Raw genomic sequence first — 225,509 nt, 5'->3', positions numbered from 1 at the left:
GAAAAATAGAAGAGATTGCAACGAAGGACATAATAGGAAAATTGGTGAAATTGGAATGTAGATTGTATTCAGACAAAACTGTAATATCAGTATTAAATTTCTTCAACTTGACCCTTGTGTTGCAGTTGTGTAAAAGAATGTCTTTGTTCTTAAAACACATACGCTGAAGTAGTTAGGGGGGAAAGGTTATGATGACGGCAACATATTCCCAAAAATACTATGTGTGTAACAAAAGCAGTACTAACAATAATATGGTGAGGGAGAGAGGGAGAAATGGTAAAATGTTAACAGCAACATTAGGTGAAGGTCTTATTCTCTGTGTTATTCTCGCAACTTCCCAGCAGACTTGGAATTTTTTCAACAGAAAAGCTCAAAAGGATATAAGCAAACGGTACAAATTAAATAACACTTTTAATTAACCCACGGATCAGAGAATAAGTCACGAGGCAACTTAGAAAATATCTTGATCTGAGCTAAAATGAAAATACAACATATCAAAATTTGCACACTCTACCCAAAGGTTATGGAAACATTTACAGCTTTAAATGCTTATTATAGAAAAAATAAAGGCCTAAAATCCTTATCTAAGCTTTGACCTTAAGAAAATACAAAAAGAGGAGTTAAAGCAAAAGAAAGAAAATAATAAAGATCAGAACCGCAGTTGGTGAAAAAATAAGTAAATAACAGAAGACAAAAAGGACAAGAGTCAATGAAACCAAAACTGCTTCTTTGAAAAGAAAAAGAAAATTGATAGATCTTTAGCTAGACTGGTCAAGACTAAAACAAGACACAACAGATGGGTGCCTGGGTGGCTTAGTTCAGTGTCTGACTCTTCATTTTGGTTCGGGTCATGGTCTCACGGTTGTGAGATCTGTCCCCACATAGGGCTCTGTGCTGAGCATGGAGACTGCTTAGGATTCTCTCTCCCTCTCCCTCTGCCCCTCCCCACCTTGCACACCTGTGTGTGTGCTCTCTCAAAAATATAAATAAATAAATAAATAAATAAATAAATAAATAAATAAATAAATGTCACAATGGAAAATAAGGGGGGAGGACACCACTAAACCGATAATCAAAGAAGAATATTAATGAACTTAAAAGTGTAATAAGGAAATGTTATGAAAAGTTTATGTCAACAAATCTAAGAACTTAGATGGAATGAACAAATTCCTTAAAAGATACAACTTACCAAATTCGAGAAGAAATTTTAAAATCTGAATAGACCTATATCGAGTAAAGAATCTGGCATTCCAGAAATACCAAGGCTGTGAGACCAAAATGGAGTGAGCAAGACTGGGAAGAGGGAAGTTTGAGGCCATAACAGGACCGAATCACGTTCACCTGGAGGGTTGTTGGCAGGATTCCATTGGCTTTCCTCTAGGTGAAACGCAGAGTTAATGCAAGATTTTGAGACTAGGAAGACCTATTATCAATTTATTTCAATGCAATGTCAGCATCACCAACTCCTTAATAAAGAAGATTGCCCGGAGGACACAACTACCAGGTGTCAAGGTGGAAAAGAGTAAGAACGATTTGCAGGAGTTGAGAGCTTCTGTCCACCAGCCTGCTTGGGGGCGTGTGCAGGGGGCAGAGATGAGGCATCAATAACCACGTTGCCACTATGTGATCCTGTGTCCCCTCTTCCACCTCTCCTTTGCTGACGCGTCCGTAAGAAAACGAGTGACCCAAGGTAGACACATCACACACTGTCGTCACATAGCAAGCTGGAATTTTAAAGAAAGAGACAGAAAGCAACAGAGACTGGTAATTGCTAGCATCGGTCATATTAAAGGCAGTGCACTAAAGAGAGGCTTCCAGTTTCCCAGGTCTCCGGAGCCTCCCTTGGTCCTGCCCTTTCAAACAGTTGTTCCAATTCCCTGAAATCCCCTGGCCTCCTTCCAGTGAATTCTCCTTCGTTCAGAATAATTACAGAGTCGGTTTCTGATACTGGAAACCCAAACAACCTCAGCAATTACAAGTAGATTACTCCAAAGCTTCAAACCTTGAAATGCAGTGAATGCAGAAGTTCCTGGGGGGGGGGAGTGGCATCTTGGCTGGTTGTAATAATTGTTTAAATAGTAATTTAATGATCATCTCTCTACCTCCTGCCACTATCTCCTCAGACAGAAATGACTTTCTAACACCCTTTGGAGAGCTGAAAGAGAACTCCAAACCTAGCTCGTATATATTCTCCCACGCCGGGCCTACTGCCACAGCCTGTGTGCTACATTATCTGATTATAATTTTTTGTTCGAAAGAGAGAGAGAGTGAGGGTGCAAGTGAGCAAGGGGCAGAGAGAGAGAGAATCCCACAGGAGCAGAGAGAGGAGAGGGAGAGAGAGAAAAAGAGAGAAGCCGGGTTCATGTTTTGTTTTGTGTTTTTTTACCTGCAGCGGGCTCGTGCTCACCCAATATGGAACTCGAATTCATGAACCATGAGATCATGACCTGAATGAAGTCAGATACTTAACGACCGAGCAACCCAGGTGCCCTGATTGTATTTTTGAAAGGGACTGTTTCTTGGTAACGATAGCCTGGCTTCTATAGTTTCACACAATTATTGGCAGGAAGGTATAGCCCCTGTTAGGTTTGTTCAGCTGGGCACAAAATCATGCTATGTGCCTCTCTCCACTTATGACAAAAGGGAGAGTTTGCACACTATTAAAATGCCTGGCTGTATTGACCAATCAGGAGAATGAACTGGAACGTGCCATCCAAAACGTATTAATTTTAGAACACTTGATTTTCATAAACTATAGCCAAATGATTATCATTTTATGTATGCTCACCTACTAAACAAAGTTTGTGCTAGATCCATCCTTCTGTCTCATTCAGTCACATCAAGTTCTGAAACATTAAAAAAATAAAGCAAACACTATTTACTTTAACTGGGTATTTTAAATTTTGTCATGCTGAGAAAAGGCTACCTCTCTTAGCTTCCAGGACAAGCACAAGTGGGCCACTCCTCAGTAAAGAGAATTCCAGCACTTTCCAAACTTCCCCATAGCAAGAATTATCTGGTTGCTTGTTAACCACACAGCCCCCAGGTGATCCTGACTTAGAGGGTCTGGGGTGGAGCCAGGGTCGTTAACAACTACTGCGTAGTTGTTCTCATCAGGAAAGCTGGACTTGATCATGGCTCTGTTCCTTCTCTGTTGCTGCTGCTCTTGATGACTTTGATTTGCAACAGTTGAATGATGTGTTCTACAAGTATCCAATCAAGCTGGCTGATAGTGTTGGTCAAATCTTCAGTAACATACTGATTATCTACCTGTTCTGTCAATTACTGAGAGGGGCTCTTAGAAATCTCCAATTATACCTGCAGATTTTTCTATTTCGCTCTCTTGTCATTTTTTGCTTCATGCATTTTGAAACCTTTTCATCAGGCATATGCACATACAAGATTTTTAGGTCCCTTTTGCAACTGATCCTTCATAATTATAAAATTTCCAACTTTTTCTTTGGTAAGACTCATCTTGAAGTCTTCTTTGTATGATACTAATATAATCACATCAGTTTTCTTACACTTACCGATTACATGGTACAGCTTTTCCATCCTTTGACTTTCGACCTGTCTCTTTGTATTTAAAGTATGTCTTACAGCATAGAGTTGAGCCTTCCTTTTTTCCAATCTGACAATCTGTAGATTTTAATAGAAGTTTTTACCCACTTATGTTTAGTGTAATTGTTGCTACAATTGGATTTAATTCTGCCATCTTCCCATTTGTTTTCTAGTTGTGCCATCTGCTTTTCTTTGGTTGGTTTGGTTGGTTTGTATTGCTTTGTTTGGGTTCCTCCTCTCAAGCCTTCTTCTGGGCTAAACACATCTTTTTTAGTATTCCTTTTTAATTCCTATCTTGCCTCTTTAGCTATACCTCTTTATTTATTTAGTCATTATTCTGAGGTTACAATATACATACTATACTTACCACAGTCAACTTAGAGTTAATATTGCCACTTTACCTAAAATCTAAGATCCTAAAAGTAAAATTCCATTTCCTTCCTCATTTTTAGTGCTATTATTGTCATATATATTTTACATCTACGTGTGTATACCCCATAATACAATGTTATAATTTTTGCTTTAACCATCAGCACTCATTTCTGTAAACAAAGTTTGTGTATTGTCTCTGGCTGCTTTCTTGCTACAAGGCAGAGCAGAGTAGTTGTGTCAGGGACTATTGGCCTGCAAAACTCAATTACTTACTATCTGTAAATGACACTGCTGAACACAGCTTTACATAGTCCGTTGCTTTTCAATGATTAAGGGAAGAAAACAACGTGGTTTATATTGACCTATATATTTGTCATTTCCAGAACTTTTCCTCCTTCCTGTAGATTGGAGTTTCCATCTGATGTCTTTCCCTTCAGCCCAAAGGACATCCTTTAGCATCTCTCACAGTATAGGGCTGCAGGGCTGCTGGTGACCTCTTTCATCCTTCATCCATCTGAAAATGACTTTTTCTTTCCCGCTTGGATTTTTTTTTTGTTGTTTACTTATTGATTTTTTTAGAGAGAGAGAGAGCAGGACGAGGGACAGAGAGAGAGTGGAAAGAGAGAATCCCAAGCAGGCTCCTCACTGTCAGCACAGAGCCCAACGTGGGGCTTGATCCCATGAACCGTGAGGTCATGACCTGAGCCAAAATCAAGAGTTGGACACTTGACTGAGTCCTCCAGGCACAGCCCCCCTCACTTTCATTTCTGAAGAATGTTTTTACTGGATATGGAATTCTGGGATAACAGGTTTTTTTCCTTCATATCAGTCCATTATTTTTTACCTCTGTTGTTTCGCAGGAGAAGTCCAACATCATCTACATTGCCATTTCCCTATATGCTGTACATCTTTTTTCTGTGGATCTTTTTAAAGTTTTCTCTTAAAAAAATAAATAAATAAAGTTTTTTCTCTATATCTCTGGCTTCCAACAGTTTGACTATGATAGCCTTAAGTGTGGTTCTCTATTTAAATCCTCTTTAGGGTTCCCTGAGCTACCTGGATCTATATATGGATGTTGATCATCAAATTTAGACGATTGAGTCTATTGTATCTTTGTATGGTTTTTCTGCCATTTTCTCTTTCCTCTTGCACTGGCATTCTGATTACTCGCATTTTAGACTGCTTGAAATTGCCCTCATGTCACTAAGGCTCTGCTTATTTTTCTTAAATCTTTTTTTCTATTTATTCTTAAGATTTGATCATTTCTATTGATCTATTTTCAGATTCACTAACTCTTCTGCAGTCTTCTGTTAAGTAGTGAAATTTTCATTTTATGTATTGTATCTTTTTGTTTCAAGATCTCCATTTGGTTCTTTAGTATAGTCCCATTTTTCTGAGTTTCTATTTCTGTTCTCTCATGATCATCTCTTCCTTTAAGTCTGGGTAATTTTATAGAAGTTGCTCAAAGTACACGTCTGCAGCATCTGACATCAACATCCAGTGTCAACATCTACATCAATTTGGAGTCTATTTTTATTGACTGTTTTTTTGTCTCAATCATGGGTCACATTTTTATGCTTCTTTGTATGTCTACTAATTTTTCATTGTGTGATAGACATTGTAAATGATATAGGGAGTTTGAATTATGTCACCTTCTTTTATAAGATGTTTGAGTTTTATTCTGGCAGGAATGTAAATTGCTACTGTATCTTTTTTATCAGGATAGGCTAGTATTATTGTTTGTTAGAGAGGAATCTAATTTGGATTTGAATTTAGTCCTGAACTATTGCTCTTACTCTATGACATAGTTCTTACTTCCTAGGCATAGACTTTCTAGGTCTCACTTGAATGGCCAAGGGGTTCAATGAGGTCCCTCTATTCAAGCCAGGCCAGGATTCCAACATCTCCTCTAATGTACAGCTCCAAGTATTACCATTCTGCTCTCAGCTCCACAATAGGCAATCTCTCTTAACACTTGTGGAGTCTTGCCTTGGTCAGGCATAGCCGAATTCTTGGTTAGGATTCACACAACAAATCCCTACACAAACGTCTGTCCCCAGTATCTTACATAGCTCCCTCTTCTCTAGTATCCCGCTCTGTAAACTTTAGCTGCTTCAGCAGCCCAGAACCCCAATCTCTGCCTCCTCACCTCAGTAAGGTCACCACTCAGCTTGGGTTCCACCTCCCTGTATACCTACAGGCAGAATAGCAGGGTCACTGTGAAATTCATGCTCTGTGTTTCCCTTACCTCAAGATTGCAGTCCTGCACAGTCTGTTATTCAACATCTCAAAACAGTTGACTCATATATTCTGTTCATTAAGAAACAGGACTATCGTGAGTTTCTCTATAATGGCCAGAAGTAGAAGCTCAGCAGATACGACTGTGGTTCTGAAACAGCGATGTTCAACCGTGACAACACGCTGGAATACCCTAATGGTTTTCTTTCCTTTTTAAAATTAAAAAAATAATAACAACAACCTAACCTCTATGCCCAAAATGTGGAGTTCAAACTCACAACCCCAAGATTAAGAGTTGCGTGCTCTACTGACTGGGCCAACCAGATGCCCCTTACTTTTCTTTTGTAATCCTAGTGCCCAATACTCTGGTTTCTCTTCAGATCGTATAAATCTTTCACCTTTTAATCCTAGTGCCCAGAGGACTTTTTATAAGCTCTCCAGATGACCTGAAGATGCAGCCCAGTTTGAGAAGCAGTCCAAAGAGCATCACAGTGTTTCTACTCTGGCTTCTCACTTTCATAAATTGTAGGCTTCTTGTTCTTACTTAATGCAAAGTAATCCCCTGAAACACTCTGGCTTCCTTGAATAAGCCCATGAAGAGAGTTTGACAGCTTACTTTATGGCACAAGGACAGCTAGGGGCTGTCCTTTATAATGACTTGCTGGGTCAGCTGCTCCTGGGAACTCCCAGTCCATGTTGACTTGATTAATAATTTACAGTCATCATGACTGTTACTCTGTTTTGGAAGCTCATTTATTTAAACTATACCATGGCTCACAGGTTTTAACACAACATCAGCATAGGATTACTGACTGCTTTGGAGATTCTTTAAGACCCAAGACTGTTCCAGTAAAACCAAGACAGCGCATTGAATTTGTATATTAGGAAGCCGATAACTATCTATAGAAAAAAACTGGTTTGAGCAGTACACCAGGCCAAGTCCCATGAATCCTAGTCACTAGTTGTGGGAGGAGGGTAGCACCCATGGGGTGGGGGAAAGTATCTGCAGAATGAGAGCAACTGCAGCAACATCCTTAGAGTAGAAGTCACCACATTTTTTATCTCATATCCCTATCAGTAGGTTTTCCTAAGTAATGTTTTCCTTTATTTGTAAATGGTACCAAAAGATGGTTTATCCTCATTGAGAATATTAATAGTATATGTAATATAATAGTAATAGTATATATAATACTAATAATATTATAGAGGCAGCAATGTGATTTAAAATGTTTCATGATTTTCTTTTTTTTAAGTTTATTTATTCATTTTGAGAGAGAGAGAGAACCAGTGGGGGAAGGGCAGAGAGAGAAGGGGACAGAAGATCCGAAGTGGGGTCTGTGCTCACAGCAGAGAGCGCCATATAGGGGTCAAACTCACGAACTGCGAGATCATGACCTGAGCCAAAGTCGGACATTTAATGGACTGAGCCAACCAGGTGCCCCTGAAATGTTTTATAATTTTAAAAAATATCCATTTAATACTTTAATTCAAAAGTCTGGTTTTAAGTTCATTTTATTTCGTTACTTGCATTTGATGGGTGCCTATAGCTCAAAAGATGAATAGAACCAAATGGCAGATATCATTAACTATGTTTGATTTACCATACTCATGTATCAGTCCCATTCACCAATTACACAAAGGTTTTTTTGTTGAAATTCTGCTACTAAATGTGAATCCTCTCTGGTACCCATCAGTTACTCTTGCAAACCAATCAGAGGGTGTTCCACTTTTATAATTTTAGCAAATAGTTTGAAAGCCTGAAGTTTTCATTTGGGACATTTTAAGCAGGTTAGAAATTTCTGTTTCCAACTTCTGAAATGGGAAAATATGAAAATTTTAAAAAGCGCCACACATCATTTTCAATAACAAAATCACATATTGTAAGGGTAGGGCTAACCTGTAGCCTTAAGAGATAACATCTTTGTTTTAACATTATAGGTTAAGAGACAACAGCCTTATCCTATCGATCAAGGGATGGATTAGCGCTTGATTGGATTGGGGCAAGGGCCTGCTTGAACTGTTTCCACCTGGGAACTATTCCTTTGTTCTGTTCCCAAGTGATAATAAGACGATGTGGTCGGCTATAAAAACTCTGTACCCTGGCTGTTCAAGACCGCACTCTGGTCAAGAGTGTCTGTCCGATCAATCGGTTTGCCTTGCCTCTCATTGCAATAAACTTTGTTGTGACTGTCACTGGTGCCCGTAGCATTCTGTTTCAGGAGTCGTGTGGATGCAACAATATGACAGAAATAGTTCCAAACATATTTTGAAAATGTTCTCTAGGGGCGCCTGGGTGGTTCAGTCGGTTGAGCGTCTGACTTCAGCTCAGGTCATGATCTCACAGTCCGTGAGTTTGAGCCCCGCGTCAGGCTCTGCGCTGACAGCTCAGAGCCTGGAGCCTGCTTCAGATTCTATGTCTCCCCCTCTCTCTGCCCCTCCCTTGCTCGTGCTCTGTCTCTGTCTCAAAAAAAATAAATGAAAAAATTTTATCAACGTTTTTTTTTTGGTTTTTTTTTTGTTTTTTTTTTGGGGGACAGAGAGAGACAAAGCATGAACGGGGCAGGGGCAGAGAGAGAGGGAGACACAGAATCGGAAACAGGCTCCAGGCTCCGAGCCATCAGCCCAGAGCCTGACGCGGGGCTCGAACTCACGGACCGCGAGATCGTGACCTGGCTGAAGTCGGACACTTAACCGACTGCGCCACCCAGGTGCCCCAATAAATGAAAACATTTTAAAAAACCATTTAAAAAAAAAAGAAAATGTTCTCTAAACTTTTACTTATTTTTTTTAATGTTTATTTATTTTGAAGAGAGAGAAAGAGGGAGACAGAGGGTGAGTGGGGGGCGGTGGGCAGAGAGAGAGGGAGACACAGAATCCGAAGCAGGCTCCAGGCTGGGAGCTATCAGCACAGAGCCTGACACAGGGCTTGAACTCACAAATCATGAGATCATGACCTGAGCCGAAGTCAGAGCCTCAACCGACTGAGTCACCAGGCACCCAACTCTCTTTTACTTATTTTTGTTAACGTTTATTTATTTTTGAGAGAGAGACAGAGGGAGAGCACAAGCAGGGTAGGGGCACAGAGAGAGGGAGACAGAGGATCTAAAACAGGCTCCACACTGTCAGCACAGAGCCCGACACGGGCTTTGAACTCACAAACCGTGAAATGAAATCAAAACCGTGAGCTGAAATCAAGTCAGACGCTTAAACGACTAAGCCACCCAAGTGCCCCTAAACTTTCTTTTAGAAAGCAATTACTGACATACTCAATGTTAAAATATCTCCTTTAATTATAAAGGATCATATCAAGCATTTTTTTTTCTCTTGGTTTTCAAAAATAGCCTCCAGGAATTGTATCTCTGAGAACAATTTGCCGTGTCAGTAAACATTAGCAAATATCGAATACTGCCTCTTACCGAAGAAATTTGTGTAACTCATCTGCAATTTCCATAACTCTTTTATGAGAGCTAGTGTGCATCCATCCACAGGGTACAACAGATTTTCATAGTCATTTCCTGGGTCATCAAAAACCTCTGCAGATAACCCCAGTTTAGAGGGGTTTTTTTTTGCTTATACATCTTTATGGAGGCATAACTGACATACAATAAATAGCACATAATTAAGAGAGACAATTTGATGAGTTTGGACATATGTATATGCCCACGGAATCATCACCTGAATTAAGATAATGAACACATCTATCACCCTCAAAAGGTTTCTCCCGCCCCTTTGTCATCCATACACATAGCTCATCCTCAGGCAACCACCGATCTGCTTTCTGACTCAGCGGATGTGTCTGCATCGTCTAAAATTTTATATAAATTGAGCCACACAGTATACACTTGTTTTGTTTGGCCTCTTTCACTCAGCCTACTTATGTCGGGGCTCATCCATATTGTATGTGCAAGAGTTGACTCTCCTATCGGCAACACCGGTGCATTGCAGTAATGGCCACCTCTCAATTCGTTTCTGTGTTTGCCAGCTGAAGGGCCATAACCTCGTGGTCCAACCCCTACTTGGGATGTGAGCTTCTGATTCCTGTTACATGAGTGAGTCAAGATGGGAGAGATAACTTATCTCCTCCAAGGGGCTGGGGGAATGCTCACATCCAGGAAGTGGGGTGGGAGACGTGCCAATATGTAGGCCTGATGTCAAGTGTGGCATAATATTTCTACAGACTCCCCACTTCAGCAGAAGGGGAACAAGCAGCCTGGACGTTCCCACATGAAGGAGAGCGTTCTCTGGGAAGTGATGAGCCATCTTTGTATCTGTGACCGATCCAAGCTCAGGTGTGAATTTCTGTGGTCCTCTGTGAAGTCGAGCTATCATGTCTTCTAAAACATCTTTATACCCTGAAGGGGGGAAAAAAAGTGTGTGTGTGTGTGTGTGTGTGTGTGTGTGTGTGACAAAAATGCGAGGTCTTTGCTTCATGAGATTCTTATCAAGAAATGGCTGGCTGGCAAAGTTCACATGAACATGCCCATACTTGATTTTGCATGGCCTGTCATGGAATAACCTCTGGGCCCCACGGAACGGACCTAGGATTGGTTCGTAATTCAAATGGGTAATTCGATGAAGATGTTTAATGGTCTACCACAATAAAAGAGTAATCCTAACAGCTCCAAGCTATTTCTAGCACTGATCCTTACCCTAGAGGACTCGACCAACTACATCTACGTGTTTCCTGAGGAAAGAGCACAATTGGAAGAGGGCAGTCTCTCCATTCGTTTTTACCTCTCTGACCTAAGACGAATCTCCTTATCAGAAGTCTGGTGGGTAAGCCACAGAAGCTTCTCCTTTCCCCGGGCAGGGAATGACACAGCGGCTGAGTAGCCTGCACTCTCACTACCCAGACCTTCTGGCCAGGCTCCGTACCAGGGGAGGGGGAATGAAGAGAAGTGGGGGCTGGGGGGAAGAGAGGGAGAAAGGCTTCAAATGACTTTTTCAAAAATATTTTTTAATGTTTATTTTTGACAGAGAGCAAGAACATGAATGGGGGAGGGGCAGGGAGAGAGGGAGACACAGAGAGAATCCAAATCAGGCTCCACATTGTCATCGCAGAGCCTGATGTGGGGCTCGAACCCACGAACCACGAGATCATGACCTGAGCCTCAGTCAGACGCTCAACCGAGTCACCCAGAAGCCCCTTCCAATAACTTTAAATGCAAACCTAGTCATCTTCTGGCCCAGTTTCTTTCTTTGGACCAAGAACTTATTGCAAAAGAATTCTAAGGCTAACTGAGTATATATTCTAGAGTTCCTACCACTGTGCCCTCATCAAAGTGACTGGAGTCGGGATGACTGGTCAGAGATGAAGGCACAGCCCACTTGTTTGTCTGTCTGTTTGTTTTTAAGTAGGCTTCGTGCCCGGCTAAGAGCCCAACCTGGGGCCCAAACTCACAGCCCTGAGATCAAGACCTGAGCTGAGATCGAGAGTCGGACGCTTAACTGACTGGGCCACCCAGGCGCCCCTGCACACTCACTTTAAACACCCATTTGAACCACAACAGCCTTCTCCCTGTGTGTGCAGGTTGTGTGTCGGAAACATCTAAGGACAGGTGCTCAGCCTGAGGCCACCTTCAAGTCTCTATTAAACAACAACCCCCAGGGTGGGCTGCGGGACCAAATCCCTTTCCTGTGCTAACGTTCTGCCAGGTGCTAGGAAGAGACTTGGAGAAACCGGAAACAATTCTGCAAAGGCAATCTTTTTAAAGATGTTTCTCAACATTTGTTCCATTTCTACCTTGAAATCCACACCCAGATCGTGTCATCACGCTTTCTTCCCTCTTCACACATGCACGGTGTGGCCATTTGAACGTCCTGCTGCTGCTCAACTGAGGGCCACGGGCCGTCTTGTTCGCCCAAGTGTCCCTGGGGCCCACTGCAGCACCCGCAGCCAGGAGGAACACGAGAAGAAGTTATAAATGAGTGACTGAAGAAATTCACTGGATAGAGGTGCCTAACTGGCTCAGTCAGGAGAGCGGGAGACTCTTGATCTCATGGTCATGAGTTCCACTTATTTATTAAATAAATAAAACTTAAAAAAAAAAAAAGAAACTTGATGGATGGGTGGATGGATGAGTGGATGGGAGGATGGACAGTGTCTGATCAGGAGGTGCTATGACTTAGGAAGATAGCATGGCCCTTTGGGAGGCAGGATAGGAAAACTACTAGAATCCAAAGAAAAATCAAGAAGACTCTGGCAGAGGGACTGAAGTGTAAGTTCCCCACTGCAATCACTCAGGGGTCTGCCCTGGGTAAGGTGCCTTTAAAGCTAGTAATTATTAATTTTTTATTTTATTATTTTTGAGAGAGAGAGTGTCGCTCCAAGCTGTCAGCATAGAACCTGCCGGGGGAGGGAGGGGGGGTTGTGCAGATTGCCAAACCCAGGAATGGGGAGATCATGACCTGAACCGAAGTCGGACACTTAACCAACTGAGCCACCCAGGTGCCCCTAAAGCTCATGCTTTTTAACAACAAGACCTGTTATCTGCTAGTCTGAGGCATCTACCGTGTCTCCGACTTCCAGCGCTCAGCTGAGTTACCCTCTAGGACCACCAGGCTCCATGTGGGCAGGAATCTCTGTTTTGAGTAGCTTCTATATTTTGCCCACATATTTATTATGAATACAACATATTTCGAGCGTCTAGCACAGTGCCCAGCACATAACACATCCCCATTGTATGTTTTTTGAATAAATGAATGCAGTCAGAATGAGGAAGTCACCACGGCTGTGGTGAGAGCCCTTATTCTCTGAGCAACCTGATATTTTTTGTGGTGGAAAGTAGATGCAGATTTTGAAAACACAAGGCTTTCCTGTGACTTAGGTGAATGAATGACTGCAAACGGGGTCTACAAAGGAAAGCAGTAGAGTGGTTGGACCCGCTGCCTGGGCACCAGGCCCAGCTTTGCCCCTCAGGAGCCTGAGGGGCCTGTGTCCCCGACCGCCATGTGGGCCTAATGGCAGCACCTTCCTCTCAGCGTTTTTATGCGGATGAAGGAAGTCAGCTGGTTACAAGCACTTAGAAAAGGGCCCAGTGCATCCCACTAAATACTATGTGCCGTGTTTATGAGTGTTTTTCGGGATCCCATGAATTTGCAGAAATCGTATGCAATTATTACATGAAAGAAGAATGCTGGATTCTGTCACCTCACAACTCCCTCCGCTTGTACTCACAAGGTCAGAGTCCCAGGTGGCATCTTGGTGAGAGTGACTGCCTTGTCCCAGCCCGCAGTCCTCGGGGTCACCTCCGTGGTCCACGTGAGGCAGTTGGGACATTAGTCCATCACCTCTGTACTTAAAGCCGGCCCGACGTTTGGACTGTTAAGAGGTAACACCCTATAAAAAATAACACAAAGGCAAAAGGGGTGATTCACCTGGATGACAATATAGACGTTGAGCAAGGGCCAGGTTGTTCCCAAGTGGCAAGTGAAAATGCCGGAAAGGCAGCCTGCGTGGAGCTTACCATGTTAACCTTGATCTGTTTTAGGCATTATCGAAGAAAGGAGCTCTGAGGGCACATGGCAGCTTTAATCAATAGCTCGCTGTTCCATATTAGAGATGTTTTTTCCTTCTTTAGTGGAATTTTCCATTAGACTCACTGACAATGTTTCATGTCAAATAAGTAATGAATTGAGCTGAACAGTCAAGGCTGCGATGGGGCGATCCAGTAAGAAAGGCCACAAGCAAGTGCCAAAGGCACAGGTCAACACGCTATTACATCCCTGGCATATTCAGTTCCTAAAATGCAGTCACAAACATAAGGACTCAAATGAAGGTAAACTCTGAAACTCACAATTCAAGAAAAGTTGGACATTCCTGGCCCTTATTTAATTGCTACATCTCAGGAGAACAACCCCAGCCACTAAGAGGCAACGCCCTTGAATTGCCTTCGGAGGAACCTTTCCAGGGCCCTAAATTCAAACAGCTGGAATTACCATTCCAGAACCATCCGCTCAGGCTTTGAAAATGAGAGATGTGCCTCCTCCTAGGAAATGTACATTTTGTTTCACGGATGGGACACAGTGTTCTGGACCTCGTTTATTCTCCATATAAACAGGATTTTTTGAGAATCACATGTTAGCCTTCACCGCGGACACAAGTTACTGCAAATTCATTCCCATCGCAAAAGGTTCTGAGTGTGCAGAGGAAGTTAAGAATAAAAGCCTTATAACCAAACAACCTCTGCTCCTAAAGTTCCCAAAATTCCAAATAAAGAAGATTTTGGTGTGAAAACATCACTAAATTCCATTTTAAACATCCGAAATTCTTAAGAAGAGACTCAGCTGGGGGAGATGAAGTATTATAAGATAAATGACAGAGCAATGAAAACTTGGTGGCTCAGGTAGCAGAGGGCAGGTAAGTCAGCAGTGTGTTTGCACAGGACGAGGAGGCACCTGCCTGGTTTCCTAAGTTCTGCTCACATGCAGAAAGTGATATGGATGTCCCTAGCATTTCTAACAACTACAGGTAGATTTTTTTTTTTTAATTTTTTTTTTCAACGTTTTTTATTTATTTTTGGGACAGAGAGAGACAGAGCATGAACGGGGGAGGGGCAGAGAGAGAGGGAGACACAGAATCGGAAACAGGCTCCAGGCTCCGAGCTGTCAGCACAGAGCCCGACACGGGGCTCGAACTCACGGACCGCGAGATCGTGACCTGGCTGAAGTCGGCCGCTTAACCGACTGCGCCACCCAGGCGCCCCTACAGGTAGATTTTTTAATTTATTAATGTTTATTTATTTTTGAGAGAGAGAGCATGAACAGGGGAGGGGCAGAGAGAGAGGGAGAGAGAAAGAATCCCAAGCAGGCTCCAAGCTGTCAGCACAGAGCCTGACACAGGGCTCGAACCCATGACCATGAGATCATGACCCGAGCTGAAATCGAGTCAGGCACTTAATCCACGGAGCCACCCAGGTGCCCCTACAGGTAGTTTTAAAGGAGGAGGAAATCTTTGCAGAGTGAAGCCTTGACTCTCAGGCAGCCACATCTTCAAAACTCTCGGGGTTCCAAGCTGGGCCCCAAACAAGAGATATTATGCACACACATACTGGCATACAAAGATACCTGGCATATATTTGCATCTCTATTTTCTAAACCAATTAAATATGTCTTGGCCTTGAACCACCAACCTGGCAGAAAATCCTGCCTGAGCTGTGCTTTGGGGATTCCCCTCTCTCTGAGCCTTTAGGCTCGTGCAGGAACCCCTGGGCCCCAGCAGTCCAGAGAACTGGAAAAAAGGCCACGTGGATGTCATGAAGGCCGGTTGCACATGCTCCTTTCTGACTGAGGATCAGCATGAAGATCTAAGCCAAGGCTTGCAGGTCAGGCTGGCTACTCTCCAAGGGCACATGACTCAGGGGACCCATCCAACACCCTGTGGATATGTAGGGCATAGTTTTGGAAACTCCTATGGGCCTAAACTCAAGCCATCCCCCGCTGCCCACCCCTCCTCTTCCTGTCCAAGAAGCAGACTTCTTCCTCTGTACTCGTGGTGGAGGAGGTGTGGGAGCAATTTCAGCCTCCTAACTGCCCTCCCTCAACTAGAGGGGTAACAAGATATTACAAACCACATGCCTGAAAGCAAAATTTTGGGGTGTTTTGTCCCTACTGTGTTTGTTTGCTTTTGTTACTTGCCAACACTTAAAAAAACCTAGAATTTTCATGTAGATATCCAGCTTCCTATTTTCTATTTAAAAATCAGGTGCTCTGGTAATAGTGGGGTGCCTGGGTAGCTGAGTCGGTTGAGCATCCAACTCTTGATTTCAGCTCAGGTCATGATCCCAGGGTCATGGGCTAGAGTCCTGTGGGATTCTCTCTCTCTCTCTCTCTCTCTCTCTGCCCTTTTCCCCTGCTCGCACACTCTCTATCTCTAAAATTAAAAAAAATTTTAATGTTTATTTATTTTTGAGAGAGAGAGACAGACAGACAGAATGTGCATGGGGGAGGGGCAGAGATCGAGGGACACACAGAATCTGAAGCAGGCTCCAGGCTCGGAGCTGTCAGCACAGAGCCCGACGCGGGGCTTGAACTCACAAACCATGAGATCGTGACCTGAGCTGAAGTCAGACGCTTAACCGACTGAGCCACCCAGGAGCCCCAAATAAAAAAAAATTTTTTTAAACAAAAAGGTAAAAATAAAAGTCAGGTGCTCTGGAAATAGCAGGTGCACATTTGCACATGCCATGGCTGGTGGGAGCTTTGCTTTGGGACAAGAGTTCCCTGCTTGCCACAATCTCCACCACTCTCTATTGCCGCACTGGGGCTACGTCACAAACTTACATTACCTACTTGTGAGAATTGAATTTTACAATTCTTGATCCAGGCCTTAGGACATAAACGCTTGGCTGCCTTTCTGAGAACAGGAAAAGGAACAATTACATATTCCTATCTGGGAATCAGAAAAGGAACTCTCAGATTTCCCAAAAGACAAGACAAAACATAATGTCTCAATAGCTTATCCTGTCATTTACACACAAATATGACTCCTCTGATGGCAAAGCACAGGAAGGCCTAAGCGCCAGCAACCACGAACTTGCCCATTGCACATGGCACGCAGCAACTGATTCGTCCAACCGTTAAGAAAAAAAAAATCATTCTGATACTTAAAGTGATAAGATGGACTTTGTTAGGGACCATCTCAATATGTGTGGGGATCGCTGCAATGGGCTTTTGCAGTAATACAACAACAAAAGTGGGGATTTATAGCCAAGGGCCAGTGGGGGTCCGTGGATGGAAAGCTGACCAGGTGGAAACATCAGAAGTGAGGAAGATTTGGTTAAAAGGAGCCGACCGGATCCTTGCTGAAGGCAGGCTAGGTGAGCAGGCATCCATTACCTGGGGGCTGGGGGGTGAGGAATCTGGTCACACAGGACTCCACGCATCACTGCAGGGGAGGGGGTTGCTGGCTAAGCTAACCTAGGCTGGCAGGCCCAAGGGCCAGGCCTACTTGAAAAAGAGAGGAGCCAGATGCGTACCCCCTTATAGATAGTCCTCTCCCCGGAAGACCAGAAGGGTCATCACCAGCCGGCAATGTCTATAAAATGGCAGCCTTTTTCTGCCCCAACTCAAGGAGCCACGACTGAAGAAAACACGGGAGAATGTGAAGAGCAGGACAAATTCCCAAAACAGCAGGGTGGGGTTTGTGAAAGGCGGCACTAGAAGTGACCAATATCCAAGCAACCTGGCTGGCTCCCGCAGGAGAGCATGTGACTCTTGATCTTGGAGTCATGAGTTTGAGCCCCACCTTGGAGGTAGAGTTGACTTAAAAAATAATAAATAATTTTTTAAAAAATGACCAACATTAACAGTGTAACCCACAGTAGAAAGAGAAGAGCTAGCCTAGAAGTGACAGGGGACATGGGCTCGCACTGCCACTGTCCACCGAGGGAGGCTATGCAGCCCATACAAGTGTGATATCACAACACAACAGTTGAAGTCAGGAGATTGTGTCGCACATTACAGGAAAATATTAGAATGCAGAAAGTTAAAAGGTTGTTGGGTAACCTCCCAATATCCATCTCATCCCCTTAACCAGAGTGACAAAGTCCCAGAAGTTCTTGGGAGTGAGTTTTCCAATGTACCTGAATCTCGAGGAAGACTTGAAAGAGGAAGAGGCCCCCTTCCCTGGGCACCCAGGCCACCGGATATAACCCAGCGTGGAGCTCACCCTGGTGCCCCAATACAGTGAACCATAACCAGCGTTGTTTGTCCCTTTTATTGGACAGGCTGGCAGAGATGTGCCACTGAGGGCAGGAACCAGGGGTCTGCCTCGCCTGGAGGACTTCCATCTGTCCAAGGAAGACATTCTCTGTAGACACACTGCATGAGCAATGCACTTTTGCCTTTGAAACATCTTTCAGATTTACAAATCTCATCCTCCAGACCCTTGAGCTGCAGTGTTAGTCTTTAGAATGCAGCTACTCTTGACAAAATGCACACCCAAAAATGAATAGCTACCTACCTTCTAGAACCCCACCCCACCCCACCCGACCCCCCAGCCTAGCCTGGCTCCTCTCCACCTCCTTCACTTTCTAAGCTGCAGGTTTTGGCAGGACTGTTACGGAGACCACGATCCATCACAAAGTCAGGGAAAAGAGAAATGTGATTTATTCTCTCCACCCACCCCCCTCACCAGGGTTACCTGAATTTCTACAGGTATACGTAGAGGGGCCAAATATGCAAGAAAACTCAATCATCAGAAGTCCTGTTAGTAATAAATGACTAAAGAAGAGCTTTCCTTTCTTCAATCCTCAGAGCCCTCTTCCCCTCAGAGAAGTCCACAGAACTGGAAAGATACAGGAGACAAAAGAGGTAAAGAAAAATCTAGGGCAAAAAAACAAAGAAGTGGAAAATGGCAGGACAATGTTCTTGAATGCTAAACCAAGCCCCGATTAATCAAACGCTTTGAATGTGAATCCCCAAGTCAATCTTTTCTTTTTCATTAAAAAGAAAATGTCTACAGTCTAACAGTTTAGAGAACAGGTCTAAAATAGAATTGAAAATGTAAATTCAAAAATTTGTTACACCTAACTGAAGCAATAAAAAAAAAAAAAAAATGCGGGGAAGTGAAAGTAACTAAAATTGGCTTCCCTCCTGCTTTGTTTAAACATTTGTTGATGTCTGCTTAGAACCGAGCCAGAGAAAGGATGAACAGGGAGGAGGGCGGGGTGCCCGCTAATCAACTGTGCACTGGAACAGTGAGGGGGTAGGGGGAGGGCCCGGAGGGTTGGGGCTCTGGCCTAGGGTACTACTGCTCCCTCCCCCCACCGCCTCCCGGGCCTGGGCACCTCCACCTCTGAGCAGCCGCCTTCTTTCCACCTGCAAAGCTGCCTCCCGAGCCAAACTGCCCTTAGGAAGGTCTGTTACCGCGCGGCCTATCAAGCCCACAGCCTTCCGGGTTCAGTGGCTGCTAAGTCTTTTTAGATGTTAATTTTATGATTCGCTCAAAGGCTTTCCAGAGAAAGAGGCTTTTTAAGTAACGAAAGAATCCAGTGGGTTTTAAAGCCTTGGCAAGCTGATTCAGATCGGTCTCTGGAAAGGTACAAAAGCATGCTGCAGAACTGGTCTGGCTTGGAACTGAAACCTCACTTAGGAGAAAAAGCGTCCCACACGGGGAGGCGCCGCTTCCAGGAGGGAACTTAGCAAGGGGCCTGTTTCCCAGCGTGGCTTTTTTATCTCAGGAGATTTCCTCCCTGTCCTGAGACACTGGGAAGAATCACCAAATGAAAACTCCTAGATCTCAATACATAAGATGCGTCTCAACGCAGTACAAGTGCCTATGGCTGGATTGAATTCGATGAAAAACCATTTTTCACCAGTCTTGTCCAAGACTCAAACCTGGGATGACTTTCAACTTGCCGTGGAATTTTCTTTCCATTTGCAAGACTTAAGTGTGCAGCAAGTATGTGCTGGTGAAGGGGCTAACACAGCCCTGAAAAGCCACAGGAGACCGCCGGCACCGGGAGCTGCAGGGATGGGGGGGGAGTGCAGAGGGGCGCATGCTCTCCCCCTGCCCCCTCCCACCGCAGTCACCACGGAAGCCCAGCTGACCCATCCCCCACACAGGCAGAGAGGGGCTTAAGTGGCTTCTTTTCTTTCTTCCCCCCTTTTTTTTAAATTTTATGAAATATTTCAAACATACACAAAGGCATAAAAAAGTAATGCAATCAGTGCCTTTTATCCTCCACCACACAGCTCAAGGAATAAAACATTTCAAGACGAGTTCCCAACGTAATTCTAACCCTAACCTAATTCTCTCCCTTCAAGAAGCAACTCCCACCTTGAATTGAATTCTGCAGGGGCCCTGTCTACATAAATAATTTGAGTTGCCCATATTCGTGTGTCAGCACCACGCTGGCAGCCCCGTCTTGCTCTGCACCGTGAAAGAGAAAGGGCAGCAGCCAGCTGGAACGGTCTGCTGACAGCCCTTGCTGGAACCTAGCTTGGCACAGAAAGGCACAGTCTAGAGCTCCTCTGACATCTGAGCAACAACGTGTACTGTGCAGGGGGGTGTGAGGACGGAGGTCCACGCAGGTCTCCGTCCAAGCGCTGACCTCCTTGCCCACAGGGCAGGCAGCCCCAGTCCCAGGCACTGGTGGGGGAGGTAAACCATGCCAAGGAAGGTGATCGAAAGTACAGGGACTCCTAGACAGGGGGACCCAGGACGGGGGTCCCATATTCCCCAGTCGAAGACTGGGACTGGTATATATGTCTGGGACAGTATGTATTCTTCTGCAGTTTACATTTCCACGCAGTATTGTGAGATTTATCCATTCAGTATTCCACGATCTATCCATTCTCCAGATGATGGTAATTTCATGTTTGCAATTTTCCACTGTAAAAGAGTGACATTTTAGATAGTCCTGTACATGTCTCCTTGTCATGTGCAAGGGCTTGTCTAGGGTATGTACCCAAGCGAAGAATTACTGGGATCTCGTCATCTCTGTATTTTTTCAATTGGTTACATATTTAAATATTACTCTACCAAGTGGTCAGCAGATTACATTCTGGACGGTTTGCGTCTCATCCACACCAGTAGTTGATACCATCGAGAGTTGGAATTTGCATCGATCTGAAGGGTATAAAAGATTTCATTGTGGTTTTAATGTTCTTTTGCCTGATTACCAGGAACTTTCTCTATTAGTTTTCCATTTTGTTTTTGTCTTGAGCGAATTGCCTGTCTTTTTCCACTGGGTTGTTCATCTTCCTGATTAACAGTTCTGCATGTATCCTGTCTATTAACCTTTTGCTGCTGGTACTTGTAGATAAAATACGTTGCACGTAACTTCTCAGAGTCGATGACTTATCTTTTTATTCCTGAATTTTGTCATGGGATGAAGTTTTGAAATTTAATACCAGGAAGTTCTCAATCTTGTTATTTATGCTTTTTTTTGTGATTTGTAAGAAATCTTACCATTTTTTCTTAAAGGTGGAAATTTTTGTCTTTCCTATTAGGATCTTTAATCTACCCTGGGACTGATTTTTATTTATAATGTGAAGATGTGAAGATTCAATCTTTTTTTTTTAATATGTGTAAAACTTACACTTTTTTTAAAGATTTTATTTTTAAGTAACTTCTACACCTAACATGGGGCTCAAACTCACAATCCTGAGATCAAGAGTCGCATGCTCTTCTGACTGAGCCAGCCAGGCGCCTCTGAAGATTCAATCTTATTTTTTCCCATCTGATTAACCAATTGTCTGCACACCATTCTTTCCCCACTGATCTTCCATGCCTTTGGAGGTTTATCAAATTTCCATGTACACATGGGTATTTTTCTGTGCTTTCCACTCTACACCATTCATCTACTTGTCTGTGTCTTCACCAATGCCACTCTGGACCACTTATCCTAGTAAACAATGCTAAACCTGTGTTTCTTCTAATCTAGTTATCCTGGCACTTTGTTTTTCTACAAAATTGTAAAATCAGCTTGTCAAGATCCCAGAAAACCCTGGTTCAGAATTTTTTTTAATGTTATTTATTTTTGAAAGAGAGAGAGAGAGAGAGAGACAGAGCGCAAGTGGGGGAGGGGCAGAAAGAGAGAGGCACAGAATCTGAAGCAAGCTCCAGGCTCTGAGCTGTCAGCACAGAGCCCCACGTGGGGCTAGAACCCACGAACCGTGAGATCATGACCTGAGCCAAAGTTGGATGCCCAACAAACTGAGCCACCCAGGTGCCCCTGGTTTAGAATTTTATTAGGATTCAATTAGAATTGAATTTAGATAGATTTAGAATGGACAACTTTGTGAAATCATGTTTTCCTATTTTCCTTACATATATTTTTTTCATTTTTTTACTTTCAATTTTTTCATGTCTCTTATAAACAGCATATAGATTTGTCAAAAATCAATCTAAAATTCTGTCTTAAGAGGCAAATTTGGTCTATCAATATTTTTTATTAGTAGTACTAGTATTAGTATTGATATACTTGGAATTGTTTCTATTTTGCCCTTTCCCCTGCTCATTTTATGCTACCATTTTTTTTTTCTCCTTCTCTACCTTATTTTGGATTAAGAAGTTTGACTTAGGGGGTGTCTGGGTGGCTCAGTCAGTTAAGTGTCCATTTTGGTTCAGGTCAGGTCATGATCTCACAGTTCGTGGGCTCGAGCCCAGCATGGACCTCTCTGCTGTCAGAACAGAGCCAGCTTCAGATCCTCTGTCCCGTTCTCTCTCTGCCCCTCCCCTCTCATGCTCTCAAAAATAAATAAGCATTAAAAAAAAAAAAAAAAAGAAGTTTGACTTAGTTGTTTTCCCTCCACTGGGTTCAAACGTATATAGTTAATTCCATGGTTCTCAAATGTTAGTGGCATCAGAATCACCTGAAGACCTTGTTGAAACACAGATTGCTGGTCTCCAAACGAGCACTTCTGATTTAGATTTCTGGGACAGAACCCAATAATTTTCATTTCTAAAAAATGTTTCTCTGTGTTGCTGATAATACTGGCCCAGGGAGCACACTTTGAGGAACACTGCTCAAATTCTATTCTTTTAGTGCTCAGCCTTTGATTTCTAACATTCATAATTAACAAAGCATAGAACTAATAAGTATCTAGGCTATTCTTCCCAAAAATATGAGGACTTTAAAATATTTGAAGTCTAATTTTCCTCTCCCATCACACATGTTTTTGTGATCCAGGATTTTAATCTGACCTTGTCTTTTAACTCCCAAATCAGATCCTATTGTAGGCTGAGGTTACAAAGACCTTCACATATGCTTACCAGTTTTGTTCACTCAGTTTTGCTTCTTGCATTTAAGAACTTCCTTCTGGAATTATTTTCCTTCTTGTGGATCACATGCTTTAGAAGTTCTCTCAGTGAAGCTGTGCAGGCAGTAAATGCTCAATAGTTTTTGCTGCCTTTGTTTGTTGTTTTTGTATTTGTCCGTTTTGTTTGGGGGGGTGTTGGGGGGGAGGTCTGAAAACATCTTCTTTGCACCCACATTCTTGAAGGATAAATTAGCCAAACATATAATTCTATTTACCAGCTACTACTGTGTCTCTGCATTTGGAAGGCACCGCCCCTCTCCTGCCTCCACTTCCACTGTCACCTTTGAGGAATCTGGTGTTGAACTCACTGCTCTGCCTTCATAAGGCACCTGTCTTTCCCGTGGCTGCATGTGGTTCTGGTTTTCTTCAGTGATCTCTGTACCATGGTGCTGAGTCAAGGTGTTTGTTTTATTTATTCTGCTTGGGACTCGCTATTATTCATGAATCTAAAGACTCATAGCTTTTAGCAATTATGAAAAATTGCCAGAAATTCTCTTGTTGAAAAAAAAACACCTTTTACCTGTTCTCTCCACTGTTCTTCTGGAAGTTGTATTGGAAACATATCTGGTAACTCCTGCCTTTTCTCCATTATTTTGTTTCTCTGTGCTGTGTTCTGGAAAATTCTTCAGCTCTAATTCGGTTAATTCCCTAAATCTTTCTTTAGATATATCAAATCTATTTAATGCATTTGGTAATTTGTTTTTTGAATTTCATTGACTATACTTTCAAGCTCTTATTTTATTTGGTGCTTTTTCAAATCAGCCTAAAACTAATCTGTGCTATTAGAAGTCAGGATAGTAGTTATCCTTAGGAGAGGTATGGGTAATGACTACAGGAAATATGGGGGATGTTCAGATTGTGAAATTTCACCAAGCTGTACACTTAGAATTTGTGTACTTTTTGGCATGCATATTATACTATTATATAGTATCTCTTGTTCCTTTCTTGTATATAGTTCACTTTATTTTTATTTTATATTTTTAAATTTTTTAAAATGTCTATTTATTTTGAGAGAGAGAGATCGCAAGCAGAAGAGGGGCAGAGAGAAAAGGAGAGAGAGCATCTCAAGCAGGCTCTGCGCTGGTAGCTATCAGTGCAGAGCCTGATGCAGGGCTCAAACTCAGCAACAGAGAGATCATGACCTGAGCAGAAATCAAGAATTGGTCACTTAACCGACTGAGCCACTCAGGCACTCCTCTTGTGTGTATTTTAAACTTAATGAAACATTTTAGACATTCTTGTCTTATATTCTGCATTTGATAAATCCAGAATCATAAGTTTTTAGGAGTTTCTGTTAATTTTAATTTATGGCAGGTTGTTTCTTCATCTTTTTAATTTTGGAGCGAGACAGTATATTCAGCTGGAGTTTTCCTATAAGGCCTAGATTGAGGCTGTGTCTCCCCAGAAAGATCTGCACAGCCTCTGTGACATATCCTAAATTGTTACCAACTCAGTGTAGATTCAAACCTCAAGCCCAAAACCCATACAAGTGGCAATGTATGGTTATGAATTCTCAGAAGCTCCTTCCCCGCCCCAGGACACCCCGCCTCCGCACCCCCCCACCCCGCCCGGCCCAGCATGGGCAAAGACAAATTTCGTTATTTCTCTTTGCTAAAAGTCAGATTTTCTTTTTTTATTCAGTCCATTCTTTCCCAGGGACATAGCCCTTGGGGGGGGGGGGGTCTTCAAACCCTCAGTTTCATCCCCCTAACGAGGCATAGGCTCTCAAACCCACGTACCATCCAAGCACCTAGGTTACCAGACTAAGCACCCGCGCAAGGCCTTAGCGTTTGATTTCAACCCCCGTTTCCTGCTCTCTTTCCATTTGTGGCCCCAGGGAGTCTCCATGACCTCCTCCTGACCTCATATATACTTGATAGGATGTTTGTTGCATTAACTTAGCATTTCTAGGTATTTTGTGACTTGGGTTGTTTTCACTCTGTTGCTGTTGTCTGTTCCGATGGCAGAATTAGCAGCGGTTCCGGCCTAGTTCACAGCGCGGTGTGTGTCGGGAACAGGACCCAAGGCTTCATTCTCAGAGTTGTTTCTGGAAGCCTAGCGCAGGATTCCTGCTCCTCCAGCCCTTCCAGGGATTCTGTAAGAAGCTAATTTCCTTTGTCTAGCTCTTCCTCCTTAACCTAGAAGGAGTGCTGGGGCACCTGGGTGGCTCAGTGGGATAAGTGTGTGACTTCAACTCAGGTCATGATCTCACAGTTTGTGGGTTTGAGCCCGCGTGGGGCTCTGTGCTGACAACACGCAGCCTGCTTAGGATTCTCTCTCCCCTCTCTCTTTGCCCCTCCCCCTGCTCATGCTCTCTCTCCCTTCTCTCAGAAATAAACATTAAGAAAAAAAGAAAGGAAAACAATAGAAAGAGTGGTTTCTGTTATCTACAGCTGAGCCCTGCCTGACACATATCAAGAGTCTCAAGACAGAAGAGGAGGTTAATAAATACACAAGGGTTTGACCACATTTGTAATTGAAGAAACGCAAATTAAAATGAGATACTTTAAATTTTTTAAATTACTTTTCAAAAAGGTCCATTTCACCTATATATTGGCAACTATTCAAAACAAAATGCCCGGGATGGTAAAGATTTGAGGAGACAGAGGCCCTCTCATTCACTGCTGCTGCTAATGGAAAATTAGTACAACCTTTCTGGATAACAGAGCTTTAAAAATGTATACAACCTTTGACAGAGTGATTCTACTTCTGAGTTGATCCTCGAGGAATAATTAAGTAGGTGCACAAAGACTTAATTGCAAGAGTGTCCAATGAATTATTGTCTGTAATTTTTTAAAAAGGACATGATCTCCTGTGGAACAATGGAGGGCCGGCCAAATAAATTACGGCACATACATCATACAGAACATCATCCGGACTTTGAAAAATCTGCAGCACAAGAATGCTAAAGACCAGGGAAACTGTTGCCAATATGCTAAATGGGGAGACCAGTGACAAACAATATGCACAAGATGATTCCTTTTTGGCAAAATAAGAAGCTGATAGGATTTTCAACATATCTGCAAACAATATGCATCTCAGACATTATTTTGAACAAAAGGAGTCAGATATAAAAACTTCATCTTAAAAGAAGCCCAAATCATGTTTGCCTTTTTGTGTCTGGGGAGGAGAGGAGTCAGGGAAAAATGGATATTGACTGGAAACGAACATAGAGACATTTCTGTGCTGGAAATGTTTCGTACCTTGAGCTCAAATGTAGTCATGCAGGTACCCACAAATGTAAAACTGTATTGAGCTATGCGCTTAAGACAAGTGTGTTTCGTGCACCTTACTGTGTGTGTGTTAAAACATGAAGTAAATCTTTCTGCCAGTGCATCCCTGCCCCCAAACACCACTACCACACACTGGAGCCTATGGTCAGTCACGTGTCGACTGTATGGAGAGAGGTGTGACAAAGAGATAGTCTGTGTGGTGGTGCCTTCTGTCAGGCCACATTCCTCCCCGAGCTGCCCCTAGAGCTATACCAGCTGTCATGCCTGTAGAGTCCAGTTAGAACCTTCCTTAGCCATTGGATACGCTCATCTTCATGCTGAGGTTTGCCCTGGTCTCTGCCCCTACCCATGCGGATGACCCCAGCTGAAATCCTCTGAGGGCAAGAAAAAGGCAGAGAGAAGGAGGATGTGCCCCAGGAGAGGAGGGGGTAGAGGGTGAGAGGCGGGGAGCACAGACACTAAAAGGGGTCTAATTCTAGGAATTACCAAGCAGGCACGGTGGTTAAACACCTCCCATTGCAAAGGAAGGAAGGAAGGAAGGAAGGAAGGAAGGAAGGAAGGAAGGAAGGAAGGAAGGAAGGAAGGAAGGAAGGGTGAAGGAAGGAAGGGTGAAGGAAGGAGAGAAGGAGAGAGGGAGAGAGGGAGGGAAGCAAGGAGCATAAAAGATTTCGGTGATGTGCACTAAAATAGAGTTATGGATGATTTTAATTTTTTGCTTGTCTGTATTATCTAATTTTTTTCAGCAAATGTATGTTATTTTTGCAGTAAAAAGAAGAGGGTGTTTTGTTTGTGCTTTCCAGTACTTAAACAATATGCCACAGTAGGAAGTGGATAATATGCATCAATTCCCAAAAGGTCCTGTTCAATTTTGATCAAATGTCAATGTGCCCTGATCTCGATCTCAGGTCAACCCACTCTGGTGTCTGATCATCCTGGGCAATTTATCACCTTTAGGATTGTGCAAGAAACATGATTTTGCTGGGAGTCTTTTTCTCGATAACAAATTACTAAAGATAGAGCCAAGAAAAAATGTTGTCTGGCACACAAATGATCAGACTGTGCATTACTCCAGCACTACACACAGCGTGGATCCTGGCACAGAGCTGTGAAGCCAGCTTTCCCGGCTTTCCATGCTTTCTCCCTTTCAACACTTGTTCCCAGGAAAGGCTCTACAGACTCTTTAAAAGCACTTGGAGACCGCTCAGGATGCTCAGAATCTAAGGAGACATTCTCTGGAGATTTCTGCAAAAAAAGTCAACTGCTGCACAGGTGTCTTAAGGATGGCACAGGAAGTCTCTGTGATGCCTTTAAGGTCAGCCCATACAAGCTCCGCCCACTCTGCGACTCAAAGACCCTGATCCAACTCCATTCCCCACTTATTGTTCTTACTTCTCTGTTCCTGACCCGGATAGCCTGGTTGTTGTGGGGGGTTGTTGCCACAATTTAAAATCACGTAGATGTTAGGGTGCTTGGGGGGCTCAGTCGCTTCCCGCTCAGGTCATGATCTCATTGGTTTGCGAATTTGTGCCCCACATCAGGCTTGCTGTTGTCAGCAGAGCCAGGATCCTCTGACCCCCCTCCCTCTCTGCCCCTCCCCCACTCTCTCTCTCTCTCTCTCTCAAAAAATAAATTAAAAAAACATAAAATCATGTCAATGTTGACATAACCCCATTCTACACTCTGGTGATTATGTGCTTCTGAAAAGCAAGTCTGAGGTGACCTGGGATGCCCAAGGGGCTTCTTTGCAGGAGGTGGGCTTACCAAGTCCTAGAAAGGTGCACGTAGTTGGAACAGGCAAGGAGATAGTTTGCAAGGGCTTGGAGGCAGGACTATGATGAAACCCCATCTAGCTGGAGCAGAGAATTTAGGTGGAGCTCCTCCCCAGAGGCCAGATAGAAGCTCAAGCCACATTTAATGATAGGACGGAAGGGAGGGTAGGATCTAGGAGAGCAGCTGATTAATTTGGATTTTACTCTGAGCAGCCCAGTGATAAGCTGGAAATGTACTTTAGGCAGATAGATATGTGTGGGACAGATAAGGAAGGGAGAAGTGGCAAGGAAGAAGCTGGGCTGGAGGCTAACCTCCCAGAAGAGGGAGGACTTGGGGAAGCAGTCATAAAAACAGATATTGCAAAATAAGAATCATTGGATTTTAGTGCCTAACTGGATGTGAAGGGTCCCAAGCAGGAAAGAATCAGTCAGTGCTGACATATAAACCTAGGGAAATTTGATTCACTCTCTTGCCTCCTTCCCATTCATTCATTCACTGCTCATCAATTGAGCATTTACTATGTAGCAGGCCCCGTGCAAAAGAAGGAAAGGAAAAAGATGGATAAGAGAGATAGCGTCTGCTCCAGAAGTTTATAGCCTAGTGCAGGAAAAGATAGAATCCATAGTTATAAAAATGATGTGGAGCTGCAGGACTGGCATGTGGCCCAGGGTATTGCAGAGCATGGAGAAGGGTCTTTAACCCCTTATGACAGGTTGCCATCAGCGTCAACACCTCTCCCCCACACTGGCTGACTGCCAGGACTTTAGATGAAGGCAAAAGATGCAAATTCCCAAAGGGCTAAGGGTGAAGTCTCTCAGACCTCTGGGAAGGAGGAGTAAACGGGAAGGAACTCAAGAAGCCTGGCTTCCTTTTCTGAGCACCCGGTGTGGTGGGTGGATCCCAACCGTACCAGGTAACCACGTATTTGGTTAGATCCCTGCTTAGCTTTTCATCTACCTTCCTCCCACTATTCTGAAGATAATGCTGAGAATACTGGATATTGGAGTTGGAAAAGAACATCTGATATACACAACCTTATTTTGTAGATGAAGAAACTCCCCTGGCAATTTCAACCATAGCCAGTTTCAAACCCCATGGCCAATTTCATATGGCTTTTTACACCTCTCCACTTGCTCTCACCAACAAAACTTAACTATATTGATTGGGTCATTAGAAAGCTAGGTGATGAATACACAATACTGTATTAATGAATCACAAAATGGTATTAAGACCTATAATGACTTTTTCCTTCTAGGTTCATTTATATTTTGTAAGAGAAAGTTCTTAAATGCCCTTAACAAAAGACAGGTAAAGAAATGCATGCCCCCAGGTAAATACAATCAGGTAGGAGGAGAAGAGGTAAATAGGCTATCAGCAGAAGGGAGTGAGAGCTTCTCTGATTTCACCCTCCACACCCAAGTCACTGCCTCCCTGGATTTCTATGAATGCAGCTAATCCTATACATTCAAATTCTCACATGGACCAAGCTGATGGTGGTATGATCTAATTAGGAGAAAGGGCAGGTGGAAGATAACAGTCGGGAAGGCAAGAGGACACTGAAGAAACAAGACAGGAGTGATGCTACATCCCTAAATTGGGATTTGAAACTATTTCACAAAGTAAGGTATGTAATGTCAGTTGCATATGAGAGATTTAGATCAATGATTTGGGGTCAGAATCCCTTGGAAGCATCAAAAGATGGGCCCTCTCCTCCTAGTGCTGACAATGATGAGCTGGGACCCACCTCCCCAGGGCAGGTTGACTCTGTTCTCCAGTCCTCTGGCCTATCTTCCTCTCCAAACAGTGCACAATGTTTGTGCTGCACCAAGGCCCAGCCAAAGGGACAGAAAGGCTGAAATCCAGCTCAGGCTCAGCTCACCAATCCCTATGTCATGGCCAGGTCTTTATCAGTCCAGAGAAAAGAGTAACTTTTCTTTTAGTGATCTAACCAAAGAAGTGTCTGTTTCTAATTTGAACGAAGGTATATACAGATCAGGGGCATCTATCGATCTCTTGCCTCACTGGAGCCTACAAAAGACTAAACTGATGTCTTTGGAAATAAGTAAGGTAACCTCAGTCACTCCCAGGACCCATGACAGACCATGCCAAACAAAAAACTGTTCTGAATTAAAAAGAACACACTGGAGAGTAATCTCCTTCATCACTCCAAGTCTCTTGGAAGGTGTCCACTATCACCACCGCCATTCAACATTGTACTGAAGGTCTCAAATAATGCAATAAGGCAAGAAAAAGAAATAAAAGGCATAAATATTGGACAGGGAGAAGTAAAACTATATGTATTTGTAGACGACATGATTATAAACATAGAAAAACTAAAATAAAATGATAATTAATAAATTCATCAAAGTCACTGTCTATAAGGTTAATACACAAAAATCAACCATATTTCTGTATATCTACAACCAAAAATTTGGAAATAAAAAAATTGAATACCATTTACAAGAGTATCAAAACTATAAATACCTAGGATTAAATCTAACAACAACAAAAATTGCCAGATCTCTATACTGAGAACTGCAACACATTTCTGAGAGATTAAAGAAAACCCGAATAAATAGATATTCCAACATGAAGGAAGAAGGGATCTATACAGTAGATAGATGTATCTTTGACTTGAAGTGATATTAGTTCTAATTAGGCTGTGAAATGTTAAGACTGTGAAATGTACATTACAATTCCTAAAGCCACCACTAAAAACATATACAAAGACATATAATGAAAAATTCAACAGAAAATTAATATGGAATATTAGAAATTATTCCAATAATCCAAAATAAGGCAGGAGAGAGGAAATAAAGATTGAAAAACAGGGAAAAAACAAAAAGAAATAAAATTAAAAAAAAAATAATCTAAATCGAGACATGTCAATAACTACATTAAACACAAATAATCTAGAGGAGCCTGGGTGGTTCACTCAGTTGAGTGTCCAACTCTGGATTTTGGCTTGGGTCATGATCCCAGGTTCATGGGATTGAGCCCCGCTTTGGCCCCTGCACTAAGCACAGAACCTGCTTGGGATTCATTCTCTCTCTCTCTCTCTCTCTCTTTCTGCCCCTCTCCCCTGCTCCTGCTCTTTCTCTCGAAAAAAAAAATTTTTTAGTTAAAAAAAAGAAGAAACCATAAGTAATCTAAACCAGGGTCTGCAAATTTTTTCTAGAGAGTGCCAAAGAGTAAATATTTGGGGATTTCTGAGTCATATGGTCTCTGTTGCAACTACTCAATTCTGCTTTTGTAAAGGAAAAGCAGCCAAAGAAAAGCTATAAATGAATGAGCACAGCGATGTTTCAATAAAACTTTAGTTACAAAAACAGGCAGCTAACCAGATCTGACTCACAGGCATAATTTGCCAGCTCCTGATCTAAATATGCAAATTAGGAAATAAGAGATTTTCAGGGTAGTAAAAAAACAAGACCAAACAATACGCTGTCTACAAAACAAAACACACACACACACACACACACACACACACACACACACACACAACACCTCATCTTAAATATAATGATAGAGGTAGGTTAAAAATGAAAAGATGGAGGGGCACCTAGGTGGCTCAGCTGGTTGAGCATCCGACTTCGACTCAGGTCATGATCTCTGGTTTGTGGGTTCAAGCCCCATGTTGGGCTCTGTACTGACAGCTCAGAGCCTGGAGCCTGCTTAGGATTCTGTGTCTCCCTCTCCCTGCCCCTCCCCCATTTGTGTTCTGTCTCTCTCTCTCTCTCTCAAAAATAAATAAACATTAAAAAATCTTTTTAATGAAAAGATGGAAACCAGTGTGCCATGCAAACACTAACCAATAGAAAGTTGGAGTGGCTAGGCTAATATCAGACAAAGTAGACTTCAGAGCAAGAAAAATTACCGGGGATAAGAGGGACATTATTGCTGAAAGACAATCCTCTAAAGACTCTCTGAACACCTTGTGAGCAGATCTGACCCAGAGGCAACGACTGTCTTGGATCTAGATTATCTTTTCAAGGATGTTTGTATACAGTCAACAGCACTGGGAACAGAAACAGTGCTTCCCTCTCAAGTAAGACAGCGGCTAGTTTGCTTCCAGTCCGGGATAATAGCGATAGTATCTCCCTTTGGTGCAAAGGTCAGGAAAATTGCAAAGATTTGGGTTCCCTAATCACAGGGATCCTCTGCTGTGATTCAAGGAACAGCCTGTGCGGGTGCCATCTGGACGATGGCTGCCTCATCCCCTGAGAAATGGGGCTTAAGGAAGCAGCACAAATGCTGAGTGTGGCTACTGCTCGTGGCTAATAGCATCCTGTGTCTTCTGCCAGCATCCATGAAACTGTGGCAGGCTAACGCAGTAGCTTGCAAGTGGGGTAAAACCTCATAGCCTTCACTGTCCTTGCAAATGATAAAAGGGTCACCAAGATAGCACAGCCATTCTAATATATGCACCTGACAACAGAGCTTCAAAGTACCTGCAGCAAAAATCGATAAAATGAAGGAGAAATGGACAAATCCAGAATTATACGTGAAAAGTCCAACACTCCTCTCAATAATCAACCAAACAAGTAGACAGAAAATCCGGAAGGATACAGAACTGAAAAACACCATCAACCAACTAATGTAATTGATACTTGAAGAACAGTTTGTTTAATATGTTCTTCCTGAGGAACACTGACCAAAAGAGAGATATCCAGGGTTATAAGACAAGACCTGACACAGTTAAAAGAACTGAAATAATATAAAATACGTTTTATGCCCACCATGGAAATCAGATATCAGTAAGAGAAAGATAACTGGAAAATCTTTGTACTTAAAATTAATCAACAGAACTTCTGGTTTCAGGTCTCCTGGAGGTCCAGTCTTAAAGGGTCCTCACATTTTCCTGGACTTTATCTCCAGAAGCCCCACTATGCTTTTAGGCAGGAAAATTAACCATTTTGAAAAACACCCAAAGATGTCTCCAAGTAACAAAGGCCTGCCCTCTTAGGGAAACTACCAGAGTCTTATCTGATTTGAAGGAATGGCAATTGTCCAATTCTAGGCCCCTCAAGCCTTCATGTCTCAGGTAAGGAGAGAGGAAAAAAAAAAAGGTTAAGAACTGCTTCTAAAGGTCACAACCCAAGGACTCAGGCCCACTAAAAACAGATTTGATTATATGATTACAGAACACCTCCCTCCCCTCACATCTTACCACCATATCCACAGGGCTCCGGATACATTCAGGGATTACAATGGACAGAGCTAGCTGCAAAACAGTGTCTATTCAAGGAGTTCTTAGGGAAACCCAAAGACAACAGGGAAGCACAGAAAAATAAGGAAACTAGAGGAAGCCTCTCGTACCTACAACTATAGCAAACTAAACGTAGGCAACTCCTGGCCAGATTAACATAAAACTTTACTCTAAAAGCCTGATCACCCCAGTTCCTCTTACCTAATACATTATGTCTAGCATTCAGCAAAAAATTACCGGGCATGTTAAAAGGTAAGAAAAAATATAGTTTGAAAAGACAAAGGGAGCATCAGAACCTGACTTAGAGATGACACAGAGTTTGGAGTTGTCAGATAGGGAATTTTTAATAATTATGATGAGTAAATTGAGGACAACAAGGAAAAAGTAAACATGTAAGAACGATGGTAATAAGCACACAATATGGCCAATGATTGTTCACACAGATGCAAAGTCAATTCAGTAGAAGAGAGTCTTTGAAAGGACCTGTATCCAGAATACATAAATAATTCTCAAAATTCAATGGTAAAAAAATAACCTGTTTTTCTTTTAATGGGAAAAAGGCTTGAATAGACCTTTCACCAATGAGAATAAATGCATCTCAAACAAGCCCATAAAATAATGCTCGACATTATTAGCCTTTATAAAATGGCACATTAAAACCACAATGATATACCACCATCTCCTGTTAGAATCACTAAAATAAAACGTGACAATAACAAGTGCTGATGAGGATGCAGAGCAACTGGAACTCTGACATTGCTGATGGGAACACAAAACGGTTCTCTCTGGGAAACAGTTTGGCAGATTTGTATAAAGTTAAATATATATTTCCCAAGTCACCCAGTAACGCTCTCCTGGGTATTTAAACGTAAAGAAGCCAGACTCAAAAGGCTATTCACTGTATCATTCCATTCATATGCTATTTTGGAAAAGGCAAAACTATAACAAAGAACAGATTCATGATTCCCAGAGATAACAGGTGGCAGTAGGATATGACTACAAAGGGAGTTTTCTGGGTGATGGAACAGTCTGGATCCCGATTATGGTGGTGGTTACACTATTTACACATGTGTCAAACCTCACAGAAGTGTCAATTTTTAAAAATTCAATGTTATTGTACGTTCATTTAAAAAAAGTAAAATAAAGATACCATAAAAAACTAAATAGCAGGTGCCTGGGTAGCTCAGCAGTTAGGCATCCAAATTCGGCTCAAGTCATGATCTCACGGTTTGTGAGCCCATGTGGGGTTCTGTGCTGACAGCTCAGAGCCTGGAGCTTGCTTCAGATTCTGTGTCTCCCTCTCTCTCTGCCCCTTCCCTGCTCGTGCTCTGTCTCTCTCTCCCTTAAAAATAAATAAACATTAAAAAATATTAAAAGAAAAAAAACTAAATAGACAAGGCAGACTAGGAGAATATATTCATGATACACAATGCTTAACAAAAGACTCATATTCAGAAAATACAAAGCATTCCTAGGAATCCTAGGGAAAAGACAGACAAGTCTATTTTTCATGAAAAAATGTTACCCAAATGGCTAATAAGTTATAAAAGGGGCTCGACATCATCATTCATTTGGAAATACAAATGAAAACCACAAGAAAATACTGCTACATACTCACGAAGGATTTAGAAGACTGTTAATGCCAACTGTTGGCAAGGATATTAAGTAACTAACTTTCAAAAACTGATTCAACCTTTTGGGGAAACTGCTAGGCAGTGTCTATTAAAACTAAACACACACCGGGGCGCCTGGGTGGCGCAGTCGGTTAAGCGTCCGACTTCAGCCAGGTCACGATCTCCCGGTCCGTGAGTTCGAGCCCCGCGTCAGGCTCTGGGCTGATGGCTCGGAGCCTGGAGCCTGTTTCCGATTCTGTGTCTCCCTCTCTCTCTGCCCCTCCCCCGTTCATGCTCTGTCTCTCTCTGTCCCAAAAATAAATAAAAAACGTTGAAAAAAAAATTAAAAAAAAAAAAAAAACTAAACACACACCTATCCTATGACAGAAATTACATACCTGCTGCTACATACCCAATAAAATCGAGTGCATTTATTCACCAAAAGACTGTAAGAATGTTCACAGCAGCTTCTTCATAATAGCCCAAAACTGAAAACAACCAAATTAACCATCAATGATAGAATTGGATAAATTAATTGAAGTGTATTCATACAAAAGAACACTGCCCAACAATAAACAAACTATTGATATATGCAATACCATGCATCAATCTTACAGACATTATGTTGGGTGAAATAAACCAGACAGGAAAAAAAAAGCACACTTCTTGATTGCAATTATATAAAATTTAAGAACAGGCAAATTAATATATATTAATAGATTGCAAATAGTGATTACCTCTGGGGTGATAAGCATTGGCTGGGAAGGAGCAGGTGGAAACCTGGGGTGACTGAAACGTCCTACAACTTGATCTGGGAGTTGATTTCTTGTGTATACATACATAAAAGTTCACCTACGTGTCCTCTTAAGTTCCGTGCAGGTTATTATGTGTAGGTTATACCTCAATTAGAAAAAAGAAAAATGAAGGATGAAGGAGAAAAGAAAGAAAATGGAAAGAATGAAAGGAAGAGACTGAGGAAAGAAGAGAGGGAGTAAAATTGAGGGAGAAATTGACATGATCACCCGGGCGGGCTGGGGAGGGAGGGGCTCCTGAAAAATGTTACTGGGCATCTACTGCTATCTGCATCTTAAAGATGGAAACGCTCTGAGCTTTACTGATGTGTTCAGGGTTCACAGAGCGGGTGTGTGACCCGTGCAGAGGCTGGAACCCCGATGTGTACGACGTCAAAGCCTTTTTGTTTCCACCTAATAGCTCAAAAGTCACCTCCTCCTAGAAAGGTGACCTGGAGAAATGCCTTCCACCCTGCACTGACCTCTTCCTCCAGGGAAGGACGTCTATCTTACTACCATAGGCCTCGGCTGGGCGTGGACCCTCTATCTCCCACCCACAATTGTGAGCCTGCTCCCAGAGGGTAGAGCCGCGCCCCTTCATCTAAGACTTCTTGCAGGGCTCAGCGCCGGCTAAATTAACGTGTTCTCGGGTGGGCCCAGGAGTCGCCCCTGGAAACTCGGCTGCGGTCTGCTCTTTAAACATGCCCTGTGATTACGCAAGCCGCAGGTTGCGGTCGGCGCTTCTTTCCGACTTGGAACCCAGTCAGGAGAGCAGCCACGACTTGTATTGAACGAGAGCCCAGAGTCGGGGTTACACAGACCGCAGGTTCCGCGACCTCCGGAGAAGCGGCCGACTGCCTTTCCGGCACACGTCCAGCGGAAGCAGGTGCGCGCCGGCCCCGCCCCGCTCACCTGCGCGCGCAAGCCCGCCCCAGCGCGCGGCTCGGAGACTCCGGCTCCGGCACGCACGCCTTTATATGGCGCTATTTTTGTCACGCGCCCCGATTGGCCGGTTGCGAGTGACGACACGCTCGCGCGCCGCGGGGCGGAGCCGAGATCCAGGGGAGGGGCGCTTCCGGCGGGACGGGCGCCCCCTGAGGGTGTGTGTTCCTGTCCCAGGCTTCGGCAGTCTGTAGGGGTACTCCGTGCCCACTCCGCAATCTGTCGGGTGCGTTATGTTTTAGTGAAAAAGCCTGTGTGGCCTAAAGGGCTACCGAGAACCGCACTAACTCATGCTTCTGGGAGGGAGTAGCCAGATGGCATTATACTTCTTACAAACCACATGGTAGAAACAGCACGAACCTTACCAGATGCCAGCCCGACGCTGCTCCCGTGTCATTTCCTGTCTAGAATCGCTTGTCAGCCCCATCTGCAGACCTGTCTTTGCCATCCTTACCTCTCCCTTTGCTGAAACAGCCCTCTGAGGCCTCTGTGCTTCTTCTGACAGTCGCTAGGCCTCACGTCTTCTCTTTCCTCGGCGCTGTCATCTGTCATCTGTCTGTCTCTGAAGCCAGAGGAACAAAACACTTCTTAGAAGTCTCAGAAGGCTCTCATTTCCACCGTATTCACGTCCCATATCGTGATCAGAGCCACGTCTGGCCTTTCCTGCTTTTCTGGCTGTCCATCGATCAGGCCGCATTACTTAGTTCTGAGTCTCCAGGTTTTTCTGTTTATTTTTGGTGACTGGTTTTGAGCTTCTTTGGTAAAAGTTACTGAATAAATGCCAACTGTGGTTCACCGAAAATCTTTTTAATACTACATAAGCAGAAAGGACCATTCGAAGCCACTACTCCCTGTTGGATGATAACTAAGCTTGAAAGAGTTTCTGTTGATGAGTCCTGATCCTCCTTAGAATCACCTATCCTCACCTCTGGGTATAAAGCCCATAAAGGCTCTGTGATTTCCTTAGCTTACAGCCTTGATTGTCATTTGCAGTTGGGTGTAGAAAGAACATAACTTAGTGACAATTGAACATGAACAACATCACTAGAAATTGTCATTCATTAATTTCAATGTGCCAGGCATTGCCAGTGCTTCAGAGGTGTTTCCTTTAATCCTAACAAAATCGCCACCCATGGCTTAGATACCATTATTATTATACCCATTTTACAGAAAAGGAAACAAAGGCCCAGAGAAGATAGAATAACTTGATCGAAGTCACATGTTAGTATAAAGGCAGTGCCAGGATTCTTACCCAAGTTTGTCTGACTCCAGTGTTTGTGCCCTGAATTACTAAATTCTGTGGTTCTTTTATCCTTGTCGTATCTAATTAGAAATCCAGTCTTAGGCTGGCACAGAACTGAATTGAGATCAGTTCGTAAGTGTTATAAATCCTTATTAAGATGTGCGTACTGGGGCGCCTGGGTGGCGCAGTCGGTTGAGCGTCCGACTTCAGTCAGGTCACGATCTCACGGTCCGTGAGTTCGAGCCCCGCGTCAGGCTCTGGGCTGACGGCTCGGAGCCTGGAGCCTGTTTCCGATTCTGTGTCTCCCTCTCTCTCTGCCCCTCCCCCGTTCATGCTCTGTCTCTCTCTGTTCCAAAAATAAATAAAAAACGTTGGGAAAAAAAAAAAAAAAAAAAGATGTGCGTACTGCTGCTGGCTTCAGAAAAGAATTACTACTGAGGGAAAATAATGGTGCCAGGGGTCTTAAAAATCTCCGCTTCCCTGGAAAACAGATCATATGAAACCCGCAGCACAAAGTTTTTTAAAAAGATTCTGGATCCTGCTGTGCTCATTAATACGGAGACCGGACTGTTTACAAAGTGGTTCACTTAGATCCACTTCGCTGGTTAGGAACCAAGAAGCAAACTGGTTAGAAGAATGACTTTCAGGTCGTCTGGGTTGCTCCATTGATTGAGTTTCTGACTCTTGATTTCGGCTCAGGTCATGATCTCAGGGTCATGGGATTGAGCCCCATGCTTAAGATTGTCTGTCTCTTTCCCTCTGCCTCTCTCCCCAACTTATGCTCTCTCTTTCTCTCTCTAAAACAATAGAAGAAGGAGAAGAAAAATGCTGTTCAAACATTTTTCTACACTTTACCCTATACAACTACCAGAACTACCTAATGGAAGTTCCAAATACAGCAGACACTCAGTGGGGACTCCCCCCAGGACTGGAGATGATCCCCAGACTATCACTCACCCTCTCTGGTTAATGCTGTGTGAATTTCCCAGTTTCTCTGAAACTCATTTTCCTTATCTGTTACCTATTTTGCTGAAAGGATGAAGTGAAATATACGAAGTTCCTGGATTCTTTTGTGGTGTATGTAGATATTCAAAAATATTAGTCCTCTTTCTTGCCCCTTCCCCTGAGTGTTTAAGAAGGAAAGCACAAAACTGTGATGATTATGCCTTTATTGTTTCTTCTAGAGAGCTACATTTACCATACTGAATGTTACAGTCAGGTGGTAATTTACATTAAGACCAGTTTTACCATCCATAAGTTTATTTTTTTTTTAATGTTTATTTTTATTTTTGAGAGAGAGACAGAACATGAGCGGGGAAGGGGCAGAGAGAGAGGGAGACAGAATTTGAGGCAGGCTCCAGGCTCTGAGCTAACAGCACAGAGCCCAACGCAGGGCTTGAACTCACGAAACATGAGATCATGACCTGAGCCACCCAGGCGCCCCAACCATCCATAACTTTAAATGTCCTTATTGAAACTTCAGTAACATCATTTTCAAATATCAGCTTCAGCTTTAATTGTGTCTGCCATTCATTTAACAGTTACTGAAAATCTATTAAGTAGAAAACATCAGTTTCTTTAGTAGAGCTTTCTGAAATATTTCAGCAGAATAGCCTGTTTCACAAATAGGCATTAGGCATACTTTTATGGTAATAATGACCTGTTCTTTCTAACTGGTCCCAAGCTCCAACTCTGACTATAATTCTTTTTTTTTTTTTTTTTTTTTTTTTTTTTTTTAATTTTTTTTCAACATTTTTAATTTATTTTGGGACAGAGAGAGACAGAGCATGAACGGGGGAGGGGCAGAGAGAGAGAGGGAGACACAGAATCGGAAACAGGCTCCAGGCTCCGAGCCATCAGCCCAGAGCCTGACGCGGGGCTTGAACTCACGGACCGTGAGATCGTGACCTGGCTGAAGTCGGACGCTTAACCGACTGCGCCACCCAGGCGCCCCATATAATTCTTAATGAAAATGATTTGGTCCGGTAAGACCAAAAAGAAAACAAACACAAAGAACTAAAAACAGCACGAGGCATTAAGAAAAATTAAAGGTTTTCTAAAATATGTATATAATTTAGAGGATGTTGTTCTCTTTGAAAGTCATTCATTTTGTTAATTGATCTTGCATAATCATTGTTTTCATCACTGCCAGTCAAAGGGAGACTTTTACAGCCTCTTCTCAAGTTTAAAGCTATAAAATGTACTGCACGTGTGTACATGTGTGTGTTGCACAGTGAGGTAGCAGTGAATATAACTTCAAAACTGAAAACTGCAAAGCATTACACATCCAAATATGTTTTAAGTGAACTGAGTTTCCAGAAACTCACAAAGCATTAAGTTTAACTAAAGGATTTAAGGGTGAGCGGAGCTATTTTTTCCTAACTCAAAAAATGTGTGACTTAGGCAGCATGTTCTTGACATCGAATATCTTTTTGGATTATTTGATTCAGTCAGATGAGCAGCCAATTCAATAGAAAAGAAATTAGACGAACCGCTTTTTTAGACTACATAAACCCATACTTTTAGATGTAGCAGTCTTGGGGCACCTGGGTGGCTCAGTCAGTTGAGCAACCAACTTTGGCCCAGGTCATGATCTCACAGTTTGTGAGTTCAAGCCCACGTCGTGCTCTTTGTTGACAGCTCAGACCCTGGAGCCTCTTTGGATTCTGTGTCTCCCTCTCATTCTGCCCCTCCCTGACTTGTGCTCTGTCTGTCTCTCTCTCAAAAACAAATAAACATTTAAAAAAAAATTTTTTTTAGATGTAGCGGTCTTCAATAGAACTTGTACTTTAAGTATGAGAAATTAACATACAATTATATGTAATATGATATGAGAAATTAATATATAACATGTAATATACAAGATCAGTTATGGCAAAAAAACCCCTGATGTTATTAGCTACAAAAATAGTAATATGAACTGAGCGTGTAATGTAATAGATGCTGGCTGCCAATGTGCTTTAATATAATGGTTTTGATTCATTTTTTTTTAATGTTTATTTTTGAGAAAGAGAGACAGAGGGCGAGTGGGGGACGGGCAGAGAGAGAGGGAGACAGAATCCGAAGCAGATTTTCAAACTCATGAACCCAGAGATCATGACCTGAGCCAAAGTGGGATACTTAACCAACTGAGCCACCTAGGAGCCCCTGATTCATTCTTTTAACTCCTTTCATTGCCAGCAAGAGTGATTTAAGGTGTGATTCACTCAGATTATTGTTTGCTCCAGTAAAGGACTGCTTTTGAAAACCTGTCTATGCCCTAACGCTTTACTGTTGCCCCAATACAACATCCTCTGTTGACAAAACCAAGGAACCAAGCAGTAGCAGGTAATGGAAGTGTTTCCTACTATTGCTAAGCAAGTGAACACAACCCCCACACTGGAACCTGAGCCCATGAGAATCTACATTTTCAATGACACCTTTGAAGCATGCAAGCATTCATTCATTCCCTATTTTATTCATTCAACAAATAAGTCTTGATCTCTGTATATATCGCAAGCACACAAATAAATCTGAGTAGGTCATGGTACCTGTTACTACTGGCTTGCAGTCTAGAGGGGATAAGAGATGAATAAGCAAATAATACAGCTGAGAACTAATTGGTACAATGGAGGAATGTGAGTATGTGTGCAAGGGCATAGAAATGGAGATCATAGGCGCAAGGGCTCCGGATGCGGGGGGGTTGAGAAATGAAGGTAGCCAGAACGCAGCAGCCTGACAGCCACACAAAAGCATCTGCCCACCATTTTGCAGGTAGTGTGGAGCCTAAGGAAGTGAAGAAGATATCAGGAAAGCAGCTCCCCGGGGTCTGCAGACTGGCTTTCCATGCTGTAGTACAGACGGGAAGAAAAGTGGAGGACTCAGATCCGGAGTACAGTTCTCTTCCCCCAAATATTTGCCATGGCAAGGAGTTTCACTGTTTCTGCCTTACCCAAGATGACAACTTCAGGTGAACTTTTGGGGGTATTTTTAGGGAAATTATTTTGCCAGACATCAATCATTGTTCTCCAATAGTAAAAAAAAAAAAAAAAAAAAAAAAAAGAGCTCCAGTAGCCTGGGGGTAATTACCAGTTTTATTATTTTATTTTATTGTATTTTATTTTATTTTATTTTATTTATTTTAAAGGAGACAGAAGTTTATTGAATACACCACAAGAGAGCAGCAGGCAAGACAGCACAGGAGAAGCTGTCTACCTACTTACCACATTTAATACATACAGTATTATAATATATTTAGGGGCGCCTGGATGGCCCAGTCTGCTCAGAATCTGGAGCCTGCTTTGGATTCTGCTTCTCCCTCTTCTCTCTGCCCCTCTCTTGCTCACGCTCTTTCTCTCTCTCTCTCAAAAATAAATAAACATTAAAAGAAATTTTTTTAATAATATATTTAGACGTGGCCTTTTGTTTAAAAACTACAAGTTTGAGGCTTACTGACATTGCTCACTTTACTGTGAAATACACGATGATGCTTTCTGCTGGCACACACTTGGGAGTCTATAATGGCTTGTTCAAGGCCTTAGCCAGCAAGGCTACATTACCGAATGCCACGGTCGTTAAAGGGACACATTCTTTTTTTTTCTTATTGAATGTTTACTCATTTTTGAGAGACAGAGAGAGACAGAGCCCAAGTGGAGGAGGGGCAGAGAGAAAGGGAGACACAGAACCCAAAGCAGGCTCCAGGCTCTGAGCTGTCGCACAGAGCCCGACGCAGGGCTCCAACTCACAAAGAGAGTTCGTGACTGTGAGATCACGACCTGAGCTGAAGTCAGACGCTTAACGGACTGAACCACCCAGGCGCCCCTTAAGGGACGCATTCTAACATAAAAACAATTGCCATTGGTAAGATTAAGGCTGAGTATTCCTGCCAAAAGAATCGGTAGAACACAAGAAATGCATGCCATGGAATGAACACCTGAGACCAGTTTAGAGGTACATGTGAGCTGGGAAAGATGCTGGTTACTGATTCTACAAGAATGGCTGTGTCCAAAAACTATGTAACTCAAAATCCAATAGGATGAAATATAGAAATGTTCCCAGCCATTTGCTGTGCCTGACACTGGGGAATCTTAATTATTCTCTTGATGCCAAAACTAAAGAATTATATCACATTGGATGGATCCGGGCAGAATGGTTCATGACAATAGCAGTTTATACCAGGACTCTTAAAAATGCCTGGAATGCAAGATAAACCCTTCCCTGGTTAAAGTCAGCAATCATTACATATATTCACACAGTCCTTAGCCACCAAGCCCTTTTCCAAAGTTCACTTCAGATGACAGAGATCAATGTCTGAAACATTGTGGTGATTGCCATGGGACTCTTGGCTAATGGGATGGATGGATAGATAGGTAGATAGATAGATAGATAGATAGATAGGCAACAGACAAGTAGGGCAGCTTCACCAAGTAAATGAAAGGCCTTTTAAGAAGGAGCTGGTTCACACCACTAGAAATAGGTTGTTAAAAAAAAAAAAAAAAAAAAAAAGAGGGGCGCCTGGATGGCTCAGTCGGTTAAGCGTCCGACTTCAGCTCAGGTCATGATCTCGCAGTCCGTGAGTTCGAGCCTTACGTCAGGCTCTGTGCTGACAGCTCAGAGTCTGGAGCCTGTTTCGGATTCTGTGTCTCCCTCTCTCTCTGACCCTCCCCCATCCATGCTGTGTCTCTCTCTGTCTCAAAAATAAATAAACGCTTAAAAAAAAAAAAAAGAAAAAAAAAGAGTCAAGATAGGCAGACTTTGAAAAAGCCTGATGTCCGGCTGCTGTCTAGAGTTTTCCTAAGCATACTCCAAGAATTGGAAGTTTCCAAGGGGGAGCCAGTGACATTCATTCTAGACCTGGCCACATGACAATTCACTTGCCAGTAGAAGGGTACTTTTCTGAGTAATTACTCAATTAAAATAATTTCAAGCTAGGTGTTCAGGACTGAAGTTTCTGGTAGCAAGTTGGACAGTCGCATTTGAAAACATTTTCACCACAAAACACCTAAAAATTCTATTTAAAATAAAGCAAACTTCTCTTTAAATGCATATCTAAACTAGCAAGACATGATTATCTCAGGGCTTGGGGATATTAGGATGTCCTATTTTATCCCTATAGATAAAGTTTGTCACAGAGTTTGTGAAAAGTGAAAGACACAAAATCAAAATTTCTGAAGTCACCTTCTTCTTCTTTTTTTAAAATATTTTATTTTTAGGTAATCTCTACACCCACCCTGGGGCTTGAGGTCAGGGCTTGAACCTGAGATCAAGAGTCACACGTTCCACTGACTAAGCCAACCAAGTGTCCCTGAAGTCACCTTCTTAACCTGTTCCCTGTTGTTGATGTTGCTTATCGTCAAATATAAAGTATATACAATCCATAATATTCTCATTCTAAAAATAAAGCAAAGCTCTTCCTTCCTTAAAAATTCAGTTGCAAAGTCCTTGGGATCAGTGGCCCATACAAAGGTGTGTTGTGCAGGGCAGTGGCCTGGCAGAGTCAGGAGATTGGCTTCATACAAAGAGATTGAGCAAATAAGCAAATATATAGAGGATAATGGGGGTGAAGTTTCTCACTGTTGAAAAGAGGAGTTACAAATGTGGAAAGGGGAGAAGCTAGAATGAACCATGTGGTATTGCACTGGAATTGGAAGTATTAATAGGTACTGGTAGTTATGTGTGTGTGTGTGCGTGCGTGCGTGTGTGTGTGCGTGTGTGTGAGAGAGAGAGAGAGAGAGAGAAGGAGATTATACAGATATTTTCTACTTCTGACTATGGAGAAAGCCTAAAGCAGTAAGACCCCAATAGAAATGAACATCCCTAGCACCAAAATCTTGGTTTCTAAAATTTTTTTTTTCAACGTTTTTTATTTATTTTTGGGACAGAGAGAGACAGAGCATGAACGGGGGAGGGGCAGAGAGAGAGGGAGACACAGAATCGGAAACAGGTTCCAGGCTCCGAGCCATCAGCCCAGAGCCTGACGCGGGGCTCGAACTCACGGACCGCGAGATCGTGACCTGGCTGAAGTCGGACGCTTAACCGACTGCGCCACCCAGGCGCCCCAAAATCTTGGTTTCTAAAGCCCATTCGCCACTAAAAGCAACCAGGGGTCCCTGATTCCAGGGCTGAGTCAGGGAAAGTATAAGATGAACCTTTTGTTGGAACATTTTGTTAGTCTAGAAAGTAAAGCACTCAAAGTAGGATGAAGGTAAGTAAAAAAGACACGGAGGCTAATTTGAATAGAGCCCCACTAGCCGAATCTGGGACAATTCAGGCATCAAAACATATAATGGTAATAAGAGGATTATAATTGATTAAAATAAGAAACCCATTGAATAAAATAGGAAACCATGATTCTATACTGAGATAGATAGATGATAGGTAGAGAAGAGACAACTTAAAATTATTGTAGCATGCCAACACATAAATGTAGATGGCATGATACAGTTCTGGTAGAATTTTGGTAACCATCATCATAATAATTTAAGCAACAAACTTCGATGGATGTTAAGCCAAGTGAATGAAAGTTTGAGAAGGAATGAGATATTTGCATAGTCTCAAATAAGTTCTTATTAGAAACAAGGAGCAAATACATAAGTTAATGATGGAAAAACCCAACAGATACCACCTGAATCAAGTCATCAAAGTTAACCTCATTTGGTGGCTATAGAGCAGACATGCCAAGTCTAAGAACCACACTGCACACAGTCAGTCCCAAGAATGGTGCAAGAAACTATAAAGATAATGAATCTGTTAGTGGGATAGACCCCAAATTCTTTGCCAAGAAGCACAAGAAGAGCTTCAGGAAAATGCAGGCCAACAATGTCAAGGCCATGAGTGTGCATGGTCCGAGCCTGTCAAGGTCCTTGTAAAGCCCAAGGAGGTCAAGTCCAAGATCCCAAAAGGCATCAGCCCCAAGTTCAGCTAATTTACCTACACTGGCCATGTCATGCTTAGGAAGCATGCTGATGCCCACAGCACCAAGGGTCTCAGACTCTGCTGGACAGAGGCCAAGGCCAAGGCTCAAACCAAGCTCCCAGTTCTAGCTCTGGCTCTAGCTCAGGCCCCCTAAAGGTGCCTACACCCCACAAAGGCCCTGCAGTAGAGGCTTCCATGTGTCAGCGTGAGGAAAGAAGGACTGGTGTCTTCGTAGGCTGCAGTCCTCCTGTGCCATTTGTACAAATAACCAGAGGCGGGAGCTGTCAAGAAATAATTAATATCATTGATAATGGGGCAAATAAAATCATGTGCCACCTGACAGGATGCAGTGTGGACACGAATCGCTTTTTTGAAATTCCTATCAAAAATAGGAATTATTTTTGATAATAAACTTGAATCTGATTCTAACTTGAATCTGATTATGAGAAAACATTAGACATACCCAAATTAAGGAACATTCTACAAATTTAATTGGCCTGTAATTTTCAAAATGTCAGTGTTTTGAGAGAAGAGGAAAGACAGAGCAACCATTCCAGATTGAAAGAGATTAAAGACCCCTGATGGCTGAACGTACCACCTACTCCTGGCTTGGACCATTTGACTATAAAGAACAGTATTCAGTTGGTGAAGCCTCAATGACATTGATCGTAGTTGTAATGTTCCAGTGCTGATCTCCTCATCTTGATGGGTCGGTTGCGGTTACACCAAACACTGTCTTTGTAGGCAACGTACGCTAACGTTTTTAGGAGTAAGGGGAAATCCAGCCTGCCACTTACTCTGAAATTGTTCAAGAGCTAAAAAGTTCTCGGAGTTATTCCCGCGACACTTTTGTATTTTTGAAAGTATTTAAAAAACACAAAAACCCAAGGACTTCAAACATGTAATAAGTTTTTACTGCAATGGCTCCCATTCGTTCATTAAAGCTGTAGTAGGCACCCCCTAGGCGCTAGCTACATACAGTGCGTATGGTCACCCTTACTTATCTGGTCTCTGCCCCCCTGAAGAAAAGGATTCTGAAAAGTTGGGCCTGGCAGCAAAAATTTACTTTTGAGATCAAGTGTCTAAGTCAGAATCTGCAGCACACTGAATGCAAACCATTCATTCTCTCCATTGAAGCATTTCTCTCGAGATAAATCCAAGGCTTTATTTGGGCTATCCCTTTAGGTACCCTTTTGGTATCGACTGCACCCACTTTTGAAGGAGAACATACTCTGTAGAGCGCTAGAGTTCCAAAGGGTGTATGCACCAGGCAAACACATTTGTTTAGAGCCACGCTTCACATGCAGAGATCTTATAATAAGGTCCCAGAGAACAACTGTGGGCTTTACAATGCACTCTGGAAAATGGTACAAGGTTGTTTTCTTGGTTTGTAAAAAAAGTTTATTTATTTATTTTGAGAGAGACAAAGATAGCTCGAGTGGGGTGGGGCAGAGGGAGAGACAGAGAATCCCAAGTAGGCTCTCCATTGTCATTGTGGAGCCCTATGTGAGGCTTGAACGCAGGAAACCATGAGATCATGACCTGAGCCCAAAGCAAGAGTCTGACACTTAGCCAACTCAGCCACCCAGGCACCGCCAAAATGGTACCAGCTTGTTAAGCCTGGTAACGACTTACTGCAATATTTCCCTCACCTATCTATGCCTTGTAGGGAACATCCCCTGTATAAAATCTACTAAGTGGGCGCATGTAGGTACTTCTCCAGATACTGCAGACGTTCCCGACAGGGACCCCCTAAGTCTCCTTTTCACTCGATCCTCCACAGCACCACCCACCTCCTGTCAATCTCGAGGTCTCATCGGTGGAAACACCACAGTCCTCAAAAGGTCACTCTTCTATTTAGGTCCTCCCTGGCCTTCCCTCCCCTCAGGGTTGTTCCATCCCCACTCTAGTCAAAGTGGACTGCTGTCCCTGAAGAGGGCACATGCTTTCATGGCCACCTTTTTCCTCCACATCCTTCTTTCACAGCCTGGCGTGTCTTCTCCCCTCTTCTCCCTGTGGCAAACTTCTCCTCTGCCCTCAAAAAACAGCCTGACTTCGTCCATTTGGGCTGCTGTAACAAAATACCACAGACTGGGTGGCTTACAAACAACAGAATTGTATTTCTCAGAGTTCTGGAGGCTGGAGGTCCAAGGTCAGGGCACCGGCGTGGTCATGTTCTGATGAGAGCCCACTTCTGGCACGTTCCTGCTGTGCCCTCACATGATAGAAGGGGTGACGGAGCTCCCTGGGGCCTCTTTTATAAGGGCACCAGTCCCCTTCATCAGGCTCTACCCTCACAACCCAATGATTGCTCACATGTTCCACCTTCTAGTACCGTTATCTTTGGGGTTTGAGAGTTTAGCATAGTGAACTGAGGGAGGCCTGTTTAGATCATAGCCCCGCCCAAATGTCACCTCTTCAGACCGTAGCACAGCCCAAATGTCACCTCCTCTGTGAGGTTTTCTCACCTCTCAGAGGTAGACTCACCCACTTCCTCACATGCATCTGGGGCACTGAGCACTCTGTTCTCACTTCTACCCTCATGGCCTTCAGTGTGTCCATCATCCCCAGTGGCTTGGAAACAGCCAGAGGCAGGGGACACATTCTGCTCATCTCTGTAGAGCCAACATCCTTACAACCGTGCCTGGTGTATGGTTGGCACTCAATTATTTCAATAAGCCTTAACTATTAATAACAATAAAAATATCAACAAGTATCTATTTACTGGATCCTCTGCCAGGTGATTTCCTAAATAAACCAATAAAGGCAGCGGCTAAAATGCATATAGGACCCAGGGAAGGGTAGGGGGGCTTCCGGGAGACTTCCTCCCTGAAGTAAATGTGAGTGACATAACTGAATTGTCGCCTTGGACTGAGACCTGGCAAGAGGAAGTCCATGGGTGGGAGGGGCCCCCAGCTGGTAAACTTTGGTCAGCCAGAGGCCACTGTGGGAGCCTCCTGGGGTGGGGGTGGGGGTGAGGGTGGGGGTGAGGGTGGGGGTGGGCGTGGGGCCCCTCAGGAGGATGGGGCAAGGAGACCCAGCCTTGGTGCTAGGCAGGAGAGGGGACACACAGCTTAGTGAGGATGGGTCGCCTTGTGTCTCTTTACCTCTAACACTGGGAAACCTCTTTGCATGTGGGCTCAGTCCTGGAAAGAGCAGATAAAGAGCTGAAGTAGCCAGAGGCCCCGATGGCCAGGTAAAAACTTCACGGGTTCACATGCAAATCCATCTGAGGAAAACACAGAGCACGGCCATTTGGCCTTCAGATGGTTTGCCCTGCCCTGTTAAAGAGAAGAGGAGGAGAAGAAAATTGAGGATGAAAAACTGCCAGAGACTTTGGAAAAAAAATCATTGCTGTTTAGACTCTGCCCATTTTCATCAACATTCGCAGTTGCTCTCCAGAGGTCTGGCCTAACTGGGGCAAGCATTGCCTGATACCTACCATTTATCTCTTGCTTTAACTCTCAAAGGGAAATATTTGGAAAAGGTGAGGCTTTCTGCCCAAAGAGCCTTAGTGGCTGCCTCCAGCCCTTGGCTTGGAGCAGAGGGTCAGGGCATAGGGTACAGGGGGCCCTGGAGATACCTGGCATCAGGAAACCTGGGACTAGTGAATCCCCATCCTGAATCTGGGGCACCTGGGGTTAGAACATGTCCTGCTATCCTGTGGCTGAAACAGAATCTGCCATTTGGTGACATTTCAATGACATAACAGGCTTTTGAATAACTTTTTTCCACTAATAAATTAGTCTTGAGAACCCTGAATCATTTCCCCTGTTTATGCCCAGGGTCAGGGACAGTCTTGGTCCTTCCTAGACCCTGGGCGTGAGGCTTTCTGCCTCCTGTTAAGCGGTCCACTTCTCCAGTCCATTCCGGCATCACTGGCCAACCTGCACCTGGGGACACGAATGGGGAGAAGGGAGTGCCTGCCTCAACCAGGAGCAATCTGTTTGGGATATGTTGGCCCAAGGCTCAGAGGTAAATAGGAAGTCACTTTCACTGTTAATAATAATAATAATAGTAATAATATTGGGGCACCTGGGTGGCTTAGTGAGTTCAGTGTCTGACTTCGGTTCAGGTCATGATCTCATGGTTAGTGAATTCCAGTTCATCGGGTTGTCCGCTATGAGCACAGAGCCCGCTTCAGATCCTCTGTCCCCTTGTGTCTCTGCCTCTCTCAAAAATAAATAAAACATTAAAAAAATTAATAATAAGGGGCACCCGGGTGGCTCGGTCAGTTAAGCGTCTGACTTCGGCTCAGGTCATGATCTCGTGTTTCATGGGTTCGAGCCCTGTGTCTGGCTCTGTGCTGACAGCTCAGAGCCTGGAGCCTGCTTCAGATTCTGCGTCTCCCGCTCTGACTGCCCCTCGCCCATTCACACTCTGTCTCTCTCAAAAAATAAATAAATGTTAAAAAATGTTTAATTTTAAAATAATAATGATATCAACAAGTGTTCTATTTGCTGACTGCTTATGCTGTGCCAGGCCCTGAACTAAGCCTCTTATATACCATCTCATCTAATTACTATCCCCATCTTTCAGACCTGCCTAGTCTCCCGGCTACTGAATGGCAGAGTCTGGTTTCCAAGCTCCTAACTGCCCGAACCCTTCAACTTCCCCAAGAGCACCTGGCCAGCTAATCCTGGTCCTTACACAAGGGGCCATTGCCATTCTCCCTGGAGTTCATCGTGTCACCCACCGCCTTACCAGGGAGATCTGGGGTATCTTTCCTCTCCATCCAATCTCACCACCAAGACCCGTCTCAAACCTCATGCCCCAGGTCCCCCCGACTCTCCCAGGGTTGCTCTCCACCGAACACCCCTCTCTCATGTTGTCTGGCACCCCAGTGCTTGAAGTGTGGTCCACGGGCAGGCAGCCTGCATTCTGACAAACACAAATGCAGAGTCTCAGACCCTACCCTAAATCCACATTTTAACGAGGCCCCCCGGGTGACGGCATGCACCCAGGCTCTTTGTAGTTTAGGTCTTCCTCATTTATCAGTGGTTTTGTATGGTCCCAGAGCTGTTTGTTGGGTGGCATCTTTGTCATTTTGGAGAAATGACAAGTGGAATGTTGGTTTGACCCAATCACTGACGACTACCCAGATTGCATACTGGGAATAGAACTGGTGACCTGGGGTTCTTGCTCCCAGAGTGATCACGTCGTAAGCCCCTTGAATGGCAGCCTAACCGTCAGTATTATCCCAAGGCCTCCAGTCGTCTCTCAGACACTACCTCCCCCTGACCTTTGTTTGGGTCCCGGAGGTGCCGAAACAAGCACTTGTTTATGGAGGGGCTTATAGGGGCCTGCCAGAAGGTTCATGAAAGAATTGACACTTTGATTTTTTTTTTTCAACGTTTTTTTTTTTTTTTTTTTTTTTTTTTTATTTTTGGGACAGAGAGAGACAGAGCATGAACGGGGGAGGGGCAGAGAGAGAGGGAGACACAGAATCGGAAACAGGCTCCAGGCTCCGAGCCATCAGCCCAGAGCCTGACGCGGGGCTCGAACTCACGGACCGCGAGATCGTGACCTGGCTGAAGTCGGACGCTTAACCGACCGCGCCACCCAGGCGCCCCTGACACTTTGATTTTTTTAATGCTAAAAGAGCATTCTCTCCTAGTGCTCTGACCCCACATCTCAGGTGTCCCAATTGCCCCAATCCTGGGTACATTCTTGGTGGCATAGCAGCGCTGAGTCACAGAAGGAGCCACCTCCTGCGGGCTCTGGAATTTCAGAGCCCTGTTTATAAAAGAGTTTATAGGAATCCTGTGGTCTCCGCCCAGCTACTGCCACAGTCCCCTGACTCATTGTTCTTCTCCAGAGCTGTCACTGCCTCTTAAATAGCTCTCGATTTTTAAAATCGCCTATTTAACAGTGTGCCAGCCCTTAGAGAACAACTATATATTTACTCTTTTCTCGCTTCCTGTGGGAAGGGTGGGGCCCACCGCTGACTGCTCTTCAGCAGTTGCTATGATTCATCCTGGGAGTGAGCGCCTTGCAGCGGGGCGGGAAGTGATTTGTGTGGTCTTTGGAATGCAGGTAGGGCCTTACCTTCTGAAGTGTTTGCTGATAAAGGAGAGATGTGGGAAGGCAAATCTGTTATATAAGAGCACTTGAGTGTTTGTGTGTAGCTGCCCCCCAGCCCCCACCCCACTGGAGGAGAGGGCAGTCTTTTCTGACAGCCTTTGGCAGGGTCAGAGCACCAGAATGTTCTCTCTGTCATGAGAGTCAATGCCTCTCCTTGGGTGCAGCCCCAGGCCTGCCCTTGTGGGAAATGCATCTCCTCCAGGCACATGTGTTTGGAGTCAGAGGGCCTTGCCTGGCTCCCCACGAAGGGCTTTCAGGGAGCAGGTCTGGAGGGTTAAGCCTCAAGGCAAGCCCCGGGGGAGCCTGGGCTCAGGTGCAGCACAGGCCTAGGCCTAGTGCAAGGACGGGGAGCTCTGGGGCTGAGCCACGCTTGCACTCACTCACATTTGCAAGACCCTTAGGCCTTGGTGTGAGCGAGCCCCCGACCAGCCCGGAACAAGGCCAAGGAGAGTGTACTGTGAGAGGCAGCAGGTGGGTGGAGAGTCCACACCCGGCATGGTGACAATCCGAGTGTCAGGACTTGCTTTTCCCTTCTCTGTTTCACAGGTGGCTCAGAGCAGGGTCGAGAGAGTGAAGTCTGGGGTTAGCCTGTCGGTTCCAAACTCAGTTCTGCCACATGCTGGATGCAGAGTCCTAAGGCAAGTGACTTAACTTCTCTGTGCCTCAGTTCCTTCCTCTATAAAAAGGACAATAATAGGGGTGCCTGGGTGGCTCTGTCGGTTGGCTGGCCGACTTTGGCTCGGGTCATTATCTCACGGTTCGTGAGTTCAAGCCCTGCATCAGGCTCTGTGCTGACAGCTCAGAGCCTGGAGCCTGCTTGGGATTCTGTGTCTCCCTCTCTCTCTGCCCCTCCCCCACTGGTGCTCTGTCTCTCAAAAATAAATAAAAACATTCAAAAAACTTTTTTTTTTTTTAAAAAAAAGGACAATAATAGCACCCACCTCACAGGATTGTTGTGATGATTAAGGGATTAATTCATGTAAAGAGCTTAGAAGAGTGGTTAGCACATAGCAAGCACTTGATGAAATTAACCATTATTCTTTGGGAACAAAAATCAGTGTTCCAGAGTGTGGCAGGGATGGGGTAGGGGAAATATTTTAATCTTCTCAACCCAGGAGACAAAGTTCATCCAAAGATTTTTCTTTTTTAAGTGTATTTATTTATTGTTTTATTTTTGAAAGAGAGAGAGAGAGACAGAGACAGAGCACAAGTGGGGGAGGGTCAGAGAGAGAGAGGGAGAACGCAGAATCCAAAGAATCCAAAGCAGGCTCCAAGCTCTGAGCTGTCAGCACAGAGCCTGACACAGGGCTCAAACCCACAGACCATGAGATCATGACCTGAGCCAAAGTCAGACATCCAACTGACTGAGCCATCCAGGTGCCCCAGTTTATTTATTTATTTTGAGAGAGAGAGAGAGAGCATGTTTGTGGGGATGGCAGAGAGAGAGAGAGAGAGAGAGAGAGAGAGAGAGAGAGAGAATCCCAAGCAGGCTCCACACTGTCAGCACAGAGCCCAGTGCGAGGCTTAATCTCATGAACCAGGAGATCACGACCTGAGCTGAAACCAAAAGTCTGACACTTAACCCACTGAGCCACCCAGGTGCCCCTCATCCATGATCAAAAAGAAAAGAATGCCCGGGACACGTCACTTCCTATTAGTGGGGAAACATTTTCAGAGTACGTTGTAGTGTGGTAGCAAAGGCCTAACTTTGCTCTAGGAGAATACAATATCTTGGGAAAAGATATTGAACCTGTGAGCTGGTTCTCAAGTCTATGTACTTTCCATTTTTCAAAGTATCTCGATGGTCTCCTAAGATTAAAAGAGTATCAGCATTCTAGCATTCTGAATCTATACCCAAGCGTGTCTGGTTGCTATTTCTATATTAAACACATGACTTGTACATTCAGAGGAAGGACACGTCCCTAAATTAAGGGCATCTAAATTTTTGTCTCTTTTTATAATACCTATAAGGCCAATCACCACTTCATTTGCAGAACCTGCCTTGAATCTATTTGAAATCCATATATATTAGGAAAATGCAACGCTATATTAATCTTTGTGCTTCCATCCATTCTTCCATTCAATGAGCATTTATTAAGCATCTACTACATGCCAAGTTCTATGTCAGATGCTTTAAGGCTGTAAGATGCAAGAGATCTAGGGCCCTATCTTGGGAAGACTGTAACCAGTACACAACCTACACGTGCTATATTCAGAATCAATAAAAGAAGAAGAAATAGAGAAGATACCGTAACATGTTCGCGTCAGGATTAGCTAACTAGTTTGAAATTATAACATCAAATCCAATAACATTTCCAAATGTGAAGATGTTCTCTCGATTGAGAAGCTCAGAGGCCCATTCACTATTCACCTGGGGGAGTTTAGAGGCTTGGAGAGAATGGCAATCACACAAACCACATCCAGACAAACCAGACAAGGGTCCTCAGCTGAGAAAAGGAAAGACTCGTGTCTCCCTGAAGCAAGTGATTTCTCAGGTGGCAATGGGAAGCAAATCAAAGAATTCAAAAGTAGATTCGCATTCCCTTTCGTAAACACTATCATGACAAATTAGTGTAAACTCCACATGTACTTCTTTTTTTTTAATGTTTATTTGTGTTTGAGAGAGAGAGAGACAGAGACAGAGTGTGAGCGGGGGAGGGCCAGAGAGAGAGAGACACACACAGAATCCGAAGCAGGCTCTGGGCTCTGAGCTATCAGCACAGAGCCTGACATGGGGCTCGAACCCACGAGATGTGAGATCATGACCAGAGCCGAAGTTGGAGGCTTAACCAACTGAGCCACCCAGGCACCACCACGTGTACTTCTTGTACCAAGAAAATGCACGGCTTTCATGAAACCAAAAAGAGCACCCCGGTTGTTCAGAGAAAAGGAATTGTTGTCACATAAAGCCTATTGCCTAGCAACAAAACAGCACACCTTTCTTCCAGCCATGGACACACACAGCCTCGCCCTCTTGCCTGCTCATTCCTCCTGACTGACAAATACAGGGCTCTTTTGATAGGATCTGGGGTTGGGAGAACTGAGTTTTAAGGTTCTGGCTTAAAAACACCAATCAGTATGAAGTTTTGAAAATAGCTAAGAATTTAATCATGCAGTCAGAGCCTCTGAAAAAGCCACAATACAATAAAACAAGAGGACCATTGGGCTGAGTTCCTTTTCTGTTTTGTTTTGTTTTCCATACTGACAGTTTCCCAGGAGAGTCACTCTTCTCCCCCGTAGCCACAGGCACCAAAGTCCTTCTCTGACTTTCATGCTTAGAGTGAAAATGGAGGCTTGCAACCCAGCACTTCTCTTCAGACCTTAAATCCATTGGTGAAAACCCATGCCCATCAATGCCAGCTTTATTTCATTGCCAAATGCTAAGTCACAATGAGCAACTTACCTCCTTTCATACGTAGTGTATAACAGAACCATTGGACAGAATGTTTGGAAGCAAGTTGTTAACCAACATTCTATAGAACAGAGTGTATTCAGTGATGACTCACAGATAAATTACTTCACCCTCACGGACCTCAAACTGGGTGTGCCATTTGCTGTAGATTGACTCAACGCTTAACCCTTCCAGGTATGGAGAAATCCCACTTGCCTTCTTTCCCCCACGATACCTCAAGTGCCTCTGAGTGGTGGCAGACACTGCTGGGTAGGAACAATAGCTGTTCACAAGGGCTATCTCATCACAGAGCACGATTACTTGTTTCTTAATACATGTTTCAGCTATCAGTGGGGCATTGATTGTGGGAAAATGCAAATTCCAGCAGTTCAGCAATTAGATGCAAAAAACAGGAGTAAAGCGTCTCTAGCAATGTAGCGGTTTTACATTCAAGAAAAGCTCAATATTCTCCAACATGTTACCCCATCCCACTTGTTATCTGTTCTGAAAGACATTTAACATGTCTTTTTCCCATCAGCATCCAAGGTCTTCGAGGTCTTCAACTTTTTTTTTTAAGTTTATCTATTTGTTTGAGAGAGACCGACATGGTGTGAGTGGGGGATGGGCAGAGAGCGAGAGGGAGCAAGAGAGAGAATCCCAAGTAGGCTCCTTGTTGTCAGCACAGCACCTGATGCGGGGCTCGAACCCACAAACCATGACCTGGACCATGATCATGGACCGTGAGATCATGACCTGAGCCAAAACCAAGAGTCTGACACTCAGACCACTGAACCATCCAGGCACCCCAACGGACATTTATTAAATGAGCCACCCAGGCACCCCAGGTCTTCAACATCTGATGCCAACTGATGACCTGAGTAGGAGGGAGAGGTCTGTATATCTCACTCAGGTTATGCTCCTTCTTTTTGTAAATGTTCTCTTGTGTAAAAAAAAAACCAGGGACACCACTGTGGCATTAATACGAATACATGCAGCTTTAGTCATGAAAGACATACTCCCCCAATTTCTTTGTGATTTTATGACTTGTCATTTTCTTCCAATCTTCTTTCCTCTGCTTAAGATCAGTAATAATAGGAGTCTAATGACTTGTGATAATAGCAAAGGCAAAATATTTAATCCCAGCCCTGAAATGTTGGTATAGTCTTAAGACTGTTCATGGAGGGCTGATGATTTCTGCAAGAACTAAGAATGATCTAGAGTCACAAGCTGACCCAAAAGGCTAGGGGAGTACTTTTTTCTCTTTTTTTAAGATGTTAGTTTTTAGAGCAGTTTTAGGCTCACAGAAAAATTGAGGTGAATGCACAGAGAATTCCTATATACCCTTTGCCCACACATACGCGCAGCCTCCCCCGTTGTCAGCAACCCCCACCAGAATGGGACATTTGTTGCAGCGGATGAACCTACATGGGCACACTGTCATCATCCAAGGTCCATAGTTTACATCAGGGTTCACTCTTGGTGTTGTACGTTTTATGGGTTCGGATAAATGTATAATGACATGTATCCACCATTATAGTGGCATACAGAGCAGTCTCGCTGCTCTAAAAGTCCTCTGTGCGCTACTTATTCATCCCTCCCTCCCTCCAACCCCGGGCAACCACTAATCCTTTTACTGCCTCTATAGTTGTGCCTTTTCCAAAATGTCATATAGTTGGAATCATATAGTATGTAGCCTTTTCAGATTATCTTATTTCACTTAGTAATATGCTTTAACGTTTTCTCTACATCCTTTCATGGTTTGATGGCTGATTTATTTTTAGTGCTGTATAATATTCTATTGCCTCATTGTACTAACCTTTATTCACCTACTGAAGGACATCTCGGTTGCTTCCACATTGTGCCAATTTTGAATAAACCTGCTATAAGTGTTCATGTAATGGGCTTTGTGTAGACACGAGTTTACAGCTCATTGGGGTAAATATCAAGGAATATGATTGCTGAACCATATGGTAAAAGTATGTTTAGTTTTCTTTTTTTTTTTTTTTTTTTAACATTTTTTTTTTATTTATTTTTGGGACAGAGAGAGACAGAGCATGAACGGGGGAGGGGCAGAGAGAGAGGGAGACACAGAATCGGAAACAGGCTCCAGGCTCCGAGCCATCAGCCCAGAGCCTGACGCGGGGCTCGAACTCACGGACCGCGAGATCGTGACCTGGCTGAAGTCGGACGCTTAACCGACTGCGCCACCCAGGCGCCCCCAGTATGTTTAGTTTTCTAAGAAAGTGCCTAGCTGTCTTCCAAAGTAGTTGTACCATTTTGCATACCCACCAGCAATGACTGAGAGTTCCTGTCGCTCCATAGCCTCACCAGCATTTGGTGTTGTCAATGTTTTGGATTTTGGCCATTCTAACAGGAGTGTAGTGGTCCTCATTTTTATTTTAATCTGCTGCGTTTTCCTGATGACAGAGGATGTGCAGTATCTTTTCACATGCTTATATCTTCTTTGTGAGATGTCTGTAAAGGTTTTGGCCGATGTTTCAGTCAGGTTGTTTATTTTCTCATTAATGAGGGAAAGTAGTTGTAAGGGGTAATTCACTCTCTTCATCAGCTAAACACCCAGATGTCTCAGCTGTGCCTGTAAACTCTATGGTGCAATGAAGCTCTACCTCCTTCCAGAATGGTCCTCAGGTTGGCACAAAGTGCTCAGAGGCTAAGGGCACAGTCTTGGAGACCCCAGACTCTGTACTCTTCCTACTGGATAACCTCAGGCAAGTTACTTGATCTCTTTTATGCTCAGGTTTCTTCTGCATACAAATTAAGATCATAATAGTCCTCATGTCTAGGGGTTTGTACAGATTAAATAAGATAACATTGACAGCACTCCAGCATAGTGCCTGACACACCAGGTAAGCACTCAGGAAACACTACTTGTTATTAATAAGAAGCGAATCATGGGAAGGAGTTATCAAGTGAAACTGGGTCTTGAGAATCCCCGTTGGCCGGTTTGGTTTGTGTGTCGGTTGCTAGAAACACCATAACAAAATCCACAGATGAGGTGGCTTCCATAACAGAAATTTATTTTCTCACCATCCTGGAGGATAGAAGCCCCAAATCAAAGTGTCAACAGTGCTGGCTTCTCCCGAGGCCTCTCTCGTCGGCTTGCAGATGGCCTCCTTCTCCCCGTGTCTTCCTTGGTCTTCCTTCCGTGCGTGTCTGTGTCCAAATTTCCTCTTCTTGTAAGGACACCGGTCATACTGGATTAGGTCCACACTAATGACTTCATTTTAACTTATTTACCTCTTTAAACACCCTATCTCCAAATACAATCACATTCAGATGTCCTGAGGGTTAGGACTTTAGTATACGAATTTGAGGTGGAGGGGCACAATTCAACAGATAACGGTTTGGAAAATCTATCTGCTTTGGTCGGGCTTTTTCAAGAAAATGGCATAAGCTTTGAAGGGACCAGGAAAAGGCAATCTCCCTGCTCTGCTCTACCGAGTCTGAAGTCTGCTTTCTGGAGCCTGGCACATGAAGGAGTCAGCACTATTAAATGGAACAAGCAAAAGGTGCCTTGATAAATGGAGTCCTCTAGAACACAGGCCAGCTACCAAATCCCACAGCCCCATGTGTTATCAGTTGAGTTGCATTACCCCAAATGTGACCTTATTTGGAGGTAGGGTCCTTATAAAGGTAACCAAGTTTAAAATGAGGTGTTTAGGGTGGTCTCTAATCCAATATAACTGTGTTGTAAAAGGGGGAAATTTGGACCCAGAGACACATGCAAAGGAAGATGGTGTAAAGACACATTTACAAGCCATGAGGGAGGCCTAGAACAGGTCCTTCCTTCAGCCCTCAGAAGGAACCAATTCCACTGACACCTTAAGCTAAGACTTCTAGCCTCCAGAATTGTGGGAAAATAAATGTCTGTTGGGGCGCCTGGGTGGTTCCGTGGTTGAGTGTCGGACTCTTGATTTCAGTTCGGGTCAAGCCCCCAGGGTCGTGGGATCAAGCCCCACGTCAGGCTCTGTGCTGAGCGTGGAGCCTACTTAAGATTCTCTCTCTCCCTTTCTCTCTCCCCTCCCCGCCCCCTGCCCTCCTCCACTCCCGCTCTCTCTCAAAACAAATAACATTAAAAAATAAATAAATAAATGTCTGTCACTTAAGCAGGTAGTTTGTCACAGTAGCCCTAGCAAGCTATCGTGCCATACTTCCTTTCTGTACCTGACAGCTATATGTTGATGGTATTTAGGCCTTAAGATACAATGATGAATAATTTACATTTCCTGTCCTTAAGAAGCTCAAAGGCTTTGGAGGGGTAACAATTACATTAAAAAATCATTTGGGTTGGGGTGCCTGGCTGGCTCAGTCTATAGAGCACGTGACTCTTGATCACAGGGTCATGAGTTCAAGCTCCACATTGGGTGTGGAGCCTACTTTAAAAATCAGACAATCAGGGGTACTTGACTGGCTCAGTTGGTAGAGCCTGTGACTGACTCTTGATCTCAGCGTTGTGAGGGATTATGAGTATGAGCCCCATGTTGGGGGTAGAGTTTACTTTAAAAAAAAAAAAAAACTTAAAAACACCATCTAGGTTCAGTGTGGCTGGTGTTCCATTTCCTTGTTGGTCAGGAAATAGGTTTTCAGGTTTATTTTAATTTGGTGTCAGAACCCTGACTCTGGCTAAGGAGGAGTCGTTCTCTGTGGGGTGAGGGGCAACATTAGACCTCCTTTAGCATCCTGCCAACTGCCCTCCTCACCTAACTCCCCATCCAGTCTAGCCACCCTCCAATCCTTCCGGCACACAGGATCAGAGTCTTTGGGAAGACAAATCAGGTCTTACCACAGCTCGAACCATCTCACTCCTCTCTGGCTTAAAGCATTTCAGTGATTTCCCGTTTTCCAAACATGAGCATACCCCCCTAAAATGGCGTATACGCTGGCATGGCCTCCTGGGTCAGCTATGCTGACCTTACTCCCCCACAAGAACCTGGGTTTGCTGCTCCTTCTGCCTGAACCCCCCTTCCCTCCTCTCTTGACCTGGTCAATCTACCTCCCTCCAGATCTTGTTCATTCATCCATCATCGCTCCTAGAGAACTTTCCTTGAATACCCAACTTAGGGCAAATCTCACATGGTCCTCTCCAGCACCGGGTACATCTACCTCCTTATCATAGTTGAGATTTTTTAATTTATTGGTGCAGTTTTAAGCGCTATGAAAGCATGTCTATATCCATTCACTATAATATCTTCGGCGCTTGGGTACATGATTGGGGCTCAATAACTATTGTCTGAATGAATCAATGAATAAGTGAGTGAGTGGGTCAGTACTGACCCCTAGAATTTCCAATTTGGGAAGCAAGCTATCGTATCTGAAAAATAGTAAAGTATTAGTGAATATGAACACAGTACAGATTTGAGCATCATTGTAGAAACACACTGTTTGCAAAGTTGGTTAGTATTAAAAAGCTCCTTATCTCTGGAAATCAGCTTCCTCCTATGGCTTTGAGTACATTTTCTGAATATTTACTTAATTGTCTATTCGCTAAAAAAATCTCTCACCCATGTTTAGAGAGATTTTAAGTAATTCTAATCCCCTCATTTTTAAACAGTCAGACACCAGGCACCAAGTTAATCGATTTCATTGCCAGACTGAGAATTCTCCAAGCCTTCTGAATTTAATTTAAACTGATTGCATACTGAATGAGTTTGAAGGACTGTAAAGCAAAAGTGCATCTGCTCCAGAACTGATCTACCAAATGTTCATTGGGTTGTGCTGGTGCGAAGAGCATTCTGCATCTAGCGGCCCAGCCCCGGAGGACGTGGTGATCTACTGTGCGCACACGGGTATAAACGAGAGCCACCGTGCAGCAACATAAGTGCTACCCAAGGAGGGTTCAAGATGCTATCAACCTCTCACAGCAAATGGAAAATGTAAGACTTAACACAATCACCCCAACCCTCTACATTTTAATGAGAATCACGATTGGAGAAGGAAACACCCTGAAAAAAACCAAGATTGAATTACAGTTTACCTAACAGCAGAACAAATAGTTGGGCATTCGTCTTTCCTCACCTTTAGAAAACGTGAGCGAACTGCTTCCTTTGTCAGCTTGCCTGAGAATGCCCCTTCCTCTCTTGTCATTTCTTTGTATTTCCCTCCCTTCCTCCCTTGGCCAGGGCCTTTCTCCCGGGGTGGAATTATGTTTTTACTTTGTAGTTGGTCTTTGGCCACTGAGTTCCCTCAGGAGAGGAACTCATATTCCCTAAATCACCTGACTTTTCAGTATATCCTCCCTGATTCCTGGCTTTCTTAAAAATACAAATAAGCCAATTCCCTATTAAAATACTTAAGAACTTGGAGTGGACAGGGAATTCAGAATCCTAAAATACAGGTTCAACCTTCAACCTTTCAGCTATTTTGGAGTATTTATAATGCAGCTCTCTAAACAACATGGAAATTGGGATGGAAATCAAAACTGTTAGCCCGTTCAAGGCAGACTTTCTAACTGTGAGATCATGACCTGAGCCGAAGTCAGACACTTAACCGGCTGAGCCACCCAGGTGCCCCTATAAGCATAATTTATTACTACCTACTCCTCTTCTGACCCCATTGGACAAAATGGCTCAGGTTAGTCAAAATGTTTTCCTCTGATATATTTTTAAACTGTCAGGTCCAATTAAGTTCTCGGTATATTAGCAAGTAAAGCTATTTTATGGTATCTGCTTTCTTTCTTTCTTTTTAAAGTTTATTTATTTATTTTTGAGCGGCAGGGAGGGGCAGAAAGAGAGGGGGAGAGAGAGTCCTAAACAAGCTCCTTGCTGTCAGTGCAGAGCCTGACTCTGGGCTCAATCCCATGAACTGTGAGATCATGACCTGAGCCAAAGTCAGATGTTCAACCGACTGTGTCACCCAGGCACCCCTTCCTTCCTTCCTTCCTTCCTTCCTTCCTTCCTTCCTTCCTTCCTTCCTTCCTTCCTTCCTTCTTATTTTTGTTTTTTAGTAGGCTTCACATCCAGCATGGAGTCCAACTTGGGGCTTGAGCTCATGACCATGAGCTCAAGACCTGAGCTGAGATCAAAAGTCAGATGCTTAACCAACTAAGCCACCCAGGTGGCTCATTCAATCACCCACTGCATTCAGAATTTATAGAAAGTAGAGTTTCTTGTTATGTAATTAGCTAACAAGAGATGTCCCTTCCTGAGAGGAGAGGTGGCTATGCAGGTGGCCTGCTAGTGGACAGTAGTCTCTTTTGCTGTCTAGGTCACTGTTTGTTTGGACCCCAGCAATTGACTCCAGAGCTAATCATATAGGGAGAATGATATGATAAGCCAAAGTCACTCACTCATGCATTCGTTCATTCAACTGATGTTTATAGTTGGTGCCAGGCACTGTCCTTGACCTTGGGGAAACAGCAGAGCACACCGCAGGCCAAGTGCCTGCCTTTATGGAGTTTACATTCTAGCAAGTGAAACAGACCATAAATATATAAACAAGTAACGATGTACTTTTATGTCCAGTAACATTAAGTGGGACGAAGAAATTAAGGCAGATGAAGGGGTCAGAGCTGATGACAGGTGATATGAGGGACCTATTACTGACATATCCCAGTTTTGAATTAAAAAGAGGCCTGCAGAAATGCTCTGTATGTCTTGATGTTTCAGGGCCTGTTTGATACTCCAAATTCACATCCAGGTTACGGTCAGTCACAAGGATCTACAATTAGCTGAATTGTAAAGGTACACCACTCTGAGTGTTGCTTGTGAGTGACAGAAAACCCAACTCAAACAGGTGTGGGAAAGAAAAGAGAATCTCTTAGTTTGCTTAACTGAAAACTTCAGGGGGGTGGGCCAAGCTGGACCCAGGAGTTCAAATAATGTCATTTGGACCCCAACCTCTCTTCTCTTGGGTATGCTTTCTTCCATTTTTACTTCATTTTCAGCAGGGTCGAGCAGATATCTGAATAGCTGAAGTCCATCTCTGTCTCCCAAGAGTTAAATCGACAAACAAAAAATGGAATTGAGTCCCACTGAAAGAATTGAAGATCTCTGCTGAAACCAGTCACTGTGGACAGGGGGGATTCCACCTCCTCACTGACCATTCTGAGACACGTGTCCAAACTCAGAGCTAGGGTTCAAGGCAGCTCAGCAAACCACATGGGCCAATGATGGAACAAGGCAAGTGCTGGTTCTGTTACTGGAAGAACGGGGAAAGGATGTTGGGGAACTGAAATCAAGAAATGTCCATGATCACATACAGAAACTCTACTCTTTTACATCCTCTCCAACACCAATTTCGTTACTGATGTCACAAATAACATCTTTTTATATTTTGTATCCATTAACATGGGGGTATTGTTTGTATTTTGGGCTTTTATCCTTTGAATCCTACACCAAAATTAAAAGTGATTTATGCACCACCATTCCAATATTACGGGATTATGTATTTGTCTATGTATTTACCTTTATCAGAGAACTTTATATTTTCATGTGCTTTGTGTTGCCATACAAGTCATTTTCTTAAGAGGAAAGTGTATACACACACACACACACACACACACACACAAATATATTTCTCATTTTGGCAAAGTCCTTGTCCTTCAGTTACCTCGGAGTTTATTATTGTTCTGTCTTATGGACTTTTTAAAAATAATTTATGATCTTTTCCTTTAAGCTTGAATAATTTTCAAGGTACTTTCAGTCTCTTGTTGCTTTTCCAGAACCTTAGGTCACCCAAACCTAGTCTCTGAACTTAGCAGAGGTAAATAATCTCCTTGCCTTAGAAAAACTTAACCGCGAAGAGTCTCAAATAAATTGTTTTCTCCTCAGTGTGTTTCTCTCATTGATTGCACGGCTCAGAACCCCACCAAAATGTAACATCGTCTGAGATCCATGCATGGTGAGCATTTAGCGGGACCGTGCCCAGTGTGGTCCTCTGCAGTGACATGTCCTGTTGCGGAAAGCAGAGGTCCCAGAACCCTAGAGATTTTCTGCAGAGAAACTTTACAACATCACTTCCTGGAAAGATCCCTGGCTGGGATCTTTTAACGCACCTTGTGGAACTCAAGTGGGAAATCCAACTTTCTGAAAGTCTAAAGCAGTTGTGTTATTCAAACAATTAGGGATTTAAACAATTTGAGCTATTTTTAGTTTGTGCAGACCACAAAGTTGTAAATAACAAACGTAAAGGCTTCATGCTGGGCATATAATACGGTTTTCTAAAAGAAGTTGCCGTGTTCGTTACCACTGTGGGGTTAGAGGTATGGGAACCTGCCAACAGTGGTATGTTTCCTGGATGTCATACAAGCTACACCTGAAGTTTTAGGTACCTTTTACGGCAAATTAAGTGCTCTCCAATAGTCTCTGCATTGAAGTCTGTTCATATGGTTTGTTGGTGAAATTATTGGGCAGCTTTTGCTGATAATTATGAGGCTTCTGAACTTAGAATCCACTTTGACAACATTCTGCTGAGACTGCATAGGTCCCTAGACACGCCAACTGCATGCCCTGTGTTGCAGAGTTTCCTTACCTGGGTAAATGCAAATGTGATCAATAAATACAGAACCGGAATGGAAACTGAATGTGGTAATCAGCATACCAACTGGGATCCAGGCCATACTTTTTAGAGCTTGCTTTTCTACCTGTGGATCACCTGCTTACCACAGTTTTCTCCCTTCTCTTTATCTGACCCTGATCTCTCTCGCATTAGAAAAAAAAGACACCAGGCATTCTTCTTATCGCCCCAAAGAATGTGAGCTCTTTATTCTTTGACCTCACCACACGTTGTAACTTTCGCGGAAGTTCCTTAGATCTGCGCAGTGTTCCAGTTATCTATGCACATCGTATCCTTGCCCTCACTGGCTAGACTGAAGGATGTAAATTTAATCATGAAACTTCCCACGTTTGCAGCGTGTGTCGGTGTTGTGCAGTGCATATGTTGTCTGGTGCGATGATGTCCGACTCTTTTTTTTTTTAAATTTTTTAATATTTTACTTATTTCTGAGAGAGAGAGAGAGAGAGAGAGAGAGCACAAGCGGGGGAGGGGCAGAGAGAGAGGGAGACAGAAGATCAGAAGCAGGCTCCATGCTGACAGCTCAGTGAGCCCAATGTGGGGTTTGAGCTCAGGGACCGTGAGATCATGACCTGAGTGGAAGTTGGATGCTTAACCGACTGAACCACCTAGGCACCACCTTTTTTTTTTTTTTTTAAGTTTATTTATTTATTTTTGAGAGGTGGGGAGGGGCAGAGAGAGGGAGAGAAAGAATCCCAAGCAGGCTCAGCAGTGTCAGCACAGAGCCCAACGCAGGGCTCGATGTCATGAACCCTGAGATCATGACCTGAGCCGAAATCAAGAGTCGGACCCTCAACCAACTGAGCTACCCAGGCACCCCTAATGATGTCTGACTCTTAAATGTGTGGTTCCTGGATGAAACTCCATCATTATCTTCTTTCCTGAAAATGTGCTTCCCACTTTGGTACATCTCCTTGAATCAATTTTTCAAGAAATTTCAGGGAGTGGGGCGCCTGGGTGGCGCAGTCGGTTAAGCGTCCGACTTTAGCCAGGTCACGATCTCGCGGTCCGTGAGTTCGAGCCCCGCGTCGGGCTCTGGGCTGATGGCTCGGAGCCTGTTTCCGATTCTGTGTCTCCCTCTCTCTCTGCCCCTCCCCCGTTCGTGCTCTGTCTCTCTCTGTCCCAAAAATAAATAAAAAAAAAAGAAATTTCAGGGAGTTGGTGATTAGTCTACAGTGGAAATATTTGTCTAGTATGGAGTCTAGGGAGGCTGGATGCCAGGTCAGCATTTTTCCTGAGGAAAAGGAACCCCCTTGAAACAGAAGCATACAATCTTGGGTGTTCATGAAATAGAGAAAGAGTGAGGGATGCCAAGTTTCATCCTATGGCAGATGGATGTTGAGCCTCAGACATATTTTCTTCTTTCTAAGAGTAATTAATGGATTTTTCACTTCTGGTTGTGAAAATGAAAATAAAAACAAAGCAAAGCTGTGATGGTCCTCTGCAAATTTGGATACGCTCTGGAAATGTCCTTTCAAGGGTTGGCAACCTCAGGACATAAACAGCTGGCATTTGAATCATGTTCTTATTTGATAGGGCAGATTTTACCAGCCCCACCTGCTACAAGAGAAGACTGCAATCGTGGAGGTCACCCCAGCTACTCCAATGTAGAGTTTTCTTTCAGCCCCAAGTCTCTGATTCCATCTCCTGTGCTATGCCCACTACCCACCCTCATCCTGTAGAAGAATCTGATTCTTCACAGAAATCATGGAGGGTCCCAGAGCAGGAGGTCAAGCTCTGGTTGCTTGCTTTTCATTCCAGCCTGAATGTCTCTTTCAGGACGATGCTGGGCCCCTCTGGTCCCTGTCTTCCAGGCCCCCATTCCCCAGAGCATGTGTGCGCACGTGCACACACACACACACACACACACACACCAGCTAGAGAACAAAAAACAGGGTGTAGAGTCCTGCCTCCTCCACCTTCACATTCTCACAGAGCCAGCCAGGATTGCCCGCTGTGAGGACAGGAGCCAGAATCTCCTGCCTTCCAAGCAGGGACAGGCAGTGGCCACCATGTCACCTCAGCAATTCCCACGATGCCAGGGGACGGCCTAGAGTCTCCAGGGCTTGCTGGCCACTGCTTCTCCCTCCCTCTGGAGAAGCTCATCAGTTCAGGTATTCTGCAGGCCTGCCAATTTAGTAAATATTTATTAGAGACAGTGACTCACATTTATTTATTGAGTCTCTACCCTGTTCAACACACAGCAGTACTACCTACTAATTAAAATTTCCTGGGCGCTCACTGAGCACATGAACTGACATTAATATCACAATAGCTCTAGGTGTTGTGGTTATTTTACAGACAAGAAAAGACAAATGGCTTAAGGATCTTGCTCAGGTTTTACAAGAGGGTGAGTGACAAACCCAGGGCTGTTTCTCTCCACAACTACCCGGCTGTAGGCAAGGAGCTGAGGATATAGAAGATGGCGGCCTAGATACCATTGTCATACCAGGCGTGATGGGTTGAATTGCATTCTCCAAAAAGACATGTTGAAGTCCTGCTCCCCCATACCTCAGAATATGAGCTTATTTGGAAGTGGGGTAATTACGGATTAATTAGTTACACTAAGATGAGGTCAGATTGAAGCAGGGTGAACCCTTAATCCAATATGACTGGGTTCTTATAGGAAGAAAAGAGACACGGAGAGAAGGGGGCCATGTGATGACTAGGCAGAGACTGGATAATGTGGCCACAAGCCAAGGAATGCCCAGGGCTACTGAAAGCCAGAAGAACGGGGAAATCACTGGGAGGTGGTTTCTGAGGGAGCACGGCCCTGCTGACATCATGATTTCAGCCTCCTGGCCTCCAGAACCGTGGGACAATAAATTTCTGTTGTTTTAAGCCACGAAGCATGTGATGCTCTGTTATGGCAGCCCCAGGAAGCTAATAAACCAGGTTAAATGAAGAGTGTTTTAATAGGGGTATGCAGCAAGTAATATAAGACTGAGTCTGTTGGGGCACCTGGGTGGCTCAGTCGGTTAAACATCCGACTCTTCGATTTTGGCTCAGGTCACGATCTCACGGTTCATGGGATTGAGCCCAGCGTCAGGCTCTGAGCTGACAGCACAGAGCCTGCTTGGGATTCTCTCTCTCCCTCTCTCTCTGCCCCTCCCCTGCTTGTGCACTCTCTCTCTCTCTCTCTCTCTCAAAATAAATAAACATTAAAAAAAAAAAAAGGCTTAGTCTGTTATGTAAGAAAACAGAGTGGGAAGGCCTGAAAAGAGAAAAAAAGCATGCTCGTTTGCACTTAGTCTTTTTTTTAAATGATTTAAATATTTTTCTAATATTTATTTTTGAGAGAGAGTGAGCACAGGGGAGGCACAGAGAGAGAGAGAGAGAGAGAGAGAGAGAGAGAGAGACATAGAATCGAAAAGCAGGCTCTGTGCTGACAGCAGAGAGCCTGATGTGGGGCTAGTGCTCACAAACTGTGAGATCATGACCTGAGCTGAAGTTGGCTGCTTAACCAACTGAGCCACCCCAGCACCCCTGTACTTGCTCCTGAAGGGTAAGTAGGCTTCAGGAAGCGAATAGATGGGGCAGAGCGCTGAGCACCACAGCCAGGCCACGGAAAGGCACAAGCCCAGGCACAGAGGAGGCGGCCTCTGACCCACCTGGAAGGGGAGAAGGCCTGTGTCAGTGCAGTAAAGGGGTGGGGAGTGGTTGTCAGGCTGTTGTCCCCAGCCTTGTCTGGCACCCCTTCCTCAATGAGGGGTCCAAGTTGTCTCCTCTGGGCCCAGGACCCATCTTGCCCCGAAGCAGCTTTACTCTGCGGGACACAACACCAAGCTAGCCAAGGTCTGCCCCCTTTCCTGCTTGTTTTTATGACACCTTCAGGTTCCCCAGTCTCCTTGTGCTGCTCAGTCTAGTAACCAGGTTACTCCATTCATTTGCAGGTCCCCTCCCTGGGAATCGAGTCCTTCCTCTGTTGCCTGGGCCCTGGACCTTCCCGGAGCCTGGTGACTCCTTCCAGGACCTTCTACCCATGATCACGCCCACTGAACTGCCTGGTTGTGCCCTCTGCCCAGCTGGGCCAGCCTGTCTGGCCCCACAGATGGCCTGGTTCCAAGTCCCAGGTCCTCGCAGCCACTCCAGCAGACCCTGCCTTGAGCTAGAGTCCTGAAGGTTTGCGAGCAGGAGTGTGACATGATCCAAACCATAGCTCCAGCTGCCGTGTCAATGTTGCACTGAAAAATGGATCATGTGGAAGCTGTATCTGGCAGGAACAGGGTGCTTAATGAGTATTTGTTGGCTCACCTAACAGATTAAAAGGCAACAACATGAAGATTGTTGTGATTGTCCAGGGCAGAGGTACTGAGCACCTCAATGTGGCCTTGTTTCATTTCATTTTATTTTATTTTTGTAAAAGTTTATTTATTTACTTTTGAAAGAGAGAGAAAGAGAGGGAGGGAGAGAGTGGGGTAGGGGTAGAGAGAGAGAGAGAAAGAGAGAGAGAATCCCAAGCAGGCTCCATGCTGCCAGTACAGAGCCTGACTCGGGGCTCAAACCCACGAACTGTGAGATCGTGACCTGAGCTGAAATCAAGAGATGCTTAACCGACTGAGTCCCTCAGGCACCCTGGCTTTGTCCCATTTTAGATACAGATGACAGCAGGACAAGGGACTAGGGGCCTTGGGCTCTATGATGTAGAGGGGAGAGTGAGGGCTTTGCTGTTCAATCGTCTGGCTCCAGTCCTGGCTCTGCTGCTGTGGGGAAGTGACTTCACCCCTGGGCCTCAGTTTCCTCTCATGGCACATGTCATGTGAACACCCACCTGTCAGAAGGACTGGAAGAGTGAGTGTGGAGCATGTGACTGTTGACGTATGTGGTGGTCTGCTGTGGGAAACGGGTCAAGGGGTGGTAGACCCTCACCCCAGCCTCTAATTGCTTGGAAGAAGAATCAAAAGAATAAGGCATCACCGAGGTTCTAAAGGGTCTGGGGCACCTGGAGAAGGGGGTTACCTGGCAGGCACGCAGACTCAGAAAATAAAACTAAGGCGGTTGAGAAAACATAGACCAATTACACACATGACTGGATCTGGGTGCAACAAGAGAATAAGAAGTAGAAGCCCAGGGGTGCCTGGGTGGCTCAGTCGGTTAGGCGTCTGACTTTGGCTCAGGTCATGATCTAGCGGTTTGTGGGTTTGAGCCCCGCGTCGGGCTCTGTGCTGACAGCTCAGAGCCTGGAGCCTGCTTTGGATTCTGTGTCTCCCTCTCTCTCTCTGCCCCTCCCCTGCTCATGCTCTGTCTCTCTCTCTCTCTCTCTGTGTCTCAAAGTTAAATAAGCATTAAAAAAAAAAAAAAAAAAGTAGAAGCCCAAAGCCAGCCGGACTGCCCTGACGCACATCGTGGTGCCAAGTCCCAGCGTGTTCGGTCCACACAGACCCTTGGGGCTGGCAGACGGCTGGTGTGGACCGAGTGGCTCTAGCTGGGGGAGAGAAGGGCTGGATGCCAGGCTGAGAAAATAGATGCGGGAGTCAGGCCAGAAAAGAAGAGGTGGATATGAGTGGAATTGTCCAGATCCGTCCAGAGGGTGTGGATGGGCAGAAGATAAGGAGCTGAGAATGAGACAGATATTTACACCCAGTCTGACTGCCAAGCGGGCGCTGAGCCCCTCCAGGGGCGATGTGGCCCGCAGCCTGCCTGGCACAGCCGTGGAGCCATGGACTCCCAGAGCACCTGGCTGTGGACAGGGCCAGGCTGCTCTGCCAGTTATCCTCTCAACTGGCAAGCCGGGCACAGTCCTGGCCACATGCCCAGGTCCCTTCTCAGCAAAGGGGCCCCGACACAGTGTGCTGCATTCACTTTTTCAGAGGTTTGTGCTCCAAAGCTTCGTAACAATTATAATTGAGTAGAAATGAAATACCACTCTGAGTTCTACAACCAAAATTTTAAATTTGTAAACAGAGAGAGAGAGAGCGAGCAAGCAAGTAGGGGAGGGGCAGAGAGAGAGGGAGACACAGAATCTGAAGCAGGCTCTGGGCTCTGAGCTGTCAGCATAGAGCCCGACGTGGGCCTCGAACTCATGACCTGCGAGATCCCGAGCTGAGCCTAAGTCGGACGCTCAGCTGACTGAGCCACCCAGGTGCCCCACTGAAGTCTTTAATGAAGAAAGGTTTCGTTGTCTCAGGAGGCATTGGGAGAGTCCAAGCAGGAAGTTTCTGGCAGTCTGATGGCACTGGAGGGACGGCCATTGCTTTCCGCTTGTGTGGAGCAGCCTGGGGGAGAGACTAGGGGTGCCTTTATAGTGTAAAGCCACCTAATACAGAACGCTCCTCTTTCCCACCCTGGTTTCAAAACAGTGGAGAAACACCGGAAAGCTTTCTTGTGCTAAAGCAGCTGATGGGAATGTGGCCTACATCTGCGGGCAGGTGGACATCCTAGAACCACAGAATTAGAGGGGTATGCCACCCTCCCAGAGGTGGCCCTGCACCACGTGGGCCTCCCAGCTGGGGCTGGGCCCTACCACACATGTGGCCCGAAGGGGCAGAGCCCCCCTCTTGGCCGGTGAACTGGCCCCAAGAGAGACAGAGACAGGCTTCACATGACCAGGTTCTCCTTCCAAATGAAGGCCTTCTCCATCGAGGGGACAGGGGAGGCCAGACGCATTACCCTCGTGGAGCTCCCTCAGAGGGAAGGAAAGAGCCTGTCTTCCACATGGAAGTGAGGTAGGTGTTCCTCAGTTATGGGATCTTCTCACTTGCAAGTTCCAGAAGGCACGGCCAGGCTTTGGGATAAAGGAAAGAGGACAGATAACACCAGAATTCTGAACTTTGGGAGAGTCACAAAACTCAGTTTGTCAGCGTCTCTACCCATTTGATCACTACCGGCTGGCTAGCACCCGCCCCAAAGTCATGAAACCCGGGACGGAAACCCCAGCAAACTCGGCTCTAAGACTTAACATAGCTTTGGGATCCAGGGTAGGCTGCTTTGCTTTCTTTCGTAAACAATTTCAAAATAAAGGCAAGTCTCGGGAGACGCATGCCTAACATCCCAGGTGTGTGGTAGGTGGGTCCAGGAGGAGAAGCACGTTCTAGGAGGGTTGGACATCTTGAGAAGAAGAGGGCTGCCTGGAACAGCAGCTCTGCACCGAGTACCCACATGGCGTGCTAGGTCGTCTCTGTGGCCTCCCCGGGGGAGGTTTTGTGGTGACAGAGATCAACCAGCGGAGGAGCTGGCCAATGACAAGGTTGTGAGCCATTGCTAGTCTAGGTGCAAAATGGGCTGTTCTGGCAAGGAGATGTGCAGAAACCCAGAAGCTCCTCTAGCTTGGTGGGTGCATATGCAGGGCAATGGGCCGGGCAGACAGCTCGGACGGCACCATAGCAGCCATCGCGGGGAGGACCTGCCAGGGAGGACCGGCACACAAATGAGGAGATCCCTTCCCTGAACATCCCTTAAGTCTAAGCCCTTGAGTTATCAGCCGTGCCAGACAATCCCCAAAACAGAAAGTATGACCAGAAGAAGTATGTGCAGAACGGAAAGACTGGATAGCAAGGCCTGGGGACCACCTGTTTTCTACCACATCCCGACGTGTGGAGAACAGCCTCTCCCGGCTGCTGCCCACAGGGCAAGAGCATGTCTGCAATGACAGCACTCTGGAGCCGGGGGGTATGGGGGAGGAATACTACATGCACGGCATTGAACCCATGTGCACCACAGATAATCAAGCCGGTCTGTAGAGCACAAGGCAGTGGATGTACACACCCAGTCTACAGACATATTTTGTTTGGCTTGCAGCATGTTTTGGAAAAAAAAAATTTAACTCACTGCCAAATGTAAGAATTGGGAAATTTCGTGTCAAAATCAGGATTTCAAGCTTTTCTTGAAAGGGTAGACATGTGGCAGGATAGGCTCACATTCTAGCCTGGCAATAGCCATCAGCAGAAACCGAGGGGTGGCTGGTCCTCTAGACGGTCCTGCTTCTCCAGTGACCACCATTCCTTCAGTCTTGCTGCTTCCCCCCTGTAGCATTCTCGTCTATAGTGGGGTCTGCGGTGGTGTGCCAACAATCCCAGATAACGGCGGGTTGGCACCCACTCCAGATCTTACAGTTGTCTTTGGATGTCCAGCCATCCACGCATTCCTGAATCCAATTGGTGTGTGTGTGGGGGCGGGGGGGTCCGTTGAGGACCAAGTCGCAGGAGGTGGCTTGGAATTGCAGACTGGCCAAGTGACAATGCCAATTTCATGGGAATTCACAGGAAGTCTGCTAAACCCCCAACAGCCAAAGGCCAAGTTTTATTAAGTGTGATCTTTAGGGGTTTCATCTGTCTTGCTCCCCACTGTAACCCACTGCATGACGAGAAGCAGGAACTCAATAAACATTTGCTGAATGACGTACATGGTCCATGTTTCATACTAAAAGCATTGCTCAAGATGTTATAAAGATGAGTTCATTCCGTAGATATTCAGTAAGATCCAGCCAGGTCAGGTAACCTTCATCACCTGCTACAGAAATTTGCCCTGTTAGCAACCAGGTTTTGCTGTTGTTGTTGTTTGTTGTTGTTGTTTATTTTAAGTGCCAAATCTTCAGTGTACGTTCAAATCTCTAGGATCCACACATTTCAATGCTTAGTGAGATAATATAGTCACTACAAATGCGCAGGGCTCTGTGTTTGATTCAGCCCAATAAATATTAACCGAGCTCCCTTTATCTGCAGGGTTCTGTTCTAGGTACATGAGCTACTAAGAGCAGACTCTGGCTTTCCCTTCAAGGAGCTCACGGTCTGAGTAGACAGCAATCCAAACAAATGCTAAAGCTACCTCTGTCATGCCGGACATTTCCAGCTCATTAATCGCTTTATTAACTTAGCTTTTGTGAAACCAAAAAAAAAAAAAAAAAAAAGAAAGAAAAAGAAAGAAAGAAAGAGTCATGATAAAAATGTTTATGGTTGATTATATTCTGCAACCAAGCACCTGATTAATAATAAGTAATTTATTCGGGACCTAGTCAGCTTTCACATTAAGTATATATTTTTTTCCATGTAAAGCATTAAACCAGGCATGGAAGAGACACATCAACTTTAGAACAGGGGCTTCTCCAGGGGAGGGCTAGGTGGGCTTCAGTGTTTTCTTTTTTTCATGAAATGTGAAGATAATGTGATAAAATATTACCATTTGTTAAATCTGGATAGTGGGTACATAGTTGTATATTGAATTATTTTTTGAAGATGAAAACATTTTGGGGCGCCTGGGTGGCTCCGTTGGTTGAGCGTCCGACTTTGGCTCAGGTCATGATCTTGTGGTCTGTGAGTTCGAGCCCTGCATCGGGCTCTGTGCTGACAGCTCAGAGCCTGGAGCCTGCTTCGTATTCTGTGTCTCCCTCTCTCTCTGCCCCTCCCCCGCTCATGCTCTGTCTCTCTTTCTCTCTCTCTGGCAAAAATAAATAAACATTAAAAAAAATTAAAAAAAGAAAACATTTTATAATTTTTACAAATTATAAAACAACATGCTTCCTGATAATACAGAGACATAAATCCGTTTCCAGGGAAAACTATCGTTAGGAACAGCATGGGTTCCACTTTGTGCCCTTGGGGCCCCTGAGGGATGTGGCCCTGTCTGTCTCTGGCCTATGTGACCCTAGTCGGCTATATTTGGGTTATTGTCTGTTCTTTGTAATATTTCTGCCTCTTTGCCGTCAGGCGTTGCGTCTTACTGCTGTCAGGGTGTCTGCTCATACCTTGCCGCCTCCTTTCTAATCTGCTGTGTCCTGGGAAAAGAGCTCATCAAACTTGTTAGAACCCCAACTAAAACTGGAATGAAGGGAAACACAGAAAGAGTCTTAATAGATGAATTGTTTAAACAGTTTTCCCCCACCATCATCTGCTTTTCAAGGGTGTTTGGGGATCTAAGGAAGTCAAGCGTTTTCCAGGGCACAGCAGTAAGGCGTGTTGGATAGAAAACTAACCTGACTCCTGTGACTTCGATACTAACTAGCAGTGTTCATTCATTTGTTTATTCAACAAATACACATTGAACGCCAACTAGGCGCCAGGCACTGTTCTAGCTGCTGAGGGCATAGCAGCGAACAGACAGACAGGAGGAGCTTCAATTCTTGTAGGGGAGGCAGAAAACAGCCGCAAACAAGCAAGACACAGCAGAGAGCGTGAGGTGCTCTGAACACAGCAAATGAGGTGAAGGAGCAGGGAGCGACCTGGGAGGTGGCACTTCTTGTGGAAAGGTTGGGAAGTGCTCTCGCAGAAGGCAGTATTCGGATAAAGGCCAAGTTGGCAGAGATGGGGGAAGGGCATTCTAGGCAGAGGGAGTGTCACATGTGAGGTCCCTGAAGCAGGAATAGGTTTGCTACATTCACGGAACAGAAACTCTGGACAGCTGGGGCACAGTTAGCACAGCACCAAGGAGACCAACAGCAGGTGCAGGTGGAGAAGCAGGCAGGCGGGGATCCTGAGGGGCCGAGGAAGGGGTGTGAATGTCATGCTAAAACCCACTGGCTGGGGAGATACCAACGGGGCACATTCTGCGAAGCCGCTGGTAGGTCTGCTGGATTGGAGGCAAGACAGATGAAGGATGAAGTGGGGTCAGGGGATAGAGAGGAACTCAGGCTGGCTTCTAGGTTTGGGACCAAGCAACAGGGCTTGGATGCGCCTGCTGTTTGCCAAGAAGCGGAAGGTTGGGAGACGGGAGACACTGAGTAGAGAGTTGTTCCTGGTGGGGGAGGTCGGGGCTGGGAATGCTATGTTAGCCTTAGGACTGGATAACATGGCCTAGGAAGTAGCTGCACACAGGTAAGGGCCCAGAAATGAGCTCTGGGCTAAGCCTGCGGTAGGAGGTTGGGGAGAGGGCCCTGGAGACGGGAGAGTGGAAAAAACAAACCCTAAGAACAGAATGCTCCCAGGGACCGTTATGTGTGGGGAAGGCTGCTCAGGAGAAGGGTAAGATGAGGCAGAGAAGTTTGGCTCCTGGATTTAGCAAGACGAAAGTCACTGGCTATCTTGACAAGAGAAGTTTGGGTGCAGAAGTTCGGGCCATTAACTTAATTTCTGTGGGGCTATTTCCTCTTTGAAGTGTGGGTAATGGAATAAATGACATCTGAGGTCCTGTCCACTATCTCATTGTACAATTTGTAAGCTGGATTTAAAAAAAAAAAAAACTCATAAAATGATCAGAGATAAGAAAAATGAGAAAATATGCTATACTAAAATTTTAGGGCATTTATTAGTTAAAAAGTTGTGTGGTCATTAATACGCTTCTACATAAAACCCAGTAAGGCTATTTATGCAATGTTTTAAATAAGCTAAGGAAACTTTAAAATAGAACACGGAGTGGCCAGAATTCTTAGCAGACCCGAAGTATAGAAGCTGTTCGATCAAAACTACCAAGAGACTCCTTCTAGCTTATTGGCTGAGAAGTCCCTTAAACATGATCTCTAGACACAAGGCAGTGGCCAGCTGTCGGGCTGCCTGAGTTCTTACCCCTCCTTTGCTCTTTCACCCACCGTCCTGAATTTTCACACAAGGTTATTGAGTCCTGAGAAATAACCCCAATTCTTGTTTGGCCAAGGGCACCCTACAGTCTTCCCTATTGCCTGTTGCCTATTCTTTTGAAGTGAGAGAGACTAGAGACTGTCATACTATTTGTGAACTTTGGTCGAGATAATTCAGCACCAGTGCGGAGACAGGCTCGGAGGTGATCTCGGAGGAAACCTGCACTCGAGGGATGTGCCTGCTCTTGTCCTTGCTGTTGTGTCTAAAGCCACCTTGAGCTGCCCTGACTTTAGTATAAACTTGCCTGAAGAACTCCAAGCGATCTACCAACGGCCTTTCACCAGGTTCAGGGGGAGACATAGGATTTCCCTCATCTAGCTAAAAAACGGAAGCCCTGAAATGAGAAGAGAGTCAGCCGCTCAAGGTGATGGGCAGGTTCAACGAGAGCAAGGAATGGAATCCAAGACTCTCAGCTCCCAGTCTCCTCACTTCTTTCCGTGACATGGGGTACCAAATGTGAACAAAATCATGATTTACAAATACAGGGGGATAACTTTACAAAAGAAGCATGAAGGGAGGGGTAAGTAGTATTTGTCAGGATCCTAACACATCCTAAGTCAGCTGTTCTCAAATTCTGGTATACATCAGACTCACCTGTGAGCTTGTTAAAGCCATAGATCCCAGGGTTCACCTGAGGCTTACTGACCTGTCATTCCTAGAGGGGCTCTTTGGATGATTCTAATAATGCACACTGAAGTTTTAGTACCACCGTCCTAAGCAATTCTCATAGATGCCTTGGAATTCAGTCTTCTGTGTGTCCTGGGGCCACAGGAGGGAGAGTGGGAAGGGGTTTAGGTCCGAATGTCAGATGAAAATAAATTTCTCCTGGCAAATCCTCTGAAAGCACTCATAAGATACAGCACAAATGTTTTTTGTGGGGGCAGAAAACCCTGTACATGTTAGTATAATGCTTACAGTTAAGATGTGACTACGTATGCAAACCATGCTTCTATGCTATTTTAACTCACACGGGAAATTATGCCTACAAGTCAAAACTAAATGCTCCACTCTATGACTCAGTGACCCAAGAACACCATGGAATATGTATTATTATCTCCATTCTGCACATGAAGAGCTGGGAGCTCGTCACTTTAAGAGACTCGCCCCAAATGACCGGGACCAGAATTCAGACTTAGCTCTATTTGCTTCTGATCTTTTCTTTTCATTAAACTTTTTGAGATTATCTGTAGATTCACATGATGTAAGAATGTGATCTTTTCATTTGGACCACGTTGCCACAGGCCAGTTCTTTTTTTTTTCCCAACGTTTTTAATTTATTTTTGGGACAGAGAGAGACAGAGCATGAACGGGGGAGGGGCAGAGAGAGAGGGAGACACAGAATCGGAAACAGGCTCCAGGCTCCGAGCCATCAGCCCAGAGCCCGACGCGGGGCTCGAACTCACGGACTGCGAGATCATGACCTGGCTGAAGTCGGACGCTTAACCGACTGCGCCACCCAGGCGCCCCAGGCCAGTTCATTTTTAAGCATTTCCCTGAAGGGCAAAGTTCGGAAATGCTCCAGAAGGTCTTAGGGCCACTGCTATTTCAAACATCCAATTTAAAAGACGATAAACTGGGTAAGATTAAAAAAAAAAAAAAAAAAAAGATTGGAGGCCTATCCTATGAGAAGGGTTGGGGACCAAACATGGCTAATGAGACTCCAGACAGTGATAATGAGCTAGAGATAGCGTGCTAGGAGTGACCAGTTCCAATCAAACTATTATCACTGGAGGGTATTTAAATCTCTTTTCATAGTTCCTACCACAGTTACATCTCATTTTAATATAAAAGAAAGTCTCTCTTCAGGAACACACTTGTCAGAATACAGGACAAAATCTCAGAAAAGGCCTCTGGCCACACCTGTGCCCCTGCAACGCTGTGGGCCTGCAGCTTTGGGGGGGTTACCCCGTGAGCCATCTGTCCCTGTGACAGGTTAGGCCTTACGGGGAGGTTGGCACTGTGCTAGGCACTTTGCATGTATTATCTCATTTAACCCCTACCTGTCCTTGCAGGAGGTGCTAGTCGCATCCCCGGTCGACAGACGGGGAAACTGGGCCTTAGAGTATGGTGCTTTGCCCAAAGTCACCGGTTACTGTCTGTGCCAGGATAGATTTGAGCACTGTTTTAGGCATCGTCCACATATCACCTCTAATCTCATAACGACCCCATGAAATAGGTGCCATAACTGTGCCATTTTACAGATGTGAAAGCACCAACTGGCTCAATAGCTCGCTCAACTCACGTAGGGAGTTAGTGGTGAGCCCAGCAAAGGAATTCAGGAGAGGCTCTGCTCTCAAGCATTGAGCCAGCATCACAATCACCTGGAGGGCCGGGAGACACAGATTGCTGGGCCCCAGCCCTAGTTTGTGCTTCCGGGGGCGGTACCTGTGACTTTCCATTTCTGCAAGTTCAAAGGTGAGGTCGACGCAGCTGGCCTGGGAAGCGCGCTTAGAGAACCACTGCCTTAGAGTTAGCTGTCTTGATCACTGAGTGACAAATCCTACTGGCCACCAAAGTCCATGTGTGTGTGTTTTTAAAATGTCCTCTGGAGAACCATCTGCAAAAAAATATATATATATTTAAAACAATTCCTAGAATTCCTGCCTATGGAGATTTTACCGTAGCTCTGAGTTAGTCAAGTCAAATTAGACCACAATGTGCCCTTTAACCGGAGCGTTCAGCCGTGGAGCGTCTTCTATGCTTGTGTCCTCAGCCGAATCCGAAGGCAGGAGCTCCGACCACGTGCACGAGAACGGCGGCCCGCGGGTCTCTGAACCCGGCCTCGTCCTGGTGCAAGAACTACAAAATGACCTGACCACAGGGGCTGCCCCACTCTAAAACGGCCCAGGCTCCCCTGGGGCCGCCGGCTCCTTTGGGTTTATTTACGTTTTCCCCCCCTCTGTCCGCTGTGGAGCGAACGATCTCACACCCCTACATCTGCCATTAGGACTCGAACCCTAAATCCGGCAAAGTCCTCCGCAAGGCAAGGGGACAGGCAGCGAGAAGGGAAGGGTCTTTACGACACAGGCGGCGGGGGACGCGCCCACCGGGTCCCCGCGCCCCTCGGGAGGCGCCCGGCGGGGTGGGCGTGGCGTGGTTGGGGGGCTCCGGGCGGCGTGGGCGGGAGGCGCCCCGGGGCGCGGGCAGCGGCCGCAGCCATCTTGCGCGCCGGGTGCGCCTAGCAGGTCGGGCGGGCGGGCGGGGCAGTTAGGGGCGCGGCCCCGGGACCCCGCCCCGCCGAGGACTCTCGGGAGCGCGGGCCGCGGGCTCACTTCGCCGACACACCGACAGCCGGGAGCGCAGCGGTCTCCTGCAGGCGCCGCGGGTGAGCCGGGAGCGCAGCCGAGGCCGGGGGGCGGAGGGCCGGGGCCGGGGGGTCCGCGCCCCACGGAGGGGATCGTGGCCCCGACTCGCCGGCAGGTGTGGCGGGGCCCGCCCGGCGGAGGGGGCGGGGGGCTTGCGCGGGAGCCCGGAGCCGGTGGTGCCCGGGAGGAGCCGGCGTGGTCCCCGGGCCCGTGGGGTCCCTCGTCCGGCCCTTGGCGCACGGTTCTCTCTTTCGGCCCAAGTAAGAGGCAGGTGAAGCTGAGCCTTCCGGCGTGGCCGCCCCTGGTGCTCCAGACCTTCCTCTTTCGACTCTGTCCCCGGGGGTGCCCCACCCGAAGTGCCCGCGGAGCCCGGGCTGCGCGGGCGCGCGTCCTGCCCGCGCCCCTCCCGCCTCGCTCGGCCCGTGGCCCTCTGGCCGCTCCGGGGCGGGGACCATTTTTTAAAAAGTGTTTCTCAAAGGCTTGACGGTTGCGGTTTCAGCCCTGGGGCAAACGGTTGCTTCACAAAGTGAAACTTGCTGTCGGCTGCGTTCCCGCCTGGCTTCCTGGAAGTCCGAGAACTACCCCGGTGTACCCCCCACCCCCACCCCGCCCCCGCGTCCCCGAGCGGGACCCCGCGCCGCCTCCCCGCCGCGCACGTCCCCCGCCGGGGTCCCCCGCGCCCCCCCTCCCCCGCGCGGCCCGGCCCCCCTCCCCGCAGGGCCCGCCCGGCCCGCCGTAATTGCAGGTTGGGCGGTGACTCACGCCGGCGCCCGCCCGGCCGGTTCTTAAGCAGCAGCTCGCGGGGCGGGCGCCGAGTGTCGGGCGCGGCGGCGGGAGGAGGCGGCGGCGGGCGGCTGCGCGCTCTGAAGGGCTCTCCTCTGCCTGCAGGTCGGGAGCGCGGTCTCAGCTGCTGCGGCAGAGTCGAGTTTCCAGGGGCTTGAGGAGAACCCGCCAGGAACCGAAGATGCCGAAACCAGTAAGTGACCCAGCGTCGGGGCGGGTCGGACGCTGCGGGCGTTCTTGCCGGGCGGCGCTGCCTGGGCGAGGTGCTGGGGCTCTTCTTTGTGCCACCGGGGTTCTCGTGCAAACGGCGAGACGGCCGAGTGGGGAATTGGCTCCCCTCTTCGGGATTCGTTGGTCCTTTTGTGTGGAACTCTTGGGAAGTCCACTGTGCTGCCCCTCTTTCTACCGTCTTTTTGTTTGTGAACGCCCCCCTGCCCGCCCGGGTACTTTATGCTCTTTTGTAAAAGAAAGTTTGGTCTGCTTAAAAAAAAGAAAAAAGTGTATTCTAATGCAACTTGGGGTTTTTTGTTTTTTGTTTTTAAAAAGAAAAGTCGGGTGGCTTCCGAAGGCACATCAACTCCGAGTCCCTTTAAGCACCGGAACCCAATTCACCCCAAGTCTGCCTTTGGTGCTTTAAAGGGCGTCCAGCTTAGAAGACCCCGTCTTTCTGGCGGGCAGCTTCCTGCCAGGCCTGTGAAGTTGTGCTCTCTTAACCTGGGAATTTGCTGCTGGCAGCAGGATTCCTATCTCTGAAAGCGGTTTAGTAATGAACTTGAATTGCAGGTGGAGGAACGTTCCCCTGCGCTCCTGGTCGTGCGCTCCTGGTCGTGCGCTCCTGGGCTACATCATGAACGTCAGCTGATTCTGGTGCTCGCACCTCTGTCCCCTGAATCTGATTAGGCCGCTATCAGGGTTAGATTGCTGGCCAGGCCTGGGGTGAATCACTTTCACTGAAGTTGTGGCAGCAAACAAGGCAGGTGCTTTGTGACCAGCGTTTCTTGGAAAGTTGTATAGATTTACCTGCTTTAACACAGGTGAACGGTGACCAGATGCTGCAGAGAGGCTTTAGCTTTTTTTTAATGGTTTTAAATCATGATGAAGAAAATTTCTGGATTCATGAAAAATTGCAGTAAAAGATACATGTGGGATTTTTCTAGTTTTCCAAACAATTTGGTTCTGTAGTCGATGTTTATGTGCTTTTTCTACCATGAAGTCGTAGATTCTTTTTTTTTTTTTCAACGTTTTTTATTTATTTTTGGGACAGAGAGAGACAGAGCATGAATGGGGGAGGGGCAGAGAAAGAGGGAGACACAGAATCGGAAACAGGCTCCAGGCTCCGAGCCATCAGCCCAGAGCCCGACGCGGGGCTCGAACTCACGGACCGCCAGATCGTGACCTGGCTGAAGTCGGACGCTTAACCGACTGCGCCACCCAGGCGCCCCTCGTAGATTCTTAATAAAAGGAGCTCTTTATTAATAAAGTCTGTACTGTTAGGTTAAATAAATTACTGTGTTAATATGCTATCAGAGTCAGAAGTCAATATAGTTTTGCCTGAATTACATGATTAAAATCATTCATGATGTGGAAATTTTTTTTCGTACACAAGTTTATTTTTTCTATTTAAAAAAATTTCTTTTAGAGAGCACAAGTGGTGGGATGGGTGGGGGGTGGGGGGAGAGAGAATCTCAAGCAGGCTTCAGGCTCAGTGCAGAGCTGAAGCAGGTTCCATCCCACGATCTGGGATCATGGCCTGAGCCAAAATCAAGAGTCAGGCTCAACCGAGTGAGCCACTCAGGGGCCCCACAAAATTCTTTTCATTTCCACTTGCACATAACATCCAGGCCTTACAATGCCTGTGATATAAAAACTGACCTAAAAACACAGCCTTACTCGGGGCACAGCCCCCATGCAGCCTTTTGAGCTGTGGTCAAGATATTACTGTAGGTATGGTTTTCTTTATTTCACTAAAAGAAAAGATGCAGAGTTCAGCTTTGAAGATCTCACTCTGAAAAACGTCAGTAAACCAGTTTCCTGTTACTGCTTTTCTTTCTCATTTCTCAAAGTGAACCGTAATTTCTTTTATTCTGTTTTTTTGTTGTTGTTGCAGTAAAATAATACATAATATGCAATTTGCTGTCTTAACCATTTTTTTCAGTGGCATTAAGTACATTCATCCATCTGTAGAACTTTTACATCTTTCGAAACTGAAACACTGTACCCATTAAACACTAACTCCCCATCCCGTCCTCCAGCCCCTGGCACCCACCCTTCACTTCCTTTTTCTATGACTTCGACTGCTCTGGGTCTCTAAGTGGAATCACACAGTATGTGTCTACTTGAGACTGGCTCATTTTAGTTTAATGACCTCAGGGTTCATCCATGTGGTAGTATGTATTAGAATTTCCTTCCTTTTTAAGGCTCTTTGTATTTCTTATGGCAGGCATATTTTAATTGTATGTGTAAATATAGAAACATCTGAATAGTTGGGGTTTGAGGCTTCTTCCTGATCCTTTGAATTCAGTATTTTTGATTGATATCTAAACTGAGTAGACAACTTTATAAAAACAGTGTAAATGAAATCTGTATTTGCTGCTTTCCCTCTTAATACTGCTTCTCGAATTACTACTTGCCAGAAAGATTGAGTGTTCTCTCTGGCAAGCATCTGTCCTGCAAGCTGCGTGTGCAAAGTGTGGGTGGGTGAGGCAGCTTGTCTTCAGGGAGCTTATAGTCTGGGACCTGAGCCCAGACACATGCAAATGCTGAAATAGAAGCTGGGTCACTCTGAGTGCCACCAAAGAGGGATAGAGGCTTAAGTCACGTGCAGCACAATTAAGAGGAAAATCATCCGATGGGGAAGTGGGTGGACTTCATTGAGAACCCTTCAGCTGAGTCTTGCTCAAGGCCTGTGGGTAGGATTTGATCGGCCTGGGCACTCAGAAGGAGAGCTGTTGTCTGGTTTTACTTTTCCCACAACTGCTTTGGGGCTCTACTCATGTGTGACTTGTAGACAGACTTCCAGGGAGAATGATCTGAGGCCTAGAAGGCACTACGTACGCCCTCTGCTCAGCTGATATGTTTGGCCTTGTGGGTCCTTCTTAATTTGGAGAGAGCCGCGGTGGGGGGGGGGGGGGGGGGAGTTGTGCCCAGGGAGCGGTCTCAGGAAGCAGTCTTTGTGCCTGTGGTTCAGCCACGGGTGACCTGTGATATCCTTCCTCCTTACTTCTTACCACCATAGTTGCTCTCTTCATCATGATAGGAAGGAGGCATAGGGCGGTAGGAAGGAAAACCACAGCAGTCAAGCTTAGGAATGAAAAAGGTGTTGCATTTAAGGCTAAGCTCTCAGAATCTGTTTTCTGAGTTTAGCCGTGAGCTGTCTTAAGTGGTACTGGCAGATGCCGTAGATGTTCCTTTCTAAAGTTTTGATCTGGAAGTTTCTGATATAAAAGCAAATATTCTCTTCAGTAGGAAAACTGAAAACAGGTTCAAGATTCCGCCTTTTGCCAAAATTTGAAGATAATTTCTCAAATTGCCTTGTCTCTCTGGGAATATATTTTTTTCCCCTTGGGTAGATACCCAGTATGGAATAAGTCCTTGTTTCTTAGCTTGTTTCTGCAGGTTCATTGTCTATAAAATGGGACTGCCAGCGTCCTTAATTCATATTGTTGTGCGAGACAATGTCCACTAAATATTTCAACAGGCACGGGATTTACTGAATATACACTGATACGTTTTCCATCCCCTCCATCAATTGAGAAGCACACATGGGATATGTTTTGTGTATCCCTCCATCTTCAAAATGGGCAGATGGTGAATTAGCTAAGATTTTCCCATGTGGTGGTGGGAAGTGCTGGCTAGGATTAGTCATTTGTCATCATCACACTGTCTGTAAGGCACAATGAGTCTATTTGTACATTCATCCATTAGTTCAGTCATTTATGCGTTACTATGGTAGATGTTGAGGTTACCAAGATGAGCAGGCACAGAAATAGTCCTTGTCATCATGGATTTACAGTCTGTTGAGGGGAACAGACAACAATCCTAGAATAACTTGATTGTGTACCATGGCATGCATGTGGTGGTGGTGGTTGGGGGGGAGAGTTAATCGGGCAGGACAGGAAGGCACTCCCAAGAGGCAATGACTATTCTGAGCAATGTAAAGAATGCAGGGCCATTCACTAGGTGAAAGAGGGAGGCAAGGAGTGTACCAGGCAGAGGGAACCCACTTGTGCAAAGGTCCTGTGGTAGAAAGGGGGGGGGGGGATAGGATGAGTTCAGGGTTCCAAATATGGACGAGTATAGCTAGGGAGAAAAACAGACCAGCTGTGCCTAGCCTAGTAGGTCTTAAGAGGGCATTTTCCGGGCTTAACTCAGGGGGAAGCACTTACGGGTGTTGATTGGAAGGAAGTGACCTGATCAGATTGGCTTCTGAAAGGTCACTGCACCTGCAACATGAGAATCAGTAGGAGGTGAGAGGTGGAGACTGTAGACTGTTGGAACAGCCCAGGTGAGGGGTGGTAATAGGATCGACCAAGGCAGTGTGATGCAAGTGGAGAGAGGTGGGTGTTAGGGAGCTCTTTGGGAGGTATATGTGATAGGACTTAGTGATGGATTGGATGTGCAGGGGCAGAGGGTGGGTGGAAGGCTGACTTCTGGCTCCTGGCTTGCATAACTGGACGGATGGTAGTGTCATTCACTGAGATAAGGAACCTGGAAAAGGACTGGGTGTGGGAGGGAGGGTTGAGTTTGGTTTGTACTTGCTAATAAATTCGTGACTGTAAATGATGAAAGGAGTCCCTTTGACTTCTCATTATTATAACCGCTACCTCCTGAAATACAATATAGATGTCAGTGTTTTTCTTAAGCTACAGTTTTTTAAGTCCACGTAAGGTAAAAGTAATCCACCGGCTTCTAATTTTTCTTCTGAGTGCGTGTACACATTACACATAAAGTTAAAGGTGAGGATTAATTTAGTGCCGTGTTCTCCGACTTTAGTATAGGTAATTATCTGGAGATCTGAAGATTCTGGAGTCTCTCACAGTTCTACTGAATCCCCGTCTCTAGGGCCAGGTAGGATGTGCTTTTTAGTAAGCTCTCCAGATGGTTCTGAAGTGCCCCCAGATTTTGGGAATTGCTGATTTCATAAGAAAGGGACAGTTTTTACATAGTTCTCCCTTTGGAACCCCACCAGTGCGGTGAGGCCCTCTTGATACTGGTGGTTGTGTGTGAGCAGAGACCAGAGCCTGTGGTGTGTTTGGGGGGGGGGGGGGTGGCAGCAAAATCCAGTGTGATTCCAGAGCACCCATTCAGGCAGATGTTCTTGTAGGGAACATCTGTGTAGGAGTGGATACACAATCACCTTCTTAAAGTTCCAGCTTAAATGCCTTGGGTGCCATCGTTGGTATTTGGAATGCGGCTGGGGTGGGGATAAAGGAGATAGCTGGATGGTTATCAAACTCCAGAAAGACTAGCTAAGATGTCCAATTGAATCTCTCTGATTTGAACTTCTCTCTGTGGGGGTTTGGTTGTGGAGCTTAATTTGGCCGCGACTGGTGCGCTGTCTCAAATTTTGGCTGTCTTTGTTTTTAAAGGGGAAGAAAAGCCAGCCGTTTTCCATTAAATGGCAGGGAAGAAAGAGATCCCATTCTTAGGTTTCTCTTTGCTCTTCAGGCCTTCCACACTGGCCTCACTTAGTTACTGGTTTTTTGTTTTTTTTTTTTAATGTTTTATTTATTTTTGAGAGAGAGACAGGTAGTGCAAGCAGGCGAGGGTCAGAGAGCGAGGGAGACACAGAATCTGAAGCAGGCATTAGGCTCCAGGCTGCGAGCTGTCAGCACAGAGTCCGATGGTGCGGCTCAAACTCACGAACCCTGAGATCACCACCTGAGCCGAAGTTGGATGCTCAACCGACTAAGCCACCCAGGTGCCCCTCCTTAGTTACTATTCTGAGTAGTAATGTGATTTCTAACAAAAATTTCATAAACTTACAAATACTTACAGGTTGGGTAAGGAAAACATTACTATTCTTACTGAATTACCATAATTTCTTTATTTTACTTAAACTTCTGTTTAAGTGTCTTTGATAATTTGAAGATTCTTAGGATGATTCAATATATGCCTGCTTTCTTAAAGTATTTAGATGTTTTACCTGCAGTCTTAAGCAATAAAATTCAGTCTGCTTTCAGAATCACTGAATGCATATTTTATGCATTATATTTTATTTCATTTCAGTAGTAACTGCATTTGGGATTCCCCAGCTACTCCAATTAGTTTTTAGTTTAAGCACTAAATGTTTGGTTGCCACTGCTAATTACATGTGAGTATTTATTGAAGAGACCAGAAGGTTGCATTATTTTCCTTCTAAGAGACTTACCATCTGTGCCTGTGGACATAAGGAAGATCTTATTCTAGATGTCTTTTTAAAGTTTACTTATTTTGAGAGAGAGAGGGAGCACAAGTGGGAGGGGCAGAGAGCAGGAGAGAGAGAGAAAAGCAGCTCAGAGCCCTATGCAGGGTTTGAACTCAACAAACCTCTAGATCATGACCTAAGCTGAAGTCAGAGGCTCAGCCGACTGAACCACCCAGGAGCCCATAGACTTCTATAAATGTTTTTTTGTTGTTTTGTTTTTGGGTTTTTTTTGTTTTTTTAAATTTTTAACCTTTATTTATTTTTTTGAGACAGAGACAGAGCATGAATGGGGAAGGGTTAGAGAGAGGGAGACACAGAATCCGAAACAGGCTCCAGGCTCTGAGCTGTCGGCACAGAGCCCGACGCAGGGCTTGAATTCACAGACTATGAGATCATGACCTGAGCCGAAGTCGGACACTCAACCGACTGAGCCACCCGGGCGCCCCTGTTGTTTTGTTTTTTAAGACAACTATGCTATAATGTGAGTTGGAGCGTTATGGCTAAAAATGCTTAATATAGCTATTATACATATTTTTTCCAAGTAAAAATGCACAGCCATATAAAGAAGAGTTTCATAATTAATTTGGTATTTTACTTGTACTTTGGCAAGCTTCTAGGAACCTCAATTTTGTCCTCTGTAAAATGGAAGTGAAGTTTTTACATGAAAAGAATGTTACATAAACAGACAAAGCTTCTATGAAATCCAAATAATTTTATCTCCAGGTGCTGTTTCTTGTGTACATTTTTTCCTGGAAACGAGCTTTACAAACTTTTCAGTGTAACAGGGAGCTAAAACTAAGGGTTTTAGTTTCCAAGTTGCTATTAACCAGGTAAAGTCTGTCACTAGGCCTTCTAAGAAAAACAGCGATATGAAGTGTTTGGGTTGTGTAGTAAAAGGGAACATTCTTTCTCATCCTCTTGTAGTTGTGCAAATTCCCTGGGAGGTCATATGGGCTCCTTCCTTACCCCATTGAAGGCCTGTTGTATGCCATTACATTCTGAGTGCTAGAGCTACGAAAAGAAATAAGCTAGATTGTTGCCTTTAAGGGATTCTCAGTCTAATAGGGGAGTCCAATATGTAAGCAAAGAATTATAGTGCAGCGTAGTATGATAATAGAGATACCTACAGAAGAAGAAGAAGTGTGCCCTGGAGAGCTAGGGAAAGCCTCTCAGCTGGTGAGATGCTGGGGGGTGGGTGTTGAGGGATGCCTAGGAGCTCACCAGTACACAGGAGCAGAAGTGAATTTAAGGCAGCAGCACTGGTCAGTTCTATTTTCCTTCGATTGTGAGTCACTTTTCATTCTCTAAGCTGTTTTTAATACCGATAGGTAAATGGTAATACGGTTCAAAGAACGGGGAAGGCTGCATTAACATAGTAATTACCTTTTTAATCTAATGTATTTGAGAAAACCTTAAAAGCAGAATGAAAATTTCCTGACCCTGACCCAACTTTTATTGTCAGCAGAAAGGAACAAATACCACCGAGGATCAAACTATAATAGCCAAGCATAGTAGATTTTGCTTACCTTTTTGTTAACTATGAAGACACTTTCCACGTCCTATTTTTTTTTCTATTTTTGCCTGAAAGCCAGTTTTAAGCTTTCTATATCAAAATCATCGTGTCAGATATTGTCACAAATAATTGCTTTTACTTTAGGTGGAATAGTAGGCCAAGGCCAAATCTGGCTGTGACGGTTTTGGTAGGGGATACCAGCTAGGAATGGTTTTTACATTTTTATTTTTTTTTATTTATTTTTTTTATTTTTATTTTTTTTAAGTTTATTTATTTTTGAGACAGAGAGAGACAGAGCATGAACGGGAGAGGGTCAGAGAGAGAGGGAGACACAGAATCGGAAGCAGGCTCCAGGCTCTGAGCCATCAGCCCAGAGCCCGACGCGGGGCTCGAACTCATGGACCGCGAGATCGTGACCTGAGCCGAAGTCGGACGCTTAACCGACTGAGCCACCCAGGTGCCCCGGTTTTTACATTTTTAAAGGGTTGTTTAAAACAAAAGAACAGCAATCTGCACCAGATACCAAAATGGCCCGCAAAGCATAAAATACTTATCTGACCCTTCACGGAGAGATTTCACCAACCCCTGCTTTCAGATAAAAAGAATTACTGTCAAATATGTTATCCTTGTATATATTTTATGACTAAGCTAATGTTTTGAAGCAGACCCACACCAATTATTCCAGTTTTTAAAAATTTCTTCTCAAAGAGCAAATAATCTGTTTTCTTAGCCAGTATTAGGTGTATCACAGGCTCTGTGCCTGGACAGGTATTGGGAAAGCTGTCATCACCTAGAAGCAGGCATGGTTGGTGTTGAGGTGATACTTTAAACAAGGCTGGTCCCCCAGCAGGTCTTTTGTTCTATGGAGAAAGTGCTAGTATCTTGTGTCACACTTGCTAAGCCATTGTATAATGACAGATTTCTGGCGTACACTAAAAGAACACAATTTGTATCTGATATTTGAGTCGAAAGCAGAATATTACATAAATGAGTTTTTTTTATCACTGACAGTTTGAAATTAACTTTTGAAATTACTGTCGCCTATGTGAATTTCTGACTATAGAAGGTTTTATAATTCAATCCCTAATTTAGACCACTCTAAAATAGAACCTTCTCACTGTCCACCCTTTAGCCCACTTTATTTTACTTAATAGAACTTAGTTCTATCTATAACAATGTTAGATACTTGGGGTGGGGGATGTTTTTTATTTTTTGTGTTTTTTCTTTCCTGGCCACGAAGCAAGATGCAAAGTGGCTGGAAAAAAAAAAAAAAAGGCATTGTTACCTGCTTCAAGAACAAACTTTAAATTCCTACTTTATTGGCTGACCGACTAGATAAACATGCCTGCCTCTGACAGGGTGTTCTGCGGTGAGCTTGTCAACCTCCCTGTGCCCTGCCCCCTCACCTGTGAGACACTATCCAGGGACCTACCTCCCAGGTTCTGATGAGGCAGGACAGGAGAGCCTAGCACCGGAAGCTTCTGGCCCCGTGCCTGGCACCTGGGCACCGTCTCTTCTCACCACAGAGAACGGAGTAAATGGCAGAGGAACTCTACATTACTAAATTCTAATCTGATTAAAAGCTTTTGTAACTCATGATGGGCATTCTTTTTCTGACTTAGCCTAATAATGCAATATATTTTCCTTTTGCTACAATGAACATCACCCCCCTCCCCCCTTCTGTAACCTCCACTTGTTCATTAACAAGTAGAGCACCTACTATGTGCCAGGTTCTTAGCTCCTAGGGATACACTGATGAACAAAAAGGGGGAAATCCCTGCTTCCAGGGGCGCCTGGGTGGCTCAGTCATTGAAGCCTCTGACTTTGGCTCAGGTCATGATCTCATGGTTGCCTGGATTCAGGCCCCACGTTGGGATCTGTGCTGTCAGTAGAGCCCGATTTGGATCCTCTGCCCCTTCTTTGCCCCACCCCCTCTCGTGCAGGCTCTTAAAAATATTAAGAAAATCCCTGCTTCCAAACCTCTAACATAAAGTCAGGGAGTGATAGCAGCACTGCTGTTTGTTGGTTTTCATCCAGGCTTTGCTGAGAGGCAGAGGTGCTTTTCTTCTCTCACTGACTCTTTGTTGGGTGACCAGTTAAAACGACTGGGCAGAGTGTGGTTTGTTTTTGTCTGTTTTGTTGTTGTTTGGTAAATCACTCTTGCATTGGGCAGTGAGCCAAGATACTTGTCTAAGAACTTGTTTTCAAGTAGGTTTGATGATAAGCATGTCATCATTTGCCATGCCCTTGTAGATTCTTCCATCATTTCTCAGGCATTGAGGTTCAGGGAAAATTAATTCTTTTTGAATAATATTTGGACTTTTGCACCATTACTGCATCCATAGGTTTCTTGTAAAATATGTCTTAGAGGGAGAGCCAGCCATGGTTATTAAAGAGAAAATTGAACCACAGATCGCTTGGTAAAAGCTTAGAACATAAATATTACTTTGGAACCACCTCTTTATGAAAATACGTTATGTATATTAGTGTAGTGTTTTTGTTAAGGTGTTTCATTGCCTTGGTTAAATAATTACGGATGTTGCTTCTTCTTGTTCAAGTATCTGCTTACATAAGTGGGACTTAGATGGGGAGATAGGGTGGGGAAAACTGGATGTTTGTTAAGAAACTGGCCAAACAGGGCAGCTTGGAAATACAGTATGATGACAAGGCTGCAGAGTGCATGACACAATTCGAGGAATTCAACTGTAAAAAGTTTTTGAGACAATGGATGATTGAATATTAACTGAATTTTAAATATTAGGGAATAGTTTTGAATTATGTTGGAAGTGATAGTGGTCTGGTGGGTAACACATATACACACATGTATGTACTCAGAGTCCTTTAGAGCTACATACTGAAGCTTTTACGATTGAAATGATCCTGTGGCAGCCTAAAAAATGCCAGCAAAAAAAAAAAAATTTTATCTTAAACTGGAAGAATATTTGAATCGAGAATGTTAGAAAGTTAATGGCATCCAGCTGGGTGACAGTACATGAGGGGAGGGGGGAGTCCTTGTTCTATTTTTGTGAATGTTTCAGATTTTCCAAAGTAAAGTTTATTTTTTAAAAGCACATAGGGATGAAAGGGAAAGATGCTGTCACTTTTACAAAGCCGCCAAACGCTGGAGTGATTGGAGGGCAAGCAGGAAGGGACGTCTCTGCCCTGGGATCTGGAGTCCCAGGCGGGTCCTGCTGAGCGGCTCTCCACAGACCCCCAAGTGGATGCGGTTTCTTGGGAGACCTTGGGTGTTCTGATCAGATGAGTGACTGACCTAACCCCATCTGGACCCTCTCACCTCCCACATACATATTTTATTCAAGGGCGACCTCCAGTCAACATTGCAGTTGACTTGAAAACACACAGAAGTGTTTGTTCCAGTTACTCTGTATTCCCACAATCTTGGGGGTGGGGGTGGGGGTGGGGGTGGGGGTGGGTTGTGCTGTGTTCTGAGCCCTGGCTGGAAATAGGTCATTGTCTCAATGGCAGCATTTTCGCATCTGAAAATTGGAAGTGAGCGTAAAGCGTGGGGCATTCCGGGGCAGGGTTTTGGAGCACTGGGACCATGGGTAGGGGTAGGGGTAGGGGCGGGACGAAGCAGCACGGACCTCCCCCGCCCCCTTCCCCTCCACCAGTTATGTGCATAGATGTAATCCATCCTGGACCTGACAGACCAGATTGTGACCAAGTATAAATTGAAGGCTTTTGTTTTTGTTTTTCCCCGACACTTAGTGTAATTTCAGAGACACTGGGCCGTTTAAAGTAAGTTTGGTTGAAATGTGCTTATGCAGGCAAATTTTGTAAGGTTTCTGATTTCATATGGAGTTTTAAAAAAGCTAATGGGGTCTTGCTCTCTGTTTTTGAAGATGTCAAAAGTAAGGGCTTCTTGGTCAAGTTCAAATGTATTTTGCCTAAGCTTCTTACAAGGGAAATGTTCTGTGCCCCAAAATATTACGGCATATGTGGTTTTAACACTTTTTATTTTTGAAATACTCTTTACACCCAGCATGGGGCTTGAACTCACAAACTCAAGATCAAGAGTTGCATGCTTAACCGACTGAGCCATCCAGACATCCCTACTGCACATGGGATCTTTAAGCAGGGGCAAAGATTTGTCAAAGAAATGGCACAAGATTTAAGTACAATTTATCTTTTATGTCCTTGCCTAAAACAACAGGTTAGTGAAAAGAATTCTGCTTGGATATTTCTATTTTTTCATAGGCTTCCCCCCCACATCACCCCCCCACCCCAGTAGGTTAGATAGGAGAAACCCTTCAGAGACTTGTAACTTTACAGAGAAAACATTCCAGGTGGGTAGTGAAGTTTAATCTATAGGCCTTTAATTTCCTGTATTTTATGAGCCTAGACTTAAAAATCATTGCAGCAAGTGATGGCCATCCTGGCCATGTCCCTTTTCTTCTTTTATGGGATCCTCAGTTTGTGGATATAATTAACCTCCCTTTTCAGTGGACTAAATTGATGCTGAAGTATGTATGACACATCTAGCAAAACTGAAATCACGTGTTACAGAATCAAGACTTCACAAGCTTATTAGGTAAAGAGAAAGTGACCTTTGAGTGGGGAGAAAAGGATGTAGACAGCATCTGTGTTTCTGGAAAGAAAGAGTTTCTTTTGTGGAACGTGACATTCTTTGATCATTGCCTCCCCTTTCCTAGGTCAGGTGTCCAAGCATTGTAGCTAGTTTAGTGCCCATATTTAATCTACACACACAGTGTATGTCATTCCTACTTACAGACTCTCACAAAAAAGCTTCTTTAAAACGCACAGCTGTGGGGCGCCTGGGTGGCTCGGTCAGTTAAGCGTCCGACTTCGGCTCAGGTCATGATCTCACGGTCCGTGAGTTCGAGCCCCGCGTTGGGCTCTGTGCTGACGGCTCAGAGCCTGGAGCCCGTTTCGGATTCTCTGTGTCTCCCTCTCTCTCTGCCCCTCCCCTGTTCATGCTCTGTCTCTCTCTGTCTCAAAAATAAATTTAAAATGCACAGCTAGTAGGCGTCAGGAAAATGATTTTTATGTGCCCTCAAGCTGATAAGAAAATGTCCACCAGTATTCCTCTGCAGCACAGGTCATTGGAACTTGGGTGAGAGGGACGATCCTTTCATTTTGTCAGATGTCTGGAAAGCAGTGTCTTCCTGCCTCTGTTTCCTGCTTCTAGAAGCGGTGCTGAGCCCATGAACAGAGGGGAGCACGCGATGTTCCCAGCTCAGTTTTCAAGTAGTGGGAACTGACCTTCTTTTTAGTGGGGCTGCTCAGAAAGTTCCCTTCTAGCTCTAAGGTTGTGATTTTCTCTGGTTATAATGAGTACAAACAAGACTGGTTTGTCTGCTTTTTGTATTGCAGCTCTGCTTGACAGGAAGTGGGTCTGGGGGCAGGAAGTGGCTTATTTTCAGAAGCAAAAGGAGCCATTTAGAAAGACTTGGGGTTTCGTTACGTGCTCTTGAAATTATGCGATGGTTGATCTGGGCTCTTCCTTTTTGTATATCTATAATTTTACATAATTTTATCCTGGAATTTGGAAATATAAACTTTTCAGAATTGAAAACGATTGAGTTATTGAAAGATACAACTTTAGCAATAACATTTAGAAGCCCTATAGATACAAATAAGTATTTTTAGTAGCTGATTATCAGAAGTTGAGGAAGTTGCATACACTTTTCTGGGCCTCAGTTTCCTCAGCCTTTCAAAGAAAGTAGTTGGACAAGGATAACTTTTCACCTCTCACCAAGCAGTACCTATTTAGAATCTCCCTACAAGATAGTTTTACCTTGTCACTACTTTTGTTGTTCCACTTATAATGTATCCATTTATGTAACATAAAAATATGATACAAAATATAATGTGTAGAGATACCTGAAACATGAAAGTTCTTTGGAAATCCCAAGACCCAGCTGTGATGTTAACACTCGCCCTATTGTCCACTGCACATTAAAAATTTGACTTTTCTAAAGTTAAGAAAGGAGGTAAAGGGTAGGTAGTGTTAACTCTTATTATGATTAAGTTACCCTCAAAATTCCTTAAGTGATATCAAATTCTTAGCTAAAATGATGTTGGTGCCCACCTCATGGTGTCAAAACGCTCTTGGGGTAGGAGGCAGGGGCCTGGCACACCCACCCCTGTATTTCCATGGTCAAAAAATTTTTTTTAAGTGTTTACTTTTTAGAGAGTGTGCGCACACGTGCGCGCAGAGGGGGGTGGGGACAGAGGGTGTGAAATGGGCTCTGCGCTGACAGCAGAGAACCTGATGTGGGGCTCAAACTCGAGCCGTGAGATCATGATGTGAGCTGAAGTCAGACACTTGACCTGCTGAGCCACCCAGGCACCCCATCCAGGTTAAAATTTAAACTCCCATTCCCTAATACTAATGACTGTGCTTAACCTGAACTGAGAAACTCTACTTACAGCTACTTGGTAGATAATGGAGTTGAGCTGGCTATTTGTCATTGAACTCTGTGATTGTGACCTTACTTTTCATTAGTAATTAGCACCTGGGCAGATGTTAACCGACCACTGCTTTTTTTTTTTTTACACCCCCACCTAGAAGGAATAGGAGGGGAGGGCACAGGATTGCTTTAATCCAGAAGGATAGTGGCCCATCCTGAGGCACTAGATTGTGGCAGGTTAATTTGGTTTCTTGATAGATACTCCCTCCCTATGGGACATTCTCAGGCTCCCATGAACTGTTAGCATCAGCTCACATGTAGCCAAGCTTGAATTGTCCAGGGGAAATGACTACCATCACCAGGAATGGAGTATCTGGAGCCCCGTGATGGGTACCATGAGACGGGAGGACAGCCATCAGCAGCGTCGCCCAGTCCTTCTCTGTGACTTTCAGTGCTTCCTATTCTCTGGAATAGTGGGACCACCTGCCCATGGTTCCTGGGAAGGTTCCAGGAATTACTGAGAACCGAGGATCAGCACTTTGACCTCTGTAGAAGTGCTGTATATTGGTTATCAGAGCTGTCAACATGGACTCTTGGTCAGCCTTAACATTTGATGATTTTATTATTCCTGTTACAAGGCAATAAAAGACTGGAAAAGACCAGTATGTTGTCCTAGTTTTGTATAACTATTTGAAAACTATCAGAACATGAGTTTTATATCTATTCTGCCCTTCTGTCTTCAATGGTTCGTTGTGCTGCAGATAAAACGATGATGCATAGAAGAATTTTTACTGAATTCCCTGACCATTTTTGTTATAATCCAGCCTCTACATTTGCAAAGGTGGTTGACCGGTTCTCTTTGGCATCTGAAAATGTTCCTGCCCCAATCAACCAATTTGTTCACTGCTACTCAGTTTCTTTAATCTTGAAATAGAAGAACATATAAAATGATGTGATTGGGTATAATTTAAATGTAAGATACACAGGAGCTCATGGGACGCCTGGGTGGCTCGGTCGGTTAAGCGTCCGACTTCGGCTCAGGTCATCATCTCACGGTCCGTGGGTTCGAGCCCCGCGTCGGGCTCTGTGCTGACAGCTCAGAGCCTGGAGCCTGTTTCAGATTCTGTGTCTCCCTCTCTCTCTGACCCTCCCCCATTCATGCTCTGTCTCTCTCTGTCTCAAAAATAAATAAACGTTAAAAAAAAAATTTTTTTTTAAAAAAGATACACAGGAGCTCAAAAGAAAGGAATGGCAGTATTGTGAGTCATTATCCATTGATTTGCAGGTTTGCTGTTAGTGTTATTTAATTAGTAAAATGTATTTATACTGCTTTTTCCATCTTCTCTGAAGGTCTGGTGTTAAGAGCTAGCACAAAACGTGTATCTCTGGAATTTTAAACTTTGAGCCCAGCCTGCTTTGGGCGTGTGGTGACATGTGGCTCTGCTGGTGGTGGGAAATTTCAGGAGGGACTGCTGCCTCCCCAGCTCTGACCGACTGTGGTGCTGGTGTCGGGTCATTATGGACTTGGCTCCGTTTGATGCACAATCGTATTTTAAGGACCACATTTCTATTTTACTTGTCTTCTCTCTGTACATCAGTGTTGTGCTATTGTGGTAAATACCTCCCCATAGCAACGTACCGGTTTTTCTTTTGGCCTCTCTATCCTTAAAAGAATGGTATATGACAGCAGGGTGGTTTCTGGACTGGCTTTCTTCAATAAAAGCCGGGCTCATCTAATTATATGCTTATTAGAAACTATAGCAATGTAGAATATGGTCACTGGATTTTCAGTGGCAACTACTTCTCTATAATTTTGTTGTTTATATAAACAGTGTTACTGGGAGCAGCGATGTCCATTTGAAACAAACATTTTATATCCTAGGTAGAAAAAAGTTATCTTTTAAGTAGTAGTCATTACCATGATCCCCTAAAAAGGGCTGATGATCTAGAGGGAGAAAAGCTAAAAAATCTACTTGCCTTTGGGGCTTGGCTGAATTCATGCGTCAGCATTTCTACGCTAAGCTGATTAAGGTTTGCTAAGTTAACAGTGAAGTTTACGGAGCTTGGTCATTTGTTAGCGTTTGTGAAAAATGACCGCTGTGTGTCATAGCTAATGTTAGGATTATTTATTGAGTTGGAGTATTGCTCATAAGGACTTGATCTTTATCTCAAAGGTCAGGATCCAGAGAGATGACCAAAATAGGGCGTCCATCTGTTGGGATATGGGGTATGCGGGATGGGAGAGCATAGGTCTGTAACTGTTTTTAGTTCTAATGAATGAAAATTTAGTGAAGATATTTTTACATAGTGGATTATAAATAACAGCAATAAATGCATTAATTTGGCCAAGAGGTGTTGTGGCTTCTTGTATGTTCGGGATAGTAACCTCTTGCCCTGAGAGCAGTGGCTGTCTGGGGTGGCTCACCTGTGAGTTTGGTAGAGCGGTGTCGACTTATGGGCTCCATCCCAACTTACTGAGTCGGACTCTCTGGGCCCGGGGCCCGGAAAGCTGTGTCAACAAGCTCTTCAGGTGAGTCTTTTGCGTGTCCAGGTTTGTGGAGCACTGAGGACCCAAGGAGTAGCTTATAAGGTGCAGCTGGCTGTATTTCTTAAACGATTACCAAGGGACACCAGATTTCCTACAACATGTCTGATGTGGCCACGTCCTTTGGGCAGCAGTGGACAGGGCTCTGGAGGTGTTTGTGTTAAGTAGCTGTAGCATGCCCGGCACCATCGGAGTTCAGTGTCGAACAGAAGACTCGGCCGCCTGCCTAAAAGTTAGAGCAGGAACACGATTTACTTGGGAGAACCCTGAACAAGAGCCTGGGTTCTCCCCTCCTCTCCTTGGTGGTGAACGCCCAGTTGTCTTCCCTCATGTGTAAGGGGAAGGAGTTGACTAGAATTCACGATGCTAGAAATACTGCTGACTTCAGAGAGTAAGTGTGGGAACGTAGGATTCAGAGTGTCTTCTACTGTGTTCACATCAGTTTGGCAGCTTGGACCGTCTTCCTGTGAGCACATAGAATATTTTCATTTACAACTTACAGCAGTAAACTTAAATTGAATTTTAGTTTTTAAAAATTCATTTTTCTGAGTTGCTGGGCTGGCTCAGTCGGCGGAGCACGTGACTCTTGATCTCAGGGTTGTGGTTTCAAGCCCCACATCCGGTGTAGAGATTACTTAAAAATAAAATCTTTTAAATAAGTACATACATAAAGATTCACTTTTCTTTCGTCTTTATTTTCCCCTAAAGATTTTTTATTCTTATCATTTTGAATGCCAAACTGACAGTAGTTAGTATAGTTCATATTTGCAATCACTAAAGCAACATGGAGCTAGTTAGTAAGATACTCAACCCAAATGTCCCAAATGGTGAATGGATGGACAGCAGTGATGTATCCATACACTGGAATGTTCCTTGGCGATAAAGAGGGAAGCCCCAGTACAGGCTACATCATGGATGAACCTCGAAAACATTACACTGAGTGATGGAAGGCAGAGTGTTTATACGCCCTGTTGAGAACAGGGAAATCTATGGAGACAAAAAGTAGATGAGTGTTTCTCAGGGCTGGGGAGAAAGGAGTATTGGCAGGGGTGACTGCTAATGGGCACCAGGTTTCTTTTAAAGGAATGAGATGCTCTAAAATTAGATAGTGGTGCTGGTTGCATAACTCTGCTGAAAACCACTGAATTGCATGTTTTAGATGGGCGAATTGTGTGTAAGTTATATTTCAACAAAGCTGTTATTAAAAAAGAACACATAATGACTCAACATGAAAATCAAAATACAATAGTCTCTAATTATTGAATTACATGAACCAAAATAGCATCTCAGAAAACTGTTAGAAATCATTTATTATCTGTTGTGAGAATTTTTCCTTGTTCCACTTCCCTGCTTCCCCCATTTGTGGGAGAAAGTTTACTGTATCTACTTCCTATCGGAGCATTTCTAAGTATTTGAAAGGTCTTATCCAAATATTTGAGAGCTGTTAGAAGTTGCTGAAGTGGCACCTTCAGAAGAAGGCTGGAATGTTGGAAAACAGCACTGACATTTTTAAGTGATTATGAAAGGTCAAGCTCTCGATGTAATCTTGGTGGCGCTTGGATGGTTCTACTGAGGCTAATTTTTGAGTAAATGCAGGTGTGATAGTATAGGGATTAATCTGGTACCACTGAATCCACTGCCTGAAATTCAAACATTCAACTGTTACGGTTTGTATTTTAAATGGTTTTCCTGCTTAAGTAGGTAGAAAATCACTGCCAACTTTCTTCCCCCACCCACCGACTAGAATGAAGTCTGACTGCCTTGCCCAAGAAGACAAACGAGTGCTTGCCTGTAAAGACTGTAGAGGAATTGATTGATCTTGAATGTTTCCTTCTTGGTCTTTAGTGCACTATGAATTTATTCTGTTAAAAGTGTGATTAGAGAGGTAATCTTTTTTTTTTTTTTTTTTTTAAGAGAGGTAATCTTAAACCAAATTCATTGTATTTCAGAAGGAAATGGGCACTTCCCAAAGGAAACATTGCGGTACTAGATTTATTTACCAAAACAAGGGAAAGAACTGGCAGATAATATGACAGCCATATGTGGGTTAGAAGTAAAATACAATATTTCATTGTCAATATCATTTTTATGCCTCTCAGACTCTTAGAAGGCATTTTAGATACCATTTTGATCAAATAAACTGGGAAGACTTAGAAACCATGTTTTCCAGAGTACATTCTGAAACATACCAGTCCTTTGGGATATTCCATGGAAGAAACTTCTGTAGGTAGAACATTCCTCGGGAACTTTGACTAGGACACTGTCCTGGGGTTTTGCACCAAAGATATTAACACAACAAAGACACTCAAGCCTTTCCATTAAAGAAAGAAAAAGAAAACAGAAACCACCTTAACATATGTGATCTCCAGATAGCCCCCCCCATTTGTATCCCCTCTTTGTCTCCCTATGAAGGTCAGATAATGTTCTACAGAACTGCACCGCCCCTGACTTGGGTGGTGTCAGAAGCCGTTCAGATAGTTTTTTAAGTTACAGAATGTTACAGTTGGGAGATCCCTCGTAGATAAAACGTTTCCAGTCACAGGACTTCATATTACAAATGAGGGGAAGGGGCTTTCTTCAGGATGTGGACCACTGGGCAGGGATTGGCCGCGATGCCTAGGGAAGCGGGTCTTGGCCCCCTACCTGCTGTCAGGCCTGTGCTTGTGGTTTCTCAGCTTTCTGGGGGAGTGAGCAAAGGGAACAATGGATTTATTTCTATTTTTTTTTTTTAAGTTTATTTATTATTCTGAGAGAGCAGGCGGGGAGGGGCAGAGAGAGAGAAGCCCAAGCAGGCTGTGTCAGACTTGGGGCTCAAACTCCTGAACCATGAAATCATGACGCAAGACGAAATCAAGAATCAGATGTTTTGACTGAGCTACCCAGGTGCCCCAATTTATTTTTGTTTTAATAGGGTAAATTGTTAATTGAGTTTATTTTTAAAAAAAAGTTTGTGGTTTAACACACTTACATTCTCCTCTTGGAAAAAGAGGTCAGTTGCATCAGAGCAATAAAACGTGTACTACTCTGTGTCCAGCCAGAGAGTTGCATTTTCCCTCCTGGAAATGTGAAATCAGGTATGAGCTTTCCTTTTGCCCATGAAAACCATCTCCTGGCCAGCTTTTAGTAGCGTCACAGTTGGCTATTTTTCTCTCATCAATCTTTCTGGTCCGTCCACACAGCTTTCCTAAGAAGAAGTCAACCCACCTGTTTTCACAGCTCCAGCCTTCCTTGCACTCCTGCACCTCCCTGATGCTGTTGGACTTCAGACCTAGCATTTCCGAGGTGGAAGGGACCTCGGGACTTCTAGTCCAAAACTTCAGCTTGCAGACAAAGCGGGGTGTGAGGCCCAGTGGGAGGAAGTTTTCAGGCTACAACACCAGCTCTCAAACCCGGGCCCCCTGGCTGCTGTTCTCTTGCCCGTGTTTCAGTGATCCCCGAATTCAGCTGGTTTTCTTGGGCCGAGGCTGAGAAACTCAGGCTGCACTGGGGATTCTAATAGTTGGACCCGTTTGGAAATAACTGTGAATGGGTGCTACTTGAGACCCATCTCTGTCGATCATGTTGTAAGTGACAGAAGGGCGAGAGAAGTCTGACTCCTCTGTCTGCAGTGCCCATGGCACCCAGTAGGCACCCAGGCACCCAGTGAGCGAGCCTCCAGGGCATGCCATATGCCCGCTAGCTGGGGTGGGTTGCCAACAGTGAAATAAAACCACTATGGTTCATTGGCATGTAGTGTCACAGTTTTGAGCTGAGCTAATCCGTAAGAGCGGCAAATAGAATTTTTTTAGAGTAGATTATTAAGCAGAGGGAGGACAGAGACAGCATTGCAGTTAGGTTTTCATTAACTTCATTAACTAAGGCAAAGATAGGTCTATGTGTTAAATTCCCTATCAGATAACCTATTCGTTATCTAGTCAAGAGGCGTGGCTCATACACCTGTGAAACAGCAGTCATTTCATAAAAACTAAACATGCATGGCATTTTGCTTAGATTTAAGAACTTTTACTGGCCAGATTTGTTCTTGTTTTAGACATAAAACTTTTCATTCCTATTTTTGTTTTTATAGCCTTTGTCTCTTTCAAATACAGACCTGTGGCATATACTAACATTCTAGTAATAAAAAACTCGCCTGTCTTACTGAAATGAGAACACAAGTTCCCCACTAAGCTAGGCTGCTGGGGCAAAAAGAAGAAAGATTTTTCTGCTAAATATGGCCAGTGTGGAAAATCTGCATTATACTCATTAGAGCCTCATTTTTTTGGATGTGTTCGGGTGTCTTCATTAACATGTTTTCTTGACTTGTGTCTAAGCAAGTCCTCTTACTCTAAAATTTATGACATGGCATAGAGCAGCAGAAAGACCTCATTATTTTTAATCTGTGGAGTTTAAAATGCTTTTGCTAACTTAACTCCATTATCTAAAGTTATTTATGAATTCCCATTATACGTAGTGGGGTATGGTTAAGTCTAGTTCCTTCTATGTTGTAACATTTTAGAACTCTCAGTATGGCTTTGTTTCTTCGTTTCAGTTGGAGTAGCACGGGGAGGGAGACAGGAATTGTTCAGCTGCCGTCTCCACCGTCCACGGCATGGGGCATGTGTGTGTCTGTGTGCACGTGAGGGGGAACTCGAGCAAACCTCAACTTGAATCACTGTCATCACCCCTAAACAGAGCAGAATGTTTAAAAGGCTTTCAGTATTGTGTCAAGCCTGAGAGAATCCCTGCCCTTTGGGGTTAGACTTTCAGTGACTGACTGCATGCTGTCTATACACACGTATCCCACACATTACTATGGGATTTTGCTGCCTCCCGCAGATGTTGCCTTTAAGAAAAACCTAACCTGGGGGTAATTACCAGGACAATAAAAGTTGCAAACCGTGCATTCTTTCCCCCGACGTTTGCACACGGTTTGGGTTTGTGTGATGGTATGTTTTAAGCCTGTGGACCTCTGGCTTTTTTTGTGGAACCACACTCCACATTGATCATGTGGGACCACACAAGCCCACTTTATTTCTGTGGCACCGTTGCAGATACGAGCATCAGCTTCCATCCCAGCACTGAAAAGAATTGCTTACTGTGGAAACTCAAGACAAAGAGAATTAAAAAGGAGAGTTGGGATTTAGACGTGTTTCCTTAATTGCTAAAGTCTGATTTCTTTCAAAGGTACTGGATAAGTGGATCAAAATATGTATATAAATGGTCTTGTCATCTGAGTAAGTGCTTCATTTTAAACTTGGATACAAGTTTGTGCCATATTTCAGTATTTCATTATTAAAGATCTATAAAATTGAAAATAATCTTACCAGGCTTTGTAAACCCAGAGCTCTATATCCTGCTTCTGGTGAAGACAGCGCCTCTCTGTGGCCCTCAGTCTGGGTAGCAGCCTCCCGTTTCCTCAGCATCTGGAAATGATGGGAGCACTTTTAGATTGCCCCAGGGACTGGGGACGCTTGTGTTTAGTAGGTGGGCTCAGACCTGCACTGGAGATAGTCTTGGCAGAGCGAGCACCTGTGCCCGGAATGCCATTCATGCCCCCATGAGAAACACTAGTGGGACAGTGACCTCGTCCAGGAACACGCACCTGTGACGCAGAGCAGCTCAGCCACCGGTCATCATGTATTGTTCGTTCACGTGTTGTTTAGGGTTCCTGAGATATCTCGTCCCAGCCTCCGATCAATATTGTAGAGCATGCACTATATATGAATATACACGTATGTTGATAAAATTCATTTGATTTATAATTTGGGGGAGGGAGATTGAAAATAAGAAGAATTCTGTTGTGTCCCCAAATCAGAACTGGAAATTACTCCTTTTGACAGGGCCAGGAGACCAAACGATGGAGGAAAGCCTATTTGTTTCCTGTTATTTGTCCCAATTTTATTTGCTACTGCAATGCCAGAAAAACTTAACCTGATCTTTAGGCTCACTGTCTTTGTTGGAGATTCTGTACCACACTTCATGCTTGCCGGTGGGTGTTGGGCCTCACAGAAAGAATTCTCTGGAAAGACCAGACCGACTAAAACTTGGCAGAATGGCTGTGTTGGAGCTGTGGACGGCAGAGTAGGTCCTTGTGGTGGTTCGTGTACTTTGTGGAGGTTATGCAGACCTTCTCTTCATGCTTCATTTTTAAGAAGTTTACTTTCTACGGACTACTGGTCTGTTACCCCCATCCTCAGTAAAACTACTCATTTTACTGGATATTTGCTTTTTCGAAGAGTTGTGTGAACTTGGAATCAAATGTAGATCTGATTTAAACCTTAAAATCATTTTTTTTAAATATTCCTGGTAATCAGTTTGCAATCAGTGAATCAGAAAAGCATATAGAAGACCCCGTATTTGTGGGCCTCCGCCTTAGTTTTGGGTGTGATGTATCCTTGTGGGCTTATGAGTGTGTAATTGGAGCGGCATTCGTCTACTGGAATGTTTGACTTGGGGCTGCTTTTTCATCTCTAATATGTGCATTTGGAACCATAATTGAGAAAGGTACTTTTATCTTCTGCTTCATAATGGCCGTTTTGTGATTATTAAAAAAATAAATTATTGCCAGCAGGAAAAGAAACTTAGGTTTTTATGTTTTAATATAGTTGAAGAATTTACAGTATGTTTCCTTTTGCTTCTCAGTAAACTCGAGTTTTTTAACTTGTACACTTGAGATTGAAAGGGAGACTTTTCTTGAAATCCTGGAAAATTTGTGCCTCCCTTCTCTTTACTATCAACCAGAGAACCTTTAAGACACAGTGGATTGTATCAAAGTATCTCTCCACTATCAGTCTTCAGGGTTAGGGGAAGAAAAACATCCCTAAAGACTGGTTTTGTTCCTAAAGAGACAACCAGAGTGGTGCCTGCTAAGCATGTGTAGTGTGCCAGCTCTCCTTAGACCTTTGTCAGCAAAGCGTTAGTCCTGTTGCTGTATCCCCGTGATATTTACATCTGAGGAAGGAGGGGTTTAGGGTACACGTCCATCCAGCTACTTACGTATGTCACTCGAAAAATGGTGAAAAGCAAGCGTTTCCTAACATTGAGCATTCTGGGGTGCCTGGATGAGGCACTGGTTGAGCGTCTGACTCCATTTCGGCTCAGGTTGCGATCACTGGGTCGTGGGATTGAGCCCCACGTCGGGTTCTGTGCTGAGTGTGGAGCCTGCTTGGGGTTCTGTCTCTCCCCTTCTGCCCCTCTGTCTCTCCTGCTCACATGCGCTTGCGCTCTCTCTTTGTAAAAACATAAATAAATAAAAAATAAAAAAGATAAGCTTTACTCTTGCTGTGTGGTGGTGTTTTTCTTTAGGACAGTCACATAAAGTAGTATGTTGTCTGTTTCATACGCTAGTAAATTTGGGTTTTCTCGAGTGATGTATTTGAAAACTACTTTGAAATGAGTTTTTTAAACAAAACACTCCATGGCAATGTTAGAGACCTCGTTAGGGCCCCTCATCGCCCCACCTCAGTTCCTTGTGCTCCGACCATCTTGTGATCTGTTCGTCCCCATGTCGTACTTCTGTCCTCTGCTGGATGGCTCTCACAGGTTTGTATTGATGGGATGTGTGCCATTGTGCTTGTCATAGCTTTCATTTCTGAAGCGGTTTTCCACGTTTCTACCATCTTAATTAGCATTTCAGTTACTGCACAGTATCCTCTTTTGATGTGTCGTTAGTCATCTGACCGTTTCTCTTTTCACTATTCAGTTTCTGGTGTTTCTAAACCTTGTGGTATATTGCTTGCTCCTTCTCTGTTCCTTTCCCTTACCGTCTTGGTCTGACTTCTCCAGGAGGCTGGCCAGCCCACTGGTGCCTTCCTCGGCTGTTGTGAGGGTCAGTGCGAGCTGGTGCACGGAGAAATGTTAAATGTTTATCAAGGTATTTTTGTAGAGAACCAGCTTAGACCTAAGTGCGAATGTGCTTTAGTAAAGCAAAGGAGACCTGTGTTTGGGTCCAAACTGTGTGCACACACTGAGACTCAGCAGCTGTCCACTGTGAGTGGACACTCGCAGCGTGTGAGTGTGTGCGCATGCGTGTGTCATGACAGCACGAGAATGGATGTCAGTGAGGAATTTACTCTTGCCGTGTTGCTAAGTAGCTTTGAGATTATGCCGACGGCTCAGAAGATCATTACAAGAAAGGAGCACCCAGTTAAGTGTAATTCATTTCGTTCTGTTTTCTAGATCAACGTCCGAGTTACCACCATGGATGCGGAGCTGGAGTTTGCCATCCAGCCAAATACAACAGGAAAACAGCTTTTTGATCAGGTTGGTCTTTGAGCTTAGGAGGGAGAATCCCCATTTAGAAAGTTATTTTTTGCAGATCTGAATAATTTTGCTGAGCATATTGGTTTGCGGCTTACTTCTTTTTGTAGAGGGGAACATTTCTCCTTCTTCCAGGGGGTTCACACTGTTGTAAACACCCTGCACGAGTAGCCCCTGTTCACAGCCCTGTGACAGGAAATTTGGGGATGCTCTGAAGTCTTCATCAGCACAGCCCGTGAGCTAGGCAAGGCAGAGCACGTCCACATCCCTGCATATTTATTTCTTCTTGAGACCTGAAGGTGGATGCAGAACGCTGATCATAGTGAGCCTCCCAGAAAGCGGTGGTAATTCTGCCATGGAACAGTTCCAGGTTTTGGAACAAGATCTGCTTCTCTGGGCTAAGTAAAGTCTGCTCTGGGGCCAGGGCTCCAGGAGGGCAACAGGTGCAGACATGAGTTTACAGGTCCCTTGGGCTATAGCCTGCCTGGCTAAGAGGCCCCGCTGATGGGACAAGTGATGTTCTGAACCCTAGCACTAAGCCCAGAAATTGGAGTGGATGGTGATCAGGAGATGAGGGAGGGTGGGTGACTTCTAGCAAATTTAGAAGGTGTAGGGGACTCCCTCCTGCGTCTGGTCATATCTCCTTCTTGTCCCCAAAAGTGAGCACCCGGTAGGTTCATCCCCACTATGTGCTGGGCCAGCACTGGTGTGTGTGCCGGGCTTCGTGGGGTGGGCAGGGACACCTCCGTTCTGCCTGTGCTGCTCTTGTGAGGTCATTGCCTGGCTCTGCCCATACCCAGTAAGGACAGAGGCATTTACTCTTCGCGGTCAGGCTGGACTTGGGGCAAAAACCTAAAGGTTTCTTCTGAAAGAGAATCCTGAAGTAAATTAAGTGGAGCCAGCCGAGCCCTGTGTGGGTTGGGTCAGTGGTTCGAACGTGGGTCATACCAGAGTCCTTGTCTGTAAATGAGTGGTGGGGCTGTCCTCAAGTGACTGTTCTAAAGCGGAGACGGAAACTGGGGGTTAGTTACAGAATTTCAACGCCTCGGCTGTTTACCTGCCCGGCCCCCATCTGCCTTGTTTGTTCGCGTGTCACTTCTCCGACATCACGTGAGGAGTCCGCGGTGACACCACTGCCAGTGTCCGAGACATCCGTGTCTGCCCGTGGGACCCTTTGGAAGCGGAGGGAGCGGAGCGAGCAGCGAGGCCTGCCCTGCTCCCTGAAATACTCCGCTTGGGTGGTCCGGTTCCACGGACGTTTTTAACCGCACGCTCGTGTGCTAGGCGTGAATGGAGCTGCGTACCGCTCGGGGTTCCCCCCGCTTCCTGGTCCAGGGTGCCACGTTGACAGAACTCGGCATGTTCCTACATGTTGAGCGATTGTACTCGTTTGGTGTTTGCGTTGGTTTGGTTTTTTTCCCTGCGTTGGTTTAAAAACAGGTATTTTTATTAGATTATCTGCTTAACAGAGGCATGGAGCTGTGGATTAATAGGTATACAAAAAATGAACCCTGAACTCAGTCGGTAGGTGTGGGTTATTTTAAAAACGTATTTAATAAATCCAGTCAGCATGCCAAGTCTGGATAAATTCAGTATCTAAATTGTTCCAGAGCTCTTTAGCCCCATTGGCCACATTCAAGCGCGATGATACTGTTCCCCACCCCTGAAAGTCAAGTCCCCAGATCTGTGTGCTAAACAGAAAACAAGGCCACATCCCACTTGAACCTCTGTTCCCAAATCATGTTTCCTGCCTGAATCTCAGCCAACCTCCAAGACAGGTAGTGAGATTCTACCACCAGTCAGTTATCAGAAAGGGAAGTAGCGGGAGACAGAAAGATCCCGAACTCCGCCTTCAACGGCAGGACCTGGATCACAAAGAACTCTGATGACAGAGTTCATATTTAATTTCTTTTCAGTTTGGTGTGTCCCTAAAGAAAAATGCGATATAATCTGAGGGTGCTGAGGTTGGAGCTGACCTGGAAAGCGACTAACTCTATGTGTACATGGACACATGGAAGGACATGGAAGTTAGAGAAGAGAGTTGCCTGAGGTCATAGTGCTCACCAGGGCCCGGGCAGGTTCTGGCTGTGTGGCATCATAAGCCTGCTTACACTTGTCTTTTTGAAGATCCGTTTGTTTATCCTTCTGTGTCTTTCCAAGGCAGCACATGACACTGCGAAGGTCCCGCCTTCCCGTGAGTAGGTCATCAGGGGTGCCCTGGGTGCTTTCCGGGGCTCCTTCCCGCACCCCAGCCAGGCTGCGCGTGTTTTCTTCTCGATGCCTTTGGAGTCTGTGTCCTTTTCTCAGTTGCTCCACCTGATTCTAGGTTTGGGCCAAACTACCAGGCACTAGAATATGGTCCTTAAGTAGGAGGGGTTGAAAGACACTTGAGAGGTAAGCTCGTCCGAAGCCTTTTCTCCCACCGCATGAGCAACATGAGTCTCTTCTGTGGGGCCCATCCCCATCCCCATCCCCATCCCCAGCGCTCTTGCTGGGTCTGCCTGGATTCTAGTCCAGGGGCCTGACTTGACGGGGGGCCTCCCAGGCCAGCACCGCACAGCCAGGCGAGATCCTGCGGTTCCGGAGGCAGTGAGAGAGCTGTGACTCTGTGTGCCCTTTGTTTCCATCATCACAACGTGTGTTCAGTTGTCACTTGAGGTGGAGTCAAGTAGACTTGTCCCTGCATTTTCCATTCCAAACTGCCATGTAAAACACTGCTGAAGCAGAAATGAAGGAATATTCTCCACACCTGTTCAAATTCCGCTTCTGTGTTGCGTATCTGCTTTAGTAAGCCCAGGATATTCGAGGGGAAGGGTGAAGTGTGTTTTTTCAGGAATATTGGATTTCCCTTGTAAGGAGGACTTACGGGTTGGTTTTTGGAATGGACTGAAGGAAAGCAGGTTAATTCAAGTGTGCCATTTTGGGGAAACCTTAGAAATAGAAGTAAGGCTCTAAAATATACTCTGCGGGCAGTTACCCTGGAGTGAGAAGATTCGTGCCACAGAGACGTGTGGCAGATCGGGGTACCCAGGGTCAGGCGTTTCATTGTGCAAGGGTTCTGTCCACAGTGTGGTTCTGGAGTCTGTGATCTGCTTTGCCAAGGGGGCTGGCTGCCTCATAGCAGAGGGGAAGAGAAGTCTGAGCTGTGGCTGCGGCTGTCAGCAGGGGTCTGACCCGGTGGGAAGGGAGGTGGAGCAGACAGAATCCTCTCACACTGGTTGGCACCCAGGCTAAGGCTCCAGTTTGGTGCATGGAGTGGAAAGACCTGCTTCTGTATGTGGACATTTCATAGGTCGCTCTGAGACCACCCGAAGAGGAAGGCAAGGCAGGTTTTATATCCAGATGCTGAGACGGAGGTTTATAGAGAGTGTGAAATTAGCAGGATTGGGTATGGAAAACCTGGTCTTCAGATCAGTGTTCCCTGCACTTAGCTACCCTGACAGGACTTAGGCAGGGTTCCCAAGAGACTTGGGAGTCAGCACAGAACCATCCAAGTTCTTCCACATCGTGCCATAATGGGGCCCCGCCCCCCTCCCCCCATGGGAGAGTGGAACGAGTGGGATGGGAACAGGTCCCTCCTGGGGGTGTGATGACCAGGCTCCTGGAGCCCCAGCAAGTATCTGGTCCCCCAGCAGAGGAGAAGACACGCTCCCAAGCAGGAGTCTATTTGGAATTTCCAATTTTATTTTAAGCAAATCCTCCAGATACCTGATTTGTCATTTCTCATGTGTTTGGGTCTCTTTCCCTTTATGACATTTGAAGAATGGTAACCTTTTTATATAGAGGCTGAGCATTGTATGTCATGGGACTCAGCATTTAAACTGCAGCAAAGCCCTGGGACTCCGTTGTGATGATGTGTAACAGGTGTCCCCAGGAAGTTGCTTTTCTGTTCCTAAGACAAAAGAATAACCAGGATGGGATTCTGTCTGTAGTGGACCACAGGAGACTTTTTCTAGTGCTGTGGAGAATTTTAAAATGTGAAATCCTTATGATGACCTAGGGTTGAATTACACCTTCCTATATCAGAATTCCAAATTTCTGGAGGTTGAAGGAATGCTAGTCATCCCTTGGTGTATGAAGCATAACTCCCCCGTCCCCCCTTTCCCTGGAAGTTTGCCCCCATCTTTCTCCTGCCTCTCTGGGGACTGCTGTTGCCCTGTTTCCAGTTAAGCAGAGGCCTAGGCCACTGAGAAGCAGAGACAGGCAGCCAGGGAAGACCCAAGTATTCCTTTGCTTCACATTAGTGACTTTCAACCCCTTTTTCATGGGAGCACACCTGACAGGGGCATTCACACTGGGCCACACGCTCTCCCTGGTGTTCCCTGGTGGGGTCCGGCTGTGTGTGCTCGCTCCACCCCAGCTGGTTGTCTTTACTTGGGAAAGCGTGGGTGGGGTAAGAGGAGGGGGGGGGGGCAAGAATTTACAAGGTCTTACAATTTTCTGAGATTTAAAGTTAACCCTGAATCTGCTCAAACGTATGCTAAAAATAAGCCATTCATGGCTTTGGAGGAGCAGCCTCTGTTGGTAACAGGTTCCCTGGGATGGTGCAGGAGAGGTGTGTGCAGTGGGACCGGGCACCCGGCACCTGGCTCTCCTGGCGACCCTGCTGTGCCATGTGCCTCCTGCCCTTCCAGACGTCAGCCTCTGCCCCTCTGTCTCATTCGCGCAGGTGGTCAAGACCATCGGCCTTAGGGAAGTGTGGTACTTTGGCCTCCAGTATGTGGATAATAAAGGATTTCCTACCTGGTTGAAACTAGATAAAAAGGTAAGTCAGAGTTAACTATTCACAGGATATTTGGGTGTTGGTCTGCTCTGCTAACTTTGAAACTGGAACACCTTCTTCTGTCTTTTGTTTTTTGTTCTTTTTATTTGTGTAAAAGTTTCTATAGACAAAAAGGTTACAGGTTTCCAGTAAATGGGGATATGGGTTGGAAATTAGATCCTGGGATTTCTCCTTACTGCTCACTCATTGGAGCATATGATAGTTAATTGCTTAGCTTTTAGTTGACCTTAGTTTTTTTTCCCCAATGAGATTGTTAATCTTCTAGACCATGAATCATTCACTGTTTTGTAAGAACCTGTTGTTGCTTTGTTTGAACCTGTGATAGATTATCTTTCAACTCGAAAGACTGGATAATTCCATTAACAACTGTAAAGAAAAGCAGGAAGCTTAAATGTGTTTTCTCCACACAGTTTGAAAATGTCCCTTTTCCCAAACCTGTGTCTTCCTCCCATATTACTATGGCAAGCCTGAGGGCAATTAGAGATGGCAATGGGCAGGGGGGTACATGAACAGTTATTAAACATAAGTTCGTGGTCCATGGCTCGACTGGCCGCACGGGCAGATGCCAGGTTCACAGGTCACTAGGCAGGCCCTTTCTGAATTTGAGTTCTCTGGAATTGGTAACATTGTTCCCAGAAGTTGGGGCTGGTTCTAGTGGCTTGGTGAGTCCCTAACTGCCTGCTGCTAGACTTCCAGCTAAGTATGGGAGGGTGATAGGACTTCAACTGGCCCTTTCTCGTCTTACGTGCTAAAAAGGTGACTTTCGGAGTGAACGCTATCTCCTGAAAACTGGCCTGCATGATCCTTTTGACCCGGTGGTTATGACCTGTGTTTAGGGAGCTGGGGTGGGGGGGGGGGGCGGTCTCATCCTCTACACCTGGCAGAGGGCATTTGGCTTTTGTCGTCCAGGTGTCTGCACAGGAGGTCAGAAAGGAGAATCCTCTCCAATTCAAGTTCCGGGCAAAGTTCTACCCCGAAGATGTGTCTGAGGAGCTCATCCAGGACATCACACAGAAGCTTTTCTTCCTCCAAGTGAAGGAGGGAATTCTCAGCGATGAGATTTACTGCCCTCCTGAGACCGCAGTGCTCCTGGGCTCCTATGCTGTGCAAGCCAAGTTCGGAGACTATAACAAAGAAACGCACAAGTCTGGGTACCTCAGCTCTGAGCGGCTGATCCCCCAAAGGTGAGCACAGGGTGGCCAGGCCCGGACGAGAGTGGCGGGTTGCGCCCTTGAAGGGCATAGGTAGTGTGTGTGAGCAGAAGCAGTCGGCAAGCACAAGGGTAAATGCTTCTTGAGGCTGGGGCTCTAGCACCCGCTAATCTGCGTGCTGGCCCGCGTGTGCTCTGGCCGGTGTAGGCACTGACCCGCCATGGCCTCCCCTCAGGCACTGATCCACCTGTACAGGGTCTGTGATAAAGAAACGTAGCAGGATGGGGACCATTCCTAGCTCTCCCTAGCGTATAATGATTTGGCCCCATTAAATCTGTTTGTATTCACTGATGGTCACATAAATTACCCCTTTTGGAAGAAGAGGCCCCTGAAAATATAAAATACCTTTTTAAAATTCTCCAGCGAGACTGGGTATGTCTCATTCCAGGTTCTAAGTCTTTCAGGTCGTTAATGGTCAGAAATGCTACACATCAGGAAGTAGAAACACTCCGTGTGGTCTTATTTGAAAGAAAACTCTAGGTTTGCAGGTGAGCGGTGGCCTGCTGCTTGCCTTCTGTGGCCCTTTGTGGTGACAGTTCTGTGCCCTCTTCCTTTGCAACCCAGAGTCATGGACCAGCACAAGCTCACCAGGGACCAGTGGGAGGACCGGATCCAGGTGTGGCACGCGGAGCACCGCGGGATGCTCAAGTGAGTGCTGGGCGGCCCCTCCCTCCCGCCCGGCTCCTTTGCATGGAGTTCAGTTGGGGTCCCCAGGGTGGTGCTTCAGGAACCCCACGGGGCTGCAGCCTGGGTGCCACAGAGCAGTGAAAGGTAACGGTTGCACAGGAGGTTTTCCCTAAATAAAGCCGGGTGTTCCTGACTGGGGTAAGAAGCAATTTAGTTCAAGCTTAAGGCCCTAAAGTCTTCTCCCTTGTTTGTTTTAGAGGAGAGACCGTCTCGTGTCTGAAACACTGTTCTAGTCAAGGGGGAAAGAGCATTATTTTTCTTTCCTGTCATAGAGGTGCTGGCTTGTTCATTGTCTGTAAGGTGTTTCCTTTCAAAAGTGTATAAATGGGAAAAAATTGATCCCAAGTGAGAACCCCTTGCTATTCAGGGAGCATGGCTATTAGGTGTAAGAAGCGGCCACATTCTGTTGCCCTGGATTCTTCATCTTGGGCGTCACGAGCCATTCTCTGTGTCCCGTTCCCCCCCCCCCCCCCCCCCCCCCCCCCCCCCCCGCCTCAGGAGCTCATTTACAGTTTGGGCCTCACAGCTGTTGTGTCCTTCGAGTATCCTCTGTCCCAGGCATCTCTTGTTGGAGGGAAGGGACTCAAAGCCTAAGTGGCAAGTGCTGGTGAAATAGACAGTGGGAGTCCCTGCAGCAGTGTGTGGGCAAGAGAAAGATCGTGCCTACCAATACGATTTAAAAGGAAGATCTTTGTGTCCAGAGAAAGTAGCATGAGTCCGTTCAGTCCTTTCGGGATGTCTGAAGCGCATCGGTGGTCAGCATCCGGGACCGCTTGGGGTGCAGGCCTGGACAGTCAGCAGAGGGGCAGCCGCTAAGCCACGGCTGTGAGCCCACCCTGCGCGGCCTGCCTGAGGCTGAAGACCCTGGTAGCGGATTCATGGCCCGGGATGCGGCTCTGATGACCACGCTTGTTTGTTCCGCCCGCTAGAGACAGTGCCATGCTGGAGTATCTGAAGATTGCCCAGGACCTGGAAATGTACGGGATCAATTACTTTGAGATCAAAAACAAGAAGGGAACAGACCTTTGGCTTGGAGTTGATGCCCTCGGACTGAATATTTATGAGAAAGATGATAAGTGAGTTGAACTTTGTAATTATCTTCAGTGGGTGGGGTATTGGGACTGGAAACGGTGGAGAAAATGGCACCTGTGTGTGTAGTGTGTTTTGACACATTTGTCTAGCGCATGACTCTCTGAGGGCTTTTCAGCTGTGATGTGCCCACGTTGTGTCCGAGGTCAGCTCGAGGTGTATGCCGTTCCTCTTCCGTCACTGTAGCCTGTTCACTAGCCCTGGTGTGTGCTGACCCGTGACCCCACATGCCGGAGCTGCAGGAAGGCCTCCTCTGCCCATCTGCTGAGGCCCGGCCACCAGCTGCCCATAGGCACCAGCACAGCCACAGATACCACCCAGGCAGCCCTGGCTGTGCTGGTGGCTTAAGGCTTGCGCTAATCCAACCAGGGATGGTTACAGTGCTATCAGAGACCTTAAGGTTCTGTAAACAGTGGCTTATGTACAGACAGTTTAGCTAAATCCTCTGAGCCTGTGAGAGGTATCTAATTGCCCCGTGCTAGCTGTGTGCATTGAGTAAGGTCTGCAAGAGCCAGAGCCAGTGTGGAGCCAGCTGGGCCCTGCGGCTTCCTTTGCCCTTCCCTGTGGTTACAGACACTGCACATGGGTGTCTGCTTTCTGCCAGGGAGCTAGATACACAGAGAAAAAGATCTGAGTCAGCGGGGGCAAGGTCTCCATGGTGTCTGTGGAGAACACATCTCCTCCCGTCGCAGCTCTTCTCCATGTCCGGGCTCTTGGGAACCTCCCCCCCCCCCCCCAAACCCCTCTCTCTGGCCTCCATGAAGGGCATGCTGCTGCCCACGACTGGTGATGTCACGTGAAGAATCTGTCTTCTTGCCAGAACCCAGGGTACGGATACCTTTGACTTGGGTCAGGCAGAGGCCCATGGCAGGCCTTCCCAGACCCTCCCCTGAGTGCCAGAATTGGAGGAGGACAGTCACTCTTACTGGAAGTTATGGTTCCAGTCAGGGAGGACTCTGGTTACGGTGTAGGACCTGATACGCTTATCAGAGAATGGCAGGAACTCCCCCAAGAATCTAGAAGTGAGTTATTGAGGACTCCTGGTGTGCTGCTTCCCCAAGTGTGCTGGCAGCAGTGTTGTAGGGAAACGTCAACGGTCCGGGAGACTCCAGAAACCAGCGCCCGGTCCTTCCGGAGGCGCCTCAGTTGGAGGACGGTGGCTGGTAGCGGGCGGTGCACACACAGTGAGGACGCGGTGCCCTCGTGGGAACGTGTGTGGGAAACTGCCTGTGTCCCTGCACTCATTTCTTGAATGAGCAGATTTTGTAACATAGCTGTGGCCGGGGCTGTCCGGACAGGTTTTTCCAGCTGCAGGAAACAGCCACGGGCGGAACTTGCTGATGTCAGCTGGTAACTACCTCCAGCCCACGTTAAATGTTAATTTTTCCCAAGTGAAAATTAGAGTTGCATGGCTCATTCAGTCGATCCCTGCTCTCCTCCCTCTGCCCCCACCCCCAGTTTACCAGTGAAACTGACAGTCCTCTCAAAGGGGTCTTCTCCCCAACAAAGACTGGGGCGTAGGGCGATCTCACTTCTGCCTCGGAGGGCACCCCTCTTTTCAGTTAGGAAGAAACACTTAGCCAGACATTCGGTCACCAGCGGGCCCAGGTGGTTCTCCTCTCCAGCAAGGATGGACAGCTTGCTTACCAGCGCCAGCAGGACCCTGCCTCGAGCCTGAGCTGCGCCGGGACAAGTCCTGGCTGTGGTGGGTGTTGGGTTACCCCCCTCGGTGCAGGGCCAGCAGTGAGAACTGATGTTCGTGGAGCACTGTTCATGTGAGAAATTGGATCTTTTGAGTATGTAAGTTGGGCGATGAGAGACTTAGTGCACCTGCAGATAAACAAATATACCTTTATTATCCCTTTTTAGAACTAAATATATCCTGGTTGGGAAATGTCTCTTGAGGTCCCTTTTCAGTGTGTACGTAACCACGGAGTGGGAACGCGTGGGACGGAAAGCATCTTAGTCTTTTTCATTCTGTAAACCGTAGATGAAGAGGGAACAGAGGAAGTTCCCATTAGTGTGTTATGTGATCCTACCTGGCATCGTCAGACCCAAAACAGAACCGTGAGAGGAGTGCGCCCTTGCCCCCGCGTTTTTCAGTCCTGCGAGAGCACCTCTGTGCTCCCAGGGCTCACCCTCCCCCACCCTCCTCTCCTTGCAGCCTTCCTGGTCCTCCCAGGGGCAGGAGTCTGCGCCGTGTGACTCTCTGGGCCCTTGAAGGGAGCGAACGCTGCAGAGGGCTGTAGACAAGCTGGGGCCAAACAAGGACCAGTGTCTTTCTCCCTTAAATCTCTCTCTCAGAGTGGTAAATCACACACACTAATCTATACTTGTTTTGTTAGCTTTATCATGTATATAGTAAGCCAGTGGTTATTGTTAGGTTCTATAGCATACTGGTTATATACAGCATACGTACACTACAGCATATAGTATATGCGGTACAGGATCGTAAAACTGTAATACAGTATATATAGTATTTTATGTATCATGTAGATACTTAAGAAATTATTTCCAGTTTCTAAAATTACGCTCATAGACACAATATGTTAATTTTGCCTCCACCCCCACCCCCCCTTTTTGTGTGTATGTTACATCTTTGTGCCTTAGTGCTAACAGGTTACCTATATAAGAGAGGAGAGCAAAAGGCAGTTCTTTGGATTTGTGGGAGTTTTCTTTTACCAGATATGCAATTGTCAGATACTTCTCTCCTTTCTGGTCTTTGGAGCCCTAACTTGAACGTGGAACAGAATTTCCGGAAAAACCTCCTAGTCTCTTACAGAGACCGTTGAAGGGAATACAGCTAATCCACTGAGAGTACAGAGTTTAAAAGTTCCCCTCAGACTGGCGGAGAGGAGGGTTTGGCCTCTGCGTGTCTGGATGTGCATGAGGGCCGAGGGAGAAGCGGTAGGACCTGGTTAGGAGTGGCTGGCAGGAGGTGGGCACAAGGGACGCGTGGGGACAGTTCCTTGACACGCCTGCCCTGCCAGGAGGTGGCGGCACGCCTGGATCGGCCCCTGCTGGTTCAGATCAGGATGTTTGCTTCTGTTGTAGGAGTGCCCGCAGAGCCGTCTGTGGAGCCCACAGTGACCTCCAGCCCCTTCCAACACCCCAGACCTTTTCTGAATGTTTTCAGTGAAAAATTTCAAGCAAACCACAACATGGAGAGGATTTTATTGTAATGTCCCGTGTCTGCAGAGATTCTGTCCTTAGCGCTTCACTACTCAGCCTCACGTCACTGCAACCTCGGGCCCCTTTCTTCCAGATACATTTCAGAGTAAATTGCAGGCATCTGTGTGCCTTCCCCAAAATGCATGTTGTTTACTAGAGCTCTTGCTTGTCTTCTGATGTAATATCCAAGTACATTGAAATGCCCACTTCTTAAGTGTTCATTTGTTGAGTTTATTTTTTTAAGTTTGTTTATTTTGAGAGAGAGAGAGCAAGCAAGCAAGAACGGAGGAGGGGTGAGAGAGAGGGAGAGAATTCCAGGCAGGCTCTGCACTGTCATTGCAGAGCGCAGCGTAGGGCCCGAAGTCACAAAACGATGAGATTGGACGCTTAATGTACTGAGCCACCCAGGCAGCCCCATTTGCTGAGTTTGAACAGACATGTCCCTGAAAAATTCAGACTCTTGTCAAGATACAGAAGAATAGTATCATCACCCCCCACCTCCACCTGCATACTTTGAATTTAAATTTTTTAGCCATTTATTTTTTTTCATTTGACATCATTTCAGACTTTAAAATTGTTCCAAAAGTAGCAGGTATGAAGAATTCCCATATGCCCTCACCCAGCTGCTCCATGTGCTAACATCTTACATAACCACAGTCCAGGTCAGTGTTGACACGATGCTTTTCACAATATACAGACCCTATTTCCATTTTGCCCAGTTGTCACTAACGTCCTTTTTCTGCCCCAGGATCCTGCCCAGACTCACACCTGCACTTAGTTGCCTCCTCTCCAGACTTGACCTTGACACTTTGGAAGACTACTGGCCATTAACTCTTTAGAAAGTCCCTCAGCTTGGATCTGTGTCGTGTTTTCTCAGTTAGATTTGAGTTTTGCCTTCCCGGGGCGCCTCACGAGGCAGTGCGTGGTGTGGGAATATTTTACCACTGCTGGTGGTGTTAACTTTGGTGTCTGGTCAGGGTGCTGTCTGCCAGGCTTCTTTGTGAAGTTACTGTCCTTCCCTTTGTGGTCAGTAAGTACATTTCAGGCAGACACTTGGGAACTATGTAAATACCCTGTTTCTCATTATACTTTAATCTTTTCTAGCATCCATTCGCAAGTCTTAAACAATTATTACTGTGGTTTTGAGGAAACAGTGATTCCCCCCCACAAAAAAAAAAAAAAAAAAAACCAGAACATTTCTTTTACATGTATGGTTTCTGAACAGAGTCCGTTTTCTACTCATGGATATTTTATTCTACAGGCTATAATCTATTACTATTATTATTTTGTTCAAATTAAGATTTGCCTTTAGGATCCCTTTCAGGTTGGCTCCTGTGCCCTTTTGATATGACCCCATTTTTAATTTTTTTTTTTTTTTGTTTATTCATCTTGAGAGAGAAATTTGTGAGGGAGGAGCAGAGAGAGGGAGGGAGAGAGCAAATCCCAAGCAGGCTCCACTCTGTCAGCACAGGGCCCGATGTGGGGCCTGAACCCACACAACTGCAAGATCATGACCTGAGCCAAAACCAAGAGTCCCAAGAGTCAGTCGCTCAACCAGCTGAGCCACCCAGGCACCCCAGACAGACCCCATTATTTTTTTGAGCACTTCTTTACTTCCTGGCTCCTCAAGATGTTCCAGGATCATCTTGTACTTTTCCTCCTCCAGCCCTGGAATCAGCTGTTTCTCTAAAGAGCTCTGGTCCCTGTTTGGAGAATCCCATTTTTTAAAAAAATATATAGTCCTATCTCTGATCCTACAGTTAGGTTTCTGAACGGCTGTAAACTGTTATATGAGGTTCCAGAGTCTTAAAAAGACCGACTTTACAGACACCTCAGAAAGCAAGCAGAGGGCTGGAGGGCATGGTGACCGGACGCCTGCCCAATCCTTAAAATTAAAAGAAAGATGCCTGTCTAACCTGAAGGTCCAGGTTTTCTAGGATTAGAACTGTTTTGAGAACCCCATATAAAGCTAGGAGCCTCAGGGCTGTCTGGACGGCTCAGTCAGTTAGGTCGACTCTTGATTTCGGCTCAGGTCATAATCTCACAGTTTGAGGGTTTGAGCCCCGCATCAGGCTCCACACTGATAGCCCGGAGCCTGCTTGGGATTCTGTCTCTGTACCTCCCCCACTCACACATGTATGCACACTCTTTCTCAAAATAAACTTAAAAAGAAGAGGCAGAATCTTAAAGAAAAAAAAAAAGAAAAAAAAGAAAAAAAGCCTGAGCACCTGAGATCCTTGCCTCCTTGGCATTCTGAGTGTTGGAAATCTGGCTGCAGTGGTGACTGCACAGGTGAGAAATGAGAGCCCTCGTGCTGTGGAGCGGGTGCTACGAAGCAGCAGATGTCTACCTGTTGTCCCTCTTACAGCCATGTAAGGACCTGGGTTAAAGCCAGCAGTGGGACTAGGTGGTATCCTGAGTTCCTTTCCAGTGCTCAGAGGCCTGCAAACAACGTCACCTCTTTGCTCAGTAGCAGAGTGAACGTCTTGCGTGTCTGACTGTGTGAGGCATGTTGGCCAGATACGTTTTAGCAGGCATTGGTGACCCTGGAGGACAGAGCTGTAAAAAGGCGAATGCCAAAAAGGACTGGCCAGTGCCCTGACCTCATTCCTCCAGGTGTGTGGAACTTCTGTGTCCCAGAAGAGCCATCTGTGAGGCTTGGGTGTCCTCTCTTGGCCATCAGAAGCCACCCTGCCACCTTGACCTGGCTTGTCATAGCAAACCTACATTGCCCATCAGTTTTTATTTAAACGTGTCAGTAGGCAATTGGTTTCTCTCCATCTCTGCTTATTTTCTAAATTGAAAGTTTTTATGAACTGGGGGAAAGGTTGGGTTTTGATGGTAGGATCTTTGGATGGTGGTTTGAGGGTCTGTCACTCTAGATGGTGTCCATGGTAATATGTTGAAAGCATAGGGCGAAAGAGATGAAGAACGGGCGGGTCGTGTGGTAAGAGCCATGTGGTTGGTCTTAACCCTCTGGAGAACTTCTCCTGGGAATGCTAAAGAGCCAGAGTTTGAGCCAGTGGTGGGCTAGTAGCGACCAAGCAGGGAAGTGCTGGGGCTTTCCTCAGGGGGTTGTGGGCCTCATGCTGTCGTAGTAGAAGTTGGAGGAGGACACGGGAGGGTGTCTGGCCAGCCGGGTGAACATGCCATGCACCCCTAAGATGAGACCCAGAAGAGCAGAGTCCATACCAAGTCCTCATCAGGGACCTCAATCAACTGTAAATACATGCACACCCAGCCCTGGAGCACCTAATACAATGAGCAAGTCCTGACACATGAAGGGGAAATAGACAACAATAGGTAAGAGTAGGGACTTCAGTACCCCCCTTGCAGCCACGGACAGATGATCCCCACAGAAAATGAGCAAGGCACTCTTGGAGTGGAAGCACACCAGGCACTTTTCTGTTTCCATCAGCAAGCAGCTGCTCTGAGTACAGCATGCCTAGAAAACCTAAGACATGAACTTTGACATCAGAAAGCTTACCTGCCTGGTCTTCAAAGAGCTCAGTAAAAACGGAGGAATTGGGAAAACACGAAGAGAATAGTTGATGTAGCACAAGAGACTACAGGGCAAGAAGAGGCAAGGCTGGTGAAGGAGGCTGAGCTGGCCTGAGGGTGTATGTTTGTGGTGTAGAGCGGGGAGCTCTACTGGCCAGGTGTGCCGTGGGACGGGTGTTGAGGGCCTGAGTGTGAATCAGGAGCTCCATCGGAAGCCTCTTGGATGCTAAGTCGAGGCCCCTGGATTCCATCCTGTGGAAACAGGATTCCTGTGTTGGCAGTTTAGAGGAGAATGGATTGACTATAAGGGAAATGAATCAGACCCAGTGGCTAGAAGTGGGGTTCTGGGCACAAGGACCCAGTTAGGCTACAGGAGATGGCTGTGCAAGCTGTCACAGGGTGAAAGGGTGCACCGGGTTGGGAATCCAAGTTGACCTGGAGCTTACTGGCTGGGGCGGCCCGGTGCAGGTCTGCTGGAGCCTGGACCTGACCTCACCTAGCACAGGTAGGAACTCCGGTAACAATGTGTGTTATATACTGTGCTTCCTGGGCTTTATACTTTTTCAAATTGAAATAAAAATTCTAAGAATAGATTTGCAATCCAAATACACATCTAACTATCCCCTTCCCTCTTTTTTAACCTCAGGTTGACCCCAAAGATTGGCTTTCCGTGGAGTGAAATCAGGAACATCTCTTTCAATGACAAAAAGTTTGTCATTAAGCCCATCGACAAGAAGGCTCCCGTAAGTTTCTATGGATTCTAGGCGAGGGGTTATGGTTTTCTTATAGCCAACTATGTTTTCCGGGTAACAGTCTGATTTCTCTGGGACAAGGAGCTGGTGATATTCAGGATCCCTTGTGTGGTACAGGGTAAACAAACTGCCAGCAGGTTACACTGAGGGTCAGGGACCCCTTGCATCATGTGACTGACTGCTACAGGAGAGGTGTGCTGGGGCCCAGGTGTCTGTCAAAAGCTAGCTGACTGTATCCCCTAAGTTTTCAAATGGTCTTCGTTCCTTATGAAGAAAAGGAGAGTTCTGAGTCATTGACCAAATGATAAGCATTTCACGAAATGTTGCATTTCTGGGCTTGTGAAATGTTCGTTTTCCTGCGGGAAAACCAACCTGCCTCCAGATGGTGTACTTGGGGTGGGGGCTCTCGTCGGCACCTCCCTGGAAGCCAGTTGGGGCACGAGTCTCAAGGGCCCGAGTTGGCTTTCTGAGCCATCTTTGCAATTTACCGCATTACGAAAAGTCACACCTGCATCCAGAGCACCGCGGGTCCTCCTGTCCCCCACCTACATTCTCTTCCGGGACTGTGCCCCTCTGCTTTTCTCCAAGCACCTTCTGCCCCCTCCAGTGCGCTTTACACAGGTGCCTTCGCGTTGGAGCTGATGTGGGAAGTGGGTCCTCGCAGAGATGAGGCTGATGGGACACTCTTCCTGGGAGGACTTAGCTAGAAAAGGGACTTCATTTCCTACAGTCTGAAGAGCATAGACTGTTAACTAACAACCGCAAAGACTGGTGTGTGCGGGAAACGCATTCGGTTTTATCGGTGATTCTGCCAACGTGTAAGCTTTCAGCTATTTGGTGAGGAAATTTGAGACGTACATGCCGTAGTGTGACGGAATGAGTGAGGATTTTGTCTTCTAATCAGAAATCTGGTTCTTAAAACTGTCACTTAAAGGATTCTCTCATTCCGTGAGCCTGTTATGATTTTTACAGAACTGTAGATCGTAAAGGACTTTGTGTCTTGGTTACAGTGTTGGGCTTAGAGAGGCCAGCATGGGCTGTGGTCCAGGCCAGGGCGTCGGGAGCCTTTCTGGGCCGGGGCCCCGCTGGGCAACGAGTGACCCACGTGGAACAGTGAGCCGCGTTATTGTCCAACTGCCCCTCCCCATGTATCAGTTAGTCTGGTGTAAGTGAAAAACAGACGTCTTGATGCTGTTTGTGAAAGTATTTTCTCCTTTATTGAAAACGTTTCCTGCTGTTTGTAAACTCTTGACCCCCTACTCTGTGGGTAGTTGCCCAGTTATTTACAATTAAAACAGCATTTAATACAGAGTTGTGAGCTCCATGGTAACAGGCCACGTTAACATGCAGCATCGCAGCCCAAGGGTCACAGTGTCCCCATGTTACCATGGGCCCTGAGGTGGGGCAGTTGGGACAGTGAGAAGACCCTCAAGTCCTTGGGTAGGCTGCCGTCTGCCCACAGGGTGGTGCTCAGTTTTCAGAACTGTTTAAAGAAGTTTGGCAGAAGCAAGAATACTGGACTGGACTACTTAAGGGTGTGTGTGTGTGTGTGTGTGCGTGTGCGCGTGCGCGCGCGCATGCGTTTCTTAATTCGGCTTAAGTTTAGCTTTTGAAAACCTGAAGAATATTTCCTTTTTTTTTTTTTTTAAACTTATTGTCAAATTGCTTTCCATACAATACCCAGTGCTCATCCCAGCGGGTGCCCCCCTCAATGCCCACCACCCACTTTCCCTTCTCCCCCACCCCCCATCAACCCTCAGTTCTCATTAGTTGAGTCTCTTATGGTTTGCTTCCCTCCTGATTATTTCCTGATCTTAAAATTCCAAGCAAAGGTTGAATCAGCTGAGCATACTTTTACTATATACTAGTTCTGTGTGGGGCCGCTGATTAAAGAAAAGGCGAGAGAAGCACTGGTTGGTGGCATACTGCGAGCAGGCTCTTGTAGGATTGTGCACACAGCATGGGGTTCCCGTCCTCATGGTCCACGTTCTAGTGCAAGAGACGGATGAAAACAAGTACCGTGCTTTCCGGCTGTGAATTCGACAGTGCGGTTATATTTAGTAACAAATCAGGGTGAGGGGACAGGGGACGGTGTGACCGCTCCAGGTGGTTGGGACTGCCTCACCAAGAAGGTCGACCTTGTCAGGCTCCTGTCCGGGGGGGGGGGGCAAGGGTTCCAGGTGAGGAGCTGGTTTGAGGGGACGCGTCCCCGTCCCCCTCTGCACCTCGCCAGGGTCGCTCTGCTCCTTCCTGCCTCTGCGGCACTGCCCGGCTTCTGGCCCCGTAGTCAGGGCCGTAGAAAATCCCGTCGGCCCAGAAGACAGACAAAGAAACGCCAGAGGTCCGGGCTGGCTCGCTGGTGTGGCTTAGGATTCCTTTGCTGAGGCTGACTCGTGGAGGACAGTTTCCGTGGCAGGCTCACAGATGAGCCACTGTCGCCCGTGCTCCCGGCGACCGGGCGTGTCCCTTATAAAAAAGCTGGCTCCCCTCCTGCCAGCTGGGACACTGCAACGAGCACGAGAGTGCTCGGAGCCTGCCCCCTGCCCGGTCATCCTGCGGGGGCAGAGACCGGCTCTGCTTCCTTCAAAAAGGGCTTTTTGTCCCTGTGGCCTCATGGAAGAGTGAGGGCTCCGGCAGCTACCTGTTTAACTTAGGAAAACCGCCGTTTGCCCGGGAGCAGCTCTGCCCTCAGTCGAGGGCGGCCTCCTGGAGGCTCCTGGGGCTCCTCGCTTCACAGCTTTCCGGCTGCGTTTCCATCTCCTTCTCTTGTATCCTTAGGGACTTGGATCCGTTCCCTTGAACTCGCCTCATGCCTCGAGTTTCAGGTTTTAGGACGTCCGTTCTCTCCAGGGTTGGGAAAGTCCGCCCCAGGTCTAGTTGGTGTTGTGGATTTGCATGAGGAGGCATGGGCTGGGTACTTGGATTTAGAAATCCTTAAATAAATACTGGTTTCAGTTTTTGTTTTTAACTTGAAGTCGGAAACCAGCCTCCTTCAAAGGCGGCATAGGAAATTTCCTCTCCTCTCAGGCTGTGTGCAGAGCTTGACTCAGGGGCACCTGCCGCCATGATGCTACCGCAGTTTCTGTCCCTTGACGTCTTTGTAAGGAGGAGTTGGTGCTAATCGGAGCTCCTTTGCAACGCTTAGCCACAGTCGACATCTTTTTGGGTAGCATGCCCGCGCGGCCCTAACAGAAGATCGTTTTCTCTTGTGTAACAGAGATAGGTGCGCGGTGAACACACCTGCTTCTCCCAGCTCTGCAGACACTCCCTGGGAAACCCGATGACTTCGTCACAAGTGTGTGGAAGCCCGAGGAGAGCCCCCCACCCCCGGGAACTCCGTGGGCTCTCGGGTTCAACATTACTGTCTTTCCAGCATTTCTGGCACAGATGAAAAAACAGAGAGGCTACATAGGGCCTTCGGGGGCGTGTTGCTCAGCTCAGTGGCATGTCCCTTCGGGTTGCAGAAGCTGCTGTGTCTTTGTTTCATCCACCCTTCCCCTGTTCCCCTTCCCCTGGTCAGAATCTGGATGCCAGGAGCCCCGTACTGAGAAGAGAAAGGGGAAAAAAGCGGAAGCAGACTGGCATTTAAAAACAGCTTCTCACCAGAGTTTCTAAGCCCTCTCTCCCCTCCCATCCCCTGCATTAATCACAGCAGTAGCTGGAGCTAGGAGGCGAAGTCGTGTGTCCTCCCTGTGGCACATCCCAGACTTCTGTGCTCATAGTCCTAACGTTCTTGGATGCTTTGTTTGGTCTGTTCTCTTCAAAAAGGTTCCACTTTCATAAGTCAACCAGCACTCTGCCTGAGCCTCTGTGTACCAGGCAACTCCTGTCCTGCCAGACCCCATTCTGAGTCCTGACAAACAGGATCTGAGTTAATCTTCTCAGCAGTCCAGTTAGATTACTGTCCTCCCCACTGTGCAGCTGACGGTGTTCAGCCTCAGAGGAAATGACTCACTCAAGGTCACAGGCTCAGCCATGGCAGTGCTGTGTAAACTCTAGCACCTGGTAAATATAGGGTATTAGTTGGGTCCTTGAGACAGAGCTGGATGAACACAGGCCTGCTGGCAAGGGAGGTGCCTGTCCAGTGGAAGATGGAGACCAATACAAGTCAGCCGAGGAAAGTGTGGATGACCACCCCCTCAAGTGCAGGGGGCACGGGAAGGGTCGCAGAGACCGGAGATGATGGCTTCATGCCGTCTCCTGATGTGCCGGTACCCCTGGGTTTACGGGATTGGACAGTACTTCCCAAGTAGCAGAGATGCTTTGAGCAAATCTGTTTGGGGGCACGGAAGTGCAGTTCAGGTGAACAAGGGGTAGGCTGGAGCCAGAGCCAGAAGCCTCCACACACACGTGCCCGGCCACGGCATTTGTACCTGGTCCTGGAGCTAAACAGGCTGGCGTCAGGCGTCCGGTAGTGACCCGATTGACAGCTGGTGGCAGTGTAGGAGGTGACGGTTGAGGCAGGGAGACAAGCCGCACCCCAGGCAAGACTTAGAGATAGTGGCTCTGGGGTTGCTGGGGATAGGTGTTACCTGCAGATCAGGCAGCACGGGAACCGGGGTGCTGGGTTTCCCAAGGCCGTAAGACCCCCTGCCCTAGAGAGGGGCTTCGTAGTCCAGCCAGAGGGGGTTTCAGTGCGCGTGTACACCCACAAAGACCACGCACACTTGCTCCCTTTGTTCTGGAGAATCCAAATCCGGTGACACCAGGGACTTTCTGTCTGGCCACTTGTTGTCCCTGGCTTTTCCTTGAAGCCCCATTGTGGCCCCATTTGTCCTTTTGGAAAGGAACTTTGTGAAGTCGGGTTTGGAAGAAGACAGCCAGAGGAGGGAGCTCCCCCTGAGGGTCGGCCCTGTTCTGTTCTGTAGGACTTCGTGTTCTATGCCCCCCGCCTGCGAATTAACAAGCGGATCCTGCAGCTGTGCATGGGCAATCACGAGCTGTACATGCGCCGCAGGAAGCCCGACACCATCGAGGTGCAACAGATGAAGGCTCAGGCGCGGGAGGAGAAGCACCAGAAGCAGCTGGAGCGGTGAGCGGGAGGGAGGCCAGCCGGGCGGGGCGGCGTCTGCCTGGCCTCACTGCCCGCGGGACACCTGGGCCCTTCCCCATCGGAGGAGCCGCGGGCACCTCACCTGGCCAACGAGGGTGGAGCTGCCTCGCTGCAGGCCGGGCAGCGGGAGGGCCCCGGGGCAGTAGCACCGGGGGTCGCTGCTGCCACGTCGGAGTCCCTTCCGTTGGAGGGCGGTCCTGGACTGGGCGCTGGTGACATGGCAAGTGCCTGCCAGCTCCTAGCCTTCCCGTGCCCCCCGCCCCCCAACAGGCAGCAGCTGGAAACCGAGAAGAAGAGGAGAGAAACCGTGGAGAGAGAGAAGGAGCAGATGATGCGGGAGAAGGAGGAGCTGATGCTCAGGCTGCAGGACTTCGAGCAGAAAACCAAGAAGGCAGAGAAAGGTGGGTGTGTGCTGGGCACTTCTGCCATAGGCCAGCGTCCCCACGGTGAGGGCCAGGTGGCCGGGCAGTACGCTCACAGCCAGGATGGTCTCCGGTGAACACAGCACCCACAGTAGAGGCTCGCGGACCAGAGCCGATGACGAGGGGTTGGATCGGATGGTTCTGTACGGTTCTAAGTGCTTTCTGCACATCATCCTTTTAAATTTCCATTCCTCACTCCTTTGGGATTAGTGCTGAGTTACCCCGTTTTCCTGTTGAGGATGTTAAAGTTTAGCGGGTAAAACAGTTTGCCCAAGGTCACACGGCTAGTGACTGCCCAAACCATGCCACGTGGCCCTGGCCTGTCTTAGAAACTAAAACTTGGGCAGGCGGTGCGGTTTCTGCATTTGCCAGGAGAGCCTGGCCCTGGCCGGGAGGGAGAAACCCTGCGCAGCAGTTTCTGACCACGGTGAAGATGCCGATGTGCGCAGCAGGAACGCGCCCCAGAGTGCTTTTCCCTTCGGTGTCCGTGGAAGCAGAGGCCCCGGTGCAGTGCTTTGTAGTCCGTGGGGTGGTTCCCGCCCCGGCCCCCATCCTGTGCCTCTGGGCTGGGAATTCGGGGCCCCTGGCCGAAGCCGTCGAGCAGTCCTGGGTCTGTGCCCTCTCTCCAGAACTCTCGGACCAGATTCAGAGAGCCCTGCAGCTGGAGGAGGAGAGGAAGCGTGCACAGGAGGAGGCAGAGCGCCTGGAGGCTGACCGCGTGGCCGCTCTGCGGGCCAAGGAGGAGCTGGAGCGGCAGGCGGCGGATCAGATAAAGAGCCAGGAGCAGCTGGTACGAGCTCCCTGAGTTTCACGAGGCTGAAGCACGGAGAGGCCGCCTCTGGGGATGACAGTGACACCCGCTGTATCATCCGTCCTTTGTGTCCGTGGCCGGAAAACCACCTGCTCGAGGGCTTTCAGCCTGGTGGGGGAGGCCGTCCCGGTGGGTGGACCTCGGGCGGTTCCACCGTGGTCGTCCGAGCGAGGCCTCGAGGACACAGTGGGCAGCAGCGGCCGGGGAGGAGGCAGGGACGAGGCTGAGTTGCCCACGGGGCCAGTTGCCAAAACGCGTGGCCGTCCGTCGGCAAGAGGGCTCTGGCCACAGGCCCCGCGGTAATCGGAGCTTCGTGCGCCCTGCCAGGCCGCGGAGCTGGCCGAGTACACCGCCAAGATCGCGCTCCTGGAGGAGGCCCGGCGGCGCAAGGAGGACGAGGTGGAGGAGTGGCAGCACAGGGTGAGTGCGCGTGCGCCAGGCTGGGGCTGGCGGCACACGGGGTCCCCCGCCGACACCAGCCCCGGCGTCATGAGCCAGACCCCCCACCCCCATCCCGGGGGCGGGCTCGGTCTGCCCGGCAGGGAGCCTCGGGTTCACTTCCGCCCACCTTGCCGTGCCCCCGCCCCCCCGCCTCAGACCGTTCGGCCCCATCAGGCGCCAGCTTCAGACACAGCTGTGTGGGTGCCCCTGGCAACGGGCCACCCAAGGCCTCCTGCCTCTCGCGACCCCTAGCGTATGCAGCATGGCACCATGCAAAGGCCCAGGCTCAAGGTCTCAGGATGCAGGCAAGGGTCTCCACTCTGTTCCTCCCTGTGTGATAGGACAGGGGCCTGACCTCTCCAAGCCTCAGTTTCCTCGTTGCAGATCAGGACTAATAGCCAACCTGTAAGGTTGCTCTGAGGACCAGCCTGCAGGGGGTTGAATGAATTGTAGCTGTAACAGTGAGAACCATGTTCCGCTGCAGTGTCCGGGGAGCCGGTCTCTCCAGCTGGGAGTCCCCCACACCCAGCGGAAAAGCATGGTCCCCGGGGGAGCTTTGGATGTGGTTCCGTGTAGACATCTGCTGAGCTGTGACAGCCCCCCACATGGACCTCCCACTGTCCTTCCCTGGTGCCTCCCTCACCGTTCGGCCCCCACGCCCCGAACCCAAGTTGCATGCAGATCTCTGGTCTTTAGGTTTTGGAGAAAGCACTCATTATAAGGTATTAAGTGGCAAAAGCTGATTTCGAACTAAGCTCATCTCCAGGGCTGGAGTGGCAGCAAGGTAGGCATGATTATTTGTACCGCCAAGAAGTTGCTGGAGGTTTAGGGGTAATGGCAGGTAGGAAAGTGCTTGAACACAGTGCAGGCAGGCAGTGAGGAGCTTAATGAAGAGTGGCCACACCAGGAAGGAGAACAAAGCTGCACTCTAAAACACTATGGTGGCTTTTTCTGGTGGCTAGAGGGTTTCTTGTTTAGTAAGTTCCCTTTAAGAAACCTATACAATGAACATATTCTAGAATTAGGCACAGAAGAAAAGTATGGGGTTTTTAAAAAAAATTTTTTTTAGTATTAATTTTAAGAGCGAGAATGCAAGTGGGGGAGGGGCAGAGAGAGGGAGACACAGAATCCGAAGCAGGCTCCAGGTTCTGAGCTGTCAGCACAGAGCCCGATGTGGGGCTCAAACTCATGAACCGTGAGATCATGACCTGAGCCAAAGCCGGATGCTCAACCAACTGAGCTACTTAGGCGCCCTAAGAAGCTATGGTTCTTAAAGTCGACCCCCTGGCATCAGTTTTTTTTGTGCCCTGGGCACGATTGAGAACTGCTCAGAGGATCTGGAGCCCCAGACTCGGGAAGAGGCTGGTCAGACCCTGCACAGGGACACGTGGTCCCCTTCTCCGCTCCGTGCCGCTTAGGCTCATGCACCCAGCCCGCCAGGGGAAGGGGAGGCGAGTGGCGAGACGAGGTGCAGAAGCCTTCGTTGGTTTAAGAAAAGGGGATTCTTCCAAAGATGGTCTAAACGCGTGGTTCCACGTGACAAGTGGTCACCTGTGTCCCGACTGCTTTCAAAGGCCAAAGAAGCCCAGGATGACTTGGTGAAGACCAAGGAGGAGCTGCACCTGGTGATGACCGCCCCCCCGCCCCCGCCCCCCCCTGTCTACGAGCCGGTGAGCTACCACGTCCAGGACAGCCTGCAGGACGAGGGCGCAGAGCACACGGGCTACAGCGCCGAGCTCTCGAGCGAGGGCATCTTGGATGACCGCAACGAGGAGAAGCGCATCACCGAGGCCGAGAAGAACGAGCGGGTGCAGCGGCAGCTGATGGTGAGGGCAGCGGGCCGGGGGGCGCCCCTCCTCCTGTCTCCCAGGGTGGCGCGGGGGCTGTCGTCTCCCCCCCCCCCCCCCCCGCACCCACCTCTCCTGGTCGTGCCTGACCTGTGCTGCTTCACGTTGTAGACCCTGACCAACGAGCTGTCCCAGGCCAGGGACGAGAACAAGAGGACCCACAACGACATCATCCACAACGAGAACATGAGGCAAGGCCGGGACAAGTACAAGACGCTGCGTCAGATCCGGCAGGGCAACACCAAGCAGCGGATCGACGAGTTCGAGGCCATGTGAGGCCAGGACTGGGGTGGGGTGGGGCACAGGGGTGGGGCCTCACATCTGGGCTTTGTGGGGGGATCGCTGGCAGACTCCAGAGCTTGCATTTGTAGTTCTTTAAATCTAGAATTCTCCCCCACCCCCATCGAAGTCCAGTTAGTAGTTATGTCAGCGGGAATATTCTGGGGCTGGGATCAGTGGAAGCTTCCCTGGTTTATTTTTCCCAATTGTATCATTGTGCCAAACAGGCCTGGTTTCATTATTACTGTTATTGAATCACCTCCTGGTCTTTGCCTACAGCAGGACTGAATTAAGGAAAGATGCCTGTAAAGACAATGCCGGCATGTGTGATACAAGATTCCCTGTAATTAAAACCACATCGTGGCTTATATTCTGTGCCATACTTTTTTCTGTATTTGAAATTAGCTCAAGTTGATTTTTGATTTCTGTGAAGGATCCATCTTTGTATATTTGTTTTTTGAGGGGTGAAAATTATCTTGAAAACCGAGTCTAAAGCACTCACACACAGTGCACACACTGATTTTTCTTCCTCCCCTCCTCCAGTTCGGGATCAACAGGGAGGACACTCCAGTCTTAGATGAACTTTTGTTTTCTTGCTTAACAGAGGGCTACCCTGTTGGACTCACACCAATTAATGATCAGCTGTCGAGAATAGTATTTATATATGTGACAATATGGGTTTGTAACATTAGTTTTACAAAGGGAAAGTTTCATTCTGTATATTTTGTTACCTTTTACAGAATAAAAGAATTACACATTAAAAACCATGCAACCATGGCAGGTGATGTGACGTGAGGGCAGTGATGAGGTTGATTAACTGCTATAATCACATCTGTGAACATGACTTTTCACTCTGCTCTCTGTGCACGTAACGGACTATGCACGGCTCGGTTTTCTGTCCGAGCTTCTTGTTTGAAACCATGCACACATGCTGTTCGGGTAATTCAGGCCCCAGCTATGAAGGGACTCTTCCAACCTGGTCCAGTCTCCGTTCCCACAAGGAGAACCTGTTCTGACCTACCGCTTCCTCAAAAAGTTGTTGAAATGCCAGGTCTCGCCACCGGTGCCCTGTCACGCTCAGCTGTGTCCTTTGCCTTTCCGGGCAAGAGTCCTGTGCAGATGAACCCCGCACCACAGATTGAGAAATAAAAAGATGTGCAAGGCAAGACGTGGCCGTGGGTGTGTACTTATGTGTCGGGGTGGGAGGGCCCTCGTCGGACTCTGCATCCGAGCGGCCCTGGGGGCCGTGCTCTCCAGACCTGCTGCTGCCCCTCGGGTGGACCCTGGCACTTACCGAGCCGAAACGGGGGTCCCCTCGGCACTCCCCGGGGCAGCCTGATCTGCCTCCGCGAGGGACCTAACACCCGCCAGGGCTCTTAGTGTTTCTTTCAAATGCATATGCCATAAGTTTCACTCTTTGACAAGCACCGGGGGACAGAGGGGAGTGTTGACCATTTATTGAAATCGGACCATTTCCACACGTCAGCACAAAACCAACCCGAGACTCATGTTTATACCATCAGCCGTTGAACATAAATACACGTGGGGGTGTGGAGGAATGTTCTCGCTACAGCTGCAGCCGGCGAGTGTCCACAGCCACGCGTCCAGCCACCTTCTGGCATGCGGCACTCGAGACTCCCACTGCAGACTGGAACCTTGGCTTCAGTGAAGAATGAGGGTCAGGTCTGTCCACAGATTGGGGCTGGAAAGAACTTGCTGCCATTGAAGCTCTGACTGAGAGCATGAGTCCACACTGCCAGCTGTGTCTTCCTCTGCGATGGCAGTGAGGGGACAAATCAGTAATGGGGGGGGGGTGACGAGACATGCCACCTTCCCAGCCCTTTCCTCGGCTTTATTATTTTTGAGAGCGCGAGTGGGGGGGGGGGGGAGAGCCCCAAGCAAGCTCCGTGCTGCCAGCGCAGAGCCCAGCGTGGGGCTCGAACCCACGAACCGTGAGATGGTGACCTGAGCCAAAATCAAGAGCCAGACGCTTTACCGACTGACCCACCCAGGCGCCTCACCTTGGCTTTTTAAAAAGGAGGACAGGGGCGCCTGGGTGGCGCAGTCGGTTAAGCATCCGACTTCAGCCAGGTCACGATCTCGCGGTCCGTGAGTTCGAGCCCCGCGTCAGGCTCTGGGCTGACGGCTCGGAGCCTGGAGCCTGTTTCCGATTCTGTGTCTCCCTCTCTCTCTCTGCCCCTCCCCCGTTCATGCTCTGTCTCTCTCTGTCCCAAAAAAAAAAAAAAAAAAAAAAAGTTGAAAAAAAAATAAAAAGGAGGACAATCGAGGCACCTGGGTGGCTCAGTCAGTTAAGCATTCGACTGGCTGTCGGCACAGAGCCCACTTCAGATTCTCTGTCCCCTTCCCTGCCCCTCCCCCATTCAGGCTCTTACTCTAAAAAGTATTTTAAAAAGCTGAAGACAAGCCTCTTAAAGCGTTTTTCACCCAAAGACCATATGAAAATGCCAACTACTGGTGAGGAAGGGCAAGACCACCTCTGCCCCGATACGAAACTCGGAACAGAATGCGCTCGGGCCTCCCTTCCTAAATCCTGTGCGGACTTCAGAGCCCAAAGCTGCTTTCTTTCCCATAGTTTGAAAGGAGGGGACGCGTTTGGTGGGTTGGCTCTTTGAGGTGAGTGGACGGTCTTAATACATTACTGTGGCTGTGGATCGAGGGGAGGGGGTGTCCCAGACTGGGAGCCAGGTTTGCAGACAAAGGAATCCCGACGGGAAGGGGGAGTGCCTTGAACAATGTTCCTTTCAAAACAGTAATCGATCGAACAATGATTCTGGTTTGTCTTCAGAGGGCCTCAGGGGGAGGGGGGGCTCTGGAGATGGGTGCAGGTGTCTCTGGTTGGCACAGTGTTTGAGGGGCACTACTTACTGGTGGGCAGGGGCCAGGGTGTGTGAGCCCTCTGCACCAAGGGCCGCCTCCCCCACAAAGCCAGCAGCACCCCAGCCCAGCAACACCGAGGAGCATCACCCTTTCGTCCCACTCTTCCTGAGCTACTTTGAGTCGCCATTTGTTTGGATTAAGGTATTTTCCCGTAAGAAAATAATCCTTTTATGATGGACACCACAAACAAAAGCCAGTACTGTACCCAGCCCATTTTGAAGCCTATCATTTTCGTGTCGTTAGCACATCTACATCTGATCTAAATTGTTGAAATGCTTCTCTATCAGAGCTCAGTTGTAGAGTAAGAACTAGACGTGGCCATCTCCTTAATTACGGTGAGTTAGGCCATTTCCAAGTCCATCAAATCACCTGCCATCATGGAAGCACGATTGCCCTTTCAGTGGTAACCACATAAGACAGTCGCTAAGGATAAACCGTGCTGCTGAGGCCCAATAAATACCTCGGACGGACTTACTGGAACCAAGCCTGGCTGCCCCCAGCAAGCGGTCGTTCACACCAAAGATGGCCTGGTCCCAGACGGTTAACTCCAGGCTGGACTGCCTCAGCTGAGAAGGGCTTACGCCACTGAACGTGAAGGAGTGCTTCCACTGGGGGCAAGCTTGCTTCTTGACGACTGGGGACTTGAGCTTCAGCTTGTGTTGGTCTGGCAGAGTGAGGCAGCTGCAGGAGAGAGAGAGAGAGAGAGACCCTGACTCTGCAGTTCCTGTCCTGCCCGGCTTCCGCCCCTAGTGCCCTCCGGAAGGGCTAAATCCACCACAAAAGAAAAATTCCAAGCCGGGAACCCGGATGGGAATCGCAAGATTGGCCATGTGACCTCTTGTTAGGATGTTCCGGATTTAGCTAAAGTCTGCTCCAGATGCTAAGGGTAATTGGGATTCCAGGCCACTCGGCCCCTCATCGTAATCCCCCCTCCTCGGTAATGCCTACCACCAGGCAAAGCAGGGCTTTAGACCTGCTACCCAGGGACGGGGACTCTGAGCACACATTCTCTCCCCTTAACCCTGTTCTCAGGAAGTAAATGCAGAAGGGCCACATAAGTCGCCCAAGGCCATATGTGGCAGCCTGAGGATAGGAACTCAGTGCTGTCTTGACACGGTAAGCCCCCATTTTTCCATTATGTCACTGGGGACGAAGCAATTCTGTATAGTAATTAATGGTGTTGCTTTACTTTTAGAGACACCGGCACACCTGTAGTGGATAAGGATGAAATAAACAGACTCCATCTTCTTGTTAATCCAGGAGGAGACGCTAAGCTGAGGGAATGTGTGCCAAACGCACTGCTTTTTTCCAAGCTCTGTTTCAGCCAGGAAAGGCTGACTTTCTGATGCAATTATATGAACCAGTAAGATCTGGGTTTGGGGTTAAAATGCAGTGTTCCAGATCTAGCCTCCACACGGCCAGATCCCCTGAGTTCTGGCAATCGGAGTCTTTAACACAGTGTCGGATTTTCCCAGGAAAGCTCAAATACAAATTCAAAATGGCTTGCCCTTTCTGGTGTTTCCTGCAGCTTCCGGGAATCGGTAAATGATGGTTGATTAAATAGAATACTTACCCCTTAACAAAGGAGTTTAGGGTACCATCTGACCGCACAGGTAAATTCTTGGCTCCCAGCACGACCAGACAAAGCTGACCATTAGGGGATGGCCCATCTCCCGTCCCTGGAAGGAAAGCAGCATTTGCTGTGAGCCCCACTTCTGCACCTGGCACACAATACCACGTAGCACCCCAAAACCGACAGCAAGAGGACGTTAGAGCCCTGAGGCCCCAAGGGAGCAGACGGGAAGAGGAGGACATCCACTGGGGGAAGGCTCTGTTGGCCTTGTTCACATGCTGTCCCACTGCAAGGCCAGCGTGGCGACAGGATGGAGGGATCACCCAAATCCAAGAATGGAAGCTGCAAAGATAGTAAAGAGGGACCCAAGGAGAGGAAGGCTGTAGGGGTTTCGGTCTAGCTGCCGGGGGTGGTTTGGGGGGGATGTGGGGGCCCCAAGACCTCTCTTCTAGGGGGTTGGCCTGCTGGTGGCCCTGTGAGCTCTGGCCACAGACCTTCCTCTTCCAGGCAAGTAAGAGGTCACTAAACGCATCATGGGATCACGCGTTCCCTCGTCCCCCTCACCCTCCTCTCTTCCATAAGCCCCACTTTATTTCACTTAAATCTCCTGTAAGCACCTCAAGCGCCTGCCCTTGATCCCTTATCTTGCTGGGCAATAGCTCCCTGCTTGGGAGCCGGTGCGCATTCACACAGAGCCTTGTAGGCCCCAGCGCCTTGAGATGTGCTCTTGGTTCTCCTAAGGAGCCACACTCCCAACCTACGTGCAGGCTGTCAGGGGAACATTCCCTGTTCCAGACAGCTGGCAGCGGGGTGGTTTGCACCAGGGGGACTGTCCAGACCACCAGCCCCCTGGGAGGAAAGCCCCAGGGCTGGTGTCCTCAGAGCCTCGCAAAGTGGACATCAAAGGCGCAGTGGCCTCTTTGGCCCCTCATTTCCGTTCCAAGTCATAGGTTCCAAGAACCCACTCCCCAGGCTGAGCTTCGCAGATCCTGGAAAGTCACTGGAGCATTGCAGGCTCAGCGGGTGGCAGAAAAGGAAATCGTCACCCCACCTGTTGCTCTGGAGACAGCGACACAGTGACAGATGAACATTCGTGGGGCTGGAGGCCACCTACCTTCTTGGGCCTCTTTGAGCTTTCTGGGCCCCGCAGGGAAGACCAGTTTGGCCCGGACTGCAAGTTCTCCATTATTTGGAAGAATGCTGTCTTCATGTTTCTCTGCCTGGGGCGAGAGACAGAAGCATAGGCAGGATTTCTCAGCCCCCAGAACTTTCTGGGCTCCTCTAATTATCCCCCTTCCCCACTAGCCTCACCCCTGCAAAGCCTCTGCAGGTTGGGGAGTGCCCTGGGGTGGAGTGGACATGCCCATGGCGGGACTGGTCCTTCCTGCCTTTGTGGGGACTCTCCATTCCCACTCCACTGCCCTGAGCACACTCCCCTGCATACCCGGTGGCTTCTCTGGTCTGGAGTGATTTTGCCAGACTACAAGCCAATCCTGTCTTTAACCCTGAGGGGCAGAGGAAGGGTCTAGATTCATCCCGCTGCAAGAGGAACGGTTGCCCAGGACAAGGACTCCTAGGAGAGGGTGGGGCCAGCCCCTGTCTACACTGGCCTCTAGGTCTCCTGGCTGCCTCACGCGCAGGCAGCTGGCCCTCGGGTGCCAAATGAGATAAAGCTGCCTCCACCCTCACTTTCCGGAAACCTGCACTAATGGGGCAGGCCTGTGAGCAGGACCCTCCCAATCTAGCAGGGTGAGCTGGGGTGGGGGGAGGGGTGGCACTGTCTATTAGCTGGTATTAGGAGGGACGTCTTTTAGCCTGGCACCTTCTCTTCCCACCAGCCTTGGTGGCGGCTAGTCTGGTCCCTAAGCAAGGGGTCCTAGAGGGAAAAGACAGGCAGGGCACCCAAGTACAGGATCCTGGGGGAAAGCACGTCTGGCAGGGAGAATCAAGGAAGCCTTCATGGAGGAGGTGGGATTTCAGCTAAGTCTTAGGCAGACCTTGGACAGGAGAAAGCATTCCAAGCAGACCTCCCAAGTGGATGTCTGAGGACAAACTAGGCTCTGAGAAGGGTGAGCGTAAGGTGCCAGGATGTAGATACCAAGCTGAGCAGAGCAGCACAGGGAGCAGGTGGCTGGAGACCCTTGCGGTTTGACCGGACTGAAGCCGGGAATCAGAGAGATGGCGAATCAGCCTCCCTGGCTTCTGAGAGGAAACAGCACACAGGACCTGCCCCGGCCTGGTGGAAACTCAGCCTCACTGCCAGACTTTGGGGCAATTGGCACACCTGTTGTCATTTCTTAGATGACAGGGCCCCACACTCCTCCCCTATGACCTCATCCGTACCCTCTCCCAACCTTGGATCTTGGCACAGAAAGTAAAAAGCAGCTGCCCGGAAAGGTGAACCTCTCTCCCCTGGCTCTCCTCTTACCTGCGTGGCCTGTGAGCAGACCCCTAAATCTATCAGCTCCTCCTCTCCTGGCCTCCCCGGCACCCCGCCCTGAAATCCCTGCTGGTCAGGGCAGCTCTGGCCCTGCCGAGAGCATCTGGCCCAGCTTTTTTCAGCTATTACTGTTCTGGGAGTTCCTGGGTCGGGCATCTAGAAACAATACCTCACAGCCTGCATGACAGGGGGCGGTCTGACTGGTGCAGGCAGTGGACTCTGGCTACAGCAGCAGGGAGCCAAGGGCTCCCCTGCTGAAACCAAGTGATCCCGAATTCAGGGGCAGCATGTGGCCCGCAGGGGAGGCCTCAACCCCGAGACCTGACCCAGGCTGCTGTTTGGGCTACTCTGAGGAAGGGGTTCTCGGGTACTTGGCACAAACCTGAGCAGGTAAAGATCCCTCAGCCCAACCCCACCCCGGAGATCACAATATGAAGCCTCTCCTCCGTGGGACGTTCCTATCTAAGAGTCACAGCCAAGGTTTCTTGGTAGGTTTTCTCTTCTCCAATCCCTTTGAATGGGTTTCGTTTTCACAGTGGCAGTGGGGTAGCTCAGTCCCAAACCACACATCACCTTGGCCCTCAGCGGATACCAGCAGAAACACTGTGTCGAGCTGTCTTCAAAGTCCCATGTGGCCAGAGGAATGGTCACCTCTCCAAGAAACACCCTCCGGGTGAGCGTGCCCAGGTGCCACACGGAGACCTGCAGCTGCCGGGTCACCAGCTGAGCGGGCTCCATGCGGTACTGTGGAGGCAGAACAGAGGCGGTCAGTGTGCCCCTCCCCTCCCCCGGGCCACAGGGGCCTTCCTCCCACAGGCTAGAGCTGGGGTCCTGATGGGGTCAGGATGTACTGAGCAGCTTGGAGCGGGGGTGAGGGGTGTCTCTGCTTTCTCAAGCACAGAACAACTCCTCCCCTCCCCAGCTAAGCGGCCTGTGCTCAGCCCCGGATGGGGGGGAAGAGTGGGCTGCTAAGTCCTCTCTCGCTGTCAAGTTCTGTCCCCAAGGCAAGGATGAAAGTCCCCATCCAGCTCAAGTCAAGATCTGTCCCAGCTTAGGATCTGAACTTGCCTGGCCAGGATTGTCCAAAAAATACTGAAAAAAAGGTTTTTGGGTTTTGCTGTTGTTGGTATTTTTAATGTAAAGCATGGGTTTTTAGCATGGGCATTTGCCTAGACGGGCCCATGCCAGCACTCAGGGTCACACAGTATTTCTTGATCATCCTCCCCTTGCCCCCCCCCCCCCCCCCCCAGAAGCCTCAGCCCAGACGGAGGCCAAGAAAGCTTGCGCCTCCCCTCCAGTGAGGGTGGGCTTCTGCCCCCACGGGGACTAGAGACCAAAGGCCCTGTGTGAGGGTGCCCTGTGCCCCTTCCCGAAGGCCAGGGACAAGGCCAGGCTTCCCAAGAGCCGCTGACTCCACTCAGCCTCTGACAGCCTGTTCCAAGCTTCTTTGTTGGATTTTCTCAGTAACAACAAAAGTCAAACTTTACTGAACCCTTGTGTGGCACCAGACTTTTAGCTACATTGCTCCTTACCCCTCGGGAGCACCCGGGGTGAGTATTGCCATTCACCAATTTACAGGGGCAACAGCCAGTCTTAGGGCTTCCTCACTGGGGGCCCAGCAGGCCAGACTTCGGATCTGCCATGCAGACCTTGGGAGCCTGCTCTCTGCCCTGTGCTGCCCCCGCGACAGCGTGTTGAGGGTGTGCTCCTGTCACACTGCGGGGCGGGACCCTCACACCCACTTACAGCAGCCGCGCACGTTTCCCTGAGTCGCGTCTCCTGACCACCCTTAGTGCCCTTCCAGGTAGATGATGGGACGAGAGGGAGGGGAAGTGGGCCCAGGCCGGTGAACAGCCCCCCGCTCAGGCCGGGCTGCCTTCTGCCCTCGCCCCCCCTTTTCTTCCCTCTGGGATTATCAGCGCCCATTGTGGTCAGAAGCCACATCCCTCTACTGCCTTGGGCTGATTCTCGGTCTGTCTTCCCTCAAGTCCATGGTCCGTTTCTGACTCTGCCCTGCACTCCTTCCCCAGTCTGTCCTTAAACTCTAAGTTAACCTGGTTATTCCCTTCACGGCCACACGCCCAGCCGGTTGTGCGGGCTGACCGCTCACGGTGCCGCACCTGCTCCCTCTGAGAAAGAATCGTCCCAGGGAGGGCAGGTGACTGTCCCCCATGTGATCTCCATCCACCCTGTGTGCGGAAAGCCCTGTCCTCCACTCCCTCGGGAACGCAGACCTGCTTCTCAGGTGCTCACACACGAGCGCCCCTCCTCCCCAGCGACCAACGGGACTGCTCCCTTTGGTCCACTAAGTCGCTTTTGCAAACAAGACCCGTTCCCATCGCCATGGTACATCCACGAGGCGGTCCTGGCAGACCGTGGGGTTGCTACAGCCTCCCCTGGGCGCCCAGCCCCACGAACGCAGACCGCCGCTGTCCGGGGGCACCCAACACCTCCCAGATTAGGGGTCGCATTCCATCCTTCCCCGGCCCCCTACACTGGTCTTCAGGTGGGGTGCAGGACGGCTTCCCTTCTGCTTAGAAAACCTTGAGGATCAGCTTCTAGATCCTCAGTTTGCACAGGAATGTTCTTGAAACTGGCGGAAGACAGTTCTCACACCCCAGGCTCTCTCGGTGTCTTGCCCACGGTTGGATGAACCTCCTAAGTGCTAAACACAGAGATCATCCGAAACACTGATTTCTGAAAACTCTCAATGATTGCTCCGCTTCTCTTCCCCCCCATCTTTGCTGCCTCACATGCCTTTCTGTGAAAAGTAAGGCTTGGCCCGTGTCAGGATGCTCTGATTTGAGACAGATGAGGGACACGGATTCTCTTCAGTGTATCCGGAAAGTTTTCCAGGACAACCGAAACATTTACCATCTACTGGGTAGAACCAATGGATAAAAATTTTAGGTGTTTTCTTTGAGATTCTGCATGCATTTTATTTATTTTAATGTTTGTTTATTTCTGAGACAGAGACAGAGCATGAGTGGGGGAGGGGCAGAGAGCGAGGGGGACACAGAATCTGAAGCAGGCTCCAGGCTCCAAGCTGTCAGCACAGAGCCTGACGCGGGACTTGAACTCATAGACCGCAAGATCATGACCTGAGCCGAAGTCGGACGCTCAACCGACTGAGCCACCCAGGCGCGCCCCCTGTGTGCATTTTGAATAAGGTGGCTAAAAATTTGAAAATCAAACTATATATTTATCTAAAATATAGTCAATCCTCCTCTGTCTCATTTCATAAAATGTGAAATATTTATCTGTTTAGTACAAAACACCTTAAACTTATAACACGTGGTTTTAGATAAGAACTTACAATGTGTGAGGTGGTACAGAGCTGTTCAAAACTCTGTCAGCAGATATGTGAGCAAAACCACCTGAAGACCAGTCTCTAGCGACTTGGTACCAGAGGGGTCCTAGACCGGTGATCTGTTAAGCCCCACCCACACCTGCTGAACCACAGGCTACTTTAAAAAACATCCTTTGGCGGGGTGCCTGGGTGACTCAGTCAGTTAAGCTTCCGATTTTGGCTCAGGTCATGATCTCACAGTTTGTGGGTTCGAGCCCCCTGTCGGGCTCTGTCAGATTCTGTGTCTCCCTCTCTCTCTCTGCCCCTCCCCCACTCACATTCTGTCTCTCTCTCTCTCTCAAAAATAAATAAAAACATTAAAAAAAATTTTTTAAAACCATCCTTTGGGGAGTCCTATGAACATAAATCTTGTGGAGGTCTGCTAGTCCCTTGTGAGTTAGAGTTGTCCTTCTGAGTACTCTCTATGCCTCAGTTTCCCCACTGGGAAACGAGGATTGCGATACCTAGCTCAGGGGGTATAGAAAATACTTGGCCACAGCAGGGACACAGAAAACAGTGGCTTTTATTACTTAACAAATGGGACTCATGTCAGCTGGCCAGATGGTTCCTGGCTGGGCATTCACAAGTGTCCCTACTTGCCAAGGAAGGCAAATCAGGCCCTCTCCTGGTTCAGGCTTAACAACGGGGTCCCTGGGATGCCCAGCGCTGACTGGGTATGGCCCAGCGCATCTGGACTGTTCTAGCACGGAGCCTCCCACATCTAGCTCTCAGCCGATGCCGGACATCATCTCCACCTGTCGACCCCAAATCCCCAGAGTCACTTTCTAGCTCTGTCCCACATCACAAATCGTGATTTCTCAGCACCAAAGTGAAAATCCAAACAATTCCTCTGTACGATGTTTTTCATAAGATGACTATTTTTTTTTTCCATAAGAGAAGCTGCCTGGGGTTGCCAAGTGATTACGATAAAGGAGCACTTTGATGAAGATTGTAACTCAGCAGAGGAATACACAGGGTCCCCCGCCTAGAAGTCCCTCTCTGAGAGTCATAAAAATTCAATAGGAGCAACCAGTTTTAGAGCTTGGGAGGCAGCCAGGTTCTTTTCCACCATTTTCTCAGAAATCATTAATCAAATGCCTTCTCAAGTCCAGCAGACTCTGCACTTTTCCTGTACAAAGGCTGCCATTTAGTTTCTACCGACCTGTCACTGATTGACAGAGGCCTGCAGAAACGTACAAGTAAGTGTCTGTTACTTATGTTTAACTGACTCAAGAGTTTCGAAGAACACTCTGCTGAACTCTGGCCCCATGTGCCCAGCCTGGGACGGGGGACTTAGCATGTGAATATTTGTCCAGCAAGTACCTTCAAGGTCTCTTGGAAGGTTGGGTCCACGGTGTTCCTCTGGACTCCAGTCTTGCGTTTTCCCTGGGAGGATCTGTCAGGCAGCAGGTAGGTCTTCACGTACCTGGTGGCCAAACGCAGACAGGACAGGGTGAAAGCTCAACCAGGGGGTGGGGGTGGGGGACAAAGGGATCAGGAGGAGGAGAATCACACATCAGCATTTTCTGTACCCTGCTTCTCGGTGGATTTGAGGTTGACAGGGCTTGGTGGCCTCCCCTGACAGGGAACAATGATAGTGCTGGGTATACAGCTTCTGGTTTACACAGTCTTTGGCCATAATCCTCTGGAATGTTCCTGGGGGTGGGAAGCTCCCCTGCTTTCCTCACGCCCTACCCCTAGCATCTACATCGCTCATTCCTCGCCATTTGGTAACAATCCTGGAACCAGAGGCTGGGCTGCTGAGGCTGCACGAGTGACAGATTCTCTAATCCGCCTGGGTGTGGAAGCCCCGTGCCAGCTCGTCCTCCCTCCACTGATTGCTTCCTCCAACCCGCCAAAAAAAAAAAAAAAAAAAAAAAGTGGAAATAGAAAGTACATGCCTCACACTTTACTTTTCCCTTGTGGGGCCTCTCCACCCGCATTCTGCCCATCCCCTGAAATCCTGTCTAGAAGGACCCCTCCCTCCAGGGAGGTCCCGAGACTGTCCTGGTGTTGCTCTGGCAGTTTTGGTAACAGCAAGGACCCTTCCATCCCCAGGCGCGCTCCCCACAGGCTTGACTCTCCCGAAGCAAAACAGACCAGTCACATCTTGCTGTACTGAACCTCTTGTTAGCATATAACATCCTTTATCTTTTATGATCTTTGTTGTTTTAAAGTCTATTTTGTGTAGGGCACCTAGGTGGCTCAGTCGGTTGAGTGACCAACTTTGGCTCTGGTCACGAGCTCACTGTTCATGGGTTGGAGCCCCACATCGGGCTCGCTGCTCGCTGCTATGGATCCTCTGTCCCCTTCTCTTTCTTTGCCCCTCCCCCGGCTCATGCTCTCTCAAAAATAAGTAAAAAAAAAAATTTGAAAAAAAGTCTATTTTGTGTGATATTAGCACAGCCCCTCCTGTTCTCTTCTGGTTACTATTTACATGGAAGATCTTCTGTTTCTGTCTTTGGATCCGGAGGGAGTCTCTTGTAGAGGGCACAGAGCTGTGAGACACTGAGGGTCCCTGGGAACTAGCCCCAAGCAAAAGATTGTGCACCTCGGGCACTTTCTGTCAGCTGCAATTGTTTTTGTTTTTTTGATGTTTATTTTTGAGATAGAGTGTGAGCGGGAAGGGGCAGAGAGAGAGGGAGACACAGAATCCGAAGCAGGCTCCAGGCTCTGAGCTGTCAGCACAGAGCCCGATGTGGGGCTCGAACTCACGAACCATGAGGATCATGACCTGAGCTGAAGTCGGATGCTTAACCGGCTGAGCCACCCACGTTCCCCTGTCAGCTGCAATTGTTAAACTGCTTCCCTTGCAAAGTGGAGCCAGGATGTGGCCCCATGTACAAGCTGGACTTAAAGCAGAGGACCCCAGCTCCAAAAAGCACCAACAAGCAGCCTGAGTTGCCTTCCAACCAATCAGGATGAGGTTACTTTCTCTGTAGAAAGGGGCCTCCCCTGCTCCCCCCTCCTCCTGTTTCGTGAGGCCAGCCTCTTCCCTGCACAAGGCCATCAGCCCAACCGCTCTGTTAGTGCCGTCTCTCTCTTCAGCTCGAGCTGCGGCCCCAGTAAAGCCTTGCCTGTACTTTGATTGTGGGGTCCAGCCTTGTTTCTATTGTTGTCGGGCCCAAGAACCTGATCCTGGCAACCTTTGGCTCCTATGTTTTTATCCATTCTGACAATTTCTGTCTCTAAATCATTGACATTTGAAGGTAACTCTGATAAGGAGGGACTTCCTTCTGTCACGTGCCATTTGTTTCTATCTTCTAGCCTCAGTGTCCCTCACTACCTGCGTTATTGTATTCATTCTTCGTATTTAGCTCAATTTTGTGGTGAAATGTTTAAATTCCATTCTCATTTCTTTTTGTAGATGTTCTTTTAATGTTTATTTTTGAGAGAGAAGGGGGGGTGGGGCAGAGAAAGAGGGGGGCAGAGGATCAGAAGCGGGCTCTGCACTGTCAGCAGTAAGCCCTACCCGGGGCTCAAATCCACGAACCACGAGATCATGACCTGAGCCGAAGTCGATGCTCAAGGGACTGATGCATCCAGGCGCCCCCCTCGGTTTCTTTATAGTGCCAGCCCCACCTCTGTGCATTGCCGAGGTCACAGAATTGCACCTTTCTACACTGCGTGACCAAAGTCACCAACTAATCATTCCTTTAAATGCATTCCACTCTTAGTTTAAAAACAGTGTGGAATTACAAACGATAGTTACAGCAACAGTGAGAGATGAATAATTAAAAAAATATATATTAGTCTCTTAAGTCTTGTGGAAAACAAACAGTGGAAGCACATGCCACGGTTAAATAATACTTGCTTTTATAATTGCCTGTGTATTTGCTTTTCCTGAGGTCTTTGTTTCTTTGTAGGTCTTTGAGTTACTGTCTGGTATCCTGCAGGGCCCCTTAGAGCATTTCTTGCAAGACAGAAATTTCTAGTGTTAACAAAGTCCCTTGGCTTTTGTTTATCCAAGAATGTCTTAGTATCTGCTTCAGAACAGAAACCTGAAGAACAGCTTTGCTGGCTATCGGGTTCTTGGTTGACAGCTTTTTTTTTTTTTTTTTCCTTTTAGTACTTTGAATATATTTCCTTACTGCCTTCTGGCCTCTATAGTAGCTGATGAAAAATCTGTGGGTAACCCCCCTGAGGACCCCCTTTGGATCCCAGTAACTGGAGGAGATACAGTAATGGCTGCCCACCTCTGTGTCTGTGCCTCTGTGATCAGAAGCGGCAACCTGCAGTCAGAGCACAGATCCTTGACATTTGGAGGACAGATATCCCACGTGGACTCCTGTGAGAGATGTGTGAGCTGCTCCAGGAACACTGGCATGGCTGTGGCTGCGAGTGAGGGATGGATAGCTGCTATCCTGCTAAGAACTGACATTGACTGAAATTGACCTCGATGTCCCATCCAAGGCTTCCCCTGGAAGTTGCCAGCCTTCACTAGACTCCAGAGTTCCAAAATAGTTACATCGGACAGATGGTACCAGTGCGATTGTTGTCTGCAAAGGGAGACCGATTCCTGGTGCTTCCCACCCTGCCGCTGTCCCAGAATCCTCTCTGGGCTATTTTTCCTTGGAAAAGCATGGAGTTTTGTTCTAGCAGGCATTTCACTGATGGGCAAGTCAGTTTGCCCCTGGCAAGGTTTGATTTTGCTCAGCTGGGGTGAGTTACAGTAGCCCTTACTCCGGGGCTGGACAGGTCCTACTGCTGTGTCTCCCTGACTGCCCTGGGTGTTTAGCAGTCTCCACTCTGGCTGCTCAGAGCTCCCATCTTCCCCAGCACTGAGCCACACCCAGTGGCTCACCAGCAGCCACTCTGTGACAGACCTCATGAAATCTTGTCCTGTGTGTCAACAGCTGAGTATTTGGCCCAAACCTCAAGGGGGTCCCTATTGTGGATTTTTAGGTCTACTTGTCTGTGTACTTCATGTCTCACTTGCTTCCTATCTGTTGAGTGTTCATCATGTTCTAGACATTGTTCTGAAGGCTCAGTACAGGCAAATTCAGGGAAACACCACAACAATCCTTTGAAGTAGGTGCTATTATTATTCCCATGTTACAGTGAGGGAACTGAGGTATCGAGAGGTTGAGTGGCTTGTCCAAGGTCAAACTGCATATATGGTGGACCAGGGTTCAATGCCCATCCTCTCAACCACCTCACTATAGTCCTTTTGAGAGTTACAGCAGAGGCCCAGCATGCATGCACAGTGAAGGGCTGAGTAAATGTCTCTGACTGGACTGGAGTCTGAAAAACGGACAGGATTAGGGTTGCTACTTGTAGCAGTGGCATTGGGAAGGCAGTCCCAGAACAAACATGAGGAATGCCTCTGTTTGGAAAAGTCAGGGCGATGGCTTTGAAACCACGACTATTCCAGGTTTCCTAAGCATAAGGTATAAGTTGGGGGGATAACAGAAGACACTAGCAAGACAAGAAGGACCCTGTTTTGGAGAACCATGAGTGCAACAGTGATGTACTTCATCTGTGCTTCGTGTCTACCCTGAAAGTTTCAGAGCAGAGGAGAGTCTGGTTGGACCAACAATCTATCCCCCCTCCCTAACTGGTAATCAAAAAACTGTGCTCAAAGTTTCCCATGGAGGCAAGAGAAAGACAAAGATGTGGTCCTTAACCTTAAACCATACACAGAAAATCAATTCCAGTTGTAATGTGAAGGGATCTAAGTATGAAAACATTCTAATAGATGAAAATAGAGGAGAAGAGATTTATAACCTTCAGTGTTTCTGCAGACTCAACAGGCAGACATTTGAAAGGAAAAGACTGATAAACTGGACATCAAATTCTCTGCAAGGAAAGCTATCGTAAACAATGTTACAAAACAAGTAACAAGTAGAAGACATGCAAAATACACATAACCAGTGAAGAATGGGTTTAAAAAAACTCCCACCCTCCTGTAAATAAATGACAAAAATGACAACCCGATAGAAAAATGGCAGAAGATAGGAATGGGAAGTTCACAGAAGGTGACCCCTAAGTGTCTAAGTTGCTCATCTTTCTTAGTAATCAGGGAAATGCACCCTAAAAATTAATGTGATATCCTTTCATAGCAATTGGGGGAAAAAACCCACCTTTTTTTTAAAGAAAGAGAGCACCACAGGGGAGGGGAGCAAAGGGAGAGAGAGAGAATCTTAAACAGGCTCCAGGCTCAGCACAAAGCCCAATGCATGGCTCGATCCCATGACCTTGGATTCATGACCTGAGCTGAAATCAAGAGTCAGATGCTCAACTGACTGAGCCACCCAGGTGCCCTGGAAAAAATCTTTAATCCGTTTCCAGATTGTGTGAGACAGGTTTTTGGTTTGGTTTTTCCTGTATGGGAAGTCAAATTTCCCAACAGCATGCATTGACATTCATCTTTTCCACACTGATTTCTAATAGCCCCTTGATCCTAGAAACTCCCAAATATAGCTTAGGTCTGCATCTGGACCTCTGATTCTGCTCAGTTGACCTACTTATCTATCATTGCATCAATAGCACATTGTTTGAATTAGTGCAGCCTTAAAATAATTCTTGTTACGGCTTTTTAGTTTAGTTTTTGTTTTTGCTTTTTACAATTGTCTTGGTTTATTTTTGACTTTTACTTTTCTATATAAACTTTAGACCCAATATGCCTATCATCTAATGTCAAAACTTAGAAAAAGAAACTTACGGATTGCACTTTTTCTTCTTTTCCTCTCCATAGGCAAGATTCTTACAGGCCTTGATGCATATTTCTAAAGAGCAGGTTTCGAAGCAATAACGAATGGCAAACTCTATTTCTCCAGTGACATTAGCATTGTCAAAATTTCCCATCTCTGTACAAGTGCTGTTAATGCTAAGTAGACTTGCCTAAAATCAAGAATGACAGATACAATAAATTAGTTCACAATTAATCCTTTTGTTGTTGTTGTTGGCAGTTCTGGCTTCAAGATCTCAAAAAAAAAAAAAAAAAAAAAATCACACAAAACAAGCATCCTGACTCACAGTAAGTTAATAATACACCAGTTTGTACTTTGCCAAAATAAGTTGCCACACATTCTTTCCTAAGGAGATGAGAAATCCTCAGAAAGTCTGGTCTTGCCCAGCTTACACAATCTCATTCTTTAACACAAATCAATTGGGATGAAGTGGCTGATCTCCTCCGTAATTCTGCAAAGATAAGTCTCAGGAGAGCAGATAATACCCATGGCAGGAACAGCCACGCGGAGAACCAGAGAGCAGGCCTGCCAAGCACCATGACTGGGAGTCCCACAGGGCTAGATTCAAAGGCTTGTTCTGCTAAGGGAGCGACATCCAAGTCTAAATGGAAAAATTAATACTAGTCTCCTTGGGTTACGGTAAGGAGTAAATGGAATGAAACGTGTGAAGTATGTAGTCAAGAACAAGAGTAATTGTGTTTCGATTTTTATGGGTACCTAAAATGAGAAACAAAACTGCCACCATAAGTGAGGACGCTGTGAGCTTACATAACATAGACAGGTAGCGTGGGACGCCTGTGCCTAAAAGACAAACGAACTGCTGTATCACTGTTAAATTCCCTGTTAAATTCAATATTTGCCCCATTCACATGCAAAATCTCAGTGCTGACTATGAAAATAGAGGGGGAAAAAAAATGATTCCCACTTCTAATTCCCAACAAGTTCCTCCACACCGTCAAACATCCCAAAAAGAAACGAAGAAGAAAGTCCGGGGCTTTCTCGCCCGCTAGAGAGAGCGCCGAGCCAAACCAAACGAAACCAACAGCTCATCGGAGGACCCGAACCTGAGTTAACTAACATCAAGAACACAACCAACTTCGCCGCACCCCGTCACCGGCTCTGGAGGGCAGCTGGGTGCTCAGCCGCCCACATCCACACCATTGTTGGAATGGAACACAATCTTGAAATCTCGTATCCAGACCGGCAGGGAGTGGGGAGACAGCATGAAGCAATGAGGCGCACAGCAGCGAAGAGAGACAGGTCGGGACGCTCGGCGGAAGGCGGGCTCCGCTGGTGAGCAGAACAGGGGTGTGGATCGCAGGTGCTAAAAAGTTCCGACAATTAAAATGGCATTCGTCCCGTGGCTCACTTTGGGCCACGTCAGACTAAGTTGTATTATAGCAACGGACAGAAAACTGAATTAAATCACAAGCGGCTTCGTGGCCATTGTAGAGTTACCAAGACAGCCAGGGAGAGGGGTCCACGCTACTAGAGAAGGGCAGTGTGGCCGTGAGCCTGACCTTCTGAGCGGTCGGTCTCCCTTTGAGGCATCTGTCCCTTTGCAAGCAGAGCAGGAAGACAGGGAAGTCAAGCGAAACACAGCAGCCACGGGGCTCAGGAGCCAAGCAAAGGGTTGAGAGACACACACCGGTGTCCAGGGCCCTGAAAGGCACACAGAACTTGAGCTGGGTTCACAGAGAAAGGGGAACAGCACCTAAGCGAGACACAGCGAGACAGACTCTAGATGCTTCTCTTCCCCTCAAGGGCTTTGCTGATTTGGAAGGTCTCACTGAGCAGCTGAGAAGCTTACAAATGCTTTGAGAAGTTCATCTTGCTGGAGAAGACCACCACAGAGGAGGGGCTTGGAGACCTCCAGACTTTCCGTGGGGACTCCCCCACCGGCTTCCTTCCCAGGAGGAAGAATCACTCGAAATGGAGCAGTCCTCACAAAGACTGAAACCCAGCTTCAAACGAGCTGGCCACCAGATGGATAAAGACCGTTGACCTTCACTCTGTGTGCTGGAAGCAAAAGTACATTCTCTCTGGAGGCGGGTCACACCCACTGAAGGCCACTGGAAGCTCCTAGCACGTGGGGCTCTGCACGTTCCTGCCCTCCGCCGTATCTCCAGCACCCAGCTCGGGGCCTGGCTCACCAAAGAGTCCCCGGTAAATATTTATGGAGGGGATAGAGAAAGCACTTGGAGGACTTTGATTTAAAAGTGCTCTACGTAAATATTCTGGCACGATGGGGTAGGCGGTCTTGTGCCTGAAAGAGCCATATGTAGAACTAAGTAAGACGACTCACTCGGTTGGTTGGGTAGTCGTCGTAATCTTGTAGAACTTCCTTAAGTCACTTCACTGCAGGTGCCAGAGGAAAAATATTTTTAAATAAAACTACATGTCGGCACATAACAAACTTGCTGAAAATCAAAGACGAAGACAAAATCGCTAAGACAGAGAACGAAAAGACATGCTATCTTTAATGGAAGAAACAGTAACGGGCAAGAGAGAAGGGGCCCCAAGATACTGCCGGGGTGGCTGGCTTCTTCCATTCGGGAGGGAAAGGAGAGTAGGTTGGGTACAGACACAGTGAGGTTAATTTTGGTATCAGGAGAATTAGGCAATTCTGAACAGATTCTTTTTTTCTTTTTTTCATGTTTATTTTTGAGAGAGAGCATGGAGAGAGGGAGACAGGATCTGAAGTGGCTCCCCAATGACGGCAGAGAGCCCGATGCGGGGCTCGTACCCACGAACCACGAAATCCTGACCTGAGCTGAAATTGGACGCTCAGCCGACAGAGCCACCCAGACCCATCTCCCCACCCCCCCTTCTTTTTTTTTTAAGTAAAAAGGGATATTTGCTCAAAATGAGGAAGTAAAGCAGGGTGGAATATCTGAAAGAGTCTTGAAAAAAACTGGAGAAGGCATGAAATGGTCTGAGTCAGTAACTGAGCTACCCAGAGAAACACCTCGGGCCCAGGGGACAAAACAGGGCAGACCTGATCCCTGCACACTCACAGCAGCCGTGAGGCCCGCCCTGCTGTGTGTGCAGCTGTTCAGGAACAGGTCCGGAGAGGGCTGCCCCTGGCTCACCCAGCTCGGTGCCCAGAGTGATAACGCATCCAGGAAGCGTTAGAATGACTCCTCCTCCATTTCATAAGTACATTCACGGAGGTCAAAGCCAGCTGGGACGCACCCAAAGGTTGCCCGGGAAATCAGAGGTAGGACTGGAAGTGGACTGGGGGGCCTAACTCCTTGGGCCACCAGCTTCTGGTAGGATCTCTGAGCAAGTCAGCTGCTGTGCCTGCTTCAGGAGGAAACGTGCAGCCTCAGATCGTGAGAAGACAGCAGAGCACATCCTCTGGTCAACCACATCCCTGACATAATTTACGTCTTTGCCACTGTTGCCTCGGGAGGGCTTTCTGGTTCTCTTTCCCTTGCCAGCCAGAACGGGAGCTAAGAACAGCACATGGAGTCCACCAAGAAGTCCGGGCCCAGAAGAGCAACTACGAGCTCAGCCTGACTTTTCCTGGAGCCATTAGTGCTGTTGGGCCTCGACAGGAAAGGAAATCTGAACGAAAGCAAAGGAGAACTACTCCAGCCGGGCAGGGAACATTCAGTGGTTTTCTCTGAAGGGCACACGTTATCTACCGTGACCTCGAGCAAGGCTCCGTGCCCTCTTATTTTACCAAGTTAAGACGGGAAGGGTCAAGTGAAACCACAGCTACAGCTGACCCTTGAGCAACATGGGTTTGAACGAGGCAGATCTTTCCAGTAAGCACAGGACGGTACGACAGATGTGATTTCTCTTCCTTATGATTTTCCTAACGTTTACCTTTCTCTAGTTTACAGTACATTAAAAAATTTCTTTTTAATGTTTATTTTTGAGAAAGAGTGAGAGAGAGAGAGAGAACGAGAAGGGAAGGGCCAGAGAGAAAGGGAGACACAGAATCCGAAGCAGGCTCCAGGCTCTGAGCTGTCAGCATAGAGCCCGAGGCGGGGCTCAAATCCACGGACTGTGAGATCATGACCTGAGCCGAAGTCGGACGTTTTTGTTTTTGTTTTTTTTAACATTTATTTATTTTTGAGACAGAGAGAGACAGAGCATGAACAGGGGAGGGGCAGAGAGAGAGGGAGACACAGAATCCGAAACAGGCCCCAGGCTCTGAGCCGTCAGCACAGAGCCCGACGCGGGGCTCGAACTCACGGACCGTGAGATCATGACCTGAGCCGAAGTCGGACGCTTAACCGACCAAGCCACCCAGGCGCCCCCGAAGTCGGACGTTTTAACTGACTGAGCCACCCAGGCGCCCTCTAGTTTACAGTAATTACACATATAACATCCAAAATAGGTGTCAATTGACCATTTGTGTTATCAGTAAGGCTTCTGGTCAACAGTGGGCTATTAAGTTTTGGGGGAGTTGAAAGTTATACACTAATTCTCGGCTGCACAGGGGGTCAATGCCCCTAAGGTTCACATTGTTGAAGAGCCAACCGTATACTTTAGAAAGAAAAAGTCCTGATCACCGAGAACACGCTGAGAGCATTACTGCAGAGTGGTCCAAATGGTGGCAATGAAGCCTGACAGGCTTTCATTCAGCTCCTGGCCCTGACACTTAGTGGCTGTGTGATCTTGAACCATATTCGTAACCTCTCTAGTCTCCATTTCCTCATGTGTAAAATGGGGATCTATTCCATAAGACTTGGATGAGGCTCAACTAGTCAATGCGTCTAAAGAGACTTAGAGGGGCACTTGGTGGCTCAGTCAGTTAAACGTCTGACTGCGGCTCAGGTCATGATCTCGCGATTGTGGGTTCGAGCCCTGCGTCAGGCTCTGTGCTGACAGCTCAGATCCTGGAGCCTGCTTCGGATTCTATGTTTCCCTCTCTCTCTGCTCCTCCCCTGCTCACATTCTGTCTCTGTCGCTCTCTCTCAAAAGTAAACATTAAATATATATATATATATATATATATATATATATATATATATATATTAAAAAATAAATACATAAGGAGACTTAGAACCATCCCCACGCATAGTAAGTATAGAACATTCGTTACCATTTGGAAAATGCCAGACAATGTGGCTGCCCTTTGTAAGCAGGATAAATCATCTCCTTTTCTTTTCTCTTTTCTTCCTTCTTTATTGTAAAACTATATCAAAAAGTACATATAATTGATATAGTTAAATAATAATTATGAAATGAACATCCACGTACCCACCACTCAGCTGGAGTAAAACAACATAACCAGGACCTCAGAAGTGCCCCGGGGCCCTACCTTTGTCCAGTGCCTCTTTTCTGTCCCTGAGTAAATGCTGTTTCGAAGTCTCCTGTTAATCATCCTCGTTTCTCTTTATGGTTTTAGTGCAGATGTATTAGATCCCCCCAAACAATATATTGGTTAGTTTTGCCTGAGCTTGGAATTTATATAATTAGAATCCTACTGGGTACCTATTCCTCTATAACTGACTTTCTCTTGATACTCTGCTTTTTAAATTCATCCATGTGGTCGTTGTGGTTTGAGTTCATTCACTATCGCTTCCAAACAGTATTCCACTGTCACGCCTGCCAATCACAACACCTTCTGGCAGGAAAAGTGTAAGCTGTTTGGAAATACTGATATAAATGCATTCCTTTTTAGCTTTTTTTAAACATAAGTATAAACAAAATTAAAAACCAGACAGGAACTCTGGTAGGATTTGTTTTCCCGTGGGAACGCTAAAATGTTAACGTATTTCTTCACTCCACCAAGTTCTACTTCTGATAACTGAACTTATTTTTTTAATTTTTAAAAAATACTTATTTATTTTTGAGAGAGAGAGAGAGAGAGACAGACAGACAGACAGACAGAATATGAGCAGAGGAGAAGCAGAGAGAGAGGGAGACACAGAATCCAAAAACAGGCTCCAGGCTCCGAGCTGTCAGCACAGAGCCCAGCGCAGGGCTCGAACCCATGAACCATGTGATCATGACCTGAGCCAAAATTAGACGCTTAATGGACTGAGCCACCCAGGCACCCCTGAACTTATTTTTTTTTAACAACTTATTTTTTTTCTCCAAAAATATTACATGTTTATAGGAAAAATACAGAAAACACACATGAGCCCCCAAAAAATTTTTAAGAAAAAAGCATAACCCCATCATTCCAGGGTCAAATTTGGGTATAATCCTCCCACTTGGTTTGCAAAGTCTATAGCAGAATCATGTTGCTGTTATAAAGATGTGCTGCTATCATACTATTTTATAACCTTATATTTTCATTTGTCAGCATATATTTTCTATATTAATATTCTTCAACATTCTTTTTAATAGCTACAAAGTATTCCTCTGAATCAATATACCATAATTCATTTAACCATTGCCCTATTTTGAATATTTTGGTTGTTTCCAATTCTTCAAAATTAAAAGTTATAAACAAGGCTCCCTGGACATCCACGTACACACATTTTGGGCAACATTCATGATAATTTTTCAAGAATATTTCCTGTAACTGAATTGTTTGATTGAAGAGAACAGGCATTTTCAAGGCTTTTGATACACATAGGTAAATGCCCTCCCGCAGACCCCAGGAGTTTATAAAGATGCCTGCAGCTAGCTCCATACCCCTGCCAACATGGACCTGTATCACTTCTAAAATTTGCTGAAATGACCCTAAAGCAGAGCTTGCTTTCATTTTGCACTGATTTAACTACCTGGGAGGTTGAGTGTTTCCCCCTATTTACTGCCCCTTTGGCTTTCTCCTTTTGTAGTAAGTAGAGATTTGGTAAGCTTTATCCAAACTTCCTGGCTCTTAGCCTCAAGGTCTGTTGGAAGAACAGGCAACATCTCTGGGCAAGAGGCAATAATCAGTATTTGCTTTGTGGGAGTTTCGTTTCCTCAAACACTGCTTCAGCCTAAAGGAACAGGTTTAATCACATAATAATTCAACTCCACGAGGAGAACTTGAAGGGCACACATCCGAGCCCACTAGAAGAAAGGACAAAGGGAGCCCAGTTGAATTTGCGGTGTAGTTTGAAGGACAGAGCGAGACAAACACACTCACCCGCGTCTCCTTGCCACAGCATCATTTCCCAGCAGTCCGAGAGGTTTTCTAGGTGCGGGTCGGCCCCAGGCCAGTGCAGCTGAACCAGGGACTGAGGGCAGGAAACCCACTCCATTGGAGAGCCCAACGGAACCCCAGGGCTTTGACTCGCACGGCTCTGGGTGTTGAGTCAGGGCTCAGCGGTTACCGTCTGACCTCAATGAGCCGCCTTAACCTCTGGGAACCTGTCTCCCCATTTGTGAAATGGGACAATAGCATCCACCTGACCAGATGGTTGTGGGAACGATTGCCAGGGGAGACACCTGGCTCGGTCGTTAGCACACAGTAGGCTTTCAGGAAACCAGAGCTCCGGGTAGGAGTAACACGGTCATTCCGCACGTGTTTACCGAGTGCTGCTTCAGGGTCAGGCACTGCTTGGGCACGTGGGACTTACAGGAGACAACAAACAACAGATAAACCAATTACACAGCTATAGAAGGTGATAAGAATATGGGTAACAGAGAGAAGGTAAGGGCGATGGAGGGCAGGACAGGGCAGGGGGTAGACTCCGCCTACAATGTGACCTTGGAGCAAAGATTTAAAGGAAGGGAGTGAATGGGTGTGGTGCCACATGGGAGAGGGCAGAAATGCCCCCAGGGCAGGCTTGCGTCTTGCGTGTTCAACGACCAGTGCGGTTGTGTGGAACGAGCAAGGGGGCAGGTGGGGCGTGTGTGGGAAGTCGTGTGGGGCCTCGTGGACCACATGGGGTGGATCCTAGCTCATGTCCGTGCCTATGTGTTAGTTTCTGGGCACCCAAAGACATGATTCTGGCCCCTGGAGGAGCTTAGAGTTTAGTCTGTGGGACCCTGGGCAGTTCTGGGGAAGCTGCCCCTTGGACTCTCCCAGAAGCCTAGCGTCACCCTCAGGACCAGCCTTTTTAAAAAAGCTCAAGCTAGCTGGCATCCTTCCATCGGCTGGAGTAGGGGCAAACCTTGCAGAGAATCTTGGAAAAGCCCTTCCTGTCTCAGACCCACCGCAGGGTTGAACCCAATGAGAGAATGTTCTGGAACCATCCTTGCCTATCTCACCCTCAGAGAAGCGTTTCCTCTGCTCTTCCACCTCGCTGAACTGTTCTCCAGCACCTACAACACCCAGCTGTGAAGAAAGGGGCTAACCCACCCTCAAGCATAGCTTTCTGAGGCCTCCTGGCCCGGCCAGCCGAGGCTCTCAGCACCTCAGTCTCTGGAACGAAAAGGCACCAAGAAGCAGAGGGCCAGGGCGCAGGGTCGTTTCTTCCCTGGGGGCAGGTGCTTACACCCCCGCTGGGACTCGGAGGCTCCCGGGAAGAACTTGTGTGAACCGAGTTTGCTTTTCACTCCTGGTCCTTGACCAGTGTGGGTGTGCAGACCTGTCTGAGAACTGATGGAAACACGAACCTTCTTCCCAGGAAGCGCACGGAGGCACATGACGCCACATTTGGGTAATTCCACGTTAGATCATCCCAGGTGCCCCTGAACGCACAATCACGGTACCCAGACCCGTGCTGTTCCACAGAACTAGAATGTGAGCCGAATCTGTCATTTAAAATTCTCCAGGGGCACCTGGGTGGCTCATTCAGTTAAGTGTCTGACCCTTGATCTCAGCTCAGGTCATCCTCTCATAGTTCGTGGGATCGAGCCCTGCGTCGGGCTCTGTGCCCACACCCTGTTTGGGATTCTCTCTCTCTCTCTCTCTCTCTCTCTCTCTCTGTGCCCCTCCCCTGCCTGTTTGTGTGTGTGCTTTCTCTCTCTCAAAATAAATAAACTTAAAAAATATTTAAAATTCCCCAGTGGCCTATTTTTTAAAAACAGGTGAGATTAATTTTAATAATACAGGCATCCCTGGTTTTATTGCATTTCACAGATGTTGTGTGTTTTGCAAACTGAGGGTCTGTTTCCAGCCAATCTATCACTGCCGTTCTAACCACGGCGTTTGCTCACTTCGTGCCTGTGTCACATTTTGGTAATTTTCACGATCTTTCGAACGGTTTCATTATTACTATATTTGTTATGGAGATCTGTGATCAATGATTAACAACTCAAAACTCAAAGGGTGATGGGTAGCATTTTTTAGCAATAAAGTATTTTTTAATTAAGGCACGTACATCGTTTTTTTTAGACATAATGTCATTGCACACTGAAACCAACTAGGGTGAACATAACTTTTATATGCACTGGAAACAAACATTCATTTGACTTTATTATGATCTTCACCTTACTGAGGTGGCCTGGAAGTGACAGTATCTAGGAGGTATGCCTGTACATTTTATTAATGTCATATATCCAAAATACTATCATTTCAACATATGTCAATATAAAAATTATTGACACCTTTTATATTTTTTCCTACATAAGTCTTTAAAACCCAGTGTGTGTTTTATTTATTTAGATATAATTGACAAAAAACATTATAATCAGCTCCTGGGCAGTGTGTATTTTATATACTCATTTCGGACTAGCCATAATTCAAGTGCTCGACAGTCACATGTGACTAATGGCTACTGTAGTGGACAGCATGGCCCTTGACTGTTAAGAAATCCTTAACAAATGACATACTTTACTCAGGTTTGAAACTGCTAGAGCTCAAGCAGTGTTTCTCAAACTTCATGGTGCATATGAATCACCTGGGGCTCTTGTTAAATTGCAGATTCTGACCCAGTAGGTCTGGGATGGGGCCAGAGACTCTGATTTCTGGAAGGTCCCAGGTGATGCCAGGGCTGCTGGCCCCACATTTTGAGCAGTGAGGGTATACAGCAGTGGTTCCGAAAGAGGCAGGACCACTCAGTGAAGGGCTGGTTTGGGAGCTGCCAGCATTTAGCAGATTGAGTCTAGGATGTTACCTATTCAGCACACGGGTCTGGCCTGCTTTTGCCATGACTTTGTAATGTTCTACCAGATATTCATGTAGATAGGATGGGGGTAAGTTAATTGTTTTCTAAAGCGAGTATCATTTTCCATAAAAACACAACCACCCCAATGCACAGAGAGGTTAAGGGACTTGCTCTGGGTCACACTATAGGAGCTAGAATGTGAACCAAGAAGGTGGTTTCTAGGAGCTGAGTTCTTTTTATTTTTTTAAGTTTATTTATTTTGAGAGAGAGAGAGAGTGCGCAAGCAAGCATGAGCAGGGATGGGGCAGAGAGAGAGAATCCCAAGCAGGTTCTGCACCGTCAGTGTGGAGCCCAACGTAGGGCTCGAACCCATAAGACATGAGATTATGACCCGAGTCGAAATCAAGAGTTGGATCCTCAACTGACTGAGCCACCCAGATGGCCCTGGAAGCTGAGCTCATAACCACTATAATACAGCATGGAATGAGTGCATTTTGATTCTCAAGACAATCCTGTGAAATAAAAAGAACAGGCTTGATACCCATTTCTTGATGAGGACACAGAAGTTTGGAGAGTTTCTGCCATTGTCTAAGATGATTATTATTTTTTATTTTTTTTAACGTTTATTCATTATTGAGAGACAGAGACAGAGTATAAGCATGGGAGGGGCACAGAGAGGAGACGCAGAATCGGCAGCAGGCTCCAGGCTCCGAGCTGTCAGCACAGAGCCCGACATGGGGCTCGAACTCACAAACCGCAAGATCATGACCTGAGCCAAAGTCGGACACCCAACTGACTGAGCCACCCAGGCGCCCGTCTAAGATTATTTAATAAGGTAAAGAGCTATCACAGTGATCGAGGCCTTGTGACCTGTCACCCAAGGCTCTGTCACACCACATATCACAATTTGAGGCTAACGTAAGCATTCCGTCAGTGTTTTTGAAGCCACAAAGGAATGAATAAAAGGCTTGCCTAGCAACAGAGCCAACCTTTAAAACATCTTGAAAAAGAAGAGCACAGTTGAAGGACTTAGGAAACTTGACTTCATGACTTCCTGCAGTAATCAGGACGGTGTGGTCTGGGCTAGAGCACAGAGATGAGAGGAACAGAGTGAAGAGTCCCAAAAAAGACCCACTCCTGCACGGTTACTTGATTTTCAACAAAGATACCAAAGTCAATGGGGAAATGAGAGTCGTTTTGTGAACAAAGGGTGCCGGAATAACTGGGTGTCCACGTGGAAAGAATGAACCTCAACCGATACTATTCACAAACAGTAATGATCAGGGGCACAGACCTACACAGAACAATGAAATTTTTCTAAAGTTTCTAGAAGAGAACAAGAGAATGTCTTCATGACTTGTGGGTAGACAAGACACAGAAATAATTGTAAGAGAAATATTTGATACGTTGACCTCATTGAAAGTAAAAACTGCTCATCCAAATATGCCGTTATTTATTATTCATTGCTATCTGTATGAAAGAAAAACCATCAAAGTATATAGCCCGTTTCCCCAGCTCCCAGTCTGAGTAAAATATTACCTCCAAGTTCTGTTGTCACGTTCCAGTTTATGCCACAAGACAACACTTCCCTCCTACCCCCGCCTACCAACCCCGTCCGACATCATGGCGACAGCCACACATCAGGTGTCCAGAGTGTTAGATGAGACTCACGTGTCTCAAGCCTCCTGAGAACAAAGTGCTGGGCGTTGGCCTGGATGAGACGTCCTCTTGCTTCGAAACAGGGTTAGTAAGGTGTTTGGGACTCTCTTGGTTGAGAGGTTTCAGAATATCTGGCGTGCTTGGCTTCTGGAAAAGGAAACACGGAATTAACAACAGAGTCTGTATCCTAGTGTGATTTTGTTCAAAGGTGGTGACTTCAATGAGCAGAGCCTGCATCTCTGACCTGACGGCACTCATATGCAAACTTCTGGGTGCTGAGTAAGAGAGCACGCTTCCGTTTGAATAAATGCATACACACACACCCGCAGGGCCCCGGGCAGGCATCAGCAAGCACTGGGAATATTCCTGAACGGTGGTGGGTGGGTCACTTATGGATTAGTAAGTCTTAAAGAAAAATCAAGTCCACATGTTGGCCTTAATAGCGATCCCTGCATTTAATCACATGAAATACGATATTTAGCCTATCAGAGTTTTAGTTGTAATGTGCTCATTAAAAAAAAGGGGGAAATTAAAATATGTCTCTAAATTTTATAAAATAGTCAGTACCCCTTTTATCATGTATAGAGCTGTGCTTTCCAATGTGCTAGTCGCTAGCTACATGTGGCTATAGAAGTTTAAATTCTCATTGGTTAAAAGCAACTAAAATTTAAAAAATTTAACTCCTCAGTTGCACGAGACACATTTCAGGTGCCCAGCAGCCACATGTGGCCGTGATTAGAAGCTTCTATTGGACAGGGCTAGCACAGAGCCAAAAACACAATGCCCAAGGTAGGAAACCTCTTCCTGGCTGAAAGTACAAAGTCTCTGAATCCAGACTTTACATTTTGATGCTGGAAGTGGAACTTGGAAATATAACAAATGTAACATTTGCATCATAGCTGTAATTCTCAGGAATGAAAGACTGAGAATATTCGAGAATAAGTGGAAGAAATGATTAGTTCCCAATTACTGTTCATGCTCTTGATCCCCAGAACGCCAGCTCAGCTCCATCAGACATCTGTTAAGTGATCCTATCTTTGACCCACTGCTCTAAGTCCTGGGGCAGAAAGAGGGGGGCAGAGGAGAAGGGAGGGGGGAGAAGAAGCATCATCCGCTCTCCAGGGGCTCACCTGGCTGGTAGGAAATAGACCCACCACTGAAATGGAGGCACAAGCCAAGTCCATGGGAAAGAGGGGGTGGAGAGCTTATGCAGAAGGGGGTGTCAGGATGATCTTTAGCGGAAGTAGGACCTGAGTGGGAGGTTCAAGGCTGGCTGTGGAGAGACTCAAAGGAGGGGCATCGTGAGTGGTGGGCCTATGCTGATGGTCAAGTATCGAGCATGTTCCTAGACTTGCTGATGACCCACGCAACCAAAGAGACTCAAGAGGCCAGATTCCTGCTGTGTCAGGCTTTCCGGAGAACAGGTAGCTTGGTGGAGGAGGGTCACCAAAGAGCCGGCCCGGGGGAGGAGACAGCCAGAAGAATCGCAGATCCAAGGGGAGGATTTCGGGCATGAAGGATGTTCAAAAAGGAGAAGAGTATGAGAAAAGGCTCACCTGAAATTAAAGAAATGGAGATTTTTAAAACTGGCCTATCAAATTAGCAAATATTAAAATAGAAAGTATAACATTTGGGGGCACCCGGGTGGCTCAGTCGGTTAAGCTGCCGACTTCAGCCCAGGTCATGATCTTGTGGTTCATGGGTTCGAGCCCTGCATTGGGCTCTGTGCTGACAGCTCAGAGCCTGGAGCCTGCTTCAGGTTCTGTGTCTCCTTCTCTCTCTCTGTCCGGCCCCCTCTCTCTCAAAAATAAATACACATTCAAAAATATTTTTTTAAAAAAGTATAACATTTGGTGCCAGCAGGGGTGCTGAAAAGCGGGCTACTCCCCCTCTGGTGGTCGTAAACTGAGTCAACCTCAGAGGAGGGCAATCTCGCAGCATGAATTAAAAGTCCTACGGGCGCCCGGGTGGCTCCTGTCATGACCTCACAGTTCATGAGTTCGAGCCCCGCATCAGGCTACACACGGACACTGGGGAACCTGCTTGGGATTCTCTCTCCCCACCCTCTCTCTCTGCCCTTCCCCCGCTCATGCTCTCTCTCAAAATAAACAATCACTTTTAAAAAGTCCTAAAAAATAGCTGTAAAACAATGACAATATGTATGTATTGACAGGGAAGAAATTAAAATATAAAGTTAGAGATTCTTGAGAAAGCAAATGACAGAAGTGGATGTGCAGCATGGGCATCGTGTTTGCAAACTGAGTGTACGTGTGTGCTCCAAGTGACTGGCCCGGCTCAGCGCTTGCTTGATTTTTCTCCTCTCCTGCTTCCTCCCCCTCCTCCTCCTCATCTGTGTTTTCTAAACTTTCATTAGTGTGTAGGCCTAGGTTTTATTATACATACAAGCAATAAAACCATTTTTGTAATTAAAGAAAAGAGTGGAATTCTGGTCAACTGTGTCAAAGATGGCAAAGTCATTGGTGAGGGTGATGCTCAAATGGGCCAGCAGGCTTTTCAATCAGGGGTGCCTGGCGGCGCCGCAGGGAGCAGTGTCGCACTGGCACAGGGAACCGACTGCACAGAAGGTAGGGGTGAACAGGAGGGAGGGTGATGGGGGGCAAGGGCAGAGGACGTTTTTGTGGACTTGGGCTGAGATGAAGAAGTGGAAGAGCAGCTTGAAGGGGATCCTTCAGAAGATGCTGTTTCTCTTTTTTAAGGGGGGGGCGGGGTCAGGGCTAACTTGCAGGTTGAGGAGAAACAGAAGCAGGGAAAGCAGGTCCCAGAAGAGAGCGAGGACAATGAACCCAGCCCCCAGGAGAGGGCTCCATCTCGGGAAGGAACGTCCATTCCTGAGGCAGGAGGAAAGGTGGCTAAAGATCCAGAGAAACTGAGCGGGAGGAAGTAGTCAGAGGGCCCTCCTACGGCAAGGCCTCTACCTTCTGACTGTGTCCAGGGAGGGGCGGGGGGGCCTTGGAGGACGTGGAAGATTCCATTTGGAACGGCCTGTAAGGCAGCAGTCGGAATGGGACAGAAAGAATAAAATGGGCTAAATATTAATATACAGCTTTGTAACACGTAGGCGTTCAATATCTAACCACCTAATCCCGTTTTAAGGCAACATAGTTTTTAAATCATAAAAAAAAAAAAAAAGTCGATGACAGGGGCGCCTGGGTGGCTCAGTCAGTTAAGTGTCTGACTCTTGATTTAGTCTCAGGTCATGATCTCACTGTCTGTGGGACTGAGCCCCACATCCAGCTCCACGCCTAGAGCATGGAGCCTGCTTGGGATTCTCTCTCTCTCTGTCTGTCTCTCTGCCCCTTCCCCCTTCCCTCTCACACAATAAATAAACATTTTTTTTAAACTGATGACAGAAGTTTCCGAAAAGGGACAAAGAACTATCTTTATAAGAGCGATCATGTGGCATGTCAAATTCATAGCCAGGAAAAAAAAATTCATAGCCAGGGAAGACTGTTTCCAAATATGTTAGGATTCCGAAAAAACGTTAATGAAACATAAGTGCCAATATAAATATTTTGAAATCATTAGAAAAGCCGACACTGTTCTGAAGAACATCCCTATCTCGACTAAGGAATCCACATGAACTTTGGCGTTCACCTCTTCCCTGGTAAATTCTGAAGGATCTAAATGACTCTGTCAGACTCAGTGCCCTGTGAAAGGGCATCGAGATTCAGATGGAAGCCTATCGACGACATTGAGAAAGGCATTTATTTCCCCTGTGATTTTTTTTTTTTTTTTAACATTTTTTATTTTATTTTTGGGACAGAGAGAGACATAGCATGAACGGGGGAGGGGCAGAGAGAGAGGGAGACACAGAATCGGAAACAGGCTCCAGGCTCCGAGCCATCAGCCCAGAGCCTGACGCGGGGCTCGAACTCACGGACCGCGAGATCGTGACCTGGCTGAAGTCGGACGCTTAACCGACTGCGCCACCCAGGCGCCCCTCCCCTGTGATTTTTAATGTATTTCAGTAGCTATCTAGTTTGGGTCAGATTACAGAGAAAAATGATCGCCCTGAATGAGGTTTACTCTGTACAGAGTTATTAAGTTTCATATTATTCACCGAAAGATCAATAAACATTAGGCTCGATTTGATCAAATTATGGACTCCCTGGAACCACACAATTCATGCGTGTGGGATTGTTTGTTTTAGCTGATCTTAAATGTGAAAAGGGAGAGCACCTGTTGCCACCAAGCCTGCATCCGAGGGTCTCAGACAACCACCGGGGCTGGGCTCGGCCAACAATCGTGCTCTGAGCAACGTCCTGTCCCGGCCGAGAGGTAGGCCGCCTCTCCTGGGACCATCAAGGGGGTCAACAGCCCTCAAGTCTAAGACCAAGTGTTTTCATCCTTGAACTCAATGCCATTGCCTCCCTTTTCTCTGGCTGCTCAGCCTTTACGTGTGGCCAGCAGGTGGGGGAAAGAAGGATGCAGAAACGCCATGCCCTGGGGGCGGATGGTTTCTTCAGATTTCACAGGACGTGGGAAAACTTCACATAAAGGGGCACCGAATGAAAGGAAGGGTTTCTTCCCCGCCTCCGTCCTTGTCCCACTCCTCAGAGACAGCCCCTCCCAACAGCTTCTCGTGTTTCCTTCCTGGTTAACAGGGTCTTTACGGCCAATATAGATCAGCCACACATTAATACGATGCACAGTAAAATCCCACGGGGATGCACAGGAAGTCTCAAAGGACAGGGGAGAGAGTTCACCTCTTAAAGAATGCCGGCCCACATGGGTAAATGAGGGTCTTTACGGGAGCATCTCCAGAACATGCGGTGCATGCTTAATGGTCAGAGAAGTGGCATAGAAGCCGTCCTGAGCCGTTTTCTCAGTTACCATCTCAGAGTCACCACGCGGTCCTAAGAAAGTTATCTCCTATTTCTGTGCCTCAGTCTAGCCACCTGCAAAGTGGGCACTGACACCCCCTGCCTCCGAAGGGCACCGCGTGGTGTGCTTAAGGTTGGCAGAATGCTCCGAGGCGTTCCGATGGAAATGTGAGTGTAAGTTTTATGAGCTCACCAACGAGGGCATGTGTAATTGCAGTCTGACAAACGTCCTATTTAAAGATGTACTCCTTATATGTCGACCCTGTGATTATTTAGCATTTATAGATCATGCCATGATTGCTGAGTACTTTATAAACATTTGGCTACATTGCTCCAAAACAGCCATATCCTCAAGGAAGGTGGGGAGACAGAATGCCTGCAAAAAGTAGAAAGCGTGTCGCTTCAAGAGCATGGCAGTCAACGGGATGCCAGTGGCAGAGTGTCTAGGTGGCGGGGGCTGTCTCGCCACGGCCTCCCCTGCTCCTCCTCGCTTCGACCCTCAAGCTCCCTTGTCCCATCAGACAACCCTGCAATCACCCAGCAGGCTCGTTCCCCATGCACATGCAGTAGGGGAGGCCAGAAACTAAGCCTGGGAAACCTGGGATGCCCCATCCCATGGCACAGGCATCGGAAGCAGAAACACGCCGTCCACCAACCCTGTTGGCATCTTTTCCCGCAGGCGTCACAGGTGTGGTGTCTGGGACAGACTCTGCCTCGCCCTGACACTTCCGACCACATTACCCCCTTGGTCATCTCTTTCCCCTTTGCCCCTCATCTTTCATAGGGACAGTGATAGCCCAGACCTCACAGGGTTGTCGTAAGGATTTAGTATCTATGAGGGCTTTACACGAAGAACAGTGCCTGGTAACCTTAGTGAGTGTTAGCATCCGAGGGGCTCCATCCCAAGGATTTGGGCCCTCATTTGTCCTCCTTATGTGGGGCATATAATGAGGAAGTTACAAGTTTAGGATTCAGAACCTACAAACCTGGACTCTACTCCCGGCTCCACATTGTATTAGTTATGTGACATTAGGCAGGTTGGTTACCCTCTCGCTGAAACTCAGATCCTGGATCTTCATCATGGGAGTGACAATATCCACCTCAGTATTTCTGCAAGAACTAAACGTGGCTAGTACGTAATAACCACCGCCGTGCCTGGAACATAGTGGTTCCTAAATGCACGTGAACCTCTCCTCCGTCTGTTGACTCAGGGATGGTGTCTGGAACGGTGTTTGTGTAGACCCTGGGGAGCCAACAGGAACGAACACTTGTTGGCCCTTTGGCGTCTCAAAGGCCTTCCAAATGCATCTCACACACTCTAGACGCCTCCTCCTAAATCTAGCGAGGTCCCAGGGGCCAGGAGCCGCCACCTGCTCACCCAAGAGCGCCTCAGAAACTCACTGGAGATGCCACATCTCACACCTGCCCCAGATCTACTGAGTCAGACTTTGCATGTCAACAACATTCCCAAGTGACTCACACACACACACACACTGAGAACAGCTGCTCCAGAATTCAGCCTCCAAGCCAAGACCGCCCACCGCTTTCGGGTTATGTAACCGCGGGCACTGACATCATTCTCTAAGCCTCAGTTTCCCTAAATGGACAACAGGGCCAAATGCAATACATAGTTCACAAGGTAGTGTGAGGATAAAATGAGATGGCCCGGGTAAAGCCCTGAGTGGAGTCTGGCACACAATTAGGAAGACCGGCAATTTAGATAGTATATGTAGATGGCTTAGGTAGCAATTTAGATACTATATTATCTCGGGGATCTTTATAAGCAGCCTGTGCCTTTGGGCGGAACAGGTATCATCACCTTCATTTTCACCAAGGGCATAGTGACGTTCCGGGAGTTGATGTGACGTGCCCAAGGCAGAGGGTCATGGATGGAGGCAGAATTTGAAACCTCAAGAGTGGGTGTCTGGAAGTTCCAGCAGAAGGGTGGGACTAACCTCATCTCCTTGCCTAAAGGAATCTGTCTGGGGACATCCCGAGCGGAGCCCACAGTGGCAGAGAAGGGACACCTGTCCTATCCAGGCACCCAGCTCAGTCCTGTTGACCAGGTGATGGCATCTGCCCTAGCCAGGTCACCTCCGCTGGACTAGAACCTAGGTGTCCTGATTGTAAAGTCATTTTCTCTCCTGTCCCAGTGCATCTGCTTCAGACTTGGTTAATCCTGGTGGAAAGCCAGAGTAATTATTTCCTTAAAAGCCTTTATTAGGTGAGCTCTCTCTCTTATGATTTAGATACCGGGAGGGAGCCTCCCTGGTGATTGCCCTCAGTCAGGCGGCACGTAGGTTTTTAGTGGGTTTCTATCAGACTCGAACTGGAGGTTGTTGGAAACAAGAAGGCCTCTTGACCCTCCATGAGGTATTCAGACCCCAGGAGTAACGTGGCACATCTCAGCCCTGCAGGTGGCCACTCTGCCTTTGGTGTGGCCTTGAGACCAGCAAGGCGTTCCCGTGGACACCTGGGACCCCAGGGGCTCAGAATTAGGCTGAAGCTTTTCCCTGCTCTGAACTATTTTCCAAATCGACCCTGGAATTTGACCTTCATTTGGCCAGGCCTCCCCAACAGAGAAGGGTTTATAATTATGTTTTCTTCAGACTGCTTAGTGTTGTGCAATAAAAGAAAAGGAAAACGAAATGGACTAGAAGTAGCTCTGGTGGCGGCCCGGCGGCCTCAGGGAATACCCTGGTGGTGACGTTGATGGCAGTGTCAGACTGGCTCCTCCTCTCCGTCCGGCTAGCACACTGCCTGGGACCCGTGGCTAGGAGTTGCTTGTCAGAGGTCATGTCGTTCTGGGACTTGGAAAGCTCTAGAAAACAAATACAAGGGATGACAGGTGGGAGCACACAGCTTTGACAGACTCGTGGGGCCCTCCTCTGAGATGCCCTGCAACCACACCCCTGAGGAGCCTCAAGGTCTCTGAGGCTAGGCTCACAGCGTGGGGACGACGGCTCTGAGCTCTGGGCTCAGGGGGAGCCACCCCCAGAAGCTACATGCTGGACACAGGGCACACGGCGCCCTGCACAGGACAGAGGAGCCAGATTCCCAGAAGGTGACAGTGTGGCCATGTGCCTCTGTAGGCAGACAGCCATCGTCAGGGCGAGAGTGAAAGGAAGGACTTCCAGCCAGCTTACTCTGTATCCCGGGCCACCCGTCATAAGCACGCAGTTGTCCAAACACGAAAAAGGCAGCCTAACAAACCAGCCAGCTTTTTTAGGGCTCCTCACAAAGATTTATAACTAAATACCATCTCTTGGGACACTTTGAAGAGAGGCGGAAGATTCAGGGTACGCTTATAACTATTTTAATAGACAAAGCCTGAAAATACACCTTCCCCCCCCCCCCCCCAGCATACCAGTGGTCCAGAAGAAATGAATAAAGTGGGAAGGAAGGAAGGCACACAAAGAAGTGAGAGAGCCACCTCAAAGGTGATTTTGTCTTTCGGGGCGCCTGGGTGGCTCAGTTGGTTAAGCGTCCGACTTCAGCTCAGGTCACGATCTTGCGGTCCATGAGTTTGAGCCCCGCATCGGGCTCTGTGCTGATGGCTCAGAGCCTGGAGCCTGCTTCCGATTCTGTGTCTCCCCCTCTCTCTGTCCCTCCCCCATTCATGCTCTGTCTCTCTCTGTCTCAAAAATAAATAAACGTTAAAAAAATATATAAAAAAAAAAAGGTGATTTTGTCTTTCAAAAATGTCTTCCCTTTTCCATGGGGTCCTTGTTTCTCCCAAAGATGACCTTGAAGCCACCTTTAGAGTGGCATTCTCTGATGGCTATCATGTGGCTCACATATGCCATCTCAAATTTTCTAGTTGCCACATTTAACACAGAGGTAAGGGGTGCCTGGGTGGCTCAGTCTGTTAAGTGGCTGACTCTTGATTTTGGCTGAGGCCATGATCTCATGGTTAGTGAGATCCAGTCCCATGTTGGGCTCCAGTCCACCCCGGCAGCTCGGAGCCTGCTTGGGATTCTCTCTCTCCCTCTCTGTCTCCCCCTCCCTCTCCCCCCCCCACCTCTTTCTCAAAATAAATAAATAAACATAAAAAGAGGTAAAATTAATTTTAACACTATTTTTCATTTACCACAATATATCTACATTATTGTTAAAATATATGATCAATATTAAAATCAATGACATTATTTACTGGGTAATTGACATACAGTCCTTACTAGTTTCTGGTGCACATTACAAAATGATCACATCAAGTGTAGTTACCATCCATCACCAGGTAAGACTGTTCCAATATTACTATCAGTATTCCCTATGCTGTGTGATTAATTAGCTTTTTAATTTCGCTTTTTTAAATACTAAGTTTCCAGAATCTGGTGTGCATTTTACTCTCCCCCACCCCGCCCCCGCCCCCCAGCAGGCCACTCTTCAAGAGCCACCTGTGGTTAGCATACTGGACAGCCCAGCTCCAGGGTGTAAATAATCCTCACTTGTTGCTCTTTATTAGGTATTCCTGCATGTACTGCCAAGGGTACATCTGCAGAGTGTCTCTTTTCTCTGGAGGAGAAGCTCGCCTGCCCCCCCCCCCAAACCCCAGGGCATTCTCCTTCCCACCAGGATGTGTGGGACCTCTCCTCTCTGAGAGCACTGCTGTCCACACTGGCCACGGGTCTACCCTCCGGAAACCGTGGGGCAACTTTCTGCTCCTGGAAGTGAGCAAGCTCCCAGCACACCAGGCCCTCCAGGTTGACAGTGAACATGGGCTCCTCATACAGCTAAATTCCAGCCAGCTATGAAGGGGGTGAGGCCCTCGGGGCAGGGGGAGGGGGTGTCCCCTCACCACCATCTGTTTGGCATTCACCCCAAAGCCTGTGCCTTCATCTGGTCCATTTATGTCCACAGACGAGGCAGGTGGGGGTGTCTCCTAAGTATCCAGCTTCTAACAAGTAGGCTTGTGATCAGCATCATCGGGTGAAAAGGAAAAGTAACAGCGAGAAGCACAGAATGGTCCTGAAATGAAAATCAACGATTTGCTCCTCCCCTTCTGAGCGGGGGTGGGTGGGGTGGGGCTATAGTGCTGGAATCTCCTAGACATGCAAAGATAATAAAAAGGGCTGGAAATCGCTTTCTTCCAACTGGATTGGCTTCACGGGGCAACATGGGCCACCAGAGGTCGTAGCTCTGGGGCAGCTTCCTAAACTCTTGAGGCTAAGGCCCCCTCCAGCCATCCCCCCAGACCCCAGGCACCCTCAGAATGAGGCCGTCCTCTGTACCCACTTCTGTAGGAAACACACAGCAAAAAGGATCAAGAGGGACCTGTGCACGACAGCTCAGGACCTGAAGAAGCAGGAATCAGCCCCACCCCTGCTACGTGCCCTGAGGCAGAGACAGGGTGAAGGGTGTAGAGCCTGTGCCCTGCCCCGTGGAAGCAGCGGGGAGCACCTGAGAGAGGCCCCCCGGCAGACCGCCCTGGCCGGGAGGGGGGTGGGGGGGGGCAGAAAGCTGGGTGTTTCCACCCCTGCCTCTGGGCTGAGGTCTTGGTATCCCACGAAGCACCAGTGTCTGAACAAGCAGGGAGGGGACCTGGGGGGGTGCTTCAGTCCATATTCCATGGCAGAGACAGCATGCTGCTTTGCTCTTTTGAATCCCCCCTGCCACCCCCTGCCACCGGGGATTAGCCCCAGCTGTCCACCTGGGTCTGCTGCTCTATACTGATGCCATCTCCATAACACTCGAGGTATTGACACGGCAAGTCTCCAACATGTGAGCAAGGGTACAGGCGAGGCTATGGGTATGAAAGCACGCTCCAATGTACCCGTGCGTGGGTCCCAGCATGTGTAGGAGGGCGAGTGGGACATGGGACAAGATGAAACATGCGTCCTGCCTCTCTGGGCGTCTGGCTGAGGGGTTACCAGGCCAGAGTTAATGCTGAGACATGATTCCAAAATACAGTGGTGGGAGGGAGTTCACATAAGCCGCATGGATTTGGGTAGAGGCCGTGCTTCTAGAAAGAGGCGCTCAGAAGTTTCGACAAGAGCAGCGTCAGCAGGAACGGGGCCAGCCGCTCAGAGTTCAGGCCGCCGTTCCAGTTGGAAACCCGCGTCCAAGGCTCGTGCACACGGAGGGCGGATGTGGTCCGCAAGCCCGGCAGACTAACGGGGTGGTTTTAAACCTCTGAGCTCTATTAGCAAACAGGTGGCATGAGATTTGGCTGCTTCACCCTTCTGAATCAGAGGGGGACAGACGGTCTCGTGAGACGGTCACTTCCCTGTTTAGCTAAAAAGGGTGCTTTGATTTCAGTTGTCACGATACGGCTCGGAAGCGCTCGTGGGGGAACTCAGAGGACTAATTAAAATCAAATAATAAGACTGTCTCAGAGCCAAGGCACAAGCCCGACCCCATCCACAGGCATTGGCATGGGCAGAAACCAAACAGAAGCACCGTGAGAGAGAATGGATGCCCAAGACCCCCCGATCCCACTCGGGACCTTCTCTAAATGCCTGGCCTGCTCTGGGCACCTTACCAGGTCTAAGTGGGGGCTATTCTCTGGGACTTGCAGCTTAAGATCCACAGGGGGAAATAACTGAGTGGAAACAACATCGAAAGAGGCTAGATTCTGAGCAGTGGTAGTCCTGGGTTCCTTGCATCTGCAAATCATAGGATTACTGCTAATTGAAGAAGATAAATTTACCAAGGAGGAAAGGACAAGTAGTTCCACGCAAGCAACAGACGCTGGGCCCTGCCTGGCCTGAAAGCTCCCAGTTTTCATTCATTGGAACCCTCTGTCTCCGCTGTCCTTGGGAGAGGCTGTGATGGGTGCCAGGACCGGCTGCCAGGTCTGTGCTGAGCTCTGGCAGGTTTGGGTAGCAGTAGGGGTAAACTGAGCCACTCCAGTGGCCTGAAGGGTGTCTCCTCTTCCCCCGGGAAACCAGAGGCCTGCTCTGCACGGGAGGGGTGAAGGGCCGGCACTGTGGCTTTCCCCAGGGCCTGGAGATAGAGGTCCCTGGCCGTGCCAATGGGCTTGGCTGGCCCGGGGGGTGGTGGGAGGAACACATCAGAGGCATCCACTTACTTTTCATGTGGGTGGTAACAGAGAGAAACAAATTTTCCATGGACTTATTAAATCCTTTAAACTGACCAAGTTCCTGTAACTAAAACAGAGACAGAGGAGAGAGAATGAGAGTTATATTTGAAGACCCGTGTCTGCCCCAGCAGCCTCCAGGTCGCCAACCCCCAAACACTGGCAGGTGTGAGTGGAGTGGGGGTGCTCCGGGTGCGTGCAGGTGTGTGTGCATGCATGTCTGGAGAGGGGAGGGCACTATCCTCTCAGGAGGTAGGGACCCTCTTACTCAGCTTCTTTCCTCTGAGGTTTGACACCCACATCTAAAGAAGGGGCATCAGCAAGGGGCGTTGACAGCAACTACCTCTTGGAAATAATAACCGACATTTCACTGGCTCAGACTGCACTCAAGTACACTCTTGCTTCTTTAACCTGCTCTTGTATGACCCCACCCCAGCTTCAGGCGGAGGGGATGGCAACACAACAGCCAACATAACAGTGACACAGGGGCCGATGGTGGTACCAGGCTCAGGGGACCAGCCTGGAGCCAGGAGTTAGTTCCACCCCTCCAAGCAGGAGAGAGAAGAAAAAGCAAAAATGACAGAAAGGAGATCACTTCCCCTTCAAGTCCCATCCATCTATCCACCCCTCCATCTATCCTTCCCTCCATCCCTCTGTCTCCCCCTCCATCCATCCCTCCATGCCTCCACCCTTCCAGCCACCCATCTACTCATCCCTCCTTCCCTGTTTCCATCCATCCATCCCTCCATCCATCCACTCATCCCTCCTTCCTTCCCTGTTTCCATCTATCCCTCCATCCACTCATCCCTCCATCCCTCCTTCTCTGTTTCCATCCATCCAACCATCCATCCATCCATCCATCCATCCATGCCTCCATCCATCCATCCATCCATCCCTCCATCCCTCCATCCATCTATCCTTCCATCCCTCCTTCCCTCCATCCCTCCTTCCCTGTTTCCATCCACCCATCCACCTATCCCTCCATCCCTCCTTCCCTGCTTCCATTCATCCTTCACTCCATCTCTCCGTCCCTCCCTCCATCCCTCCCTCCCTCCTTCCCTGTTCCATCCATCCGTCCATCCATCCATCTGTCCATCCATTCAGGAAATACATCTGTGCTGGAACAAGTTGGGAGGATTTAGAATCTCAAGTAGAAACTGGACAACAGAATTTTGAAGTTCATTCCAGGGTCTCAGTTTGAAACTGGAAAAAGAATGAATATACTCTCTCTCTCTCACTAGCATATGAATGTGCCTTTCTATGTACAGCTATAGTCACTCTCTTTAATTTGCAGAATGGTAATAATGAAAATAATCAAGACCGTGTGTTTTCATGGCACTTTACAGTTTCTTTTTTTTATTTATTTATTTTTTTTTACTTTAAAGTTTCCAAGTACCAGTACAGACATTATTTTGTTAATTTCTCACACCAGCCATGAGAAACAAGCCAGAGGAGTATAATTATTTCCACCTCCCAAGTGGGAACACAGGTAACTCCAAGATCACACCACTAATTTCTGTAGACAGAAATGCTCCTGGTCTACTTTATATTAGCGTCTAAAAACACACAAAAGTACACACACACACACACACACACACACCCCAGGCACTCCCATACGTATAAATCACACACCTGTGAATCGACATGTATTTCTTTCTTTTTACACCCCCAGAGGCCCCCAACACACTGCAGCCTATTCAGAACCCCACACTCAAGAGCACAGTGCACAGTTAGGGAAGACAGCCAGCAAAATGACAAGAGTAAAGTGGTGGGGATGTGGGGTGCAGCCAAGGATGTGGGGTACAGGCCGGGATGCAGGGCACAGGTGAGGACATGGGGTGCAGGTGGGGATGTGGGGTGCAGGTGAGGACAGGGGGCACAGGCAAGGATGTGGGGCACAGGTGCAGGTGAGGATGTGGGGTATAGGCGGGGATATGGGGCATACATGAGGTTGTGGGGTGCAGGCAGATGAGTCACTGTTATGCAGATGATCCCATGGCCCCCAAAGCATAGCGGACACACAGACACTGGGCAGGCCCAGCCCTTCTGGCCTCTATTCTCTGCCTCCCTCCACGGCCAGCTTCAGCCACAATTGGATCCCTTTGCTCTGGGGGTCTTGGTCCAACCTCTCAGACCCCCTTTCTTCCTCCATTTCTCTCCCACGTCCCCTTCCCCAGGGAGGCACAGACACATTACCCTGTGGGAGCTGCTGGTGCACTGGCTTTCACTCAGAGGAGGTGGGGTAGGAGGAACCACAGAAATGTTGCTGCCAAGGAAAAACACAGGGATAAGAAACAGGTCATGGATGATCTAACTATTAGGCTTACAAATACACAAGACTCGCCATCACCCTACAGTTCATGTTCTCTGATTTTTTTTTTTTTTTCCTTCCCTTCCTCGCATTTTAGAAGAGGAGCCCGCAGCCCTGCCTGGATCTGCTCCTCCCGACAGGGCATTACTTCCCGGTATCGGAACGCGGCCAAGGAGCACCACGCTGCCGGTGTCCCGGCCTCGCGCCCCACCCGTGTCGCCTAAAGGAGCCCGGCCGCTCTGGGACCCAGACTCCACGCACGTGTCCGATACAGACGTGCACGTTCTCTCGGCCCAAACCACACCAGCAGAAGTGCCCAAAATTCCGTGGATGTCATAAATCACTAAATCAAGCATGAGAGTAATAAGAAGTTTGTGATGGGGGAGTAAAAGAAATGAAGAGGTCCCAAGATTGGAAAATCTCATTATGGGCCACAAAAAAAAAAAAAGCTGCTGGTGGGAAGCTTTCAGCAACACTTCAATAAATTCGGTGCAATCAGGTGTGTGAATTGTTGCCAGCTTCAAGAACCCTGGGTGTTTAGGATGTGCATCAAGAAGTTAGCATCTCGCAGAGTCTCCACTTCCATTTCCATTGGATTACGCAGATGTCTGAGGCGTCAGGCACTGGGCATGATGTTGGAGACAGGAGTGATTCGTAAAACAAACGCTCGGTTTAGAGTTTCATTTAAGATGCCATCAAAAATAATATTTCGTTTCCTTACAACATTTTGGAAGAATGTAAGCAATAAAACCTGTCGTGAGAAAATGCTCTGCGAGCTGCTAAGAAGGCTTTTCATAAGAATCTAGAAATATCTCTGTTTAAATCTTTTCCAGGCACTTTATCATTAAAAAAAAAAAAAAAGTCACATTCCAAAGCAGCCAGGTCTGAAAGTCAAGAGATCTAGAAGTTCTTTCAGCGAGTCCTTGGTGCTCCAGGCCTGGAGGGGCCAGGACGGTCTGGCCTGGTATAGCACTCACCTCAGTTCCTGATAAGATTGCAAGAGCTTTGCTCCAGCTCTGTCGTGTTTGCCTGGAAGAGATACCAGGAAAGGTCACTCATTAGTAAGAAGACAACCTTGGGGAGGCAAACACAGAAAGTAATCGATTAGAATTCTTATTTTTCTAATGCCACTTCTTGCAATTAAAAAGTAAAAAACCATCTTGGGGGTGACAGAAAGGCCCTAGGGGGCGCCTGGGTGGCACAGTCAGTTAAGCGTCCGACTTCAGCTCAGGTCACGATCTCACCATTCATGGGTTTGAGCCCCGCGTCAGACTCTGCGCTGACAGCTCAGAGCCTGGAGCCTGCTTTGGGTTCTATGTCTCCCTCTCTCTGTCTGCCCCTCTCCTGCTTGTACTCACTCTCTTTCTCTCCCTCTCTCTCTCTCTCTCCCTCAAAAATAAATAAATAAACTTAAAAACAAAAAACAAAAAAAAAAAAGAAAGGCTCTAAACTTCTATTGTGGTGATGGTCACATCAATAAATTGACTAAAAACAATTATGGACTTAAAACAAATGAAGTGTATGTTCTATAAACTACATTCTGCTAAAGCTGTTGTTAAAAACATGCACATACACCCACGCTAAGAGACCACAATTGCTAGGAAAGGCTGCTTTTATTAAAAGTTGACGTTGGGTTAGATTTTCTAAATCTGGAAAATTTGAAAAGCAGTCCTAAGCTTCCAAGCTTCCATTTGTCCGTTGGAAACATTTCATAATTGAATGACTATATTCCTCTAAACATTCCTTGTTATGGAGATTAAATTAATCTGTTAAAAAATGTAATCTGCTTATTTCTAGTTATGGAGGCTAATAATTTCCTAAATAAGACTGCATCTGATATAGTACTCTTTTTGTTTCAAATAAAGGGGATTTTATGATGTATTACGTCCCCAAAAATAGAACTCTACATGTTCATAGTTCTGTGAACACAATGTTTCCTGGCCCAATGCATAGGAAGAGGTTAGTCTGCCCAGCTGGGAAGCCTTCTAGCAGATTCTCTTGCTCAGGGACGTTCCTCATTGGGCTTCACGCTGCTCAACACACAGCTGAGAACCACCGGACCTGGCATCCTAGGAGGTCTGTCTAGTTCCTGTGTTGTGTGTCTGAAAGTTTTAATCCATTCCAAAGAAAGGCTTACGTACCCACATCATCTCCGTAAGACATGGAGAAGGGCAGGGAGGAGCTTGGGAGGGAGAAGGCAAGCGTCTCTGATGTCGAGCCCCAAACCTTAAAGCCAGCAGGCAGCTGGCGCCCAGCTGACCCTAAGCCGTGCAGCCCCCAGGGCAGGGGCCCTTAACAGGAGCTGGCCTCAGGGAGTGCATGAGCCCTGACATCACAGGTCAGACTTTGGGTCTCCCCGGTTGTGTACATTTGGGGGGAGGTTCATGACGGTGTTCACCAGATTCTAAAAGGAGTCTGTGAGCCCTCCCCATCCCCCGTTAAGAAACGCTTCTGGGGGTATCCGGGTGGCTCAGTCGGTTGAGCTTACAACTTCGCCTCAGGTCGTGATCTTGCAGTTTGTGAGTTCGAGCCCCACATTGGGCTGTCTGCTGTCAGCGCAGAGCCCGCTTTGGATTGTCTGTCCCCTCGCTCTGCCCCTCCCCCTCCTACGCTCTCCCAAAAATAAATATTAAAAAAATAATAATAAGGAAATGCTTCTCCAAGGCAGAACAGAAAGGCGGCCCCCAAAGGCTGAGAGCTGTGCTAGTAATGGATGAAATCCCACATCTGCAGGAGCCACTGGAAAGAAAAGAGCTAGGCTAGAAGGAAAAGAGAACCACCCCAACTGCAACACGGTCGGTTGTCATGAAAGCGGAGAAAAACAAGGCAAAGAGAGAAAAGTTAGTGATGCTGTTTACCCACGGTGTCCTGGTAAAGACACAGAACCCAACAGACAGTGAGTTCTGAGCCCTCTTGTGGGTTGGCTGGTTCGCTCACTCTGGCTGCTGGCTCCTTTCCCGGCTGCCCGCCCTCAGCAGACCCTCAACATCTTGTCCCCAGATTGTTGTTGTGACAGCGTCCCCATGGCACCAGAGTTACAGTCTCCCCGCCCCCCAAACAGTGCTGTCCTTCCACCGCCTAAAGCGCTGCAGTGACTCCGTATTGCCGTCGCCCAAAGTCCGAGCCCCGCGCAGCATCCCTGGGCCTCCACACCTGCTCTGGGCCCACGTCTCCTGCCAGCCCCAGCAGCATCTCTTCTTATTACTTCTTTCAGCCCTGCTTCCCCAGACGTTGTCTACTTACTCCCACCTCATCTCCTAGTGCCCTGAGCTCCATCCTTAGCTTCAGTTTAGTCCCCCTACACCGCATTTCCAAATACCCCTCCCCAGGTCCCAGGGAAGGCCTGGCCACAAACGGCTCTCTGCTGCCCCCTGCTGGCCTCATCGGGCCTGGCCGGCCACGCCATGGGCTCGGCAAACCCTTTCTGTAAGGACCAAATAAGTATTCCAGGTTCCGCGCAGGCTCTGTCCTCTGCCCCTGTGACAGCAGCCACACACAATACGGAAGAGTGGGCTGTGATAAGATATGATGGACACTGAAATTTGAATTTCATGGTTTTTTTCTAACGTGATACAAACATTCTTCTGGCCATTCAAAAATGTAAAACTCATTCTTCGCTCACAGGACATACAGACACAGACAGAGGGACAGGCTTGGCCCTTGAGACCTGCTGCACCCCATGTCCTAGCTACCCCAAGTGTGGACAGTGCGGCCCGCCGCATCACAGCCGGAAGCTTGTCGGCAATGCAGAGCCCTAGGCCCATCCCCGAAGTCCGTTCACCGGAGTTTGGGAAGCGCTGCCCTGGGGCTGTGTCCCGTTCACTGTGTATGTCCATTTTATTTCCTCTCCCATCCTTCAGTTGTTTCTTACCAGGGGCTTCCTTAAGAAGCACTATCTAGGGGCGCCTGGGTGGCTCAGTCGGTTAAGCGTCCGACTTCAGCTCGGGTCACGATCTCGGGGTCCATGAGTTCGAGCCCCGCGTGGGGCTCTGGGCTGATGGCTCAGAGCCTGGAGCCTGCTTCCGATTCTGTGTCTCCCTCTCTCTCTCTGCCCCTCCCCTGTTCATGCTCTGTCTCTCTCTGTCTCAAAAATAAATAAATGTTAAAAAAAATTTTTTTAAAAAAAGAAGCACTATCTACTGTTTGTTAATATTTACTTATTTATTTACTTTTACATTTATTTATTTTTGAGAGAGTGAGAAAGAGTGTGAGCAGAGGAGGGGCAGAGAGAGAAGGAGACACAGAATCTGAAGCAAGCAGCAGCAAAGAGCCTGAGGCAGGCCTTGAACCCTTGAACTGTGAGATCATGACCTGAGCCAAAGTCAGACACTTAGCAGACTGAGCCACCCAGGCACCCCTATTTATTTATGTTTAAGAGAGAAAATTGATTTCTTTTGAGAGAGAAACCTCGAGTCTGCGAGTCGGGGGAGGGGGAGGGAGAGAGAGAGAGAGAGAGAGAGAGAGAGAGAGAGAGAGAGAGAATCCCAAGAAGGCTCCACACTGTCAGTGTAGAGCCTGATGCAAGGCTCGATCCCACAAACCATGAGATCCCTGACCTGAGCTGAAATCAAGAGTCAGACGCTTAACCCACTGAGCCCCCCAGGGGCCGGGTGAGATTTCTTATTTTAGAAATGCTTTCTATTTGTCCTGTGTATCTTACCCTGCTTAAGTCAAGAAACAAAGCTGGTGCACGTGGGTTGGGACATCTGGCCTTGGGTGTGAGGGCCCTGAGGGGAGGCACGGGCCTGGCAGTGTGCGTGCCAACAGCGCCCTCCATGCCCCCCCTTGGCTCCCCCTTGGGTCCTAGCCCTGCCCCCTTCCCCTCCAACACACCCTCCAGAGGGGGAGGTGCTGTCCTTTGCGTGCAGCGCCCCGTGTGGATCCGACAGCCAATGAACTTCCTCCACCGCATCCAAGGCTGCTCTGGGCTGAGTTGTACCCCCTGAAAAGACATGCTGAATCTAACCCTTAGCACCTGCCACTGTGACCTTATTTGGAGATAGAGTCTTTGCAGATCAAGCTAAGGTGAGGTCATTAAGATGGGCCTAATCCAACATGACTGGTGTCCTTATAAACAAGGGGAAAATGGGGGACTCCTGGGGGGCTCAGTCTGACTCTTGATCTCGCCTCAGGTCATGATCTCACGGTTGGTGAATTCAAGCCCCGCATCAGGCTCTGCGCTGACGGCATGGAGCCTGCTTGGGATTCTCTCTCTCCCTTGCTCTCTGCACCACCACCCCCCCACCATGCTGTCCCTCACTCTCTCTCTCTCTCTCCCTCAAAATAAATAAACAAACTTTATTTTAAAAAAAAGAAAAAAATTTAGTCACAGAGAGAGACATGCACACAGAGAAGACGACAATGTGACACCTTGACTTTGGACTCCCAGCCCCCAGAACAGTGAGCCAGCAACACATTCTAGCTTTGTTCTAGCTCAGAGGTCCTTTGTGATTCAGTCCCTCCTGCCTCCCAGGATCACCTTCTGCCCTATGGATCACCCGTCCCCTTCGTGGGTCCTGGTGAAGGTGGATTTCCCAGATGCCGGTGCCTCACTAGACTGTGCTTCTCCCGTGTTCCTGGCTCACGTGGCTCTCTGCCCCTGCCAGGGGATTATTCCCCGGGATCCGGTGCCTGTCCTCACCAGGCTGGCCTCTTCATGCTTGCCCTGCACACTTCATTAACATTGCCGCCTGCGCTGTGATGGTGCACCTCTGTGTCGGTCTCCCTGACTGGACGGTGGACTCTTTGAGGACACGGGTCCCATCTTATGCATCTTGGTGTCACCGGCATCAGCAAAGGGTTTGTCATGCGGGGGTGGGGAGGGGTGGCTATAAATACAACGGCAACCAGCACTGTTTTACCAAGAAGCGTTACCTCCTCGTTTGAGCCATACGACCAAATACACGTGAAAAGACGGTCATCGTGTTTTCACAACTCAGCTTACGTGTAACTCATCCGCTCATTCACACTCATCGTGTAGAATCCACAGGGACACTTTTACGGGGACAAGGATCAGGAGGATGCAGCTCTGCTCACAAGTAAGAGCATATGGTGCTGGAAGGGTCCATTCAAGCTACAGAACACGGCCGAGGTTTCTGGAGCAAAATCCAGGTTTGCAGCTGGCACGAGCGTGCCTACGACAAATCACCTGCCATCTCTGCACTACTTCTCGATGCAAGGGGCGCCTGGGTGGCCCAGTTGGTTGAGCGTCTGACTCTTCATCTCGCAGGTCGTGATCTCACGATTCATGAATTCGAGCCCCACGTGGGGCTCTGTGCTGCACTGACAGCTGCTTCGGATTCTCTCTTCCTTTCTCTGTGCCCTCTTCCACTTGTGCGTGTGCACCCCCCCCCCCCCCACACACACACACTCTCTCTCAATATAAACTTTAAAAAAGAAAAAATAAATACAGGTACGGCACCCTATTTCACGTGCTCACAGAAACTCCCATAGAACGGATGTCCCTCCTGGCTGGGCTCCATCGTCATGCCGGTCAAGCACACTAGCCGCCAGCCTACCAGCACCGTGGACCCCAGGCCCTGCGGCAGGTGCCATGCCCCGCTACCCCAACACTCTTCCCGCTTGGGTGACATGTTCACAGCAAAGAGGGCACAGAGCAGACTCTCTGTAATGTCCCAGTGTAATTCAGTCAGCCCGGCAAATCACGCTGTCGTGGTGGCCAAGTGGCCTCCCGTCCTCAACTGCGGGATCTGTGTGGGTTATTCTTCTTGCAAGACATCACCCCTAACTTCTCCTGCTACACTGTAAGGCCCCACAGCAGCCCTTTGTTAGAACAGTTATACACACCCAGACAGCCATGTGGGATCCAGCTGTAGAGCTAACAGACCGTCAAGCTGAAGGATGCCCTGGCCCACAACCACCTCTTTTGGTGCCCACAGAGGGGAGCAGCGCCCTATGTAGGAACCCACAGCCTGAATTCCAGGTATGACGCAAAGCATAAGGCAGGCGGGGCTATCCCATGTGGAGCCTTCCTGGGAACAATGCAAATGTGCCCCTTCCTCAAGACACTTTGGTCTACCCTTAGGAATTGGTCGTAATATACGGATTTTGTTAGAACAACGCATCATGCTGATTCTTCCAGAAAAGTCATCACAATAAGCACACAATTTTTGGAGGTCCTGAACTGTACCCCTTTAGTGGTGGCTCCCTAGTACGGCATTCAACCTGTACAACTGTATGTGACAGGCCTGATGGTCGGTCCACACTGGAGCTCGAGTATCCTCTAAATTTTAGAAAAGGTGAATAAGCCCAAAGGTTGGAGGGGGTATTGCACAATCACAGCGTGTTTTAGGACTTTTTTTCTTTAGTAGGAAAGAAAGTGCCTAGAACAATAAAGTTTTAAACCAATTTTTGGCTCACATATGCAAAATGGAAAATGTCTCAAAAAACTTGACCTATAAACCCCTCAGCATATAAAGAATCACGATATCCTGTCATAAATGATTTTGGAGGTGGATTCCAGAAAAATTTTTAAATATATTTTAGTCCTTAGAGAAGCTTTGAGTTTAAATAGCACTGGGGCCAAGCCACTAGCCCAATATGAAAGAAGATGAAGTGTACAACTGTGAATCAGCAACTAATGCCTCCAGGGGAACAAAAATTAATAACAGTAGATTTATGACCCTGTTGGCAGAAAATATCTCTCATCCAGTATCCTTCTGCCACTAGACATTACTCTTCTGCTTAGTTGCAAGAGAGGAAAATAATTTTTGCTCCTTACTTAAGCTCCCTATATTCTGTCGGCAGAAATCCTGGATGGCTTTCATATTAACAATAATCACCAAGCGCTGGGCAGTAACTCTTCCCCAAAGATATACTTCAGGTTGGTAGTAACTGGCCTAGGTTTGAAGACGTGGGGACTAGAGTTTGGACTGCCTTCCTGGGTCTCTTGATTTTCTCTAAAAACGGAATGTAGGTTTCAGGAGTTCTCTATTCTAAAGAATTTGGATATTAATCCTTTATCAGATATGTGATTTTGCAAATACTTTCTCCCATTCTGTGGGTTGCCTTCTTACTCTCTTTACGGTGTCCTTTGATGCACAAGTTTTTCATCAGGATGTAGTCCCATTAGTCCTTTTTTTTTTCTGTTGCCTGGGCCATCTAAAAAAATCATTGTCAAAGCCAATGGCATCTTTCCCTCTATATTTCTTCTTCTTCTTCTTTTTTTAAATGTTTATTTATTTTGGAGAGAGAGAGAGAGAGAGACAGAGCATGAAGGGGGAGGGGCAGAGAGAGAGGGAGATAGAATCTGAAGCAAGCTCCAGGCTCTGAGCTGTCAGCACAGAGCCAGACGCGGGGCTCGAACTCATGAACCGTGAGATTGTGACCTGAGCTGAAGTCGGATGCTTAGCCAGCTGAGCCACCCAGAAGCCCTTATATTTTTCTTTTACGACCTTTACAGTTTTAGGTCTGTTGTCCATTTGTGCTGTGTTAGGTAGGGATCCAACTTTGTTCTTTTACATGTGAGTATCCAGTTTTCCCAGCACCATTTATTAAAGCCTGGCCCTTCCGCCTGGAACGATATCAGCATTGTTGAAAGTCATTTGACCACGTATGCAAGAGTTTTTCTCTGGGTTTTCTAGGCTATTCTATTCCACTGTTCTCTGCTTGTCCTTATGCCAGTGTCACATTGTTTGGATCACTGCAGCTTTGTAGTAAGTTTTGAAATTGGGAAGCATGAGTCTTCTAACTTTCTTCTTCCTTTTCAGGAAACAAACAGGGGCACTTGGGTGGCTTAGTCGGTTAAGTGGGCTCTTGATCTCAGCTCAGGTCATGATCTCACGGTTCTTGGGATCAAGCCCCGAGTTGTTGGGCTCTATGCTGATAGCATAGAGCCTACTTGGGATTCTCTCTCTCTCTCTCTCTCTCTCTCTCTCCCCGTCCCTCCCTCCCTCCCTCCCCTCTCTCTCTGCCCCTCCCCTGCTTATGTGCACTCTCTTTCAAAATAAATAATTATTTTTTTAAAAAGAAACAAACAAAATGATCCAATTTTTGAAATGGGCACAGGACTTCAATAGTCAAGAAAATATACAAATGGCCAATGAGTACATGAAAATGAAAAGATGTTCAACATCACTCATCATTAGGGAAATGCAAATCAAAACACAACAATGCAGCCACTATGGAAAATAGCGCAGAAGTGTCTCAGAAAAATTAAAAACGGAACTACGATATGACCTAGCAATCCCACACTGGGTATATATCCAAAGGATATGAAATCACTACTGAACAGACATTTACACTCCCACGTTCACTGCAACATTGTTCACAACAGCCAAGGCATAGAAACAACTTAAGTGTCCTTCAACTGATGAACAGTTAAAGAAAATGTAGGATATATTAAAACAGAATATTTTCAACCATAAGAAGGAAGAAATCCTGGGGCGCGTGGGTGGCTCAGTCGGTTAAGCAACCAACTCTTGATATTGGCTCAGGTCCTGGTCTCATAGTTCATGAGTTCAAGCCCCACATCTGGCTTGATGCTGATGGCACAGAGCCTGCTTGGGACTTTCCCTCTCCCCCTCTCTCTCCCTCTTCCCTGCTCACATGCTCCCCCTCTCTCAAAATAAATAAATATTTTTTCTAAAAAAAGGAAGAAATCCTGCCATTTGTAACAACATGGATAGACCTTGAAGCCATTATACTAAGTGGATAAGTCTGACAGAAAAAGATCAATACTATATGATGTCACTTATATGTGGAATCTAAAAACATGAAACTCAGGACAGAGAGTAGAATGGTGGTCATCAGGGGTGGGAGGCAGGGTAAATGGGGAGATATTGGTTAAAGGGTACACACTTTCAGTTATAAGGTAAGTTCTGGGAATCTAGTATATAGTCACCATGGCGACTACAGTGAATAGGACTGTGTTGTGACTTCAAAGTTGCTGTGAGAGCAGTGTTAATGTTCTCACCGTAACAACAATGGCAAATGGTAATTGTGGGAGATGAAAAGATGTGTTATCAAACCTTATTGTGATACATTTTTTTTTTTGCAATAAATACATCTATCAACTATCCAAAAAATCCATACGCAGAATGGAATAAATGTCAGGCTAGAAGATACGTAATACATACTGAGGGAATGACTTAAAGAAATACACAATGGAATACCACCTCATGCCTGTCAGAACGGCTATTATGAAGGAAAGAGAGAAAGAAAGAGAATCACAAGAAGGATAGGGAGAAACCGGAACCTTTGTGCACTGCTAGTGGGAACATAAAATGGCGCAGCTGCTGTGGAAAATAGTATGGTGGTCCCTCAAAAACTGAAACATAGAATTACTGTTTGATCCAGTAATACCACGTCTGGGTATAAACACAAAAGAAGGGAAAACAGGAACTTGAACAGGTATTTGCGCACCCATGTTCATAGCAAGCACTGTTCCCGATCGCCAAAACGTAGAAGCAAGCCAAACGCCCACTGGGATGAGTGGTAGACAAAATGCAGTATATATAACCAACGGAATTTTGTTTGGTCTTAAAAAGGAGTAAAAGTCTGACACGTGCTACAACATGGATGGACCTTGAAGACGTCATGGTAAGTAAGAAAGACACAAGAGGACAAATATACTGATTCCTTTTACATGAGGCAACTAGCGTCGTCAATTCATAGAACTAGAAGGCAGAATGGTGGTCACGGGGAGCTGGTTGGGAGGGCAGCATGGACGGTTTGTGTTTAATGGGAAAGAGAGTTTGGGTTTTGCAACATGAAAAAGCCCTGCAGTCAGATGGTGGTGTTGGTTGCACAAAACTGTGAACGTGCTTAATGCTGAATTCTGCACCTAAAAATGGTGACAGTGGTAAATTTTATGTCTATTTTACTGCAATAAAACAATGAACATGCAGTTATTAAATAGAAAATGATTTCCTTAGTTAAGTATGTATGTGCCTGTTCTTTCCAAAGATGTATTCATATAAGGAGATAGCTCAATGTCCAATTGTCAGGGTGCTCCCTACAAACTACCCTGATCGATAATTTGGTCTAAACATATGAACACATGAATTCTTAATTCAGAAATCCTATTCAGTTCAGTGATGTCACCTTGGTTTCTTTTTTTTTTTTTTAATATTTATTTATTTTTGAGAGAGAGAGAGAGAGAGAAAGGGGGAAGGGCAGAGAGAGAGGGAGACACAGAATCCAAAGTGGGCTCCTCACTGTCCACACGGTCAGCTCAAAGCCTGATGCAAGGCTCAAACCCATGAACTGTGAGATAGTGACCTGAGCCGAAATCGGATCCTCAATCAACTGGGCCACCCAGGCACCCCTCACTTTGGTTTCTCATTCTTTTTTTTTTTTTTTTTTTTAATTTTTTTTTTTCCAACGTTTTTTTTTTTTTTGTTTTTTGTTTTTTTTTTAATTTATTTTTGGGACAGAGAGAGACAGAGCATGAACGGGGGAGGGGCAGAGAGAGAGGGAGACACAGAATCGGAAACAGGCTCCAGGCTCCGAGCCATCGGCCCAGAGCCTGATGCGGGGCTCGAACTCACGGACCGCGAGATCGTGACCTGGCTGAAGTCGGACGCTTAACCGACTGCGCCACCCAGGCGCCCCGAAAATGATTTCCTTAGTTAAGTATGTATGTGCCTGTTCTTTCCAAAGATGTATTCATATAAGGAGATAGCTCAATGTCCAATTGTCAGGGTGCTCCCTACAAACTACCCTGATCGATAATTTGGTCTAAACATATGAACACATGAATTCTTAATTCAGAAATCCTATTCAGTTCAGTGATGTCACCTTGGTTTCTTTTTTTTTTTTAATATTTATTTATTTTTGAGAGAGAGAGAGAGAGAGAAAGGGGGAAGGGCAGAGAGAGAGGGAGACACAGAATCCAAAGTGGGCTCCTCACTGTCCACACGGTCAGCTCAAAGCCTGATGCAAGGCTCAAACCCATGAACTGTGAGATAGTGACCTGAGCCGAAATCGGATCCTCAATCAACTGGGCCACCCAGGCACCCCTCACTTTGGTTTCTCATTCTGTTCATAAACAGGAAAATAATAATGGTCACCAAAATGCGGTAGCATCATCAGCCTATCATGTAGAGCGGAGGGAGGCAAACTTTCTGCAAAGGGTCAGGTTAAAAAAGTATAGGTTTTGCCAGCCATAGGATCCCTGTTGTAACCTCAACCATTGTATTGCAAAGCTGGCCACAGACAGAAAGGAGTGAGCATGGCTGTGTTCCAATAAAACTTTACATAAACAGATGGTGGGCTACATTTGGTCTACGTGCTATAGTTTGCTGACCCCCAGTGGAGTGGGGAGTATTGAGCAAACTAAAATACTGCTAGCCTAATAACTAGCCCATTTAATCATGGTTTCCCCTTCATGTTAAAAGCAATGGATCAAAACCCAAAAGGAGATAGGGAGGTAGTCATGACAATTCGGGACCAAATATGTAAACTGCCTAGGGTGGCCTCATCATCAAGGGGCAGTAGACAGGGCACAAAGGACAGTGGCAGAGGCAGAGACACAAAAATAATCCTGGTAGGAAATCTGGCACCCAGAAACCAGCAGGAATACTCTAGTGGCCTGGGGAGATATCTGAGATATAATACAGAAAAAAAAATCTGGGTTGACTTGATGTATTCAAAGCACCTTGGACAATGTAAGCACTTCCATTTTTGAATTGCTCCTCTGAACAAAGCCAAAGGCGTCATGAAATCAAAGATGACTAAACTCGAGAACCTGTCTCCAGAAGACTATTACCTAGAAACACTGGGTCAGAACAAAAGGTTTGAAGGTCAAGGCATTACTTCATACGGTAATCATCCAATCTGACTTGACAGTCTCTGTTCTAACTAATTTAGAAGAACTGGTCTGAAAATCTGTCAGGGACGTGACAAGCAATCCGATCAGCTGGGAAAATCACTTCTAGGACACACACTGCCCATTGTGGGCTTGTGTTCGTTTCGTCTTTCCTCTTAAGGAGAGCAGTGAGAAAGAAATATTCGAGAGAGTAAGACACCACATCCTCTTTAAAAGAAGACAAAAGCATATACAAAATTATGTATCTGGTAAATAAACCTGATTTCATAAAGACACCCTCTTGTGAACGTAAGCATATGAACTAGGCACTTGGTCTGCAACCTCTAGGAAGCTTTATTGAATCATCCTTGCAGACCCCACTTGCTGAATTGCACGGGTCAAAGGTCTTTCCTGAGCCAAATAACAAAGAGGCCATAAAGGCAGAGTTTTGCAATAGAGTCACCCCTATTTACTCATACCTACTTCTTTTAATCCACGGGCCCAAGTTTTCCAACCGCACACAGCCAGTCCTGACAGCTGTTCTCATAGCCCTGCAATCAGATGGGCCATATCTGAGCTGCCCGTGTAGAAGAATAAAACTCTAAAAAGTCACATGAAGAATTAAATCACAGTTACTACTAGGAGGGGGTGATAAAAATTCTTTTCCTTCATGATAGTGAAACATAATATGGTCTTGGTTAGTTATATAAGTGAGACCATCATCAGAGGCTATATTAAGGTACAGCCTTCCTAAATTATTTTATTTTTGCATTACTAACAACAAAATGAAAGTCACAACAGATTGTTTATAGGTAACATTTAACTATTCTTAAACTTTGAAATATATTAGTATTAATAGTATTAGTATTGTCATCTTTCCCCTCTTAAACTGAAACATCAAGCAAGAAAATGTCATACTTAAAACAAAAATTTTTTTAATTAAAAAAAAAACCACAAACGCATTCACAGCAAGGAGCCAGAAGAGGGCGCTATCTCTATAAGCTTAGCAGGTGCCAAAAAAAAAAAATAAGATCGGGTTTTCAGTTCATTTTCTGTTATTAGTGATCTAGAAAAGGTCCATCATAATTGTTTATTATATTTGCTACTTTGCCAGGGGCTTTCAAACTTAAAATGCATAAAAGATTATTTGGGGACTTGTTAAATACACACTGTTGAGTCTCCCCTGGTCCCATAGCATCAGGAGATTTGAATTTGAAACAGATCAGAGCTGATCCTGGAGCAGAGTTCCCAGAAGCCACAGTAAAAACCTTCAATGCAGAGATTGTCAAATGCCCCACGGTGAGGGGCAGGAGGTGACAATACCCAAAAGGCTGGGTAGCTGCCTACAGAAACACTGGAGACCCCATGAAGGTCTGTATGTTTTGATCATTCTGAGGCACCCCAGATGGACCGCAACTATGGCATACAAGGAACTATTTTCAGACAGTAAAGCTAAATATCAAACTATGAAATCTTGGACAGGGAACAAAAGCCAGTTTATAATCAGAAAAAAAATTTAAGTAAAGCAAAGTATTTAAAATATTTTTTGTACCATCTACCCGCAAAATAAAAAAAATGGAGTTCATCTTTTCTTGCTTTTAAATCTTTACAAGGGTTGGGAAAGTAGCACAAGAAACTGCTACAATATCTATTATTCTTCACTGGATTACTACTTATACCTTATCTACTTTCAAGGAAATTTGGGGAGAATTTACCATAAACGGCACATATCTAATAGAACCATTAAAAGAGGCACATAAAAAAGAAATTGGGTGACAATGGGCATAATTATTGCTGGAATTACTTCCATTGGACATTAAATTTGGCTCACGGTTTCTGGATGCTAAAAAGGAAACGGACGCCTAACTTTTCATCTGTAGGTACCTTCTTGGTATCTGACTGTATACCCACAAGAAAAGACTTCCGTATGTCAAAAAACATAACACTGTGGGTGTAGCTGACAGAAAAGAGCTAAGAGCCTGAACGCATACAGAAAGGACAGCTGCAGAAGTTCACACAGGTGGGAAATACTCAACTCTGCGAGTAATTAGACGAATTTGATGAAAACCACAGGAAGCCACTTGAGACTACCAATGTGGTTTGGCCAAACTGACAAAGTTGTGTTCGCTTTTCAGGATAATTCTTACTGGTGAGGAGGGCACATGCTTCCCGGAGGCGATGTTTCCCACCTTTCACCTTATCCTTTTCTTTCTAGAAATATTCAGAGATGTGCTAAAGATTTATCTACAAAGAAGTCCACTGCACTTTTTTATTTTAGTAATACTATAAACTTCCAAAAATGTAACAGCAAAACTGGAAATTCCCTCACTGTGCAATAGCGATTTGGTTCAATAAATGAAGTCACATTCCAATGATGGAATGAGATGCGGTTATCAGAAATTATATAGCTGATGACAGTTAAGGATATGGAAGAATGTTCTTTGTGAATTATTATGTAAAGAAATAGTATAAAACCATATATATGATTTGATCTCAATTATGTAAATCTATTAGCTTGGCTCATACAAAATTGCCTTTATTTAATCATTTTTACCTAAAAACATCAATTTCTTATGGTTTGATCTCAGTACTCTTAAAAATGTATGTGTGGGGGTGCCTGGGTGGCGCAGTCGGTTAAGCGCCCGACTTCAGCCAGGTCACGATCTCGCGGTCCGTGAGTTCGAGCCCCGTGTCAGGCTCTGGGCTGATGGCTCGGAGCCTGGAGCCTGTTTCCGATTCTGTGTCTCCCTCTTTCTCTGCCCCTCCCCCGTTCATGCTCTGTCTCTCTCTGTCCCAAAAATAAATAAAAAAAAAAAAAAAAAAAAAAAAAACGTTGAAAAAAAAAATGTATGTGTGTAGTTATGTGCGTTTATGTGTATATTTATATACACACACAGGGGCACCTGGGTGGTTCAGTCAGTTAAGTGTCCAACTTCAGCTCAGGTCATGATCTCACAGTTTATGGGTTCGAGCCCCGCATCAGGCTCTGTGCTGACAGCTCAGAGCCTGGAGCCTGCTTCGGATTCTGTCTCCCTCTCTCTCTCTGCTCCTCCCCCACTAGTGCTCTGTCTCTCTGTCTCTCAAAAATAAACATTAAAAAAAAAAAGAACTATATACACACATATATGTGTGTATACACTCACAAACATACATACATTTCCTCACCAAATAATAAAAATAATGTATATCAAAATGTTAACAAAACATTTCAGGGTGAAGTCATTGTATTTTTAACATTATTTGGTATGCTTTTCTTCACTTCTTTTTTTTTAATGAAAATATATTACTTTTACACTCAGAACAAATGTAATTTGAAGTCATGTTTCAAGAGATAGGAGGTAACGGGGCCAGAGTGTGGTAGGACAGCTCACGTACCCTGCCAAGGTCGTGTAAATGAGCACACACTTCCCAGGGGGCACTTGGGCAAAACATATCAAAGCCTTTTAAGTGTTCACACATTTGATTACTCATTCTTCTTCTAAGAATCTATCTAGAGGAAATAAAGAGATGCCAAGATAGTACAGGATGTTCATCACAGAGTTATCTGTAATATGAAATTTTGAATACCTTGATGCACTCACTGACAAGAAGGAACAGGTTGCATAAAAGATAATTCATCCATCTGATATATTTTATGCAGTGGTCAGGAAGTGTCTTAATAGCATAAGAAAATGTGCTAAATTGAATTTTAAAAGCGACATTTTAGTCTATGTGCTGCTGAAGCAAGCACCAAAAGCCAGAGTAAAACCTACATATAGTCTGATCATATATTCGTTTAAAAAATGATCAAGTCTGTACATGCACACACATATGCACAACATCACACAGAAAGAAGACTGGAAGAGTATGTGTGTGCATGTGTGTGTGTGGAATTAACAGTGGCTTGTTGAGCGGTGGGATTTTTATTGCCTTCTGTGCACCCTTCTGTATTTCCCAAATATTCTGCAATAAGTATGCATCCCTTCTATGATCAGATGAACAATTCATTTTTAAAGAGAAAAGAAAACTCTCTTTACAAAATGGGAGGAGGGAATGTGGGGGAAGCAGGTGGAGTCATGGGGACCAGCTAGGAGCTACTACACTGTAGGTGGGAATGAGGAGCAGGGAAGATTCTAGGACTGGGGAGGCAGAAATGTCAGGATTTGCTGACTGACCGGATGCGGGGAGGGAGTCAGGTATGATTCTCAGGTGCGTGGATTAAGATTAGGATTAGGATAAGGACGAGGATAAGGAATACGGGCTATGGTAGCCTGCTTCCTGATGGGCTCCAGGGCCCTTTGCCTCCTGACACCCCCTGTGCCGTCCCCTTCCACCCTGAATCGAGCAGACCTGTGTCACCACAGGATAGAGCGGCAATGACAGGGAGAGCTTTCTGAAGCTAGGCCATAAAAGAGATGGAAAGAGACAGAAAGTAGGAAGCAGAATAGAAGTTCCCAGGGGTTCTGTGGAGGTGAGGGAAGGGGAGAGCGTGGGAAGATGAAAAATTTCTGAGTATGGATGGTAGTGACGGCTAGACAGCAGGGCAAACGCACTCAATGCCACTGAACTGCGTGGTTAAAAATGGTTAAAATGGTAAATTTTATGCCGTGGGTATTTTACCATAATAATTTTTTTTTTTTTTTTAATATAAAAGGGTAGGATTCTGCCTTTGTCTCTCTTGGCCCACGAGCCTGGGGGAGGCCAGCCACCACGTTGTTGTGAACACACTCGAGCAGCCGTGTGGGGAGGCCCAGGTGTGGAGGGACCCAGGGTTCCCGCGACAGCGGCACTAGCTCGCCAGGTGCGTGCGTGAGCCCCGGAGAAAGCAGATCCTCCAGCCCCGGGCAAGCCCCCAGCTGGAGACAGAAACCATGTAAAATAATACTGACTGTTTAACCCACTACACTTTGGAGGAATTTCCTACCCAGAAATAGAAAGAGGTACAGATCTGAGCTGTCTCATACTCTCTCGTGGTTTAAACCACCATCTCGTTTCTCTGGCTTCGGATTAGGATGTGGAAGGCTGGCAAGAGCCGTGTTTACACCATTACAGCAAACACTGGATAATACGCAGAATCAGAGTCTGGAACACATCACAGAGCAGGGATTGCCGCGGGCTCCCCATCAGGGCCCACCAGGGGGTGCCAGAGAGACCGGAAGGTGGGAGGTTCCTGGGAGCGTCCGCTGAGAAGAGGCCCACCTGGTACCCACTTCCTGCAGTTACCATCGCTGTGTTCCCACAGGGCTCCCTTTTTGCCTTTCTTCCTCCAATAATACCTGTCTAACCGATTCCCTAAATTAAATTCTCTTTGCTCAAAGCCCCACGTGGTTTCCATTTTCCTAACTGGTCCTCAGAGCATACCGCGCGTGGGTTCAAGTCAACTCCTCAACTACTGTGCCAGCTTCTCTCCCAGGGGGCACAGATGTAAGTGAGGTAGAGTTCCCACCTGTCCAGACAAGCCTTCATCACCTCACCCCCACTGCCCTTCCCGACGCCCGCCTGCCAACCCCCACCTACCCCTGGTTTAGCTCACAGAACTATGTGTGCTCCCCCAGCACAGCACTTTTCTGGGTCTTTCCACGCATTTTGAGCGCATCTCGCCCCAAATTGGACAATAAGAAATGAGACACCTCAGCACTGGACGAAGCAAGAGTAGAGGAGGAAGGAATTGGGGTTTTTTCTTTTTTTGTTGTTTGTTACTTTCACACCTTGGGAGAAACAATAAAAGGATGATTTTGTCTCAGGCTGCCTTTCACTGTCTGATTTTTCTTATCTTACTGATGTTTTCATGCTGGTGGAAAGTCAGTGGACAAAAAAGAGAGACCCAGGAGTTCAGTTTCAGTCCTTAGCTCAGGTGGCCGCCACGCTGGTTGCTTCTATTCACTTCTACTCACTGGGAGAGTGCCAGAAAGACGATGAGAAGATAATGAGCATGCACGCGCACACACGCACGTGCACACGCATGCACGCATGCACACACCTGTGTTCCGGTGCAAATCAATTTCCCTGATTCAAATAATGATACTAAAACTTTCAACAGTGCATAAAATAGTTGCCAGGAGAGGTCTTCCCAGACTTGTTATTGAGAAATTACAGGAATTTCACTCCCTACAGTCTTACTGTTTGTGAAGTAGAAACTGAGTGAAAGAAAAATGAGAATCTACCACCTGAAGAAGACCCCAGCCCCCCAACAAGAAAATTATTTTTTTAAGTACAGTCTACTCCCCAACATGGGGCTTGAACTCATGACCCCGAGATCAAGAGCCACAGGTTTACGACTGAGCCAGCCAGGTGCCACCCCCCCCAAAATAGTATTTTAAAGTCACAAAACAAAGCCTAAAACTTAGACCTCACGCTGCCAAGCCCGCCTAGATTATGCCCTAAATGGGGACGATGGCCCCCAGGGGCCAGAGAAAGGAGTTAGTGGAAGAAGCAAATCCTAGTGTGCTCCAGAAGGCCTCGGTACACAAACAGATATGTACCTGAGATATGAAACTTTCACGGACGGGTAGTATTTAGGAAACAGTGTTAACAAGGCTGCTTGGGAGAGAAGGGGGGGGGGCGGTGAGGAAAAGGGTTGAGAAACGGTGTCCCAGGTGTCCCAGGTCACATGCACTCGCTCACCCTTTTGCTTCAGCCTGCCCGTTAGCACTGTGCTTCCTTCCAAATTTCTGATCAACTTGGCAGAAACATCGTTTTTTCTCGAGTAAGGAAAGTCAGGAATATGATCCAGCAGAGAATTTAATGCCGACTGAATGTCAACTTCAGCCGACCGTGCCTTTTACAAAAGCGGAGTGTCAACACTCAAACAAATGGCTTCCTTTCCTCACAACGCATCTGGGGTTGTGGCTACATAGCTTCTTTCCGGCAGAAAAAAGGCTTCAAGCCGCCCCATTCCCTCTAGGTCAGCCTGGGCTCCTTGTGTGCAGCCCCTGCTGTCACACACGTCAGAGGATGTGTGTTACCACCATGGACGAATGTGATTCACAGAGCATGTGAGCTCTGCTTTATTTTGATGACACGTGCGTGCGCTTTTGTCTGAAAAGTTGTCTTCCTGCCCATGCAGCTCACATCCTCTGAGGTGGGCACCTCTGTTACCGAGGCAGAATTGGTTCTCCCCCTGGTTTCCAGTCCCAGCTACCAATTACACCACTACATCAGCTTTGCAAAGACTCTGTAAGATATTCTTGTGGTACCCAGACCATATGCGCATTCACGCTCCTACAATCACGACATGTGCTCGCTTCCTAATCATCAACATCTGCTAAATTCTAATCCTGTTCACTCTCCGTGGCCTTCAGTTATTCAGTCATTTTGGCCAAGTCTCAGGAACAAGGTATTGTGCTTAGTGCTGTAAGGGACTAGATTTTCAAAGCATAGTTTCTGCTTATGGAGAGAAAGGGAAGTATGCAAATAGTAATACCACGTAAGGCACTTGCCACAAATTTTGGAAAAGATGGACAACCCAGAGCTGCCCGAGTTTCAGAGGAGGGAGACCTCACTCCCACACGCAGGGAAAAGCAGGCGGATTTCAGCAGTTAGAACTGAGCTAGAGAGGGGTGGTCTGCAGTCAAAGGTGCTGAGCAGGGTGGGCCAGGGGGCGGGGGGGGGGGGGGGGAAGCATAACCGAACAGAACTAGAGGTCAGAAAGGAAAGGCCTGTCTACCAGGACCTGTAAAGTTTTGTGTATTCAAATCTTAACACCAAATATTTTAAAACTGGGAATGTATCATTTTACTTTAGTAAAAAACTTAAGGGCATTTACCTTCAGTTGGAAATTTCTTGGCTCGTTCCTCAAAGAACCATTCTCCAGTTTTTATTTTCACATTTCTGAAAAACAAGCAGACAGGAAGCCTCAGATAGCGATGTGGTCGGTGCCGTATTTGGCTCATAAGGGGGAGGTAGATAGTCTCACAAAAGATTAGTCTCACAAGGTTCCTCAGAGCTCATGTTTCTGATCTCCCCCTGCTAACTTTACAGATCCCCTAGAGAGGTTAGGCAACCTGACTAGTTAAGTGATCTGACTAGTTAAGCAATCTGACTAGTTAAGCGATCTGACTAGTTAAGCGATCTGACTAGTTAGCAGCAAGGCTGGAAGACTGTGCTTGGGTATATTTTACCCTACATGTAATACGTACTTGTAATGTTTGCATACTAACATATGTGTATGACCAACACATACTAAGTACTTAATGTTTTCTGAGGAAATATACAATGAGAAACAAAATTGCCATCAAAATGGTCAATTTATGGGGTGCCTGCCGTGGCTCAGTCAGTCGAGTCATAACCTCACAGTTCATGGATTCAAGCCCTGTGTTTGTGGAGCCTGCTTGGGATTCTCTCATTCCCTATCTCTCTGCTTCTCCTCTGCTTTCTCTCTCATGCATATGCACACGTTCTCTCAAAAGTAAATAAATAAACTTTAGAAAATGATCAATTTATTATGTTTACAGCAGCAAACAGTGGCGTGAAGGATAGTCAACACAAAATCCAACGCTGCCTATTTGGCTAAGAGGGAACTCATCCCTAGGTTAGGTTAAGGTTAGTTTGTGTTAACCACGACGTTTACCAAGAGCTAACAGAGTAGCTGAGAAGTTTCCTGGAAGGCCCTGAAGTCTGGAATATGGGATCAGTGTACTTCATGGAGATCCGGGACCTGGGTCCGAGTGGACCACCTGAGAAACAGGGGAAATGACCTGTTCTTGCCCAGCTGCTCGGCCAACACCCGCTAGGGTATGTCTACACCCCTACACCTCCAGTCTTGGTCACATGTGGAACAGGATGCAGGGCCCTTTATATGCTCACTGACTGAAACCAAAGTCCCCAAATGCATTGTGCTCTTCAATAGTTCCCAAATTTCTGGAGAAGCCACTGTCAACCTCAAAAAACCTTGGAAATGTAGAACTGTTAACACCCTTTTAGGATACAAAAAAGTAAACACACAGATATTACAAGTTATCCACACCCTTAAAATGATGTGCCCCAAACCTTGCCAATTCCTGGGTTATGAAAGTTTAAGAAAAATTAAAACTGTACCTTACAAATTCTCGTCTATGTTTACCGAAATAAGTGTTCTCCACTGGGTTCTTTTAGGCTATATATGAACTCAAATGCGTTTTTCTGAATGAATGCTTACAATTGCTGTAAATGTAAGCAAATTCACAAATATATGTCCATCTACATGTTTTTAAAAGAAATACCCTCTTTCTCTACGGAGTTCTAGTAATTGTTAGAAGATACTAACCATCTTTCCCCCTTCGTCTAGTTAGAAACTATTATGTTCTCTGATTAGTAAGTAAACCATGATTCCCAATGCTTAGCGACTAGAACAAGAGAAAAATACACGGGGCATTTATAAATTGTGATAGAAGAATTTTGATAATCAGTCACTACCGTTCAGAACCAAAATATATAAAATGTTCAACTGTGATATGTGTCTAGAGAGACAGAGAAAAGTTTGCACCATAAAATTGAATATCTAGTCTTTGAGAACTCAGCACCTCGAAAGGGCCCCCTCTGGCGCAAGAAAGCAAGCAAGGGATCAACCACCAGGGGAAGTTTGGAGAGATAAATGGGCCAGTGGTGAATTCACACCCCTCGAAGGGCCACACCCACCAATTTCTCCATGCCTGTGGGGGCCTCCTCCATCTTTATCAGCAGGGCAAGGTCTAAGTATCAGATGAGGAGAGTCAAAGAGCAAAATCAAATGTGGAACCAGGAGGCTTCCATCGAATGGATGAACTCTACTTCCTGGATTTCTTTTCCTGGTGGTGGTGACCCTTTCAGCTAATCAGGGCTGTCACGCTTTGCAGCCATTATCCTTGTGTCCGGAAGCATCCGTATACAAGCCGGGGCCGGGAATGGGGCAAGGGCTCAGACTGGCAGGAGGTCGGAGCTGAGAATTCATCAGTGAGTCAAACCACCACCCCCTACAGTCAGCAGAGGCTAGCCAGACACAGGTGCCTGGCTGAGAAGTAAGCGCTCAGGTCCATGGCCAGGAAAGGAGAGCTCAGCGGAGGGAGGGGGGAAGCTGAAGGCACCCGAGTAAGTCAGTGTTTTATGACCAAGTCCTCTTCTAGCCTAGTGCTCTAGGTTTCAGAGAGAATTAAAATATACGTCGCCTGGTGCCAGTCATCTAATTGAACATCCCAACTGAGTACTTGTGAAGTTCAACAGGAGCTTATTTGGCAGGACAGATTTGGACACAAACTTGCACAAATTTGGTCTCTCGGGCTTGTCTGTGTTTAAATAATAGAAGGATAAAAATGCCACAGTCCTAAACCACATGCCAAACAGCACTTTTTTACTTTTGAGGCCGTTTGCTTCGAGAACAGATTTGAGCCAGATCTCCCTAAACACTTCTTGCAGAACCAGCCGTTCCTAAGCAATGATTCCCTAAGACCCTTAATAAAGGCTCCCTGTGCACACCAATCCCAAGCTGCATAGGGGGGAACATTTGTTGTTCTTATCGTCTAAGACAGAGGTGAGCAGATCTTGCAGTGATGACACCATCACATCTGTCCTCAGTAGGGCCAGCGCAGGGTAGACTGACTCACAGTAACCAGAAGAAGCGTTTATTATTTCTTCCCAGATGATTGATCAGAATCTGCCTCTGAAAGCTTCTTGGAATGAAATATGGCCCTTTGTAGCAACGTGGATGGAACTGGAGAGTGTGATGCTAAGTGAAATAAGCCTTACAGAGAAAGACAGATACCATATGTTTTCACTCTTATGTGGATCCTGAGAAACTTAACAAAAACCCATGGGGGAGGGGAAGGAAAAAAAAAAAAGAGGCTAGAGTGGAAGAGAGCCAAAGCATAAGAGACTGTTAAAAACTGAGAACAAACTGAGGGTTGATGAGGGGTGGGAGGGCGGGGAGGGTGGGTGATGGGTACTGAGGAGGGCACCTTTTGGGATGAGCACTGGGTGTTGTATGGAAACCAATTTGACAATAAATTTCATATGTTGGAAAAAATAAAAAAATTTTAAAAATTTTTTAAAAAAAGCTTCTTGGAACATTTTCTGAGCTCAGCAATGGGCTAATGCTTTTACATTCCTCAGAGTGGAGACTTGCGTCTTTCAAACTTCTTCAATCAATTGCCAAATACATCTCAAAAAGCAGAAGCCGAGGGTTGTGGGGACAGCAGAAGATGCAGAACTAGGAGACCTGAATTTCGTGCCTGACCTTGTCAGTAACACTGCATGAGGATCACTATCATTATAAATGCCAAGCTCGTGGTGCACAGCCAGCTCTTACTACACTTCTGGAGGTTCCAGCGTCCGTTTTCATAGCCTTGACCTCTGCTAATGCTGTCATTTCATCAGTAAACAGGAAATAACAGTTGGAAAGCCCTTTGCAAATTCCAGCATACACACTTGTTCAACGATACAATGAACGGATGACCCTAACAGAAAGACAGTCTGACCTGTTACTCTCAGCGAGCAGTGAGCCCAACAGGCCTGTTGGAAGGCAGTGTTATTTTGCATTTAATTACTTGCATCTGCAGATGGCTAGCTGTCCCATCCACGCTGGATGCTCTTCAGAAAGTCAGCATGATGTCCCTGGAGTTGCTTAATGTATCTTCCACCATGCAAAGGACAAGAAGTGGAAAGTCGGTCTGCAGAGTCAGGATTCCTAGAAGGCCTATAGAAGCACGTTTCTCTGGGCAGATCTGTTCTCCACCCAATGTCCTGATGGCCAGGGTGCCTCAAGAGTGCCCTGGTGGCTCATCAGACAAACAGGCTGCAAAAAGCCCAAGTGAAGAAGCCTAATATTGTAAAACTGAGATCAACCTAACCGCTTTGCATGAGCTTGTCCACCTGCGTGGTCATTCCCAGCCAGAGCAACCTTGTGCATGCAGACAGCTGATTTTTTTTTTTTTTTACTTCAAATAATCTTGCATCTAAGATGGTTTTTAGTTACAAAGCAAAACAGGTTTTGTTTTTTTTTTTTCCTGCCAGCTCAGTAGATCGGCTTTCAACATTTTTACAGGAAAAAAAAGACTGATCATTGTGATTAAATCCTCGGTAACTAGGGGAGGGCTCGGGGAATCGAGATGAAGATACAGAAATGACTGTATCGAGCTGTCACCACCACTTCTTGTGAAACATTAATAACTCTGCCTCACTGGACCGCAGAGAGAAGGCAGGTCCCCTCTGTGTCACTCTCAGGGCTGTATCCACAGCCCCAAGCGTGACTGAGGAGCAGGGCAGGGGCCAGTGAATGCAAGCAGCTTGGTGAATGAGTAAAAATGCCCAGCTCTGTGGGGAGCACCCTGGGGACTGAAGAGACAGGCTGGGACCCTGCTGGCGGTAAGCACTGAGGTCTAATGTGTGTCAGACTCAGGCACCGGGCAGAAACCGTAAATGAGGAAAGCGGGCCATTGTGAGACAGTAAGGAGGAGTGGGCGCCGTGGTGAACGGGAGAACCCACGGCCCATTTTAAGACATTAAAACGATAAATATTAGACCCAGGCCCCAAATATTAGACGCAGGCCCCCAAATAAACAAGGCCTGTGGGCTTATGCAGCCTGTTGGCCACAAGTTTGTGACTCTTGGTTTGTTACATCGGATAACTAATTGACAAAAGTGAGAAAAATTCCACTGTGGCCGCACAGAGCTGCGCTTAAGACCTCAACAATAAAAATCAGATTAGAGGGACGCCTGGGTGGCTCAGTCGGTTAAGCATCTGACTCTGGCTCAGGTCATGATCTCACAGTTTGTGAGTTTGCGCCCAGAGAGCATTGGGCTCTCTGCTGTCACCGCAGAGTCCACTTTGGATCCTCTGTCTCCTATCTCTGCTCCTCCCCTGCTTGCATGCTCTCTCTCAAAATAAATAAGTAAACTTCAAAACAAATCGGGTTAGACGCTGCACATCACCCTGTCTTCCCCAGAGATTGAAGGGGGGCTTCCCCATCACTCCCCTGCACCACCACATGAATGGCGAGAGATAGGGAGCACGTAATAACTGAAGAGACAATGGAGAGCCTCTGACAAAATGCCAGCCGGCAGGAGAAACGGAGTCCCGAAGACCAGAGAAGTGGCCTTCTCAGAAGGTGCACCACAGGGGAATCCAGGGCACATTCCAGAAAGCACTTGGTTTTCAAAAGTACCTAAGCCCAGCCTCCAGGAGAAGGAAACAGAAAGACATAAGGACAAGCCAGGCTGACATGAAGAGACATCAGACTCTTTTCGGAAAGAAAAATCTAGGAAACTAACAACACAAAAGCGGAGTGACTGGTGACCAACCAGAAGGAACAGAACTAAGGGCCTAGGAAATGGAATCAGTGACACAGACTCAGTAGAGGCGCTGTTCTAGAACATGAACTGAAAAGAAAAGACTTTTAAATGTTGCAGGAGAAGATAACACAAATGGGGGATACAGAACAAAGCCAACCTACATATTAAAAGGTATTTTTTAAGAAGCAAGGGCAAGGGGCATAAAAGATCATCAGAATAGTCACATCCAACTGAAGAAAATGTTACTGAGTCAAAAAACAAGCTGACCTCCCCCCCCCGGTTAGGATGACTATTATCAAAAACAGGAACGCCTGGGTGGTGCAGCTGGTTAAGCGTCCAACTCTTGATCTAGGCTCAGGTCATGATCTCACGGTTTGTGGGTTTGAGCCCCGCGTTGGGCTCTGCACTGATGGTGCAGAGCCTGCTTGAGATTCTGTCTCTTTTTCTCTCTGACCCTCTCCTGCTGGTTCTCTCTCTCTCTGTCTCTCTCAACATAAATAAATAAACATCAAAAAATAAAAACAAACCAACCAACCCCTGAAAATAACAAGTGTTAACGAAGACGTGGAGAAGCGGGAGTCCTTGTACACTCTTGGTGGGATTATAAAATGGTGCAGCTACTACAGGAAAGAGTATAAAAAAATTAAACATGTGAGGACCATATGAGCCTGCAATATGTCCCAAAGAACTTAAAGTAGGGTCTCAGAGATATTTGCACACCCATGTTCACAGCAGCATTTTTTACAACAGCCAAAATGTAGAAGCAACTCAAGTGTCCATCAACAAACTAATGGCCAAACAAAATGTGACATACTCGCCCTATGGAATGTACAGCCTTAGAAAGGAAGGAAACCCGCAATATCGCTGCAACACGGAGGAGGCTTGAGGACATCACGCTCAGTAAAATGAGCCGGTCATAAAAAGACAAGTACTGTACGATTCTACGTCTAGGAGTACCTAGGATATGCAAATTTACAGAGACAGAAAATAGAATGCTGGTTTTCAGCGGGAGGAAGAAATAAGGTGTTTTTGTTTAATGGGTACGAAGTTTCAGTTTTGCGAGATGAAGAAGTTCCGGAAACAGATGGTGGTGATGGTCATACAACATGAACAGACTTAATGCCACTGAACTGTAGACTTAAAATCGCTAAGTAGTAAATTTTATGTTGTATATATTTTACCATGATTTAAAAATATATATATATATATATATTTTTTTTAATCATGGTAAAATTTTATATATATATATATACACACACACACACACATATACATATATAAAAACAAGCGGGGCACATGGGTGACTCAGTCAGCTGAGCGTCCAACTCTTGATCTCAGGTCAGGTCCTGATGCTGGGATTGTGGGATGGCTCCATGCTGAGCGTGGAACCTGCTTCAGATTCTCTCTCTCTCTCTCTCTCTCTCTCTCTCTCTCTCTCTCTCTCCCTCTGCCCCTGCCCACTCCCACTTGCACAACACTCTCTCTCTCTCAAAACAAAACAAAACAAAACAAACAAAACAAAACAAAAAACAAAAGCAAGAAATCCAAGGGATAGCTCAAAGGAGCTTGAGGGAAGGCTACTGATGTCATCCTCAAATATGCCATGACTCAGACAATATGCCACCCACTTGCTCTTCTGGGGCAAAAAATCCTTCAAGAGGCACTTTAGTTTATTGAAAAATGAATCAAAGTGAAGAACTTGCACATTGGCAAATCATGGTCTCAAAAGATTGGCAACTAGTGCCTGAATCTATTAAAATTTAGACTTAGTTTACTAATTGTAAATATAATCCTAAAACCGTGCAGGTGACAAACATAATTACTGAGGGAGATATTATAAAACATAAAAGTAATAATTTATAACAATATAGATACTTCAAAATATTTGACAAAATGAATAAAATTTATAAAACGTTTCTGTCTCTGTGGATTCCTGTCTCTACTCTGGATACCGCATGTGAGTAGAATCATACATTTTTCCTTCTAGCTTATTTCACTTAGCATAATATTTGCAAGGTTCATTCACATTTTAGCATGTGTTAAATTTTCATTCTTTTTTATAGCTGAATGATATTCCATAGCATGTTTATGCCACATTTTTTTTTTATCCCTTCATCTGTGGATGGACACTGGGTTGTTTCCCCCTTGTGACTATTCTGAATAATGCTGCCATGAACACCAGCTTATTATCTGAATATCTGAAAGCTACAGATTGTTGTCAAAACCAGCATTAATATTTTCATTTTGCTATTTCAGGTGGCAGAAGGCTTTACAATACACTAGCTCTTAGGATCTGTCAGCATTCATTCATTCATTCATTCATCCATTTATTTTAAGTAGGCTTTATGCCCAACATGGGCTTGAACTCACGAGCCTGAGATCAAGAGTCACATGCTCAGGGTGCCTGGGTGGCTCAGTTGGTTAAGCATCCACCTTCAGCTCAGGTCATGATCTCATGGTTTGTGGGTTCAAGCCCCACATCGGGGTCTGTGCTGACAGACAGCTCAGAGCCTGGAGCCTGCTTCAGATTCTGTCTCCCTCTCTCTCTGCCTCTCTCTCTCTCTCAAAAATAAATAAACATTAAAAAAAATTTTTTTAAGTCACATGCTCAACTGAGCCAACCAGACACCCCAGGATTTATCAGCATTTATAAGATTCAAATTTTAAATACTTGCAGTTCCTAAATCGAACTGAAAATGAACTCAGATACCTTTAACACATAAGATTATACATTATCTAGGATGTTATGTGCATTCTACCACCCTTTCCCAAGCATAAGGCAACATAAATTTACTGCCCCTAGATTATGGAGCCTTAAATATAAAGTAACCATTGAAAGAGGACTCTGTTCAAGTTAACAGTTTCACTGCCTTGTTAGCAAGTTTTTACAATTTTCAAAGGGGAAGAAATAATTGATTTCTTATCTGATGACTTCATTTCTGTTGTTATAAAAGTATTCTTCATATGGGTAGCAAAGTACATAGCAGAATGAGGCAGACATATTTCTTTCCATTTGTTTATTTGTTGTTTATTAAATTTATTTTAGAGGGGGAGAGAGTACACAAGCAGGGGAGAAGGGCAAAGAGAGAGAGCATCCTAAGCAGGCTCCATGGTCAGCACAGAACAGATGTGGGGCTTGATCCCAGGACCCTGGGATCATGACCTGAACCAAAATTAAGAGCCAATGCCCATCTAATTGGCTGAACCACCCAGGCACCCCTCTTCCCTTTTAAAGAAATAGTTTTGTTAATTTCTTTAAAAAAAACATTAAGTGTAAGTTTGAATCTGACAAAGATATCACAAAAGCGAATCCCATCATTACCAAAGCATCCTAAAGATAAAAGAAGGTGTTTCAGACCTCATACAGAGGTCAGCTTTAACATTAGCGAGAAATCCGTGGGCAACTTTCTTTCAACAAAATACTGATTCTTAAATATCTGCATTAATGGAACGGTACAGGAGTTGAAACATCTAAAATCGCCAAATCCACACATGACTTCTCTCTGGCGTTGGAATGTGCTTTGGTCTGACCTAAGGGCATGGGTAGGCTGTTGTGGAAATTCCCATGAAGACATGACTTCAAAGGACCCACCAGCCTGCCCGGCATCCCTATGCCTGCCAGTACCCTTAACTCTAGCTCAGAGTGTTAACTGAGGCAACACTTCCCTACCAGGCAAAGTGCCAGCTGGGACGGCAGCCTCCTCGCTCTGACCTTCCCTGTCAGGTGAAAAGTTTCAGCTCGGCTGAGTGAGGTGACAACGTCAAGTATGAATAAGAGAATTAATGGTACAGAAAGCTTACTAATCTCAAAGAAAGGTTTTAAAAGCAAGAGCCTGCCATGACTAATCAAGCACTGATCGCAGAAGAAATTTCAGCCTCGACAAAAGGAATGATAGTCAAACTACTGTGAAGGTATTCCCTTTGGTACGCACAAAATACTTTTCAAAATAAAATTTTTCTCAAAATGTCCTATAAATGTCTACCTTTTTACTGTATGTTTTAGTAGCATAAGACTTCAAAGAATATTAAATAGTCATTACTTCCATCTGGTCAATGGATTAGAAAGGACGTCATGATCCTATATCTGATTACCATCTATCGCATTCCTAGAGAAAGCAATATACACAAGCCGTGTGAAACAGCCATGCTGTCGTGAGGACCAAAGCAGATGCCATCTGTAAGTCAGAACTGACAGGAAAAAAACACTTCATTTTCAAAGAACAAAAGGCTTTTCCCTTGTGAAATTAGATTCAGTAGCTAATCTCTCAAAAATGTGCAACAGGGGCACCTGGGTGGCTCAGTTGGTTAAGCGTCCGACTTCAGTTCAGGTCATGATCTCACGGTTCGTGGTTTCCAGTCCCGCATCTGGCTCTGTGCTGACAGCTCAGAGCCTGGAGCCTGCTTCAGATTCTGTGTCTCCCTCTTCCTCTGTCCCTCCCCCGCTTGCACTCCATCTCAGTCTCTCTCTCTCTCTCTCTCTCTCTCAAAAAGAAATAAACATTAAAAAAAATTTTAAGAAAGAAAGAAAATGTGCAAACATACAACTATGTGATATTTTACTCAATATATTTAACTTGTGTATACTTTTTGGTGTGAAACACATGAGCATAGTTTCCATCAGCAATGTTCAAAACCAGATTAGAAAAATTGCTTCTTGGCCTTTCGGCTGAGATCAAGTATTAAAATGAGATTAGAAAAAAAAATCAGGTCTTGAAATAGAAGACAGGCAGCAAAGAAATGTCACTTTAACCCTGGCATCAAACTAAACTCCTTCTTTTCCAGCTCTCCCATACCACACCCAGCATTCAATTTCTTTTCAATATTTCGTAGAGTTAGACCTTTTACTCACACGAAGAGCAGAAGTGTTTACAATAATGACCGCAAATTATTCCATTCTCATACATTGGCTATTTCCCTTGATGGGGATAATGTGGGGATTCAGTATTTTATCAAAACATGGGATTAGGAAAACACTGGGGGTAGCAGTCTGAAAGTTCAAAGATTATATTTTCCAAACTCTGGGAAGTTTAACTTTAAACAGGAAATACAATTGTTAGAGAACTTGTCTTGAAATGTCACTTGATTTTCAACAACAATTATTTTACGCGTTGCAAAAAATACGTCATCCTCTAATGATATCTTTACATCTAAATCCCAATCTAAAATGTATTTGGACGGCAACAACAAAAATCTCCTTTAATAAATTCCAAAATCGTATTTAACCCTTACTGCTCTGCAGCATTAATGCAAATCCCAACCTGAGAACTAAGAACGTGACAATAAATGCCCACGTCTGTATCAGTTTGGAACGGGACACGCTTAGGTTTCTGTCCGTTAGCCCCAGGCATAGTTCATCACAGGAATGTGAGCAGCCCATACTCTGAAATCAACAGTACTGCCCCCTACCATCTGAAACCCTAACTCTAAAATCTCTGCTCTAGTTATTTTATAAATAGCAAACGTGCCTAATGAAACCGAGAAAGCATTCCAACAAATCTCTGAGGCTAAAGAATGAATGAATGATTGTTTATGGTCACAGCCGATTACGAAGCAAGAGAAACGATCACAGTTTGAAGAGAAAATGTCTTGAACACGTGTAAGTCCTCAGCAATCTACTTCAGGGAGATGAGCAGGTTTTTTTCTAGACACGTGGAATTTGATGCTATTGCACAGTAAATAATTTTGAAGGGAAAACAATCAGTGTGAACCTAAGTCATCAACCTCAATCTTATTTTTTAAAACAAAAGCTAAAACAAACAAGTAAATATAAAGCTTAGTCTCCTTGACATATTTCAACATGGTTGTTAACCTCGTGCCATTTCATCGCGGAAACTGTCTGTATACTTGAGGGTGGGGGGTTGTGGTAATCAACCAAAGAAGCAAGGATATTTATGTCTCTTTCTCTTCTTTCCTTCTCCTAAATCAGCCTCTTTGGATGGCTCCTGCTAAGGACAATATACGTCTCCTCACGACTGGAAGCAACTTTCAACCAACTTTGTTCTCCCAAGTCCTTTCCAACTTGTCTTTGTTTCCTGGGGTCTTTTCTTACTGCTTCTCTTTTACTCCCGAGTTCTTTTCGCCTCCAGCCTCATCACTTCATAGCCCCTTCACCGCAAAGACTCTCTTGGATCATTGGCCTTCATCTTCCTGTCCCCTGGGTTGCCCTGCAGAATGCTGGTCCACTTTGGTATGGCTTTCTTTTGGCAATGGTTCACACCCCATTTCCTACGGTCCAATATCCAAGGTCTTCTCTCTCTCTTTTTTTTAATGTTTATTTATTTTTGAGAGAGAGAGAGAGAGAGAGAGAGAGAGAGAGCGCCCAAGCAGGCTCTGTGCTGATACAGGGCTTGACCCCACGAACTGTGAGATCATGACCAGAGCCGAAATCAACAGTTAGACGCTTAACTGGCTGAACCACCCAGGTGTCCCCAAGATCCAAAGTCTTTTGAGTGGCTTTTCTCCCTTCAGGTAGGACGGGGCAGAGATCTAGGAGGGATGGGATTCAGGAGACCAGGGTTTTCGTCTAACTGACTCCCTGACCTTGGGCTAACTTTCTTATGTCTCTTAGCCTCTGTTTCTTCACCTGTAAAATTAGAATAATAGTTGAAGCTGCCCCATAAAACTGTTTTAAGGTTTAAATGAAACATGCAGTGTAAAGAAATGCTAAACACTCATTCCCACACTGTCCTCTCTCCCTGAGGATGCCTGTCTCCCTCTCTCCCACTGACCCTCTTCCAGAAATACTCCAACTACAGATACTCTGAAAGTCCCCTCGAACCAGCTCAGCCCTCCATCCTCTGAGCTCCTCGTGACCTTTAGCAGCTCTTGGAGAGAAAACCTGCCTGTAGCAGAAACCTCAAAGGTCTCCTGGAACCTCCACAGAACCCCAAGGCACATTCCATAGGCCTTTTGCACCAATTTATAAGTTGGTTTTATTTATTTATTTATTTATTTATTTATTTATTTATCTATTTATTTATTTTAATGTTCATTTATTTTTGAGAGAGAGAGAAAAACAGAATCTGAAGGAGGCTCCAGGTTCCGAGCTGTCAGCACAGAGCCTGACATGGGGCTCGAACTCACAAGCTATGAGATCATGACCTGAGTCAAAGTCAGACACTTAACCAACTGAGCCACCCAGGCACCCCTGGTTTTACTTTTTTAAAACTCCTAGCCTACTCCTTCTTCTTTCTGGATTTAAAAAACCTCCTTCCCTCCTCCTGGTTCCATGATGGATCCACTTCTTCCCAAGGACTGAGTCTCCAGCTGAAGGTGACCCAGGGAGAGGAAAACATGGGGCTCAATCACCCCTTTAGGACCCAGCTCAGTTATGACTGTCAAATACTCTAAAGTTTTACCAGGCTCTGCTTTGGCCCTGAAATAGGATAGCAGGGCAGGGTGACAAAACCAGAGAGAGGACATAGGGCTGCAAAGAAAGGAGAACGAGAAAGTGTGTGTTGTTATAAATTATTTCCTTCTCTCCCCATACAATTTCCTGAGGCAATGGACTCCTAGTAATGCAATTATCTTAGGTATTTTGAAAAGCAACCTTATTTCAAAATAAGGAAGCCAGGGTTTTAGAAATCACACTCTGTGTCCTTCGCGGGTAGAGTTACAAGAGCCAGGACATGATGCCCTCTCGGGTGGAGAGATTTCAACACCGCCGGCTTCCCGGGAGATTGCCTCAGCCTTGTCCTTTTGTTTTGATTTTTAACTTATAGTTAACTACTAGAAGACAAAAAAAAAAAAATGCTGAATTTAATCCCTTGGCGGGCAATGTTTACCATTAGACTTCAAATACATATGGCTGATTGAAACGAGAGAAGAAAATCTTAAGACCTTTCCAGACATTCTTTGGAATTGTTTCCCGCTCTCTCTAGAGCCCGGGCCTACGTGAGCACAGTGTGGCCGGCTCACAGCAAATCTCCATCTTTCCTTCTCAAGGTAAGAAAAGCCTGCAGGGCTTGAGCAGGGAGCACTAGCAAAAGGAGAAAAGAAAAGCCTGAAGGACACTGGCCTCCACAAACCAAGGAGCACATATAAAATGTGCAGACTCAGCTGACTGAAGTCTGTGATTCGGCAGCTGCCACAGAAGTAAAGGAGCAAAGCAAAAGCTGGTCAAACCACTTCTCTCTGGATGAGGGATTAAAATGAAGCCTCGAGAAGGGACAGGAGGTTTGAGGCGATTAATGGCAGGCGCCCAATAAACATAAGCTTCCAGTTTAGGGGGAGAGAAAACCCGGCCAGCGCACGCACACCGCGTGATCTCTGTCCAGGGCACTCGCACTTCTGCAGCAATTTTTAGAAGTTGTTTTCAAATCTCAAAGTCTCCGATGATTCTCCTAGACTCACACCAAGCAAACATTTCTCCCTCCCTCCGGGTTCTGCGATGCCCTCGTGCACGCTGACCCCAGCAGACAGAAACGCCGCCTCTTGCGTTTTCAAGGAATCGATGACCAGCGCGTGCTTGCTTTGAAAAGCGGGAACCCGGGGCGCCTGGGTGGTTTGGTCGGTTAAGCGGCCGACTTCGGCTCAGGTCATGATCTCACAGTCCGTGAGTTCGAGCCCCGCATCGGGCTCTGTGCTGACAGCTCAGAGCCTGGAGCCTGTTTCAGATTTTGTGTTTCCCTCTCTCTCTCTGACCCTCCCCCATTCATGCTCTGTCTCTCTCTGTCTCAAAAATAATTAAACGTTAAAAAAAAAAAATTAAAAAAAAAAAAGAAAGAAAGAAAAGCAGGAACCCAAGCCAAACACCCTCTTTATCGTGTTCAAAATGGGTGGTTGAAAATACCAACTCTGTGGCAAAAAATGGTTAAAGACCTCACAACTTCTCTATCATGCATTTCTTCATTTCAAGTATCCGATAGAAGTCAGCTTGCCCCCTTCCAAAAGGCCTTATCTAGAGCTGCGTGGGAACGTGGCGGTGTGGGAAGAACCCGCCTCCGCCCACGGGCACTCCAAATCTGCAGCCTCGTGGAACACCTCCCTCTGAGGAAGCCCTGAAAGCCGGCTCACCTGCTCCTCCACGGCAAAGGATAAGGAGACCACACTGAGGTGGGTCGGAAGGGCCGAGACACGGGCTCAACAAAAACCCCGCCCCGGCACAGAGATCCACAACAGGGAGGGATCTTATAATCACGGGCTTTCTCCTAGAGGAGCGAGGGGTTCGTGCCCCATGCCAGGAACACCAACCTGTGGGACCTGCCGCAGAGAGATGTGCCCTGAAAGGTCTGGCTTAGAGAAACGATGAGGCTTATGTGCAAAGGGGCTTGTGGTCTCACTCCCATGGAGACCCGGGACCAAAGCAAGTGTGAAAAGCATCAAGACTCTATGTGAAGGAGGTTCATTTGCTAGTATTAAAGCGCCTGTCAGAAGGGCAAGGGGCAGTTGGGACCCTCTCCACAGACGAGCACCATTTTTGCACTGGCTCTCTACCCTGGTAGTGCAGACGTCGCACTGTCCCACTGCCTGGCTAAGGCCAGTGGGGTGAGAGGTCACGGCGTCCTCCCCCTGCCTTGCTGAAGCCAGTAGGCACGCTCCAACCTCCGCACTCCCCAGCTGCACCGCAAAGCCAGCAGGTGAGCACAGCCCACACAGAGGACACCCATTGGTCACCTGGCCCTGACAGCCAGAGAGCTCGTGTTCCTGGGCACCACGGGACTGTAACAATCGTAAAGATGGTTCTTGGCAGGCTGCAAGCCCCAGGGCTGCACAGACAGTAGACTGAAGCATGTCCCCAGTCTCCCTGTGAAAAAGATCCATTTACTTGTCCTGGAGCTTTAGCCTGAGGGACAGACTTCACGTTCGCCATAAAACTGGAGGTTATGAGCTGTTTCAGGGAACATATGCAGGGAGACACAATCCTTACACTCTCCCCTGGCCTCACTACGGCTCTCTGGTACCTCCTAGGAAGGAGCTTGTACACTTGTCTGGAGCCCTGAGTTTTGTAACCTCCACCCAAAGGGCACCTTCAGATCTCCTGGTCTAGAGGCCAGCTCAGTTTATGATTGTGGTCCCACAGGACTGGATATGTTTGCATACTTTAAAAGCTGCTGCCTACAGATCTGGCTTCCAATCAGCCCGAAACTAGGTTCTAACAGATCTTTCCTTTTGGAACGCTGACAGGTCTTAGCACACCAACAGAGCCCTATCGAGAATTTGGGGGGTGGGGGGCTCAGTCGGTTAAGCATCCAACTTTGGATCAGGTCATGGTCTCACAGCTCATGAGTTTGAGCTCTGCACTGGGCTCTATGCTGACAGCTCAGAGCCTGGAGCCTGCTTTGGATTCTGTGTCTCCCTCTCTCTCTGTCCCTCCCTCACTCATGCTCTGTGTGTGTGTCTCTCTCTCCTTCAAAAATAAACATTAAAAAATTGAAAAAAGAGGAATAAATCAGGCTGCTTGGGCAATCACAAGGGTTGGGGAAGACAAGAAAGAGCTAGGGCAAGGTTGAACAACAAGGTTCATCACCCATACAAGTCCACTCCTTCAAGATGGGGAGAGGTTGCTGTTTGTCCTAATGTATAGAAACACACAGAGAGAGTCAAGCCAAATGAAGACACAGAGAAGTACATTCCAAATGCAAGAGAAGACGAAATCTCAGAAAAAGGCCTTAATTTCACAGAGATAAAGATAAATCTGTCTGATAAAGAAGTCAAAGTAACGGTCATAAAGATGCTGGGCAGACTCAGGAGAAGACCAGATGAATGTGGTGAGACCATCAACAAAGAGAGAAAAGATCAGCACATGCCAAACAGAAGTCACAGAGCTGAGGCATAACTAAGGGGGTTCACCAACAGACCAGACGAAGCAGAAGAACAGATCAACAATCTGGAAGACACAGCAGTGGAGCTCACCCAGACAGCAGCAAAGTGGAAAAAAAAAAAAAAATGAAGACAACCTAAGAGCCCCATGGGACAACATCAAGTGGAATAATTAACATTCACATGACAGGGTCCAGAAGGAGAAGAGAGAGAAAGGAGCAGAAAATAATTTGAAGAAATAATGGCTGAAAAGTTCCCTAGCCTGGGAAGAAAAACAGCCAGCCAGGTCCAGGAATACCAGAGAGTTCCACGTAAGACGAATCCAAAGAGATCGCACCAAGCCCAGTATAATTAAATGTCAAAAGTTAAAGATAAAAAGAGAATCTTAAGAGCAACAAGAGAAAAACAACTTGCGACATACAAGGAACCCCCATAAGATGATCAGCAGATTTTTTTCATTAGAATTTGCAGGCCAGGAGAGAGTGGGAAAGGAAGTACTGAAAGGAAAAAAACTTCCAACCAAGAATACTCTACCCGGCAAGGTTATCATGCAGAATTGAAGCAGAGATTAAGAGGATGGTAGTAAGATGTACTGTGCCAATCACCTTGCAATGCATACAAATAGCTAGACATTATGTTGCACACCTGAAATCAATATAACGTTGTATGTCAATTATACCTCAAAAAGATATTTTTAAAAATAACATGAGGCATATGAGTGGTTCAGTTGGTTGAGCATCCAACTTTTGATTTTGGCTCAGGTCATGATCCCAGGGTCATGGGATTGAGTCCGCTTAAGGCTCCACACTGAGCATCAAGCCTGCTCAAGATTCTCTTTCTCTGTCTCTTTCTTTCTCTCTCTCTCTCTCTCTCTCTCTCTCTCTCTCTCTCTCTCTCGGCACCTGGGTGGTTTGGTCAGTTAAGTGTCCAACTCTTGATTTTGGCTCAGGTCATGATCTCACAGTTCAAGGGGTCAAGCCCCATGTTGGGCTCTGAACTGATAGTGCAGAGCCTGCTTGGGATTCCCTCTCTCCCTCTCTCTGCCTCTCCCCCTGCTCATGCACTCGCTCCCTCTCTCTCAAAATAAATAAATGAACATTTTTTTTAAAAAAAATTCTCTGTCTCTGCCCCTCCCCTGCTCGCGTGTACACACACACACTCTCTCTCTTTTTTTTAAGTTTATTTATCTTAAGAGAGAGGGAGAAAGTGCAAGCTGGGGAGGGGCCGAAAGAGAGGGAGAGAGAAAATCCCAAGCAGGTTCTGCATTGTCAGCACAGAGCCCGATGCGGGGCTTGAACCCATAAACCACAAGATCATAACCTGAGCTGAAGTTAGACGCTTAACCAACTGAGCCACCCAGGCACCCCTCCTCTTAAATAAATAAATAAATAAATAAATAAATAAATAAATAAAGCTACACAGAATCACTCTAATATTCCCTAGGTTAAAATTCACTCCACTTTCTCTGAAAGAGATAAATTAAGCTCTGAGAAAACTCAGGCACCTAGTTACAAAATCCAAATGGATCTTAACTCCTGGGTTAGCCCATCCTCAGCCATTACAAACAAACATTTGCAAATTTAAAAATATCTTTTTTATTTAATAAAATTTATTTTTAAATTACTAAAATTTCCAAGTCTAGAAAGGTAGCTTTGTATTAAGCACTCTATGAACCTTTGAGGAGGGACAGCTCTCTCTGTCAGGGGTGTGTCTGGGACCGTCTCCAGGGCTGAGTCCACGGGAGGAACTGAACACCCGGGCAATCTCACCTGTCCTCAAAGCACACGGTGCACTTCCAGGCGTGGGTCCTCTGCAGGAAGACTCGGCACTCGGAGCACACGCGGTGGCTGCAGCCCTTGCACACGGACCCCCGGTTCAGCAGAAGCCCGAGCTGGCACTGGCAGCGTGCGCAGGACTTCTCTTTGTATTCCGGGCTCACGCTCCTTGCTCCTTTCCACCTGAGATGCTGCAGGTGCGTCTTCAGTTTCCTGCGACCCAAAGAGTCAAACGATGAGACAGGACTGAATGGAAGGACAGATGCGAGGCACACTCCCACGCGGCAAGAGCCCCAATGCTGCCGCTCACAGCACGAGAAGGCAGACGGCGCTTTGGCATCCGACACCCCCAGGCGACAACATGGCCCTGAAAGCGAGGGGTCTCACTCAACCTTCCAAAAAGAGGCTCAGAGATTTTCTCAACTGTGAAACAGAGATGAGAAAAAGGTGATCTCCCAGGATGCTGAGAAGACCAAATGGCAAAGCATAACAAATTCCTGGCACAGATGAGTTAGCTACTCACTTTGTTCTAGGCTCATCCCTCCACGCCCAAAGGGCGTCATAATGGTTAGCAAGAACAGTGGGAGAAGAAAACAAAACAAAACAAAGCAAAACAAAACACACACACACAGAGCATGGCATCAATTTTAATACAGAAGGCATAGAAAGAACTATAAAGATAGAACATACACACTTGCTATTGTCATAAGTTATCCAACACAATTATTCAACTGATGCTATGCTTTTGCTACTGTTTTTGTTTGTTTGTTTGTTTTTGTTTTTTTATGGGTGGTCAGTTCACCCCCAATACCTATTTCCGCTAGACAATAGCACAAGTGCAAAGGGACCTTACACTGGACCCCAGAGAGGTGTCATTAACCAGAATACTCTTTTATGAAATGTCTCTGCCACCTGCTTTTAGAAGAGAGAAGCCAGTCCCAAAGAAATAGCTTACATTCAACTTGCAGGATTTGCCCTACAATCAGGGCAAATGTCCCTTTGTCCCTCTGGAACAAAGCTTCCTTTCCACGGTGTCCATGTTACTTTGTTGATATTCAAAATGACGTTTCTAAATCACTGAAAGACCTCCAATCATCAAAGACAATTCCATTTTGTTCAGTGTATTCTATTTTTTAGTGGAAGAAAGTATAAGTACATTTAGAGAGCTTTGGGATAACTGAGGAGTACAGAAAAAACATTGTACCTTTCAGTTAACCAGCAAATTTCTCTCATTTCTCAAGCATTTGGTTGCCCAAAGTTTTATTTTATATGTGCATTTTTCTTGGCAAACTCTGAAGGAGTTCTGTCATTAAAAACAAAACAAAATACAGGGCACCTGAGTGGCTCAGGTGGTTGAACATCTGACTCTTGATTTCAGCTTAGGTCATGATCTCACAGTTCATGAGACTGAGCCCCACATCGGGCTCTGAGCTAACAGCACAGAGCCTGCTTGGGATTTGCCCTGTCTGTCTGTCTCTCTCTCTCTCAAAATAAATAAACTTTAAAAAATGTTTAGTCCCCCCACTCGTCCTCTTTCTCTCTCAAAAATAAATAAACATTAAAAAAAATTTTAAAAGAGGCGCCTGGGTGATTCAGTCAGTTAAGCGTCCGACTTTGGCTCTGGTTATGATTTCACGGTTCTTGGGTTCAAACCCCGTGTTGGGCTCTGTGGTGTCAGCCCAGAGCCTGGAGCCTGCTCTTGATTCTGTGTCTCCCTCTTTATCTGCCCCTCTCCCACTCACACTCTGTCTGTCTCTCTCTCTCTCTCTCTCAAAAATAAGTACACATTAAAAAAAATTTTTTTAATGTTAAAAACAGGGGACCCTGGGTGGCTCAGTCAGTTAAGTGTCCAACTTCAGCTCAGGTCATGATCTCATGGTTCGTGGGTTCGAGCCCCACGTCGGGCTCTGTGCTGACAGCTCAGAGCCTGGAGCCTGCTTCGGATTCTGTGTCTTCTCTCTCTCTCTGCCCCTCCCCTGTTCATGCTCTGTCTCTCTCTGTCTCAAAAATAAATAAAACATTAAAAAAAATAAAAATTAAATTAAAATAAGAATAAACATTAAAAAAAGTTTAAAAACAAAACAAAATAAAAAAGCCTATTCCATGTACTTATTTTCTAGACTTCATATCCTTTATAAACATTGATAAACAAGGCATCACCATTTCTAAAGGTGGGTCTTGACCGCTATGGGTCGGTGGTTTTGATACGGTGCTTTAGTAAGCGTTAACTACTACCAAACGGCCGGTGCAGCTTCAAGACAGACAAGGAAAGAAACTGCCTATTGCAGATCAGTCAGGGAACTGGCTGAGCAGGTTCATATTTTCCACTCCCCTCCCCTCAAAGCCAACTTGTTAGCAAAAGCACACAAAGAAAAAGACGGGGAAGGATTGCACCAGATCTGCCGCAGGATCGCACAACGGAGGCAGCCCTTCCCTGGAGGTCTTTCCCTTGAGAGGTATAGTAGAGGCCTGAACATCTTCCTTTGAGTTATTCCCAGGAAGTAGCAAAGCGACAGGCAGCAGACAACACACTTATCACAGAAAGGCATAATTTTAAGTGAATGACAAAAGCAGCCTCCCTCCTCCCTCAGGGAAGCTCAGTCACACGGCAGGGCCACCTGGCCTCCAGCCCTCACTGGGACGGCCCCCAGCCCTCACTGGGACGCTTGCGGAGGGGACGCCCCGTGGGCAGCAGGGAGCCAGCAGCCAGCCAAGTGGCATCGGGCGGTGCTGTGCGCAGGAAAAGCCCAGCACCCAGGGAATCGCGCGGCGCGGGGACAGCATACCGGATCCTCTCCTCCTCGATGTTTTGAACCGCCTGGTCTCGGTACAGGACCTGGAGGATGACCTCGCGTTCCAGTTCCTGGAGGGAATTCAGACTGACTTCCCCGGCCATTCCGTCTCTCGTCTCTCGTCTCTCGTGCGCGGACCCGTGTTGAGTGTCGCTCCACGACGGAGCCCCCTGGCTGGGGGTGGGTGAGCTCAGAGCCTCCAGGAGCCGCTCGGTGGCTTGAAAGCGCTCCCTCTCCTATGTCATTGGCAACTCTTTGGCTTGTGGCTCTTTTTTTTTTTTTTTTTTTCTCCTTTTTAACTGCGTCACGCTCCTCAGGGAGAAGAAAGCCCCAAGAGGCTGTCCCTCAGCTGGACTGGTGGCTCCCAGAGCCTCAGGCCCCCGGAAGACCCTTTCCACCGGGTCCCGCTGCCGCCTCCGAGGTCCGTCGAAGACAAGAGTGTTATCTCTTTTCTGGGGTTTTGCCAGAGATTGTCATAAATCAGGCAGGCCTCTAAGCAGATAATTTCTGCAAAGCGGAAGCGAGCCCCGGTGGGAGGAAACTTACGAAAGGCAGTGAGAAGAATATCGAGGACGTTTAGAAAATAACCTTCGCCTCCAATGCTTTCAGGTCAGCAGTAATGGTAATTAAAAGCCCAGCCAGGTCAACACCTGTAGAAAAGACAGCAACAAAAGTGGCATCATTTTCCTGGCTTGCGTTCGCCCGCGGCATTATTTCGGAAACACCGAGTGTTCCACTCAGACCCTTGCACTTTCTGCCACGGCGATAACGTAAGAATTTAACTTTTATTAAATTGGCCTTCTCATGTTTCTCAAAGCCAAAACTTCTAAACTTGAATTGTTCTTTTGGTTTTTTTTTTAACTTTATTTATTTATTTTGAGAGAGAGTATGGGGGAGGGGCAGAGAGCCAGGGGTCAGAGGATCCAAAGCGGGCTCTGTGCTGACAGCAAAGAGCCCAACGTGGGGCTTGAACACACGAACTGCGAGATCATGACCTGAGCCTAAGTCAGACGCTCAACCGACTGAGCCACTCTGAACTTTAATTGTTCTAATAGGAATCCAGTATCTCCATGCTTAGGGGCATAAAGGTCCATGATTAATGTACCTCATCCTAACTGACAATACACTAGAAGAACAATGTGCTCAACGCATAGCTATTATTTTTACAATTAACTTCAAAACTCAAAAAAAAAAACAACCTCTTAATCAATTGGGGAGGTGTGAAGGGACATCATCACAACCTCAATATAGCAATTATTTGTTTTTTAATGGTTTTCGTGGACTGCCTTATGCATGGGGTCTCGTTTCTGTTTAATGCTGATTGAAAGGTTCTGTATACATTCTCCCTGCCTTTTCCCACCATTGGTGACACTGGACTCACATGACCTTCCATTTGTTCCTCTCCCCAACCAAGAAGATGGCATTGAATTGATAAAACACTGGCTAGATGCATATCAGTGAAATGCAGAACGTGTAGATCAAATCAATATACTTTCTGTAAATGCCATTTTGTTATCAAATCTACATGATTTCCTTAGTAATAAGACTTCCTTTCGATGCTTCAGAACCTAAACTCCTTTTGTTGGGCTTCAACAGAAACTCACATTATATTATGATTCATAACAAATCACTGAATAAGAGGTTAATAGAGCCCTAAGGGATCATTTCCTTTTTTTTTTTTTTTTTTTTTTTAGTTTTTTTTTTAATGTTTATTTTTGAGAGAGACAGAGACAGAATGTGAGTGGGTTAGGGGCAGAGAGAGAGGGAGACACAGAAGCCGAAGCAGGCTCCAGACTCTGAGCTGTCAGCACAGAGCCCAATGCGGGGCTCGAAACTCACAAACCGCGAGATCATGACCTGAGCCCAAGTCGGACGCTCAACCGACTGAGCCACCCAGGCGCCCCAGGAATCATTTTCTTTAAGCAGAGATTCTTATTCTTTTTTTCTTAATCTTTGGTAGTCTAGTGAAGCCTGTGTACTTAAATGCATAAAATAAAATACATTGAATTACAAAGGGAATCAATTATACTGAAATGTTTTAATATAGGAATATATATGTTCATTGACGCATGAAGTCATGAGTCTAACAACTACTGTAATTTCAAAGTAGTGGTGATTATAAATCATATTTTGAGATATCTGTAACATGCCTTGTGGTATGAAAATATCTATGATTTCTACTGGTGACAGTCAACAGGTCCTGCTAGTTCTTCTGTGGTTTGATGCCTATATTCACAATGGAAGGAAATGCTATATTGTAGTTAGAGGTAAATAAATAAAGGTGGAATCCCTTCCCCATCCAAGTTCATGGCCCTGTAGGCTAAGGACCCGTGGCTCAAGGGAGTCTAGATTTGTCATTTCCTCTGTCATGAGACAAAGTTAAAACACGTCGCTCACCCAAATGCACTGGTTGCATGACAAATAGGGTGTCGCAGAGCTCTGCAAAGGCGCACACTTGGCCTCTAGTGTTCAGTAAGGTTCTCGCCAGCGCCTGCTCTCAAAAGGCATCCGATCTAGATGGTGGGAAAATGACAAATCAACAAGGACTCTGGGCTCTGGCCCAGCCTGGCTGGTAATCGCTGCATGGCTGTGGCAAAGCCTCGATTCTCCTTGTTCCCCACTTTCCAGATGAATGGATGGAACTTGTAGATCTTAGTTCCCCAAGGATCTGAGTTTCTGGAAAAGAGGAAAGTAATGTGGAATAAAGTATCATCAAGTGACAAGTGGTGAGGCGCAAATTGGCCCAATAAGTCACCAACCTTATGAGCCTATTTCTTCTCAACTTGCCCCTTGGTTCTTCTTTCTTTCATCTTATTTCTAATCATTAACCATACCATTGGACCAAGAACTATATCAGTGGTCTGATTCTCAAGTCTTTAAATTTTATTTATTTCTTTATTTTTTAAGTTTCTTTATTTATTTTGGTGGGGAAGGGGCAGAGAGAGGGAGGAAGGGAGGGAGGGAGGGAGGGAGAGAGAGAGAGAGAGAGAGAGAGAGAAAATATCCCAAGCAGGCTCTGCACGGTCAATAAAGAGCCCAACGTGAGGCTCGAACTCACCAACCATGAGAGCATGACCTGAGTCGAAGTCAACAGTCAGACGTTTAACCGACTGAGCCACCCAGACGCCCCTCAAGTCTTTCAAATGAAGAGGTTTGCACTTGGCTCAAAACACATGATTTGTGTGCACTGAGCTTTCTTTTCAGGTGGTTTTTGTACTCCACCCTCTAGCTCTAGTCGTGCAGTGCTAGGCTAGAAATGACATGACCAATGAACTCACTGGGGGAATCCTGGAACATGTAAATGTTCACTCGTTCAGATGGCAGGGTTTTACAGAAATACAGGATACAATTATCATTTAACAACACTCCTCATCCTCTATCCAATCCATGGCTGCGGGCCTCCAGTGGGAAGTGCACTTTTCATGGATGAGAGGGAGCTAACCTACCCCTCAGTGGCCATTCACTCCTGGCTATAGAAAAGTGAAATTCAGTTTGTTTCTAGGATCCATCCATCCATCCATCCATCCACCCATCCACCCATCCAGCAAATACTTACTGAACACCTGCCAAGTGCCAACACTGTTCAAGTGCTTAGAGCACACGACTTGATTGGTGATTTACACCCTATCCCCTGTCTAACAAGAATATGATGCTACTTACAATAAAAGCACAGAGGACAATTAAGATAAAGTCAGAGACATATCAGCAGTCAGAGTGGCAAGAGGAGATCATTCTAGCAGGAACCTGCAGTGAAACAGTCATTGTACTTGAGCATGGACGTATTTCTGACCTTCTTAGTAGCAAGACAAAACCAAATAAAGAAACAAAACAAAAGAAAAATCAAGGTAGTATAAGGGCACCTGGCTGACTCAGTCAGTAGAGCATGTGACTCTTGATCTTGGGATTGCAAGTTCAAGCCCCTCATTGGGTGTAGAGATTACGTAAAATTCAAATCTTAAAAAAAAATCAAGGTGGAGTATATCATTCTGATAAACTGAAAGAACACAAGAAGGACATCCTTGAGGTATAAAGGGCATAGACTAAGAAAACAATCAATTATTTGAGCAGCGGTTTGGCAGAAAGTAGCAAAGTTGTGCTTGAGGTATCGTTACTATATCGGTTTTAAAGCTAAGAATATAGAACCAAATCACAATTCATTGAATGCATTTCAAATAGAGAGCCAAACGTGGTGGTTTCTGGTATTCCAAATTGATGCTGGCATAAGCTTAGAAAACTAGAGGTGTAGGTGTTCTGTATCCATCCCACTGTGTTTTTTTATCCTTGACTTTCAGAAATTTGATTCTAACTTCTGTAAACCTTCAGTCACACAAGCACTTGGCTAATATTTATTAGGAGTAAAGCCTTCTATTGTTAGATGGAAATGTGCTTTTTTTCTTTGACCTGAAGGATCTGTCTCCAGAGCCTGTCTAACCAAGGGGTGACTTTTGAAGTGATGCCCTCAGCACTGCAGACAGCATCACTCCAGAGTCATAAATCGGTACTGTTCATAGGGCATCACCCCAGGATGGGTCACATCAAGATTTAACAGAAGTGGAGGAAGATGTTTTCTCTTTGGTCTCCAGTGTCCTCCTAGTGTCCTGCCTAGCCTGGTGGCTTGGACTTTCCACGTAACAGGTTTGAGCCATGGTTGCTTCATGGTTGTTTCCTAGGACTCATTCAGGATTTTCAATGGGGGCAGTAACACCCTTACATCTTTAGAAATTTGTGGGGTGCTTCTGGTTGGCAGAGTGACAAAGAACTGTCTCGCACTCCCATGCAAATGTTGACTATCTTACCAGACCATGTAATTGGGGAAAAAATTACAATTATCTGATAAAATTTAACTCTTTTATAAACACAGAGTATATCTTCAAGGTTTTTAATATGTTCTAATTTTCCAGATTGCAAATTACAATATATTTCATATAATGAGTAAGCATTGAATTTCATAGTTTTAAAAACCACTGAATTAGAAGATCCAACAATTTCTAAGGTCACTTACAAATTAAATTGTATAATTCTCTTGTTCATGTTGCAACACATTATTGGGTTTGTAGGAGAATGGGGTAAGGGAAATACAGAATTGGTTGGTGGTGGTCGTCGTTTTGTGTTTTGGTCTGGGAACTTTAGTTTGTGAATTTGCACATGTAATTTCAGGTCTGATTTCCAGGTTATAATTGAGAGCTCAGAGTTCTTCTTTCAAGATGCAAATTATTTGAATTATTTCAGCTGCATTTTTTTCCCATCCTCTTGAAGAGAAGTTCTGGGGCTCTTTCTGCACTGGGATTTGAATTCTTAGTTTTGTATCTACTGCTAACTTGAAGATTCTACTCTGTGACCCATTTTGCAAATCACTCCACAATGATTCACTAAAACTGTTCTCAGCTCGTGCTCTATTTCTGCAAGACAAAGTGCCCCCAGGACCATGGTAACAATTCATTTTTAATTTTTAAAGTTGCTTGTGGTTGTTTTTTAGCGAACTTCCCAGTCAGTAAGCAGCACAGGCCCATGGTAAACACCAAGAAAGCCAGAGAGAATCTTAACCACCTCCTGGCGTTAGCAGGGGGAGGTACACCTTTACAGATTCTAGTCCCCTGTAGTAGAAACCATGCTGGAATATGTTTCATAGTCTTTGAAACACGGATAAAACAAACCTACTTCTCTTGCGGATGTTTTGATTGATGCGATGTTTTGGAGTAGAACACAGAGGTAGTAAAAGAATTACATGAAATCTATCAAAATCAGTTTGCATGCTCCTTGCACTGTGCTACGTGTTACTGTCTAGGATGACAGAGTAAGAGAGGAGAGTAACATCTGTAACCCTCACAAGGTGTCTTCGTGGCAAAGTGGAGACCCACCGAGCCTGGGGGACGAGGAGGAGCTGGTCTGAGGCATGGAGAGGGCATCTCTCAGGCGGGAACAGTGTATTTACCAACCCTGAGGCGGGAATGTGACATTCTTCCTCCAGCACGGGAGTCCAGCTTCTCCACAGCCTATAAACAAATTCCGAAGCACGAACATGGCCTTCCTGACATCCTGGGGTATTCCTACTTCTGCATCCTCACTCCCACGAAGTGCTCCACTGCTCCCATAGTGGACTCCTTCGAGACTATTCCCTCGAGCCCATTGGGCCCTTTTCCTTTTCTGTGCATTGATTGGTGCCTACTCTTCCCTGCGTCGACCAAAATCTAAATTACTCAGAGACAATGGGGGAACAGTCAGGAAAGCAGGCTTGGAGCCTGACTATGTGGGCGAGTAGCTCAGCTCTGCCTCTCACTAACTGCTGAGATGCTGGACAAGTTACCTAAACCCACTGGGATTTAACTTCCTTGTCTATACAGAGAACGACCGTGCCTACTTCATAGAGTAGTTGTGAGGATTAACTGTGTTGCTACCTATCGAGCACTTAGATCACAGTGGCAAGCACATAATAAGCAGTTGATAAATGTTCGCTGTAATTACTAGCGGTAGTGACAGTATCACCATCATCATTTTTAATCTTTCATGGTCCGGCTTAATTGCTACCCAATTTTCCTTATTTGCAGTCGAAGGTAATCACTCCTTCTTCATTATAACACCTTTCCACTTCGTATATTTCTCTATTGGGACACTGACTTCATGCTGGCTTGTAGTCAAGAATCCTTTCTAGTGGTGACATTGAGTTTTAGTGATCCCTCACCACCCAGCAAGTAGTATTTGGCATGTGTTGAGAAACCCAGTAAATATTGTGTCACGCGGGTTTGCTTGCAAAGCAGGAAGCACAAATTCAAGTCGAGTAGGAAGTAAGGAGAGTCAGGTGGGCAAGCACCCAATTCTGAAAGCTTCAGCCTTCAGAAATGTGAAAAGCACAGGAGAATCGGAGTCATTTCAGAATTTGAGAAGCATATTAACAAGCGTTTTTAACGATCTCATGCAGAAATTCACAGCCCCACAGCCGGAGAGATGTAATCTCCCAGATCCATTTTTCTGAGATGCTCCTTTTTCAATCACTCTCTCACCCACCTGACAGATTCTTAAATTGTATTTATTTTGTCCCAAGCAAAGAAGCCAGGCTCCATTTTCATCCATGGGATGCCCCAACCTCCTTTCTCCACTGCACGTTTGTAATTTTGCAACCATGACTGCCTTGGCTTTACAGCACTCCCCCACCTGTCCGTTTGTATGTAACAATTAAAACATAAAACCAATACCGCAGCACCATCTTGAAGGAAAAATCTCCCACAGCCGCTTAGAGAAGCACTCTACCAAACTGTACCATCCCCGCGTCAGTGGGGATACAGGGCGATCTGAGATCAAGCCCAATTCCAGGGCATAGCCACGTGCTCTCGGGCCAGTTGTTCAATCTCTGCCACACCCCCCTTCCTTCTCTGCCTCCTCTGTGACCTCCTCTGTGACCCTGCTTCACAGGGTGGATTTGGGGATGAAATAAATCACCCAGGTGGAGACCTAGAGCAATGGCTGGAACGAAGCAAGCAACGCTCAAACATTCCTCCCTGCAATCCGTCCCCCACGTAGGGAGCCCCCAAAGTAGGAGAAGAAGCCGTTTCTCAGGGACTGATAGGGACAGAGGCAGCGGGGTCCCCTCCTAAACGCAGCATGGTACTTCAATCCGTGTATTTCCATTTTGTCTGTATCCAGTCAGGCTGCATCCTGGTGCAACTCTGGCCTCCAGACAAACACAGCTGGGTTATGGTGTTTGGGGGCATGGGTTCAACGACATGGATTTCCAGGCCTTCTGTGTGCCAAGCATATGCCAGGTATTAAGGATGTACAATAAGGAAGACCCAAGTCCTGCATTCAAGAAGTTCACATTCCAAGCATTCCATTGCTTATTTGCAAGCAAATAAATTATAACACGGTGGGTTGAGTGTAAAGACGCCAGAATCTATCAACAGTAGCCAAGTTACGGAGAGAGTCCAAATGTCCATTGATGGATGAATGAATAAAGAAGATGTGGTGTATATTTACAATGGAATATTACTCAGCGATCAAAAAGAATGAAATCTTGCCATTTGCAACAACACGGATGGAACTAGCGGGTATGATGCTAAGCGAAATAGAGAAAGAGAAATATCATACGATTCCACTCATATGTGCAATTTAAGAAACAAAACAGATGAACATAGGGGAAGGGAAGGAAAAATAAGATAAAAACAGACAGGGAGGCAAACTATAAGAGACTCTTTTTTTTGAAAGAGAGAGAGAATGGGGAAGGGGCAGAGAGAGAAGGGGACAGAGGATCTGCAAATGGGCTCTGCGCTGACAGCAACTAGCCCAGTGTGGGGTTTGAACTCACAAACCATGAGATCATGGCCTGAGCTGCAGTCGGACGCTTAACTGACTGAGCCACCCAGGTGCCCCATGAGAGAGGCTCTTAAATACAGAGAACAAACTGAGAGGTGCTGGAGGGGTGCTGGGTGGGGAGCACGGGCTAAATGGTGATGAGCACTGTGCATTGTATATAAACGATGAATCACTAAATTCTACTCCTAAAGCCATTATTACACTACATGTTAACTAACTTGGCTTTAAATAAAATTTTAAAAATCAAATAAAAAAATGGAATTCTGGAAATGGTCCTTGAGTTGAAAAATAATAATAAAGTGCAAGAAGCTACAGAGAAGGAGAATGCTCGGAGGAAGGTGGGATTCTCCTTATGGAGGAAGCAGAGATGGCTGGGGGAGGGGGGACAACCCTGTGGGCCAAACATGTGGGGACAACCTTGCCGCGGGGACAAAACAGTCAATGGTGTGTTGAAATGCTGCCCGCTTTCCTTCCTCGGCCTCACAGCAAAGCTGGCCTGGCTTTTAGACCTGACAAGGGGGAAGCACGAGAATCACGGAACTGAGGCAAAAGAACGAGGAGGACAGGAAAGGAGACGTTCTTTGCTTGCCGGCAGGTGTCCCGGTTCTTTCACCCGATCCCGTGTCATCTCTGAGCAGCTGGTCATCAGATCCTAGGCAGGAAAGCTCCCCCGCCCGACCGTGATGCAGGGGACGGGGACAGTGGAAATGCGGCCAACCGCAGGGGCGTGCGTGCGCGTGGCCGGACGGTCGGCGCTGCCGGCGTGTTCGAGGGCAACTACAGAATGTTCTCAAAGCCCGAAAGCCACAGCCGCGCAACGGCGGGTCGTTTCGGGGGGCCTCAGCCTCCGCCGCTCTGCTTCTACCACAGCTGTTTCCTGGAAGGGCCGCAGTCTGAGAACATGACCCCAGCACTCTGCCTGGTACGGGGGGGGGGGGGGGGGAGACAGCGTGGGAACGCTGACCCCCAAACTTCACCCGAAGTGCCGTCCCTTTTCGCTGGCGTATGGCACAGCCACAGAGGACACCGGGTCCACGTAAGGCAGGAGATGGGCGAATAACAGCTCTTGCCTCCGTGGTGCCGGCCCAAACGGGGCCGGTTCGTTTTCACAAAGGCCAGTTGACGCGCATGCGTGTCCACCAGAAAGCCCGACGGGGGAACGGAGGGGCGTGGCTACGGGTCCTTCGCCTCCCTGGTCCCTTAACCGTTAGACGTGCGTTTTCCGGGAAGCTGGCGAAGCTCACGCTTTGGCGTCCCTCACGCGCGTGGCCCCATCCGGGGCCCCGACCTCGTGTTGCATTCGTTCTCTTAAAAAAGCCTCCACGAGTTGTATGCACTTCAAGTCCTTACGGTAGGAAGTTGCGCATACATGGGCTTAACTCAAGAAGACGCAAAGCCCACCTGACATGGGAGAAAGGGAAATGAGCCTTTGTCCTGAAAGGTCGCTGCAGTTCACTGCTGATTCTACCGGTTCTTTCTCGTTCAGGTAGGTATCTTGCCACGAGAAAACCCCAAACGTTGAGATCACGGTGCTACGCGTGTAACACGCAGTTGATAAACGTTAGTTTTAGAATCAAAGTTAAACACTGAAATAGAAACCCACAACTTCCAAGGCTTACACTTGACCTCTTCTCAAGGAAGAGTAAAGAAATGAGAATTAAAAGTATTACCTTGTCACAGACACTGCTCATAATTGTTGTTACACTTTTTGTTGGACCAAAAGCAACTGTTCATTTAGCACTTACTCGGGGCCAGTCTGACAAGGGCTCTGCATACATTACCTCTACCTTCATTACAACACTATGAAGTAAGTACACCCATTTCACAGATGAGGAGTGTGAGGCTGGGAGCGATTAAGTAATTTACCTAAAATCACACTCCAATTTGGGTCTGTTGAACTTCAAAGCCTTATGCTTTATTTAGGCAGAAAAGTTCAGAAGCTAGAGTCTCCCGTTCAGCTAAGTCTTCAGTCTTAGCTGAATAATCTTTTTCTTACATCAATTCTAACTTCATAGTGGATCCTTAATACCTAACGCACATGTCTCCCTCATCATCTCTCCTCTTGCCAAGAAATGCATTTGGAGGTTAAGGCAGCTTACCCGAAAGAAGTTAAAATTAGACCCAGCTAACTGACTTTCTTTTTTTATTTTAAAAGTATATTTATGTTCTATCTCCAAACTAGAGATTATGGGTGATGGAAACAATCTGAATCTATGAATCCACAGCAAGGCAATAATAAACTGTATGTACACTAATTTACAAGCCACAGAAGAAGTCCAACGTATGCAATAACCACAGTACGAAAACAATATAAATACAATCAAAACAAGCACCACCTTAAAAAAAAATTCACACCATATAACTTTTAGATAGAGTTGTTTGGTTTGGTGTGGTTTTCAACTAACTCTCAAGTATTTCCTCCATTCCATTTAAATCATTATTACCCTACCGTTTAAGTGTATGCTATTCAATAAAATTAGAAGTCATCCTCTGGCTAATTTATCACTGTTTTTGTCTCCCACCTTCTCAGTGTCATTAATTCAGGAAAAGTTACAATCACCATACTCTCTACCCACCTCACTCTCAGCACAACCTCCCCACATGGCTGGATGTGGATACTCACCTACCTTGGCATCTGCTTCAAGAGAGGAGACAGGGGGGCCTGTTCTGGAGAGAAGGAAGTCAACTTTTCTTCACTTTGGAACAACTGACGCATTTCTCTTTCCTTCCTGTCGGGCCAGTGCTGAAGCGGGGCAGCCTCTGCGCCCGCCCAGACAGCTTCTGTGGTTGCCCCCACATCGCCAAGGACCTCAGGAGCGAGGCCACCCAAAGCCACACCCAGGGGCTCTTGTAGGCCAACAGTCCACGGTCTTCAGCTGGAGGACAGACAAAGCTGACGTTCCTGAAACTTTCACCCCTACCAGGGAAACCCCAAGACAGACTAGAAGCTTCAAATATTCAAACGTTTTCACATTTGCAAGGGGTTTCACATTGACCTCAAGTGTAAATGACTGATCACATTGTGAAGAATGGTTACAAACGCAAGAATAACAAGACTGGCATAAGCTTCGGAGGGGGGAGGGTGCACCGCGGGGCTGGGGGGGGGGGATTTCACTGAGGTATCCCATACAAATAGAATACGATAAAATCACAAGCAGGGGGAACACACCCCTATCAAGAAACTACAACGGCACCCCGGAAGCCCCTTTGTCTGCCCTTCCAGTTACTACCTTCTCCCCAAAGATAACTATTTTCCTGATCTCTAACACCACTGAGTCGCTTTCCTGTTTTTGCACTTTGTGTCAATGAACGTATATAATATGTTCTGCGTCTGGCTTCTTTTGTTCAGCATGCTTGAGGCTCAACCGTACTATTGCAGGTGTTGGAGAAAACAGACCTCCGTGCTTTGGAGACAAAACGTAATGCCAAGACAGAGTTCGGGATGGAGAGGAACCACAGCTTTAGTGCTTTGTGGGCCCTGGAGGCTGCTGCAGGCTGAGGCTTTCAAGAACCTGCAAGCCCGCCTGGAGGAAGAGTGGGGAGGGTGTAGGGAAATGCAGGATGGGGCCGGTTTCCACAGGAAGAGGATACTTTCTGCCAGCCTCTTCAGTCACGTTTTCCGGGTGGTGCCGGGTTCCTGAAACAAAAGGCTGGCGAGGCAGGAGGTGAGGTTTTGCCAAAGAGAGGAAAAAGGTGACTTTAAAATCAAGCTTCTCTGAAGCATTAGTGCAGCCATTTTGATTTTTTGTTCAAACTTTATGCTTTTAAGGGGTTTCACATGTGGTTATAGTTTACTCATTCTCGTTGTGGCATTATATCCT

At 46.5% G+C, this 225,509-nt stretch overlaps 2 protein-coding genes and 4 long non-coding RNA genes across 20 annotated transcripts; 4 read left to right on the top strand and 2 right to left on the bottom strand.

Annotated features, from left to right (window-relative positions):
- Positions 1-55,055: 55,055 nt before the first annotated feature.
- LOC131515122 (uncharacterized) lies at positions 55,056-63,490 on the top strand. 4 transcript variants are annotated; one of them, XR_009263452.1, is made up of 3 exons: positions 55,065-55,302; positions 60,680-61,154; positions 61,484-61,692. It is a non-coding gene; the product is annotated as an uncharacterized LOC131515122 (long non-coding RNA). The 4 variants fall into 4 exon arrangements; XR_009263453.1 differs by lacking the exon at positions 61,484-61,692 and adding an exon at positions 63,014-63,490 and having other exon boundaries at positions 55,075-55,302; positions 60,680-61,001; XR_009263454.1 differs by lacking the exon at positions 61,484-61,692 and adding an exon at positions 63,011-63,490 and having other exon boundaries at positions 55,075-55,302; positions 60,680-61,001.
- A 12,304-nt stretch (positions 63,491-75,794) lies between these two features.
- LOC131515121 (uncharacterized) lies at positions 75,795-79,178 on the bottom strand. Its single transcript, XR_009263450.1, has 2 exons — positions 78,528-79,178; positions 75,795-76,901 (listed from the first exon to the last, which is right to left on the bottom strand). It is a non-coding gene; the product is annotated as an uncharacterized LOC131515121 (long non-coding RNA).
- Positions 79,179-79,336: 158 nt separating this feature from the next.
- On the top strand, positions 79,337-130,540 carry EZR (ezrin). Of its 2 annotated transcripts, XM_058735801.1 has the most exons (14): positions 79,337-79,467; positions 80,336-80,423; positions 105,247-105,330; positions 109,997-110,092; positions 111,020-111,294; positions 111,886-111,969; positions 112,938-113,084; positions 120,416-120,512; positions 125,390-125,553; positions 125,845-125,975; positions 126,626-126,786; positions 127,135-127,227; positions 128,823-129,074; positions 129,207-130,540. In XM_058735801.1, the coding sequence occupies exons 2-14, from the start codon at positions 80,412-80,414 to the stop codon at positions 129,369-129,371; spliced, it is 1,761 nt and encodes a 586-aa protein (XP_058591784.1). In that variant the 5' UTR covers positions 79,337-79,467; positions 80,336-80,411; the 3' UTR covers positions 129,372-130,540. The 2 variants fall into 2 exon arrangements, with proteins under 2 accessions (XP_058591784.1, XP_058591785.1); XM_058735802.1 differs by lacking the exons at positions 79,337-79,467; positions 80,336-80,423; positions 109,997-110,092; positions 111,020-111,294 and having other exon boundaries at positions 105,272-105,330.
- A 276-nt stretch (positions 130,541-130,816) lies between these two features.
- On the bottom strand, positions 130,817-224,734 carry SYTL3 (synaptotagmin like 3). 11 transcript variants are annotated; one of them, XM_058735792.1, is made up of 18 exons: positions 224,316-224,409; positions 223,090-223,220; positions 215,782-215,897; positions 213,379-214,034; positions 210,587-210,805; positions 192,583-192,647; positions 173,047-173,098; positions 171,955-172,024; positions 169,750-169,828; positions 165,416-165,540; positions 157,888-158,022; positions 146,299-146,477; positions 140,958-141,060; positions 136,859-137,029; positions 134,960-135,065; positions 133,846-133,951; positions 132,733-132,953; positions 130,817-131,146 (listed from the first exon to the last, which is right to left on the bottom strand). In XM_058735792.1, the coding sequence occupies exons 4-18, from the start codon at positions 213,486-213,488 to the stop codon at positions 131,037-131,039; spliced, it is 1,851 nt and encodes a 616-aa protein (XP_058591775.1). In that variant the 5' UTR covers positions 213,489-214,034; positions 215,782-215,897; positions 223,090-223,220; positions 224,316-224,409; the 3' UTR covers positions 130,817-131,036. The 11 variants fall into 11 exon arrangements, with proteins under 11 accessions (XP_058591775.1, XP_058591773.1, XP_058591774.1 ...); XM_058735790.1 differs by having other exon boundaries at positions 224,312-224,406; XM_058735791.1 differs by lacking the exon at positions 223,090-223,220 and adding an exon at positions 222,666-223,089 and having other exon boundaries at positions 224,312-224,351.
- On the top strand, positions 140,934-172,504 carry LOC131515120 (uncharacterized). Its single transcript, XR_009263449.1, has 3 exons — positions 140,934-141,044; positions 171,144-171,247; positions 172,167-172,504. It is a non-coding gene; the product is annotated as an uncharacterized LOC131515120 (long non-coding RNA).
- On the top strand, positions 216,353-225,011 carry LOC131515119 (uncharacterized). Its single transcript, XR_009263448.1, has 2 exons — positions 216,353-222,610; positions 224,219-225,011. It is a non-coding gene; the product is annotated as an uncharacterized LOC131515119 (long non-coding RNA).
- Positions 225,012-225,509: the final 498 nt, after the last annotated feature.

This window comes from Neofelis nebulosa, chromosome 6 (assembly GCF_028018385.1).
Source record: "Neofelis nebulosa isolate mNeoNeb1 chromosome 6, mNeoNeb1.pri, whole genome shotgun sequence".
Taxonomy (NCBI): domain Eukaryota; kingdom Metazoa; phylum Chordata; class Mammalia; order Carnivora; family Felidae; genus Neofelis; species Neofelis nebulosa.
The sequence above is the reverse complement of the archived record's forward strand: the minus strand, read 5'-3'. Positions and strand labels throughout refer to the sequence as shown.

What these genes read in the sequence shown, in the direction of transcription:
- SYTL3 (XM_058735789.1), bottom strand. Translation starts at nt 213,488, where the DNA reads ATGGCCGGGGAAGTCAGTCTGAATTCCCTCCAGGAACTGGAACGCGAG. An exon ending in ATCGAGGAGGAGAGGATCCG is followed by an intron (nt 210,806 to 213,378) that starts GTATGCTGTCCC and finishes TTTGGGTCGCAG; the next exon opens with GAAACTGAAGACGCACCTGC. An exon ending in AAGAAGAAAAAGTGCAATCC is followed by an intron (nt 141,061 to 146,298) that starts GTAAGTTTCTTT and finishes TTTGGCCACCAG; the next exon opens with GTACGTGAAGACCTACCTGC.
- EZR (XM_058735801.1), top strand. An exon ending in CCATCGACAAGAAGGCTCCC is followed by an intron (nt 120,513 to 125,389) that starts GTAAGTTTCTAT and finishes TCTGTTCTGTAG; the next exon opens with GACTTCGTGTTCTATGCCCC. An exon ending in GGGTGCAGCGGCAGCTGATG is followed by an intron (nt 129,075 to 129,206) that starts GTGAGGGCAGCG and finishes TTCACGTTGTAG; the next exon opens with ACCCTGACCAACGAGCTGTC.